The 246,537-nt window shown below is 41.1% G+C and overlaps 14 protein-coding genes, 1 long non-coding RNA gene and 1 other non-coding gene across 29 annotated transcripts in view; 9 read left to right on the top strand and 7 right to left on the bottom strand.

The window, feature by feature from the left end:
* The window catches only part of ptpn6 (protein tyrosine phosphatase non-receptor type 6), a 25,079-nt gene extending 20,091 nt beyond the window's left edge, over window positions 1–4,988 (bottom strand). The window contains exons 1-4 of the mRNA XM_061674406.1: window positions 4,493–4,988; window positions 4,305–4,379; window positions 1,407–1,529; window positions 1–152 (exon numbers count right to left, since the gene is read on the bottom strand). The exon at window positions 1–152 is cut by the window's left edge and continues 43 nt beyond it. Coding sequence (XP_061530390.1) covers window positions 1–152; window positions 1,407–1,529; window positions 4,305–4,312 — 283 coding nt within the window. The 5' untranslated portion in view covers window positions 4,313–4,379; window positions 4,493–4,988. The remainder of the gene's footprint in view (window positions 153–1,406; window positions 1,530–4,304; window positions 4,380–4,492) is intronic.
* Window positions 4,989–7,471: 2,483 nt separating this feature from the next.
* Window positions 7,472–35,336, bottom strand: chd4b (chromodomain helicase DNA binding protein 4b). Of its 8 annotated transcripts, none has more exons than XM_061674393.1 (41): window positions 35,106–35,198; window positions 34,720–34,965; window positions 34,107–34,231; window positions 32,352–32,612; window positions 32,137–32,252; window positions 30,667–30,766; window positions 30,374–30,581; window positions 29,090–29,205; window positions 28,884–29,007; window positions 28,633–28,805; window positions 27,163–27,408; window positions 26,889–27,092; window positions 26,270–26,481; window positions 25,347–25,478; window positions 25,162–25,261; window positions 24,846–25,037; window positions 24,055–24,255; window positions 23,803–23,940; window positions 22,602–22,723; window positions 22,333–22,506; window positions 22,099–22,240; window positions 21,763–22,012; window positions 21,552–21,676; window positions 20,696–20,788; window positions 20,469–20,610; window positions 19,705–19,874; window positions 19,432–19,621; window positions 18,596–18,682; window positions 17,788–17,879; window positions 17,570–17,703; window positions 15,556–15,700; window positions 15,298–15,454; window positions 14,992–15,077; window positions 14,697–14,922; window positions 12,413–12,451; window positions 12,042–12,206; window positions 11,867–11,975; window positions 11,629–11,761; window positions 10,975–11,170; window positions 9,191–9,339; window positions 7,472–9,115 (listed from the first exon to the last, which is right to left on the bottom strand). In XM_061674393.1, exons 2-41 carry the CDS (start codon window positions 34,781–34,783, stop codon window positions 9,017–9,019), a joined length of 5,937 nt encoding a protein of 1,978 aa, XP_061530377.1. In that variant the 5' UTR covers window positions 34,784–34,965; window positions 35,106–35,198; the 3' UTR covers window positions 7,472–9,016. The 8 variants fall into 8 exon arrangements, with proteins under 8 accessions (XP_061530377.1, XP_061530376.1, XP_061530378.1 ...); XM_061674392.1 differs by having other exon boundaries at window positions 34,720–34,962; window positions 35,106–35,197; XM_061674394.1 differs by having other exon boundaries at window positions 19,444–19,621; window positions 34,720–34,962; window positions 35,106–35,197.
* Window positions 35,337–48,226: 12,890 nt separating this feature from the next.
* Window positions 48,227–57,154, top strand: wnt4b (wingless-type MMTV integration site family, member 4b). The gene is made up of 8 exons (XM_061674411.1): window positions 48,227–48,315; window positions 51,789–51,942; window positions 53,102–53,186; window positions 53,279–53,410; window positions 53,852–53,994; window positions 54,076–54,216; window positions 55,858–56,020; window positions 56,985–57,154. The coding sequence occupies exons 1-8, from the start codon at window positions 48,227–48,229 to the stop codon at window positions 57,152–57,154; spliced, it is 1,077 nt and encodes a 358-aa protein (XP_061530395.1).
* A 5,457-nt stretch (window positions 57,155–62,611) lies between these two features.
* On the bottom strand, window positions 62,612–68,656 carry cdc42l (cell division cycle 42, like). 3 transcript variants are annotated; one of them, XM_061674419.1, is made up of 6 exons: window positions 68,592–68,656; window positions 67,184–67,288; window positions 67,014–67,086; window positions 66,822–66,931; window positions 65,514–65,711; window positions 62,612–63,608 (listed from the first exon to the last, which is right to left on the bottom strand). In XM_061674419.1, exons 2-6 carry the CDS (start codon window positions 67,286–67,288, stop codon window positions 63,519–63,521), a joined length of 576 nt encoding a protein of 191 aa, XP_061530403.1. In that variant the 5' UTR covers window positions 68,592–68,656; the 3' UTR covers window positions 62,612–63,518. The 3 variants fall into 3 exon arrangements, with proteins under 3 accessions (XP_061530403.1, XP_061530405.1, XP_061530404.1); XM_061674421.1 differs by lacking the exon at window positions 68,592–68,656 and adding an exon at window positions 68,430–68,585; XM_061674420.1 differs by lacking the exon at window positions 68,592–68,656 and adding an exon at window positions 68,481–68,585.
* A 293-nt stretch (window positions 68,657–68,949) lies between these two features.
* On the top strand, window positions 68,950–76,815 carry mlf2 (myeloid leukemia factor 2). The gene is made up of 8 exons (XM_061674414.1): window positions 68,950–69,265; window positions 71,408–71,519; window positions 71,602–71,637; window positions 71,802–71,855; window positions 73,778–73,906; window positions 75,033–75,192; window positions 75,896–76,117; window positions 76,383–76,815. Exons 1-7 carry the CDS (start codon window positions 69,222–69,224, stop codon window positions 76,105–76,107), a joined length of 747 nt encoding a protein of 248 aa, XP_061530398.1. The 5' UTR covers window positions 68,950–69,221; the 3' UTR covers window positions 76,108–76,117; window positions 76,383–76,815.
* Window positions 76,816–80,219: 3,404 nt separating this feature from the next.
* On the top strand, window positions 80,220–88,623 carry LOC133401420 (gamma-enolase). The gene is made up of 13 exons (XM_061674408.1): window positions 80,220–80,629; window positions 80,881–80,966; window positions 81,279–81,374; window positions 82,248–82,306; window positions 82,402–82,471; window positions 82,540–82,673; window positions 83,584–83,806; window positions 84,859–85,056; window positions 85,855–85,931; window positions 86,860–86,984; window positions 87,084–87,192; window positions 87,904–87,962; window positions 88,251–88,623. The coding sequence occupies exons 2-13, from the start codon at window positions 80,882–80,884 to the stop codon at window positions 88,318–88,320; spliced, it is 1,305 nt and encodes a 434-aa protein (XP_061530392.1). The 5' UTR covers window positions 80,220–80,629; window position 80,881; the 3' UTR covers window positions 88,321–88,623.
* LOC133401434 (uncharacterized) lies at window positions 81,828–85,666 on the bottom strand. The gene is made up of 3 exons (XR_009768417.1): window positions 85,583–85,666; window positions 85,481–85,498; window positions 81,828–85,296 (listed from the first exon to the last, which is right to left on the bottom strand). It is a non-coding gene; the product is annotated as an uncharacterized LOC133401434 (long non-coding RNA).
* A 1,877-nt stretch (window positions 88,624–90,500) lies between the features above and the next one.
* Window positions 90,501–101,913, top strand: atn1 (atrophin 1). Its single transcript, XM_061674398.1, is given in 11 exon segments — window positions 90,501–91,116; window positions 92,381–92,487; window positions 92,590–92,691; window positions 92,915–93,034; window positions 93,196–94,320; window positions 94,322–95,970; window positions 96,104–96,320; window positions 96,805–98,314; window positions 98,444–98,587; window positions 98,714–98,894; window positions 100,037–101,913. Coding segments are annotated over 10 exon segments (5,109 nt in total). The 5' UTR covers window positions 90,501–91,116; window positions 92,381–92,460; the 3' UTR covers window positions 100,071–101,913.
* Window positions 101,914–108,971: 7,058 nt separating this feature from the next.
* Window positions 108,972–111,959, bottom strand: LOC133402077 (zinc finger protein 112-like). Its single transcript, XM_061675654.1, has 2 exons — window positions 111,723–111,959; window positions 108,972–111,613 (listed from the first exon to the last, which is right to left on the bottom strand). The coding sequence occupies exons 1-2, from the start codon at window positions 111,883–111,885 to the stop codon at window positions 110,970–110,972; spliced, it is 807 nt and encodes a 268-aa protein (XP_061531638.1). The 5' UTR covers window positions 111,886–111,959; the 3' UTR covers window positions 108,972–110,969.
* A 1,906-nt stretch (window positions 111,960–113,865) lies between these two features.
* On the bottom strand, window positions 113,866–120,859 carry tpi1b (triosephosphate isomerase 1b). The gene is made up of 7 exons (XM_061674388.1): window positions 120,625–120,859; window positions 119,200–119,323; window positions 119,047–119,131; window positions 118,838–118,970; window positions 117,285–117,370; window positions 114,522–114,609; window positions 113,866–114,429 (listed from the first exon to the last, which is right to left on the bottom strand). Exons 1-7 carry the CDS (start codon window positions 120,731–120,733, stop codon window positions 114,311–114,313), a joined length of 744 nt encoding a protein of 247 aa, XP_061530372.1. The 5' UTR covers window positions 120,734–120,859; the 3' UTR covers window positions 113,866–114,310.
* Window positions 120,860–121,357: 498 nt separating this feature from the next.
* Window positions 121,358–159,506, top strand: lpcat3 (lysophosphatidylcholine acyltransferase 3). The gene is made up of 14 exons (XM_061674386.1): window positions 121,358–121,515; window positions 122,070–122,416; window positions 124,743–124,850; window positions 130,915–131,021; window positions 133,005–133,098; window positions 133,269–133,306; window positions 136,918–137,096; window positions 137,188–137,296; window positions 137,386–137,472; window positions 138,609–138,772; window positions 143,790–143,937; window positions 144,211–144,366; window positions 150,170–150,314; window positions 153,331–159,506. The coding sequence occupies exons 2-13, from the start codon at window positions 122,332–122,334 to the stop codon at window positions 150,287–150,289; spliced, it is 1,395 nt and encodes a 464-aa protein (XP_061530370.1). The 5' UTR covers window positions 121,358–121,515; window positions 122,070–122,331; the 3' UTR covers window positions 150,290–150,314; window positions 153,331–159,506.
* LOC133402224 (U7 small nuclear RNA) lies at window positions 121,525–121,579 on the top strand. Its single transcript, XR_009768500.1, has one exon. It is a non-coding gene; the product is annotated as a U7 small nuclear RNA (small nuclear RNA).
* A 327-nt stretch (window positions 159,507–159,833) lies between the features above and the next one.
* clstn3 (calsyntenin 3) lies at window positions 159,834–196,364 on the top strand. 2 transcript variants are annotated; one of them, XM_061674385.1, is made up of 19 exons: window positions 159,834–160,139; window positions 161,017–161,083; window positions 167,347–167,469; window positions 169,417–169,627; window positions 169,701–169,909; window positions 172,134–172,283; window positions 173,531–173,716; window positions 175,048–175,335; window positions 175,976–176,088; window positions 178,392–178,551; window positions 181,196–181,243; window positions 183,618–183,766; window positions 184,460–184,608; window positions 190,663–190,889; window positions 192,162–192,323; window positions 192,867–193,012; window positions 193,136–193,265; window positions 193,627–193,811; window positions 194,011–196,364. In XM_061674385.1, the coding sequence occupies exons 1-19, from the start codon at window positions 159,837–159,839 to the stop codon at window positions 194,179–194,181; spliced, it is 3,177 nt and encodes a 1,058-aa protein (XP_061530369.1). In that variant the 5' UTR covers window positions 159,834–159,836; the 3' UTR covers window positions 194,182–196,364. The 2 variants fall into 2 exon arrangements, with proteins under 2 accessions (XP_061530369.1, XP_061530368.1); XM_061674384.1 differs by having other exon boundaries at window positions 193,627–193,826.
* Window positions 196,365–198,410: 2,046 nt separating this feature from the next.
* pex5 (peroxisomal biogenesis factor 5) lies at window positions 198,411–220,354 on the top strand. Of its 3 annotated transcripts, XM_061674381.1 has the most exons (17): window positions 198,411–198,664; window positions 201,959–202,115; window positions 202,212–202,250; window positions 202,343–202,460; window positions 202,543–202,689; window positions 204,317–204,401; window positions 206,647–206,737; window positions 206,965–207,087; window positions 207,728–207,841; window positions 208,121–208,204; window positions 208,427–208,546; window positions 208,640–208,783; window positions 209,301–209,371; window positions 216,856–217,065; window positions 218,255–218,420; window positions 218,512–218,669; window positions 219,128–220,354. In XM_061674381.1, the coding sequence occupies exons 2-17, from the start codon at window positions 202,002–202,004 to the stop codon at window positions 219,375–219,377; spliced, it is 2,034 nt and encodes a 677-aa protein (XP_061530365.1). In that variant the 5' UTR covers window positions 198,411–198,664; window positions 201,959–202,001; the 3' UTR covers window positions 219,378–220,354. The 3 variants fall into 3 exon arrangements, with proteins under 3 accessions (XP_061530365.1, XP_061530366.1, XP_061530367.1); XM_061674382.1 differs by lacking the exon at window positions 207,728–207,841 and having other exon boundaries at window positions 198,412–198,664; XM_061674383.1 differs by lacking the exons at window positions 206,965–207,087; window positions 207,728–207,841 and having other exon boundaries at window positions 198,412–198,664.
* Window positions 220,355–221,088: 734 nt separating this feature from the next.
* Window positions 221,089–227,233, top strand: cdca3 (cell division cycle associated 3). Of its 2 annotated transcripts, none has more exons than XM_061675652.1 (6): window positions 221,089–221,146; window positions 222,409–222,586; window positions 224,293–224,395; window positions 225,087–225,881; window positions 225,978–226,033; window positions 226,822–227,233. In XM_061675652.1, the coding sequence occupies exons 2-6, from the start codon at window positions 222,455–222,457 to the stop codon at window positions 226,912–226,914; spliced, it is 1,179 nt and encodes a 392-aa protein (XP_061531636.1). In that variant the 5' UTR covers window positions 221,089–221,146; window positions 222,409–222,454; the 3' UTR covers window positions 226,915–227,233. The 2 variants fall into 2 exon arrangements, with proteins under 2 accessions (XP_061531636.1, XP_061531635.1); XM_061675651.1 differs by having other exon boundaries at window positions 225,975–226,033.
* A 2,674-nt stretch (window positions 227,234–229,907) lies between these two features.
* On the bottom strand, window positions 229,908–243,824 carry gnb3a (guanine nucleotide binding protein (G protein), beta polypeptide 3a). Its single transcript, XM_061674380.1, has 10 exons — window positions 243,692–243,824; window positions 242,695–243,501; window positions 238,324–238,419; window positions 236,443–236,588; window positions 236,299–236,362; window positions 234,606–234,768; window positions 234,453–234,519; window positions 232,826–233,027; window positions 232,446–232,662; window positions 229,908–230,678 (listed from the first exon to the last, which is right to left on the bottom strand). The coding sequence occupies exons 3-10, from the start codon at window positions 238,378–238,380 to the stop codon at window positions 230,572–230,574; spliced, it is 1,023 nt and encodes a 340-aa protein (XP_061530364.1). The 5' UTR covers window positions 238,381–238,419; window positions 242,695–243,501; window positions 243,692–243,824; the 3' UTR covers window positions 229,908–230,571.
* Between the last annotated feature and the right edge of the window lie 2,713 nt (window positions 243,825–246,537).

Genomic DNA, 246,537 nt, shown 5'->3' with positions numbered 1-246,537 from the left:
CGATGACTGTGCCGTCCTTGTCTTGCAGGATGCCGTTGTCGGCCGTGTAGTACTCCACCAGCTCAGACAGCGTGGCGAACTTCTCCCCGCCGTAGAGGTCATAGTAGTCCCCCGTGTTCTGGATGCGGATGTGGGTCACGTGTTCGCCCACCCTGATGAGCAAACAAGTCCTTTTGTTTTAAATCTGTTTAACAAGTTAAGTAAACTTAATTGTAAAGGGTGTAGCATTATTTTCAATGGAAACATTTAGCATTAGTAGCAGGGGTAGAATCTAATAAAGAACAGTGTTTTAAAAAAAGTTTTGCTTGCTGGTACTTCTTGATTTTTAGACCGTCGTTTTAGAGAGGAACTTTCTATTGTAAAATTTACACAAGTATATTATTCAATGTTTTTGTCAGAAAAAAATTTTCGGGATCAAAACAAAACGCTTCAACTTTAACGAATGATGCAGTCCAAATACTTCACGCACAATAGTAGTTGGTAATAAAAACAAAAAGTAATGCTTAATTTGTTTCAGTACTTTTGTATTCAGGACTTTACCTTATAGTATATTTGTAGCTTGGTTCAATAAAGGTAATATTTGTATATGTTAAAATGTATAAAATGATCATTTTAATACTAAAATATCATTATTAATGTTATCCATGAATGTTGATGAAAATGTACGGATGTAAAAAGAAAATTTGTTTTAATTAAAAAATAAAATGGTAAGAGCACATTATTGTTTTCATCTAATTAAATGATACTTATTTACTTGCATTCCAACAGAAAAAAAATAGTAGGGGAAGGAAGTTCAAGTACTTGAATTTTGAAACATCAAGAGCAATTGAAAGAGTCAGTACTAAAGCACTTAATGATAATGCATGGTCTCGTTTTTTATGACAGGTGGTCTAATTAATGTTAAACACTATACACACACACTGTACTGTTTTTTTAATTATGTATTATTACTATTTGAATATACATATCTGAATATGTATTTCTTACAACTATTGGCTGGTAGTGTTGCCAGTACAGAAGTGCAACATTTGATTACTTTATACTCTAGTCATTATTAGTAAATTGCAATTCACTCATTTTCATATCATTTTCTCATGTTCACAGTGCTTGTCTCAACTAAAACAACAAACATTTCATGTTGACGGATGAAAAAAAATGGCTTATAAATGCAGGTACGCATTTAATTTACGCAATTAACGTAGAACATATTTTACAAGAGACGTCAAAAATCACATCATCCTCTAAATCTATTACAAATATGACCCATTAAACAGAATAATACATTAGCTGCAACAATTGCACTCTCTTGATGCTTCCACAACATTAAAGTGGAGAAACAAGCAAATGTTAGGATTCAGAGTTTCAGAAGTGGGGGAGAAAAGAAGCATTTCAAGCGGGATTTTTACCTGACAGAAAGAGAGAAATCCCCAACATTCTTTTTGCTGGGTCGAGCCAGAAAGCTGCCAGCAATACCCTGAGTCTTGAGCAAGTCCTCGGCCTGTAGGCCTGTGATGTCTCTGTGGAACCACCTGCACAGACACACACCATATTGACATCTACTGTACGTGTAGAAAGGTAACTCTTTGGAATCTTGGCAACCTGAGTAGATCCCTTGTCTGTCATTCTAAACACTTAAAACCAGGCAAAAAAAATGACAGCCTATTGATAGACTTTGCATTTACGGCCGCTTTCATTGAGCCAAAACGTGGCCAAATACGAGCAAAACAAGAGCTTATTGACAGTGAAGCTTTAGTTTGCGTCAATGATGTAATCGACTTTAGACCAAGCATGTCGGAATTCATAATAGGGTGTCCTAAAAGTTACTATACACTTCCTTTTTTCTATTCCGTTTCTGGTAACATTCGGACAGGTGAGGTCATCAGTATTTGACAGCTTAAACTTTGCAGTTTTGGTAATTGTTCCCTTTTCCCATGGCTCACAAAATTGCCGCTCAGAAAGAACTGCAGTTCAGGACCAGTTTGAGATGTTGACACGCAGTACAATTTACCCTATCCATGACAAGTTTCTCGAAACAGGATCTGTTCCTTACAAATGTAATTCATTTGCGCCTCACCAAATCCTAGGAATGTTGCTGAGCCATAAATACACATTCTTAGTTTCCTCTGACTAAATGAAATTGGTATTCCAAATATATCTTGGCATACGCACGCTTGATATGTCAAAAATCCTGTAAAGTTTTTAATTAATATATAATTGACTACATTTGAAATTTCACACGTATGAATCTGAAATGCTAATGTTTTATCGGGGTTTAAATGATTGAGTTTAACTAATTTAATAACGCCCAGATTGAAACTGTCAGAAATCATACAATAGAGACAATGTTTCAACACACATCGTTGAAAGGAAGCACTAATATTCATGCCTACATACGTTTGTCAAGCACTAACTAATACAGTCAGTCTTTACCTGCAGACTTATCTGTGATAAAGAGCATTTAATTTATGCCATTAGAATGTACATTTTTGGAATATATATATTTTGAGCAAATTAGTTCCATCATGCGGCATGATGGATGACTGGTTCTGAGGACCCGGGTTCAATCCCCGGCCCCGCCTGTGTGGAGTTTGCATGTCTTCCCCGTGCCTACGTGGGTTTTCTCCGGGCACTCCGGTTTCCTCCCACATCCCAAAAACATGCATTAATTGGAGACTCTAAATTGCCCATAGGTGTGACTGTGAGTGCGACTGGTTGTTTGTTTGTATGTGCCCTGCGATTGACTGGCAACCAGTTCAGGGTGTACCCCTCCTCCTGCCCGATGACAGCTGGGATAGGCTCCAGCACGCCCGCGACCCTAGTGAGGAGGTTGCGGCTCAGAAAATGGATGGATAGTTCCATCATGGGAGGAATGATTCATGTCTTAGTTGTGCTGGACCTCCAGTATGTAGCATGTGTTAAGTCTCCAGGGTAGTTGAGCACATACCCTTTGAGGTATGTGAGGTGAATGAGGATGATGATAGTGGCAGTGATGATGAATGGCTACCAGATAAAAAGAGGCTTCAAGATCATTATTACTGCGCTCAGTGGAAGTTTACTGTCAATATAAAACAAAAGAGAATTACATGTTGACTACTTAAAACAACCACACAGCCTTGTCTTAAGAAAGGTTATTGCTGACAACCCAAGAAAAATGACAAACAGGCTAACAACTGAATATGAGTGGCGTATGGTAAACTACAACAGAGGGCATCAAACAGTGCAACATTTTATTATTTATATGTTCCTATATTTATACATTCCTATGATTATATTTATCTATTTGACGTTCATGCACCGAATAAAAATACATCATGAAATACAAGTTACTCACCAGTTATTCAGTGCTCAAGTAGGTTTTTCTCACTAAATACTTAACTTCACAAGTATTTATTTGGAGGACTACTTTTACTTGATTTATTTTTAAGTAACAGCACTTACTCCGACATACTGTAAGCAGCGTACGTAGGAAGTAGAGATAGAGGTAGGCGTAAATAAGTTTTACTTTTTCCTACTCCTTTTTGAATGTGTAAAATTAAATGTTTTTAACATTTTTTTGTTTACTTCTTGTCTGTTTAGTTGTTATTCTATGTCACTTTCTTACATGTTCAAAATAAATAATCCAATCAACCAATATGTCTGAATGCGAACTTGTCTGAAGAGCAATGGATTCAGAGAGGCAAGATAGCTGGCTATCCATGGTTTATTTTAAAGAATTCCTTGATGTTGTTGGCTCCAAAAGGATTTGGGTGAAAAACGATGGCAGAAATGGCACGGGTATGTATATATGGATCATACCTGGACCTCATTTGTTTTTTTGTGAGTGTTTGTTGTTGCGTTGCCTTTTTGATCTTATTCCGTAACTAAAACCTACAAAAAAAATCATGCCATTTAATGTTGGCGGCGCATGGTGTCAAATGAAAATTTTGAGGATTAGCCATGAAAAAGGGGCGCAAGGGCCCGTTCATCGTTGTTTGACACTTTGTCATTGCTTCTGCAACAAAGGCATTTATTTCACCTATTATGTCACATTCTATTCTATTTAAATATATAACAGACATGGATTTGGTACAAAGCCCTTAACGAAGAATGCGTACACCCCTGCTTTATGATGGTGACCCACTAAAAAAAGACCCACAAAAATGGGTCCTGGACATTATATTTGGGAAAGGCTGCTTAAAAACAAACACGCCACAAATCACATGACGCAGAATCAGAGCAGCTGAGGGGAAGAACGAGAAGAAGGAATGGAAACAGAGAAGTTGTCATCGTTGCCCAACAAGGCTCACTCGGCGACGTCCACTCACCAAACCATGATGTCGCCCTCACAGCGTCTGGGTGAGAACACAACGGGAGTCAAGGCCGGAGAAGGGGGCTGGCACCTGCACAATTTTAGATCTCATTATGCAAAAAAATACACTTAAATCTGAAAAAGAAGCGAGAATGACTTTTCCTGTTATTAAGACTGTGCACCAGTGTATCTAAATGAAGTTACCTGCTCTTATTATTCCCTTCTGACTCAGCTTGTGCGCGACCGAGCAGAAAAGCAGATAAAAACGTCCTCTTCTCCGCTGCTACTGAACGCAACTGAGCACGTCTTGACACTCTCCCCTCCTTTCTATCGCTCTCGGAGTCTGTCTTCGTTGTCTCTCACTCTTCCTTCCTTATTGTAGCTCCTTTCACAAAACAGTGAAAGCCCCAACAGGAACGAGAAGAGCTGACAAAGGCGGAATTCCTCCTTTTTTTGCTTTAAATGAGACGGGAAATCAAAAGATACACATAACACAAATCTGAATGTGTTTGAATCTTCAGTGAGCCTCCATTGTGTTGTTTTCTGCGCAGGTCGGCATGAAAATATCATCACAGTCTATTGTAAATCCACAAATAAATAAACAGTCTTTCACTACAGCCGTAAAAATAAAAGTAGAGCTCAGGATTTTTCATCTCAGGCCACCTGCCCACCCGTCTGCTGCTACTCTTGTGTGGTGCAGGTGTGCATGCGTGTGTATTTGTGAAAACACAAAGGTCAGAGATATAGTACACTTCCTTATTTGCAGCTCAACAACACTATGTGTGTGCATGTGCGCGTGTGTGTATACGAAACTGTTTCATCACAAAAACCGACTAGTTTCCCATCAAAACGCAACACTTGCATTAAAAGGGAGGATATATGTACTTGACTTGCACTCACCGGCCACAATATTACAATGAATATGATAAGTCTACACACCCCTGTTCAAATGGCAGGTTTTTGTGATACCAAAAAAAAATCAAGATCATTTCAATTTTTTTCCACCATTAACGTGACAAATATAAAAACCTGACCTATAACCTCTACAACTTAATTGATACATACTGTACAAGTGTAATTCATTCCATGGCGAATAACCGATTTAATCGATATTTTTTTAAGGTCGCATGGATTTATTTTTTATTTTTAATCAATGTCCCCCTTTGCTGTCATGATTATACTTTTGGTGGTGTCGGAGGGAAGACGTGGTAACGGACCCAAATGCAGGAAAGCAAGGAGGCAAGGCAGTAGTGCCGGAGTCTCAAAAAAAAAAAAAAAATAAATAAATAAATAAAAATGTTCAAAAAAAATCTATTTTCAAAAACAAAAAAAAGATTGAGAAAAGAAAGTTAAGAAAAAACTAAAACATAACATGAAACAAAACTAACTATAGTCTACATCACAAAACCACAGATCGTAACACCTGCCAAAAGATAACCAGGCAACCTACCTGGCATGTAGTTGGAGTGCTATACAGTAGTATGCAGGATCTTGTTAACATTTTCATGGACAAAGGTTAATTTTGCATGGAAGCAGCAACCTTATCTTCATGTTTTGTTCAGTGAGAGTTTTGTTTTTACACATTAATCCCAAAGGGAATATTTTTTCTTAATGTATTGCTGTTAAATTGTCGAACATTTAAAATACTTTATTAAAATGTATTAAGAGTTTTGTTTAAAGAGCCACTTTCTCCAAGTTTTGAATAATGTTACCGTCATTTGTCTTTTCTTTTTATTAGAAAATTTCATTTTGAGGTGAAAAAATTTTTTTTTTTAAGGCCATATTACAGAGTGAGAGTGAGCACATAACACATATCGTATCTTCATTTTAAAATTATAGTAATGCATGTGAAGCTGTTAAAAGTTGAAATTAATTTTGAATTCATTAGCTAAGAATGACATGCACTCCTACTGCCAATAATCTGTTAACACTGCTATAGAGAGACAAGTAGCGACCTTACCATTCGGACAAAAACATGTATTATGGGAACTTTTTGGCCTAGTAGAACACACAAACACATTTGTCAACTCACCCACATCATTGCTGTTTCTCTTTACATGGCACCTCAACAAGTCTTGTGGACTCTTCTGCAGGAAGTGACGGGTGAGATCACATATAACTAAACCTCAATACTTGCAACTTATCACTTTTTTTGCGATTGTTTCACCCCCTTCCTTACATTTAGCCGCCTAAAAGCTCCACTGGTGATGATACTTCCAAACAAGTCAATCGTCCCGCCCTGTAATTTGCGCTAATTCTCTTAAATTGCCGGGAGATAACATGATGCTTCCTGACTGGGTCTTAACTCTTTAAAGTTATCTCAATGTAAAATGTATACCCACTATAGACAAAACTATTGGGACACATGTTTGTTACACCAAGTGAAACAGCTTGCACTTTTCTTGGAAGACTAATTACAATGTTTTCAAGTGTGTCTGTGGGAATCTGTTCTCATTGTGGGGTTCTTCCATACCAAACTCATCCAAGCATGCCTTTATGGTGTAGTCCAATGATTCCCTGCCAGCGTCCCAACCAAATTATCCAATTTTACTCGTGATCCAAAATTTTTTTTTTAATTTATTTACTACAAATAACGCATCTTTGTTCGTCTATTTATGCCAGTGGCGTATAGTGAGAGGCAGAAAAATTAAATGCTCTTCCATTATATGGCAGACGATACATGAATTACCTGTGTATCCTTCTATTGTGACATTTTTGTTTTGTGGTGTGAGCTTTCTTTCTAATGTAAAATATTATTAGCCTAATTGCATAATTGCCCAAGTTATTTTTTTGAACATTTTTGGAAAAACGAAAAAAACAACAAATTTAACAAACAAGAAGAGTCTAGTAGCCTCGATTCAACCTTTACGTATTAAAATGACATGGATGACTGAAAATCTGTAAAGAAATAAAGAAAAACATTTATTGACATTGTGACAGTAAGTTAAAAATGACTTGGGCAATTATCCTATTAGGCTAACGATATGTGCCTTGGCTCAATAAAGGTTGGGAAACACTGGTGTAGTCTAACTCCAACAAAGTGTGACCCATCACTTTTGTCTGGATTGTTTATTTCTAGGGCTTCCATATTGTGATTAAAAGTAGAAATAGGATTGACATACGAAGGAAGAAATCAAGATCCATCCAGTTAATGTTAAGAAAATCAAAAACACTTGGAAAAAAAACAGTTGACCTTTTATTGTGGTCCATTTAAAAACAAATGTGATAAAAACAACGTAGTAACCTTAACAATAATGATACATGTACAGAAATTAATTTAATTTAAAGATTGCCGACATGTCCCAAAAACCGTACCCCTCCTTCTCCCTCGTACTTTATTTTGAGCAAAATACAGGAGCTTGTGGGGACTTAAGGAATGTCAGGGTGTATGTTTGGTGCATGGGCTGATCACCAGGCCAGTTAAAGTGATGTCACGGGGCGGTTATTTTGGGATGGAGGTAACAACAAGTTTGACGGTAACAGTCTCACTCACTGTGACGTCGGCACATCCCGCAATGGAGCACCAAATATGGCCATATGCATACAGTATATATATGTACAGTACAAAAGTGTTAGGCGACCATTTGTTACTTCATGATCTGTCAGGCGGGGTACATCCTGGACTGGTCGCCAGCCAATCGGAGGGCACATACAGCATAGATAAACAAGGATTCAGACCCACATTTCCACCTATGGACAATTTAGATTCCTAAATAAAGTTGACATGCCTGGTTTTGGAATGTCGAAGGAAGCCGGAGTACCCGGAGAAAACCCACGAAAGCACAGTTAGAACATGCTGAGATATGAACCCAAGAACTGTGAGGCAGACGCGCTAACCACTTGGTGCTCCCAATTCATGAACAAATTATTTCGTTTTTTAGAGCAGCAAAAATGTAGGAATACATTTGAGCTATAGCATGACTCTTAAACCTAAATGCAATGGAACCCATAATGTTTGATATTTGTTCTACTAGTTACTGTTTTAATGTGAATTTGATATTTTAATGAAACAGCAAAGCTAATGGTAACCTAAAACTTTTGCACAGTACTGTACATATATCAATGTATGTCAACATATTATATCGTAGAAAAGTTTTTTCAGTAGTTCAATTCAAAAAGTCAAACTCATATATAGTACCTATCATGTAGACTTATTAAACAAGAAAATATTTTTCAAAAAGGCCAATTCCTTCCTATTTTCTTTTAAAAATCTCTTTTTATGTAATACTCAGATTTGTTGAGATGGTGTATTGTGGGTTTTCGATAGCTGTAAGCGATAATCTTCAAAATTATCAAAAACTAAAAATCATGAGATATTTCCCTCTCCCGCAGTGAACTATATAATGCAACTTAAGTTTCCCTTTTTGATTTGAACTACTGAATTAAATTAAGTTCTCCACAATATTTTGTGAGATGCACCTGTACATATCAGAGACAGACAAGCACGTTAAGGTGAGAACATTACAACTTTTAAAGAAATAACAAATTGCTTCAAATGTCACAATTTCCTACATGTGAAAATGAGCCACAAAATCAGTTCAGTTCTCCATCAGCCTCCAGCAGTCCAAACATTGCAACAAAGATCCGGCATTTCCTTTTTCGTGTATAGTGTACATAAATGCACATGACTCTGGATAGTCAGGCCATGTTTGAGGAGATCTTTCTTCTATGGTTACTTCCAGTCTTGACATTTGGGTGTCCCGTAACACAGCTGATGTTCCTTTGGGTTCAGAGGCAAGTGGCGTGTGTGTATGTGGACTGAGGACTAACCTGTCTGTGCTGTACAAGGTAGTTGAAAGGGGAGGTTTGGGAGGGGCATCCGCTAAACTGCAGTGGACAGTTCCTGTGTCAACGCGAAAGCTGCATCTGCTGCACGCTCTGCGACTGATTCTGTGCACTCACCTCGGGCCCGCGGCTGGCCAGCCTGCTGAGGATGTTCCTCTCGGACATTTGCAGCCGCACGGCCACGGGCGGTATCCTAGCAATGGTCGCCGGGAGGCGAGTGACGTCTGCCTTCATGTCGCTCAGGAGCTCCTCCAACTGTTTCAGGACTGGAAGGTAGAAAAACTAAAAGGTTGAGCATATTACTTCCTTCATGTTGTGACTTTTGGCTTGTCCCGTTAGGGGCCACAGCGAGTCATTCGCATGATTTGTTTGGATAGTTTTTTTTAATCTGGATGACTTTCCTGACACAACCAACCCTATTTATAAAAAGTAACCCACGGCATCTTGAGTGAAATGCAGCAGCATGTACCACTACACTATTAACACATATTATTTTCCAAAATGTAAAGTACAGTACTAGTTAATGTCATTTGAAAGTAACTAGCAATACTCTGTATTGTACTTCATAAAAACATACAGCAATAGCACCATGATAATTCAATGGGCATTGTGCTGCTCTTTCTGGTGTGCGTGCCTTGGCCACCACACCGCAGTATAATATTTACATAAAAATAAATACACAACGACAACAGTCTCTTCCAAGTTCAGGGAGCTGCAGCAATATTAGTTGTTTTGCGCAGAGGATAAAGAATATCGCTGGCATCGGGCCGAAGCCTAGGTCCAAATTCAGTCCAGTTTATATTTTTTCACAAATACATACTATTGGTCAGTCACTTCAGTAATTGTTTTTCAAATTACTGAAATGATTATTGAAAGTGTTGAAAACAGCTTGCTCTCTTTGACGATGCAATACTAATGGGTCAACAAATGTCGTTTTTTTGGTTTCCTGAAAAGTGATTGTTTTGGAAATGTGAGGATTCCACCTGACGCCAGCGATATGTGCCTGAGAGTATAGCTATATTGTCTGTCTACATGTGTTGCTGCACCATATGTGTTCAAACATACATTTCTTATCACTACGGCAATGTTGATGCTAGTTTCTTTAGCCCATCTATTGGCGTTTTGCAATGTATGATAGCATTAAGCTAGCGGACTTTCGTAAGTTATGTTATTATTTGTTGCGTTAGTTAAATACACAAACTGTAATTCTCTTTGTTTTGTCTTTAGTTTTAAAGTAAACTCAAAAAAGGAATGGAAACAGCTTAAAGCAAGCGCTTGGCATCTGTTTTGAGGAACTGTTTACTATCTGCTGCTTGTTGTGAAGTTCACTGCCACCATATAGCGCTCATAACTCAAATTGTCCCTCGCAACTAAAAAAATAAAATAAAAATAAAAAAAAAAGCTGAGCTGCGGCTTGTAACTAAAAAAACTCCTAAATTGAGGCACCAAGGTACAGTGTTGCCCAGCTAAATTGCTGTTCATTCTCACTTCAAAATAAAGTTATATATAATATTCCAAGAATAAAGTTGTATTTTTGAAATTCACTGGCTAAATGTGACTCTCTCTCACCCATGAAACTTTGACTTTAATATAAAAAAATTACAAGTTTATCATGGAAAAATACGAGCAAATGTCTTTGTTTCTGGTAAAGATTATGACTTTTTTTCTTGAATAAAACTTCATTTCCATAGCATTATGACTTTTTTTTTTCCTCAAAAAAATATCAATTTGTCATTATAACAGTACAACTTTGTTTTTGGAAAATATTTCTATGGCGATTCGGTGTACACTTAGTAGTTGTGTCTGATAAATATCTCCACTCTAAGGGGTCCCTGGACCCAAAAACTTTGAGAACCCCTATTCTAAATAATAGGTTACTGTCAGTGTCCCTTTGTCTTTACCTTTATGCAGCACTGCATTGGCCGGCTTGTTTCCCGACATTGACTCCTTGCTGAGGTGCTGGTGGGACTCAGCCAGACACTCCACCTCGCTGAAGCGCGTGTTGAGCGCCATGGAAGGGTGCGCCGGGTCCTCAGTCATGTTGAGGTAGGCCGCCCGGCGTAGCTGCTCCTCGATTACCAATGCCTGCTCCAGTAACTAAGAGAGGACAATAATTGGTCAGTGAGACACAGGACGGAGACAATACTGAGAGCTCCTGCCACTTGGGGGGGAATGGAAGACTATAGAGGTGGTTACAGCATATCAAAGCAATCTCCAGAAACAATGCATACATGCCCTTATGAGGCCATGAGCAGAATCAGATGGTTTTGGTGGATTTAGTTTATCATCTTTTATGTAATCCCTTTTATTCTTCTTGCACTGCACTTTGATAAAGGCTGCTTTATCACTATAGTTGATTGATGGCATGGACAACTACTACAGTATATGCTATAGTCTATCTAACGTATGCTAACACAGTAGTAAAGTCATAATTAGAAAAAGTATTTGAATTAAAAAAAAAAAACACTTGTAGACCATAAATATGAAACAAAGGAAAAATATTAACATCCTTGAGTTTCAGCATTCACACAACTAAGGGTGGGTGTTCAGTTCACCTTGAACCTGCGTGCCAGGAACTTGTTCTTTATCTCAAGGAAATTGCCCCTACTCATTTCCCCCTTGAAGGGCTCGTTGAGGATGGCGAACCTTACGTCGTTCTGCACGTCCTGCCATCGAGCATAGCCATGTCTGAGGAACAGCACGGTCAAGGAGCCTTTTTTATTCACAAGACTGTAGCAATACTCTTTAAAATGTTTGTTCAAAGTCTGATCCAAATGTGCATATAAAGGATACTGTATGATGCCAGCTAGGAGCCAGTAGTCATGGCGACGATGCCAAATCTCAAAGGTCTTCTTGGTGACAGTGGCTGCCCTCTCCTCATTCTGCCATAGGGAGTGAAGCTCTGCAGGCCAAAAACGTTATGAGACAAAAAATAAGAGAGAAAACATGCGCGCGTGTGAGCCCCCACCTGTGAACCCTCCGTCTGCTATGTTGAACATGAACCTCTGCTTGCTGGCTTTCCTCTTCTCTTCACTCACATTCAACATGGACAGAGCTCCTTCTCTGGTGTTCTCTCCATTCTGAAGTCTGCTAGATTCCTCTGATTTCATGCCATCTTTTTCCTCTTGTTGATCTGTGCGAAATTAGACAGAGGCGCAATGAGATCCAGTGTAAGTAGTGTGTCAAACATTGTCTTTACAAATTTAGAATCGCACAGAAAGGGAGGGTTTAAATTAACAATGTTTGGTATTGAGGTACAACTGTACAGCATCACATTGAGATCCTCTCATAGGTAAATAAGGTAACTTTTAGAAAATGCAAAAAAGCGAGCATGCAGACCTTTCTCCGTGTCCATCTTCTCATCCTTAGCCTCTTCAACTGAAACAAAAGAAATTAGATTTAAAGCACATTCCATTGAGCTGAAACCAGCTGTTTAACTAAGAGATCAGAGCGTATTACTCCAATTCTAAAGCATCTACACTGGCTCCCAGTCAGCTATAGACTTTAATGTCCGACTATTGGTCTATAAATCACTAAATGGTTTATGCCTAGATCAGACTACAGGATTTTAGCCCCGATATTGGCCCGATTAGCTATCCCGGGCAATAGGATTGTGTATTGTGACCGGCGCATCACCTCCCGTGTTTGCCGTTGTCGACATATATGGTCGCCGTTTGCGCGTCAACATTTATTCACGCGCATAAACCAATGTTTACAGAAGCTTTAGAGCATGATTCGAGAGAACGCCAGGATGTTTACGTACAAACATTAGTGATAGCACTAGCTTGCTAGGTTACATAACGTTTTGTTGCCTCCTTGTGAGCCATATCATATTAAACGTATGTAACTATACCTCAAGCAATCCATGAATGAATAGCCCAAAACGTCATCGCCTGAGCTCCCGCTGACACCTGTGTTTTCATCCGCTTTTTTCCCCAAACATTGCCACAGCAATCCATTGATTGACAACAACTTGTTGTCGCCATGATAACAGTTGTATCCGGTTACGGTGAAAGGTGACATGTTTTCTGGTCATGCCTCCCTGACAGTGTTTGATTTGACAAGATAAAGCCCAGTAATCGTAAAAGTTGGAATACATCGTGCAGTGTTGCCACTGTCTGACCGAAATACGGCAAGATTTTATGCTAGTAGTCACTATCATCACTGTGCAATTTTTAAAAAATACAGTCTTTTAAACTGGGACAGTCTTCACATATTTGCAGATTTAAATTTGATTTATAAAGTACTGCATGATTGGGCTCCAGCTCCTCTGGCTGAGTTCATCAGCCAAAGAAACAGCTCTGAGCGTGTCACTCGAGGCTCTGTCAGAGGTGACTGTCTCATTCCTCTGCGCAGGAGCACATTCAGTAAGTCAGCCTGGTCAGTGAGGAGCGCTGGTGAGTGGAACTCAGTACCTGAGGAGGTTAAACTGCTCAGAACATACAAGGCCTTCACAAAAAACCTGAAAATGTGGTTAGTTAACACCTATAGCTGCCAACACTAAAAGACAAGTATGTTATGATGTTCTTTTTGTTTTTGTTATGATCAAATGATTTGTGGTTTTATTCTCTCTTAATAGTATAGTAAGTCTTTGATTATGTATCCTTGTCTTGTAGATGTATTTTAAGGCTTTTTTACATCATGGCCAGGGGACTACAGATGAAAACTAGCCTTCTGGCTAATTCTGGCTTTTTTAACCATGTGTATTCCATGTCTTTTATGAAATTGCATTGTCCCCTTTCAAATAAACTGATTAATAATAATAATAATAATAATAATAATATAAACCCAGTAGGGCTCTGAGAGCTACAAACTCATGTCAAATAGTGGAGCACAGAGTCCAAACCAAACATGAACCAAAAACTGTGCAGACCAGCTCACTCCAGTCGTCACACAGATCTTCAATAGATCTCTGGAACTGCAAAGTACCATCCTGTTTCAAACGCTCCACCATCATTCCAGTCCCCAAGTCCCCATTGAGAAAAACAGTCACTGAGCAATAAAGTTATCTGGTAATGCTGGTACATTTTTTTTTAGTCATTCAAACTGCTCTAAGTGATAGAGGACTCTGCATGTTTTTGCACAATTGTAAAAAAATAAATAAATTGGACCCGCATTACCAGATAACTAGCCACCTTTTATTGCTCAGTGACTATTTTTTAATGTCTTTATGTCTCAAAAGTGTTCTGTGTCAATTGACTGGCTGTTGTCGTACTAGAGCGGCTCCAACTACCGGAGACAAATTCCTTGTGTTTTTTTTTGGACATACTTGGCAAATAATTCTGATTCTGATTTATCGGTTATGCTGCACACAAATTGAATAAGATGCCAACAGAAGTGAAGTCAGCCCCAAGTGTCAATGTATTTAAGTCTAGATTAAAAATATTATTTTTCCTCATGCTTATGATTGAGGATTATAATCATTTAAAAAAAAAAAAAAAAGTCTTGCACTGTACGTTCTTTTAGTCATTTTAATAAGCTCTTATTTTTCTGTACATTGTTTTTAAGTATTTTAACCGGTCTTTTATTTTTCTGTACTTTTTTTTTTTAAATTTATAATAAATTTGACTTATTTTGTCTTTAAAAAAAATAATAAATAAATACATTTAAAAAACTGCCTCACCTTTAGACCGGTCCTCCTTATCTGCTTTGCCCTCCGTTCCTTCACCTTTAATATTAGCAGGAACGCCCTTCTCGCCCTTGTCTTCTCGGTCCTTGCTGAGCTCGTCGGGCTCATTCCCTTCGTCGCCACCTCGCGTCTCCTTCTCTTTGTCCTCTTTTCCAGCAGGATCATCTTCTTTGTTTTCAGACGCCGGCGACTTGTCAGGGTCATCCGGGATTTCAATAATCTAGGGCAAAGAAAATTATTATGAATTTGAAATTAACAAAATAAATGTCATGAATGAATCCAGAATTACCTCTGGATCTTCTGTCTTTCTAGCTGCTTTGGTGTCCTCTACATCCTTCTTAATGTCCTCTTTGTCCTCTGATCTTGACAGATCCTCTATTTAAAGAAACATGTAAAAACGTGAGCAAAAATTTATTATTCTGTGTCTGTTATGACAAAGTCAGAAACAGCAACTGCATCAGTATTGTTGTAAGGCATCCACAAGATATGAAGGCTATCCAATAAATGCCCAAATAGCTTTCCATATGGCAGCAGTGAACACAATTCTGAAAGCTTCATTTAGGTTAAAAAAGCTGGGGTTTATGCGTGCGTTTACCTGGCACAGGAGTGTTTGGTTGTGTATCCGCAGGTGTCCCGCTTGAAGGGGTCTTTGGATCTTCACCTGCAGCCAAAGCCGCCGCCCTTTTGTTTTCCTCCAGTTCTGCCATCCAGGGCATGGACCACTGACCATTCACATGCTCAAACTCCTGCACCTGTCAAATCAATCCATGCAAGTGATACATTGTGTTATGTTGAGATAAATCGGGAATGTGACTGGAGCGATAAGGCTCAAAGCAATGGGGGAAAGTGCTACCTTTTTCCTAATGAGGGACATGACACCAATACGAGTGAGCACGTGTTGCCTGGACAGACCCTCTCGTGGGACGCCATCTGCAAAGGTCTCTGCTCCATCAGCTCCCGGCTCACACAAATGCCTCATGAACAGAGACACGTAAGCCCTGTGGGAAATTGTTGAGGGAAAAATAAACGAGGGTACAAATCATCACTTTATATGGAATACACCTGAAAATCTGGAAAAAAATACAAAAAACTGAAATACACAAATCAATGGGAAAAATACTGTTACCCACAGAGACAAACATTCTATGAATTAGAAAAGAAACTCTCTTTAAAGCTTTATATATGTTTTTAAAAATATATTATTAACTATACTAATGAGAACCTTTGATTGACAATGTCATACTTGACACTGCATTATGACATTTTGCTTCTAATATTTTGTCCATAACATGCTAAATGAGGGATTCCAAAGAACAGAGCAGCAGACAAATACCCATTTTTAAAGAGGAAGAACAAAACTCTGATTAATAAAATTAAGCTTAAAATTATATACAATTTATTTATTTATATTAGCACTTTAAGAACAACCACAGCTGAAACAAAGAGGGCTGTACAGAAATAGAAATAGAACAAACGACAATTGAACATAACAATTTAGAAACAATAGTAACAGGTAGGAGGCATCATACAGTACAGTAATGTGAAGAACACTTTTCGTTAGGCTAACCAAGTAACTGTAACTAGGCTTTACACGATCAGGATTTTTGGGGCCGATCACCGATGAGCGAGTTTAAAAAAACGATAACCGATTACAAGATGGAGCAATGTCTATTTAAATGACCTACTCTTTTACTGTAGATACTTGTGTACTTAATTGCTCAAAAATATATATTTACAATAAATAATGTATCTTTGTTCATCTATTTATCCCAGTGAGGCATAGTGACAAACCGAACAAATGAATGGTCTTGTATTAGATGGCAGGAAGTACATACAGTAATTAATGTATCCACTTTTTGTAACATTTTTGTTTGTTGGTGTGCCGTGAGATTTTCCAATTATAAAATATGTTCCTTGGCTCCTTAAAGGTTGGAAATCACTGCTCTAGTCAGGTCAAACCAACATTACAACATGAAAGAAATAATGGGTGCTAACTTACTGTAATTAAATTACTTCACCCAGACCAAAACTTTAGAGCATGATTCGACACAACAGCATGTTCGCTTACAACCGTTAGTGCTAGCACCAGCTTGCTAGGCTACATAACGTTTTGTTGCCTGCTTGCGAGCGGTATCGTATTAAAAGTACGTGAGCATACCTCAAGCAAGCCTTAAACGAACGTCCTCTCCTGTCCTGAGCACCGGTGACCACCAACACACGTTTTTCCCCATTTTGTCCTTATAATACAGTCGGCACGATCCACTCTTGTTGTCGTCGCCACGGTAACGAGTGTATCCGGTCGCATTTGAGTTGACAAGATAAAAGCCCAAAGATCGTAAAAAACGGGATGCGGTGGTATTGGAATACAAGACTTTATTGCAGTAGTCTGACATGTGCAATCGTGAAAGACCAAATTTGTCTTGTAGTCTGATCACCACATCATTACGTGTCGTCTGTCTCACACTGCGGACATGTTTTTATTGGCCAGATATTTACAGTACTACATCAAAAAACACGTGACAAGGCTAAAAATAAACTAGCTTTTGGATTCAAATATACTGTGCACGATGGCGACGCGGAGTAAATGTCTTTTGCAAAGCCGATGAATGACGTCATTGATCGGATCGGCGAATTAGGACATTAAAGCCGATCAGCATAAAATGCTAAATATCGGCCGATACCGATAAGATCGGTGTGAAGTTTACTTTTTGTGATGTTTTTGTTCGCTGGCGTGCCGTAAGATTTTCTAATGTAAAGTCTGTGCGTTGGCTCAATAAAGTTTGGGAAATATTGTATAAAAAGTGTATGCTAAGCAGGAAGCCCAGGTGCATAATTGTATAGGGGAGAAAAAAAAATGGTATCCTCACTTGAATTCCTTCTCAGACTTCCCTCGAAGGTCTCGGACAAGCCACTGGTTGGTGAATGCATCCTGGGGAGGCATCCCGTAACGCATCACTGCATTTAGGAAAGCCTTCCGCTGCCGTGCATTGAAGCCCAGAACCTAACATGCAATTTGAAGGAAATACCTCAAGTCAGAAGTCGGTCAGAAACAAATGAAAGTGAAGTCAAACAAATGTAGACTCACCTCGATGTTCCCCCCCACTCGGGCCAGAAGTGGAGGAAGAGGCTTGTCCCTGTCGTTCCTTAACCCTTTGCGGCTTGGCCTGCGGGCATTGGCTGCAGCGGGACACACATGGTCAGACTATCTCATTTGACTCAAACATTTAAATAATTGTGAAGGGACTTGATGTGTATTCATGTGGGATGTTAGTGTCCCAGCGCTTCCACTGTAAAGATATTTGACTTACGCATGATAATGGCACCCTCCTGCTGAAGGTGCCCCTCTCTTTCTCTCTGTCTCTCCACACCTTTATATATATATATTTTGGTGGCCATTTGGACCACAAATGCTTTCAGAACACTTATAACGAAAAGCAGCATCTTTTAATGCAATTCCAGTAACAGAGAGATCCCTGATTAAGGGGAACAATGGTTTCAGTAGATACAAAATAGAATTAGAAAAATAAAGTGCTAACAGTTAAAGTGCACGTAGAATAAACAAACTCAACTTGAATACAATGAACATTTAGTCTTTTAAGTGCAGGCCATGTGGAGGAGGTAGGCATCTAGCATTTTCTGTCCCTGTTTTAGTGCATTCTCCTCTCCTTGTCCTCCTGCTTGCTCTCCCTCCTTTTGTCTTTTTTTTCCTTTGTGCGCCCCGAGCAGATGATGCACGGACACTTTCTGCTCTTGTTTAGGCTGAACTTGTGACCCTCGTAGATTTCGTCTGAATTGGCATGCACATCGGCAGGGTTGGGGTGGTGTTGAAGCTTGTTAGTAAGGGAAAAAAGTGCGGCTTGAAGATTCCTTATTAGAATTTTTTTCAGGGGTACCTTCAGCACGTTCATCAAAGTCCTCGTCGCCCTCCTCTGACGCCACCGAGTAATCAGACTGGTTGTCGGATTGATCCTCTTGCCAGTCTAGAGGGGAGGGAGTAGAAAGAAAGACTTCCTTAACTCTTGGACAGAATGTAATCAATATTCAAGATGAAAGTTCAACAAAAGAAGGACTAAAGGACTTTTGTTTTAGCAAGTTCAGTTTTCTCCACTTTTTTTAACATTGATAAAACAAATAGCAGACAACTATTTCAATTAGAAAAAGTTTCAGCTTTAAAATTGTGCATACTTTTTAAATAAGATGAATATTCAACTAAGCTGAGTCTCTAAAACACCAAATAAACACATTTCATGCCATGCATATGGAAAGCCCCCTACGCATTTATTCCACATCCATGATATCCAGTTTAAGGTCCATGTAAGAGTATGCTTTGGCCTCACTAATAAAACAATTCAGTGCACTAGTAGGACAACTAAATGTTACTGCGAGGCAAAACTTGACTCGTTTATATGATCTGTATGCTACTAGTACTACTGGTGGAGTGCTAGATATTAACTAGAAGACCTTTATAATGTCGCTATTAGTACTAGAAGCACAGAATTGTCAGTTTGGCCACATTTTTGCCTCACTATCCTACTCGTGTGCTTAATAGTCCTACTAGTGAGGACAGAGAGCATACTATCACATGGACCTTAAACTGGATATCAAGGATATGGAATAAATGCTCAAACAGCTTCCCATACATGCACTCACTGTGCAATACGAGACACAAACACTAATGACACCACAAGCACAGCACAGAAAAAAGAGGTTGCATTATATGTTTCTGTACCCTGTCTTATACCTCGGTCCTCCTGGGAACCGTCATTGTAGTTAACCGGCTTTCGAGTTCTTTTGCCTTTGCCCAGATTGCGGGCTAGATCCTCTTGCTGCTGCTCATAGTGATGACGAAGCAGCTTCTCCCAGTAGTCTGGGTCCACGCTTTCCTCCTGCTTGATCACCTCCCGCTCTACTTCCTCCTCCTGAAAGGAAACAATGATCAACATTTCAGTGCCAACCACTCGCCCTTCCCCCATCTCATATCTATTGCCCATGGGCTGCGTACCTCATCATCCTCATCTTTCACCACGTACTGGGCAACTTTGAAGGAGCTGAGATATTCGTTCATGCTCTGAATCTCAGTGTCGTCGGTGGCGTCCTGGTTCCGGTCCAGCAAACGATCGATGGCTTGGTCATCGTAGTGGATCACACTGCTGTCGTCCTCCTTGTTGTCCCCTGAAAGCAAGACGAATGTGAACATTAGGTACAAAATGCAGTCATCGGCCACAACAATACAGTAGGTACGCCTACATACAAGATCCTATTGGGGGGGGGAAATCATGCCTTTTCCATAGTTAGAGCACTTTCAAAAAGATAATTGTGAAGTTTAAACAACTGCCTAATTGTCATAAAAAAACAAAAGGATTTTCCTTTATCAAACTAAAATTGATAACGTGCTAATAACAAAAAATATATATATTTAGCATTTTTCGTACAGGTTTATTTTTAAAACATCTACTCATTTTATATTTACCAGTGTTATTATCAAATCATTTGTTATACTTAGCTTAAGCGTTTATATAAATAAAGTCAGCTATTCAGTCAAATAGCTATTTGTGATGAAAAGAAATAAAAATAAAAAGATTCACACATTTTCCATAATTTCAAGCACCCATGGGAATGCTGTCCAGTAAGAGCAGTATCAAAAAGTCTGCCTTAATGATAATAATGTTCTTTTTCTATTAATTAAATTAAAACATCTCTGTGTCAATCAAAATGGAGCATTATTATCTTTATAAATAGTATGATATTCCAATAAATGTCACCAACCTTCTCCAACCTCATCCTTAAACAACTCCTCAGTTCCGAATTTGAGGATATCATCGAGCTCCTGCTTGGACATGGAACCGGTCTTGGAGCCGAGGCCGGGTCGCACAACCAAATGAGTGAGCATCATCTTTTTCTTTGCAACCTGATAAGGCGGGAGGCAAATGAGCAGTCAGAAGGCTGAACAGTAAATAAGGACTTGTGGTTTTTTTTTTTCTATGCTCCTCTACCTGTGTGATCCTCTCCTCCACAGATGCTTTGGTCACAAAGCGATAGATCATCACCTTCCTATTCTGGCCAATACGATGAGCTCTGCTGAACGCCTACAACACACACAACAGTTAAATTGCCTATCATACATCCAATGTTTTTTCTTAGCCTACAGTGGAACAGTGGAATCTCGAAGGCCAATGGAGAAATTCTACAACACATTGTGTTTGACCTTTGTTTTTACAGTATAGATTGTTGATCCATCCCATCTCATTTTACAGTGAATGTTTGTTTTACATGCTTCAAACACATTTGAACTCATTAAAACACTATTTTTAAACGCATAGTAAACGTATTCATATATGAAGAGTAAATAACAGGCATAAAATGTATAGAAAATATAATTCGTAGTGTAGTGTCGGTGTACATGCATGAGGCTTTAAGTGTGCCTAGTGGGGTGGCGTGCGAATTCTGCAAGTTTGCCCGTGTCTGGGTGAGAGCTGTGGCGAGAGCAGCTTCGACGTGAGTGGGTTCACTGTTGTCTCGGCACTCAAACAGCTGAAAGGTGCATCAGCAGCATATCTCTATTTTTCAAGCCTTTTAATCTCTTGATGTCAGACTGCTTTCGCATTTAGTCTTTATTTTACTATTTCAACGTGTAATTATTTTATTGTGGTAATTTCCTCCTTATTCCAAGTAAGTCATACCTTGCAGTATTTCCTCATTAAAGATGGAATTCAGCTGTCATTTAATGATATGCGTGTGTGCTTGTTTACATAGATCTCCCTGCTTACTGCACTTTGCGATCAGATTTTGGTTGGAAAAGTGCTATACAATTCAATTGATTGAAATAATGTCGGGTTGGGGGTATCATACCTGGATGTCATTGTGTGGGTTCCAGTCAGAGTCATATATGATAACGGTGTCCGCAGACGCAAGATTGATACCCAACCCTCCTGCTCGAGTGGAGAGGAGGAAAGCAAACTGGGGAGCACCAGGAGCTGTTGGAATGAAGACCAAAACACAAGTTAAATGCATGCAATCTGCAGAATTTGAGTAGTCAATAATGTGGGGGATAAAGAGTTACCATTAAAGCGGTCAATGGCCTCCTGCCGCATGTTGCCGGTGACCCCACCGTCGATTCTCTCGTATTTGTAGCCCTCGTTTTCCAGGAAGTCCTCCAGGAGGTCGAGCATTTTGGTCATCTGAGAGAAAACCAGGACTCTATGACCTCCTTCCTTCAGCTTCTTCATCATTTTGTGCAAGAGCATCAGCTTGCCAGATGCCTTGGTCAGAGCCAAGCCCTCGTACATTCCGTTCGGAAGTTTTGGAGCCTCCTGGGGAGAGAAAAGATATGTGGATTAATGACACGTTCATGTTCAAACAGTTCCTGCAACATTAAAGGATAAGACATGGGTCGTACTGTAGCAGCAGCAGGAAAGAGGTACGGATGATTGCAGCACTTTTTCAGATCCATCACCACATTGAGAAGAGAGACTTGATTTCCTCCTCCGCGGGTGTTCAAAGCCTCGAAATTCCGTGTTAAAATGAATTTGTAGTATTTTCTAGAGAGATAAATAATTTCCAGAAAGAACCATCAACAAGAAAAAAGACCAGAATAACAATCATAGTCCAGATGATTGAATAACTTAATTACTTCTGCATGGGACTAAGCTCCACTCTGACAATGAGTTCAGTCTTGGATGGCATGTGTTTGAAGACATCAGCCTTCAGCCTCCTGAGCATGTGTGGTCCGAGCATATCGTGAAGTTTCTTGATCTGGTCCTCTTTGGCAATGTCGGCAAACTCCTCCAAGAACCCTTCCAAGTTGCTGCAGAGGAAGAGGGAGGAAAGAAACGAGCGAAATGAGGTCAAGCGTGGGTGTCACAAGCACACATGCAGCAAACTCATGGCGAATGGACTGACTTGAATCTTTCTGGAGTGAGGAAGTTTAGCAAGTGGAAGAGCTCCTCCAGGTTGTTCTGAAGAGGCGTGCCGGTCAGCAGCAGCTTGTGTTGCAGTGGGTAATTGTTTAACACTCTGAAGAACTGCCGAGGGGAAAGGAATCTTTCAGTAACTACTTACTGTCAAAGACTACCATTTTCTCATGTGTTTGTATGCAAATACAATTACAGTTCGATAGTTCTACCTTGAGGGCAATTTCTATCTTCGTTTTATAGAGACAAATACAGAAGCAATAAACCAGTAAAAAGTAGACTTTACACCGATCTGATCGGCTTGATCGGTATCGGCCAATCTTGTCGGTGAAAAAACATTCAGCGGTGTGGGACTTTTTTGCGGTGCCTCAGACAGACATGTAATGCCTGGATCAGACTACAAGACAAATTTGGACTGACACAATTGCACTATGTCAGACTACTGCAATAAAATCTTGTATTCCGAAACCACCGCATCCCGTCTTTTACCAACGCTGGGCTTTAGCTTGCCAAATCAAACGCCACCGTATACACTTGTTACCATGGCAACAACAACAGCAGCTCGTGCAAATTTATTGTGGGGGGGGGGATAATAAAATAAGGAAAAACGTGTGGTGGTCATCGCCGATGCTCGGGAGAGGACGTTCATCCATCTACTGCTTGAGGTATGGTCACATACTTTTAATACGATATGGCTCGCAAGCAGGCAACAAAACATTTTGTAGCATAGCAAGCTAGTGCTGGCACTAACAGCTGTAGGTAAACATGCCAGCGTTCTGTCGAAACATGCTCTAAAGTTTCAGTGTGTGCGAAGTAATAATTACAGTAATTAATTAGTAATTACACTAAAGTAATTTAATTACACTAAGTTAGCACCCATTATTGCTGTCATGTTGTAATGTTGGTTTGACCTGACTGAAAACTTAAACCTATGTCAGTGGCCAATCCTTGAATGCCCCTAGAGGTCATTAATGTTTTACCTTTTGTGTAAAATGCTGGAGAATACTTTTGAAGATACTCAATATACAGTCCACAAGTATACACAGTAAATGAACAAGTCATTTAAACACATTGTTCCATTTTGTGATGGGATCGGTTATAGTTTTTGTTTTGTTTTGTTTTTTTAAACTCGCTGATCGACCCCAAAAATCCTGATTGTGTAAAGCCTAGTAAAAATAGAGTGTTCCCACCTTGGACTGGTTGTTCTTCAACCTGTGCGCCTCGTCCACAACCAGACAGGCCCATTCAATGGAGCCCAGCACAGCCTGGTCAATGGTAATCAGCTCATAGGATGTCAGCAGGACATGGAACTTGACTGTTGAGTCTTTCTGCAAAGTGGATATTAGTGTGGAGAGGGTGAAACCCTAACTTTTAAACCTGAGAGCCACAGTGCATATTTTCAATGTGACGCTGATACATATTTGTTATTGTTTCTTTCTCACCTTCATCTTGGATGCCTTTTTCCCACCTCGGATGGCATTCCCTTCGAAGGAGAACTCGTTCTCTCGGATGACAGCCCTACTGTCCTTGTCACCGACATATGTGACCACGTACATGTCTGGGGCCCACATCTCAAACTCTCGCTCCCAGTTGATGATGGTGGACAAAGGTGCACTAACCAGGAAGGGACCTTTAGAGTGACCCTGAGGGCAGAAAAAAAAAAGCATGGTGTCAACATTTTAAATTTGACGTGCAAACAAACGTCTTGCCCTGCCTTTAGGATAAAGCTCCTCACTTAAGAGCTGCTCCCCTTTAATGGGCAATGGTACTGTGTGTCCAATGTCTGACACCCCCATCACTGATACTGACTGACAGAGGAGGGTAGACTGGACAAAATAAAACAAATACTGTGCAGTGGAGCCTTGACTTAAGAGTTTAAATAGTTCCATGACCAAATTCGTAATATCAATATTACCCCATTGAGATGAACTGAAATTCCATCAAAGTTTTGGCCTATCTGCTTGCAACTGTCGTTATTTTGAATTTGTGTGTTTGACTCCATGTACCAATCAATAAACGGATGAAAGTGCATCAGCGACTGTGTGTCTCCTTTTTCCCCCCCACTTTATTCATGCAGCTGCATATGTCAAGCTCGACCGTGAATAAAATTTTGGCAACACAAAGCAAAAAACGACCAAGCGACGGCTCATAATGCTGAAAACCCGTAAGTTGGGGCACTCGTAAGTCAAGGTACCACCGACTAATATTAATTTTACGTCTCTTCTCTCCTCACCTCCTTGTAAAGCGAGTAGAGGAAGACAGCGGTCTGGACAGTCTTGCCTAAGCCCATTTCATCGGCAAGGATGGTGTCGGTGGCCTGTGCCCAAGAAAACCTGAGCCAGTTCAAGCCCTCCAGCTGGTAGGGGTGAAGAGTGCCCCCGGTGCTGTCCAGGTAGTCAGGTTGACGATCAAACTTGATAGTGGGCTATAAGAGGAAATCAATAGAATGATGAAAGACACTAAAATTCACCTTCCTAATTTATCACTTCACAATATTTCATTGTAGTTTACGCCTCAAGAAAAACTAATGTTTTGGTTGGAAAACTTACGTCCACCACTGGATTAGCAGGTGGACGCTCCGCCTTCTTAACTTTGACAGGCTTCTTTAGCTTCTTACCAGGTCTGCCCTCATCACCGATCATCAACTCTCTAATTTGTTTGAAAAAAAGGCTGTTAAATGGCACTTATTTATATGTAAAAGAGGACTGTGTGAGGTATGTAAACTTCTGCACACCTGTGATTCCAGTAGGTCTGCTTGTAAAGGTCAAACTCTGGAATGTCCATGTCTTCGCTCTCCCACGTAGATTGGTCGTAGGCCAGGTCTCGCCACTTGATCAGGTAGTGTACGTTGCCCTTCCTGTCCACACTGAAATGAAAAGAGAAAGATTGTGTGTGCGCTTATAACAGTGGCAATGACATCAGGTAAAGTGCTTGGTGGTTTTTCAGGTGTGTGATACCATTACAGCTGTTGTATTCTGTTTCTATAGCTAGAGAAGGTAAATCCAAATTGAGTGCATAAAATGTAAACGTCATCCATGGTTTTGGAACATTGTTTTTATGTTTCCACTCACTAAAAAGTCATAAGTCCATGTTCAGTAAAAATTCAAAAACAAATATTTATGGCGGTTTAATGACAATTTTAAACTACCCTAAATTAATATTACTTTATATCCAGTAAAAATTGACTTTTTAAAAGGGGATAATTTACACCAGTTTAATAGTCGGGCAAGCACATTTAGGCATATAGCCGGCATCGGGCCGAAACCTGGCATGTCCAAATTTGGTCAATTTCTTATTTGTTCACAAATCGATAGTATTGGTTAGTTATTTCTAATAATTATTGATCAATATAAAGTGTTGAAAATGACTTACTCTCTTTGATGATGCAATGTTGATAGCTCAACAAATGCTGTTTTTTTGGTTTGCTGAAAAGTGATGGTTTTGGAGATACAGGGATTCAGCCCGATGCCAGCGATATGTATTCATAAGTGAAAACAACTGGAGCTTAACTGTTTTTATAATGTTGGCATTACACGTCTTTAAAATCTGGAGTAAAAAGTAGTAACAATAAAATAAAATCAATAATTCGGTGTCATTAAAACGACTTTTGCATTCTTAGGCAATCAACATGTTGATTTAAAAGCCCCGAGTCTTCACCTGTGGTTTAGGATGCGGTGTATCATCAGCCACTCCATCTTGACTCCGTAGCGGTAGAACTCTGCCTCCATATGGACAAAGAGCGGATCCTTGTTCTTCCTCTTGGTGCTCTTGTCATCGTCGCCCTCGCCACCGAAGTCCACGGGCGGCGGCTCGTCCATGTCTGTTTTCCTCTGGTAGTTGCGGAACATCACCTGGCAGTTCAGCTCCAACTGGTGACCACAGGTCAGGAGGTTAGAAGGTGTGTAGGTTCAGTAATGACAAGATTGTCCAACACAGTGATTCTCAACCAGGGTGCCGGGGCACATTAGTGTGCCGTGAGTGCTCTTCAGGTGTGCCGTGGGAAATAATAAAATTTTACCTAATTGCTAAAAAAAATATATATATATTTATAACAAATAATGTATCTTTGTTTTCTATTTATGCCAGTGAGGCATGGTGACAGACAGAACAAATAAATTGTCTTCTATTAGATAGGAGGAAGTACATACAGTAATTAATGTATCCACTTTTTGTGAAAAATTTTTTTGCTGGTGAAATTTTTCAATTGTAAAATATGTGCCTTGGCTCCATAAAGGTTGGAAATCACTGGTCTAACACAATTGGGTTAGGCATGCACCTGTAGCTCCAACACCCAGGAGCAGTGCCAGTAGGACATATTGCACCATTTTACAAAGAACTCCCTCTCCCTGCGGCCAACCAAGGGTGGGGGATCAGGAGCATCAGCAGGCACGTCAGCAGGCCGAGGAACGGGCGTGGGGGCTGGAAGCTCTCCCCAACGCCATGTTAAAACCTTCTGGACTTTACCCTTCATTGGTGGACACTGCCAAGAAGTGGATAGAAAGTCAGTGTTGCTTTTGTTATTGCTAATCAACAGATACTTTATTCTGTACCTTGCAGCGGGGGCAGATCCACTCGCCGTTGGGGATTTCAGGGAGAGGCGGGTTGAGACAGTGGATGTGGTAGGACGAGGGGCAAGTATCGCAGCAAAGCAGCTCCCCTCCGTCCTTGCAGACCCTGCAGTACTCGATGTGGTGGTCATCCTCTTCTTCAGCGCCATCGTCCTGTCTGTCGTCCTCGTCTTCCACTTCGGCGTCGGAGAGGTCTTCCCTGGCCTCCCATTGGATGCCCTCTTTCTCCTGGTGTCAGAATCAAAGGCAGAGGTGGAGGGTCATGAGTGAGAAGCTGCTTCTTATTGACTATTAGGTAGGTAGGTAGGTACTAGGGCTGGGCGATTAAATGATCATGATTAGTGAGCGTGATAAATATCCAGTCGATTACGGTGATCAGTTGTGTCCCTATTTCCTCGATCAAACATGGCGGAAATGTGTGTGACAACAGCCAATCAGAGGAGACCTTTTCCTGTTCCACTGCCATTTGCAAGTTGTGGAAGTAAGCAGAAACGCTGCTTCCTCAGCTCCATAGCGACACGCCCCGTCTGACTCAGCTATCCTCCTACGGAGCCCGTCAGCCTGTTACTCACTGCTGCCAGCACATTTACGTGCTGCTACGTACGTGCTAATGTTACATAGCATTAGCAGTTCAGCCACCGGACGCAAGCAAAGCAGCAATCACTCGTGTCATCTGTCATACTGTTTTAAATATTGACCACGAGAAGTGTTGTTGTCTGCAAAAGACGTTTGGTCAGAGTATTGCTGCTTCCTGCTAATTTTTATATTGTTAAATGTTTTGTGTATTGTGTTATATTTTAACTTGAAACTACGGTATGTAATCGGTATTGCTATTAAAGAAAATGCAAATCTGCAAGTGGCAATAACACCTTGTGGAGCATCATAACTTGAAAATAATAGTATGCACATTTTAATGCATCTTCATTATCCCCGAGCAGTGCATATTGTTTATTTTAGGTCTTGCATAGGCGACCTACAAAACACTAAACTAATTTACTGTGTTACCTTATATTTGCCTACATTTGTTGTACTGTTGGGTAAGTTTTTTGTATTTTTCTATAGTCATCTTCTTCTTTTTTCCTTGATTTACTTATTACATGTTAATAAAATGTTAAAACTACTCTCTAGCTCCTTCAGTTTTCAGTACAGATGCTATAAGACTGGCATTGTAAACAATTTTTAAAATAATATTAAAAAATGGTGATCATAATAGAGATCGACAAGATGAAAAAATATAGAGTGATCTTTTTATTTTTTTTTGCCCTACCACCGAGCCCTAGTAGGTAGGTAGGTAGCTAGCTAGCTTTTTAAACTTATCATCACTACCATTTGACTGTACTATCTACTTCACTGACATCCAAGGGCTTTCTCCTTCTAGTCTCTCCTTCAAACGGCTTGTTTGCATGTCACATTGTGAATTGGCGTAAAGCGAGCTGAAACGGCTGTACTCACACAGTGTGGGCAGCTCCACTTGCCCTCAGGTGCCTTCTCCATGTCAGGGTCCAAGCAGACCATGTGATAAGCTCTGGGACAGGTGTCGCACAAAATAATCTCTCCTCCCTGCTGGCACACCTCACAGTAGTCCTGGTGGTCCGTCTCGTAGCCGTCACCATCCTCCGTCTCCACTGGGAGAGGGAAGGCGGGGATACGTGAACTGGGATTGTGAGTCTAGAACAAAAGAATGAAAGAGTTTAACACCACACCTTTCTTCTTTTTCTTTGCACTCTTGGACTTCTTCTTGTTGCGGCTGCTACGGTTGGAGCCCTCTGACACGGAAAAGGTGCTTTCATCAAAGTCACTGTCCATGTCTGGCTCATCCTCGTCACTCTGATAGGGAAAGTAGCGACGCATTGTAAGGCTGACAATGTCGGCAAAAGACAGGAAAATAAAAAGTGGCAAAACATCTTACAGAGGAGCGCTTCCTCTTGCTGTTCAGGCCTCCCAGTTTGATCTTCAGTGGAGCCACCTTCTTGGGTTTGGGCTTTGGTGGAACTTTAGGCTTGGACTTTTTACGAGCATTAGGGCCTGACACGGAAATGAAGAGAGGTTACGTCATACAAATAACAAACAGGGGCTGTGTTCAGAATTACTCCTCATCCACTTCACCCTCTAAAGCAGTTAGCTAAAGCGTTTTTTTATCGTATTCTTAAAGCGATCGTTTTTCCAGTATACATACATACTGTAATGGCCTCACATCAGGGTTAGTCAGTCAGTCACCGATGTACTTTTTACTAGGGAAGGGCAAGTACGATACCAGGTATCGGGCCGATACCGGCTTTATTTCAAGGTATCAGGTACTCATGAAGTATGCCCATACCAGCCACCGATACTAAAGGCAAAAATAAAAAAATATGACATTGAGTAAGTCCTCCTCGCCAGTAGTTGGTGCTACACAGCAGCGGTTTGACACATCAGCGTATCATCATGTACATCAGAAAGAAAGAAAGATCTTTGTTCACAATTATGTCATTTTGTTAGTTGAAATGTTATGTATCAAAAGTACTAGTTGTATCCGTACTCGGTATTGGTGAGTAGTCAAGAGTGAATACTCATAGTGGCATTGGTCTGAAAAAAAAAGTGGTATCCAACCTCCCTACTTTTCAGCAACAGTAAAACACAAACACAATAAGGACGCTCACATGGAAGCTGCTGTCAGCCAAAGCTCATTACAAGACACTCACATGCAGACTCTCTGATGTCACATGGCACCCAAACAACACCCACCTCCTAAAAAGGCCCATGCATGTACACTGATACTACAATACGTACAGTCAAGGTTAGTCACTCTCGTTCAATCGATTTTCTGCTTGAATTTGAATTTACAATGTGTCTAAAAAGTGTGTGTTTAATAAGTTTAATGTGCTTTAGTAAGTTTAAATGTGTTCAAACAGTAGGGGGAAAGCTATTTATTAAATAAAAAAAATATATGGTCTCTTTATGTCGCGATTTTTGCCGGTTGAGCCTGAGTCTGGAAGGCATCCCCGCGATAAACGAGGTTTCACTGTGCAAGTATAGCTCCCCACAGAGTGAGTTTGCCATTTTGTAGTGCTGTTACAATGTGCAGTGAGTACAGGTTTCCCCCATATAGTGCCCTCAATGGATACTACAATATATCTAAAGTGATTAGAGAATAGGAAACGAGATTCCAAACACAGCCCAGGATGTTTTTTCATTTGCCCCTTCGTCTAGTCACCTTTGCCTTCTTTGGTTTTAGCCTTGCGGAGAGGTGGCACAGGCAGTGGTGCAGGAACAGCAGGGGCGGTCTGAGCAGCGGCGGCAGCGGCTAGAGTGGGGGGTGCATGACCGCCGTCGGCCCCTACGTCTGTCCCAGCCACCACCATGTTCTCCACCGCTGCAGCCACGTTAGCGGCTGCCAGGGCAGCACTGGCGGTCGCCGAGCCCTGTAGGGGGGACATCCAGTCAGCAACTTTTTGCATGTGAGGAGTGCTACATTCATCTGTGATTTTCATTGATTCAGTGTAATACCTTATGAGGGTTATTTGTGCTAAACTCTCTCCACTTGGCCATCATTAAAGTCATCATCTTGGACACAGCAATTTTAGGGTTCTTGGCTGCAATCAAGGGCCTGTGGAGAACAACAAATGTCATGCTGGCACAACTGGCCACAACATTAGGTACACCTGATGAGATCAAATGCAGTAGCAAAGATTCTGCTGTTACCAGCTTTCATTGACACGGTCAGATATGTTTGTTTCATTAATGGTGTAAAACTGCATGGCATCATTTTAAAAGGTATTTCTAATAATTTGGTTAGAGTAAAACAATAGCATAAAGGCAGATTTTTCTGTTACCGATACAGTCCTTGCATTGGAAAGATACAATTCAAATGGAAAAGTTCACTGCAAAAGCGAAACAATTATCAATTAATTGACAACGAATAAATTATCAAGGTAATTGACAACTATACTGATAATCAATTAATCGTTAAGAGACCTTGTTTAATTTGAGATTGTCCAAATCCTTAGATTTCAGCCTCCCAACAGTAAATATTCTCTGATTTCAGTAATCCTCCATAAAAGATAACAAATTATCTTTGTTTTAAATTAAAATAAGACATTTGCAAACGTCTGACTTTACTTTGGAAAACAATGATCAACATTTTGGCCTATTTTCTGACATGTTACAGACCAAACCAGTAAGTGAATCATAATAAATTTCTGGGGGAAGAAATTATTTGCAGCCGTAGTATGACTACTGTAATCTGTAATTGGCATCTAGTTGAACTTGAAGCAGCTTCAGAAGTGCATATCAAACTAGTAGCTCTTTGCATGTATCAGTACCCAAGAAGTAGCTCTGTTTCAAAAAGGTTGAGGAGTAAAACATCACTCCTTCTAGTGTGATATTGCTTAACTGTTGGTTATTTGGTTTCATTTAATGTTGAAACAATACCAAATAAACAACAAATCAGTTAATAAACATTAAACCAAAACAATTATATTGCAATAACCTTTAATGCAAAATAAATCTGTACCGAATATTTGAGTAATCGATGGAATTAGCAATAAAATAATTGATTCTAAAAATATTCAATAGCGGCAACCCTTGTTCACAGTGTAATTTATAGTATAACTTTGACAACCTAGAAAGTCTTTAATTAACCTGAAATTATACTGGGACGAGAACACAGTACCCGGAGAATACCTGCACATACTCCACAAAGCTGAGATTCCAACCTAGGGCCACTTTGCACTATGTGAGGCAGCTGTTCTAAACACATGCTCCGGCTATTCCAACTGACTTTGGGAGAGAGGCGGTGGTACACCCTGGACTAGTCGCCAACTAATCACAGGGCACATATAGACAAGCATTCACACCTATGGATAATTTAGAGACCCACACTGGAACTGGGATTCAAACCCCAAACATCAGCCAGACTTGCTAACCACTAGGTCACAGTGCTGCCCGTGTATTTACATGTTCATAAAGTTTCCACACCTGACAAACTGGCTGAAGGCCTTGTAGTTGGTGAGAGAGTTGTAGTCTTCCTGAGTAAAGATGTGGTCGATATCTTTCATGCCCCAGGCCTCCAGCATCTGGGAGGAGCTTTTCGGCTGAGGTGGGGGGACAACAGAGGGAAATACATCTACAGTAATCCAAGTGGGAATGAACCCCTCCTGATGCCAACCGTCATGTAACAATCCACAATTTACCTGACAGTCGTCGTCGTCGTCGTCGTCATCTTCGTCGTCCGGCTCTGGACCTTTGCGTTTGCTCTTCGATCCGGACGAACCCCCTTTCTCCGCAGCCATGCTTGATTTCTTCTTGTCTTTGGTCGAGCTGGAGCGTTTTTTCTTTTTCCTCCCCGGGGCGTAATCGCTGCCATCACTGTCCGAGCGCAGGCCTCCCTCATCTGGGTCCCTCTCTCCTGCCCCTGCTCCAATCAGGTGCTCGGGGGAGCTCAGCGGCAACTCCTGTTTGTGTTGAAACGGCATAAAAAAATGTACAGTCTTGTCTTTCAAACAACTGCATTGGTACCGAAAGTCAGCCATGTCTGACATCCATGACAATCTTTCAGTGATTCCAACCGGGGTGCCATGAAAGACCATCAGGGGTGTTACAGGAAATTATCCAATTTCACTTATTTATCAATTAAATATATGTCTGTTAATCTATCTATGCCAGTGACGTATAGAACAATGAAATGCTCTTCCGTTAGATGGCAGATGGTACAATAAACCTGTATATCCACCTGTTGCCATTCATACAAAATCATTTCATAGCTTCACTGATGCATGTATGTCAGCTTGGTGTTCAATAAAACAGGCTCAGATTTCACACACTGAGTTAGTCAATTTGTGAGTAAATTGAGACGAGATCATCTTTATTTCAGTATTGATACTTTTTGTGACATTTTGTTTTGTGACGTCCCATGACAATATTTCCAATGTAAAATTGCTGCCTTGGCTCAATAAAGGTTGGGGAACACTGATAAACACAATTTTCCAAATAAACACAAAAATGTGAGTTAAAGTATGCCTTTTTGTCTTATGGCAATTGCCTAAAAGTGTGAACAATCACCGATTACAAAATTAGATACATCTGCACAAGCTAAGGAGAAACAGAAATATGCCTTTGTAGGTTTGCAGGGGGCACGGCACAGTAGCCGACTGGTTAGCACATCTGCCTCACAGTTCTGAGTACCCGGGTTCAAAACCGGCCTTGCCTGTGTGGAGTTTGCATGTTCTGCCCGTGCCTGCGTGAGTTTTCTCCAGGTACTCAAGTCTCCTCCAGCCATCCCAAAAACATGCATGGTACATTAATTGAAGACTCTAAATTGTCCGTAGGTGTGAATGGTTGTACCCCGAAGCAACTTTTTTTTTTCCTCTCTTTTTTTTTAACAATATAGTGTTTATTTCATCAGATTAATTTATGAACTTTTTATCACCGTGGCCGGACACAGCGCCGTACTGGCCGGTCAGGTCGGACACTGGATTTTGTCCTCCCTAATATCAGGAATTATCAGTGTTACGGCCTATAACGAGTCAGCGAGCAGACAACAGACCAAGCGTGAGTAAGTCATCCACTGTGTAGTAATTTCCAAAGATTTGTCTATTCATTTGCATTGCATTTGCAATAAATTTGTTAAATTTATGCACACTATGTATATTAGCAGTCAGTGATTTGTCATTAGTGAACTATGATTACTTAAGGATAATTTGTGGGTTCTTGTAATTCTGACTTAATAAAGCTATTGTTTTTAATCATTAAAAAACTGTGTACCTACTTTTGTACCCCTCTAACCTTACATTTTTGGTCTTGTACCGCAAGATTATTCAAATGTGAAAAAATGTGCCTTGGCTGAATAAAGGTTGGGAAACAATATCCTCGTATTTTTACTTATCCAACTAATGTGACTACATTAATGGAGGTGTGTGCATCATGAAATCATGTGACATCCAACTCGCCTCTCTGACGGCCCTCTGCCTCTTGTTGCTTCTGCTCTCCCGGCTGCTCTTCTTAGCCTTCTTCTTCTTCTTCGACTTAGGCATGTCGTCCACGTCGGACATGACGTCCTCGGCCTCGTTGTCGTCTGCAGGTGACACTCAAAATGCTTGTCACTCTTTTCATTCACTCTCTATTATGGGGGTGCGGGTGGGGGGAGAAGCAGCGCAGGCGCAGACATGCACGCCCCTGCAGGCTCGAGAGTGGAGCGTGGAGGGAGGAGGGAGGAGAGGGGTTGGGGGGCGCGTGCACAGTGACGTGCACACACAAATCCGCGTGCACGCGTACCGTGTGGCACAAAACACTGGGGTTAAACAACTTGTGTGGAGGGTTTTGTACAACTTTGACAGTCGGCAGTGGTTCCCCTCGGTAAAAGCGCGCGTCAAAATTGTAAATAAGGGAAAGGGGGGGGGGGCACCTGCACGTTAAGTTAGCTTCACTAACCTATGGTGACCGAGGCGACGCGGAGCTAGCTCGGGCTAACGTTAGCCTCACTTTGAAGGCGACCCCCGCACACACCCGGTCAAAAACAACAACAAAAAAAGAAGTCAGAGAGCAGTGAGGTTTTGAGCTTACCGTGGAGTAGCGAGTGCTCCTCGGCGGCTGCGAAGTCGTCCCTGTCATCGTCGCTGCCTGACATGTCTCCAGTGTCCCCCCCCCCCCAACCGCCACCACCACTCCTCCTCGCTCGAATTAATCCCCCCGAAAGCTCTCGCTCCTCGGTCGGTCGGTCGACGAGGGAGGAGGGCAAAATGACGTGGGACTTGCTGGAGAGTGGACCGAGGTGGGTGTACTATCCAAGGGGAAGGTAGTGGGCGGCTACTGAAAGAGGGGGGGGGGGGGAATGGCATAGTGTGTTTACAATATCAAACAAGTTGGCTAATTAGGTATAGACACTACACACTTGACCCCCGCAAGTTGGAACACGGCAACGGAAAGTTGAAGTAGAAAACGGGGCCTACCTTGACACCTTGGAAACTTGCTGTGAAGAGTGTGTGGTCCCAGGTCGCAATGAGCTCTCGCTTCTGTTCTGTACGTATTACCACAACTCAGCTCGTTATTTCGTCCATTCATTCATTTAAAAAAAAATAAAAATAAAAAATACGAAAACACGGTCCAATGTCCTCTCCCCAGCCTGAGAGCTTAGCTAACATCCTCACGAGCACACAAAGGGGGCCAGACATCCCATAATAATCCCCCCTCCCCTCCCACACGCGCGCAGGACTCTGCATGGTTACCACGCAACTGACAGACCATAATACTTACAGGGCCCAGTCTGCCCCCACCCCCCTACCGACGCACGCACGCGCGTGCACGTTACCACTCCAACACATGCATGCTCAGGCCCACTGAGCCACCTCGTTGTCATGGCGACGCCCCCTCCCCTGTGCACCAGGCCAGACCATAATACTCCAAGCAAGCGTACATCCCATAATATACTACACCTAAAAAAGACAAGGAAATGGGAGGGAGAACATGGTCTCCAGAGGTAGGCCGAACCCCACCGGTGACGGCCAATAATAGTCATTGAATGGGCATCCACCTGGGGTGACCAATCAAAGAATTTGTGGTTTGTCCCGAAACAATGTCCAGCACTATCTCGACCACAAACTGGACCACGACAAAAATGATGGGGTTCAAGTCCGTCCCGGGCGCAACAAGGGCAGCTCAAGTGCAGAGATGGTTAAAACCACATGCTGCCTTCAAGGTCTGTTCCAAGTGTGGGAAAGTGCACAAAAAACAAAAAAAACAGGGGAACATAAACTTTTTGTCAGTGGTTCAAGGAGGAGGACAGAGGTGGAGGCCTAAATCAGAAACATTGTCAGATAAGGGTCAATATAAAGATGCTGATGCAGTACGGCGTGCCAATGGTCAACATGTCTGCCTCACAGTTCTGGGGTTAAGGGTTCAAATCTCAGCCTTTCCTGTGCGGACTTTGCATGTTCTACCCATGCTTGCTTGGGGGTTTTCTCCGGGGACTCCCACATTCCAAAAACATGTGAGTTAGGTTGGTTGAAGACTAGATTGTCCATGAGTGTGAATGCCTGTTTGTTTATACTGTATGAATATATATATTTTAGGGTGGGCTTCAGCTAAGCCCCCCAAAATGATTTGGTTGTCTGTGGTTAGGCCAAATTCTTTTAAGTCTTAGCCCCCCCCCCCCCCCCCCCGCCCCCCCAAAAATATTATTCAGTTGTTTAAAAAATATATATATATTATATATATTATATTTTTTTAAATATATACAGCGGATGAAATAAGTATTTAACAAGTCACCATTTTTCTCACAAAATATATTTCGAAAGGTACTATTGACATGAAATTTGCATCAGCTGTTGGAACAACCCAAGTAATCCATACATACAAAGAAAGTACAACAAAAAAAGTCAGAAATTAAGTTGTTTGTAATAATGTGAAACAACACAGGGAAAAAGTATTGAACACATGAAGAAAGGCATGGAAAGCCAAGACAACACCTAAAATCGATCAATAATCAAACAGCAATCCACCCCCTTGTCAGTGCAAAGGAATATCAGCTGGTTCAACCCTAATTGATGGCCTACAAAAAGGTCTCATTGCCAAGGTGTGAGTCAACACACATCTCATGATGGGTAAGAGCAGAGAAGTGTCTCAAAACCATCGCAAACGAATTGTTGCGAAACATAACGATGGCATTGGTTACAGGCGCATATCTAAGCTTCTGAACGTTCCAGTGAGCACGGTCGGGGCCATAATACGTAAGTGGAAAGCCAATCATGCCACCATAAATTTGCCTCGATCAGGTGCTCCTCGCAAGATTTCTGATGGAGGAGGAGTAATCAGAAGAGTTGTCCAAGAGCAAAGGACAACCTGTGGAGAGCTTCAAAAAGACCGGGAATTAGGAGGTACTGTTGTCACAAGGAAAACTGAGTAATGTACTCCACCGCCATGGCCTGTATGCACGCTCACCATGCAAGAGACCCCATTGCTGGGAGAAAAAAAAAACATGTGAAAGCTCGTCTAAAGTTTACTGAACAACATTTGGACAAGCCAGTTAAATACTGGAAGAATATAGTCTGGTCGGATGAGAGTAAAATTGAACTGTTTGGAGGCCATAATGAACACCATGTTTGGAGGACAAATGGTACTGCACATCGCCCTAAAAACACCGTACCAACAGTGAAGTTCGGACGTGGGAACATGATGGTGTGGGGCTGCTTTTGAGAAAATGGTACATGCCACAGAACCTTAAAAAATTGAAGACTGCTTGTGTGGAGGAATGAGCCAAAATCACACCAGAGCAATGCATCTTGAACCGGTCATTGCAAAACAAAGGCTTTTGTACAAAGTATTAAATAAATACCAGTTAGCGTTTTCAATACTTTTACCCTGTCATTTCACATGATTACACACAACTTAAAAACGCTGGGCATAGCCAATACAACAATTTGGTATGTCCTGAAAAAGAAAAACTTCTGGTGTACTGAACAACAGACATCGAACAGGTCATACAAGGGTATCAACAACAGTTGATGACAGAAACATTCTGAGAGCTGTGAAGAAACAGCCAAAGACAACAGTCAGTGACATCACTGCCAACTTCCACAGTACACGGGTAAAGATATCACAATGCACTGTACAAAGAAAACAGAAATATACAGGCCATACTACAAGATGCAAACCACTCATCGGCAAAAAGAATCGGAAGGCAAAAGTTTTGGAACAAAGTTTTCTGGACTGATGAGACCAAGATTAACCTCTACCAAAGTGATGCTATGGAGAAAGAAAGGACCTTATGATCCAAGACACACAAGCTCATTTGTGAAGCATGGCAGAGGTAATGTCATGGCTTGGGCTTGCATGGCTGCTTATGGAACAGGCTCACTAGTCTTTATTGATGATGTAACCCATGATGATAGCAGCAGAATGAATTCTGAAGTCTACAAAACCATTTTGTCTGGCAATTTACAGAAAAATGCATTCAAACTAATCGGGAGAAGCTTCATTATGCAACAAGACAATGACCCAAAACACACTGCCAACACAACAAAGGACTTCATCGGGGGGAAAAGTGGAAGGTCTTCGACTGGCCAAGTCAATCACCGGACCTTAACCCAATAGAGCATGCATTTTACCTCCTGAAGTCCTCTTCTTCTTCTGAAAGTAGAAACCCCCAGAAACAAACAAGAACTGAAAGAAGCTGCAGTAAAGGCCTGAGGCCTGTAAAAGCATTTCAAATGAATAATGCAACAGTCTGGTGTTGTCAATGGGTCGCAGGCTTGACGTAGTTATTGCAAGCAAGGGTTATGCCACCAAATATGAAATGTTACTCACTTTTGGTGAATTTAAGAACGTTTGTTCCAATAAAGTGCTAGAGGACTCTGCATCTTTTTGCACAATTGTTTTTTGTCAATGTCTTTGTCTCCAAAGTGTTCTGTAAATTGACTGTCTGTTGTACTAGAGCGGCTCCAACTACCGGAGACAAATTCCTTGTGTGTTTTGGACATACTTGGCAAATAAAGATGATTCTGATTCTGATACTTTTGCTCACTTGAAAAGTGGGTGGCTTCAAACGAAAGGTGCTCTGTCTTGAGTTGTTTAATACATCTAGATGTAAATACCATGAAATAAAAGCTGGAATTCTGAACTTTTGTTTCAGACTGGTGTGCTCAGCAGCAAATTTGCTTCAAAATCACCCCGATCAGACTTTCAATAAAACTAAAGTAAATTGCATATAGTGCAGCACTCTTTTTACATGGAAGCACAAGTTTAAAATACCATCTAAAAGTAAAATGTGGTATTATGTGTAGTCTATTTGGCACCTGATCAATCACCAATCACGATTACTCAAACTTCAAAATTGTGATTAAGCTGATTAAAATAATGAATCGATTGACAGCCCTAAAACAGTATATAGTCAGTCAATTCATTTGCATTTGGCCAATGTGACTCCAGCTCCTGATGTCACTCACTAGGCCACACCTCTTAAACGCACTCATCCAACACAAATGCTACAATAAATCCAGCATTTAAACTTTCTAAAACCAATTTATTTCTTTACATTCTCTTTGATTATGTTATATATATATATGTTACAATGATAATGATTTTATACAATACAGTGCTATTTTTTGTGAATGATGTAAAACAAAAATGGTGATGTTTTTTTTGGCGGCTGGAACAAATAAATGGCATTTCAATTCATTCCAATGGAGGAAACTGATTTGATATATGAATAAATGGAGTTCCAGAAGTGTACTGTAATTGTGTTTGACAGCGTTGATAGTCATAATCATGATGGTGTTATCAGCGTGTAAGGTGTGGAAATGATACGAGAGAGGCGCCAAAAAGGGCCTTGCACCACTAGAATGGCCTCCCGTCATACAGTACAGTAGATGCACATCGCATAGCAACAAAGGCCGCATGCGACTCCCCATCCGCCTCCTCCTGGCATCTCAGCCTTCCTTCCACATCTCACGCACAACCCCACGGCCCTCTTCCCTGCCACCACTGTGCACTTCTCCCTGCCTAACAACACGGCCGACATCCCATAATATTCATACACCGCCAAGCGCGTGTGACTCTTTGTTGGCGTGAGCGCGCTCACGCACGACGCAGTGATCTTAGGATGCGTAGGTAGCAGGTGAAGGTAACGTGGAGAAGGAGGAAATGAAAGGGGCTATTATTTTATTTTAAAATAATTATTATCATCTTAACAGTCACTGACACAGTGAGTGACTGTCAATGGTCAGGCTACCTGGCAATTGGAGGATCTGGTGTAATTTTATTGTGCCCTTAGGTCACTGTGGACTGCTGACTGCCTTTTATTTAATGTTTGTTGGTTTACTCATTTGAATTAAATATTTTCTTCTATTAACAGGACGATGCAAAATGTTGGGATTCTCGGAATCAGAATCACTCCCTAGCCACTATACTTGAAGTGTGGTATGCGAAAGAATCACTGTCTAAGTACAGTTCAGTAGTATTTAACTTTTGAGTTCAGTTTGCAGGTACATTTGCATTTAACATTTAAGACCTGTTTGTTTATGTGCATCACAGCTAAATTAAATAATTATTTAAGGACAGTTTTTTGTATTTTCCTGCATTTAAGCACAGTGTTAATATGCAAACTGTTTATAATGTTACACTGACTTAGAATAATATTAAATACACATTAACACTTTCTCATGTTATTTTGGAGCAATGCATTTTCTTGTTTCAGTGGCACGTACTGTACATTTAGCCATCATCAGCATAGAAATTAAAAGAGATGCCGTGCTTTCTGAGGATGGCCCTAAGTGGAAGGAGGTAGAGGGAAAAGAGGAGAAGCCCAAGAATGGAGCCTTGGGGCACTCCGCATCTAAGGGGAATCGTGGAGGACACAGTAGCCCCAATATGGACATTAAAACTTCTGTCTGTCAGGTATGACCTAAACTACTTCAAGGTACATGTTTTGGCTTTCTCGTACGCAATTACTGTACACCTCACTAGTGAACTACAGTGCATCACTAGTAACAGCACTAGGCCCAACTATTTGGCATGTTGCATGACACATACTAGTAGCCTGCTGGACCCTACTGGCTAACCTTCATTAGTCCCTCAATGGGTAAATTTGCAAGTAACACACTAATAGCACTAAAATCCCCACTAGTGGGTTTACCTCACTAGTAACATGCAATCGTCCTACAACTATGCAGTCCTACAGTAGTGGAAAAAACATTACAAAACACCATCACTGCACTAGTGCGCTCTGTTAATTCTACTAGCGTGCTGCTTTTTTTTTTCACCAGTGTGGACAAAGAGTCCTAGTACATGGACATTAAGATGGATATCAAGGAAATGGAATAAATGCTCCAATGGCTTTCCATACCATCGTCCATATCCTCTTTAGGACTTGCAGTCCAGCTACAATCAATCAGCACCTCATGATAAAATGTCTACAAATGTGGGGGAGTGATAAAGATTTTAAAAAGAAAAAGAGAGGGGGCAAGTTATTTACGAGAGGAGGGTGAAGGAAGGGGACTAGCATAACAGAGGCGCCGGACGTGACAGCAGGCCGCTCATCACCATGGCGTTGCTGTGGGTGACTGCGGAAGAAGACGTCACTGGGAGAACGAGGGGAGGGGGGACACAAAGGAGGAATATGACATGAGGAGAGTGGAAAAAAGGAGGCAAGGGGGTTGGGGGCAGTAAGAGCTCTGTCGCGGTAGCTACCAGCAGGAGGAGAGGAAGAAGATTTACGCAGGAAGTGGGTGTCACGGGGTTCGCGGTGATGGGCCGCCGATGTGAGGACCAGTGTGTCGACGTCTGTAAATGCTTGATGGCAGCGGCGCACCGACTGATTCAACAAATGAGCCCTGAGCCCCTCCAAGTCATAAATAAGGCCTGTCAAGGTGGGACAAGGGTGTAGCTCAGAGCCGTTTTCGCTTTGTTGGCGTGTCAGGGAAAGAAAAAAAAAAAAGTCTACACTTGATAAAAAGATCAAATCATGGGATTTAAACTGCCTCTGTCAAAATTAACAAAATATTGATGGGAGAAGAGAATTACTAGGGAAGGTTGGAGCAAGACTTGTTACAGCCAACTTCGACAAGCATAACACTTCTGTAATGATTTGCGCCCATTTGTAGATTTATAATCAGCATCTTTTGTGAGTATGATTTCATTTCAATTAGTTATGTTTTTGTGATGTTATTAGATAAATTAAACTGCTCAAGATTTTTATTTATTCATCCTGTATACGGGCAATTTACTTCCGCATTCGGCAAAACGGGTAAAAGTACTTCCTCCTCACTCTGGTGAATGGCAAGGGGACTGTGACATAGCACCTGTGGTAACTTAAAATCTACAATGTCTTTTTTTAAGATGTCACCGTAGAGCCACCAAAGATGATAATAAGCGATGTTTAGGCTTCGTTCGTTTTTACTTACTGTATATCATGTCATATTTGTATAAATTATATATATATAAGACATGTATTTAACTTTTGTCCAAAGACACCAGCCATTAAAAATAACCTAAATTCTAGCAAAAAAAATCATGTCATCAATCCTACTTATGTTTGTTCATGTAGCAATCGGAGGAATTCTGCTTTCCCGTTTTCCGCATTGGTCAGGTGACATTCCACATACATAGCAGATTGCAACCTGTCCCATAACCCATTTACAATGTCTTCTATGACCTTGTATTATTGTTCGTTGAGGCTCATTGTGCGTACAGACCTGGAAGCTGCAAATTAATTGCCTCCACTGGAATCAATCAAGTTGTTTCAATCAGAATCGGAATCTGTGTTCATCCGAGTGCTGTATTAGAGTGGAATCTGCAGCTTTTAATGTCTTTTTTAACACAAGATGTCACCACAAAGCCACCAAAGATGACAATAAGCGATGTAGCCAAATAGTCCATTAAATTTTGTCTCTATTGTTCCAACATATGATTAATCCATGATTATACCCAACCCTAGTAAAAAATACATGTAAAAAATAAGTACAGCACAAAACAATAAAGTCTTACTAATAAGTTATTTTCAGGGCAAGGTGTGAATTATATAGAACGAGAAGAAAAACATTTCCCAGTCTGGTTTTAGAACCTAGGCATAGTACTGTTTCAGCCACCACAAAGGTTGCGAATGATATTACACATGCTTACAATGATATTACACACGCTCTCCCAGAATCATGACCTCATCGCAGGCCCATATTAAAATAAAATCCATGAAATCCAAAATATTTGCGATTTTGTTCTGATATATTCAGAGATTGAAGTGGGTATAATTAGAGATGTTCAAAAAAATTTTGGGTGACAATTAGTCACAGTTTTGTGATGTTAAGCAACGTTTAACTTTTTTGTAAGTCTATAGTGAAAGTCTGTGGCGAGGAAACGGCTTAACCTCAACGTTAAGCTTTTTTACATCACGCGTCGACTGTCGCAACACGGGAGATGAAAAAAATAAACAGAATTATCTCAGGGCTTGCACACAGAACAGAATATTTCTTTGAAAAACCTAATAAAATACAGAAAGTACAAAACAGATTTAAGCATATGGATAGCAGCAAATTGATGGAACACATTATACATAGGTAGAAGGGTTTTCCAGATTTTTGGGGTCGATTTTGGAGGTGCGCATTATACTCGAGAGCGTATTATACATGAAAAATTATGTAATTCATCTTCATTTGAGGCGGCACGGTGACCGACTGGTTACAGCGTCTGCCTCACAGTTCTGAGGACCGGGGTTCAATCCCCGGCCCCGCCTGTGTGGAGTTTGCATGTTCTCCCCGTGCCTGCGTGGGTTTTCTCCAGGCATTCCGGTTTCCTCCCACATCCCCAAAAACATGCATGGTAGGTTCATTGAAGACTCTAACTTGCCCAATTGTGAATGTGAGTGCGAATGGTTGTTTGTTTCTGTGTGCCCTGCGATTGGCTGGCAACCAGTTCAGGGTGTACCCCGCCTCCTGCCCGATGATAGCTGGGATAGGCTCCAGCACGCCCGCGACCCTTGTGAGGAGAAGCGGCCCAGAAAATGGATGGATGGATCTTCATTTGAAAGATGCAGTCATCTACTCAATCTCCCCCTCAGTTATTGGCAATCGTTTACAGAAAACAATCTTGTCTTCCTCGGCACTGTAGGAGGCAGATAGCACAAGCTACATTTGTACAGTATCGGTTTTTGACTGTGGAGATGTGACTTACTGTATATGCACGCTCCCCCCTCTACATTAAAAGCACTTGATAGTTATAATGCTGCTATTAGATTTATCGGCGGTGATGGGTTTATGACCTATTACTGTCTTGTGTACCAGAATGTTGACGGGACCTCTTTGGCTACCTGCTTATTTAACAAATTTGCTTAACTTTACATTATTCAGGTACTTCACACATGCTCACAATGAATATTTTAAACACAATCTCTTAGCTCTTAACATTCTAAATGTTAGGAGTGAGATTGGAAAAATTGGATAAATTTACTTTACTTTTGCACCATTTAAATGGATTAAATATAAGGATTATATAGAAATGTGATCAAGGCCCAATCAGAAAATAAATACATAGCCTTACAAAAATGTCATATGAATTATATAGAATGAAATAAACATATTATGATGTTAAATGTATTATAAATAAAATTTGAATGTATAAAAATGTTACAAGAGTTAATGGTATAAAGAAATATATATATGCGTATATCCAGCCACAGTCTCTTTACAATCACAAAAACAAATATTTTATTGTGCAATATTAAATTAACATAGTACCAATTAAAAGTAACTAAGGCTTATTAGCTAACCATGTAATAAATATACTTCAGTTATAAAATTACTAATACTAACTAAGCATTGATATCTACTGTATGAAAAAGGAGAATTGGTGTTCATAATATGAATAAAATATGGTATTATGATATTCTGGGGCTAGTTCTAGTCTTCCAGTATTGTCTTAGCTGCATAATTGAGGACAAAAGAAGGGAAATTATCACCCCAAAAATAAAAAAGAAAAGTTGAAACGACATTTTACATGACTAAGAATAAATCACAGCCTGTTTGCTGGTTCCTCAGTGGCCTGCAACAACAAATTATTTTGACACTATATAGATAAATTGACGCATTTTCTTTCAGCGTTGTCAACCGTTGCTTTACGGCCTTTTTCCTCTGGCCAATGTAAATGGGGCCATGTCCCATACGCCGCCTGCCTGTGTCCCTGTGCCCTCTTTTCCCTCCTACCTCGCGTGATTTATTTGCCTCAGTTCCAATATTTGTCAGCACTGTGTTTTCCTCCCCTTGTCTAAATGTCACCCCTTCTTCCAAGACAATATGGGGAGAGACGGAGGGCAAATGTGTATATGTGTGCGTGTGAGTGGGGGCATAGTGAGGTGGGAAGGTGGGGAAGAAGTAGGGAAACTCGTAAAATGAGCAACAAAGTTTGGGAAAATTAAACATTTGGTAAGGCGCGCTTTCACATGCATGTGCTGTATATATAGGATGCACAAGTGCTCTGTCATTGTTTTGAAATACTGCATTGACTTTATTATCACTGTATTCTACGTGAGTAAACTTTGACTTGAAGAATATGTCAGTGGAAGATTCTTACAAAATTCAAGGTACTGTTATGATTGTTAGTCATTTTGTTCTTCTTACAATTAAAAGGTTTTTTTTAAAAAAATCATCGAAAATGAAATATCTAAAAAATCTAATATAAAATCAAAAATGAGTTAAAAAAAACAGCAGAACGTTCTTCAAAAACAAGATTTTATTAGTTTTTAATTCTTGTTTTAAACAGCACTATGGACTGATAATGTTAAAGATTACTCTAAAATGTAAAAAAAAAAAGCCTCCAAAATAGAAGATATTATTGTAATTGGGGCAGCTGCGGCTCAGTTGGTAGAGCAGGTTGTCAAGTGACTGAAGAGTTGCCGGTTTGACTCTTGCCTCAGACTGTCCACTGTCAAAGTGTCCTCGGGCAAGACACTAAAACTTAATTTGCTCGCAGTGGGCCTGGCAGTGCCCGCATGGCAGCAGCCGCTCATTGGTTTGTGAATGTGAGGCTTTGTAAAGCCCTTGGGGGCACCATAAAGCGATATGTAGGTGCACTCCATTTACCATAATTTTCACTCTTATCCTTTTTTTAGGTTATTATTATTTTTTTATAATAAAAAAATACAACAACACTAAGGACTGGTAAGATCAAATATGACTCTAAAACATTATTTTACAAAACAAAATAGAAGCTTCTGTAGCAATTCTTTTGTCTGTTTTCAATTAAAAAGGTTTTTTAATCATATGAAAATGGATACGTTATTTTTGTACATCTTTCAGCAGAAAATGGTCATTTTTTTCAAATTCTTTTTCTTGCTTTCAAATTTTAAAATTATTTGATTTTATGTTTTGCGGTAGAGCACAGTACAGTATTTTGACAACATGTTTGAGGAGAAAGGCTTTACATTACATCCACAGGTAAACAAATCACTTCCATTCACCTGATGCGTATATTTGCATGATTCGCCAATGACGTACCAATAAAGAGCATTTATACACTGCTGACACCTGCGTAGTACATCACCATCCTCCCCCTTCCTACGCCTTTGGCGTGCATCCCTCCACACCCTTGATCACGCCCGTCCTCGCTCCCACCCTCAGCCTGGCTGCCTCTTTATAACCCATCACTGGCTCGTTCTCATCGCTTACAACCTGGAATTTGTTCTCCTCACCCCCGCACGCACAATGGAACCTGCTGACACAGTGCTCAAAACTGATTCTTGATAGATGCTTCCGAAAACGTGAAAACTCATCTATTTTCAACGGAGGACTAGTCATTTTGTTCCAATTAAAGTCAACACGTGGACTTGTTTTCTGGAAAACATCCACACGAGCATGCTTCGCAGTCAACACAGTAGTGGAAACTGAGAGACAAAATATTTGTTTCGAACAACTTGGATTAAATTTCAGTTTGATCTGCAAATATTAAACTGGATACCACAGCAATACGGACTGGTAAGATCAAATATTACCCTCTTTTTTTGTAGTTTACAGAAGGAAAATCCTAAAAATTGAAAATAGTATCATTGTATTCTTCTTTTCAATAAGAGAAAAACAGCACTATGGATCAAATATTACCCTATTTATTTTGGTTCGTTTTTACAGTTTACAGCAGAAAATTCTTCAAAAATAGAAGATATTATCATTTAACTCTTTTTTAATAATAATAGAAAAACTCTATACACTAAACACTAGAAAAGTACTACGGACTTGGTAAGACCAAACCTTTACTCTAAAAGGTTATTTAAAAAAAAATAACATTTTCAGTGGGAAAAAAGCTTCAAAAATAAAACATCACTTTTACTCTTGTTTTGGGGGGGGGGCTGATAAGATCAAATATTACATTATTTTTTTTAAAATACGTTTTTAGCAGAAAAGTCTTCTTCATTTTTATTCCATTTTTTAATTATTTTTTTTTACGAATAAGAATGTTTTTAAACTTCAAAACTAAAACATGATCATCATTTTTACTCTTGTTTTTGAGGGGGCCTGATAAAATATTACTCGAAAAATATTATTTTTTAAAAAAGTACATTTCGAGCAGAAAATTCTTTAAAAATAAAAGATTATGGTAATTTTTATTATATATATATATATATATTTAAAATGTTTTTAAAGTGATGAAAAAACAGCACCACTATGGACTGGTAAGGTCAAATATTACTGTAAAAAGTTATTCAAAAAAATATTTAATGGAAAATTATTCAAAAATGATTATTTGTTATTTGCAAAAAAATAGTTTTCAGATGAAAATTCTTCAAAAACAAAATATATTGTCATTTTAAAAATTATTTCTAAAATATATTGTTGAAATAATAGAAAAACTTGAGTTTTTTTTGGTGTTAGATTATATATTTTGGCCACTTGTTTGTAAAGTCTTCCTATTGTATCCATTCAGAGACTCCACAGTGATGTCAGTAAAATGAAAACACATCAACTTTCCTTGCACTATATTGCATTGCTTTTGTAGAATCTCGTTCATGAACAAATTTGACAATATAACTTCCCTGGCTGAGGTAGTAAACACGACTGGCCAAAGGGCAGCATCTTTCCCAATCACATTAGGGCGATTGGTTGTGTAGTGCAGTCAGTGTTCCCCAGCCTTTATTGAGACCACCAAACAAAAACGTCACAAAAAGTGGATACACAAGTCTGCCGGTCACTATGCAGTATGTCACTGGCACAGATAGAGGAACAGAGATACATAATTTTCTCGCCAATTGAGTGAAACTGTATGATTTCCTGATGTTGCCTCAGGGCACACTGGTCTAGGGATTGACATAGCTGACTTTTTTGCTTGGGCTCAGTTCTCTTTCAAAAGCCCTGGCGACCAGTCTGCACTTAAATCCAGTCTTTGGTTAATTGAAAAGTAAACATTTCATAGAGGTTAGCCGGGACCAACTTTCCCCTGCAGTTTTTGACCTGTAAACTTCCCAACAGCTATGAGGGGATCAACCCCAGGTTCAGGAGCAGGAACATAGAGCAGACGGACTGAGGGACGGACGGACAGAGGTGCTGTCTAGAGACCCCGCCTGACCTGACGAACGCAGACGGAACGACGGCCGGACAGTCTGATGCCAAGCGTCTCCACTGTCAATCTCACGGCACCACTCCTCCTCCTGTTGCTATGGGCGACCCAGCCCACCATGGCAACCAACTGGCTGTAAGTCCGACGCACGAAGAGGGGAGTTTGTTTGTCATGCTATAAGATTTAAAAGATGGTGACATGTCTCCCAATCCCTTTCAGCGGCTCCCCGCTTTTTTCTTTGTCTCCCCGCCGGTGACCTTTCCCTTTTCTTTCTCTTTGCCATCACTGGGGCTTCTCCGTCTTCTTTACTCTGCTTGTCCCCTCATTTCCGTCTCCCACTAAAAGCCCGGCGACTTGTTACCTCGTCGTTCTTCAAGCGCCCTCCCTGAGTTCTTGTGCTCCTGAGTTATGCCCCCCTTTGTGACCCCTTAAATCCCGCTGTGCGTCAAAGGTGGCAAAAGTACTCGGACTCTGAGCTTAAGTAGAAGTACGGAAGACTCTGGTAAAACTAGAAGTACTGCTTTCATACCTTTACTTAAAGACCCTGTAAAGTCAATTCAGATTTGTTTCTAAATACATTAGACATGTAGAAGATAGAATGCTGAAAACAAGACTGAGAACTACGTAGTACTGAATTGCAGAGTATGTTTCACTTCATTTCAGTTTTCCTAATTTATAGGGTGTGGCTAAAACGGTCACCCAGTGACCCACTTGAGCGTCCGGCATAAGTTGCCTCTCCCGCACTATATACTTGAGTGTCGTCGTTAGCATCATCTGTTATAAGGCGCAATTGGAAGTTGCTTAATGAGGCCCATTTCTACCACTACAGCCTTTAGCCTGAGAAAGTCTTCCCTGGATGCCACAATTTACAGAAAACCTCGGTTTGTATTTAAATTCCCAAGCAAAGAGGTGACACCGCATACGAGCCAGTCCGCCGGCCGAGACAAGCCCCAGAAGCCGTTAGCTCATGAGTTAGCTGGTGGCTCGCACCTCTTGTCGCAGTGTGGAAATATTCCAGCCACTGGAGCCTTAAGCAGATATATTTTTGCAGGATGTGTTGGCATTATAAAGATGTTACGATGTAGGATGTGTTGGCATAAGAAATATGCTAGACAAAGTAGCATCCACGTTTCAGCAGGGCATGGTTTCACATATTCAGCTGACACGCCCACGGCTTTTGAGAGGGGAGACAATGGCTTGATTTTTCACGATTTTGAGGCCTCGTTTTACAAACCCCAATTCCAATGAAGTTGGGATGTTGTGTCAAACATAAATAAAAACAGAATACAATTGCAAATCCTTTTTTACCTATATTCAATTGAATACTCTACAAAGACAAGATATTTAATGTTCGAGCTAATGAATTGTTTTTTTGTTGTTGCAAATATTCTCTCATTTTGAATTGGATGCTTGCAACATGTTCCAAAAAAGTTAGAACAGGGGCAACAAAAGACTGGGAAAGTTGAGGAATGCTCAAAAAAAAAAAAAAAAATTAAATTAATTAAAATTATTATTATTTTTTTTTAATTAAAAAACACCTGTTTGAAACATACCACTGGTGAACAGGTTAATTGGAAACACCTGAGTTAAATGGTTGGGTATAAAAGGAGCATCCCTGAAATACTCACTTGTTCACAAGCAAGAATGGGGTGAGGTTCACCACTTTGTGAACAAGTGCGTGAGCAAATAGTCCAACAGTTTAAGAACGTTTCTCAACGTACAATTGCAAGGAATTTAAGGATTTCATCATCTATGCTCCATCATATCATCAAAAGATTCAGAGAATCTGGAGAAATGTCTGCATGTAAGCGGCAACGCCAAAAACCAACATGAAATGCCCATGACCTTCGATCCCTCCAGCAGTATTGCATTCAAAACCGCCATCATTGTGTAAAGGATATGGCGACGTGGGCTCAGCAACACTTCAGAAAACTATTTTCAGTTAATACAATTAACCACAACATCTACAAATGCAAGTTAAAACTCTACCATGCAAAGTGAAAGCCATATAGCAACAACAACCAGAAATGCCTGGCAGTTTCTCTGGGCCTGAGCTCATCTAGATGGACTGAAGTTAAGTGAAAAAGTTTACTGTGGTCTCATGAGTCCAAATTTCTACTTGTTTTGGGAAATCATGGACGTCGTGTCCTCCGGGCAAAAGAGGGAAACAACCATCCGCATTGTTATCAGCGCAAAGTTCAAAAGCCAGCATCTGTGATGATATGGGGGTGTGTTAGTGTCCCTGGCATGGGTAACTTGCGCATCTGTGAAGGCACCATTAATGCTGAATCGTACATACAGGTTTTGGAGCAACATATGCTACCATCCAAGCAACATCTTTTCCTATTGTGCACGTGTTACAACAGCGTGGCTTTATAGTAAAACAGTGTGAGTACTAGACTGGCCTGCCAGCAGTCCAGACCTGTCTCCCACTGAAAACATGTGGTGCATTATGAAGTGCAAAATCTGTCAACGGAGACCCCAGACTATTGAGCAACGGAAGCAAGAATGGGAAAGATTTCCACCTAAAAAGTTTCAACAATTAGTGTCCTCAGTTCCCAAATGCTGATTGAGTGTTGTTAAAAGGAAAGGTGATGTTACACAATGGTAAATATCCCCTTCTCCCAGCTTTTTTGGAACGTGTTGCAGGCATTAAATTTGAAACAAGTGAAAATTTGAAACAATAACAAAGGTTTAACAGTTTAAACATTAAATATCTCATCTCTAGTTTAGTGGAGTCAATTGAATATTGGTTGAAAAGGATTTGCCAATCATCGTATTGTGTTTTTATTTCCGTTTTTCACAAGCATCCCAACTTCCTTGGAATCTTCTATGTGGTGTGTCAAATTTACAAGACATTTATTTCACTTTATAGGGACTTTAATTAATCGTAACAAAGTACAAACTCGGATATGTACAAAAGCAAAAAGTAATGTCAATTATGTACAATACCCATTTTGATAACATAAAACGTGTTCCCATAGCTTTGCTAATGTTAACTGATGAACCAACCAAAAAAAATGCTACATTATCAAATGAAAAAATACACCTCACATGTATGTTTTTTCAGATAAGGCAGATCATTTTTCGAACATCAGAACCTAGTGTTTTTAGGCTGGCAGAAGACAACGCATTCTCCATGAATAAGTCTTTGAGCAGAAAACATCAAACAATTCAATCAGATACAGTAACATCAAACAATTCCGTTCAATTACGCCATGAATGGGGAACGTTGTTTCTCAGAAAGTTACGTCTTTGTTGCCAGTGTTCCCTGGTTCACGTTCCCCTTGTCGCTACTGTGCCAGTTTGGTCTCTATGAAGAGCTCAACCATAGTTGACTTTCCCTCTCTCTATTTACGTCTTTTTTACATTGTGTCATCATCCGTGGAGGTTGATAAAAGTAACGGGGCTATTTTGACAAAGTAAGGAATGGAAAGCACAGTTATCTCTTTTCAAATGTTAGGGAGTAAAAGTAAAAAGTCATCATAAAAATAAACACTCAAATAAAGGAGTTATATGAGAAATCAAATTTTGTACAGCAATAAATTATTATAAAGTAGTATACCATTGCTAAACTGTGTGAACCACCCACTTCCCTGTGTCCGCAGCTCCCTGGCGAGGCTGCCTCGCTCCAGGCCCGTGTCCGGTGCTGCCCCGTGTGCGCGGCTGAGGGGGCTGACGCCGGGGCAGGTGGGGGTGTGCAGGGCACGGGGGGAGGTCATGGAGTCCGTACGCAAGGCTGCCGAGATGGTCATAGAGGAGGTAGGATGCGATTTACTACAACATCCATCCATATTCTATAGGGCTTGTCCTCATTGGTTGCAGGTGATCTAGGGCCTATCCCAGCTGACTTTGCGCAAGAGGCGGTCTACACCCTAGACTGGTTGCCAGCCAGTCACAAGCCACATATAGACAAACAAACATTTACACTCATATTCACACTTAGGGACAATTTAGAGTCTTCAGTGAAACTAAAAAGCATGCTTTTGGGAATGGGAGTGGGAGGAAGCCGCAGTAGGCATCTGCAGAAAAACAACACGAGATGACAACTGTGAGATGTGCTAACCACTTGTTCACGGTGGTGCCCTCGACTACAACAGCTCAGCAATAAACGCTCCCAGATTCGTTTCATTTGACATTCAGGACGCTGCGACTTGTCGATTGAATGAAATTTAGGCGACATTGAGAAGTGTTGCTCATATTTTAGATCCATAAAACATGAAGGACACTTCTTGCTGTCATAAAATGGATATAATTTTTTCTATAATTTAACGAGGCATTAGAAGAGCTGTATTATATTGTGCCCTTACAAAGATAATGATGCTAACTTTTGATTTACATTATTATTATTATTTTTGTTTTTACAGTTTTAATGTTTGAGACAAGGAAGCGTTTATTTTAGCAACAAAAATATCAGTCACACTCACACTCAAATATATAATATGGCGAATTATGCGCGATACACAGTATGAAAAATAATTCCCCAATGGACTGAATATACAGCTGGTTTAGCTGGAAGACTGTATTTACAAAAATGTGAGGAGTGTACTCAATTTTGTGAGATACTGTGTATTCAAATTTCATATACCCGACACATTTTCTGTAGCACTTTCCCTCATTGAACTGAAGCCGATCTCAGCTAACTTAGGGCAAGAGTACACCTGGGCTTGAACTGGTCGCCAGCCAATTACAGGGCACATATAGACCAAAATAAATAAATAAAAACATTTACACTCACTTTAACACCTATAGACAGTTTAGTCTTCAATGAACCTAACATTGCTTTTATGGCAGTGTCAATCAAAATTGAGCAGTATCATCTTCGTAAAGGAAGATTTTTGGTGTTGTTGAATTGGCTCTTGTGGGATTGTGCATGTACCCAATGAAATGAATTGGAATAACATTTACACATCCAATCCAGTGTCAGCACCAATTCCGGAACCGCCGCTGGAACTGTTCCACTACCCCCCGAGGGATCAATGTATTTGGCAGAGTCATGAACCAAGGTGTGTCCACCGATACTCACCTCCATTTTGCACTTGAAAATTCCAAATTTCCAGAATGTGTTTTTGTTTGATTGTTTGTTTGATTTAAACAGGCACTCGCGAGGCAGCCTTTGTGCACGCTCTGTCCTCAGCAGCGGTGGCGGTGGCCGTGACCAGGGCGTGCACACGCGGTGAGCTGGAGAGGTGTGGCTGTGACAGGAAGGTCAGAGGGGTGAGCCCCGAAGGTGAGCATGGATTCTATTACGTGGAAAATTGCCGCATGAGGGTAAATGCGCCGTGACTCACATAGGACATGCAAGCACAGTACTGCCACTCAAAAGTGCCACAGTCCAGCAGCAAGGTTGTAGGTTTGTAAAGGAAAATATGAATTTAAATGCAATGTAACCAGACCAGAGTGAAACTTTGCTGAAAACGGATCACGACAAACCTCAGAACTGTGAGGCGGACATGCTACCCACTCTCCACCGAGGTGTATGGGGAGAAATGCTAGCATTAATAGGATAGCAGAAAACTTTGTGGGTCAGTCAAATTTGTTTTTCTGAAAACACATTCACTGCCATTGACGGCTTTAGAAGTCAAATATCCATGTTAAGTGGGAAGGCTGGCAATGAATGAGTTAATTGTGTGATCAACTGAAATGTCAATGTCCGTTGTGTCAACCTCAGGTTTCCAGTGGTCTGGCTGCAGTGACAACCTGTCCTACGGCGTCGCCTTCTCGCAAACCTTTGTGGATGAACCGGAACGAGCCCGAGGGCTGTCTGCTGGACGACCACTGATGAACCTTCACAATAACGAGGCCGGTCGCAAGGTTGGTTGACATCTCTCCCGTTTTTTCATCTCCCACCACTTATGAGATTCTGAGATCATTTTCAATGGCTTCCGTCCTCAGGCCATCCTTCACAACATGCAGGTGGAGTGCAAGTGTCACGGCGTTTCTGGCTCCTGTGAGCTGAGAACCTGCTGGAAAGTCATGCCGCCATTCCGGCGCGTCGGCATCGTGCTCAAGGAGCGCTTTGACGGAGCCACAGAGGTATGGCAAAATCAACCAAAGACTTTCATTCACTTCTCTGATTTTTCTTCAAATTTTGCAGTGTGGTTGGAAATGGTAATTGACAACTCTAAATTGCCCGTAGGTGTGTATGTGAGTGCGAATGGTTGTTTGTTTGTGTGTGCCCTGCGATTGGCTGGCAACCAGTTCAGGGTGTACCCCGCCTCCTGCCCGATGACAGCTGGGATAGGCTCCAGCACGCCCGCGACCCTAGTGAGGAGAAGCGGCTCAGAAAATGGATGGACGGGTTGGAAATGGAAGGAAGACCAGGAAACAAAAAGTTTTTGTTCAAAACCTCTTTGAGAGCTATAGACTATCAAACTTTCAGCTAATTAGATATAACCCCCGACTTAAAACATCCTTAAGTTATTTATACTCCACCACTTACCAAGCTGATTTATAAAATACCCGCAAGTAATTGCCGCCACCCCTAAAAGGGTTCATAATTGCTTGTAGATGCCACAAGATGGCCGCAAAGCTCTACTTTTGTTTAAATGAATCTCCTAAACTCACTTCAACATAGTTGCCACAAGGCAGCCACTAATTCTGTTTAAATGAAGCCCCTAAACTCACATCAACAAAGTTCCTTCACACCAAGATGCCACAAGAAGGCAGTGAATCGTTATTTTTGTCTATCTGAAGCCCCTCAACTTACTTCAATATGGTTCCTGGGCACCAGGTTACAAGAAGGCAGCAAATCATGTGTTGAAGCTCCTCAACTCACTTCAACACAGTTCTTTAGCACCAAGAAAAAAGCCCTGCTTCTGTCTAAATGAAGCGTTTGAACTCACTTCAGCATAGTTCCTTGGCCACAAGATGGCAGCAAACCACTTTTGACTGAATTAAGTTCAACTCATGTTAATAGTTGCTTGGCACCAAGATGCCACAAGATGGCGTCAAAGCACAAAAGGATCCCCCCAAAATATAAATATAAATGAATTTGCGAATGCTGAAACTCAAATATTGCGGGAGTACACTGTATGTCACTGAATGATATCGTACAAGGATGGCTAATTTATGAATTGACATGTTTTACATAATTACTTGTCTTAGAAACCTTTAGAGTGCCATCATATTTACAAAGCTTCTCCACATCCTGAAGAATCCACAATATTATTTGGAGGAAAAAAGTTAATATATACAATGGTGTGGAAAACGTGTTTGCCCACTTCCTGAGTTCTTATTTTTCTTGCATGTTTGTCACACTTCAATGTTTCCCATCATCAAATTTAAATATTAGTCAAAGACAGCACAAGTAAACACAAATTGCAGTTTTTAAATGAAGGTTATTATATTAACCACTGTATTTTTGCGTAATTTTGAAAATTAGTTGAGAATTGTTTTTCAGATTTGAGCAAATAGTTCATTACACTTCTGTAAGACGATGAAAGAATGTTACCATGATACCAAAATCAGCTTCCTAAGTGGTGTACTTTCAAAGCTATTAAAGCTGAGAGATATTTTGATTTAGCTGAAAGTTTGTTAGTCTGTATCTCTCTAATTAATAGGTTTAGAACAATCATCATTTCCTTTCATTTTCAATAAAACTTGGAAGAAAATCTGCTAGGTGAAGGGAAATGTATTGGTTGATTTTACATGAAATGATGTCGAGTCCTCCTGTAGGTCCGCCTGACTCGCATTGGATCCAGGACCGCTCTGCTCCCTCGCGACCTGCAGGTGAAACCCCCCGCTGCCAGAGACTTGGTGTACCTCGCACCGTCTCCAGATTTCTGCCACCTTGACCCCGACAACGGTATCCCCGGGACCGCAGGCAGGAGATGCAATGGTGATAGTTTTTCCCAGATATACACAATGAACCCCCCCCCCCCCCCCGTTTATCGCGGGTGACACGACCCACCCGCAATCGGTGAAAATCCGCGATAGAGACCAGCGAGAGATCAGCGGACAACTTTTTATAGTGTTACCCCTATCACACGCTTGAAACAAATTTAAATTGATTAAAGTGTATTTAAATGCATTTTAAATGTATTCAAAAACAAAACAAAAAACTAATTTCAAGCATTAAAAATATATATAAAGTACTGTACATAGTGTGTGTACATGTACATGCATTTAAGAGGCGGAGCCTGGTGGAGTGCTGTGTGATGTCGTGAGTCTGCTGCAAATGTCTGGCTGTGAGCTGTGACTGACAGCAGCGTCTGCATGACTGTGCTTATGTGTTGTATTGTTCTCTAGGGATTCAATAAATGGCTGAAAAGTGCATTGGTGACCGTGGTTCTCCTTTCGCAAAAGTTAGCTGTAAACTAGGAATGCTTAATACCACTTATGTTAGGACCGTTACCAGTACGAGTAGTCACTCGAGTTGCGACTCCTCTAGTACAATTGATACATAAAATTTAAATCAACACTATGACATAATTGTGAACAAAGACTTTTGCTTCTGACGCACATGACGATTCATCAATTTGTCAACCCACCAGTGTAGCACCAACTACTAGCAAGACGGACTCAATGTCAGATTTTTTTTTGCTTTAAGTATCGATGGCTGGTATCGGCATCCTACATCAGTACCCGATACCTTGAAATAAGGCAAGTGTACGTGATATCGGTACTGGCCCATTCTTACTGTTCTCCACAGAAGAAATGTGATATAGCAGGGTTGAAAACGACAAACTGTGATATTACGGGGGGAAACTGGAGACAAAATCCAGATTATCTTCAATCATAATCTGACATCTGTCATTTTTTTTTTTTTGTCCAATGCACCCCCCCCCCCCCCCCCCCTACAGGAACCTCTCGGTTGGCACCGGACGGCTGCGAGCTGGTGTGCTGCGGGCCGGGCTACAGAGCGGGCCGGGCCGAGGTGGTGCAGCGCTGCTCCTGCAAGTTCTCCTGGTGCTGCTCAGTCCGCTGCCAGCAGTGCAAGAACACTGTCACCATTCACACCTGCAGAGTTTAAAAGCCACTCCGGTCCCTACCGACGCCCCCATTCCCCTCCCTATTAAAATAAACGTAACACCTTAGAAGAGAGACAAACAAACACCAGACACGACACTCCTGATCCACAGGATGAGCATAGGACTATTTTACCACTGATGACATGTTTATCTCTTTATCAGTTGACCTAAAATCAGTTTTACAACAAAGCAGTCAAGGCTGTTCTGAATTCTAACATACAAGTTGGCCCACAGGCCTAATACAAGCCCAAATAGGGTACCATTGTTACTTCTTACGTGTTCGTAATACTGAAACCGACGTGCATGCTCACAAGTACGCTGATCACTCACTATGGAAAGCCGTTTGAGCATTTATTCGATACTTTAAATCCAGCTAAAGGACCATGTACTAGTGCCTTCTTCCTCATCACGAGTTAGACAATTCACTGTTCTAGTAGAATGAGTAGGGTGCAGTAGTAGAACGACTGTGTCTTACTAGTGACATTTGTTTCTATTAGTGTCACTTTTGGCATACAGGTAGAAAATTAAACCTTACTAGTCAACTACTGTGCTACACTAGTAACACTACTGCTGTTGGCCTAATGAGGTAATGCACTAGTATCCTCCTGGGCCATACTAGACGCGCCAAAATGTCCACCAGTAACACGTACTTGTAGTGCTAGTGGGTTAAAGTTGTCCTACTAATGTGCAGACATGTTATACAGTAAAATAAAATAAAAACTTACGAGTAAGACACAGTCATTCTACTAGTGCACTGAATTGTCTTCCTGGTAGGAATGGCTTTCCATAAAGCTGTTTTAAGTATTTATTTCTCTGTATAGCTCTTTGTCCTCACGCCAAAGTTGTCCTACTAGTGAGAACAAAAAACGTACTAGTGCATGGACCTTATGATGGATATCAAGGATACGGAATAAATGCTCTAACTAGTAGAACCGCTCAGAGGCACTAGTAGAATGACTGTCTTACGAGTAACCTTATTTATTTCTTCACGCTACTAGGACAATTTTGGCATAGTAGTAGGATGACAACTTATTAATGAGGGAAAACTACACAAGCTGACTAGTTAACATCTAGCACTTCACTAGTCGTACTAGCAAAATGCAGATGTCAACTACTGCAGTTAACATGAACCTGGCCTTTCAGTATGCAAAAATTGTCCTACTAGTGTGCTGAAACACCATGCAGTTTTGGGGAAAAAAAGCATTACTTGTAAGTGTGCTGAATTGTCCTACTAGTGAAACCAAAGAGTGTACTAGTACATGGATATCAAGGACATCAAATAAATGCACAAACGGCTTTCTATGACTCACACAGACAGCTGCTAATTATCTCACATTGAACCGACAATGCTCTCAAAGCTGAACGTAAGCAGCACTAACAGGGAAACGTTCCAGCACTAGTTTTTATTTCCCAGGTGGATTCACGTCCTCTCGATCACCGTTTATTTATTGCACACGGGAGCCGTTGCTGCACTTCAGCCTCCAGCAGACATGTTAAACACAGAAAATAACTTCTAGTGACACGTGTCCGTCTGTCTCTTGTTTCACACCCTAGCCTCGTGTCAATCGAGCTTCTATGCACTCGCAGTGCTTTTAGCTTTGCTTGTGTCATCTAATAAATACAGTAGTTTTGTACCACTAGAATGTGAAGTGCTTCTTTTAATTGCCTGGTCATGTTTAAGTCAGTTTGCTTGCCTAACAGTAAGATGTTTGTGAAACTGATTTTGAGAGTATATTTTTTTAATTCTTCATTTTATAGTGTGTTGAAATTTTTATCCCTGAATGGACCAATAAATTTCTTTAGATAATTTCGAATTGGTACATCATGCCGTTCACATTTTGACATCTTGAGACCAAGACGACACCAAACAATTGAGCCAGTGCAGCATTTCAAATGAAAATATGTTCTCAATGCCTTAACTGGACAAAGGTCAAATTAAATTTTTTTTTTAAAATAAAACATTTAAAAAGGGGTTCACCAGTACTTCGCTATTGCGAGGCTTCAAATAGGAAGTGGCCACTGAGCTCAGAGTGTCAGATTGCTATCAGCTGGTTGCGACAGAGATACAGAGACTGGCCTCTGCCAATGTATTGGTCAATTCATGGTTCAAACACCTTTTGAGAATTTTGCCATTCAGGTCCTTGTTAGAGAACAGCAAGTTGTAGAAAAGGTACTGAAATACAGAACAGTTGGCTATGCGCAGTCAAAGGTTTAGAGCGTTTTGAATGTGTCAGTGGGAACGAGACTTGCTAACAAACAACACTGGAGAACAACGGTCTGCTCCATTCATTCACTGTAATAATGTACTTGGGAGGACACTGAGGACAGAAAGAAAGTGGAGCGGTGCAGCAAAGTGGAGACTGGAGTATGATATTGCAGCATCCAGATTTAAAGACCGCTACAAGTGTGTTTATTTATGTAACAGCTTGTCATTTATAGTCAAATGAAGTGGTGGGCGGTCAGCAAGCCCTTCTCTGCTCACCTAAACACTATCACAAATACGAAACATTTACCCCAGAAATGAAAAAATCCATGAAATTGTAATTTATTCCCAACAGACGACTTCATTTAATATAATTTCTCTTTGCTGCAATTCTTCCAGTACATGTCATATATACTGTATATTTTTTATGCAATCAGATTTTAGCCATGTCAATTTAATCCCAGCCCAAGGCTTTCGGAATCAATAGTGCTGGTCCATGTAACTTAAACTATATTAGGAATGTTTCATTAACCAATCAGAATTCAGATCTGTCCTCCCAAGACCATAGCGAGATTGCCCTCGATGTTATCATTTTTCTCTCTTGTGAGCGGTTGGTCAGAGCAAAACTTGATACAGCTAACTTCAACAACAACAAAATATCTCCAGAGCAATCTGTGCATATTAATACATTTAATAATCAGCATCTCGAGTAAGTTGTTTTAGTTTTTTGTTTTTGAAATGTTGTAAGATACAGTAGTGTGAAAAAGTCTTCGCCCCCTTCCAGATTTCTTCTTTGTTTGCATGTTTGTAACACTTAATTTTTTCCCCATCAGCCAAATTTAAATATTTGTCAAACACAACAAAATGCAGTTTTTAAATGAATGTTTTTATTATTACGGGAGGGCTACTCATCTTTGCTTGGCAATTGGTGTAATTCAGACACATTGGAGGTTGGAGGGCTTTTGAGCATGAACCGCCTTTTTGGGGAGGTTAGAGGGTTATCAAGCATTAAACCGCCTTTTTAAGGTGATACCACAGCATCTCAATAGGAGTCAGGTCAGGATTTTGACTAGGCCTCTCCAAAGTCTTCAGTTTGTTTTTCAGCCATCCAGAGGTGAACTTGCTGGAGTGTTTTGAATCATTGTCCTGCTGCAGAACCCAAGTTCGTTTCAGCTTGGGGTCACGAACAGATAACTGGACATTCTCCTTTAGGATTTTTTGGTAGACAGTAGAATTCATGGTTCCATTTACCCATTTGTCTTCCAGGTCTTGAAACAGCCTCAGACCATCACACTACCACCAGCATAATTTACTGGTGTTCTTTTTCTAAAATGGGGTTACTTTTATGCCAGATGTAATGGAATACACACCTTTCAAAAAGATCAACTTTTGTCGTGTCAGACCACAGAGTATTTTCCCAAATGTCTTGGCGATCATCAAGATGCTCTCTGTCAAAATTGAGACAAGCCTTAATGTTCTTTTTGCACTGGTTTTCGTCTTCGAACTCTGCCGTGCAGGCCACTTTTGCCAAGTCTCTTTCTTATGGTGACATCATGAACATTGACCTTAACTCAGGCCTGCAGTTCTTTGGATGTTGTTGTGGGGTCTTTTGTGACCTCTTGGATGAATCGTCGCTCCGCTCTCGGGGTAATTTTGGTCAGCCGGCCGCTCCTGGGAAGGTTCACCACTGTTCTGTTTTTGCCATTTGTGAATAATCTCACTGTGGTAGGCTGGAGTCCCAAAGCTTTAGAAACGGCTTCATAACCTTTTCCACACTGATAGATCTCAATTCTCTCTCATTTGTTCCTGAATTTCTAAATCGACCGTGGCATGATTTCTAGCTTTTGAGGATCTTTTGGTCTACTTCACTTTGTAAGGAAGGTCCTATTTAAATAATTTCTTGATTGAGAAGAGGTGTGGCACTATCAGCCATGGCTTTGGCTAGAGAAATTGAACTCAGGTATGATAAACCAGTTATGTTTTAACAGGGGAGGGAATCACTTTTTCACACAGGGCCATGTAGGTTAGGCTTTTTTTCTCCCTCAATAATAAACATTTAAAAACTGCATTTTGTGTTTACTTGTCTTTGACTAATATTTAAATTTCTTTGATGATGGGAAACATTTACGTGTGACAGACATGCAAATATATATATAAGAAATCAGGAATGGAGCAAACACTTTTTCACATCACCGTAAATATTCATTCTTAACTGCTCCAGTTAAATATACGTATGTGCCACAGTTGCGGGCTGTTTTATTGCGTTTTTGTACTAATATTGATGGTGGTGACACGATTGTGGCTGTATTAAAAGGTGAATTAAGTCAGTACGTCCCAACTGAAGGCCCACGTACAGAATGCGTGGCCCACCACTGCTCAAATGTTGCCACGATGAATGACCAAATGAGTGACCAGAAGTAGTTTAGGTCTCCCATAGGACAAGAAATAGAACCTAGCAGGTAAGCCAAATTTTTTTAAGAGTAGAGCCGTGGAGAACATTGAAGGTATCATGCAGTGGATAAAAATGTACCCAGCTCAATTTTAATCTTTACCAGTGTACACACAAACCCATTTTTAACATAAACTGATTTACTGAAGGAAAAATGGGCACGTGTGTGCGCTTACTGCTCTTATAGTGTGTGGTGTACTTGAGATGACAGCACACCACACATGACCATATCTCCACATGAAGACAAACACTCAACACAACCAATTGTTCCTCATTTGTGTCTGGTAACAGAGCGGGCTTTAGTGAGCTTCCTAAATGCCTATTGTTGCGTTTCAAATCACAATCACGAAATATATGGCTCAGCCTAATTCAGTGTTTAGCACACACAAAGGATTTGCTAGCGTAAATATTACACAGGTTTAACATTTATAATCATTATCGCGACTGTTTGCCGAGCATATCAGGGGGTCAAAAAGATCCCTTCTAATTGACCTCATACTACAAGATAATATAGTTCAGCATTATCAGTATGTGTGTACCCCACTTTACGATTATCCGCCCTGACTGTCTTCCAATCAGATCGGGGAGGGGGAAAAAAGGAAAGAAATAAAATCACTTTTAACACACCACAATAACTGCGCACTATCATCTTTCGGCGATGTCCAATAATCGGGCCTTTGATGACTGTGATTGCAAGGGAGAGAAAATGATCAAATCTGGCCTGACTCGCCATGTGTGTATGCCATTTTAGAGTTAGTATGTAAACAGGTCAGGGGGGAGGGGGGGGGGAAGGTGCTTTTGCCCAAGTCAGTTAAACCATTTTATTACAAATATTATGCGATTACAAACTCCCACGAATTTACTAGCAAAGGTTAACATCTCAATCGATCAAGATCTATGCAAAATATTACAGCTTGATTTTTGTTGTTTTGCCTTATCAATCGCCCTGTTGGTAGTCTAGTGATCTCACAAAAAATAAAACCTCAAGTTTCAAAATGAAAACATTTTGTTTTACTCCTAAACAGGTCCCAAAATAAAGTCACATAAATCAATGCAATATACACAAAGAAAGAATAAAATATAAATTCTTTCAGTCACCCGCAGAAGGGGGAAAAAAAAGTGAAAATGGCCTCCCCACTAATTACTGAGTGTTTGGAAGGAAGTAGCAGTTACAGAGCACTACCTTTGTTGGGCGTGTACTAAATATCTTGCGCTTCCATCAATCAAATCAGTCAGAAAAGATAGCAGAGTACCACTTATCATTAACATGGCTCTTTACATTTTAACCAAAGTTGACTAAAAATTATTTGTAAATAATGTGTTTTTGTCTTTTTTACTCCATCTGAGGCAAAAGCCCCAGCAGGCCACATGAAGTCAAAAGCAATTATATAATAATAAAAATGTATTTAAAGGGAGGTGGAGGGTTCCTGCCCCATTTGTGGAATATTTGTGGAGAACACTGCACTTTCTAAAAGCTTTCAGCGATGAGGAGATGGCTGATACTAGCCGCGTTTACTGCACTGCACACTGACCTTTCACTCCCCTTACTTCTTTCAACCCTTTATTTTTGAAGGCACAGTCACCACAATCTCCTTTTAAGTCTCTTTGTACCTTCCCCATTGTCTGAATTGGCCACTGAACTCACTGATGTTTGGATTTCGCCCCACCCCCCTAAACGTTTTCTTATACCGTTCGGTCTCTAACTGCTGCTCGTCTATAGCAGGACGCACTTCCTCTTGGTTTTGGTCTCGGGGGGCTCCAAGGCAGCCAGGATGGCCTCGTCGAACACGTTCTTGAGGCCCCGCTGGTCGACAAAACAAAAGGAAGCAGGCGTCACATGCGGATGGTGTCTCCAAATCAGAAAGCAACTTTTGTTGAGGCCGACAATAAAAATATATATATTTTCTTCTTAGGAAATAACAGAAATTATTTGTTTCAGAGTCACATTTTTGCCATAATAAACATCAGAATCATCCACCTTCAAATAAAAACCACATATTCAGAATTTATTTTAATTTGTAGATACTTCTTTCAATACTTATATTGTTCTGAAGCGTCTTAGACTACCTGAAAAGCGCTCTAGAAATAAAATATATTGTTGATTATTAGTGTAAAACTATTTAGCAACAGCACGGTGTATGGTGGTCGACATGTCCCTTTGGGTCGAGACCTTCTGTTTTTGTTTTTCTCAGCACAAATGCTTTAAGAAACAAGCATTTAGCATAGGTACTTGTTATGTTTATGTACATGTAAAAAGGAGATAGCACAGTAGAACCTCCAAAGTCAAGGCTCAGCTCTGTGAGTGTTTAAAAGGATTAACTTAATGTGTTTTTGCGATGCCATCACAAGGGTAACAGTGATGGTAAGAGGCAACTTAAATATCCATTACACAAACAAAATAGAATTTTATCAAGCAGTTGCGAACATAAATACAAGGGGTCATTGGTTTACAAAGGTGCTGACATACGACGTTCCAAATTTACAAATGGTACGCAATGAACTAGTTTGCAACGCAGTATAAGAATACATGGTCACACGGCACAAAAAGCCATGCTCAGTTATCACTGTTAATTATTTCATTTTGACTGTTTTATATTTTTGGCCGAGAGATGTTTTTCATACAGATTTTTACTATAATTCTAACTACAATCCCAATTCCAATGAAGTTGGGACGTTGTGTTAAACATAAATAAAAACAGAATACATTGTTGATAAATGACTTTTGCTTTGCATACTAGAGTTTCAAGTTGCACTTAAGGATGTAGCGCCAAACTGTATTTACTGACATTGTTTTTCTGAAGTGTTCCTGAGCCCAGGTGGTGATATCCTTTACACATTGATGTCGGTTTTTGATGCAGTGCCGCTTGAGGGATCGAATGTCACGGGCATTCAAATGTTGGTTTTCGGCCTTGCCGCTTACATGCAGTGATTTCCCCACATTCTCTGAACCTTTTGATGACATTATGGACCGTAGATGATGAAATCCCTAAATTCCTTGCAACTGTACGTTGGGGAACATTGTCCTCAAACAGTTCGACTACTTTCTCGCGCACTTGTTCACATAGAGGTGAACCTCGCCCCATCTTTGCTTGTGAATGACTGAGCAATTCAGGGAAGCTCCTTTTATACCCAATCATGGCACCCACCTGTTGCCAATTAGCCTGTTGTGGGGTGTTCCAAACAGTTGTTTGATGAGCATTCCTCAACTTTCTCTGTCTTTTTTGCCACTTGTCCCAGCTTTTTTGGAACATGTTGCAGCCATAAAATTCTAAATTAATGATTCTTTGCGAAAAACAAAGTTTATCAGTTTGAACATTAAATATATTGTCTTTGTAGTGTATTCAATTAAATATAGGTTGAACATGATTTGCAAATCATTGTATTCTGTTTTTATTTCTGATAAACGCAACGTCCCAACTTCATTGGAAATGGGGTTGCATTAATGCATGGTCAGTGATAAACTATAGCGCGTTCCAACTTTCATAGAAATTCTGGGTACATTAGCAGCCATAGGAACATAACTCCATTGTAAACTTAGGACCCCCCCATATGCTTATTACACACTGCACAGACCTTATTAAGTCCAACTGTACTTACTAAGCGCTACTCAAGACAGTTTTGCTGTGCAAACACATTCCTTTTCATGAAATATTCCAGTAAATCCACTGTGTTTGTGACTCATGTTACAGTACAAGTAAGTACAACATACCTGTGTGAGAGCAGAGCACTCAACGTATTTGACGGCCCTGAGCTCCCGGGCAAGTTTCTCGGCACTGTCGGGGTACAGGGGGCGCTGTTTATTCTTGGCTAGCTTCTCAATGGTGTTGCTGTCCTCTCGCAGGTCCACTTGAGTGCCCACCAGCAGGAAGGGTGTGCGGGGGCAGTGGTGGGAAATCTCAGGAACCCACTGAAGAGCGAGAGGGAATTGGGGGTGAACTTGATGCTCAGGAATACGTAAAATGTACTCAACTGACTGGACAGATTAAGTACAGTGTTCCCTAGCGACATCGCGGTTCACCTACCACGGCCCCGCTATACTTCAGATTTTTTGGGTGGAAAGCATATCTCTGCTGTTACATTGGAAATCTGTGATTTACAGTGATCGTTTTCTATAGTTTTTTTTTTTTTTTTTTTTACAGTTTTTCACATTAATATAAATACTGTACAGCACTGAAAACATACAATGTTACCTTGACTTACGAGTTTAATTTAATTTGTTCCCTGACCAAGTGCGCTCAAATCAATTTTGGCCATTGAAATGATATTCGTCTGTTCCACTCCCCTAAAAAAAAACGATGTTGTGTTACATTTGTAATAAAGGCAAATATCACTGAATGCTAAAATACAAATATATGACAGCATAAAACACAAATGATAATGTAAAGAAATAAATTGGCAAGTCTCTCTCACACACACACTGTACTGTTCGTGTGTTGACATCTGCCTTTGAAGGGCGAGGCCTAATAAGTGACATCAGGATCTCTGACTCCAGCTGGCTGTTTACCACGTGGTTAGTTCAGTGTGGGGGTCTTCCCCATGCTCTTTGTTTGTGTTTTCACTTTGTATTTGTTTTTGACTGTTTGTCCCGTTCAACAAACAGCTAAAAGTGTATCGACGACTGTCATTTTTTTTTTTTTACACTTCACTCGAGCAGCTGCATATCTGAAGCTTGCTGGAAAAAGACCAAACGTGGGCTCGTAACGTGAAAAACTCCTAAGTTGGGGTACGCGTAACTCAAGGCACCACTGGATAAATATGGAGTAAAAGGTCACATTTATACAAAACAATTAACATTTAAAGCAGTCTTGACTGCTGATACCATCACGCATTCTAAGATCAAACACTTTTGCTTTTGTTTTAAACCCTACAATGGTTTCCCAATTGACCTGCATCTACGAAGGTAGTGAGCTTAAGCCCAAGTAGAAGGTCCTGACCATTCAGGAGAAGACAAAACTCCTGGGTATTTACAGGGTTCCCTGTATAGTCAAAGTTTAATCCTAATAACCACAAAACCAACCTTCTCCTTGACATTTTCAAATGACGACGGGGAGACGACAGAGAAGCACACAAGGAACACGTCTGTCTGTGGGTAGCTGAGAGGACGTAGCCTGTCATAATCCTCCTGACCTGAGCGCGTGGGAAAAACAATGTTTTTGTTATTCAGTCTGTCAGTGACACAAACATGACAATTCCACTTAAAATTCCTTACCTGCAGTGTCAAAAAGGCCTAGTGTGTAGGGCTCGCCCCCGATCATCACTGTCACTGCATAGTTGTCAAAAACCTTTTAAAAAAAAAGTGGGGAACAACAAGATGGACATTTTAACAGGATCATTTCTTCTCAATATAGAAAATAGATTTTAAAGATGTGATAATCTTACCGTGGGTACATATTCTGAGGGGAACTTGTTGGTTGTGTAGGAGATGAGTAAGCAAGTCTTTCCTACCGCACCATCCCCGACAACTACACATTTTATAGTCTGCATCTGGGGAGGCAAACACAAAAGAAATAATAAAATATTAAAATGCAGACAGGATTCTAAGACAGGTTTTTTCTCTCACTATGAACAGGAGTGTACATGAAGTTGATAAATGTAGATCCGACAAGTTCCCAGATATAATCTGTTTACACCATGGCCATTTTATCAGCATCACATTGTTTTTTTTTGGTTTTTTTTAAATATACAAAAAGGGGAATGCCAAATACAATCAAACTTTTAACAGATTTTAACTAAGCCCTTTTTTTTGGAGTGTTTGCTACAAATATAAAACAAATTACCCACTGTTGTTAATATACTGTATACAAACATTTTAATAATGGCACCAAATACCGTTATCTTAACTGTAACTAATGGGCGAGGCCTTGGCTTCACGTTTTGAGATTTGGTGTAATAACTGGCAAAATGTTGTATTTTCAAACAACATCATGCATAAAGAGTCTAAAATGAGGGCAAAACAGGAAAGAGTTGCTGTCTAGTTGCATGTTGCTTTAAATCCATACATTTGTACAACGTCATAACGTGGAGCAGCACAATAATAAACATGAATGGGTATCAAAGTGAGCATTATGTGTAAAGGGACAATTATTCATACACACATCGTATTTAGGTGCTTTCCTGAAGCTTAATTAATTTGCTAATCGCTGTTGTGAAATTCATATTTGAGAAGGCAGGTTTTTTTTGTTTTTTTCCCCCCTGCCATAAGAGGATTTCCTTGAACTGAGGGGAGGCTCGTCGTGCCAGACTTGTTAATACACGTACGAGCACACAAAAACACACAAATTGACGAGGCCTCACTTCCGCACAGGCCACATACCAAAGATGTCCAACAAAAAGAAATACCGTCGGCTCGTAATACTCATCACAAGCTGTTAATTACGCAATTATAGCAGACACGTCCGCTTATATAAACAACATATTCTTCAAAGGGGGTGAATGTAAAGGCCTCAATATAGAGGAAACACCGCAAAACAAAAAGTATTAAACACGGTTAGTCACCTTTGTTGTATCGGAGGGTAGCCACGCTATTGAGCAAACTTGACACAAAGACAAATGTTCATAAAAAGGCAAAAAAACAGATTGATGCCAGCCCCAGCATAATACACACAACACACATATTCGTACGTACATGCACAAGAGCTCGGTGGCAACGAAACGGGAGCCGGTCGAATTAACTCACTTTTCCCCTCGATGTGAGCCACGAATGGTGAAGGAGCACTCCTGTGTGTGTTTGCTAGGCGAAATAGCGCGAATTTTGCCGTTGAAAAGCGTCTTTTGCAACTCTACTCACCGTTTTCTCCTTCCGACGGCTAGGCGTTGGTTACATCCGGGTTTGAGGGTCGAAAGACTTTGTACGCAGGCGCAGAAGCGACGCGCCGCAATCTCGTTCTAAAACGGGGAAACAGCGCCACGCAAGGGAAACGGAAACACGTGGGACTATAAAAATAAAATACAGACTGTGGCAAACATGAAATAATTTGTCGATTTATTTGATAATCTTGGCTCATTAATATTTTTGTAACTACAGTAGTGAAATTTTAACATATGACACGTTGATATACTCTATACATAGGTGCGTAGCGTGGTTAGCATTATGTTTTCGTTTTTATTGTGATAAATGTATACCGGAAGTAGCGATGGTCTACATCTGCGGGCTGTAAGCAATTTTGCCTTCTCTTTGTCAAAATCTGACTTCCGATTCTCATGTTTTGTTCGGGCTTCTGGAATTTGCCATCCCGGCTTTACAGCGAGTTAGTTGGCCGCTTTGCTTCGCCAAAAGTGTTTCGGACAACAGAATTCTGATCTGGGAGGGGGGGGATCGAGTACATCGTGTTGTCGTTCGTAGAAAACAACGTCCATTTACCTAGCTAGCTAGCTGGCTAACAGCAGCCAGCTGAGTTGCATCAACCAGCCGTCGAGCATGTTTCGATTCCTCAATGACGTCGATGACGACCCCTACATGCTGTGAGTAAACAAACCAGAAATTGCAGCTTGAAAGACCCTGATTTGCATTTAGAGTTAAATTTTTGGAGCACATCGCTTGCGTGTGTCGGTGTGCTCGGAGGCAGGTGACTCGTCGCCTGGCCTACTGTGTTCCACAGACCTGTTTTACATCCCAGACATTACTTTTAAATCACATTTGAAGGGGGCGAGGCTATTGCAGCCATTGTTCGATACTAAGAGCCTGTTACAAGTGTCTCCCAGAGCACGCGAGTGATTGATGGTGATGCAACGTTTTTGAATCAGAGGCTTGTTTTTGTGTGAAAGCGTTGCACGTCATGCATATTAAATATTAAATGTACATCAGGACACGCAACGTGATTCATTTACGAGAAATAAGTGCAGTAGTGAATAAGACAAGAGGTCTGGCTGGCAGCTCCACGCCTAAACGTAGTTATTTTAAATTAAATGCAATTACTGATTTAATTAATGCTATGATATCTATTTACAATACAAGAACCATAATATGATGTCAATGTGTCCATTGTTTTTGGGCAAAAACTAACACATTCTCATTAAGATGAATGGATGGGGAGATAAACGGCCACAGCAGAAATATTATTCACTCACATGCACTCGTATTAATAATATGCTATACTGAAAAAAAAACTACAATACAGTGGTGCCTTTAGATACGAGATCAATTTGTTCTGTGACCAAGTTCCTAACTCAAAACACTTGTATCTCAAATAATCTTCCCTTATTGAAATGAATGGACATTCCATTGAACTGTTCCAGTCTCCCTGAAATGTTTTTTAAAAAAAAATTATTTATTAAGCAAAATAGCACTCTATAGTATTGTACTTCATATAACATATAGTAATAGTCTGTTGTGTGCTGTTTGGCTACCGGAGGGGGGGGGGGGGGGGGCAGTGTATAATCATGATGACACAAACGAAGAGTTGCACAACTACTGTGACTCAGTATTAGTTTTTTTTTTTCCAGAGTAGAAAGAATATATGCCTGTGAGTATAGTGATATTGTATGTCTACATTTTTGCTCCACCCATTGTGTTCAAATATCCGTTGCCCAAAGGGTTATAACACTGTTAGCCTTAAGATAGCGGACTTGAAGGCAAAGGTATGGGGTTGTTTTAAATATACGTGTAATCCGGTAATGCGCAACCTACTTCTGCATTCGGCGAAACGGTAAAAGCCCTTCCTCTTCGCTTGGGTGAATGGCGATGCGGACCGTGACATGGCACCCATGGGAACTTTAAACGTCTACGTGTTTTTTAAATAATTTTTTTTTAAATTTATTTCTTATTTTTTTAAGCACAAAATGTCACCACAATAGCCAATGTTTAGGCTTAGTTCGTTTACATGTATCATATTTGTATAAAGAAATTATATTAATGTATTTAACTGTTGTTCGAAAACATTTGGGGGAAAAAAAACAAATTTCGGCGTCAAACAATTGTCATCAATCGTAGTTATGCCTGTTAGCAAAGCATACACAGGACGTCAGCTATCCCGTTCTCCGTGTTGGTCACGTATGGTTCCGCATAAAATTGCTTGTCTATTCACTATGTGCCAAAACTGCTGCTTGTTGTAAAGTGAGGTGAGTTGTGATCACTGCCACCAAACAGCGCTCATATCTAAACTTCTGGCTCTAATTAAAGCAAAAAAATATATATTTAACCGGCTGACGGCTCGTATTCCGAAAAACTCTTAAGCCAGGTCAATCGTACCTCAAGGCACGACTATCTACTTAAAAAAAAAAAAAAAGTTTAAGATGTTGTATTGTTATGGTCAGTAATATTTGTACAATTAGTACAAAGTGGAACATTATATTATTGACTGTGGTATTAAGTGGCTTGAACCAGTCTATGCCACTTAAAACAATTTTCACATTGTCTTTCAGACTTCCTAAACCGTCCAAAAGTAATAGCTGTTGTTGTAAACATCCATTTAAGAGGAAATATTTTACCTTATTCCACATGTGAAACAAAACCTACATTGCTATTCTTTATACACCTAGAAAATGCTGGCACACTGTAGCTAAAGCAGCACTTTAGTGTTGTATGTCATTCAAATACACCCAATCACTTCACAAAATGAAAAGGAATATCAAAGAAGCATTCGTGTTGCTGTCTTTGCCCTGTAGGGATCCATTTGCCGCTCACCGGCAGCAGATGAGGAGCATGTTTGGACCGTTTGGCATGGACCCTTTTGCACTAGCGCCACAGATTCAACCACCTCGTGCGCCACGGCGACAGGTAGCAAAAAAAACCAAAACTGTTTGGAATATGTTTTTATTTGAAGTTTTTCCGCTTACATTTGCTATGCACCGTTTTCCAGGCTGGTGCACTGACCCCGTTTGGCATGATGGGAATGGTGAGTGTCTTATTAACTTTATTCTTTCAAGTGATTCAGTAAAAATAGATTTTGAAACAATGCATCACAATTGTTTCCATAATCAACCTTTGGATATTTGTATGCTCGCAGTGCTCAAGATACTTTCACACATGCCTGGCTCACATTATTCTCACTGCTTGCAGGGTGGAGGGTTCATGGACATGTTTGGCATGATGGGGGAAATGATGGAGAACATGGTGAGTAATTAATTGGACCACCTCGGTGTCATCCAGTACCATGTAAAATCTACTGTCTTTTGATTGGTTGACAGATGATTTGGGTGCCTTCATCAGTGTTGTATGGAAAGAAAACAAAAATTGTCTATACATACCTAGGCGTGTGGTGGTATCTGATTCCGACGGTATGATCACCGTGAACAAAAATATTACGGTATCACAGTATTGCAGTTACAGCTCTAAATTGTATGTATTTTGTAATGTTTTGTGTAAATAACTTTATTTCCATTCCATAGGTACATAAGTACATCTAAAGAGATGACAATTAATTTTTTTCCAAACAAAATCAAAATGTAGTCCCAACAGTAAAAGTGCTTATTTCTGAGAAAATGAGTAGCTACTTTTCTGCGCGTTTCTGTTTCTGTTTCGTGAAGTAACGTCAAAGCGGAAACGAACTGACTTTAGTCATGCTGGTTGGCTAGATATCTGCCTCAAGTCTATAGTATTTATGTCAGCAATTGTAGACACGCTAACTCTTGTAGCTGGTTGCAAACATTCATTTCAAGACAGCGTAATAATAATATTTTAGCTTATGTTGAATTTGTCAAAGAGGAATAAGTGGAGCTCTTGTACAGGTAAATGTGATATCATATCGGAAGTATTGCCTCCTATAGCATCCACTCTTTGTAAGCACGTTTTGCATATCCTTCCTTCCAACATAAATAAAAAAGTATCCGAGTACCCAAATACCCCCAAAAAATAAAACATTTGCAAAAGAGGCGATTTTTTTTCGACAAGGGGTAAGGTCGTCGGCCTCACTGGCTGCTTGCACTAACAGCGGAGTGAGTGGTCGTGTCACTTCGCCTTTAGTGACGACTCAAAAATTGAATACAGCGCACACTGCTGATGGAAGGTTTTAGCGTTTTTGAAACCCTAACTTTTTAAAACTGCCAGTACTACATGGACTTAGTTGCATTTATTTTCTTAGTTTAATTAACATGCCGCTTTGCTTGTTTTGACGTGCGGTCTTATCAAATCACAAGGGGTCCTCGGTTTACAATAGAGTTCTGTTCCTGTGGTAGTCTATCACTGACGTAACGCAGTAGTAAATATTTGTATAAAAAAATTTTTTTAAGGTCATAAATATAACAGTCGAATGAGAAACAGTAAGTAGAGCTGTAACTGAGAGTCCATTCTTGCATCTCGTGAGTACATATTACACCGCTGCGCAAACTAGTTCATTGTGCGCCGTTCATGACCTCGAAGCCAGAGTTGTCCCGATGTGATCATAAATGTCATTTTCAGCTCATTAGTATGATCTGAAAAAGAACAGATTTTCCTATTTTTAAAGGTCACAAATCTACACAATAATCCTTGGGGTGCAAAGATCTTGCCAAATGAAATAGCAATAGCTTAGTATTACAACATGTCAGGTTTTCTAGTACTGGTATTTTAAGAGACAGTAACAGATTTGGCTTGATACAGCAGTCTTGTGAGTCTGCAGCTCCATCGCTTTCTATAATGAGCGGCGCCTCCTAAAAAGCATCACTCCCCACGTCGTGTTTTCGGTATGACATAGAAATGCAGCTCGTTAAGGAAAAAGGGGAACTGAGTGAAATGTGGAAACATTTTGCTTACACAGCCGACAGTCAGGGCAAGCCGAAAGATGATAGAACCGAAAGCAACAAAGTCTGAAAAGCCTGATATAATATACAGTGCGGCCAAACATCTTGCTGAACGGCACCGTCAAACAGTTCACTCTTCTTAATGCAATGGGGAGGTATCGGATCATACTCCGTATCGGCAAATACTCAAAATCAAGTGACTCAACTTGGACTCTGGTGCAAAAAAATGTGGTTGAGACATCCCTACTCAAAACGCATGTCGGTACCCTGGTAAACAGAGGACCCTCGTAAATATTAGTTTGCATTCTTCTCTTCCAGGAGAGGATTTCTGGTTCGCCCAATTGCCAGACCTTCTCCTCCTCCACAGTGATCTCCTACTCTTCCATGGATGCTGGGGCTCCAACAGTGTACCAGCAAACCCATCAAACAAGACATGGCCCGGGAGGGGTGAGAATACACTGCTAAATGCTCACAGAAGCGCTTATTACTCTTTTAATAACAATTCCAGCTTTTGTGTCCCATTAATGTAGGGGTGTCAAACCTGGGGTCATCGTGGGCCACGACGTAGTTATGGTTGCTTTCAAGTGGAGGCACTGGGTACATTTGAAAAAGTCACACAAGAACAAAGAACTCTTGAAGTAAACAAACAAAACAAAAAGTCACACACAAACTATGGGATAATATTAAAAAAAAAAAGAATATAGACTATATTTTATCATAACAGGTCCATAATGTCAAACAAATAGGGGAAAATATTGATAATTGTTTTCCAAAGTGAAAGCAGATGTTCCCAAATGGCTTATTTTGATTAAACACAAACATAATCTGCTTTCAGAAATGTGAGAATATTTTCTGTTAAGAGGGTGAAATTCTAAGAATTTGGACAATTTCAAGTTAAAGCGACTCTAAACAATCGATTATCAAAAATTAGATGTCGACTGAAGGTTCGATTAGTTGCCAATTAATTGTTGCACCTATAGTTTTAAGTTTGTGCTTCAGTTCACATCTGTTCAGTTACGGAACAAACTTCAAAACAAACTGCTTATCTTTTTTGTAAACAGTTGATTGAATGACATTTAACAGGAAACAATAGCTTCAATCTTTTCATTTTAGGAAAGTGTAACATCAATAATTTGTCTTCTTTTTAGGAAACGACTGATGCAGACAAATGTAAGAGTATGAATTATGATAGTGGTTTATGGTGGTTTAAATACTGCTGGAAGTTGCGTTTGCACCAAGCTACTCCTTGAAGTCTGCCAGCCAAAAGCTATTCTGTGTTTGTTTACAGACGACCCATGTGGCTGGACATTCGTGACTGTTACACTTATCTTTCGCTAATATGTTCTGTGTGGGGACCCTAATAATCACCCCATCATATGATATAATTTCCCCCGGAACTTGAGTATTATTATTTTTATGGATAGTTTTGACACAAGTCAAGGAAAAAGTGTAGCAATTTTTCACGGGCTACATGAAATGATGCAGCGGATCGGATTTGCCCAGTGGGCCTTGTGTTTGACACCCATGCATTATTGCATCAAACGGTTCGTAACTGCAACGTGATTGGTTGCAGATCCGCGAGACGCGTCAGTCCATGCGAGACAGCGAAAGCGGCCTGGAGCGGCTCGCCATCGGCCACCACATTGGCGAACGCGCGCACATCATGGAGCGCTCACGGAACCGCCGGACTGGCGACCGCGAGGAACGACAGGATTTCATAAACCTAGATGAGAGTGAGTTGCTGCTGTGTGGAGAATACTGTGGGGCCTTGACTTAACGAGGAGCCCAACTTGTAAGTTTTTCGAGTTACGAGGCACCGCTTGGTGCCAAAACGTCAGTTGTCACTGAGCTACAGATATGGGAAAAGGCGAGTAAAAAAGGTGCGCTAATTCCCTCACGTGTGGGCAAGGAGAGGCACAGTCGCAGATGCGCTTTCAGCCGTTTATTCAACAGGACAGACAGTCGAACACAGAAATGACAGCACTCGCAAGGAACTGCTGTAGGCCACAACTCATGCCACTCACATGCAGAGTAACTGGCCAACCTGACTCCAGCTCCTGATTTCACAGGCCACGCCCGTTAAAGGCACACATCCAACACATGAATACTACAGTATGTACATGAATTACACTTAGGACCAGTTTATTTACATTACATTTTATTTGTTAATACAATACAATTCTATTTTTGTTTATTAAAGATGTTCTATTTCTTTGGGGGGTGGGGGCGCTGGAACAGATTAATGGCATTTCAATTCATATTGATATGCTATAGTACTAGTATATTAAGTTATGAATCAAACTTGTAAGTGAAGGTACCCCTGTACTGTCAATTGTAGATTTGGAAAAGTAGTTATTTGAGGACTAAAATGCTTTTCAGCTACAGTATACAAGCCGTGTCGATGCTATTTAACAACCGACCCTTCCTTCCCGTCAGCTGAAGCCGATGCGTTCGACACCGAGTGGAGGACTCAGGCGGGGCGATACGCTCCCCCCAGCACCCGGGGGCTGGACTACGGCCGAGACCGACGTGCAGGGGGCCAGCAGCTTGCTCTCACTGCGCCACCCAGCTCCACGACCCCCCCAGGCCACCGGCACGACTCCCCCCGACACCAACCGCCCCAGTCCCGCCCGCGTTATGATTGGTGAGAGGTACAAGGTGCGTATTTTCAGGCATGACATTCACATGGCTTCCTCCAACATGTTAGGTTAATTGAAGACTCTAAATCGTTCATAAGTGTGAGCGTAAAGTTGTCGAAGTGGTCTGCAATTGACTGGTGACCAGTCCAAGGTTAACCCCACCTCTCACTCAAATTCAGCTGCGATAGGCTCCATCTTACCCAAAACCCTAATGACGACCAGTGCCATCGAAAATGGATTAATCGATAACCTGCCATAAAGCGACATTCCTTCTCTTCCCGCAGGAGTCACACCTGTAAACATGAGCCGACCGGGGGGAGTGGAGGACACTCTCCACGGATGCTGTGAACCACGTTGAGGATCGTTCCAACTTCCTCGTTGATGTTTGAGTTGACCGGACTGTCTATACATAAACATGAAACACCTCCCAAACAACACCCCCCCCCCCCCCCCCCTCTTCCCCCAGACCGCACTCCACACACAGTTGATAGTCTTAGAATTAATACTCTGCACACTCACACTTGTACAAAATACCCTCGCTTACTCTTCCAAGATTTGGTGTGTGTGTTTTTGCCCACTAAAAGTGCTCAAAGTATACAGTGCATCTGCTGTACAGTTCGTTTTATGTTTGTGGAGACACATGAATGTGTCTGTGAATTGAATTGTATACTGTTGACTAAACTAGCTAGATAGAGTTAATTAAACATTGCTAGATAACTGAAGGCTGTGTCTCTTCTGTTACAAGCCCAGTTAATGTTGACACTCCAGATTTGGCATTTCCAGCCTTAATAGCGTAAACTCCTGTTTATCATGGGAGATATGTTCAAGACGCACCCACTAAATAGGCAAACATCCACAATATAGAGAGACCAAAAACATTTTTTTAAATAGTTTACCCCTGCCACATGTAAACTTATTAATGAAATGTAAATGTATTTGGACACAAAAAAGTGTTAAAATGTACAGGAAGTAGTGTACATATTGTAATGTCTGTGTTAGATACTTGCATGTGCCTTTAAGAGGCGGGGCATCGTTGAGTGCTGTGTAACTTTAGCTAAAGTGTGAGTGTCTGGGTAGAACGGTGGCCGACAGCAGCTTGCGTGAGTGTTCCTATTGTGTTTTATTGTTCTCCTGGCGATAATAAACAGTTGTTTAAAAAAAAAAAAAAAAACATTTCGGCAACTGTGGCTCTCCTTTCCCCACGTGAGAGCGTTACAAAAAGTAAAAAAACGTCAAAAACAATAAAATAGTCTCTTAAAAATCTGTGATATAGTGGCGGTGCGAATGATGAACAGCGGGGGTGGGGGATATTGATCTGTTTTGACTCAACTGCATCCACAATAATATACATTGTATGCATATTTATATAATAAACATTGGTAAGTTAATATAAATTATGATTTCATGCAATCTCAGGGAAAATAGTACAGATTTTGTGTCGGATGGCATTTGATTGTGCCTGTGTGTGTAATGTTGTGGCTGGTGAGTACAGTATAAATGCTTTAGTATAGAGAGGTGTCCAAACTTTTTCCTCCAAAGGATGCATAGAAAGAAGTCGACTGATAAAATGGCCACTTAAATATTCTTGACCGTTAATTTATTTACAGTATCATGCTAACTGCAATCCATCAGTGTAGGTAAAGGTATGGTCAGCAATTATTGTTTTTATATATATTTATAAAAGGTTAGCTGCTAAAGCAAAAAGTCAAAGATTTTTCAAGATTTTTGGGTGGCCAACAGCCACGTATCCCACTTGACTAGATCGGCCCTAGCGGAATCACATCTCCATGTTCAGAACCAAAATAAGCAATATGTATGCTGACCTCGACATGGAGCAAAAAGTAGAGCAAACGATAGCGATTCACGCTATTTGATGCTGTAACTATCCATCCATCCATTTTCCGTCCCGCTTTATCCTCACAAGGGTCGTGGGAGTGCTGGAGCCTATCCCAGCCATCTTCGGGCGAGAGGCGGGTATACCCTGAACTGGTCGCCAGCCAATCGCAGGGCACATATAAACAAACAACCATTAGCGCACACATTCACACCTAAGGGCAATTTAGAGTCTTCAATCAACCTACCATGCATGTTTTTGGGATGTGGGAGGAGAACGGAAAACCCACGGAGCCACGGGGAGAACATGCAAACTCCACACAGGCGGGGCGGGGATTTGAACCCCGGTCCTCAGAACTGTGAGGCAGATGAAGAAAACATGAATAAAGTTGTACCTGATTTAAAGCAATTGTTATTGTTTTAGTCTTAATTCATGCACATAAAAACAACAGAATGCTTAATCTACCATCGTTTCGAGCGCACCCCCTTCATGCAATGGACTAGCGGCTTGTCCATTGCATGAAGGGGAAGATGGGCTAGTCACTAGCCCATCCTCTAACTTGATTCAGGAAGATACAAGTAGCTGCAAAACAAATTTGTAGGTGAGAGGAATTTATTTATTTTTTTAATCAAAATTACCGGGGGTTTCGACCTTTGGTGACACCGACGCGCTATGAGGAATCCCACTAGGCAGGACAAGTGCCGCTTCAACATGATTAACTCCTGCTTCGCGGCAAGGGCAGGCTACTGAAATGAGATGACCATTCCAAATATGTATCAAATTTGTACAAAAAATATAGACGGAAGAGGGTTATTCTGGTTAGGTTTAAGGCTAGCTGGGGTTGGGGTTAAGGCGGTTTAGGATGGATTAGCGTTAGTGGGCTTCATATTCACACCGCCACACTTAAGGTCACATACTTCTTTTCCCGTCTGGAAGTAGGGTGTGTTCTACCGGGATACAGCAGCCAATCATATTTCAGCGGCGTGTGTCCTGCAGCCAGTAATATTGGAGCATTGTGTGTCCTGCCTAGAACACGAATGGAATACCTAATAACATGTAAGTGACAATGAGCCAGACGCAAGAACTTGTTGAAACAAGAAGAAATGGGTGCCATTTTCTTCTAACTCTCCAAATAAATAAAAATTTCTGTCTTTCCAGCTCTAAATTTGATACTACATGTATTGAGCAACTCGCAATGTGTATTGGCACATTTCAGCCAACATAAAAAAGACAAAATTGTACATTGTTTATTGTAACTCCTCATTTGAGTAACAGTACTGAAAGTAAAAGGAGCACAGAATTAGCAAATTTAGCCACATGGCAGTTATGCTAATAGCACAATGACGTTAAACAGATTACAGCGATTCAACAAATTGAATTTTAAAAACGAACATCAAATAACACGTAACGGGGCTGTGCTGAGTTTTTTTTTTTACCATAACTTGTCAAAGTGAAAATATCATCAAATATACATAAAAATAAATAAGTGTACTTAGTTTTGGCCTTCATCTGCATGATGCAATGCATGATTCCTGTGGGCCATACAGTATTACTTGTGGAGTGTGCAAATTTTTTCAGAAGGGTGAATCTGATCGTCCCTGGGACTGCGTGAAAACCCAGGGACGAGACTTTAAGAAAATAACTATATAAAGTATATTTGGGATAAGGAGTAACACAAATCTGTAAAAAGTATAACATTTTTAAAGGCTTTAAATTATAGTTCATGCTAAAGTCTAATTTTAGGAAGCAGAGACAGGCTACTAATATTTTTCCAGTGTTCAAGGTAGTTTAAATTAATCTTTCAAACTGTGTTTATCAAATATGCAATCAGATCAACGTGCAGGACACTTTGCTTCGTGAATTTTATCGTGCATGTTTTTATTTCCTGAGGATGCAAATGGCACCGATTGTCTGGAATGGCCCTTGAGGACTTTATCTGGCTCAGGAAATATGACACATTTCTCGAGTTGATGGTAAGTACACAAATGTGGAGTGCTTCATGAGTGATTCGCCCTGGGCTCCTAAATGACTGAATACATCCCTGAGTAGTGCAGTGTCACACCCAAACTGGCAATTGTTAAGTTTACAATATGCCGTGGGCTGCAAAAAAAGAATACAAACAGTGGGCCACAAATTGCCCCCGGCCGTAGTTTGGACACCTTGCCGTTGTAGGTCATGTGACACGCAGATGGAGCCAATGAGAGCCCTCCTCTTCCCCCCTGCGCCTGTCTACCAATGACACCCACGACTATTTTTAAAAGCACGTCGTCCCTCGAGGCTGCGTCACCTGTCTACCTGTCTCCTAGGCCCCCTTTCATCAACGTTGTTGTAAGATGACAGTCGACTTGTTTTAAGGAATCTGAACAGATGTAACATGCTTGCTCTGTATCTACCGAGCATCCTCTAATGAGTGATGCTGAAATAGAGACCACACACAACAAATGGCAGCCAAGTCAAGCATCATCGGACCCCCTGCTATTCCACTCCATCCCCATCTTTGATACGCCATTCCTTCTTGTGCCCCCCACCGCCTCCCTCCCCTCCACTGTGCACCCTCTCGTGACTCATCAGCCCCTCCCCCCTCATCTTGCCAGTGTGTGCAGAGTACTCGCCCTCCTCCTCATCTACCATTTCCCTCCTTCCTCTCATTCCCACACATCCTCTCGCTTCCTCGGGCGGGCGTCAAACAGGCTGCAGGTAAGAATTTCTCCATTCACTTACTAAGTTAGTCAGTCCTCCATCTTCTCGAATGTGATGTTGATCATTCAGCGATGACGAGCAGATTCCCACTTGAGAATACAGCATTTGCTTTCTGCTTTCGCTGCTTCTCCTGCAGGAATAATACGCCTATGTGTCACTACCAATGTAGAAATAGTGCGCCTTAAGTAGCGTTGTTTTGCATGCGTTGTACTACACCAGCTAAATCCGATGGATTTTTATTTTTACAGGATGTCCATAGTGAATATTGTTGCCAGGGAGATCCTGGACTCCCGGGGAAATCCAACAGTGGAAGTAGATCTTCATACCAATAAAGGTTATTAAAAATGTTAGTGTGTATTTGCATGCTGCCACAAATCAATCCAAGTGTCAATCCCTTATACAGCTAGGACCAAAATAATATATGACACAAGTGTCCAAATACTTATGAGCACCTGAAAATGGAGGTGCTCTGCATAAAATGGCTGGAATTCCTAACTGGTAAAGGCATTATTTTTCTGAAACCTCAAAATCACATATTGATTTTTTTTTTTCTTTAAAATCTATTGCGATTGTGGTACACAGGCAAAAGCTTTCATTGGCCTAACTGTAAATGCACCTATGGCTCACCATTTTGTCCCCAATCCAGGTCTGTTCCGGGCCGCTGTGCCGAGCGGCGCCTCCACCGGCATCTACGAGGCTCTGGAACTCCGAGATGGAGACAAGACTCGCTACAAGGGCAAAGGTAGATCATTAGATACAGTACATTAGAGTAGACAATAACAATACTAGCAATACAACAGTTCAAGAGTTTGCAGTAGTGTCGAATTGTACTGCATCACACTGAGCTGTTCCTCATGTTTTAGGTTGACATTTCAGCTTCATGACAAGGGAAAAGTGTGAGAAAGAATAATATTGTATATGAAATAAACTGTATTGTATAAATTCTCCCATCTGAGTTGTGCTGTCGCTGACGAGGACTAGTTGATACATCGCAAAGTGACAGCATATCATAGAAATCCCCAGAAACATGCAAATATGCCCTCCCGTGCCTCTGAGAACTATACAGCTATTATTGTGGTAGTTGTCTACTTTAATGTACAATGCATAAAGAAAGTCTACACACCCCTGTTTAAATGCCAGGTTTTTGTGATGTAAAAAAAAAAAATTATTTCAAAACTTTTTCCACTATAATAATTTTCTGAGCCGCTTCTCCTCACTAGGGTCACGGGCGTGCTGGAGCCTATCCCAGCTATCATCGGGCAGGAGGCGGGGTATACCCTGAACTGGTTGCCAGCCAATCGCAGGGCACACATAAACAAACAACCATTTGTACTCACATTCACACCTATGGGCAATTTAGAGTTGTCAATTAACCTACCATGCATGTTTTTGGGATGTGGGAGGAAACCGGAGTGCCCGGAGACAACCCACGCAGGCACGGGGAGAACATGCAAACTCCACACAGGCAGGGCCGGGGATTGAACCCCGGTCCTCACAACTGTGAGGCAGACGCGCTAACCAGTTGTTCACCGTGCTGCCGTTATTGATCCAATTATATGAAAATGACCCATACCCTTACAATATGTTTAATATGTTTTCTGTGCTTGTGTATTAGGTGTAACCAAGGCAGTCGGTCACATTAATGACACCCTTGGACCGGCCCTTATCCAGTCAGTGAGTACCAGTGTAGCAGTAGGATATAGTGTAGTTGACTCTATGTTTAACTGCACATAGATGGTGGCACAATGTCTCTCCTTTGTGTGTTTCAGGGGACCAGTGTGCTGGAGCAGGAGAAACTGGACAACCTGATGATTGAAATGGACGGCACTGAAAACAAATGTAGGCTTTTGATTCTCAGTAGTCCACACTTTGATTCAACACCCAATGCATCTGTTGCTTCCGTGCAGCTAAGTTTGGGGCCAACGCCATCCTCGGAGTGTCACTGGCCGTATGCAAAGCGGGAGCAGCGGAGAAGGACGTGCCCCTGTACCGTCACATTGCCGATCTGGCGGGGAACCGAGACCTGGTTCTCCCAGTTCCTGTGAGTCGAACTTATTGGTGCTCCTGCCTTCATAACTGCAGTCAAAAACATCACTCCATCTATTTTCAAGAGTGCTCATCTTCATTAAAACCCAGAACCTCTTAACTATGAAGCAGACGTGCTACCCACTAAATTACTGTGATGGCTGCCAACAACATTACCGGTACTTCATTTATTAATATCAAATAATTAGTATAATTAATAATAATATTAATATTTAATTTTCTTAATTTATTGATATTTTTTTTTGTCCCAGGTAATGTGAAGTAAAATAATAGCAAAATGTTTGATGGCAATGAAATTTGTGGTAACATGTTGTAATATAATGACATACAGTGAAAAAAGTGTTTTCAATTTTTTTATTATAATGTCTTCCAATCCTAATCTAAATCCAAGTATGTAATGTACTGTATTATTTTATTGTACATCACTATTATTACTGCATACGAGAATATTATGACTACGGTCTGAAATATTTTCTGTACTAAATTTGCTTTGATACAGCTTTTGCTGTCAGTTGGTGCCATATTAATAACATTAAATTTCTATCAATTTATTTTTAATATAATTGAAAAAATATATAGTTTATAATATATATTTAATTATTCCCCCCAAAAAACATGTACATATGATATATGTTAAGGCATTTCCCTCACAGTCAAAAGGATCTGGGTTTGTATCTTAACTTGAGGATTTCTGTGTTGAATTCCCATGTTGAAATTGCATGTGAGTGTGAATGGCTGTTTGTATGCATTGGCTGGTGACCAATCCCGGGGGTACCCCACTTCTTGCCCAAAGTCAGCTGGGATAGGCACCAACTCCTCCATGACCCTAATGAAAATGATTACTCTCGAAAATGATTGGATGGTTGACCTAAAGTTGAAATAACTTCTGTGTTCGTCACTTTAAGGCTTTTAATGTGATCAACGGGGGCTCCCATGCCGGGAATAGGCTGGCTATGCAGGAGTTCATGGTACTCCCTGTTGGGGCGGAGTCATTCCGGGAGGCCCTGCGTGTCGGGGCGGAGCTCTACCAGACCTTGAGGGGCGTGATCAAGGAGAAGTACGGTCAAGATGCTACCAACGTGGGCGACGAGGGGGGGTTCGCACCCAACATTCAGGAGAACAGTGAAGGTAAGAATGTGAACAGTGACACACTGTACATGTGACGCCGCCACTGTAAAGGGACAAATTCACTAAATTGGTGCCATTTGCATCCCCAGGAAATAAAATGCTACAATGCACGATCAAATTAACTGTAAAATACATTTCTTACCCAGCAAAGTGTCCTGCACATTGATCCTATCACATATTTAATAAATAACATTTTTAATATTAATTGCAATCATATGAAACTACATTGAACACTGGAAAAATAGCATTTGTTGCCTGTCCCTGCTTCCTTCAAACCATGAACTGTTCCTCAGTTTTTATTATCATTTATTTGTTATTTATCAGACTTTATTGCATAACTGGCTTATAACCCACTTATGAAGGATTTTCTTCAACCTAAGGTGTGAATTTCTGGATGATTGTGAGGTTGTGTGGTAAATTCATGTTATACTGTTATATCGCTTTGATTACTCCGTGCTAGCTTAATGTTTTTGGTTACTTAGTGTGTTTAGTAAAATTAGTTTCCTTTCTTATGTGATTAATATGCCATGTTATATTATGGAAAGGGGGATCTTGATTTGTAAAATGTATGTTTCATATATATCACGTATCAGTATTATATGACTTTTGCATGTTTTATTGTTCCGTAGCTCTAAGCACAGTACTACTGTGTGTCCTTGCAAATTTGCTCAGGACTGTTTTGACTACTCCCTATTTTTCTCTTCCTTTCTCACCTTCTGCACGCACCCATTCCCATAAAGATAAGCTAACTGTGTGACAATGTTGTGGAAATGAGAGGGCTGTATTTCTTTTTTTTCTTTTCTTCTCTTCTCTGTCTCTCACCTCTGTATAACGAAGGTGATTCTTTGCTTGCGCTTCAGTAAGGGGAAACAACTCGTGACGACTTGTACCTTTTCCTCTCTTTGCAAAGATTTCTTTCTTTCTTTTAATCAAAACCCATAAGTAAGGAAGGACTTATTCTGTCAGAAAAAAGATTTGCCAGAACACACTTTTGGAGGTTCCACTATAAACCTATTGATAATAACATGCAGCGTGATCTGACTTCCCTGCAGCTCTGGAGCTGATCAAGACGGCCATCGAGAAGGCGGGCTTCACAGACAAAGTAGTGATCGGGATGGATGTGGCCGCCTCCGAGTTCTTCATCGAGGGCAAGTACGACCTGGACTTCAAGTCCCCGCCGAACGCGGCACGCAACATCAGCGGCGAGGAGCTGGCCGGCATCTACCAAGGCTTCATCAACAACTACCCAGGTCTGTGCAAGTGTGCGTGTGCTAGGGTTGGGCATCAAGAATCGAGGACCGGTTGGAACCGGGACTAACGTTCTGGTTCTCCCGGAATCGTTCAAATTTTAAAATGTCAATTCCCAGTTTCCTTGCGCACAGTCCCCTGATGCCGAAGAAGAAAGTGGCAACATTGAGGCTGCTAACAAGTTAAACGGTGTATTGCACTCTTGCACTGATGGTTTTTGGCATTTGTTTTAGTTTTCAAACCTGATGACAGACACAAAAATAAAATATATAAATGATTTTATCATAGTGGAAAGAAAGTAGAAAAAGTCGCATTACAAGCTAAACATTGAGCTACAACTCCGCCAAAGGTCAAACTAGCAACTTTACATCACGACCAATGGGGACAAAATTCACATAAACGTCTCACAGTATCACAAACACTAACCTCGCGCGTCATCGGTGGCTAGGTAAAGGAATCAGCGTTTTACAAAGCATTCGATTCCATTCATTAATCTTTTTTATGCTGTCTCTTTTTACTTTTACTTACCGTTGAGTCATGGTTTCTTTTCCTCTGTCACCTTGGAGACAACAAAAGGAGAGAACAGAGAACAAGTAAGCCTGTTGCCTCCCCAGCACCCCACAAATAGACTGCTTAAAGAGCTTTTAATTACGTGCTACAGCGCTCATTTGGCAGGCGAGGACGTGCCTCTTTGTGCTCATACTACCGTGAGCAACCATGTGGAACGCGATTGTACTTAGTTGTAATTGACTTGTAGACCACTTAGCCTCAAGGCAAACAATGTGCTGCTTTCCTTGCAGTTGTTTCCATTGAAGACCCCTTTGACCAGGATGACTGGCCTGCTTGGACTCAGTTCACAGCCTCAGTTGGGATTCAGGTAAAAGTCACACGTTTTGAGTTAAGAGAAAAGATCACCCCTGTTCAAACGCCAGGTTTTTGTGATATGAAGAATGAGATAAATCATTTTTTTATGCCATTAATATGAACCTGTACAGCTCAATTGCAATATATATATATATATATATATATATATATATAGATATATTTCCAAGGGGGAAAGTATAAAAAACAACTGGAATAATATGATTTCAAAAGTGTGCACCTCACACCTTATATGAGGCAACAACATTCAAAATCATGTTAAATGGCAGTCAGCACACACGTGCCACAATTTCAAGTGCCTCTGATGAACCCCAAATGAAGTCGTTCAAGTAGGCTTTTCCTGACGTTTTCTTGCTGGCTTTACTTTACTTTTGTTACCTAGCTACATGGTTACTTAATTACAGTTACATAGTTACAACCTGGGATGTGGCGGCGTTCAGAATTAACCAGTCACATTCAAACTAATGTTAAATGGGAGGAAAGCACACAATTTAAAGTGCCTTTGATTAACCACAAACAAAGTTCCGATGTTCTAGTAGGCTTTTCCTGACATTCTTGGCTTTCCAGCAGAAGCCTTAAGGTTTTGTTCTAACCCTGAGTGCAATTTGAAACTGTTCATAATTCGCTCCACCTTGACTAAGGCCCCAGTTCCAGCTGAAGAAAAACAGTCCCAAAGCATGTTGCTCCCACTTAACATGAATGTTGTTTATATTTACTTCCATTTTTCTGTTGAATTGGGTTGTACAGGTCATACTGTAAGTCACGTTAATGGTGGGAAACATTTTGAAATGATTTATCTTGGTCTCATTTTTTGTATCACAAAAACCCGGCATTTGAACAGGGGTGTGTAGACTTTTTCTAGATAGACAGACAGATAGACATAGACAGACAGATAGATAGTTACATATATTCGTATTGTGCAGGTGGTTGGCGATGATCTGACCGTCACAAACCCACGTCGGATAGAGCGAGCCGTGGAGGACAAGGCCTGCAACTGTCTGCTGCTTAAAGTCAACCAGATCGGCTCCATCACGGAGGCCATTAAGGCGTGAGTTGATTCTGTGTTTTGGCATGAGCGCACACATACCTGCAGGCAGCTGTTGTTTCAAACAGCATGCATAGACATCATCTTGTTCTTCTTTTTCAGCTGTAAGCTGGCTCAGGAGAACGGGTGGGGCGTGATGGTGAGCCACCGCTCGGGTGAGACCGAGGACACCTTCATTGCCGACCTGGTGGTGGGTCTCTGCACTGGACAGGTTAGAAACACTTATGACGTCACAGGCAAACGAATATCATCGGTGTCACAGTGTTATAACCCTTTAAGCAACAGCTATTTTGACACGTGGTGCAACACATGTAGACAGATAATATACAACACTCAGAGGCATATATTCTTTATCTTGTAGAAAGAAAGACTACTATTCCTGCAGGTGGCTTAATGAGAAGCTCAGACCATCTCCATATATCCATACACTGTATGATACTGCCCCCAGGTGGCCAAGAAGCACACACCAAAAGGATCAGCACAATGTCCATTTAATTGAAGCAAATTTTGAAAAATGGCAATGAATTTCTTTATAATCTATTGAAATATGTCCTTATTGTATTCTTTTGTAAAGTACAATATTATAGATTGGGGTTTTTTTTTTAATTAAAGAACCGTACAAATATTTTTGTTGTTTTTTTGGGGGTGGGGGGGGAAAGACTGTAACGGATCAATGGCATTTCCATTCATTTCAATGGAGAAAGATGATTTGAGATACAAGTATTTTGAGTCACGGAACAAGGTATCTCAAAGCGCATATAGATTGGAACCCCCAATGTGGTTCACAAGCTATTCTGTGGTTGACTTATGTGTTGTTTTCCTTCTAGGAAACGATGTAACTGTCTTAAACTGTCGCTGTCACAAAACATTTACATGACTGTATTTTGATTAATAAAGAATATACATTTTGTTCTCTTCTTAGATTAAAACCGGAGCCCCCTGTCGTTCGGAACGTTTGGCCAAATACAATCAGCTCATGAGGTGTGTATCAAATGTGCAGTCCATGTCTTTCATATACAAATACTCAATGTAATGCAATTGCAATGAAGTACAAACACTTTGTTACTGTACTTAAGTAGATTTTTCAGGTATCTGTACTTGACTTGAGTATTTCTTTTTCTGATAACTTTTTGCTTTTACTCCCTACATTTGAGAACAGATATCTGTACTTTGTGAGTTGGCCTACTTTTGCCACCTTTGCAAGTAGTCACTAATGCGTGCATTTGTCCACTCTTTCCCGTCACTTTCTCTTCCCTCCGTCAACTTCAGGATTGAGGAAGAATTGGGTGAGGAGGCGCGCTTTGCCGGACACAACTTCCGCAACCCGAGTGCACTCTGAGCACCCCGCTGTGACGTCAGCAATCATTGTGCCAATAGGCCAACAAATGCTTCGTCGCTCCATGCTGTGTTGATTTTTTCGTTTGTTGGCTTTGTTAATATGTGGCTGAGTTTACTGACTGGTGTGAGCATCTCCCTGCACTGACCTCCCATCACTTCGTTCTGTCAACTGTGGATGACCTTTGTCTTTCCGCGTGTGCTTTTGTCATCTTCCCTGACTTTCCCACTGCGAACACTAAGCAGCTTTAAAACAAACTTGTGTGTAGAACTAATTGTGGCAAATAAAATGATGGGTACATGGCAACTCTATAATTATATGTATAGTATTTGTTGTTAATATACATTCACCAGACCCAACATTCAATACACCTGCAAATTTCAATCAGACTTAGTGCAAATGCTTTATCCTGAAGGCTCGGTGTTTCCAATATTTTGCCCCTCTCATGTAGCTACTTAAGGTTACGAAAGTATTTGAAACAGCTCTTGCTATGACATAATGCAGTTGTTCATTACCGCAAACTACAACCACAAGAACATTATCACACTACAAATGCATAGTCACAGATGATCACAATGTATCTCACCACACCATCAAGTGTAAAGTAGCAAGATTTTAACCATGGCAAAATTGTATTATTTATTCTTGTAAAATTACTACTTTTTTCCTCATAAAATAATTACTTTATTCTTGTAATACTTACTTCTTTTTTCCTTTATTCTCCTGTAATTAATTTTTTCCCTAGTAATTGTCCAACTTTCGAGTTCGAGTTACAATTTTATTCCCTTAAACATTACACTAGAAATTCCAACTTCATTGTCATATTAGTACAACTTTTTTCTTCAGAATACAACTTTAATCATCTAATATTGCCATATTGGCGGCACGGTGGCCGACTGGTTAGAGCGTCACCCTCACAGTTCCGGACCCGGGTTCAATCCCCGGCCCCGCCTATGCGGAGTTTGCATGTTCTCCCCGTGCCTGTGTGGGTTTTCTCCGGGCACTCCGGTTTCCTCCCACATCCCAAAAACATGCATTAATTGGAGACTCTAAATTGCCCGTAGGTATGACTGTGAGTGCGAATGGTTGTTTGTTTGTATGTGCCCTGCGATTGGCTGGCAACTAGTTCAGGGTGTACCCCGCCTCCTGCCCGATGACAGCTGGGATAGGCTCCAGCACACCAGCGACCCTAGTGAGGAGAAGTGGCTCAGAAAATGGATGGATGGATGGATATTGCCATATTCTCATTATCGTTTGACTTTCTTGTTAAAATCCTTACTTTATCATAAAATGAAGACGTTTTGTTACAAAATTAAGACTTTATCCTTGTAGAAATGCCCCTTTATTTTTGTAACATTACTTTTCTCTAAAGTAATAACTTTTTTCTTTTTCTCTTTTCTCAAAATTAACGGGGGAGCTGGAGCCTATTCCATCTGAATTCGGGCAAAAAGCAGATTACTCATGATTGGTCACCAGTCAATCGAAGGGCACATACAGAGACAGAAAAACATTCACTCTCACATTCACACCGTCACTGAGTGGGAACTAAATCCACGCTGCCTGCACTGAGTGATCAATGACCAAAACATACTTTTTTTTTCAGTCATTATAATTAAATAATACTTTTTTTGCGAGACCATTCTCTACACTAACAAAGCAACCAAACTTTTTGACTGCATAGAATTTATTTTTACTTTTGTACATTTCAGTCAGTACTTTTTTTTACTTTTACTGAAGTCCAATAATTGAATCAGTAATGCTACTTTCAACAGTCTTTTTTGCCAAGATATCTGTACTTGTACTTTTTTTGTATGGGTGCTTTTGCCACCACTGGTATTGGATCTCATGAGCTTGGTGCAAGTGTACCTAATGTTGTGGCGGATGAGTGCCATGTCGTGATCACGTGTAGCGCAACACGTCACCTACAATTCCACCAAACGAACTGCAGGGGGAGCCCGCGTGCTCTGTGTTGAGAGGCCGTGTGTTGCGTGTGTGAGGGTTGGCTGCTCCGTGACGACACGACTGTGTGTGTGTGTGGGGGGGGGGGCGGGGGGTGGAGTCGCGCAGGCGTACTAGGCATAGTCTTTGGCCAGGTTGCTATGGATACCACACAATAGGAGACGGGACAGGGGGCTGCGTGAAGCAGAGAGAGAGAGAGAGAGAGAGAGAGAGAGAGAGAGAGAGAGAGAGAGAGAGGGAGGAGAAAGAGGAGGTCTGCAGAGCCGCTTGGCTGGACACAAGCTTCTCAGACAAGAGGTGCAGGACAGACGATCGTGAAAGAAAAAAAACAATTAAAAATCAAACACTATTTTGTTATTTTTGCAATCCAAAAATCAGTATTTAGTCGGTTGTAAAGGTGATGCCCCTCCCTCCTCTTCGTCTCCCCCTTCTTTCTGAGTCTCTCCTTATGCAAATCTCGCCTTCCCTTCTTTCCCTTTCTCAACCCTCTCACCATTGCCTCTCACAGTGACAAGCAGAGGTATAAATATATATTTAAAAAAGTCGTCTTGGAAGAAGAGGGGGTAGGTAGGAAAGAGGAGGGGGGCCAAAGCAGAAAAAAAGGGGTGGGGAAGAGGCGAGTGCACATACGCATCAATTTGTACAGTTCAGTTTTTTCCACGCCACTACCAAGAAGATTTCAGCCGCATTGTTGCTACTGCCTGGGTGCTGCTGCTGCTTCTTTTTGTGTGTGTGCAACATGAGGCGGCGAGCGTTACGAGAAAAGGCAACAAAAAGGAGGGCGAGAAAAGAAAAAGGGGGAGCGAGAGCAGCAGCAGCACACATTGCTGGATATTAAAGGTAAGCACAATTAAGGGAGGAGGGAGCGGGGAGCATGGGGGTGCAATATAATGCATGCTTATGCTGTGTGTTTTGGAATCTACACCACCACCATTGCGTCCCCCACCCCACTTTCTATTGTGCCTTATTGTCATCCCAGTGCTGCGTTCAAGATGACGGCCACATTCCTGCAAAGCAAAAAAAAAAAAAAAAAAAAACAAGAGGGGGAGCCGGTGCTAGATGCAATCATTCCGCCATTCCCTATCCTCTCATCCATGCATGTGGTGCTCCTGGCGTGTGCACCGAGCTGCCTTTGCATGCATGTGTATCAGTTACACTGCAGTGGGCTCATGCCTGTATTTTATTTATTTATTGCAAGTTCATGACCAGTGTGTGTAACCTGCACCAGGGCAGCCAGCTGCCACCTGTATCATGCGTCGTGCATCTGTCCTTATTAGTATGGAGTGGGGCCCATAAACACGTGTGTGCGTGCTCCATTTTTTTTTTGATTGTGTGGTTCTCATCGACTTAGTCACTGCAGCATGCACTAATAATTAATGCACAGTCATGTGTAGCGCTGCTGCTGCTGCGGACGGTGCTTGTACACATGCATGCCTGCTAAAAATGACCGTTTCCCCATCTGGCAGTGCACACTATTTATATCCCTCATTCAAAATACTTCTGCTGTTTTTTAACCATGAATGAATGGATGCGGCCATCTTTTTTGGGTCACAAACAGCTATTCTCTCAGCTTGAAATGAGCATACGATGCTTGCCAGTCATAACCAGGCCATGTGAGTTAACCACAAGTGGCTGAGGGTTAGGGATGTTGTGGTGAATAAGAGGGACCGTGTTGGTGGGGGGAGTGGCTTCCATTTGCCGGACAGTGTGACCAAAACGAATGCACGTCTGCATGTTTGGATGCCTAATATCAAGTGTTCCTTGGTGGGCAAAACACCAGGGCCTTCTATGTGTGTCAGTAGGTTTTTGGCCGCTGTGTGACAGTTTAGAGAAGCACTGAAAAGCAGTGCCGTTGGTGTGGAGTGAGGCACGCTGGGAATTCAAATGCTGAAACAAGGCTTTTGCAGTTGTAAATTACATGTTTTAACACAATGGCGCAAATTCGTCCTCGGCACACGTGGTGAGTGTGATTATAATTTGAGAGTGACCAACGCATCTCCTTGTGACTCTGTTTTGGATGTATTTGTGTCTTAAAAATCAGCATTTGAGCCCAAAGACCCAATAAGGCCTTTTTTTGTTTATAATCATTTTCATGTATTCCCAGTGAGTTAGCAGTCGCAGAAGTAACCCATTCAGTCCACGCAATGGTTCGTGCTGTAAAATGGACGCTATAAAGGAGAAATCATGAAAACACGGACGCACAAAGAATCGGTATGTATGAGCGAACCACATGCAAATATTGACTTTAGAGTTCATTATTGGACTACTCAACTTCACCACATCCTGTTTCAACACCTTGTTCTGGCCTTGCAGATGCCCATGCGCAGCGGGCGGCGGCGGGGGGCAAGTGAGGAGAGAAGGGGTCGACGCCCGCACGCCAGCCCTACTCGCCCTGAACGCAATGACAGACAGACGGTATTCACCCTCTTTGTTTTCAAGTTTATGTCATATGTTCACATTAGTACAGACCAGCACCCTCACAATGTCAGTATTGTCCCATAGTGTCTTTATGACTTAGACATCTCTGATGGTGATGAGTTGATGTATAGGCGTCGGTGCACGTATGAAAGTGGTCTTAACACAGACATAAGGTATTCAAACGCATGACGGAAGAATTCAAAGCATTGTATCATTGTAGCCAAGAGGTGGCGGTGAGGAACTGGCTGGGAATCGCTTCAGTCGCAGATCACAAGGGCATGATTCATCAGAGAGTGAGGGGGAGGAACTTGTCTCTCCTGCAAAAAGGCAGAAAGTTCAGGTTTGTCTTACATTTCATCAGTCTGTTATATAAAGCTGGAAATAATTCATGTGTCTGACATATAGGGAGTTATTTTTGCCATCCAGAAATATGCTCTGGCAATGGATCCTTTCACAACATTGATTTTTTTACTTGATCCACAAATGATCTTTTCTTGTCAGGATTCAGCAGCCACCCCGAACCCTCCAACATCAACACACACCGCTGACAGCTTGGCTCCCTCGACAGGCCCACCTCCCACCTCAGTGGCCAGCCAATCCCGTGAGAGTGACAATGAGGATGGCCAATCCCAGGGCAGCAGGAGTTCAGTTGTGGGGAGCCTGGCGAATAGCAGCAGCAGCTTGAGCAGCGGGCGGGACATCGACCAGGACAATCGTTCCTCATCCCCGAGTCTCTCCGCTTCTCCCCTGGGTAGCCTCGACTCTGACTCTGAAGGCCCAGACTCACCAAAGCAAGGAGAGAAGGAACGGGAGAAAAGCAAAGATGGAGGAGCAGGAAGCGGGTCCGTAGAGGACAGAAGGGCACTACGGGAGCTGAGAGGGGAGGATCCCTGTGGAGACGAACAAAAGACGGATACAGATGCACGAATTGAAGACTGTGCACTTAAGCCTATCCATCCTTGCTCCTCCTCTGGTCTCAGTTCTTCGGTCCGTGTCGCTGGGGATTCTTCAAATGATAGCACTGGTGGGAGGAAGTCGTATTTCTCCCTGGACTCCAAACTAATGGGTAAAGTGGAGTATGGTGGACCAACAGGCACTGATGCGGTGCCTAGTGGCAATAGAATGAATTCCAAAGCCAACGCACAATGTGTGACAAAGACATCTGCCGCGGGTGGAGATTTTTCTCATAACAACCCCGGTATTCCCCACTCCTTGCCTGCGCCTCTTCCTCCTCCACCTGCTCTAAAACCACTGGAGCTCGGGGGACAAAATCTTCCTGCTGAGGTTAAAATAGAAAGAGACAAAATGGAAAAGGCAGATAAGCACCTCGACAAAGCCCAGTCCACGCCTCCTTCTCTGTTGCAGACGGGGCCCCAGCCACAATCCCAATCACAAACCCAAACCAATACCCACCCCCATCATTACAGCTCCCCCAGCTGGCAGGGTGGCACAGCAACCGGTTGCCAGGGGAGTTGGGGCTACACCCGTTACCCTGGCAACCATCACCCTCATCAGCATCAGCCCCCGGTGCAGCAACAACAACTTCCTTCTGTCTATAACCCTCCTTCCTCTCGACACTCCTCCTCTCACTCCTCTTATCTCTCCCATCCACACCCTCATACCCACTAGGGAGTACCTTCCCAGGTATGCCGGAGGGGGAGGGGACAGAGAGAGGGGGGCTGCAGGAGATAGGGAGAGGGGAGCGAGGGGTGAGTGTGTAGGGAGGGAACTCAACAGGGACTTCTCTGCTCCCATCGGTAACAACAGCAACACAAGTGGTGCGGGTAATAGTAGCGGCCCAACTAGCATCCAAGGCAGGGAGTTTTCAGGTCTGTCTGTGGGTCAGAACCGGGAGTTTCAAGGCTCTGGAAGAGATGGACCTTCTAGCATTGGTCCTGATAGAAAAGACTTTGTTCCAGCTTTCCATGACAGAGAGCAAGACAGGGAACGTGATGCAGGAAGAGAGTTTTCCATACCAAACCAAAACCAGAGTAGAGACTTTGGCCCCAATGGAGCTGGAGGGGGGCATCCCAGAGACAAAGACAGAGGCAGATGGGGTGACTTTGGAGGTCAAACAAGAGAAGTTGGAGGAAACTGTAACCAAAACAACAACTCCATCTCTCAAGGAAACCATCCAAGTTCAAATAGTGGACTGCCTGTAAACCCCATGCTAAGCAGAGACCCACCCGCATCACCCCAAAACAACAATAACCACCCTTCTCATTCTTCCCTGCCCCCACACCCGCATCCCACAAACTTGGCCAGTCGGGAGTTTCCTCTTCCCATTGACCAGGCACAAACCCCTTCCTCTGCCACTGACCCTTTTCACAGAGAATATCCTCCCAATAGCGGGAAAGATTTCAATGCAGGTGCACCTCCCTCCGCTGGAACTAATAGAGATTATCTCAGCCCACCTGGGGTTACTTCTAATCTAGTAAGAGAGTTTTCAGGGACTGGTGGAATCCAAAATCCTCATCCTTCTCATCCCCACTACCCGTCTGGGCTCAGAGACAGAGAGAGGGAGTCAAACCTGCGAGAGCCTGCACTGTACCAAAACCGTGGAGGTCCAAATCAACCTCCTGCGCTCTCTCCATCCTCCACGACCAGTCACGCGCACCCTTCAAATGCTCCCTATCCCCCTCCACCACATCAACCTCCTTTACCCCCATCCCAATCTTCTCATGCCCAGCAACTCCCACCAGGTATGGCACCCAATGTTCGCCCCCCACTCTACCAGTCATCTGCCCAAACTCCTCCAACACATGTATCTCCACTACCCAGCCCATCCACTAATCAGATAGCAGGCTTCTCGTCATTTCCTCCTGGATCCGCCTCTGCACCAAGCATGCCACTTCCTGGGCCTGGCGGTTCATCCAGCTGTTCACCTGGATGCCGCCCTGCCCCTTTACACGGCACCTTGAACAGTCACCAAACCTTCAGTGGAACATACCACTCCAATGGAAGCAGTGGCAATAGCCTGATTAACAGCAATAGCAACAGTGGCACGCCCACGAACAGCAATACCAACTCCCAATCACCTCAGAATGTCTCTAAGGGCCCTCCACCCCTCACCAACAGCGTTACAACACCTGTCCCCAGCTTACCACATCACGGTGGAGACGGCCATTCAGATTCAGGCCCACCCCCAACACCTGTCATTAAAGAGGAGCCGCTAGAAGACAGGGAAGAGAGTGAAAGTCCCCCACCAGTGTTGAGAAGCCCGTCTCCTGAACCTAAGCCGGTGGACATTCCCATCCATGCTAGCCAGTCAGCAAGGTAATGTCACAGACATTGAAATCACATTTGTCATTATTTCGTTTTGTTATTTTTGTCTCCCACTTCGGTTTTTGGTAATTGAGCTACATACTTCTGGTGGTTAAAATAAAGATGTACTGCCTCACTTGTCTAGGTTTCACAAAGTCCTTGACCGTGGTGTCGGCAACTCCTGTGCCCGTAGCGATGTCGTCTTTGTTCCATTGGACGGGTCCAAATTGTGGAAAAAGAGGAATGAGATGATAGAAAGGGCTCGGAGGGAGGTTGAGCAACGGGCCAGAGACATAAGAGAAAAAGAGAGAGAACGAGAAAGGGAGCGGGAGCGGGAGAGGGAGCTGGATCGCCATCTACAGGTAAACTCAAAAATCTCTTATGCGCATTTACTGTTTATTCAGGTGCAAAAAAGAATGTGTTACAGAGAGGAATGGATATTTACAGGTCACAAGTATTCCGCTTATGTTCCACTCAGCTTGTGATGATAAGTAGCAAGATATACAACAATAACTACATTTTTACACAACACTGTCGACACAACGTCATAAAGCATTGAAATTTAACAAATGCATATGCATAATATATGGTTTGAGTTTTCACTCTTCATCCCAACACAGTGAATAGGCTGGTGTGGTCTGAAAGTACTTCTTTGATGGCCATGAATAGAGATGCATGTTAAGAGCACAAAGTAGAGTAATACAACACGTCTATATTGGAGGTTTAGATGATAACACACAATAGCAAGAGGGGCAGTGTGCACACATGGTTTTCATCGGACAGTGACATTAGATTCAAGAGATTTCACAATGGGGTAAATGAGATCTCATTTTGTTTTCTCCATAGCAACAAAAAGATGCCAATGCCAACGCAGCGGCTCGCCAGGGATCTTCCCTCTTCTTCCCCTCTTCGTCCTCCATCATCCTTGATCCTTCATCATCTTCCTCCTGTCCGGGCAACCCGGCCGCCCACCATGCACATCACATGCAGCATCATCCCTCACATCCACATGCTCACCTTCCTCCGACACACCACCTGCATCCCAGCCTCTCTCACGGAATACCCCACTCTCTTCTACTTCCATCCATGGCTGGAGCATCAGCAGTAGTTGGGGGCCATCAGGGTGCTCTGGGAATTGGTATAGGAGGTCCTTATCTTGGTCCTGATACCCCAGCTCTAAGAACCCTTAGTGAGTATGCTCGCCCTCATGCGATGTCTCCCCTCGGGGCTGCAAGTCGGGCCCAAGCACACCACCCTCAAATTCATCACGGTCATCCTCACGTGCATCCCTCATTCTTTCTCCCCCAATTCCAAAATCATGCAATAGGCCATCCACATCACCTACCTACTGATGCTGCAACAGCTGCAGCCATCTTAGGCTTACTGTATGGTGGCAGCCTGGAAGGCGGCCCAGGTATTGGGGGCCACCCTGGTGTAAGTGGGGCACCAGTACCTGGAGGAATTGGGTCTTCAGGGTTAGGAGGAGTTGGGTTTCCTCATGCAGTCGCTGCTCATCGGGATCGCATGAAGCCGGGATTCGAGTTTAAGAGTGATGAACGGGTCTACCCACCAGGGTCCATTCATGATCCTGCAGCTCTTGCCCTTGCTCACTCTCATTCCCATTCACATGCCAATGCCCATACCCATGCACATGCACATGCACATGCCCACTCCTTACTCCTTGGGGGAGGGGGAGCAGGAACGAATGAGGTGTCACTCTATTGCACTCCTCCTCCCCCAGCTCCTACTGGCCCACTACACCTCCAGAACCCAACACTGGCCCCAGTAACTCGACCTCCAAACCCTCCTGCCCCTCAGTCCCTGTCCAATCCACCTCCTTCATCGCACCTACCACCTTCACACCCTTCCACTGCGCCACCACTCGCAGCCCCGCCCCCGGCAGCCCCTGCTCCACCTCCACAAGCTCCCCCTCCTCCACCTGCTCTGCCAACCTCCAACGCCACCTCAATTCATCATCCAGTCCCCAATTCTTCTTTTCCTAGTTCCTTGTCCTCTCATCAACCGTCAGCCCCAGCCACTTCCTCTGAGTCTTACCCGACTGCTGCTCGGTCACCAGCCTCTTTTGAGCGGGAACGCAGCGGCGAACGAGAGCGGGAGAGGGAGCGGGACAGAGCGGCATTGCCGGCCTTTGGGGACAGGGAGCGTGAGAGAGAGCGGGAAAGAGAAAGGGGAGGAAGTGGAGGAGGAACAGGAGGAGGCAACACAAATGGAGGAGCCACAGGTGGAGGAAGTGGTGGAGAAAATGTGGGTCGTGTCCAGATGCTGAATGTCACGCCCCACCATCACCAGCATTCCCACATCCACTCACACCTTCACCTGCACCAACAAGACACAGGTACCCACTGCTACTAACTATGCTACCCTGATTGAGTTACCCTTATATTATTTCCACTTTAGTTTTTGCTTGTTCTTTGGCTTTCTATTAAATATCTCCTTTATTTCCTATTACATCATTGGCATCTAGCGGCGGGCGGGGTTCACCCCCTGATGGACCCGCTGGCGTCAGGGTCTCCTTTGGCGCGGCTTCCTTACCCAGGAGCGGCAATAGGCACCCCCATCCTGGCTCACCCCCTCACTGACAGCGAGGTGCTTCGCCAACAGCTGTTTGGTGAGGAGAAGACTCCTCGTCCATGTACTCGCTCACTTTTTTACTCTCAAAACAGTCCTCAGAGTTTATAGAAAATATTTTGGCGGGGTTACTGATGATTTTACCACTTGGGGACACTTCTCCCAGGTGCTCCTTTCCGGGACATGCCCCAACCGTCCTCCCTTACTGGTCCAATGTCGGCAGCCCATCAGCTCCAGGCCATGCAGCAGGCCCAGAGTGCAGAGCTGCAGATCCAGAGACTGGCCCTGGAACAACAGTGGATTCATCACCATCACCACCACTCCCTCACCCAGGACGAGTACTACAGGTACGTTGTGGTTATGGTCAAACTAAAGCCTGACACCAGTTTCCACAAGTCCTGACCAACCAAAAACAAACAAGAACAGTATACCCTACTCCAAGCTGACCGATCAAGACTTTCTGAGCTGATTCTATTCCACTCTGACCCGATAGGGGGCGCTAAATTTGCATTACAGAATAGGTGCGAACAGCGTCATACGCCCTCCGTTGGATCGGGTGGGTCACTGCCCCCAATGCAAGCAGAATGGATTGACATTAGTCAAATGAATCCACAAAATGTTGAAAAGAATTTATCGGTTATTCATTGGCCCATGTGTCAATCCTCTGCAAATTTGGGGGAAGTTGGTTAGGAGAGGGGCTCTGTTTATGGCATACTAGTATGATGTTGTGAGGATACGTACATACACCACGTAATGAACTAGTTTGTGCAGTGGTGTAAGAATACTCTACATTGTCACGTGGCTCAAGAAGGCGTGGTTAGTTAAGAGTCGTACTTACCGTTTTTAATTTTATTGTTACTGTATATACCTTTGGCCTAGCTGTATTTTTCACACAAATATTTTGTATAATCATGACATTACTATAGCTTTCACTTAGGTTACTGACTTTGGCACTTTCTGACTTATGTACAATTTCGGGTTGCGTTGCCATTATAGGAACGGAACTACGTCACCGAGGACCCCCTGTATATCGTTTTTTGCCTGCCCTAAGAATAACTACCTGACTGCCTAACTTGTCTTTGTTGCAAAGTTAGCCTGCCAGCTAGTTTTTCGCCTGAGAGTGAAGCTGCTAGTGAACATGCTAGTGTATGTTTCGCTATCACAAACAATTGGTAACTGTACTTTACGATCTTAGCTTAAAGTTTTATGCCTAGTTAATTGAAAATACTGTTTAATGGGGCATTAAGGTAAATGTAGCACAACTAATTTAGTAAGTACCGGTGAAAAAAAAGACAATCGCTTGTCTCATGATTTTGAGCTTGGAGGGAAATTTACTTCATTACTGCGCTTCACTTTTAGTTCACATGCTTTAAATTTTACTTTTGTGTGCAATTTGGAGTTTCATGTTTCACTGACTAAATTGGGGGAAGCTGAGGATTGTAGGATGTAAACATGTTATATCAATATATTTTCTCCTTTGACCTTTCAGTCACCTGAAGAAAGAGAGTGACAAGACCCTGTGAGGGAGGGGCACAAGGAGGAGTGGCGTGGAGGGGAAAAAAGGAGAACGTGTGCAAACTTTAAACAAAACCAAGCAAGATAGAAGCACTAAAAACTATAAAGAGACAAGCACTAAAAACTGTAAAGAGACAAAGACTGAAAACAAAGCTGGACAAAGGAGTTTACACTCCGTCCCTGTGAAGTGCACCATGTTGAAGTTCCAGACTCCTTTCCTGCATTGTGTGCTTGAACTTCAAGTCCTGTTTTGTATTGTGCTTTGTACAGTATATGAATTAGATGGGGGTGGCAATAATGTGAAGGTACAGTATGTGTAAAATACTTGATGCCAGAGGGAATGTGTACATGAGTCTTTTTAATGTCATTGCATGTAGCTATACGAGTTTACTCGGATCTGGTGGAACTTTTGGTTCTTCATTTTAGTAAGAAGGAAAAAAAACACCCTCATTTGTACCTAGGGTTCTATATGCATGAGACCAGCCTTTTAATGTTCTGTTTACAACAGTATTATTATGATTATTATGATTATTATTATTACTGTTGTCTGTTTGTTGATAATGACATAATTATATATACGGTACATATTATTTGTATTATTTTTTTACATTTTCATGGTATGACTGTCAGTCTTGATTTGTATTTTAAAATGACCTTGTGAAACAAGATGCAAATGAAAGCAAAGAAAAAAACAAAAATCCAATCTAGAAATTAATTATCTCTTTTTCTTTTGCTATGTTTTTATGTGTGCACATGTGTCCTACGCACTCCTTTACCTTGAGTCTATTAGCCCCCGTCTTTGTTTTATACAAGTCACTCATGCACAAAGCATATCAAATTCCTCATGCGCCTCCCCCTCCCCCTTTTGGACTCCCTCTTTCTGTCTTTCCCCCCACCAGTCAAACCCCTCCTCTCTCTTGGCAAGTGTGGCTAATAGGAGACACATGGGATGAGTGTGAGACATGGGAGTTGACTTGCTCCATTGAACAGCAGACGCCCTGTAGAGTTGGCATTCCATAGTGAACTGTAAAAAAAATGGAAAAGAAAAGAGGGGAAAAAACAGAGGGAAAGAGGAGGAGAAGCTGTGAGAGTGTGATTTACTGACTGTGCTGAAGCCTGCAACGCTGTGTTTTCTCGCCACATCCGGCCAGAGGAACCTCCTTCAAAACGGACACGGATCACTGAACGAGGCCTTCAGATGCTGCAGGGATATCTGGCAGAACAAACTACAATTTACAATCTTTTCTTTTTGTAATCACGATATCCTGTGCCTGTAGTCCGCTAAGGTTTAAAGGTCTGAAAAATGCAATAAAATCTCATCTAATGATGGATAGGCCCATCTCAGACGAAGACTTGCGAAGGATACGATATATCGGGCATGGCAGGTAGCGTGTTATTAAAAGTCACCTTGAACAAGTGTGTCAATGTAATGTATAAGAATCTGATTGTCCTCCATCTGATGACATCACATCTGCTCGTGATATTCTTAGCGCTTCATCAGTCCTTTGTGACAAAGGTTAAGGATGTTGTGAAACGTGAGCTTGAAAAATGGACCAACCTGTGAGTGCCCGCTGTATTTAATTAAACTAAATTTAATTATATTAAATGAAATTATGACCATATGTCGTTTTGTCGTTATGGTAAAATACTTCCATAATAATATTTGTTCTTGAGGGCACCCCAAAATCCAAATCATGTGTTCACACAATTTATTTTGTAGCAGTACTAGATTTTGAGTGACATTAATTTCGGTATTAATTTATACATTTAAATATTTTATTTTATCCACATACAGTTACAAAAATACATTTTACAAATATACAAGACTGAACATTTTAATTTGTGATCGTTGTATCTGCGCGTACAATGACAATAAAGGTTTTCTATTGTATTCTACAATTTACAATTTTTAACTGTTGATATTTGTGCCAAACTTCACAGCATCACACTGAGAGGTGTTTCTAATATTTTGCCCAAGGTAACCAAAATATTTTAAAAAGTACTGTGTTAAAACACAAACTTATTAAAATACACTTTTTAAACACATAAATGTGGGTGAACACAAAAAAAACTAATTGTAAGCATGAAATGTGTAGAAAATACTGTACGTTTTGTATAGTTTTTGTGTACAGGCATGTGCCTTTAAGAGGCGGGGCCTGATGGGGTGAAAAGTTGCATCAGCAAGTCTGCGTGTGATTGTATGAGTGAGAGCTGTGCCTGACAGCAGCTTGTACATGACTGTTCTCTCAGTGTGTTTATGTGTTTTACTGTTCTACCATTGTTGAATTAACAGCTGAAAAGTGCATCGGCGACTGTGGCTCTCCTTTCCCATAGATATCGCATTTCTAGTGATTTTTCTTTTTTTTGGGGGGGACCTATCCTCGGTTATTAGCCAAAAAGCTTTACTTTTCGCTGTTTTTGTGCTCAGGCCAAAAGCGCTGTCTATTATGCCCGAGTCTAGTATGTAGAGTGAACCCTGCATATTCGCATTCATATTACTTTGGCACAATTTGGTGCAATCTTGCTGTTGTCGCCATTTGGTTTAATTCATTGTTTTTTTTGTTCGTCTCCTTTTGAGATTTTCTTCAGTTGTTTTGGGCAGTCCTTGAATGCATCTCGTGCGCAGTCAAAAGTGAAAGTATGAAGCAGTGGGTCTCTAAATGGTCCACATGCTATGTTGTGACTCTGTTGACATGTTTGATGTGACATGAAGAACACTTGACCGCATTCTCGAGCTGATGCAACAGCTCCACAGTCATGTTTCTCCTACTGGAGGAGCTGTCAAAGTCAAAGGTCGCCCCGTGGCCACCAACACAGCGCCTCCTTAACTTTACTGTGCGTTTTCTCCACTGACCGGGAGGTTAGGCTTGAAGCTTGCTGTCATTTTCCAGTTTCGTCACAGTCACACACGTATTGCGTCGAGAGACAGTCGCGCTGATTGGTGAATGAGCGTACATGTATCATTCATCTTCGGGAGGGAACACCGCTTGCAGAGGCAACTCACAAAAGCAGATGAGTGGCTCGGTCCCTCTCAACCACTCCACTCTATTGTTGTGAAGATGATCCCAGAGGATCAGCTTAAAGCGTTGTAGAACATCTTAAGCACCAGACGAGGGCTCTCTGCCTGCCTGACGTAGTGTGGCAGAGGCTTTTCTGGAGACTTTCCCCACCTGTAAAATGATGCAATGATACTAGGGGATAGGACACTTGGAAAGCAGTGGCCATATTCGAAATAAAATGTGAATAGAAGTTTTGAGGGTTTAAAAAAAAATAGTGGCTATGTGATAGCTGGAAGAAAAACAAAACAATAAAATAAAGCCATCTGCAAAATGATGCCTGATTTGGAAGAATTAAAAAAGTGCATATAAGATAGATTGATAGAATGAGTGTAAGTGTAAAAGTAGTAAAGTGTAAAAATAAAATACAATTAAGTAAAAATAAAAGTACAAAATACATACATTTTGCTGCACGGTGGGGAAGTTAGCACATCAACCTTAAAAACACAAATAGTACCTCCCTATCACGTCGACAACATCGGAGGCAAAGATGGAGCATCCCACCGCACCGCTCATCAGTAGCATTGGTTAGTTGTTGCATATCATCACCGGGTCCATTATTCTACTGATTAACTCATTGATTAATCAAGTAATCGGATATAAAATGATTTCTCATGATTAAACATGTACACGTGAGGTGCAGGTTGTATTTTTGTGCACGTGGGGTCACCGTTCTCACATGCAACATGCAATAGCAATGACTTTGAGTGTGTGTGGCTTGAAATGGTGGAGCCTGGCCCGGTGAGTGATGTGGAGGTCAGCGAATGAGAATGTAGAATTGGCTGTTGTGGGCTCAGGTTAGAGGCTGGCTGTTAACTGACTTAACCAGTCTGCGTTTTGAGTGCCTGCATGTCAGTTGTGGCAGTAGCAGCTCATGTATGAGCGTGCTTATTACATACATGCAAATCAGTCACCTTTCTGCGAAATTCGCCGTTTTGAACTCAATAGGCCATTACGTGAATCGTATAGATCCGATGAGTGGGGTCGCCGTCGCTGACGTCATAGGCTGTTTCGTACTCCTTGACCGCTGGCAGCTAGATCCATTCCACACATCCACCATCCATACACAGATTTAATTGTGATAACTCCGCGGCAGACTAATATGTGGCCTGAGGTTCCGCCTGTGTGCTCGGGACCTGGTTTGGGTAAGTTACATGAGTTGACAAGACCGGAAAAAAACTTCCGCTGCTTCTGCTGTTAAGAAGTAACGGTACCTTTACTCCGTTACAATGATCTAAATGTCGCTCAATACATTTATTGCAATAATTATTGCTTATTTTTCTTATAATTATTGCTTTTTTTCACATCTGGTGAACAGGATCTTCTGGAAAAAATAATAAGTTTCTCCTCTTTTAAATCTATATTTTTAAGGACCTTGCAACACTAAGGGAGCAAACATTCTCCTTGCAACATGACGTTCTGTACCTTTATCTGTTTGTTGTTGTTTTATTCGGGGAGCTATTGCACCATCCCAGGCAAGTAATCACTTAGTGGTGTTTCCCTCCTTGCTTTCACAATAAAAGCCAGCCGGGACCTTTTAGGGTAAATGTTTTTCCAGATGTAAGAATGAAATGGATTGGTAAATACAATGAAATATGTGCCTACCGTACAACCACACACACTAAGTACTGTATGTGTATGCACGTCTTGTAGTATACAATCTTGGAACACTGGTTCAAAAGGTTCAAACTGGTCCGAGAAAAATGTAAAAAAATAAAATAAATAAATCATCCTATTCTTGTACAATACATACACAGTGACTTATGAAAACCACTAAAAGGCTAATAGACAAAATTAAACGAAGATAAATTAAGATAGGGCAGCGCGGTGAACGAGTGGTTAGTGTATCTGCATCACAGTTCTGATGTTTGGGGTTCGAATCTTGGCTCCGGTCTGTGGCCTTCTTGTGTGGAGTTTGCATGTTCTCCCCGTGCTTGCATGTTTTAGTTTTTTTTCCTGGGTACAACGGCTTCTTCCCACATTCCAAAAACATGCATGTAACGTTCATCCAGCCATCCATTTTCTTTACCGCTTATCCTCACAAGGGTCGCGCGCCGCTGGAGCCTATTCCAGCTATCTTCGGGCGGGAGGCGGAGTGCACCCCAAACTGGTTGCCAGCCAATTGCAGGGCACACAAACAACCATTCTCACTCACATTCACACCTACGGGCAATTAAGAGTCTTCAATCAACCTACCACGCATGTTTTTGGGATGTGGGAGGAAACCGGAGAAAACCCAGGCACGGGGAGAACATGCAAACTCCACATAGGCGGGCCAGGATTTGAACCCCGGTCCCCAGAACTGTGAGGCAGATGTGCTAACAGCACGCCTACGACCCTATTGAGGATAAGCGGTACAGATAATGGATGGCTGGATGGATATAAACATGCAGAGGTGGGTAGAGTAGCCAAAACTTGTACAAATTCAGATATTACTGAACAATATCACTTAATCTAAAAAAATATATAATAAATAAAATTTTATAAGATAAAATCTTTGTAAAGTAACAAATTAAGGCAAATTCAAGAACTGGTCTTATACTATATTGTTTCTACTTGTTAAACAGCACAATACTGTAGGCTCACCAGGCAGATTACAAAAACAGGCTGCAGCGGATATAAAAAGTATACACACCCCTGTTCAAATGCCATGTTTTTGTTTTGTAAAAGACTTTTGACCAGGATAAATCATTTTTAAGCTTTTGCCACCATTAATGTGACCTAGAATTTGTACAATTCAACTGATTTATTTTTGTATCTCTTTGAGAGGCGAGGTGAAAATAAACAACTGAAATAAACTAGAATCTGATTGACTTGGACTTGACGTTTAACTTGCACGTGAATCTGGTTGCACATGGACGCACTAACTAGCATGTGTTGTGTGTGTGTGAGAGAGAGAGAGAGAGAGAGCGAGCGAGAGAGAGAGAATAGAACGTACCCTACAAGTTTTGTTTTTCTGTTTTGTGACCACAAAATAAAAACAGTGCTAAAGTTGCACAACAGCAAAAATATCTGCAATTTACCTCAAGGAAATGAAGCTCATATTGATTTACTCGTTTCTAAACAAATATTGCACATAGTCACCCATGGGACACTGCTGCCCCCTACAGGATTACACGGAACCACCATCGGCTCAGGAGGTAATCAAAAGGCAGCGAAAAAAAAACACTACTGTCGCATTTTCATTATATCATTTCAATGTATGTACTTACAATGAAAGGTATAATTCACAGTTTACTATTATTTATTGCAGTAAATGCACCAAATGAGGGTTTTGAAATGAAAGCATAATGAATAATTACAGACATTTGGAAATTAATTTAAAGCCCAGAGTATTACTAAGTACAGTACACTTTTTTTGTTTTTAATTTAGCCACTTTTTCATGCCGATATCATTAATCATTATATTCAGTTTTTAAAGGTTTCTCTTTGGTAACTGATGGTGGAGTGGTCCACTGGCCAGACTTCATGCAGGAAGGCTGAGGAGTGGAATCCCCCTGTAGTTGGAAGACACACTCCGGTTGCCCTTCTTAAAACTCACCACCAAGTGGTGATCAGTTGACAGCTCCGCCCCTCTCTTCACCTGAGTGTCCAAGACATGCAGCCGCAGGTCCGATGACACAACCACAAAGTCGATCATCGAACTGTGACCTAGGGTGTCCTGGTGCCGAGTGCACGTGTGGACACCCTTATGCTTGAACATGTTGTTCGTTATGGACAATCCATAATGAGCACAGAAGTCCAATAACAGAACACCGCTCGGGTTCTGATCGGGTGGGCCGTTCCTCCCAATCACGCCCTTCCAGGTCTCACTGTCATTGCTCACGAGAGCATTGAAGTCCCCCAGCAGAACGATGGAGATGTAAAGGTACTAAAAAAAAAAATACCGGTGTACCTCACCATAAAAAAAAAAAAAAAATACAAATTAAAAAAAAACATACTAGACCATGCACCATAAAAAAAAAATTACAAATTAAAAAAAAAACATACTAGACCATGATTTTCAAGTACCGGTATTTTTTATTTTTTTTAAATGTAGCGACAGCGTTCTCCAACTCTGGGTATCAAGCGGGCGGCACTTTTTTGACATGTGTGGAAGATGGAGAAATACAGTACAGATAAGAAATCTGTGAGAAATCCTCACAGTTCTGTGGACCCGGGTTCAATCCCCGGCCCCGCCTGTGTGGAGTTTGCATGTTCTCCCCGTGCCTGCGTGGGTTTTCTCCGGGCACTTCGGTTTCCTCTCACATCCCCAAAACATGCATTAATTGAAGACTCTAAATTGCCCGTAGGTGTGACTGTGAGTGCGAACAGTTGTTTGTTTGTTTGTGCCCTGCGATTGGCTGGCAACCAGTTCACGGTGTACCCCGCCTCCTGCCCGATGATAGCTGGGATAGGCTCCAGCACGCCTGCGACCCTAGTGAGGAGAAGCGGCTCAGAAAATGGATGGATGGATGGTATCCTAAATAGTAGGGATGGGCGAGTACTGATACCAGGTATCGGATCGATACCGGTCATGTTTCAAGGTAACAGCAACAAAAACATTTGACATCAAGTAAGTCAGCGGAGAGAGGACCCATCCTTGGTGCGCCCCAGTGCTGGTGGTACATGTAGATGAGGTGGTGTCCCCCAGCCTTACCTGCTGTGTCTTGCCCGTCAGGAAGCTGTAAATCCACTGGCAGATGGCAGGCAAGACGCTGAGCTGGAGAAGCTTGGAGGAGAGGAGTTCGGTGATGATGTTGTTGAACGCAGAGCTGACCTTTATCCATGAACATGATCCTCGCTTAGGTCCCCGCGCCGTTGAGGTGTTCTAGGATGAAGTGAAGTCCCATGTTGACTGCATCATCCACAGACCTGTTTGCTCGGTAGGCAAACTGCAGGGGGTTCAGCAGGGGTCCTGCGACGCTCTTGAGGTGGTCCAGCATGAGGCGTTCAAAGGACTTCATGACCACAGATGACAGCGTGACAGGTCAGTGGTCATTCAGTGCTGAGATTGCAGGTTTCTTGGGGACTGGCATGATGGGACTTCACACAGTTCTAAAGATCTATTGAAGATCTGCGTGAACACCGGGGCAAGCAGGTCCGCGTACACTTTCAAGCAGGAGGGACACACACTGTCCGGGCCTGCCACTTTGGTGGCTGGCGGGACAGTCAATGCTGTACGTAATAAAAGTCGAACATTAAACTACTTGTACTACTACCACTAAAAATAATAATGTTATTAAACTATCCCTAATTAAAAATTTACTCCTGCAGCGCCTCCCCTTGTGTCTTAGACCAAATTGTCACAGTCCTTATGTTGGACACCTGCTATTCCCCCAGTGGCCAGTTGATGGGCTCAAGGTTTATGCAGTTGTGGTTAGACTCCCCGAATGTACAGTAAATAATAGAACAGTAGTAGACAAAAGAGAACGTTAGTAGTAGTCAAGGCCATGTATGGCCTGACCAAATGAAGCTCCTCCGCTCACTTCGTCGTTCTTTGGCCACAAAATGGCACCAAAGCTAAAACGGTGTTTCTCAAAATGTGGTACGAGCACCACTATTAGTACATCTAGTGATACGCTAAGGAATCACTGAAAGAAATATTCAAAGAGCACATAATGTAATGGCTTAACTTTTTTTAATATCCAGGACAGTATTTTTTTAATGGCAAGTTCAGTTTTATTTAACTTTTAAGTATAATAGATTTTCTCCTTAAGAACATATATTTTTTTTTAAATACTTATTTCGGGCCAATTCTTTCTCTTTGATGAACTTTTATGAGCAATACATTTTAACTGAATGATTATTTTAGTAGTTTTTTTTATTTCTAAATCTTAATGTAGATAAAGAAGACACCAAGACAGTCTCTAAACAGTTTATTATATTTCATAACATCTTCCTCGCCCTTGAAAACCATCGACCGAAACACAAAATGTAACGGACACGACCCCTCTTGGCAAAAGAGCCAACAAGAGCACATTTCATGCAAGGCGATAGTCGTAAGCACACACACAGGACATGAGACACAAATACAATATTAATTAGAATCATAGAGGAAGCTAAACAGGCTGTTGGCTTTCCTCATGACTAGACGCACTCAAACAAATGGGAACGATGGCACTGCACGAGTACATTAAATTTCAAAGAAAAAGGCGAGGAAGAATTGCAGCGTCGACGGATCATGAGCCAAGAGAAGGTGTTGGCGTTGACGTCGTACACTGAGGAGTCCTTTACAATTGCATGTTACATTCTCAAACATACTTCCTTGATTAATAAATATCTATCCATCCATTTTCTTATTAGAGAGCCTTTCCTAGCTGACTTTGGACAAGAGGCGGGCTATACCCTGGACTGGTTGCCGCCTGATCGCAGGGCACAGATGGACAAACAAGCATTTACGTTCTCAAACCTATGGACAATTTAGAGCAGTGGTTCTCAAAATGTGCTTTGAGTACCACTAGGCTCCCTTAGTGGTATTTAAATGTTCAAACCATGCAAAATGTTACAATGGCTAAAACCTTTTTTAATCTAATACAGTACATTTGATAAGTACAGTTCAGTTGTATTTAACTGTACAAGACCATGTTAAGTGAATTCAGAGACAGGCTTCATTTTTCACAATCTTTTATATACTTATCTGTGTTTTTAATCATTCCAATTTGGCAGGGATGTCACAACACTTCTCTGAGGTGTGTCCAATTTACAACCCATTTATTTTCCCTTACAGATTTCAATTGAAGCAATATTTAAGTACATTTTTTAAAATTTTATTCCCTATACAATGGTGCCTTAAGATTCAAGTCTGTGGTCATGCTTGTAAGTCAAAACACTCGTATCTCAAATCTAAACTAGCCTCTATGATAATGTACTCCAGAAAACATATTGTAATAATCACATAATTAAATAGAATGTGAAGAATTGAACAGTTTGTGCATCACTATGACTCCTTTGGGTGTGCGCAACTTGGCCCCCAGGAGGCAGTATAATACTGTCATGAAAACACAAATGAAGAAGACTTTCACAACTACTGTTAATGACTTGTAAATTGCAACAATATTACTTGTATTTTGCAGAGAATAAAGACTCTACACCCCTGACTATTGTTGTATTATCCGTCTACGTGTTGATACACCCTTTGTGTTCAAATACCAGTTGCTCAAGGGGTAATAACACCGCGACTATCAATGTTATCTGTTAGCCCGTCTATGGCGTTTTGCATTGTGTGTTAGCATTAAGTTAGTGGAAGGTAAAGTTGTGTGATTGTTTTAAGTACAGAACGTGTAATTCTCTTTCCGTTTAGTTTGGCAGTAAACTTCAACTGGGAGCGTCATTAAACAGCTTGTACCCTGTTTTTTGTAGAATTGTTCACTATCTGCTATACGACTGCTTGAGAAGGGAGTTGAATCGAGTTCACTGCCACAATACAGCAATTTTTGCTGTATTGTGGCAATTTTTGCTCACAAGTCTAAGCAAACAGTTGACCAAACGACGGGGTCACTTGTATTGTATTTATCACAGTGTTCAAATTGTGCATGATGTTACACTGCCATACAATAATATTAAGTATCGTTTTTAGGAATATAACCTCTGGCTCATTTCTTTATGAACACTTGAGCCTAATATGTTACGACTGTGGTACTTGGTGTAAAAAGTTAGAGAGCCACTGATTTTGAGTCTTCAATTAATCCAGCAGGGATGTTTTGTGGATATGGAATGCAGCCAGAGTAGCCAGAAAAGACACATGGAGAACACGAACCCAGGGCCTCAGAGGCAGACGGGGTAACCACTACATCACCGTCCTGAATACATACTACATACATAATAAATACTACTACATTTTTTTTTGTTTTTGCCCCACAAAATGTGAGGTCATTGAGGGGCGTTGGGCCTCTTGTGGGCAATTCTCACGTGCCTCCCGAGAGACTCCATCCATTTAAAGGCCTTGCTGCAGTAAATGCACACGTAGTGTTTGCCTTCAGTGTGGATGGTCTGGTGTCTATTGAGGGCGCTGGTGGTGACAAAGCTCTTCCTGCAGATGTCACACCTGTACGGCCTCTCACCCGTGTGCGTTCTGATGTGAGCGGCCAGGTGGGAGCAGTTGCCGAAGCGCTTGTCGCAAACGGAGCAGCTGTAGGGCTTCTCTTTGCCCTCGTCGCCCATGCCGCCGTGATGATAGAGGTGAAAAGGCAAGATGGGGTCGTGCAGGCCCCCCCTCACGCCCGACGCTGAGGACATGAAGTCCTTTATGTCTGACTCCAGATCCTCCAGAGGCTCGGAGCCGTGGCCCAGCCAGAACTCCCTGTGGTTCCTCTCTGGTTCTTTCTTCACATGGGCGGTCTCATTAGGATGCTCCAAGATGCTGCTGCTGCCTTCCTCCTCAATGTTTTGGGACTCAGGGGCCTCCATGTCTACTGATGCTGCTGCTTCCTCATGCTTCTGAGGTGCAGGGGGAGGAGGAGGAGGAGGGAGGTGGTGATGGGTGTGCTCCTGCAGCTGGACTCCATTACATGCATCTAGTTAGAAGAACGACATTTATATATAAAAAATTTAAAAAAAATAAAAATAAAAACACCACGAGAGCAATGCAACGCTTCTTGATTGATAAATGACATTCAAACCGACCTGACTTGAGAAGCCTCAGCTGCATTCTGAGGCGACCGATCTCCAAGTCCTTCACACGGCAAAGCTCCTCTTTGTACTCGTCTATTGTCTTCTCGACGGCGCCGAAGATCTCTTCCGCTACCGCCGCCAGCCTCTCGTTGAGAAAAGCTTTCAAGGAGAGCATCGTAGTTGCCCGGAGTGGAAATTAAAAGCTCCAATTTGCGCCACCGAGACGTATTTTTCACGCGACCCTGAACGTCACGCTCCGCTTGTAAATACGGAAATGAGCTTCGGAAGGTAGAAATATGATACGCCTTCATTCGCTGCCCCTACTGCAGCGGAGGTGCAACTGCAGGACACATCCGCAAAAAAATAAAATAAAATAAATAAAATTATAGTTTAATGGTCATAATAATCATACCAAATAAAATAAAAAGGCTGAGCTATCATGTATCATGCTGTCTTGTCTTCAGAGTTAATAATAATCATTTTAAATAACTAAACATAACATTAAGATATACATTTTTGGTAAATACAACCATGTATTATGTATTAAACATAAAAACAGAATTGGGGTTGTGTTAAACATAAAAACAGAATACGATGATTTGCAAATCAAGTTCAACCTATATTTAATTGAATACACGACAAAGACAAGATAAATTCATGTTCAAACTGATCAACTTTATTGTTTTTAGCAAATAATCATTAACTTTCTTTTAAATTTTTATAATTAAAAAAAATAATAATTTTATGGGTGCAACACGTTCCAAAAAAGCTGGGACAGGGTCATGTTTACCACTGTGTTACATCACCTTTTCTTTTAACAACATTCAATAAACGTTTGGGAACTGAGGACACGAATTGTTGAAGCTTTATAGGTGGAATTCTTTCCCATTCTTGCTTGATGTACAGCTTCAGCTGTTCAACAGTCCGGGGTCTCCGTTGTGGTATTTCCACACCTGTATGTTCCAAACAGGTGTTTGATGAGCATTCCTCAACTTTCTCAGTATTTTTTGCCACCTGTCCCAGCTTTTTTGGAATGTGTTGCAGTCATAAAATTCTAAGTTAATGACTATTTGCTAAAAACAATAAAGTTGATCAGTTTGAACATTAAATATCTTTTCTTTGTAGTGTATTCAATTAAATATAGGTTGAACATGATTTGCAAATCATTGTATTCTGTTTTTTTTTGTTTAACACAACATCCCAACTTCATTGGAATTGGGGTTGTAGGTTTCATTATCATGTATCATGCTCTTTTTTTCAGAATTAATAATGTCAAATAAAAAAATACAATAAAATAGTGAAATAAAAATAGAATACATTTTTAAAATAACTATTTTACTTATAAAAATAACATCTTGGTAAATATTCAGTTTGTGCTATCCTGTCTTCTGAATGAATCATAATTTAAAAAATACAATTAAAATATGTTGGTTGATATTTGTTTTGCGCTCTCGTGTGGAGTGCTCTTGCCATCAGAAATATTTTTAAACAAAAAAAGAAAATATGTAAAAAAAAAACCAAATACAATAAATAACATTTTGGTAAATATTTAGGTTTTGGCATCATGTATTATGCTATCTTGTCCTATTATACATTAAATTGAAATTAGCTCAAATATGAAAATTGTGATTCCAGCACATGTGCACTAGTATTAAAATTCAACATTTTGTGTGATAACACCAGTTAGAAAAAGTAAATACAACATTTAAAGATAATGCAATGGAGAGAATTTGGCTAAAACCATAAATGTTCTCTTTTATTTTCAACCTGTATGTTTAATTTTTTCTATAGAACCCATTTAGAAGTTTGATTTGACTTTATGTGCGATGTCATAGTGGTTGAGTCTGGTTGTGCATTTTGTTGTTCAGTTACTTGTTAGAGAATAGAAAGTTGAGCAAAAAGTACTGAAACATTTAACAGTTGGACATGTATTCAAAAGTTTAGAGGAGGCCAAATTAAGTTCTCCTTCAAAGATTAGTGCATTTTAGATTCATCCTGAAAGTTCATCCAAAAGAAAAATATCCTTAACATTTTTGCAATGCTGCATTCCTTTGGAGTGGGGATCCATCAGTGTCCAATTCAGCTTTTACGCTCCTCAGAGCGCAATTCTAAATTTATGAAAACACTTTAATAAAGCGCAATAAGACACAAAGACTGTCTCTAAATGGTTTATTAGGTTTCCTTCCAGCCTCCTCACCCTCAAAGACCATCAGCCGTGAGACAACATGACCGGACACGTAATGGATATGCCAATGAGAACGCGGTTCATGCACAGCTACGGGGAGGTGAACGCTACATACAGAGGGAGCATTAGAAACACACAGGCGAGAGACAGATAATGTGATCCAGACACAGGGTGGTAAACGTTTCAAGTAAAGGCGTGATGGTCAGTCTTTACAGCTTGTTGTGGAAGTGTTAAAAGTGCACAGAAGTTTTCAGTGCATGTGCCAACCCGCTCCAATCTTGTTCCTCAAGACTAGACGCACCCAAACACATCCAAGGAGGGCATGACCGCATTGCACAAGTATGTTTAATTTAATTTAAAAAAAAAATAATGGGGAGGACTAAGTACAGAGTTGATGGATCATCAGCAGATGTTTTTACATCTTGGCGTTGATGATTTCGACAAATTCGGGCTTGAGGGACGCTCCGCCAACGAGGAAACCGTCCACATCCTTCTGGGAGCCCAGCTCCTTGCAGGTGGCGCCAGTCACGGAACCTAGAAGAAGAGCACATGGGACGAGAAGGATGCAAGTTGCTCTTTGTAAGACTTTTTTTGTTTTGTTTTGTATTTTTTGCTGCACGACAGACCTCCGTAGATGATCCTCACAGAGTTGGCGACAGCCTCGGACACGTTGGTCTTGAGCCACGCCCTCAGCTTCTCATGAACCTCCTGAGCCTGGAATATTACAACAAAAGAGGAGATGCTACGGTGGTGTGCGATTGGCAGTGGTGGGAAGTACAGTGGGTACGGAAAGCTTTCAGACCCCATACATTTTTCACTCTTTGTTATATTGCAGCCATTTCTTAAAATCATTTCAGTTCATTTTGTTTCCTCATTAAATGTACACACAGCACCCCATATTGACCGAAAAATGTAATTGTTGACATTTTTTCCTGACTTATTAAAAACTGAAATATCACACAGCCATAAGTATTCAGAGCCTTTGCTGTGACACTCATATTTAAATTGAGTGCTGTCCATTTCTTCTGATCATCCTTAAGATGGTTCTATACCTTTATTAGAGTCCAGCTCTGTTTACATTACACTGATTGGACTTGATTAGGAAAGCCACACCCCTGTCTATATAAGACCTTAAAAGTCACAGGGCATGGGAGAGCAAAGGAGAATCATGAAGTCAAAGGAACTGCCTGAAGAGCTCAGAGACAGAATTGTGGCAAGGCACAGATTGGGCCAAGGTTACAAAAAAACATTCTGCAAAAAACAAAAAACAAAAACAAACAAAAACAAAAGCACAGTGGCCTCCAGAATCCTTAAATGGAAGACGTCGGGGATGACCAGAACCCTCCCTAGAGCTGGCCGCCCAGCCAAACTGTGCAATTGGGGGAGAAGAGCCTTGGTGAGAGAGGTAAAGAAGAACCCAAAGATCACTGTGGCTCAGCTCCAGAGACGCAGTCGGGAGATGGGAGAAAGTTCTAGAAAGTCAACCATCACTGCAGCCCTCCACCAGTCGGGGCTTTATGGCAGAGTGGCCCGACGGAAGCCTCTCCTCAGTGCAAGACACATGAAAGCTCGCATAGAGTTTGATAAAAAACACCTGAAGGACTCCAAGATGGTGAGAAATAAGATTCTTTGGCTTGATGAGACCAAGATAGAAATTGTTGGCCTTAATTCTATGTGGCATGTGTGGAGAAAACCAGACACTGCTCATCACTGTCTAATACAGTCCCAACAGTGAAGCATGGTGGTGGCAGCATCATGCTGTGTTTTTTTTTTTTCCTCCAGCTGCAGGGACAGGGAGACTGTTTGCAATCGAAGAAAAGATGAATGCGGCCAAGTACATGGATATCCTGGACGAAAACCTTCTCCAGAGTGCTCAGAACCTCAGACTGGGCCGAAGGTTCACCTTCAAAAAAGACAATACCCGAAGCACACAGCTAAAAGAACAACTCCGTGACTGTTTTTGAATGGCTCAGACAGAGCCCTGACTTAAACCCAATTGAGCATCTATGGAAAGACCGGAAAATGGCTGCCCACCAACATTCACCATCCAACTTGACAGAACTGGAGAGGATCTGCAAGGAGGAATGGTAGAGGATCCCCAAATCTAGGTGTGAAGAACTTGTTGCATCATTCCCAAAAAGACTCATGGCTGTATTTTCTCAAAAGGGTGCTTCCACTAAATACTGAGCAAAGGGTCTGAATACTTATGGCTGTGTGATATTTCAGTTTTTATTTTTTAATAAACCTGCAAATATGTCAACAATTCCGTTTTTTTCCCCGTCAATACAGGGTGCTGTGTGTACATTAATGTGGGGAAAAAAGGAACTTAAATTATTTTAGCAAATGGCTACATTTTACAAAATTTTAAAAGGGGGATCTGAATACTTTCCGTACCCACTGTAACTAGGGCCCGACCCTTATTATATCGGCTGATTAAAAATAATCCTCTGCCGAAGTTTTGCCGGTGAAACAGTAAATGCTGTTAAGTGTCAAGCAGAATGATGTCCTTGCGCCACTTGTTCACTAAAGGGAGCTCTGAATCCATTCAATCCAATACGCATCTTTCCTGAGATGATGAAGTAGTTGTCCCAGTTGACTGCACTCAAACACCGCCAACATTGAGGATTGCCATGTTGCGTTTGTGCTGCTGAATCTCCTGAGCAAAATCTTCTGCTCCTCTACTACCATCGTCAGCAACAGGTGGAGATGGAGAACAGTGTCCCACATGTTCTTAAATCCACTGCGTATAAAAACCGGATGGGGAACCAGGAGGAAGTTTTAAGTGAGTCAGGTTTTCATGTTTTGTACTCGAAGTTATTATAATAATCATTATAATTATTATAATAAAAAATAATCAATTGATTCGGAGAAGCAAGCTATTCCCCATCTATAGCCTTATTTAAGACTATTTGTTGTCGCCTCCAAAGAATGATTTGTGGTGAAACGAGTATTGTATATCATTAACAGTAAAAATTCACTTTTACACTAATGAACATTTCAGAGTCTGTCCTGCTTTTTTTTTTTTTTTACCTTTAAGTATGAGTTGAATCAGTACTTCGACTGTTACAAATTATTATTATTATTATTTTTTTTTTTAAACATGAATCCATACTGCTACTTAAAAAGGGGAAATTTCCAATCCCCCCCAAAAATCTGTTTGTTTTTACACACACACACACACACACACACAACCTGTTCCCTTTGCACTTCTGAACAGCACCTTACTCGTAACGGAGACAAAATTACTTGCACCTCGAAAGTTAAGCCTTGTGGCTCTGATTGGAAATGGCAAACTCCCGCTTTAAGTAGAGCGTGTGAGTACTTTTGCCACCATCGGTGACTGGAGGAGTCTCAGAGCTAAAAAAATTTTTTTCCCCTTTGTAGTTTACCTGCTGGGGGGAGGCTGTCTTGCCGGTGCCGATGGCCCACACGGGCTCGTAAGCGAGAACCACCTTACTCCAGTCCTTGACATTCTCTGGAATAAAAAAACAAGAACAGAAATTCAAACAAGAACTCCCACAGTGCTTCAGCCAAAACTGTATTTGTGCTTGTTTATCACACACCACTGCAGTGAGCGGCAGTTTCTGCAAGGAGTAGAGTGTGCTCTGAACCCGAAAAAGGCACTATATAGCAACAAATGGCTATTCTTGTGAAGCCACACAAAAAACATACAGTAAGGAGATTTTAGATACGACTTGGAATTCTAACAATGCTATTTGTGCTTTTACAGCCGACCACAATGAAGCAAACAAGAGTTGCTGCAATCTGTAGTGTGCACCGTAACAAGAATGAGGCAGTGGCTGACAATATACAGCCTTTTTTGATAAGCCACATGCAAAAACAGAGTTATTGTTGCATTTAAGAAAATTGGGAAATCCAAAAAATTCAACTAGAACAAGTTTGGGGATCATTTTCCCCATCAAGTCGAGGCCCATCCTAAATTTATGAAAAATATAACGCTATGAACAAAAAGTTTATTGTACTGTATAAAACGTGCATTTGTGGGCTAGATGATTTTGGGTTGTGCGATTGGCTGGCAACCAGTTCAGGGTGTACCCCACCTCCTGCCCGAAGATAGCTGGGATAGGCTCCAGCACTCCTGCGACCCTTGTGTGGATAAGCGGCTCAGAAAATGGATGCATAGATGGATGATTTCGGGTTGTGTAAGCAGTACTGTATACAGTAATCCCTCGCTATATTGCGGTTCCTCTACTGTGGTTTCAGTGCATCACAGATTTTTTTTTTTTTTTTTTTTTTTTTTTAAAGGTCAGTATAGTGCAGTTATTCACCTGCACATATGATACAATCATCTTAAAAGGCTAAATAATTTAAATGTGGCATCAATGACTCACAGGTCAACTGGGCTCTTGTTCATAGCAGGAAAAGAAGCCTGGCTGAGTATATGCAACGTATACATTTGGTAAATCACTAAATTGCTTGTGGGAGCAAACGACATGACCGGACACTAACTGTTTAAATAACAGGGCACAGTCAGAGTATTATGAAATTAATTCAAAAATACCAACCTTAACCCAAAGAACAGCTAATGTACACACTCATAACAGTATTGACAGAAATCAATGCAAGTAAAGAACAACGTTTAGCTTGAGTTTCTTCAACTACAGTATTGTAGTTTAAAACATCATTGAAATGAATTTATAATTAACAATTGGCTACTATTTTTCGGTTTTCATTTATTGCAGGGGTTTTCTGGAACACAATCCCTGCGATAAATTTGGGTTTACTGTACACTGTATATACAGTATACTACTTGTGGCCTATCCCTGGACAAAGTACATTTGAAGGCAAACGTCTGACTTTAAAACTTGGTTGAAAAAGGATTAAAATGAATAAATAATATATCCAGTGTACACACTAAAAAGATTGGGACAAAACCACTCAGACATTAAGAGGTGAAAATGGAAAAACATGTCAGTCATACCTGCAATGACCTTGGTCTGAGCAAAGACGACCTTTTCGGTGATGCCTGCCTCCCTCTCATCCAGCTTCTCACCAATGCAGGCAATTACGCAGAGACCGTTCTCCAGCGCGTGGGCAGTCTTCTGCCCGATGAGCTGATGAGACACGACGCGACATCTCATTCACCAGTCGCGTGTCATTTTAGCATCTTTACGGCGAAAGCGCACTCACCTCGTCATTCTCTCCGAAGACGTGGCGCCTCTCAGAGTGTCCCAGGATCACCCAGTGGACACCGCAGTCCTTGATCATCGCAGGGCTGAAGGCATGCGCGAGTCACGGAAGGTCAGGGAGTGCTACTTTTTGTGCTTAGGGAAGGGGACATACCTGATCTCCCCAGTGAAAGCCCCCTTGGCGACTTTGTAGCAGTTCTGGGCGGCAACGCCGAACTTGGGGTCCAGTTTGGACCTGGCAAAGTCCAAGTAAATGAATGGGGCGCCACACACCACCTCTGTCGAAATAAAGTGTACCTTTATATTTGTTTTTCCTATTGGTGCAAGTTCTGTTGTCCTATTGTCTTTGTTTATATACACACGCTCACACACACACACACACACACAATTGTAACTTAACTTTGAGAAGTTGAACATTTAAATTATTTTTTAAATGCATTAAAAATAAAATTCCACAAATAATCCATAGGGGAAAAAAAACAGGAAAGTATAAACTAACAAAATGGAGGACTTAAGCATCCCCCCCCCCCCCCTTTCCTTTTGTCATGCCTGTATATCTATTTCTTCACCGGACCAACATATTGTGTCACAAAAGTCATTATTTGAGGTACACAAAGACAATTTTAAGCCAGCATCTCGAAATGAGCAAACACTTGGATCTTATCGACGGCAGCAGAGGTAGATCGGGTTGGTCAGAGTACAGTTAGAGTTGATACACCGGTATTCAAATTGTAACTGTAGCCCCGGGCTGGCTATATTAAAACACACAGTGCCATTAATGCCATGCTAAAGGTCAATTCTCTGCAGACCCCTCTGCGTAAAGTTCAGCACGGAAAAAGGTCACCGACACGATCACATTCTGTGGAGGTCACGTCTGGCTGATGGTAAAGAGCGTGCTTCATCTGGCACTCCGAGGGGCGTACGCATAGATGGGGCAAAGTGCAAGGATTGTGTGTGTGTGTGTGTGTGTGTGTGTGTGTGTGTGTGAGTTTGGGAGGGCAAATGAGGGCTTTGAGTGAAACACACACACAACAGTGGCGTAATACAAAAGCAGAGCTGACAGGGGAAACTGGCTTCCACAGACTCAGCATCTCCATTGTGCGAGCAGCAGTGATAAAGCTCTGTGAAAACAGAACCATTGTGGTGGGTATTGCAAGCCTGCAGAAAAAAAGGGGGTCACTGCCAACTGTTGCCTACATGCTACATGTGGAAAATTGTACACGAGAGCACCTCACGTGATCATTTCTTGAAATAACTAACAATTTGTTCTGCAAGAGAGTCGATTCGATTTAAAAAAAAATGTACTGGATAAATGCAGCACATACTGTAAATGTTGGTTTCAGAGTGAATTGGAGGCCGCCTATTTAGCCTCCCAGTGTACGCGAACACACCGCGCGTAGCAGACGCAAAACTGGACTACGTGCCGCCCCAAACGCACACCCACCATTGACTGATTAACGTGACACAACATCCCATTTAAATTTGTATTCGCACGCAGTACTCATTCAGCGAAAGACACCAAATCGAACTGTTTTAGGGTTTGTGTAGCTAGGTGATGTTTAAACACTACAATTCTTACCGACATTGGGATCCACCTTGGCGGCGTTCATGGTCTGAATGAGCTCGCCGAGGCTCTTCTTGTCGCCGTTCATCTTCCAGTTTCCACCGACGAAGAATTTCCTGCTCATTTTGCCGTTGGGTGGTGTCTTCGCTGTCGAGTGAAACCTACCTAGGTCTAGGTTGACTTGGAGAGGAGATGAGCGCGCGTCAGAGAGCCGTTCGGCCTATTTATAAAAGACGGAGAAGCTAACCCCTCCTCTGGAGCAGCTACATTGGGTTGTGTCGGACCGCCCATGAACGCGCCTCCATGTTTGAGGAAGGGGAAGTGCAGAATGTCATGAGGCGTTCAAGAGCTTTGTGGAAAAACAGACAAACGTGATCTAGCCACAAATGTACTGCTTTAAGAGTAATAAATGTCATGTCAACTCAACATCTTTACGTAAATGGAGGTACAGATATAAAAACGGTACGGATTCAACTCTTAACTTAAGTAAAAGTAAAAAAAAATAGAGACTTTTACCCAAGTAGAAAAGTAAAAGTATTTTTTTTAAAGACTCTAATGTTTGCAGCTGTAATGCAAAGTGAAATGTTTTTCAGCTAAAGGTAGTCGAAACAGTGGCGTATCGCATGTTGATTGGCCGAGGCGCTATTGTACCCGCCCTCATTACGCCGATTGGTGGATTTGGAGAAGCGCTGTGCATAATTTGTAGACATCTGCGTTTTAAACTCAAATCCCCCAAATGTATTACGAATTTAGTTGTCGTTGGTAGATTCACGTGAGTTATTTGGCCACGTGTGGGTATTCGACAGTCTGGAGAAAAAAACATCGATGGAAAAAAGAAAGCAAGCTGTGTGACACCGTGACCAAAAGCGATGGGTTTAATGTTCTAAAACTACCGCCGATGAGCAGGTATTTACGGAATATTTGCTCTTTAGATATTTGTCTAGCAGGTTTCTCTTAAAGAGAAGCCCACTCTTTCATGTTCAAAGTAAACAATCTTCCATATCTATACCAGTGGTCGAACCTTACCTATTAGTAAGTCGTCAACCACAACTGTACTAAAGCGTTTGATGTGGAGGTGGAGATTAAGCGGGTGCGATGTGGGTGTTGTTAGTTTGTGTAACCCATAGCTAAAGTGACAGAGATAGTTTAACGAAAAAAAGAAGCGCATTTTTATGAATATGAACTCAGTTGCTGTCATCTGTTCGCTGTACTGTATGTCAAGCTTCTTTCCAATGTAATTCTAGTGTCTAGCCACATGGAGGCGCGCTTGGTGATAATTGTACAATATAGTTTACGTTTTCATGCAAAAAACAAAACCTCGTGTCACGTATTTACCCACCAAAACTGCATATCGCAAAAAGTGTGACGAAGCATTATTAGTAAGTAAGTTCATTAATGTTCATTTAAACGCGCGACATGATTAGCTGGTGACGATGAACTCTTTCTTCTCATCCAATCAGCTCCTGCTGCCTTAATTCATATTCATGAGCACCACGACGTTGCCCATACTGGCTCACTGACTAGACGAAGTCGAAGGAGGAGCTGGGGGGAATGAGCCACCTTTGAGGGGAAGGAGGGGCCCGGACCACGGCGGGTTCCCACGTAACCTTGTCTATTTTATACGTGCGCGCGCGTGTGTGTAAGCGTGTGTGTGTAAGCGTGTGGATGTATGCCTCGTAGTCAGTGAATCGTCGCGTGGAGACATTTCCGCCCACAGTAAAGATGGCGGCTCCATGGCTGGAGAATCTATCGGAGTCTTTGGGTTCTTCTGAGCCTGCTGTTCGGTTAATATTGTCCATTTTAGTTGGTAAGTTCTCATTATACGATACGGGTTGACGCTAACGCTGCTTAAGATAGCGTTTTAGTGGTTTGGTTTAATGGTGGTGTTGCGTGGAACATCTACCACGTAGTGTTGTGACAGCTCCAAACTGAGTTTACACTCTACATACGAGTCAGCTATGTTATATATTGTGCTCGTCACACCTCCCTCTTCCATAAAGCATTTTTATAATCATGCTAAACCGTGGGGGAAGGGGGGAGGCAAGGTATCATGCCAACTGTTTTTGCTTTCAAATCAACAACATCGACGCTAACGAGCAAACAACTACTTTGAGTGGCAATTAATGTATGTCATCAACCAACGTCGCATGATTGAAACACCTTCCAAACTTAACATTGTGTAATGTTCAGTTATTTTTAAGTTCATGAATTAGCATTCATGCCAACAGATTTTGTAAAACGAACAGAATGATTTTAAACACACCCACAGGGCTTTGAATGAATGTGTGTGTGTGTGTGTGTGTGAGAACTTTACCCTGACACATGTCAGGACCTCTGTCAGCAGCAGGGCCACAAGGCAACACGATGGCTCTGCAGTAAATTTGATCGTGTTTGAATGTTCCCTGTCCTTGTGTGTTACTTAATGGGTTTTGCATAACCGTGTGGTTATGAAGCAAAACACCTTACAGTGCCCCCTTTTAAAGGCCATAATGGGAAAGGGTAGGGCTAGGCAATGAATTAATTATAGCTGTTAATTTGAGTGCATTTGTCAGGATGACATTTTTTATCTATTTTTTTGTAGCAGCTTTAGTAGTTCAAAGCACATTCTCGCTCCGTGCATTGGTTACACGAACAGCATGGCTGTGCACAGAGAGGAGCTATTTTACAAAGTCAGAGTCAGTGTTGCTTAAATGAATGATTTGGTCACTATATCGACTTTGCTGACACCTGTAGTGACTATTAAAAAAAAGAGAGAGAAAAAAAAAGAGTCACTACTACTAGTGACTTTTAATTCCGGCCAAGTAACAGACTAGACATTTCTGAGTCAATCGTGCTGAAGATTGCCAAAGAGAGGTTGCATTTATATGTTGCAAAAACAGTGATTGATCTACATGTTGGAAACGGTTGACCTGAAGTATGTGCTGTCAAGCTGCAAATATTTTGCAGAGGTCCCCTTGCCTCACCTGTACAAAACTCTACATGAGAAGAGGGGGGGAAAACACGCTGGAAAAGAAACAGTTTTAAAGGTTGTTTGGTATCAGTTTAAATGTCTTATTTCCATTTCATATTTTAAATAATGTCATTGCCAATTACTTTTTCCGCAAGAAAATGTGATCAAATCGATTAAAATTGGAAATCAGATTTTTGTGAAAAAAAAATCTGAGATTGTACTTTACAGTCATATTAAATAGCCTAGGTAAAATTTCATCACCATTCATTTTCAAGATAATGGAAGTAGGTAGATATTATGGAAGTTTGATGTCAGTCAACTACTTTGAAAAAGTTAGCAGACCGTAGTTGATAATCAAAAAGTACAGTGCTGCTTGGAAAGTCAAGTTTTCAGGAAAAATATTCCTTAAATGTCATGGTTTTTGCTTTTTGTGTTAAGAGAGGAAGAACATGAGAAAATATGAGCAACATCTCGATTGATATCCAAGTACTTTTGTCCAGCTTTGCATATGAATTGGGACAAAATATTGGTATCACAGTACATCATTTTGTTATATATGTTGTGATAGAGTATGTGGTATTTTCACAATTCAAACGCCTGCATTTGTCAAAACAGGTCAAAGGACTTCCTTCTGGCATGGGTAAATGACGGAATCCTATAGCAGGAGACCGAGACAAAGCATTTGGAGGAACTTTAAACCTCTACAGTGTCTTCAAGCGCTACCAAAGATGACAATATCCAATGTTTAGGATTTGTTTCTGTTAAAATATATCTCATCATATTTTTATAAATACAGTGAATGATATACACGTATTTAACTTTTAACTGCATATAGCAGATTGATTCAAGTGTCAAACATCAGTATCATTGGCACTCCTAGTTCAAGTTAAGCCGCTTATCTAGTAAATCAGGTTAAATCATGCTGCTATCATGAAGTAGCACACGAAGTGCCTCACACCCTTTGAACGAGGGAATATTGGCTGAGCTCCTTTTAAGAGTCGCATAAAACTATATTTAGCTCACCTTTATGATCTTTTTTACACTGGATGTCTTTTCTGTCTGACCTTTACGTTTGAAGATGATTACCTCTTGAAGATCGACAATTTCTATTGGTTCATATGAAACTGCCATTGTCATTTTGTAGTTGCCAGTATTTATTTCCTTCTGTGTCTCTCTCCTGCAGGATATCCATTTGCCTTGATCTACCGGCGTTACTTGTTCCACCAGCCCGCCACCGTTATCCACTTGTTCCACACCTTCTCTGGATTGGCCCTCGCCACGTTTAACTTTGGTGAGACACGCGGCAAGGTTTACATACAGGCTGTGTTGTGACTGTGTGAATAATAGATAATAATAATAATAGCCTGTTCTGTCAAGACCGCGGGCTTAAATGACAGTGGAATCTCTAAAGTTGAACAATAGAAGACCCTGCTAATTAGCTGTCTCAGAGTCGTAACAGAAGATTTGACGTTTGACGCAACTAAGGGATATATTGCCACAACTGTGTCAATCTGACATTTAGATATCTTCGTGTCCGGTGTGACGTATAAAATACAGCGGTGCTTAGACTTTGGAGTATAATTCGTTCTGTGACCATACTCTTACATCAAATCACTCGTCTCAAATCAACTTTCCCTATTGAAATGAATCCTTTTCCAGCACCCCCAAAAACCCACCACAATTTCTGTTATTGTGTTTTTAATAAAGAAAAGTAGCACTGTCTTGCAAAGTATGATAATAAAAAAATAATAAAAGAGAACGTGTAAAAAAAAAAAAAAAGGTTTTAAGAAGTGTAATTAAGCCAAAAGTCACACACTGTAGTACATTTGTGTGTTGTACTTTTAAGTGGCCTGGCCTCCTCCAAAATACTAAGGGGTAATTTACAGCCCCCCGAAAAAAAACGGCTATTGCTGAAATAGGTGATGCGTGAAGCGAATGACATTTACATGGAGTGAGCGAAACCAAGAGAGCATTTCATGTAAATGTCAGGAAGCAGAGTTCGTCAACTTAGGCAATATTTGTACGAAAAGTTAGTTTGTAAACTGATTGTTGGACTGTTGGTGAACCAAGGTTCCACTAAGAAGTTCAACCAGAATTGTTCAGAGGTGTGGACTCAAGTCACATGACTTGGACTCGAGTCATAAATTTGATGACTTTAGACTCAACAGTACATTAAAAGACTTGCAGCTTGAACCCATTGACTTGAAAAAACTTGCTACTTTGACCAGAGCACCATAGTTTTCTCTTCCTATAACTGCATGTGCATAACACTGCCTTTCTTCAAGACAATATGATAAGCAACTTCAATATGTTGAGTGTCTTAAGGTTATTTATTAGGACAAAAGTCTTACACCATATTGCTACTGAGTACTTTAGACTTATCTTTTACTGTTAACACCGTGTTGGGCCCATTGTGGCAGAGAAATTGACCAAGACGTCATTGTTTCACACACTACCTAAAGTAATGGTTTCATTAAAAAAAAAAAAAAAAAAAAAAAAGAAACACACACAGCATTAATCAACAATAAGTGTGACAGGAAATTTAGGTATAAATAGGTAAATGGGTGCAATATAACAAAGAGTGAAAAATTTAAGGGGGTCTGAAAACTTTCCGTACCACTGTAGGTGGTGGCCCGACACAGCGGCGAAGTGGCCCCGGGCTACCGTTAATGTTGGACCCTGCCATTACAATTTTTTATGTAGCGGTTAAGTCTTTTGTACCCTTTTAAGAATGTTAAAACAGGGATTTGGACAAAGCCCCGCCACGAATAGCAACATTTGGCAAACACGCTCCGTAACTTCCACCAGCAACTTAAGATAAATTTATTTCTTCCCGACAGAGATGTTCATCTGTCAGTTGCTTCCTTGACACCAATTACTACTTTCCTGTTACTCAGGACTTTGTCCCAAAACCTGTGTTTAGGTGAATTTTTAAGCGAAAAGCTGAACTTAGGTTCCACTGAAAAAAAAACAAAAAAACATGCATAGACAAATTCTTTCACTGCATTGCGCTGAAAATTGTGACAGTGACCCTGAACAGGATTATTTTCTGCTTCTGTTATTCCCTCCGGGAAAAATAGTTGCAAAATCTGAACAAATTGGAGGTGACCCAACATCCAGTAACGGATTGTGTTCTGTTTAAGAGGGTCCACATTTTTTTTTTTTGTCACTTTGATTTTCAGGAGCTTCTTATGACAGGCATGTGGTCTTCATTTTTCAATCTGAAGATCATATACTGTTTACATACTACACTAGCGCAGCACGTCAAGCCGAGCTCAGGATGAGGCCACATGACACTCCAAAGTGAACCACCAGGTCTTAAACGTGTCTATTGACCCCTTCACTAAACAACCACTACCATTACGGAACACTACAAGGATGAATGTGAACACTCTTGTTCTCTTTGTTCCCGAACCTCCCACAGCTGTTACTTGTGGTGACATCTCCTGACTGCTAGGGATGACGTTGACATTTTACCATTTTTTCCATGCTTTTCAAAACATTCAGCAGCAATTTAATGGATGGGTCTTTATTCATTATTGGAAGTGACAAAACAACATAGTTTGCCCTCAAATGCCACGTATGCAGAAGTTTCATGTAAAGAATTAAAATTTCCTCGTGGTAGTCATATGCAATTTTTAATTCATATTTGTTTTTATTTCTAAAGAGGGCTACATGCATACCGATTTTTAACATCTTGAACATTAAAAAAAAATTAAAAAAAATTTATGTGACAGATCCTAGCAAGAAATGTGTGTGTGCTATTGTTCTTAGTACGCGGTGTACTCGAGTTGACCAACACAGCACACCACACACATAACGAAAGCTACACTAAAAATCGATGGATGTCTAATGGGCAACATTTATCACATGATATAATGCTGTATAATGTTAGTTTTTTTTTTAACAGCAATGAGAGTCCATTTAATAAAATTAAGTGCTGCAGGTAGACACCTCCCCGAGGATAAACCCTTGTGAGGATAAAGCGGTACAGAAAATGGATGGATGGAGGTAGACGCCTCCTGGGAATCGGTTCTCCTCAGGACCTGCCGTGGTTGGTCAATGCAGAATCCTTACAGCAACAGCTTCTCTTTGCTCAGGAGAGAAGAGAAGCGACAGTAAAACAGGCCAAAATTCAGATGCCAGGGGGTGTGGCAATGCAAGAGAATAGTTGCATACTTGATGTAGTTTAACCAAATGCGAGTGTGTAAGAATAGTCATACAAGAAGTTAGGATGTGTGATGGAAATATTGAACAAGTTTAACATTAAGGATTGTCAGCCCTCCGACCGGCTTCCAATCACATCCGGGAGGAAAAATCACTAAACCCACCCCACCCACACCAGAGGATAATCTCTTCGGATAATCTTTCAGAGACATCTGACAGTTGCGCCTTTACTGTCTTCAATCAAACGAGAGAAAATGCTCAAATTAGGCCCGATTATCATGATGCATGTATGCAGTTTAAGCAAAAGTACTACAGTATTGCTGGCTTTCAATTGATAACCTCATACAGGAAATGTAGTATTATAGCTGCTCAGGCATTATTGTTCTTTGTTGAAGCAAGAATCTTGTTGATTTTGATGAAGTTTGAGTTGATTAAGTTCAAAAGTCGTAGACGTACATGTTTTTGTGTTTCCCCACTTATTCACAGTCATCTGGCCCCATTTTACTTTTACTGTAGCTTTTATGTTCAACTCCATCAGCTGTCCAAAATATCATAGCAGCAGTTTTTTCTGAAATGTCTAATTGAGGAAAAAATGTTTAGTAGTATTTTCCGAGAGGACTTACTTCTCTGAGCCATGAAAGTGCATCAGCTAACCCTTTTGACCTCTGATAATTGACTTCACACTTTGTTAGCTCAAGGCTAACAAAAGGGTCACATGTGATATACTGTATCTGTATTTGCCAATGTACTGTTCTTTACATAGGCACTGTATTCATAGCAGGTCTGAGGCATAGGTAAACTAATTAAGTGGCTGCTCAAGGCCACTAACATCCCACCCAAAAATGTGAGGATTTATTTCAACACATTAAACATGTAGTGGGACGGGGGGCCCAAATCAAATTCTGGATCTATTCATACATTAGATATGCAAATGTGTGCCTACAAGAGACAACTTTATCACCACTCGTGTCACTTCAGTAGATTTTCAAAACAGTTTCTCACGTCTGTCTTGAGAATATCTCTGGGCTCATGAGAGTGTCTATTTATTCTTTTCTTTTTGCGTGTGATTACCATTGCTGCCGGTTGAGATTGCAGGTTCTTCCAGCGGTGGCTCACCACCTAAGGCCCCCGGTGTGTATTTACATCCTATTTGCATGCAAAGCAGTCTCTGTTGAGTGCCAGTTGAAAGTTTTTATTTATTTATTTTTAACAAATTCAGTTATTTATAGAAAAAAAACCTCCTCAGGCTGCTTACAGTAACCCGTTCGTGGATAAACTGATGAGTGAAGAGAATCGAACAAAAGCAAAATAACATTTTCTCAGTGTAAATTTGAGGGATGTAAAAGTAATAATAATGTAATGGTTCCTGAATGCATTTCATGAGTCACTGGGTTTTGTTGAATCTTTTCTCCATTCATGAGTCATGTTTCTATACAGCTGGCATTCATTTTCTCGCGTCTTTACAGATGCAACCCATTACTAACACAATTTATTTATTTTGTATTTTTTTTGCACTTACCCGTTACCTTAGAGAAAAATCTTTCCTAAGAGTGCAGCCTTCAAAGGAGACCACAATCCGTTTTAATTTATGATGGTTGCGTTGTAGTTAAAAAAACAAAACATTTCCTTCGGGATCAATTATAACATAAATAATCTGTTACAAAATCAGATGCTGTTTTCATTCATATGAAATAATAATAATATTAATGTTATTAATATGTTAATATTAAAATGTACTCATCTTTAACTTTGTTGAGATTTCAGAGGGAGGATGCTAGGCTCCTCATTCTTACATTGTTCTTGTATTACTATTGAGACCTATTGTTTAGTTATATCAAGGTCCGTTGTGCTATACGGCCAGGTTAGATTTTTTGGGAAAAAAACAGATCCAGATGCATAGAGTAAAAACTACAACAAAAACAGTTAAAATGTGTATGTAAAATATGTAAAGTACTTTTTTTAAATTGGTGGTTCTCAAACTGTTTACACCCAGTACCACATTAAAAAATACTAAAGTACCACCATCATGGCCAACATCAAACTACAGGAGTGTAGGGTTTATTAAAAAAAACCAAAAAAACAAACAGGACAGATTTTATTCCTAACAAGTATATTGAAAATAATTGAAGGCAACTTTAACATTTTGCACAGTTTGACATGAACACCACCCTTAAATATAGGACAATAAATAACCGTACTTAAATAATGATTCAATTAAAATGTATTGCACATAAGTTAAATAAAAATTGACCGGCACCTAAATAAATGTTTGAAAACAAATAGTTCTAAAAGATTGAATGCAAATGTATTTATTGCCCATTAAAGTTAAATACAACTGAACTTTACTTAACAAATGTACTGTACTGGATTGAAAAATAATTAGGCCATTGTAACATAATGCAAAATTTGAACATTTTTAAATAACCTTTCAACTAACCAATTTCAGGAAAAAATAGCCAACCTTTTGCAACAATTATTACAGGACTCTTGATAATGAAAATGCTTGGTTGGCCAGATTAAAGAATGAAGCAGGCCATGGTTTGCTGATCTCTGAGTTATATTGTCCTGACCAGCAGGGACAAAGATGCGTGTACCGAATTGACGATAGTGTGGCAAATTTCAATAAGACAGTCAACAGGTCAGACAGGAGTTGCTTTAGGGATTTATCTCCGCTCACTTTTCTTCCTGCACCCCCCCCCCCCCTCCCCCCTCCTTACTTATCAGCTTGGACAGAGCCCTATCAAGTGCTAGCATTGCTATATAATCGCTGCCTCACAATAATTTATGTTCCTGTTTGAGGGTTCTCATCACATGTTTTGCTCTTTGCCACCCATGGTGCCTTTATGTGTTGGCATCACAGGAAAAAAAAAATGCACAAAAAAGTAAAAGAAAAAAAAATTGTGGAGTTGTTCCTTTGTTCTAATTCACCTCCTGAAAGGATGAATTGACTTTGTCACTAGTGTTACCATTGATCCTTTCTCTCTTTTTATCTCTTATTCTTTTGTGGCTGCACTTTGGATCTCACAGCAGGTCTGTTACTGAATAGTTCATCCTTGTTTACGTCTTGAAAGCTTGTTGCACCAATAAAGTGTGTCCACTGATAGCTCCGCATCCATGTCTTATAGAAGTAACTAAAATGCATTGAATCGAGCAGGTCCAATTTAGTGGTGCTCTTTTTGTTCCAACAGGATCCCAGATCTATCACTCAGCAATATGCATCCTTGTCCAGTTCCTGATGCTGAGGCTCATGGGAAGGACGGTAACGACCATCCTGGGCAGCTTCAGCTTTCAAATGGTGAGGCATGCTTATGTGGCCTTGTTTTTTTTTTTTAAAAACATGCGCCCTTTTTAATGCTTCTTTTCTGTCCTCTCAGACTGTCTGACTGACACTTTCCATAATTAATTTGATGATGTATAGATACCAGTACTTAAATGTACACAGCCCAAAAAAATCATCACATAAATAAATACATGAGCATTCTGTAGGGTAATTAAAGTGGCTGCGTGAATAGTAGTTGCTTTATTTTTTATTATATATAGAAGGTAACCCCAGCAATGGAAGGGGGATTACTGTATTTAGTATTATTGTAATCCACTACCATTATGCACAGTTTGAACATTAGCACTGCACTTATGTTAATATAGAAGGATTAAATAATAATTCTGAAATAATAATTAAATTAAAATGTATTACAAATAAAAGTTAAATAAAAATTGTACATGTGTTTAAAAACAAACTGTTCTTAAAGATTAAATACGAATGTATTGTGCTAAAAAGTGAAATAGAACCGAATTTTAATGGTTTTTTTGTGTACCACGAGAGGTAGCCTTTGTATTTCTAGGTGTAGGTGTACCACAGTTTTAAAGAATCATTGATCGAGACAATACATTACAAACAAAACAGATAACCACAAAACAAAACATTTTGTGGTTATCTTTACCCATTGTTATACCCCAGTGTATAAATATCCGCTTGGTGTTTAATATCCTGCTTTTTGTATGCACACTTAGTTAAAGGACTTGAGTTTTGTTTTATTTTCGGTTGTACTGTGAGATGTTTCTAATAGTTTGGTTACCCTATTCTCCTTCAGCACATAAGATATGCTGAATATGAGAAACAGCTCTCGGTATGATGCAGTGCAGTTGTACAACACTACAGATGAGCATAGTTTTTTTTTCTGTTGTATTAGTTAAATAATACCTTTTGTATGCGGCACGGTGGAGAAATTGTTAGCACATCTGCCTCACAGTTCTGAGGATCCGGGTTCAAATCCGGCATCGCTTGTGTGGAGTAAGTGAGGATAAGCAGTATGGAAAATGGGTGAGTGAATGAATACCTTTTGTATTGCTATAATGTTGTCCACTTAGGGATTAAATATCTTTTATTATAATTAAGAAAATAAGTGTTTAACCATTTAAGAAATGTACTGTCAATTTAAAAAAGAAAAGCTGTATGTTACATTCACACTAGCATTTTGCCACATTCCACACTCTCAAATCGATAGCCATGTTTAACATTTCAAGAATACCACTGAAATAATCTCATTTAACCGCCTTTTTAAAGTAATCGGAAGGCCTTAGTGGAATTACAAGTCACTGACTTTCTGATCATATCACAATGGGTCTCAACACTTTTGTCCATCTACTTCCGAAGATTTTAGAGAGTGTAAATCCTCATTTCCTTCCACCAATAATAATCACTATCACCTGTTTAAAGAACCCATTTTCCTTCCTGCTGTTACATTTTAATTGAGAGACTACATTTACATATTTTATAAATACATCCATCCATTTTCTGAGCTGCTTCTCCTCAATAGGGTCACGAGCGTGCTTGAGCCTATCCCAGCTATCATCGGGCAGGAGGCGGGGTACACCCTGAACTGGTTGCCAGCCAATCGGGGGCACATACATACAAACAAACAACCATTCGCACTCACATTCACACCTACGGGCAATTTAGAGTCGTCAATTAACCTACCATACATGTTTTTGGGATGTGGGAAGAAACTGGAGTGCCTGGAGAAAACCCACGCAGGCACGGGGAGAACATGCAAACTCCACACAGGCGGGGCCAGGGATTGAACCCCAGTCCTCAGAACTGTGAAGCAGACGCTCTAACCAGTCGTCCACCGTGCCACCTTTATAAATAAATGTTCAGTTAGTGTTTTCACCTTTTGCCTTAACTTGTTTCGCTAATGTGCTGTTTGTTTCCCAATCGTTCTTGGACCAGTAAGATTTTATCTAACTGCTTTTTAAATGTCTTTTCATTTCCGTACAGTTATACCTGCTGGCAGGCTATTACTACACAGAAACAGGGGAGTACGACATCAAGTGGACGATGCCTCACTGCGTCCTCACGCTCAAACTCATTGGTAACGTCCTTTCGCTCGTTCGCTTCTGTTTTACAACCGCCATCTATCAGCGCTTTATCACGGCCATTAACTGCTTGTGCACACTCCCCGTAATGCTAAAAGTCATGATTCCATTCATTAGTCACCCTAACACGGTTCCTTATGCCTGTTTTTACGCTCTCTGATTTCAGGTTTGGCATTTGATTACTATGACGGCGGGAAAGAACCAGTGAGTCGGTTGATGTCATTGCTTTTCTTTCTTCATTTTTGTTTGTCTTCGCCACACACTCACCAGCCACTACATTAGGTACACCTGCAAGAGCCATTCATTTAGCTGTGTGGGTAACGTACAGTATGTGTTATGGAACTGCACTGCATCACATTATATTCTGATTGTCTTATTTAGCCAAAACATCTTAATGAACGGTTGTATGTCTACATATACCCACCGATTGGCTGGTGATAGGTCCAGGGTGTACTCCTAATCTCACTCAAAGTCATCTGAGACTGGCTCAAGTTTACCCGTGACCCTAACATGGACAAGTGCTATAGAAAATGGATCAAAGGCTATATAGTGAATGTAAAACGTCTACACTACACACCCCTGTTCAAATTCCAGGTTTTTGTGATTATAAAAAAATGACACCAAGGTTAATCATTTCAAACTTTTTCACCATGAATGTAACTGTACAACTCAATAGATTTAGTTTTTTTTCTAGAAGGGAAGTAAAAATAAACAACTCAGTAATGTAGTTGCACAAGTGTGCACATCCTCTTTGAACTGGGATGTGGCTCTGTTCAGCATTAACCCATCTCATTCAAATTAATTTTCAATGGGAGTTAACTCACACCTAAAATGCTTTAATAACCCCAAATAATGTTCAGCTGTTAATCCTCGGCTTTTCCTGAAATTTTTGTTTTGCTCTGTAGCAGAAGCCTCAAGGTTTTATGCTAACACTAACTGCTATTTCGAACTGTTCATAATTCACTCCACCTTGTCTAAGGCCCCATTTCGAGCTGAAGAAAAACGGGCCCAAATCACGATGCTGCTACCACCATGCTTCACTGTAGGTATGACGTTCTTTTCGGCCTGGTACACACACAAAGATTGTTTCACTCTTAAAAGATTTTTTATTTGCTACAGACTCTACACATAAAGATAAAAAATTGAGCATTCAACAGTTTTTGTCATTGTGTGTGGCATACTACGAGAATCTTAACACAGCAGACCACACACATAAAGATTCTGTTGCACCGCCGATCTTGCAGTCGTGCATCATCACACGTAATCTCACAAAATTGAAGAAGAAACACTTCCAGATATGCGGCAATGTTTCCCCGAGTGTTCCAGAAGGTTGCCGGAGTCTTAAAATGGCGATGATCTAAAAAAAACTACCTCTTGCCATCAGAGGAATCCACTTTTATACATTAAACGACATTGGGTAAGCACATTTTTGTTTTCATTTACGGTAATTTCCCTATTCGTCAGTCTTGGGTGCTTCTTTGATTGGATACATTTTGTTTCACGTCACCATTCTCGGCATCATGACTCGGGAGAAGTATGCGTTCCCCACACACATGAAACGTTGTGGTCGTAGATATTGAACATGTTCATTATTCAAGATTGTCGCCCCCGACCTATTTCAGACCCTAAAATCGGGACCAAAGTAAATTAATTTATATAGCGCATTTCATACACAGGGTAACTCAATATGCTTTACATGATTAAAAGCATTTAAAAACAAAGAAAAAAAACTGCTTATAAACATTTAAAACAAAGAGGAAAAAAATAAAATACAATTAGAACAGTATACAGTGCAAGAAATATTTAAAAGTGGAAAAGCTCTAAAAAGCATGGGGAAAAAAGAGTTTTTAACCTGGACTTAAAAACATGCACACTTGGGGCTGGTGTCACTTCTGTTGGAAACTTACTCCATTTGTGTGCAGCATAATGGCTTAATGCTGCTTCACCATGTTTGCTTTGGACTCTGTGCTCCACTATTTGACTTGAGTCTGTCGATCTCAGAGCCCTACTGTGTTTATATCCCATTAGCATTTCATTCATGTATTCAGGACTTAAACCGTTTAGTAATTTATAGACCAGTAGCAGAGCTTTCAAATCTATTGTAAAGCTGACTGGAAGCCAGTGTAAAGACTATATACTATATATACAATATGCTCTGACAGCTTTGCTCTGGTCAAAACCCGAGCTGCAGCATTCTGGATGAGCTGCAGCTGTTTAATGCTCTTTTTAGTGAGTCCAGTCAGAAGACCATTACAATAGTCAAGTCTACTTGAGATAAAAGCATGGATGAGCTTCTCCTGGTCGGCATGACACATGCAAGCCTTCACTCTGGGTATGTTTTTCAGAAGGTAAAAGGCAGTTTTAGTAATTGATTTGATATGACTGTTGAAAGTCAGGTCGGAATATCAGAATAGCAAGGTTTCGGACTTGGTGTTTGCTTTTTAAAGAGAGTGACTCCAGGTATTTACTAATTGAAAAACAATTCTGTTTATTGCCAAAAACAATTATCTCAGTTTTTTTGTGGTTTAATTGAAGAAAATGTTGGCTCATCCAGATATTTATCTGTTTTAGACGGTGACACAACAACGTAATTGAACTGTAGTCATCTGGAGACACTGTTAGATATAACTGTCATCTGCATAGCTATGATAGTCAAAATTAAAGTTATGAAGAATTTGACCCAAGGGCAGCATATACAGGCTGAATGCACTCTTAACACTCATCAGACCTAAGGACATTCTTATAGGATAATCTTAGATTGTCTGGCGTTTGACGTGCTTGGTTGGGATGTTGCAAAATCAGCACAAAAACAGGCCGATTGTCTTTATGTGTACCGGGCCCTAGTGATGAGCACTGTTGTTTTTGCGTTGCCAAACATAACTTTTGGAATTATAGACCGTAACAAAATCTCCCCATGCGGAAATTTATTTGGGATTTATCAGAGGCTCTTTAAATGGCGGCAGGTGTGTGCTGACTCCCATTTAACGGGAGTTTGAATGGGAGTGGTTCATTCTGAACACATCCAAATCCTAGTAAAAAGAGAGTGTTCACACTTGTGGAAGGACATTATTTCAGTTGTTTATTTTTTTACGTCACCTCTCTGAAAGACTTCCTTTTTTCGTCAATTGAGTTGTACAAGTTATAGGTCACATTAATAGTGGAAAACATTTTAAAATTATTAATCTTGGTCTCAATTTTTTATATCACAAAAACCTGGCAGTAGGACAGGGGTGTGTAGAAGTTTTAAATATGCCGTATTTAGTGAATGAGCTCTTAAAAAGTTTTTAATTTGGCTTACTTAAAGTTTCAGACTATGTTTTGACTTTGTAATTTATAGTTCAAAATATTAGAAATGGCTCAATAATTAATGTTGAATTCATACAGTGTCAGTCAGAACGTCGTAATTCTGAATACAGCTCTTGTATGGAATCTCACTGGATTATGCATGTATCTTGTGTGACCAGTAAGTGTGGTACACTGACTGAAATTTAGAAACTATAACTTTGCTCGGTATTAGTTGCACATTAGTTGGTTTGTTAGTTTTATAGAAACTGGACTAGGGGTTGAACCAATTAGTCAGCTAATCGATGCGTCAACTTTGCCACTGTGCAATGACGGTTATAGCTTGTAGTCGAATAATCGGCAGTCACGTGTTTTGGACACGGACGGCTCGCTGAAAAGGTATCTGATGAGCTGTAAAACAATGACATTGTCACACGGCCATTATTGAGAATGCGGGCACTCTAGTGTGTGATTCCTCCCCAGCTGATTCGCTTCAAATGTTTCTCTGCTAATGTCCAATTCTCAATGGTTAGGGAGAGCTGAGCGGAGAGCAGAAGAGCTCTGCCCTGCCATGCGTTCCCTCGCTGCTGGAGGTGCTCGGCTTCTCCTACTTCTACGGAGGCTTCCTGGTGGGCCCGCAGTTCACGCTGCACAGCTACCAGAAGCTGGTGGCAGGGGAGCTCAGCGATTGCCCGGGAAAGCCTCCAAACAGGTACAAGAGTTAGCTGAAAGACACAAAGTAATACATTCAGCAGATGGAGAACTTCTTCTCATCATCTTTTCATGTTTTCCCCCTCTTCTAGCGTGGTACCAGCTGTGAAGAGATTCTCTCTGGGTTTTCTCTTTCTGGTTATATTTGCAATATTCAGTCCTCATTACCAAGAGAGCTACTACCTGACAGATGAGTATGACGTCAGTATTCGTATTTCAATGTTGGATGTGCTTTCATTTTGTTTTTCAAGTCTTGTCACGTGTCTGTCATTTTTGTGTTTGCTCCACAGGCTCGTCCATTCTGGTTTCGCTGCATCTTCATTCTGATTTGGGCTAAAATCATACTGTATAAATATGTCTGCTGCTGGCTCATAGCTGTAAGTGTTAACAACCATCTGCATAATCTTGATGCTGCTGTTTTATGAGATTGAATGCAAGACTTAAAACTGTTCACAAAGATAATGCACTACTCACAGAAAGATAGTTGACTTTTGGGTGAAATTTCAGGAACCTAAGGCCTCGTATACACAAAAGGATTTTTCAAAGGTTAAAAACTCAGATAATCTCAACACAGCACACCTCACATAAAGATTATCTTCCACCAACGATCTTCAAGACAGAAAACCTGCATGATCAAATGTAATCTAACAAAAATCAAGAAGAAGAAACATAGCAGCAACCCGGTAAGACGAGCTGCAACACTGAAGAGGACACTCAAAAGGAGGGAATGATAGTTTTTCATGAAAAAAATCCTAAAATATTTATATTTTTAAAGACTGTGGAAAAACTTGGCAGAGATGTTAAATATGCAATCTCGGGCTTCCCACACCTCCACCAGTTGGTCCTCCATTTCTGACGTCCACTGGACTTTGTGTTTTGAGTGAGGTGTAACACTGTTATCTTACTTGTATGCTTTTATTTGGAAGACCTGACTTGATAGGCTTCCGGATATGTTGCACAGACGTTTCCCGAGTGTTTCCGAAGGGACCGAAAGCGTGAGTGTTGGAGAATGGTGATGTTGTAAAGACTCTTATTGGAAAATACTTCTTGCCGTGTGCCAAAAAGTATTATCAGCCACTTATACAAAATATGACATCGGGTAGGACTCCTTTTTTTTTAATTCATGACCGCTTCCTTCCTCCTCTGTCAGCTCGTGTCTTCATTGACTACATTTGTTTCACATCACAATTCACGGAGTCATGACTTCTGAGAAGTTGGCTTTTCACACACGTGAAGATTTTTGGTCGTAAATATTCAACACGTTTAATATTTAAGATTGTCAGCCCTAACCCATTTAGGACCCTATTATCGGGAGAAATTCACTCTTAATACACCTCAGATCACAGGATAATCTTATAGGTTAATTTTATGAGACACAAAATAGTATGGCGTTTGTCATCCTTGGTGGGGAAGGGGCAAAATACGTACAAGAACAGCCCAATTATCTTTGTGTGTACCTGGTCAATAATGCAGTTTTATAGGTAGACTTCATTTGATGATGATGCGTTTGCAGGAGGGCGTTTGCATCTTGACTGGGCTGGGCTATAACGGCCTGAGGGACGGTGAGCCCCAGTGGGATGCTTGCGCCAACATGAAGGTGTGGCTCTTCGAGACCACGCCGCTCTTCGGGGGGACCATCGCCTCCTTTAACATCAACACCAACGCTTGGGCTGCCAGGTCAGTGCAGCGGCCAGAAAAAAAAGTTAATTATTTACCGTTGCTGGTAGCTGAAATATAGATGAACCTGATGTGACGACGCTAAAGAAGGAACTCATTTATACTAACATTCCATACGTGCTTTTTATTTGATTGTTTCAACACGTAGAGACATTATGCAAGATGGGACAAGTGCAAGTATGGAAAGTCGTTTTTAGAATTTATTCGATATCCATGATATCCACGTTCAGGTACATGTGTGCTCTTTGTCCTCAGTATTAAGACAATTCAGTGCACTAGTAGAACGACTGTTTCCTACTAGTGTTTTTTCCACTGTTGGTGCCACTTGACCTACTAGTATGCAATAAACCTCACTAGTAAACTGCTGTGTTGCAATAATAACACGACTAGGCCCAGCTATTAGGTATCTGTCACACACAAGTATCCTCCAGGGCCCTACTAGTAACACCAAAACAATATGCCATTAATATGCCAAATTTGTCCTACTAGTATGCAGAAATGTCATGCAGTAGTGGAAAAAACGTTAGTAGTAAGACACAATCTGTTAAGACATTTCATAGGGTTTTTACAGTAATTTACTGGCAACGCCGTTGCCAGTAAATTACTGTAAACTTGAATGTACAGTAACATACTGGCAACACTGCTGATATTAAGTTCCTGTAAAAAAAAAAAAAATAAAATAAAAAAGTGGGAGGTGAGTAGTCTGAATTGGATTCTGGAGTCATGCACCACTTGATGCATCGTACTCATACACCAGTTGTGAATCATTATTTGCTCAATAGTAGTAGCTTACCTGAATCAGGTGATATTATGCAAAAGCAGCAGTTGGCTCCTGTCTCTTGACCTCTACAATGAGCTTCCTCCAATGGAAACATACTGATATTTGTACACATGTATATAATAGAAGCATAAACCACATTGCTTTTCTGTAGCAGGTGCCACATTGTTAGTGTTCAGTATTTCTACGCAATAGTTTTTTGTTGTTGTCTCATCATATTTTTCTGCATGTGTCTCCTGTTATATACGTGTCTTATTTTCATTGAAATGCTTAAACACTGGAGCCATGAATGTATTACAATGCATGCTGGGAACCTAAATTACAGTACACTTAGACTTTGCGGTAAATTCTACTGTTATTTACCGCATACAGTCATGCTAAAAATATTGGCACCCCATTTATATCGTTGTCACTCTCTCACTATTCTGACATTTAGCAAATAGAAATAATTTTGGTAATCCTAATTGACCTAAAACAGGGAAACTTTAGTCTGATTTCATGTCAGACAGTCAAGAATGCATCTTTTTATGGTTGTGCTATAAAATATTGGCACCTGTCGGGTGCCAATATTTGTACCGTGCAGTAAAATGATTATACTTTAATTAAGTATAGTTTCCACTGCATCATGGGATTTTGTTTGACCACACACACTAAACAGAGTTGCTATATATATTTTTAAATCAATGCTATTATTAATTGTGGTGCTGATGAGTGACACAAGGAAAATGGGAGCTCTTTTGTCTTGCAGAAGAAGTAGGCTAAATTGAGTAATCACAAGGAAGTTCACACTTGTACCTAAAGCAGTTGAAAAGTCACCAGGTAACAGTTAGCTTAGCAATCAGCTAAACTGATCAGGATGTCACTCTATTGCACACAACCCACAGTTAGGATTTCATGAAAACTAATTGCAACATAATTGCAACGTGAGAATTAAATAAGACACACATTCAATGGACCATGGGTAACATTACCACACATTATTCATATTACGTTAATCCTGATCGTTCATGAACATTAAGGACTAACGTCTTTATTATGGCAACAGTCCAACCTTTCATGGCACGATGCATGTTGGGAGCCACGCGGCTTCTGCTACAATATACAGTAACTCACTGTGTGACGTCAACCAAAATCCTATGATGCAGTGGAAACTGTAGTTAATTACTCTACAATCACTTTCAACTATTTTACTGTCTGGTATGTGGTAAATAACTGTAGAATTTACAAGACTGTCTAACAGTGTGGTTGTTCTACTAGTGCACTGAATTGTCTTAAAAAGTGTACTAGTACATGGACCTTAAACTGGATACCAAGGATCTTAACTCTCAAGGTGTAGCAGCGCACCAAAACAATAAACAGCCATTTCTCTTTGTTCCATAAAAGTCCTAATGAAATAAACAAATGACAGGTTGCCCATCCTGCAGTTAGAAACAATGTGTGAGAACAGAAGGGCTTCTCCTTCCTGCTGCCATGCTAAGCTTTGAATAGCTTCACAACCAGGTAACTACAAATTGGCAGGAGAAATGTACCCTCCATCCATTTTCTATGCCACGTTTCCTCATTACTCAATCACCCAATTATTTTTTTAAATTTATAAAGCACTTTTCATAAAGGAAATGCAAAAAAAAAAAATGTTGAGTCGTGGGTGAGCTGGAGCCTATGCCAACTGACTTTGGGCGATAGGCGTGGTATATCCAATTGCAGGGAACATATAGACAATCATTCACACATTCACGTCTATGGACCATTTAGAGTCTTCAATGAAGTAGCACGTTTTTGCAGTGTGGGATGGCAGATGTGCTAACCACTCAACCTGCATATTGCTGGGAGCTGTACCACAAACAAACCACACATAATACAATGTTGCACACAGGAGAGGAGACGGTAGCCTGCAGTTTTATTTTAATTGGCCAGGTATCAATCCAGAGGCAGCAGCAGGTCCAATTATTAACCTGCAGGACTCCATAACACAATAACTGGACAAGAACCATGATGTCACCCAGATCTTTCCTATAATGATTATCGATCTCGTACTCCTGAAGCAGTAATAATAATGCACGAGTGAGATGGATAAAAAAAAAAAAGCAATACAGAACGTGACCCACTGTATATATACACAAATGTATTGGGGCACCCAAGTGTTACACATACAGGAAGTGAAAATGGAAGAAAATGTGAGGCTGGCCCTTGTTACTGGTGATAGATTATGGGAAGTGAATGACCAATTAATTGATTGATTTAAGTCAGTGATTTCCAACCTTTATGGAGACAAGACACATTTTTCATTTGAAAAATCTTACGGCACACCAAATGTTACAAAAAGTGGATACATTAATTACTGTATGTACCTCCAGCCATCTAATAGAAGAGCATTTGTTCTGTCTGTCACTATGCCTCAAAGGCATAAATGGATTAACAACGATACATTATTTCTTGTAAATAAATACTTTTTTGCCAGCCAATCGCAGGGCACATACAAACAAACAACCATTCGCACTCACATTCACACCTACGGGCAATTTAGAGTTGTTAACCTACCATGCATGTTTTTGGGATGTGGGAGGAAACTGGAGTGCCCGGAGAAAACCCACGCAGGCACATTACATAAAATCTTATAATTTTCCACGGCACAGCTGAAGAGCGCTCACGGCATACTAATGTGCCCTGGCACACTGGTTGAAAATCACTGATTTAAATAAATATAATTATTGACTCCCTCTCTCAGCATGTTCTGAACTCCTGTTTCATGTCAAGTTTATTCGTATAGCCCTTCATCACCAAAAAGACACAAAGGGATTTACAGGCCCACAGTTGACAAAAATTGACAACATCCCCTGATCTAAACCCCCAGTACCATTTGCTGAAAAGCAACCCCACACCATCATGTTCCGACCTCCGAACTTCACTGTTGGTATGGTGTTCATAGGGTAATGTGCACTGCCATTTCTCCTCCAAACGTGGTCTGCATTATGGCATCCAAACAGTTAAATTTTGCTTTCATCCGACCAGACTATATTCTCTCAGTATTTAACTGGCTTGTCCAGATGTTGTTCAGCAAACCCTAAATGAGCTTTGACATGCTTTTTTTTTTCAGCAATGGAGTCTTTCATGGTGAGCGTTCACGCAGGCCGCGGCGGCGAAGTTAATTACTCTGTTTTCCATGTGACAACAGTACGTGCTAAATCCAGGTCTTTTTGAAGCTCCGCACAGGTGGTCCTTCGCTCTCAACTCTTCTGATTATTCTTTGCACTCCTCTGTCAGAAATCTTGCGAGGAGCACCTGATCAAGGCAAATTTATGGTGCTATGATTGGCTTTCCACTTACGTATTATGGCCCCAACCGTGGTCACTGGAACGTTCAGAAACTTAGATATACGCCTGTAACCAATGCCATTATTATGTTTTGCAACAATTAGCGTACGATGGTCTTGAGACAGCTGTCTGCTCTTACCAATCATGAGCTGTGTCTTGACTCACATGAATGAGACATTTTTGTAGGCCATCAATCAGGACTGAACCAGCGAATATTCATTTGCACTGACAAGGGGCTGTATTGCTGTTTGATTATTGATAGATTTTAGGTATTGTCTTGGCTTTCCATGCATTTTTGCACCTCCCTTTCGTCATGTGTTCAATTCCTTTTACCCGTGTCATTTCACATTTTTACTCACAACTTAATTTCTGAGTTTATTTGTTCTACTTTCTTTATATGTATGGATTACTTGGGTTATCCTCACTAGGCTCCAGCATGCCCGCGACCCTAGTGAGGATAACCGGTACAGAAAATGGATGGATGGATGTTTTTATGGAAAAAAAAAAAGTAATGAAAATGTGACACTGTGTTTAAGTTTGCAAATAGGAATCTTACAACACACTTTTTTTAATAGATTTAAAAAAAAAGAAAATACAAAATATCACGCAATATTTTAACAAAACAAAAATAGATATCACACTAATACTAATAATTTTTGCTTTGTCACCAATAACATCCAGCTGAGTTTTAGGCATTTTTGTTTGCTTTAAACATGTTTAACAGTTTTGAATTTGCTGACCGACAGCATATTGAATTGGTTTTAACATTCCATAAACATAAGGATGATACCATTTATATGTATGTCTTGTCAGTGGAAAAAGACCATCCTGTATGAACTTTATTATCAAGCCAACAGAAGCTTCCAGGTACATGTGAGCCAAACACATTGGCTTTAATTTAATAAAAACCTTTTTTTGCGTTTACCAGGCAAGTGTTTAAGCGGCTGAAGTTTTTAGGCAACAAGACACTCTCCCATATGTCCACTCTCCTCTTCTTGACCATATGGCACGGTCTTCACTCCGGATACATCATGTGCTTCTCCATGGAATTCTTCATCATCACTGTGGAGCGACAGGTACGTTCCACAATTATCATTCTCATCAAACCGTCAGGGGATGACTAATGTATTTCCCGGACGTTTCAAATAATCATTATCTGCGTTTGCCTCATTTTAAACCCACTCAACCTTTTAATGAACCTGCGTCTTGTTCTTAAATAACTTAACCATATTGATCTAATGCACCTCACTGTTAAAAGCACCTATTATTAAATATTGCCTTTGGTCTTAATTTGGCAGCAGCCCACTCTTAAAAGAGTGTGTGTAATTGTGTGTTTTTTTGTGTGACAGTATCAGTCGCTGGTGCGTGACAGTCCAGTGCTGACTAATTTGACCGACGGTCCCCTTTACCCGCTCATCTACGTCATCCAGCAGGTCATACACTGGCTCTTCATGGGCTACGCGCTGGTGCCCTTCTGCATCTTCACCTATGACAAATGGCTGAAGGTGAGTTTCAGACAAACCTACATGCAAGAAAAATCCAGATAATAAGATTTAACGTTGCCTTTATTTTTGCTGTTGGAAAAAATTTTTAACACACTGTTTCTTCATGCTTTTTTTTGTAGTATTTTATTTTTTGTATTTCGGCCACAATGAAAATTAAAAAAAAAAAACTACACTGGTGTTAAAATTGCAATTTTAAGAGAATAAAGTGGTATATTTTCAAGAAAAAAAAGCTTGTTTTTGAGATAAAAACTCATTTTCAAGAGACTGTCATAATTGTACGAGAATAAACTTACATATTTTGGAGATAAGAAATCATTTTTTCCAGATTAAAGTCGTAATGTTAGGAAAATAGTCACATACTAAAAAGTTGTATATTTTTTAGATTAAAGTTGTATAAGAAAAGTCGTATGCTTTGTAGAACTTTTTTTAGTTGTAAAAAGTTGGATATTTTCGAGAAGATTTTATGAAATTTTTAAAGTCATAATATTACGAAAATAGTTGTATTTTATAGAGGAGTCATTTCAAGAAAAAGTTGTATATTATTTTAAAAATTAAAATAGTGACATGAGAATAAAGACACATTTTAAAATGGTTTTATATTTTCAAGATTAAAGTCGAAGTATTACGAGAATAGTCATATTTCCATTAATGAAGTTGTATATTTTTACACTAAAAAAATGCATATTTTTGAGATTGAAGTTCTAATATTACAAAAATAACGTATATTTTTGCGGAAAAAGTTTTTACGGTTAAAACCATAATGTCGTATATTTTCAAGAAATGTCATATATGCTTGAGATAAAAAGTCATATTATTTTGAGATTGTTGTAATATTATGAAAATGAAGTTGTATATTTTTGAGAAACGAGTTCTCTATTTTCCAGTTCAGAGTCATAATATTTGGGAAAAGAATTGTGTATTTTCAAGGAAGAAAATTATTTTGGAGATAAAAAGTCATAATATTACAGAAATAGTCATGTATTGTAGTGATTAAAGTAATCTTACGAGATGTACCATATGTTTCTTTTAGTTCAATGTAATATTACAATCATAGACATTTTCTTGAAAAAATTAATTAAAATTTTAATATTACGAAAATAGTTGGACATTTATGAGAATTGTTTTTATATTTTCTACATTAAACTCAAATCAAATTTATTCATAGAGCATTTTATAACAGCCAGTTGAAGTCATAATATTTGAGAATGTCGTATATTTTCAAGGAAAACAGTGGTACATTTTTTAGATTGTCGTAATATAACGAGAATAAAGATGTATATTTTTGAAAGAAAAAGATGTATATTTTTTAGAACAAAGTTGTGTATTTTCTTTTAGATTAAAGCCATAATATTACAAGAATAGGGACATATTTTTGAGAAATCCATCCATCCATTATCTACCGCTTACCTGAGGTCTGGTCGCGTGGGCAGTAGCTTTAGCAGGGACGCCCAGACTTCCCTCTCCCCAGCCACTTCATCCAGCTCTTCCGGGGGCATCCGAGGCGTTCCCTGCCCAGCCGAAAGACGTAGTCTCTCCACCGTGTCCTGGGTCGTCCCCGGGGTCTCCTCCCGGTGGGACGTGTCCGGGAGGCATCCGAATCAGATGCCCCAGCCACCTCATCTGGCTCTTCTCGATGTGGAGGAGCAGCGGCTCTACTCTGAGATCCTCCTGGATGACCGAGCTTCTCACCCTATCGCTAAGGGAGAGCCCGGACTCCCTACGGCGGAAAATCATTTCGGCCGCTTGTATCCTTGATCACAACGGACCGATACAAAGTCCGCATCACTGCAGACGCTGCACCGATCCGCCTGTCGATCTCCCGTTCCATTCTTTCCTGACTCGTGAACAAGACCCCAAGGTACTTGAACTCCTCAACTTGGGGCAGGATCTCATCCCCGAACCGGAGAGGGCACGCCACCCTTTTCCGACTGAGGACCATGGTCTCAGATTTGGAGGTGCTGATTCTCATCCCAGCCGCTTCACTCTGTGCTGCGAACTGCTCCAGTGAGAGTTGGAGATCACGGCTTGATGAAGCCAACAGAACCACATCATCTGCAAAAAGCAGAGATTCAATACTGAGGCCACCAAACCGGACCCCCTCTACGCCTTGGCTGTGCCTTGAAATTCTGTCCATAAAAGTTATGAACAGAATCGAGGACAAAGGCCAGCCTTGGCGAAGTCCAACCCTCACCGGGAAAGAGTCCGACTTACTGCCGGATATGTGGACCAAACTCTGACTCCGGTCATACAGGGACCGAACAGCCCGTATCAGGGGGTTTGGTACCCCATACTCCCGAAGCACCCCCCACAGGACTCCCCGAGGGACACGGTCGAAGGCCTTCTCCAAGTCCACAAAACACATGTAGACTGGTTGGGCGAACTCCCATGCACCCTCGAGGACCGTGCCGAGGGTGTAGAGCTGGTCCACTGTTCCACGGCCAGGACGAAAACCACACTTGTCCTCCAGGATCCGAGATTAGACTTCCCGATGGACCCTCCTCTCCAGCACCCCTGAATAGACCTTACCTGGGAGGCTGAGGAGTGTGATCCCCCTGTAGTTGGAACACACCCTCCGGTCCCCCTTCTTAAAAAGGGGGTACCAGCATCCCAGTCTGCCAATCCAGAGGCACTATCCCTGATGTGCATGCGATGTTGCAGAGGCGTGTCAACCAGGACTGCCCCACAATATGCAGAACCTTCAGGAACTCCGGGCGAATCTCATCCACCCCCGGGGCCTTGCCACCGAGGAGCTTTTTAACCACCAAACCAGAGTTTTTACTTTAGCGACCACCAAAGCTGCATTCCGCTTGCCCAGCTCCTACCCATCAGCTGCCCCATCAGCTGCCTCAGGAGTCCAACAGGCCAAAAAGACCCGATAGGACTCCTTCTTCAGTTTGACGGCATCCCTCACCGTTGGTGTCCACCACCTTACGGCTCCGGTCGGCTCCGATTTTTGAGAAATAACGTTGTATATTTCTTCATTTAAAATCTTAATACTATGAGATACAAGTCGTATATTTGTTTTGATTAAAGTTGCAATATTGCGTTAAGATTCATAGTGTTTTTATTTATTTATTTTTTTATTTTTCAACATAGCCAAAATACTACTTTGTACAAAAAAACAAAAATCCTTTGTCAGAAACTAAAGAGTTTTATTATTAACTTTATTATTACAGTTTATTATTAACTGGTTTATTTATTAACCAGTATTGAGTTAGCTTCAGCTCGAACTGTACGTGAGAAGCGTCCTGGCTGGTCCACCAACATTATCGGCCATAAATCAGAATGTTTACTTGGTTCTCCACAGCAATGACAGATATGATGTTCTCCCTATTATAAGTCAATGCACCATCTAGCTGGCTGTGAGGCTGTTTTTAAAGGTAATACGTTGATGGATTGATGCATTAAATCAGGAGTGGGAATCTACTTACCTGTGTGGCAATGTTGATGCAGCCTACCATGCAATTTGAAAAGCAAATGAAACCTCAGAGGAACAGTTGTTAAAAATACATCTCACCAACATGTCCCCATAATATTCAGTGTAATAATAACAATTTCTTCAACTGTTGTCTTATATGTTTTTAGAAATGTAATATGGCTTTAATGGCTATAGTCCTTGATAGGGGAAAGGTTCCTCGCCCCTGCTTTAAAAGGTGCAAGTAATGCAGTGAGAGGTCCGCCTGTCATAATGCATTATCAAATTAGGAACGGCATTTTGAAGACATTAGTGCTGAACACGCGATGGTAAATTGACATTGGGTCCTTCTGGGAGTTGTTTGTGAAGACAGGACAGAAATAGCATTGTAAGACTTGAAAACGGCCTTTTCTATTCCAGCACTGAGTTTTTGTAGAGGATAATGAGGGGTTGCTATGGGAATCAGAGGCAAGTGATGAAAATGGAGCCTTGTGACTTGGGTGGAAGAAAATGATGTAAAAGAACAATGAAACACCTTACCATAATTTCAACCCCTTTAACGGCCTGCTACTGAAATTAAGTACAGTGAACCCGCGTATACTCGCAGTTCAGCAATCAGGAATCGGTCTATTTTTGGGTGCCGAGTAATTGTTCAAGTGAGTTGAGTAGCTTCATTTAGACAAAAGTAGTCCTTTGCCACCATCTTCTGGCATCTTTAGGCAATTACAGTACAGAATGGGGCATCAGTCACTCGTGGATTTTCACTAATCGCAGCAGGGCTCGATCCCTATACCCCACCTGTAGTTCAATTCAAAAAGTGAAACTCGCTCAATACACATAAAGGCTGTTTGGATCTTTTCATTTATTTCCTACTACCTAATCACTATATAAAGGATTTTTACATCGTGGACTATACAGTTCACAAAAAAATCCACAAGATATCCCTATATAGTAACAAGCGAGTAGGGAATGAGTGAAAGATTCCGAACAGACTTTACTACCATAATGACCAACATTAGATGCAGAGGTTTTATTCCCGAAAAAGTATATTGATTATTGCAAAGCACTACTAACATTATGCAGGGTTTGAATTTTAACACTGCACTTAAATTTAGGAAAATAAAAAAGTTTACTTCAACAATGATTCAATTAAAATATATTGCCATCCATCCATTTTCCATACCGCTTTTCCTCACTGGGATCACGGGCATGCTGGAGCCTATCCCAGATGACCCTGGGCGAGAAGCGGGGTACGACATGAACTGGTCGCCAGCCAGTCACAGGGCACATATTGAGTTTTCAGTTAAAGTACCATGCATGTTTTTGTGATGTAGTAGGAAACCGGAGAAAACCCACGCAGGCCCGGAACATGCAAACGCTACACAGGCGAGGCCGGATATGAACCCGGTCCTCAGAACTGTGAGGCAGATGTGCTAACCAGTCATCCAACGTGCTGCCTAAAATGTATTGCATACAAGTTAAATAACATTTTTACTTGTTTAAAAAATAAATAAATAAATGTACTGTACTTAAGTTAAATACAACTGAACTGTACTTAAATGTACTTTGCATAAAAATCCACGGTACTAGATTAAAAAGTTTAAAGAGGCTGCGTGTACAGCTACAAGCTTAATTCCTATATTTTTGACTGGATAGGTGGTACAATTAATTGACTAATCGATTATCAAATAAATTATTCTTAGATATCTGTAGTCCTCCGTGAAAGCAGACTGATTTGTGCATTTTCTGCATTGTCAATTTGAAATAATTTAATAATAATTTTTATCCAATTCATTGATTAATCCAAAAAATAAATAACGGATGAATCGATTATTAAAATAATGGTTAGTTGATGCCGTAATTGATTGTATTTAATGTTATAAACTGTATTTGTATTCAATACATGTGTTCTTTTCGCATACCATTATAGAGAGAGCTAGTGGTACTCATACTATACTTTGAAGTGAATCTGAACACAGTCAGAGTGAAATACCAGTTTACAAGAATCCAATGGCGGTGGTGTTTAATGAATCTGTACATTTATTGGATTTTCACTTTTTTTTTAAAATTGAACTACTGATGTAAAATAACTTTTTTACTACATTCTAATTTATTAAGATGGACCTCTTTTGATAGCAAGTGATGACAAATGGTACCCTTGTTTGTGCTCCTTTTTTCACATTATTCTTAAATCCTTTTTAAGGCTGTTTCTCCTTTTGGAATTTAGCATCCCCCAAAAGCCAAAGAAAAAACATAACCCACAGTTGGCGTTACCTCTTTGATGTTTGCTCAATTTATAAAGGCATTTCCAACTACTGTATTTTCCCCTGATGATGCAGAATTTGTACATCCTGGTGATTTTCCTCTGTTTCTCCTTTTGTGTTACAGGTTTACTTTTCGGTGTACTTTTGTGGTCACGTCTTCTTCCTCGTAGCCTTTTTAATGGTGCCGTACCTGCGGAAGGCGCTGGTGCCAAAGAAGGAACGCAGCCCACACAAGCAGGATTAAAAACCCGCTACCCAAAGACGGCTCGGTACGCAAATGCACAACTAGATATGCAGTTTGAGCGCAAAAATCCTTATGATGGTGTTTATTTCTACTAACATTCATAGGGAACACTGCACATCACTCTACCAATATTTAGTGTAGTATAATGCTAAACATCTGTATTGCGTGGAGTATGGAAAGCCGTTTGAATATTTATTCGCGATACCTTGACATGCAGTTTAAGGTCGATGTACTAGTGAGCTTTTTGTCCTCACGAGTGAGACAATTCAGTGCACTAGTAGAATCTTACAGTAACGTTTTTCAACTATATTAGTGCCGCTTTTGGCCTAACAGTATGCAATTAAACCGTACTAGTATATTACTGTGTTGCACTGGTAGCACTATTATGCTCAACTAGTAGACAGAAGTCACACAATAGTATCCTCCTCGACCCTAATAGTAGCACCAAAATGGCCACTAGTAGATTTCCCTCACCTACTAGTGGAAAAAACATTACTAGAAAAACAGTTGTTCTATTAGTGCACACTAGTTGTTCTATTAGTGTGCTGAATTAATTGTCTTAGTAGTACACAGACCTCAAGCTGGATATCAAAGGGATCAAATAAATGTTCATACATCTTAAGCATTTATTCAATATCTTTCATGGCAGCTTAAGGTCCAGGTACTAGTATGCTCTTTGTCCTCAGTTGGAGGACAGTGTTTTTTTTCATGTGTTTATTGAACATACAGGATACAGAAAAAAAATACAATCAACACAAGATGAACTTGTGACAAATGGAACAACAAAACAAAGGGAACAAAAGAATAATCATCAAAGGAATGTACAACGTATATGATTAAAAGGAGTAGGAAGAAGGAAAAAACTTAAGTCCTACCCCTAAATCTGTGAACATACGTGACTAGTATAATAGTCATGATTTAGAAAGCTGATTGTGTATATATTATATTCTAGGAATCTTAAGATAGCTGGTCGATGTAAAATATATAATATAAATAACGGGTCCATCCAAGTGTAATGGAGATTTTAACAATTGAAATACAGACAACCCACTATATTCAAGCTGGCATTGCTAACTTCTTCATCATTCTCATAGTTGATCAATATTAGTGTTTATCTCTTATACATGCAATATTTTATTATTGTTTTTCCTTATACCTGGTTTGTATATTTCTGTATCACTCTTGTTTTAAACATTATCAGGGTGCTACATGTTAACAATTCATTATCATCATCATTCCATAAGTTAACTCCTCTTATATCTGTTTTATATTTGATCTTGTTTTAGATTTTTTTTTCAATATCCCTGTTCCTCTCGGATTATAACAGCTGTCTCTTATCTCAAACAGCCTCTTGAGTAGTGTGGGAAAGTGAATTGTTGTGTATTTTATACATATGGTGTGCTGTTTTAAATTCAAGTAAGTCATCGAATTTTAGTGTATTTAAGTTGATATATAGTTGATTGGTTGGTTCTATGTAGCCAGATCGATTAATATTTCTGATTTGCCTTTTTTGTCGCTTGAAAACTGTGTTGGATTTCTACGTATTGCCCCATATTTGAACACAATAAATCATTTATGGCAGTAATAGTGAACAGGAAAGTGTTATATAATGTTGTTTTGTTTAAGACATCCTCAGATTTATGTAGAATAGCTATGGATTTTGACATCTTGGCTTTCAGATTCTTTATGTGAAACTTCCAGCACAGTTTATCATCAATAGTTCAAGAAATGTATTTTCATACACGATTTCTATCTTAGTGGAGTTAATCATGATTGTTGCCTGTTTATTTATCTGTCTAATGCCAAAAAAAGGATAAAACTCGGTTTTTGTTAAATTTTGTGACAATTTATTGATGTTGAACGGGTTTTTCAATATGTTTAATTCCTTTTCCACAGTAGTCAGAAGTTGTTCTAGGTTTTTTTCCTGAACTGTAAACAGTTGTGTCATCGGCAAATAAGACACATTTGAAGATTTTGGAAAAATTGCAGATATCATTGATGTATCGGGGAAATAACTTGGGATCCAGTAAAGTTCCTTGGAGGACCCCATAAGTGATCTTCATTTTGTTTGAGTATTTGTTATTAAGTTGTGCAAACTAGTAGAACAACTACATGTTATTAATTAGGTAAAATGGTGCACTAGTTGACAACTGTGTGCTACTAGTAGTACTGCTAGTGACATAATAAAATTCTACTAGTTAACATCTAGTGCTTCATGATTAGTACTAGTAACATGCAGATTCCAACGAGTGCACATTCGGCCTAAAAAAATAACTTATTTTTCCTACTAGTGTGCACTAGTGTGAAAAAAACGTTACTCGTAAGACATAATCGTTCTACTAGTGTGCTGAATTGTCTTGGAGCTGTTTGAGCATTTATTCAATATCTTTGGTAGCCATCTTAATGGTAATGCGCAAGTATGATCTTTGTCCTCACTAGTAGGACCACTTTGGCATACTAGTAGGACAACTAAATGGTACCAGTGAGGCAAAACTGTGCACTGCATGCTACTAGTACTACTGCCGACATTATACAATTCTAGTAGTTAACATCTAGCACTTTACTAATAGTACTAGTAGTGTGCATATGTTCACTAGTGCACAGTTTTGCCTCACGACTAATGTTATACTACAAGTATGCCAAAATTGTTCTATTAGAATGCAGAAATACTGTATCATATCATTTGTGGAAAAAGTGTTACGAGTAAGAGAAAGTTGTTGTTCTACTAGTATGCCCTAGTTTTTCTACTAATGCTTTGAATTGTATTACGAGTGAAGACGAAGGGCATACTAGTACATGGACCTTAAGCTGGATATCAAATAAAAGCTCAAACGGCTTTCATTACGTTATTCTAATAATGCCAACTACTATAGAAAATAAATGGATGGATGTAATATGTGGTGTTCCCATTGCATTCGGGTGTATGGAAATGACAGCTATTATAAGAATTTTAGCTTAACTCACACACTGTTATTTTTATGAACACATTCACTACCTTTTCAAAAAATCTTTTTTAAAGTGTCTATCTGCTTCCTTTGCAGGTCAAAATATCCACTGAAGGGACCAGTAACTTTCAAAAGGAGCGGAAAGGAAAATATTTTAAGGCCTTTAGTATATATATATATAATATCTACATTTGTCCATGTGAAAATAAATCTATATATATTTTTGTGTAAAAAGTAAGGAGGCTTTTATAAACATTTTTGAAGAAATGTTTACAGGAAACAACCATTGTGCCACACTGGTTAACTTGGGGTGCCCGTCAGCAGTGACTTCCTGTATGTTTTGTTTGTTTGTTTTTTAATCCTCGACGAGACACACCATTTGCACTCAGCAGTCACGGGTCCGGAGCCTGTTGTTGGCCCCTAATATTATTACTTTTTTTTTTTTTTTTTTTTTTTTATATTCTTAATTTCTCCATCTCCAAATAACAACAGCAGCACTAAAGCTTCACTTGAGGTGGAAGCTCGGTGTCAATACACTTTTGAAATGGAACGATACAACCACAACTGCTGCACGCTTGGAAGAACAACAGTTGAATTGATGGGTGTTGGTTTGTGAGATCAACACAAAAGCAATGTAACAAACACACACGGTATGTCACAAAAGTGAGAACACCACTCACATTTTTGTAAATATTTTATTATATCGCTTCACGGGACAACACTGAAGAAATCACACGTTGCTACAATGTAAAGTAGTCGGTGTACAGCTTGTAAAAACTTAAACATTTGCTGTTCACACAAAAATACTCATCACACTTGATGGTGGTCTCACTTTTGTTGCCAGAGGTTTAGACATTAATGCCTGTGTGTTGTTATTTTGAAGGGACAGTCGAAATTTCCTGTCCCCTCAGAATAACTAAAAAATACTGTTATCTATTTACTGTGCCCTCAAAATCACTCAACAAAGCCATTATTTTCTAAACCGCTGGCAACAAACGTGACTACACCTTTCAGTGAAAATCTCCAAAGTGTAACTACATTGTACTAACCCCAATTCCAATTAAGTTGCGGTGTTCTGCAAAACGTAAATAAAACCAGAAGACAACGTTTTGCAAATCCTTCTCAACGTATATTCAGTTTCTTCTTCTTTTCCTTTCGGCTTGTCCCTTTAGGGGTCGCCACAGTGCGTCATCCTTTTCCATGTAAGCCTATCTCCTGCATCCTCCTCTCGAACACCAACTGCCCTCATGTCTTCCCTCACGACATCCATCAACCTCTTTGGTCTTCCTCAAGCTCTCTTGACTGGCAGCTCCATCCTCATCACCCTTCTACCAATATACTCACTGTCTCTCCTCTGGATGTGTCTAAACCATCGAAGTCTGCTCTCTCTAACTTTGTCTCCAAAACATCTAACCTTGGCTGTCCTTTGCTGATGAGCTCATTTCTAATTTTATCCAACCTGGTCACTCCTAGAGCGAACCTCAGCATCTTCATTTCCGCCACCTCCAGGTCTCCTTCCTGTTGTCTCTTCAGTACCACTGTCTTTAATCTGTACATCATGGCTGGCCTCACCACTGTTTTATAAACTTTGCGCTTCATCCTAGTAGAGACTCTTCCGGCACATAACACACCTGACACCTTCCTCCACCTGTTCCAACCTGCTTGGACCCGTTTCTTCACTTCCTGACCACACGCACCATTGCTCTGGACGGTTGACCCAAAGTATTTAAAATCCTCCACCCTTGCTATCTCTTCTCCCTGTAGCTTCACTCTTCCCCCTCCACCCCTCTCATTCATGCACATATATTCTGTTTTACTTCGGCTACTCTTAATTCCTCTGCTTTCCAGTGCATGCCTCCATCTTTCTAGCTGTTCCTCCACCTGCTCCCTGCTTTCACTGCAGATCACAATGTCATCTGCAAACATCATGGTCCACGAGGATTCCAGTCTAACCTCATCTGTCAGCCTATCCATCACCACTGCAAACAGGGAGGGGCTCAGGGCTGATCCCTGATGCAGTCCCACCTCCACCTTAAATTCATCTGTCACACCTACAGCACAGCACACCTCACCGCTGTTCTGCTGCCCTCGTACATGTCCTGTATTATTCTAACATACTCCTCTGCCACTCCAGACTTCTGCATGCAGTACCACAGTTCCTCTCTGGGTACTCTGTCATAGGCTTTCTCTAGATCTACAAAGACACAATTTAGCTCCTTCAGACCTTCTCTGTACTTTTTCCATCAACATCCTCAAGGCAAATAATGCATCTGTGGTACTCTTTCTAGGTATGAAACCATACTGTTGCCACAGCTCTGCACATCACCCTTGTTCTTAAAAATGGGCACCAGCACAGTTTTCCTCCATTCCTCAGCCATCTACTCACGCGCTAGAATTCTATTGAACAAGCTGGTCAAAAACTCCACAGCCACCTCTCCTAGATGCTTCCATACCTCCACAGGAATGTCATCAGGACCAACTGCCTTTCCATTTTTCATCCTCTTTAATGCCTTTCAATCATAATTGCCACTTGCCATTTTCTACTCTCCCTTCTCTCTCATTTTCCTCATTCATTAACTCCTCGAAGTATTCTTTCCATCTAGCTAGCACACTGCTGGCACCAGTCAACATATTTCCATCTCTATCCTTAATCACCCTAACCTGCTGCACATCCTTCCCATCTCTATCCCTCTGTCTGGCCAACCTGTATAGATCCTTTTCTCCTTCTTTAGTGCCAATCCTCCCATACATGTCATCATATGCCTCTTGTTTGGCCTTTGCCACCTCTACCTTTGCCCTGTGTCGCATCTCAAATGTATTCCTTTCTCCTCTCTTCGGTCCTCTCAGTGTCCCACTTCTTCTTAGCTAACCTTTTTCCTTGTATAATTTCCTGTACTATGGGGTTCCACCACCAAGTCTCCTTCTTTCCTTTCCTGCCAGAAGATACACCAAGTACTCTCCTGCCTGCCTCTCTGATCACCTTGGCTGCAGTGGTCCAGTCTTCTGGAACCTCCTCCCGTCCCCCGAGAGCCTGTCTCACCTCTTCCCGAAAAGCTGCACAACACTCGTCCTGTCTCAGCTTCCACCACAAGGTTCTCTGCCCTGCCTTTGTCTTCGTAATTTTCCTCCCTACCACCAGAGTCATTTTACACACCACCATCCTATGCTGTCTAGCCACACTCTCCCCTACCAAAACCTTACAGTCGGTAACCTCCTTCAGATTATATCGTCTGCACAAGATGTAATCCACCTGCGTGCTTCTTGTAGGTCACCCTATGTTCGTGCCTCTTCTCGAAAAAAATTTGCACTACAGCCATTTGCATCCCTGTTGCAAAGTCTACCACCATCTGTCCCTCCAAGTTCCTTTCCTGGATGCCGCACTTACCCATCACTTCTTCACCCCTATTTCCTTCACCAACATGTCCATTACAATCTGCACCAATTACAACTCTCTCTCTGTCTGGGATGCTCAGAACTACTTCGTCTAGCTCCTTCCAGAATTTCTCTTTCACCTCTAGGTCACATCCTACCTCTGGGGCATAGCCACTAATCACATTACACATAACACCCTCAATTTCAAGTTTCAGCCTCATCACTTGATCTGATACTCTTTTCACCTCCAAGACATTCTTAGACAACTCTTCTTTTAAAATAACCCCGACTCCATTTCTCTTCCCATCTACACCAAGTTAAAATAATTTAAACCCTGCCCCTAAACTTCTAGCCTTACTGCCTTACAATATATCAACCTTTCTCCTAATCATCATGTCAACCAACTCCTGAGATTTTCCTGTCATAGTCCCAACATTCAAAGTCCCCACATTCAGTTCTAGGCTCTGTGCTTTCCTCTTCTTTCTGCCGAAGAACCCGCTTTCCACCTCTTCTTCTTCGACTTTGACTTCGACCCACAGTAGCTGAATTTCCAACGGCGCCCTGCGGGTTGACTGCGCCGGTGGCGGACGTTGTTAACCCGGGTCACGACCAATCCGATATGGAATTCTTTGGATGAACGCTCATATTTGCTTGGCAAAGTTTTAAGCCGGATGCCCTTCCTGACGCAACCCTCTGCATTTATCCGGGCTTGGGACCGGCCTACAGTTTGCACTGGCTTGTACCCCCCATAGGGCTACATTCTCACAGACACACACACACACACACACACACACACACACACACACACACACATATATATATATATATATATATATATATATATATATATATATACACACACACACACACACACACACACACACAAGATATTTCATTTTAAAACTGAAAAACTTATTCACTAATTTTGGGTTTTATGTTTGCAACATGTTCCAAAAACATAGGGGCATGTTTTCGTCTGTTACGTCACCTTTCCTTTAAACAACATTCAATAAGTGTTTGGCAACTGAGGACACAAATTGTTGAAGCTTTGTCGATGGGTTTTGTTTCCCCATTCTTGCTTGATGTCCAACTTCAGTTGGTCAACAGTCTGGGTTCTCTGTTGTCTTTTTTTGCACTTTATAATGCGCCACACATTTTCAGTAGGAGACAGGTTTGGACTGCTGGCAGGTCAGTCCAATAATCGGGAGTCTTTTATCACGAAGTCACTCTTGTAATGGGTGCAGAATGTGGCTAGGCACTGTCTTGCTGAAATAAGCAGGGACGTCCCTGAAAAAGATGTTGCTTGAATGGCAGTATATGCATGTACCCTTCAGCATTAATGGTCCCTTCACAGATGTGCAAGTGATCCATGCCATGGACACTAACACAACCCCATAACAGATGCTGATAAAAATACAGATGGTCCTTTTGCTCTTTATCACAGAGGACACAACAGCCATGATTTCCAAAAACAATTTGAAATATGGACTCTGCAGACCACAGCACACATCTCAGAAGAGCTTGGACCCAGTGTCCGGCGGCGTTTCTAGTTTGTTGATACGTGGCTTTCGCTTTGCATGGTAGAGTTTTAACTTGCATTTGTAGATGTAGCAACAAACTGTGTTAACTGCCAATGGTTTTCTGAGTTGTTGCTGAGACCACGTGGAAATATCTTTTATACAATTGTGCCAGTTTTTAATGCGGTGCCGTCTGAGGGATCGAAAGTCACGAGCATTCAATGCTGGTTTTCAGCCTTGCCACTTGCAGAGATTCTTTGAATCTTTTGATTATTACTGTATGGACCGTAGATGACGAAATCCCTAAATTCCTTGAAATTGTACATTGAGAAACGTTCTTAAACTGTTGGACAATTTGCTCATGCAGTTGCCCCGTCCTTGCTTGTGACCAACTTAGCCTTTTGGGGATGCTCCTTCTATACCCAATAATGATACTTACTGTACCCGTTTCCAAATAACCTGTGGAATGTTCCAAACAGGTGTTTTTTTTTTTTTTTTTTAGCATTCCTCAACTTTCCCAGTCTTTTGTGGCCCCGTCCCAGCCTTTTGGGAATGTGTTACAGGGATCAAATTCAAAATAAGAGAATATTTGCAACAACAAAAAAACAACTAACATTCATCAGTGTGAACATTAAATATCTTGTCTTTGTAGTGTTTTCAGTTGAATATAGGTTGAAAAGAATGTGCAAATCAATGTATTCTGTTTTTATTTACGTTTTCCACAATGTCCCAACTTCACTGGAATTGGGGTTTGTAGCAGTGTGTCATTTCTTCAGTGTTGTCCAGTGAATGAAAAGATATGTGAATATGAAAAATGTGACGGTTGTCCTCACTTTTTGTGATATACTATACATACACAACCGACTCAACATTGCCTTGTGTTCATGAATGTTTTTGCGGTAATTTGCTTGTGATTAGTGTTTGGGGGGGCTTGATTTTGTAGATGCTCAATGGAAATGTTTTGTAGTTGGTAATAAGAAAAATCACTCCTGCCTCCCATCCATGGATGTTCTTTCTTTTATTTTATTGTTGCCACTCCCTTTTAGTTGTGTGTGTGTGTTTTTGTTGTTGTTGTAAACAAAGTCTCGTACTTTTTGGGGGAATACTCTTCTCGTTGTGCAGCAACCGGCCGAAGAACATTGTGTGCTTCACCTCTGCGGTCTCCACTGGTGCTGGCCGAGCACATGATGCACCTCATCATCCCACCCTGCAGGGACTACCTGTAGCAACTGCCTGTCGATTTTTTTTTTTACACAACACCATGACTATGATTAATGGCTATTTCAAGGGGTTTCTTTTTATTTTATGCCTTATTCCAACCAAATGTACAAATCTACAAAAATGAGCGGCGCAAACCCATGGAGGAATGTGATTTTCTTTTTTTAGGATACAATTTTCTAATGTTGAGAAATAAAAAAAAAAAAAAAGTGCTGCATTTCAGAACTGAGATGGTCCTGTTTCCTTCCGTGCAATTACGTCATTTTGCAGTTTACTGCGTGTGTTTGTGTGTGCGTGAGAGAGAGAGTCGAGGAAAAGTATTATTAAATTCACATTTTGTGACGTTAACACATCATGACGATGTGTTTTTATTCTCGATCATTTAAAAAAAAAAAAAATCCGAAGCACCAGTGTGTCACCGACCCGCTGGGAGAGGACGCAGCCGGAGAAGGACGCAGTGTGGGCGGGTTAACGCACGTCGAGGGAGGGGAGGGGATGGGACTGGAGGGGGGTGGGGGCGCCAGTGTAACATTCCCACTCTCTGCTTCCTTCTCCACAGCCGAGAATACAAGGACACCGCTCCAGTTACACACAGAATCGTCCTCTTCTCCCCCCCCCCTCACCAACAATCCAGCTCCTTCCACCACCACCGGGAGCTTTAGGACTGCTTTTGCCGAGGACCAGGACGTGTACGCCGGGACGAGGCAGCGGCGTGAGGCGGATGCTGCCAGGCTAAAAAAAAAAAAATTAAAAAAGAGGCGGTCGTGGGTATCGAGTATCACTGCTGCAGCCGGCACGGTAATGTCACTGTTCATATAATCATTTTGATCATGACTGCTGCGACATTTCATCTTACTTTATCTGGTCGGGCATTATTGGTGCCTCATCTTGCTGTTTAGATGTGTGTCACTATCGCGCAATAATGTCGCATTGCAAGTGCGAACACATGCATTCTCACATCCGAGGCCTTCTGTATGTTTATATATATATATATATATATATATATATATATACACGCGCACACACACACAGTGTGGTAATGTATATAATATTGCTTATCAGGGAGGTGCAGCATATTGGACACCCACCACTCATTCCATACATCCTCCTCTGAGGAGTTATTTTCCAGCTACAGCCACAAGATGACAAACTACAATTAAAAGGCTGGAAAACACCTATTTAACACACTCGCACTCAGTTTTGGCCATTTATTGCAGTGAAACACATACATACAGCTCTAAAAATATAGAAAGAGGCCACTGCAAAATAATCTGTTTCTCTAATTTTGCTATTTATAGATGCAGTATACGTTTGGGTAATACGTTACTGCCAACACAATTCCAGTTTTCAAAATAGTGTGATTTGAAGCATTTGTTTGCAGAAAATGAATAATTGTCAAAATACCCCAAAAAGGTCCTGTCCATTTTTTTCTTCTTCTTCCAGAGCTGTACTGTATATGGCAGGGACAGTGATCAAAGCACACCTTCCCAAAGGAATCTTTTATTGGATTTGCGCATTGTCAATCAATAATCTTCTCCCTGCATGTTTTATCTTTTTTATTTAACCTCTTTTTCTGTAGTGCTAATGAGTTAGTGTTGTTCCCCCCCCCCCCCCATCCTAATGCAACCCTGTTGCCCCCCCCCACCTTCTCTCCACCTCTACTCTACTCCACCAGATGGACACAATGAAATGTCTCTCCTTCCTCTTCCTTTGCTTGAATTCGGTTGCCAGTGGCAACAAAGGTCAGTTACTCGTCGAGATCGATATTGACTGCTTATGTTGATGTGTTGCGTGTGTGTGTTATTTGGTTGTTGTTGTTTTTAGCTTGTTTTAGATGCCCTTGTCACATCATTAGGTACACATGCATAGTCCTAAGGAGACCCAATAGCTAAAGTGAAGGCTTTACACAGATGATAAGTTTTGATTGACTCTGTCAGAGATGTATTGACTGGAGAGTACAGTGGGTACGGAAAGTATTCAGACCCCCTTAAATTGTTCACTCTTTGTTATATTGCAACCATTTGCTAAAATCATTTAAGTTCATTTTTCTTCCTCATTAATGTACACACAGCACCCCATATTGAAAAAAACAGAATTGACATTTTTGCAGATTTATTAAAAAATAAAAAATGGAATCTCACACAGCCACAAGTATTCAGACCCTTTGCTGTGACACTCATATATCTAATTCGGGTGCTGCTGTCCATTTCTTCTGATCATCCTTGAGATGGTTCTACACCTTCATTGGAGTCCAGCTGTGTTTGATAATACTGATTGGACTTGATTAGGAAAGCCACACACCTGTACAGATAAGACGTTACAGTTCACAGTGCATGTCAGAGCAAATGAGAATCATGAGGTCAAAGGAACTGCCTGAAGAGCTCAGAGACAGAATTGCGGCAAGGCACACATCTGGCCAAGGTTACAAAAGAAATTCTGCTGCACTTAAGGTTCCTAAGAGCACAGTGGCCTCCATAATCCTTTAATGGAAGACGTTTGGGATGACCAGAACCCTTCCCAGAGCTGGCCGTCCGTCCAAACTGAGCAATCGGTGGAGAAGAGCCTTGGTGAGAGAGCTAAAGAAGAACTCAAAGATCACTGTGGCTGAGCTCCAGAATACTGAATACTTATGGCTGTGTGATATTTCAGTTCTTGTTTTTTAATAAATTTGCAGATATTTCAACAATTGTGTTTTTTTTCTGTCAATATGGGGTGCTGTGTGTACATTAATGAGGGAAAACAATGAACTTAAATGATTTTAGCAAATGGCTGCAATAGAACAAGGAGTGAAAAAATTAAGGGGGTCTGAATACTTTCCATACCCACTGTATATTTATTACTGTGATTGGTTTGCGTTCAGTCCAGGGTGTACCGCAACTCTTGCCCTTCATCAGCTGGCATGGGCTCCACCTCACCAGCTCGACACTAATGAGGACAAGTGCTCTAGAAAATGGATGGATGGAATATTTTTCAGGTAGTGGATGCATCATACAGACAAGTGTTAATATGGAGATGTTTTGTCTGAGTGTCACAAAATTGGAAATATCTTTGTTGTTTATAGGTTTTTAATGATTGAATGAATATTGGCAAAATAATAGTTATGTGTAAAAAGATTATTATCAATCCATCCATTTTCCAAACCGCTTATCCTCACTTGGGTCGTGGGCGTGCTGGAGCCTATCCCAGCTGACTCTGGGCGAGAGGCGGGGTACACCCTGCACCGGTCGCCAGCCAATCGCAGGGCACAGAGTAACAAACAGCCATTCCCACTCGCATTCACAACTATGGACAATTTTGAGTTTTCAATTCACCTACCATGCATGTTTTTGGGATGTGAGAGGAAACCGGAGTACCCGGAGAAAACCCATGCAGAACATGCAAACTCCACACAGACGAGGCCAGATTTGAACCCAGGTCTGTGCTAACCAGTCATCCAACGTGCCGCAAGACTATTATTATTGTTATTATTCGAAACAATATTGTTTAGAGTTTGAATACGTTAATTTTTAAAAATATATAATGTATAATTAAAATGTACATGATTAACCACTGATTAGATTGAACCAGTGTACAGGTCCTCTTAGGTTCTATTTGTTTTGTAGAATTGAGTGGCGGGCCAATTAAATGCTCTCGAGGGGCTGTATATGACACAGGGGTTGCCCACCACTGACTAACAGCCACTGCAATCGTGGCGAATAAACAGGCAGGCACAATTTGGCAAATGTCTGTCGTGCGTGACTCTATTTCTTCCTCTGACATCAGATTTATAATTTTCCTCTTCTAAGTTGGTTCTCCAAAGATCATCCGAGGAGGGGGCGGAGTGTACATTGGGGAAAAGACGAGGAATATAATGATGAAGGGAGCGGAGGGAAGGAGTGAAGGCAGAGAAGGACCAGTGACAGGAGGAGAACCAGACATGGCCAAAAGAGATGCAGACAAGGAGGGAGGAGGAGAATAGGAGATCAGGTTGGGGGGAAAGGATGAAGAAGCGTGTGTGTGTGTGTGGGTGGGGGTGTGTGTGTGTGTGTGTGTTTGTGTGCGCGCGCGCGTGCGTGCATGTGCCAGGCGTGTTGTGGCGAGATAGAGTGACAGAGAGGCGATCGGTGCCAAGGGAGACCGAGCGATGGAATGCCTCTCAATCTGTAATCCGGAATGTAATCCACGCGCCTGATGCTCAGATTAATGCTACATTGGAGGGAGGAGGCGTCTGGGTGGAAGATAAATGACCAAAAAAGAGACTGTGGATATAGAGGAGGAGATGTGGACAGTCTGGATATTTGTGCCTTAATTTAGCCTGTAGCAAGAAGCAATGCATCCATACATAAACTACTATTATTACTACCATATGCAATATAATGACAGCCAGCAGGAGAACCTACTTTACTGAGATAATAATGCTTGTTTTTTATGGAACATTTAACAGTATGTTTATTATCGGACTTGTGGTTTGCGTTTGTTCCTAATATTCTGGTTATCTCATTTAGCGACATTAGAGAGTCAAAATATTGATTGTCAATCCCTGACTTTAAAATTGGGAGATGCTGGGCCGGATGCAACTGGAATATAATGCTCATTTTTTTGGTTCCCTTTTCTACTAAAAATAGGTAGGTAGGTAAGGTAGTTTATTAGGTAGAGAAGTAGGTCTTATTTTGGTAAAGAGGTAGGTAGGTAGGGTATGTAAGGTAGCTAGATTGGTCGACAGACTAAAGTGTCAACCTGTGAAAGCTTAGCCCTTCATGACTTTAAAATGACAAACAAGCACTTTTCCAGTCTCCTCCTCACACAAAGGAGCATTTCTCTGCGTGTGATTTCCAAAGAGCTGCGGGCCAACAGAGGGAAAGACAGAAAGGAGACAGACGGCTTGGCTTGCCTTTGCTGCAGCGTAGAACAATCCTTGCTTCTTGCTCATTAACTTGGCCTTTGATCCTTTAGCGCTGAACATCCAGCACAAGGATGAATAATTAATTGCCAATTAAAGGTTAAATCCACAGAAAACCTGGGGTATTTGTATCCTTTCAACGGGATATTGTGTAGCTGGCGAGCTGAGGCGGGCTGATTGATGGCGGTGCTCGAGATGAGTGTGTGATTAAAAAGTAGACAATTTGTCAGGGTTTAATTGTTCTATGAGGCAGAAATTGGACAAGGAGAACAAGGCGGGCAGAGTCAGTGACAAAGTGACATGTACTGTATTTCCTCAAATACTAGCCCCATTAGTCATCCACAAAAAAATATTTGTATTTATTTTACAAAAAAAATATTTTTAATTATAATCATTTCCATGAGAATAAAAAGTCATTTGCAAATTTGCCGAGTCACTGATTTTTTTTTTCTTTTTCTTCTGAACTTTTTATCAGTTATTTGCTAGTTTTGTACTCAGACCAAAGCCATGTCTAATATAAGAATATTGCTTTGGTGCCATCTTGTGGAATCTTGATGCCAAAGACCTATGTTGAAGTCAGGAGGGAGCTTCATTTAGTCAGGCCATAGCAGTGTCTAATAGAAAAAGTGCTTTGCTGCCATCTTGTGGTATCTATAGGCATTGCAAACCTTTTTGGGTAGGCGTCAATTATTTACAGATTTTCGCTACTAGCAGCAGTGCTGGGTCTATCCCCTGCTATATGTTTAAAACCCACCCACAATAGATTTACAAAAATAATTTCAGACATTTAAATGTATGAAAACTATCCATCCATCCATTTCCCTACGATTATCCGAGGTCGGGTCGCGGGGGCAGCAGCCTCAGCAGGGAAGCCCAGACTTCCCTCTTCCCAGCCACTGCCTCCAGCTCTTCTGAGGGGATCCCAAGGCGTTCCCAGGCCAGCCGAGAGTCCTGGGTCTCCTTCCGGGGGGAACACCTCACCAGGGAGGCGTCCGGGAGGCATCCTAATCAGATGCCGGAGCCACCTTATCTGGCTCCTCTCAATGCGGAGGAGCAGCGGCTCTACTCTGAGCCCCTCCCTGATGATCGAGCTACTCGCCCTATCTCTAAGGGAGAGCCCGGACACCCTGCGGAGGAAACTCATTCGGCCGCTTGTGTCCGGGATCTTGTTCTTTTAGTCACGACCCACAGCTCGTGACCATAGGTGAGGGTAGGAACGTAGATCGACCGGCAAATCGAGAGCTTCACTTTTCGACTTAGCTCCTTCTTCACCACAACGGACCGATACGAAGTCCGCATCACTGCAGACGCTGCACCGATCCGCCTGTTAATCTCCCGTTCCATTCTTCCCTCACTCGTGAACAATATATTTGAACTCCTCCACTTGGGGCAGGATCTCATCCCCGACCCGGAGAGGGCACTACACCCTTTTCCGACTGAAGACGATGGTCTCAAATTTGGAGGTGCTGATTCTCATCCCAGCCGCTTCACACTCGGCTGCGAACCGCTCCAGTGAGAGTTGGACATCACGGCTTAATGAAGCCAACAGAACCACATCATTTGCAAAAAGCAGAGATGCAATACTGAGGCCATACTGAACCGAACCCCCTCTACGCCTTGGCTGCGCCTAGAAGTTTTGCCCATAAAAGTTATGAACAGAATCGGTGACAAAGGGCAGCCTTGGCGGAGTCCGACTTACTGCCGGATATGCGGACCAAACTCTGACTCCGGTTGTACAGGGACCGAACAGCCCTTATCAGGGGGTTCAGTAGACTGGTTGGGGGAACTCCCATGCACCCTCGCGGACCCTGTGTATGTGTGGATGTGAGTGTAGAGCTGGTCCACTGTTCCACGGCCAGGACGAAAACCACACTGCTCCTCCTGAATCTGAATCTGAGCACCCCTGAATAGACCTTACCAGGAAGGCTGAGGAGTGTGATCCCCCTGTAGTTGGAACATACCTTCCAGTCCCCTTTTTAAAAAGGGGGACCACCACCCCAGTCTGCCAATCCAGAGGCACTGTCCCCGATGTCCACGCGATGTTGCAGAGGCATGTCAACCAGGACAGCCCCACAACATCCAGAACCTTCAGGAACTTCGGGCGAATCTCATCCACCCCCGGGACCTTGCCACCGAGGAGCTTTTTAACCACCTCAGTGACCTCAACTCCAGAGATAGGAGAGCCTCCCTCAGAGACCTCAGACTCTGCTTCCTCATGGGAAGGCGTGTCAGTGGAATTGAGGAGGTCTTCGAAGTATTCCCCCCACCGACTCAAAACGTCCCAAGTCAAGGTTAGCACTGTCCCATCCCCACTATACACAGTGTTGATGGTGGTTAACTTGAGCCCATTCGGCCTCTGTTGTTAACCAAAACAGCAGGACCTACTGATCAGATTAATTGAAGTGTGGAGTCTTATTGCAAGTTATGCATTATTGAACATGATTGAGCCGCTGATAAGCATTCCAGAAGAATCTGATGTGGTCACTAGGGGTTGAACCGACTAGTTGACTAGTCAGTCGACTTTACGACTTTGCAATGATGGTTATAGCTTGAGATCAATTAATTACCAGTCAAATGTTTTGGCAACAATTTCAATAAATCTTTAATATTAATTTTTTGAGTTCCGAGCCTTCACTTTGTGGATTTTTGTAACGCCATTGCATGTGGGCAAGGAGTGCCGCATTTGGCGATGCACTTTCAGCCATTTATTGAGTGGGACAAACAGTCAGACACACAAATACAAAATGAGAACACTCACAAGGTGCTGCTGTAGGCCACAACTCGCATCCAGAAGCTCACTCGGAAAAAAACAGCCAACCCGACTGACTCCAGCTGCTGATGTCACTCACTAGCCCACGCCACTTAAAGGTACACATCAAACACACAAATGCAACAGCACATGCAGTAGTAATTTCACTTTATAAAATACTTTCTTTACATTTCTTTACATTTACATTCTCTTTTATGGTGGTGGTTTTGGAGCTGGAACATATTGGGGCATTTCAATTCATTTCAATGGGCAACATTTATTTGACATGATTTATCATTCAACTCTTCAGTTAAGGTAGTATATTTTAAGGTATTATACTTTTATACATTTCTATTTTGATTGCTTGGTCTCCTCAGCCAATAAGCACAAACCATGGATCGAAACAGAGTACCAGGGCATCGTGATGGAGAATGACAATACGGTCCTCCTCAACCCGCCGCTCTTCGCCCTGGACAAAGACGCTCCGCTCCACTACGCCGGTAACGCCCAACAGTACACGCACAATGACCTCACAGATCCTTTATTGCACGTTATTTTGTGTTAGATCTCTTAAGACCGCAGTCGTCGCATGGCTGTATTTTCACCCACCCCGTTTTAAATGAATAGATGAATTTGCTGGTCGAGGCGTCTATTTTTAGAGCAGCATAGTGTAATTGAAGCCATCATGGCAGGAGCAGTCAGCCGCTCTATCATGCGTGCGCCCTGGGACCTGAAACAACCATGTGGGCTCAAATGATAATGGAGAAATAGGTTTGTGTCACTCACAAAGAGGGAATGTTTTGTTGTTAAAAGCTGCAAAACCCTTGGATCAGATACTACAGTACAGTTTGTATTGAGTGGCAACCTCCTTCATTTTTATTCTATTCTGTAGGACAAGGCATTCTCACTCTTTTATGCCAAAAATGACATTAAAATTGTGCGACAATTGTCACAGTTTCCCCTTTTTAAATGTAGTATACAATATACATTCACACATATACATATATATGTACACACAGTGGTGTAACAATGGTACCTGTTTCCCATCATTAAAATAATTTAAATACTAGTCAAAGACAACACAAGTAAACACAAAATGCAGTTTTTAAATGAAGGTTTTTATTATTAAGGGAGAAAAAAATCCAAAGTGAAAAATGAAGTGAAAAAAAGTGAACCATCCTATATTTCGTATACTGTATTTTACACCGCACTTGTGTTTTGACATCCTAAATGTGTACATTTTTATAGTTTTATAGTGGCTGTTTGTTGTCACTCTATTACCGGAGACAAATTCGTTGTGTGTTTTAACATGCATGGCCAATAAAGATGATTCTGATTTTGATACGTATACATACTGCACATCGCATAAAGACCGCAGAACATGTCTTATTTGAATAAAACCTAAAAAGTAGTAAAAACTACTAACTATATTTATACATACTGTATAGAGTAAACTTTTTTATTTTATTTCTCTTAATATAGTTTTTTTCTTTTGTTTTAATTTGTAACTTTTTATTTATTAAGGGTTGGTGGCACAAAATCAAGCCTTAATGTAATTATGTACGAATTATGTATTTTTATTATTGTTGTGTGTATGCTAAAGAGCATTCACACGTTATTCTGCACCAAAGTTTGAAATTATTATTATTATTACAATTATTGTACAGTCTATACCGTCTACATTTCTCTACTGATTCAAACCATTAAAACGTCAAAATATTCACTAAATTCAGGACATTTCACATGCCAAAAATTCCCACTTTTCCCACAATTCCACATTTTACATGCCAAAAATAAAAACACTGAAGTGAATGAAACATTCAACAAAAACGTTTCTCATCATTTCATTCATTTCAACTTCAAACTGTCCAGCTCATTCGGGATATCTTGGCATTTCAATGATTCCCACAGTTTTTACAATAAAATTTGCAAATTAAGAGATATTTACCATATTTATCTCCTCCTTCCATATTTTCTGACCTGTTTAAACCATTTCAGGGCGTTTTGGGAACGATCACATTTGAAGAGAGTGAAGAGATATTGTACATATTTACCTCTTGAGCGATTCAAGCCATTCCAACTTCAAGTTTCACATTCTGCATTTCAACAATTCAATTAATTCCACAGCATTTCGCTTCAGCGTCAGTTCTTCAATTATTACAGTAATTATATGAGTCCCCGTGACCCTGCACAGGATAAGCTGTATAGAAAATGTATACAGTAATGTAATTGTCTTTCTTATATTTCTTTGTTTTCTTCTTCAACATTGGTTATGATTATTTGCAGATTGTCTGTTTGAAATCCCATTGGTCTACCGCCTTATAGTGCGGTTTGTGGCATCCCTTTTACCGTGCTAGCTACAAGATATAAATCTGAGCTATGAACATATATGCAGACGACATGTTCTCCTTCATGCCTCCATTTATTGTTATTCCTCCCACATCCAGGTGAAATTTGTGGTTTCCGGGTGCACAACGGGCCCTCGGGGTCAGGCTCGGTCCAGTTTGAAGCGGTGGTCCTGGACCGCTCTACCGGGGAGGGTCTGGTGCGCTCCAAGGAGCCGCTGGACTGCGAGAGCCAGCGCGAGCACAGCTTCACCATCCAGGCCTACGACTGCGGCGAGGGGCCCGATGGCGTCAACAGCAAGAAATCCCACAAGTGGGTGCGATCCTCCCGAGAACGCGTGCACATCCGCTCCTCATCCTTCTTACCACCCTCCTTGTCTCCTCAGGGCCACTGTACATGTGCGTGTCAACGACGTCAACGAGTTCTCCCCCGTGTTCGTAGAGCGTCGCTACGAGGCGTCGGTCCCAGAGGGGCGTCTGTTTGACCGCATCGTCCGCGTGGAGGCTCTGGATGCCGACTGCTCCCCGCAATACAGCCAGATTTGCTTCTATGACATCATCACTCCCAACGTGCCCTTTGCTATTGACAACGATGGTGAGACAAAAGAGCCCTAGAGCAGCGGTTTTCAAACTGTTTGGTTCCATAATCCTCACTTAACTTAACTTAACTTAACTTAAACTTAAACTTAAATGGCATATGCTAGCCACGCCCACTAGGCTGTTTGAATGACAAAATAGGGCCTCGCAGAAGAAAGTGTTTGCTCAGTCCTTGTTGCTAGGCGGAATAAATGGGGCTCAATTACAACTGCCCCACAAACCAATTTTGTGGGGCAAAAAATATGCTATTAACCATGGCTTCCAGGCTGTTTTAATGGCAAACTCAGGTTAAGCGCAGAAACAAGAAGTTGAAGGCCTCTAAGGAAATTAGAACGATAAAACAATATAATTTCACAACTAAACACTGCTCTGTATTGAATATAAAGTACATTTTAAAGGGGGAAAAAAAGTTACACATTGCTGGATCAAGTTGGTCAGTCCTCCCTCGGCCCCTAATGCAGTCATGTTAATTTTTTTGGGTCACATTACAAATTTTCCCAGCAGTCCACTCGTTGCTCGGCAGTACTCTCGGGGCTCAATTGTAACTGCCACATCAGCCAATGAAAATAAATGGAATATGCTAGCTACGCCCACTAGGCTGTTTGAACAACAAAAATGAGACTGATGGCAACATTTGCTTGTTGCTAGACAAAATTCATAAGGCTCAACTGTAACTGCCCCACTGACCAACGAAAACATTTGCACGTGCTAGCCATGCCCAATAGCTTTTTTTCATGTAAAAATATGGCCTGACGGCACTGCACAACAAGTGTCTGTCTTGCCACTTGCTGCAAGGCGGAATTCATCGTGCTTAATGGTAACTGCCCTGTCGGCCAATTAAAAGAAAATGACATAGGCTAGCCACACTCAATAGGTTGTAGCAAAGCCAAAAAAGGCCTGACAGCACCAATGCCATAAGTGTCTGCCTGGAGACTGGTTGCTTGGGAGAATTAATGGGGCATCATTATAACTGCTCCACAGGCCAATGAAAAAACATTTTGTTAGCCACACCCACTATATTGTTTAAATGACAAAATAGGGGCTCCTCGGGGTGTTACTAACACACAAATGAATAATTTCTCTATATTAAATATGAAATATGTAATGGAAGAAAAACATCTATTGCTCGAAATAGTGCAGTGGTCCTTCTGTCCCGAATAGCGCATTATCACGATAAAAAATAGGTCATACAGTGGTACCTTGACTTATGAGTGCCGCAACTTACGGGTTTTCCCAGCTTCAAGTTGTCCCTTTGTGTTGCGAATCAAAATTTTAAGTAGGAGCAAACCTCAGCTACAGCACCACTCGAGGAAAGTGCATATACAGTATAATGGCGCAATGAAAGCACTGTAATGCACTCGCATGTGAGCAAGGAGAGACACAAGTAGACATCAGCCTATTGCTTTAGATTCTCTTTTATAATGTTTTTATACATTACAGTGCTATTTTCTTTATTAAAAACGTAACAATTGTTTTGTGTGTTTTTCGGGGGCGGGCGTAGTTATGGGTAGAAAGGATTAATGGCCTTTCAATTAATTTCAACGGGGAAAATTGATTTGACATGAGTAAAGTGACTTATGAGCTTGGACACGGAACAAATCAAACTCGTAAGTCAACGTACTGCTGTAGATTCAATTTGGAATAAACCTCTAAATTCTATATATCTTCATGCACAAATAGACAATGGTGCACAGGCATAAAGTCAAACAATTGCATCGTCTTCCTTCCCCTGCCAGATATTAAGCCACAAATGTGAAAATAGACTCAGCGTGGGCGGACTATCGTTGTGAATTTCTGCATAAACACTGCAGCAGCTGTTCAGGTGATCTCTCCATTTATTCCCTCAGGTCTTATTTCTCGTTGCTGCAACTGCTGGCTGGCTGACTGACAGCCCGGGGTGTTTTTGTAACACAAAACAGGGAGAAGGAAGAACAGCTGCCTCACTGTGACTCTGCACAATTTGCGCTGTGGTCCAAGACCTCACGTTCTGACCCCGTCGTTCTTTCTTTATGCGATGTTCCTTCATGTTACAACATCTTACGTTACCATCACTTTTCTCACCTTTGCGCGTGACAAAAAGCTTCTTTCTAAAGATTGTACAAGTGCCGTGTACCAAGGAGGGTGGTTTGACGCAGGACTCGCATCCCAGTGACTAACTCCTCTTCCGCGCTATATTCTTTGTCTATTTATCATCTTTCTTTCTCTCTTTCTTTGTCTTCTAGGTAACATTAAGAACACAGAGCCGCTGGACTCCAAGCGTCAGCGCGTTCACACCTTCTGGGTGACCGCCTTCGACTGCGGCAAGAACCGCGCTCAGGCCGACGCTCAGGTGGCGGTCACAGTCAAGCCGTCCTGCAAGCCTGGTTGGATCGGTAACTCACTCCCTCGCCCCGTTGCGTCATTCCTAGTCGTAGATAGCATCAACGTGGGTTGGGAGCTATGTGGGTTGGCTGGCAATGTGAGTCAGCTTGAGTAGAACGAAGTGGTGCAGAGGCTTACTAATATCAAGGGTTTATAATTGCAATTGTTTTAATCATTATTCCAATTATTGTTTTACGGTGGTGGGTGGTCAACTCCTTTGCTGGCATAAAAGCGCTCAGTAGCATTGACCTGCATTTACAACCTAAATTCTATTATTTTTTTCCATGAAATTGTATTTATTTATTCTCGAATCTATTCTCTGCCTGTCTCAGTAGTACTGCCCAATGTAACTTAAACTATATTAACAATGGGACTCTTTCTTTAACCAATCACATTTCAAATTCAGGGACAACTAGCTGGCGCAAAGTAACTTCAGCATTTGTCCGTCCTCTCAGAGCAAAACTTGTTACAACCGAGTTTGACTAGCAAAACACAAAAAACATCCAAGTAGACATCGACCTATTTCCTGGAAAGAGTAATTTTAACCTTAGCGATTTCACTAAGCGGTTCCACGACAACAACTTGGTAAAAATATATGTGTAGCCTGATTTGTGTGGCCGAACTGAAAACCTATAGAATCTAAAAGAAACCAAAATCTCTTCACAATCTTGTCTCATGAAAATGAACCACTGCTCATCCCGCCCCCTCTGCATTATATTTTGTCTTGGGCCGCCAACACTTCCTCACCAAGCCCCCAAATTACAAGGAACTACTAATACCATCCTGTCCCCTGTCCACAATTTAGCCCAACATTCAAGTATGTGCCGGTTATCATAAACTAACAGTGGTGACTCTGTTAGCTAATGACAGCCAACGGCTAGTGACCAAGTCATGAGGTGTTTGCGGACAGTACTATGTAAATTAGCCTATTTGTGATCTCACAGTTTGGCAAAATTTAGGAAGGAACTAGGGGGTGGCGACGATTCAAGAGGCTACTACTAACTGCAGCCCAGAGGATGAAGAAAAAAACGCCTTTGAAGACAGTAAAAACATGCATTGTATTTTCACTCATGGAGGCAGCACTTTCTTCTCCAAGCTACTGAATTATTCCTGTCAATTAGTGCAGTGCGTCTGCACCCATTGGCAAACACAAATGAACCCCCACCACATTGGCAGCTTAACTGAAGTGATCAGTCCAGGGCGTAGCCCGCCTCTCGCCATGAGTCAGCTGGGATTAGTTGGTTTTAATGTGTTTCAGGTTGGACCAAGCGGGTGGAGTACACACCTGGCTCAGGTAGCATTCCGCTCTTCCCCACCTTGCATTTGGAGACTTGCGAGGAGACCGTATGGAACATCCAGGCCACCGTAGAGCTTCAGACCGGCCACATCGGGAAAGGCTGCGACCGTGACAGCTACTCTGACAGATCTGTGCGCCGACTCTGCGGTAAGTGAATCTAAAAACATGACCTACTCTTTCTCTTGAGGTTTTACCTGAGATGGGAGTAAGTCACATACGTCCAAGTCATAAGTTTCAAGTCTTAACCTTCTAGTTTCAAGCAAGTGACTGTGGCAAAAATCAAATCATGTCGAGTCCCCTCTAAATTTCAAGCAAGTCGAGTATATTTGCACATTAGCCATTGTTCACTCAGTATTAGCATGAAGCGTCACCACTATCTGTACTTGCATGAGTTAGCTGGACTAACACATTCCCAACTATATATAGTTTTTAAATTGTTCAAAACCTTGTCTCTTTTTTTCTGTTACTTCATTGTCTTCTCAATGAAACCATAACCCACATGAAGCTTATTTAATCTTTGACTAGCTATCAGTTAACTATACTACATAGTTAACAAAGCTCTCCCTAGCTTTGGGAGTTTTAGAGTGACAAGATGAATTTAAATGTCATAGGTTTCACTTAGTATTAGCATGTAGCATCAATGTCCTGTCTTTGTAGGTTTTATAGCGACAGAGTGAAGTTAGATGACTTAGCTGATGTTTCCCTTATCATCATACTATACATCATACACTTTGTCATAACATACAGTATATTTGCATATTTGCCACTTTTCAGTCAGTATTAGCATGTAGCGTCACCGCAGCTGTACTGGGGTTAGTTCGCTGGCAGTGACATTGGCAAATATGACATGGTGGGGGTATTTTTTCTTAATGCTTCCAAAGGTCTTAATTGTCAATTACTTTATCTTCTCAATTAAATGCATAACCGCCATGAAGCTCAATTCATATTTGACCAGCTATCTGTAAGCAAAATTGTGACGTTAACGTAGCTTAATTCATTTTGTGGGTTTTATAGTGACTGAGTGCGTTAGATTCCGTAGTTGTTGTGTCACTTATCTTTGAGTTACAAACCTTACTATTTTTTTGATTTGATCAAAAACATAATAATTGAATCCAAATGTACTAATCTTCAGATCTCCTTCCTTGGTAGCTGCTTCTTGGGTTGGCCTTTGCAGATTCCGGTGGGTTGTCAGTTTTGTGTGAACTTTACAAAAAATATTTTTCTTTCAAAAACAAAAGAAATGGCACACTATCATGAAAATGCCTATTTTCGAATTTAAACAGGCAGGACTTGTAAAGTCATGTAGTTCAAGTCCAAGTAAAGTCGAGCCTCATGAATACCAATCGAAGTTGAGTCTTTCATATGTTTTTGTCTCGAGTCCTAAAATTGGTGACTTAACACTGACTCGAGTCAAGCCATGTAACTCGAGTCCCCCACCTCTGTTCTTTTTATTGATATGTTGGTTCCAACTGTTCCAGGCGCCGTTCGGGGCGAGGTGGACCTCATCCCGCCTCCGTCGCCTGCAGCCAACTGGACATCGGCCCTTCCCACTCTTCCCTCCTCGGATTCCTCTCTGGTCTTCTCCTTCAACGGGTCCAACCACGTGGCAGTAGTACCGGACGCGGTGGTCTCGGGTCTCTCCGGCGACCATTTCACCCTGCAGCTGTGGATGCGCAGGTGGGGTACCAATGTCCAGCCAGCGGCCGCTCAGGCTAAAGCCAGTCGCAAGGAGGAGGAGACCATCGTGTGCAGCACTGTCAAGAATGGCAAGTTACACTAAATAACTTTATATGAACTAGAATGGTAAATAAATAATCCTGTGTTTTTCCATCATCCTATGTTAGTGAAGCAGGTTTTTCTGCAATGACAATGACCAAAACGAAATTAAGGAGTAGACTGGACATAAGTAACTCACTTAGGGTGTCATTGTCTCCCATTACCCCAACATTGCACCAGCTTGTTGAAGAGAAACAGTAGATAACGTTCGCTTGATTTTTATGCTCTCAAAACAATGTGTTCCCGAGATTTTGCTAAAGCTGAAAACCCAAAAGGTCCACTCTTCCGTTTGAAGCCTGTCCAAATGGATATTTGACGTCGTTGTCGGCAAATCAGCCTTTCTTGAATATTATTTTAGAATGCTACCCTCCTGCGAGTTATCACAGGAGGTGTTCAGAGCTGAATGTATATGGCCTCAGTGGGCGAGGTGCTCTTGAGGGAGGCCCTTAACCTCACGACCTCCGCTACAGCAGCCACAATAAGTCCAGTAAAAAGAGGCAATGTGCACCACGGCCACTGTGTGAATACTATTTGAATATTTGCCCCAAGAAAGGGAGATTGAAATGAAATTTTAAAAATTAATAGCTAAGTCAAGTTAAAGTCCTGAGCGTTGTCGTTTCTTCTTCACAGATGACTCGTTCTCCCACTACTCGCTGTCCGTGCATGGCTGCCGTCTCTCGCTCTTTTACTGGCCCGATGTCTCTGCTGCACGGCCCGTCAAGTTCCTGTGGAAATTGGAGCAGGTACTGGGGGGATGTTCTTTGCTTTCACATCAAACTGTTAGGGTAATAGTCTCGCCCGCACATGCAGCAAACATATGAAAAAGACCAACATGTCTGTCAGGCTCGAGTGTGAGAGTGCAGGGTTTACTGGTGGTAGTCGGGGATTCTATTTTGACTGAAACCGTTTGCCCCAGACAGATTGTGGAGGATTACAGTAAAACTGATACTGAGTTTAAGTTAAGATTTGTTCAAATCCCTCTGTCTTTGTCTGATACCTTGTTACCTTACACCCCTCTTCTCCGCTCAATATACCAACATGGACCTACAGTATTTGTCCACCATTTTACTGGGGTGTATTTTTTTTTTTAATCCATATTTTAACTATTCATGAAAGCAAAGAAAATGAATCATCTTAGAAATATTTTTTTACCAAAATATTTAAGAACTATAAAGAAATATTTTGCATGGTAATTCAAGACAGGGGCAAACCTACGAAAAGTATTTGACCAAAAATATACTGCATTTTTTTTTGGGATGATTAAAATGGAAATTTTGTATAATTACATTTGAAATAATGTATTATATTTTAAAAGTCAGGCTGGTCACAAGCAAATAAACATATTTTTTTCAAAAATATAATTTAGAAATATATATGACAGAGATAAAATTACTATATACTGTAATATAAAGGCTGCGACTGACTGGCGCCCAGTTCAGGGTGTAGTCCGCCTTTCGCCCGAAGTCAGCTGGGATAGGCTCCAGCACCCCGCAACCCTACCCAGGATAAGCGGTGTTGACAATGGATGGATGGATGTAATATAAAGGAATGTTTTAAAAAGTGTAAAAAGTACTATATATTTGAAAAACATTAATGATTTGATGATAATTCAAATAATATCAAACCATACTGTAGTCCACTCTAAAAAATATTTCACCCAAAATGTTTTTAACGTGAAAAAATGTATGTGTATAAAATAATAATAATAATAATAATAATAATAATAATGGTTTCATCAAGTCACTCACAACTCTAATGAAATTTTTGACCTAAAATCTAAAAATGTTTACCTAAAAATATGAAATAAATATACAGAATATAAAAATAAAGTACAGTATACAGTATAAACACAGTATACAGTATACACATATACAGTATATGAAATTTAAAAAAATATATATTCATTGTAAAAGTACAATATATTGTTCACGAGTGAGGGAAGAATGGAACGAGAGATCGACAGGTGGCTCGGTGCAGCGTCTGCAGTGATGCAGACTTTGTATCGGTCCGTTGCGGTAAAGAAGGAGCTAAGCCGAAAGGCGAAGCTCTCGATTTACTGGTCGATCTACGTTCCTACCCTCACCTATGGTCACGAGCTGTGGGTCGTGACCGAAAGAGCAAGATCCCGGATACAAGCGGCCGAAATGAGTTTCCTCCACAGAGTGTCCGGGCTCTCCCGTAGAGAGGGGGAGAAGCTCGGTCATCCGGGAGGATCTCAGAGTAGAGTCGCTGCTCCTCCACATCGAGAGGAGCCAGATGAGGTGGCAGGGGCATCTGATTTGGATGCCTCCCTGACGCCTCCCTGGTGAGGTGTTCCGGGCACGTCCCACCGGGAGGAGACCCCGGGGACGACCAAGGACACGCTGGAGGGACTATGTCTTTCGGCTAGCCTGGGAGTGCCTCGGGATCCCCCCGGAAGAGCTGGATGAAGTGGCTAGGGAGAGGGAAGTCTTCGTGTCCCTGCTAAAGCTACTGTCCCCGCGACCCAACCCCGGATAAGCAGTAGAAAATGGATGGATGGATGGATGGATATTTTTTAAATAATAATATAGGCTGTTCTTCCGGACGCCTCCCTGGTGAGGTGTTGCGGGCACGTCCCACTGGGAGGAGACCCCGGGGACGACCCAGGACACGCTGGAGAGACTACGTCTCTTGGCTGGCCTGGGAACGCCTCGGGATCCCCCCGGAAGAGCTGGATGAAGTGGCTGGGGAGAGGGAAGTCTGGGCGTCACTGCTAAAGCTACTGCCCCCGCGACCCGACCTCGAATAAGCGGAAGAAAATGGATGGATGGAGGCTGTTCTGAAGTCGGGGGCAACCAATAACATAGTTGTAAAATATATATTACAACATATAAGTATACAAATACATTAACAATGTTATTCAGTGATGAATAATACATAATAATATTAACATTTTAAAAAAAGAATTACAAAAATAAAAAAAGTAATAACATTTGTAAACAGTAGGTCAGTTTGTTTGCTACCAATGCAATATTGACTCCATGCCATCCTAAACGACTGTCCGATTGTCCCATGTGCTCGCCAGGTGTGTGACAGCGAGTGGCACCACCTGTCACTCAGCGTCCAGTTTCCCTCAGTGACCCTGTACGTGGACGGTGTCACCTTTGACCCCGCTCTCATCCACGACAATGGCGCCCTGCCCAACCCGGCCCCCCGCCAGAGGATGTCCATCGGTGCCTGCTGGGGTGAGAGCCGCAACGTTGATGAATGAAAACTGATTCTGACAGCCAAGCGAGGGTGAAATAAATTTTCGGGCATGAAAGCGACGAGCGGCTATCATCTAAATCAGCGGTGTCTAACCTTTTTTACGCCACGGATTGTATTCACATAAAGCAGGGGTGTCAAACTCCTTTTTGTCATAATACAGCAAATCTGCACATTTTAGTGGCTTTTTATTGTGGCCAGCCCAAGGCACATCTGTGGAATAATCATGCTGTCTAATCAGCATATTGATATGCCACACCTATGAGGTGGATGGATTATCTCACTAACACAGGTTTAGAGAGATTTGTGAACAATATTTAGGCAAGAGAGTCACAGGCCTTTAGTGTACCAATAAAAAGTCTTTTTTTTTTTTCTTCATTGTAGTTTGTTCAATTACAGGAAGTCCTCGATTTACGAACGAGTTCCGTTCCTACGCTGGCGACGTAACACGAATTTCCGCGTAAATTGTATTTCACCGTTAAAGTTGAAATTTACAGCGAAATACTTGAGACGGGACTGCGCAGGCGTTGTCCGGCGGGACTATGAAGGAGTGCGTGCCGGTGCGAGTGTGTACAGTAGCAAGTGTAGTGACGGCGACCGGGGAAGAGTAGCGATTAGCGGAGGACCCGTTGACGTTGAATGTGCAGAGGAGCTGATAAAGCCATTAAAGCAGAAAATCGGCGCTTCGTGCCTTTATTGTTGCCGCCACCCAGCTCAGCTGTGCAACGAGAGAAGGGAGTTAACCCCTGCGTCTCTCGACCACGGTCAGGTGACCGTAGCAGGAAAGGTTAACACTTCGTATAAAGACAGTAAAATATATTAAAATATAAAAATAAGATGCTGTACTTACCATTACTGCTGCGAGTGTGAAAAAAGGCAAAGATACTCCCGGCGCACAAACACAGACAAGCACTATGCACTAGCTAAGCAGAAACACTATGGTGCTGGGACAAAATGGCGGACGAGGCACGGGCGTCGTAAAGGCGAAACGTCATAGGTCGAGTACGTCGTAACTCAAGGACTTTCTGTATTCCAGTCTGGGAGGTCAGAAAACCAGTCAGTATCTCGTGTGACCACCATTTACCTCAAGCAGTGTAGCACATTTATTTATTGCACAGGTATGGTTTAGGCTGCCCACAAAAAAAAAAAGAAAAGGCCACTCTAAAATCTGTGAGGTGGATGGATTAGCTTGGTAAAGGAGAAGTGCTCACCAACACAGATTTAGACAGACTTATGAACAATATTTGAGCAAAATAGGCCTTTATGTACTTACGTACAAAAAAAATAAAATAAAAAAAAAAAAAGATATTTACATTCAGGACATGAAGAATGGGAGCAAAAACAAGTGTTGCATTTATATTTTTGTTCAGTGTAGTTTATTCAACTATTGTTCAATCTATTTTTTTCAAAAAGGGTTTGTTATTAAAAGTCAAGACAATTTAAATTTGGGTAAATTTAACCCCGAAGAAGCTCTATAAACCCTTGCTTGTCTGCTTACCTTTTTTTATATGATATCACAAAACTGAGTGAAAAAATGAATTTGTATAGAGGTATAGGTACATGTTCCTGATTTCCAAAATACAGACTGTGACGATCAATAAATATTTTTCAGTTTCTCTGTGCGGCCAAATGTCACGGCTCGGCGGTTGGGGACCGCTGATGTAAATCATGGTGTCGAACTTTTTATAAAGCGTGTCGGAGGGCTCTCGCGGGACATTTTATACACTTTGCTCACTCAAGATTTAGTTGATACGTTTTTGCATCTTTGAGGGCTAATAATATAACGCAGTCATCAATTATTCAGCATGGCTGAGCAGCACGATGGCCAGGCAGCTATGTCTTTCGGAAACACCACACTAAAATGTCTAAATCTCTGGCTGCCAATTAGCAAGATAGAAAGACAAACACTGTAGAAGCGGCCGGTAGTAGCTGCTCGATAACGCGGAGATGGTGTTAGAGAAAATAGACTTCGAAGATAGACTGAAATCATGCCAAAGTTAGTTTCTCAGAGTCGAGTTAAAACACCACTATAAAGACACACAGACAGGGAACACAACACTGTTTTACTGTTGTGGTACGCACATCGGCCTCACATTTGAGAGGTTCTCTGTTCGAATCAAGAAAGTCTCATTTTTCTATTTTCATAGATTTGGGGGATCCTGGTGACTTGTAGCCTTATCTACAATATTTCTATCAACAATATATTTAGCAGATTGGATATGCCTTCATTGAGAAAGAGTATGAATCCTTCTTGACCTGGGACTTTAAAAATAGCACATAGAAAGAAATGTACCTTGACTTATATGAGTGCCCCAAATAATAAAAGCTAACCATTCCAAAAATAACAATGATATACTTTATCTAATGATTTAATTACAATACCCTGCACGTATGCTAACACAGATTTACTGTTTAAGTCGAGCAACTAAACTGAGCATGCAAAAGTCTTTTCTCTCTTAGATTGCCTGCATTTTTTAACATGCGCTTTTACTGCATTTTTCCATTTATCATTCCTTCCTGTCACTCTGTGGTCCGCTCAGGCATCACCTCGCGTCCTCTTCATACATTTTGATGAGTGTTTGTCTCATTTCTCCTTCTCTCCCCCCACATTGCTATTCCCTGCAGAGCCTGAGGACAAGCAGAGAGAGATCGTGAACAACAGCGTCCCAGAAGGTAAAGAAAGAAGGAGGGGATTTTATGAGGGGCTGTCAGGGATATAATTCAGGATTACCTCTCACACACACAACTCAAACCCTCTCACGCTCACAACTGGAAATCCATCATAAAATGAAATGAATATAATGGGCTCATACCGTCCCCTCCAAAAGTATTGGAACGGCAAGGTCAATTGCTTTGTTTTTGTTGGATAGAAGAAGAAGATGATGTGTGACATCTAGATGTGTTAAACAACTCAGGACAAAGCACCTTTTCTTTGAAGCCACCCACTTTTCAAGTGAGCAAAAGTATTGGAAGAGATATTATTAAGTTAACTTGAATGACTGAATAATAATGTTGAATAACATTTAATATTTGGTGGCATAACAATGCCATGCAATAACTGCATCAAACCTGCGACCCTTTGACTTCACCAGACTGTTGTATTCTTCATTTCAGATGCTCTTACAGGTCTTTACTGCAGCCTCTTTGAGTTCTTGTTTGTTTCTGGAGATTTCTCCCTTCAGTCTCTTCTTCAGGAGGTAAAATGCTTACTCTATTGAGATAAGGTCCGGTGATTGACTTGGCCAGTGTAAGACCTTCCACCTTTCCCCCCCGATGAAGTCCTTTGTTATGGTGGCAGTGTGTTTTGGGTAATCGTCTTGTTGCATGATGAAGCTTCTCCCGATTAGTTTGGATGCATTTTTCTGTCAATTGCCAGACAAAATGGTTTCGTAGACTTCAGAATTCATTCTGCTGCTACCATCATGACTTACATCATCAATAAAGACTCGTGAGCCTGTTCCAGAAGCAGCCATGCAAGCCCAAGCCATGACATTACCTCCACCATGCATCACACATGACCTTGTGTGTTTTGGATCATAAGCAGATCCTTTCTTTCTCCATACATTGGCCTTTCCATCACTTTGGTAGAGGTTAATCTTGATTTGATCAGTCCATAAAACTTTGTTCCAAAAATGTTGTTGCTCATCTCTGTACTTCTTTGTAAAATCCAATCTGGCCTTCCAATTCTTTTTGCTGATGAGTGGTTTGCATCTTTGGTATAGCCTGTATATTTTTTCTCTCGAAGTCTTCTTCGAACAGTGGATTGTGACACCTTCACCCCTGCCCAGTGCAGGTTGGCAGTGATGTCACTGACTGTCGTCTTTAGGTGTTTCTTCACTGCTCTCACAATGTTTCTGTCATTAACTCCTGTTGATACCCTTGGCCGACCTATTTGATGTCTGTTGCTCAGTACACCAGTAGTTTCTTTCTTTTTCAGGACATTCCAAATTGTTGTATTGGCTATGCCCAATGTTTGTGCAATAGCTCTGATTGATTTTCCCTCTTCTCTCAGCTTCAAAATGGTTTGCTTTTCCCCCATAGACACCTCTTCATGTTTGCCTAACTAAGCACTATTTAATGAGCAACTAGAAACACCCATCAGTCACATGTTCCAATACTTTTCCTCACTTGAAAAGTGGGTGGCTTCAAACAAAAGACGCTATGTTCTGGGTTGTTTAACACACCTAGATGTCTATACCATGAAATAAAAGATGGAATTCTTGTCTCATATCCATATTTTGGTCTGAAACCCAAATGTCTTCAGTATACAACAAAAACAAAGGAACTGACCTTGCGGTTCCAATACTTTTGGAGGGGACTGTATAATATGCTGAAATACGTGTTTTAGTGGGGTTTGTGAGTGTGCTTTAGTAGTGTACTGTAAATAAGCAAAAAATTCAGTATTGTGTGTGAGAGTCTTTAAGGAGTGTGTGTGAACGAACAAAAATACATAGTGTAGTAGTGTAAATGAGTAAAAAAAAAAAAAATGTTTAGTTGTGTTGTAAATCCAGTAGTCCGTGTGAAAGCATTTCAGTAGTGTATGTGACGGCATTTCATTGTGTGAGCGAAAAAAACATTCAGTAGTATATACGTGAGAATTTCAGTAGGGTGTGAGAGCGTTATTGTAGTGAATGTGAGAGCGTTTAACTTTTGTGTGTGGGATCGTTTCAGTAGTGTAAGCATTTCATTGTGAGCGTTTCAGCACTGTAGTTTTGAATGAACATTTTAGTGTGCGAGAGTGTTTCAGTAGTGTTTATGAGCCAAACATTCAGTAGTCTGTGTGGGAGCCTTTCAGTAATGTGTGTGCGAACGTTTTAGTTGCGTGTGTCAGTGGAAAAAAAAAAATCATCAGTGTGTGTCAAAGCGTTTTAGTACTGAGTATGAGAGTATTTCATTAGTGTGCATGAGAGCGTTTCAGTAGCTGTGTGTGTGAGAGAGGTAATCCTGAATTATGTTCCTGGCGGCCCTTCGTAGGGTTACTCTTTTCGCTTGTGTTGATGCTTTTTGTTGATCCGAATAAGTGTTCATGTCTGATATTGGGCATCAGTGAAATATGTGGGAGGTTACCACGGCCTGTTGTCGGGGTTGACGGTGCGTCCGGGCAGCGTGGAGCCTCACAGTGTGGTGGAGTGTCTGTACGCCTGCAGGGAGGGCCTGGACTTTGGAGACTTGGAGACTTTGGGATCTGGAATGAAGGTAACAACCCTTCAGGGAATTGTGTTGGGCCTCATAACATTGAGGAGATGATTATAACAATCTCCTAGCAGGAGATTCCTCCATGTCACTAAAGGAGCAGTGACATGGAGGATGACATTTAATAATATTCCATTTAATGTACAGTGTTCTCTGCTGTACAGTTTATAGTTTATATTACAGTTGTGAATGTGAGAGCAAATGGTTGTTTGTCTCTATGTCCCCTGCGATTGGCTAGCAACCAGATCAGGGTGTACCCCGCCTCTCGCCCAGAGTCAGCTGGGATTGGCTCCAGCACACCCGCGACCCTAGTGAGGATTAACGGTACGGTAAAATGGATGGATGCATACTTAACTAATTATTTAATAAACTAGATTAAAAAATGTTGAATGTCTGTATAAAATTGTTTATTTTACTAATGTTTAGTTTTTTTACTTTTTTCTTTATTAAATGTTGAATGTTGAACTAATTAAAATTGTTTATGTAGGTTTTTTTTATTTACAGTACATCAATTAACCAATTATTTAATTTGATAAATTAATGTTTTAAAAAAATTATGATATATTATGAAGCAATTTTAGGAATAAATGGCTAAATTAATGCAAGAAATTACAGGACTCTTGATAGAATGGAATATATAAAATGTATTTAGCTTGGTTAAATGCAGTTTTCTAACTTGCTGTTTGATGTTTTCAGGTGCACGTGAACCCAAGCCAGTCAGTGTTAGTCCTGGAGGGGGACGACATTGAGAGTTTTAACCGTGCCGTGCAGCAGGTGACCTACAGGAACTCCCTCCGCTTTGCCACGCCCGGAGTGCGACCCCTCAAACTTACCACCTCGTTCAGGTACCGCAACTCCTCGCGGCATCTAATCACCATGAAACACATTTGAGTGCAAGCACGCAGCATGTGGATATTTCATTTACAATAGCACACTCGAGGCAGGAAATGGAGCGCGGTTGCCAAGCTTCTATAATAGACTTTTTATTCCCCTCTTGGCTGCACAATCAATACAAAATGAAGTCAGGCTGAGGGGTTGCGCCTTCATGATGTAAACTGTGAAAGTGGAATATTTTGTGGTGGAAATGTTACATTGCCAGACATTGCAGCCCCAGGCACTTGTCACATAAAGTGTCACTCCGGGGCCTGTGACCGCCTCTTCTTCCTCCTCCTCTTTCTCCTCCTCTTCCTCCTTCTCCTCATGAACTCATCAAACATGACTCTTGCCTCAGCGCTGATAAGGGAAAATAATCATCAAGAGATAACTACAAGTATCTGATCTCCTGTTTGCTCACTTCAGCCCTAAAGTCACCTGCGATCTTCTTGGCAAACTGCAGGTTGCACACTCAATTTATCTATTTAGCTTCGGTAAAGTCAAGTAGGACTTAATTCAATTGGCAGCAGCTCATGGCCACTCAATTAGCTTTTCAAATAACGCAATGAAGGGATGATTCAAATTTCAACTCTTGTAAAGACCCAACAGTTTCTGCATGCTTACATCAAATTGCTACTTGCCGTGGGCTCTTTTTATTTTATTATTGCAGTATGAAACTGTATGTGTAGCTAGAAATAGGCGTTAAATACGGTACTTTGTCTTTTGGAGATTGAACAAAATTGGCTGAAAAGAACAATTTTATATTTGTTCCATGAAATCATATTCACTTATTCCCTACAGTCTATCTTCTTCGTTTCGTGGCATTTCTCTTTGCTGCTCTACTTCCAGTGTATGTGGATGTAGATTTTTGTTATATTTTCTTGTCCAACCATATTTCAGCCTCTATGTGTTGCCATGTCAATCTAATCTGCAGACAGCCTTCAGAATACCGAGGTAACTTTAACTAATTAGAAATGGGACTGTTATTTAACCAATCAGATTTCAAATTCGTCCTCACAGACGATGATGTCAACAATTTTCTGTTCTCTGGTTGGTTGGTCAGCGCAAAAGTTGTTACAGCAAAGTTCAACGAGCAAAACACTTCTGTACCAAGTGAGTGTCGATGCCATACCTTCCACAAATATGCCCGACCTTGAAAATTTTAAATTTTCACATGAAAATGCAATTTTGTGTTGGGCAAAAGATTACTGTATTTTCACGACCATAAGGCGCACTCAAAAGTCTTAAATTTTCCCCAAAATGGACAGCGCGCCTTATGTGTGCACCGAGTTCCAAAATCTATAAATGTTGCTGTGTGATAAGCGCTCCGCTTGACTGACTGGGAGCATTTCCTGCCGACACGCTGCTTATATAGAGGAAAGGCAGACGTGACTGAGTACAGCATGCGGACGTAAAGGGGGAAGGGTGAGCGTGAAGGAGGACGCTAAAGCCACGCCCCCAGTAGGTATATAGCGCCGGTATGTGCATTGTACAAAAAAACATCAGTTTGGCTAAGGACCCCCGAAAATGGCACCTACGAAGAGACGCGCTTACGAAGCACAGTTTAAACTGCAAGCTGTCAGTTACATGGAGGAACATGGGAATCGAGCAGCCACGAGAGAATTCAAGATCAACGAATCCATGGTTCGCAAGTGGAGGAAGCAGGAAAACAAGCTTCGCCAAGTCAAGAAGATGAAGCTGAGTTTCCGCGGAAACAAGGCGAGGTGGCCCGAGTTGCAAGACCCACTCGAGCAATGGATTAATGAGCAAAGAACAGCCGGGAGAAGCGTCTCTACAGTCACCATTCGACTGAGGGCAATAACGCTTGCAGAAGAAATGAAAATCGAACATTTTCAAGGAGGTCCATCTTGGTGCTTTCGTTTTATGAAACGGCGCCATCTATCCATCCGGGCAAGGACTACCGTGGCGCAGCAACCTCCGGCAGCTTACAAGGAAAAGATGGCCATCTTCCGCTCCTACTGGAGTAAAAAGATTGCCAACAAACACATCCAGCCCAACCACATCACCAACATGGACGAGGTGCCGCTCACTTTCGACATCCCGGTGAACCACACTGTAGAGAAGAACGGGACCACCACGGTAGCGATACGGATAATGGGGCACGAGAAGCCGGCTTTTACTGTTGCTTGGTTGCCATGGTAATGGACAGAAACTGCCAGCTATGGTGATTTTGAAGAGGAAGACACTGCCTAAAGAAAAGGTTCCAGCCGAAGTCATCGTTAAGGCCAATCAAAAGGGCTGGGTGGACGAGGAGAAAATGAGAAAGTGGCTGAGTGAGGTGTACGTAAAGAGACCGGATGTTTTTTTCCACGTGTCACCGTCCTTGTTGATTTGTGACTCCATGCGCGCCCATCTCACAGCCACTGTGAAAAACCAAGTGCAACTAAGACTGGGAGGCAACGCCAAGCGAGTTACGCCACCAACTCGCGTGGCGTGTAGGTCTAGCTACAGTGCTGTGAAAAAAATATTTGCCCCTTCTCAAATTCTTATATTTTTGCATATTTTCCCCACTTTAAGATCATCAAACAAATGTAAATATTGGGTAAAGATAATGCAAGTAAACATAAAATGTTGTTTTTAAATGGTGATTTTATTTATTCAGGGGGGAGATGGGGGAAACAATTCAAAGCTCCCTGGTCCTGTGTGAAAAAGTAATTCAAGAACAGATGAGAAATAAAATAATTGACATCTATCAGTCTTGAAAGGGTTACAAAGCCATTTCCAAAGCTTTAGGACTCCAGCGAACTACGGTGATAGAAAAATGGAACAGTGGTGAACCTTCCCCGGCCTACAAAAATTACCCCGAGAGCACAGCAACGACTCATCCAGGAGGTCACAAAGGAACCCAGCCAAATGACCACTGATGAGAACAAAGGCCCTCGAGCTCTCATATAGTGGGGAGGAGAGATTTGTGCCGAACTCTAAAGTGCATCTCATGGTGCCATTCTAGCCACACCCCCAAAAAATCAGTTAAACTGAAATGGTGAAACACAGTTTTAACGCTATATCTCCACAACTGAGTACTAAATACCGTAGTTCTCAGTTTTTGCGAATGTTGCCAGAAATTATCTTGAAATATTTTAAATTATTTAAGTTTTAAATATTTTGAATCAAATCACTGTATTCACTTTACTGGGCCCTTAAAGTGTGGCGGGATTACATTTAACAATATTATTGACAAAAGATTTGTGAATAAGGTGATATTTGTTTTTTAGTAATCTTTAAAAAGTGTTGTTTGTAACTACATTCCCTGGTGGATATGCTACAAGCTCTCTATATTTATCACTTTTAACTAAACGGAATAGTTAATATCCTAGAGTCCACACTTCACATCAAATATCTGCTAAATGGTCTTATTACTGTCAATGTTTTTAACAGAATTGGGTCATTACAAAGAGGCTATTTTTGTTCAATGTATCTGGTTGAAATCGGCGCTGATATATATATATATATATATATATATATATATATATATTTATTTATTTTTTTGTGTGTCCCATATTTTAACAATCGACTGGTACTTTTTTCAAGAAATGCATTGTGCCTTCTAACTCAGTTGATTTGGATGTTGCATTGATCATTTATTCCATTATTGCTGTCTTTAGTAAAGGTGAAGAAGTCAATCAAATGTACAGTAAAATGCACAGAACAGTCTTTTGTCTAAAGTTAATGCTCCAGCATGTTCTACATCTACACAACTGCGTCTCTGGCTTTAGTTGTCGCTTTTCGCTGGTGAAATATTAATTCCCCCTCAGATTAGTGCAGTCCAGTGCATGTATGTGGTGAGCTGCATATTTATATTTATATTTATAACACAGCAAGAGTGAGAGAGAGAGAGAGAGAGAGAGAGAGAGCGAAAAAGTAAGCTGCTGACAAGGCAGATCGCATCAAACTCAAAGCCCGAGCACATAATGCATCTGTCTTTAAAATTAAAATTATTTCCCCTGTGATTGGCTGGTGACCAGTCCAGGATGGCTAAAGTCAGCTGGGATAGGTTCCAGCTCACTCGGGACCCTAATGAGGACAAGCCCGATAGAAAATGGATGGAGGATTTCTAGGCCACATGTTGGTGCGGTAGGGTTTCTCTCTCAACAATTCAAGGTCATAAAGAGATTGTTTTAGTTTCAGCTCAAGTGTGCCATGACTTTTCTTTTTTCTTTATATCACCCCCGCCCCCTCCTCCTTATTTCATTGCGTGTGTGAAGATTAGATTGATTTTGGGCCAGGAAGTAACCCAGATGGCTGAACAGCAGGCCCTTCTGGAGAAGCCGATAGAAGCAGCTGCTCACTGTGATAGTGGAAATGTAACACACGCATTCACACGTGCTGTGCTTAATCCACCCGCAAATATCATCATACTGATTTATCAAGCAAATGTATAAATATTTTGCAATCCTATGGCATATATTTTTTATTCTCTCTTAATAGTATAGTAAGTCTTTGATGATGTATTCTGTATTATATTGTCTTGTAGATGTATTTTACTGCTTTTTTACGTCATGGTCAGGGGACTACAGATGAAAACTAGCCTTCTGGCTAATTCTGGCTTTTTTAACCATGCGTACTTCATGTGTTTTATGAAATTGCATTGTCCCCTTTCAAATAAACTGATTAATAATAATAATAATATTTGTCTATATTAATGGTACAGTATTTAACAAAACGACCGTCTTCTGGAATTTGAGGCAGAATTATCCCAACAGTATGTGCTACTTGGGAACAATCAGCGGAGGAAGCTATTGATTCATTGATTCACTATTTTAACCACAGACGCGCATTTAATTCAGTTCATCCATGAACTGTTTCTAACACATTTTGTTAGTAACATGTTGAGATGGAGGTATAATAGAGTGCTTTTGATTCAGGCTCATCTTATTTGCTAGGGAAAGAAGTAGGGATGCCCATGAAAATGAACTTCTCAAGTAATTTTGTTTTGTTTTTGTTTTTTAACCATTTTGCCAGTTAAATTGCGAAGAAATGGTGGCAAAATGGAGCACGCCAGTTGGCAGTAATCAGCAGAGGCAAGCGTGGATTTTTCAGGCTAAACTTATTTGCTGGGTAAACAAGTGGATTGCAACCGTTTTGACTAGGAATGGCCATTAAAATCAATCAGTCAACAAATTGTTTCATAAGCATTTTGTTGATAAATCTTGCAGAAATGCAGGAAAAGTTTAGTACTCTTGATGCAGGCTTAGCTTATTTCCTGGCTAAAGAAGTAGGTATGCCCATAAAAAATCAATAGTCAACTAATTGTTTCTTAAGCGTTTTGATCAAATCTAGTGGCAAAAAATAAATAAATAGTGTGGTGCGAGGCAGCGTCCAGCAGAGGGAGCTGTTGATTCAAGCCCAACGTATTTGCTGGCTATAGAATCAGGGAAGGCAATAAAAATCAATTAGTGAGCTCATTGTTTCTGAAGCATTTGGCCGATTAAGTCATGGACAGTTCAGGCCAAATGGAGTGCACACCTTGGCAGCAACCAGAAGAGGGAGCCTTTAATTCTGACTTAACTTATTTGCTGGCTAAAGAAGTGGAGGGCCATAAACACTGACCGGTTAGTCAGTGAATTGTTTCTTCAGCATTTTGTCAGTTAAGTCATGAAGAAATTGAGACAAAAAGGAGTGTTTGACTTGGCAGCAACCAGCAGAGAGAACTGTTGATTCAGGCTTGACCTATTTGCTGGCTAAAGAAGGGAGGTGTACCTGAAAATCAATTCGCTAATTGTTTCTTAAGCATTGTATCAGTTAAGGCTAGTGGCAAAAACAACTGTGGTTCTTTTATTTTATTTTGTTTATTCAGGCTAAACATATTTGCAGGCTAAAGAAGTGAAGCATTGCAAGCCAATTAAGGTAAATAGTGCTACTTGGCAGCAACCAGCAGAGCAGAGGGAACTGTGGATTCAGGCTCAAACTATTTGCTGGCTAAAGAAGTAGGAGGGATCACATAAATTTTGTTAATTTCAGTTTCAGACTTTTCTGGCTAATGGTCGGCTTCTCAACCCTCCTAGATGTTTCAACGAGGAGAGTTGTCTGTCCCTGAAGCCGCTGGAAGGTTACCTGGTGGTCCTCCAGCCTGATGCTCCTCAGATCTCACTGTCCGGGGTCGGCCCCCATCTGGCTCGCCCTGCTCCTGAGTTCGAAGGCCCCCGGGGCGTCCTTCTTTTCCCCGAGCTGCGGATTGTCTGTTCGCTAACGCATGCTGTCAACACGGCTGCACAGGGGATGGAAGGCGGTGGTAAGTCAAAGAAATACATATCTGTTGACTACATCAATCAGTATGGTTCAGTTCGGTATCATACACGTTTAACTTTTTCCATTGTAACGGGTCCCAAATTATCCAATCTGAACTGTCTCACTTTTCAGGAGGCCTTTGTCAGGGTACAGTAAGCTTTGGTGGGCCTCAGTATGCTTCATTATTCCTTGGTATGCCTCGGTATTCCTCTGTATGCTTCACTATTTGTCGGTATGCTTTGTTATGCCATGATATGTATGCTTCAGTATTCCTTGGTGTGCCATGGTATACATTGGTATCCTTCAGTATTCTTTGGTATGCTTCATTATTCCTCTGGATGCTACGTTATTTTTTGGTATGCATCTTTATGCCATGTATGCTTGATTATTTGGTATGATTGGGTGTTCCTCGCTATGATTACGTATGTTTTAGTACGCTTCCGCAGACCAGTATTCCTCTGTATGGTTTGATATACTTCCCTATTCTTGGATATGTTCCGATATGCTTCCATTTTCCTCAGTATCATTCTGTATGCTTTGGTATTACTTGGTATGCTGTGATATTCTTTGGTATGCTTCAGTATGCCTCAGGTAGGCCTTGATACTGTATGCTTTTGTATGCATTGATATTCATCGGAATGCTTTGTTATGATTTGGAATGCTTCTTTATTCCCTGGTGTGCGTCGGTATTCCTTCGTATGCTCCAGTATGTTTGGTATTCTTCTGCGTGCTTCTTTGAGCTTTAGTATGCTTTGGTATTTCTCAGTCAGCTTCTGTATGTTTTGGTAAACATTGGTATGCTTCAGTATGCTTCGTTATTCTTTAGTATGTTTCGGTATGCTTCGTTGTGCTTTGGTATTCCTCCGTATGCTTTCTTATGTTTTGGTACGGTTTGGTATTCCTCGGTATACTGTGGCATGCCTCAGTATCCTCCAGTATGCTCTGGTGGGAAGGAACTTGACACTAGACAAAGTTGATAACGCAAAAGCAAAAATTGTCTGTTGACCAATTAACAGACAGCATTATGTTTAGCTCCACCCTGCACTTAGATGCCATATTGTGTCCATGTGACTGGTACCCCAACGAAAGGGGGCGAGAAACTGGGATGATATCCCGGAGGATGTGTGTGTACCCTTGACATCTGACAATGGAAACACTAGGAAAACCTTGAACCAAACTGAACCCTACTTCTTATTGAAACAGGGCATATGTAATCTTCAACAATTTCTCCATAGATCATATTGATTTTTCAACTGATTTTTACGTGGTATTGCAGCGCTGATGTCTGACGCAGTGGCCCATACTTTGGACGGCTGTGAGGTTCAACCTCTGGGCGAGGAGCTAGACCCAGAGAGGGAGGAGCTTCTGGTCGATATGGATGTTGTGCGAGAACGGGGTTTGGAGATCATCAATACGACCGCCTACATTGCTATTACAGGTAATTAAGACAATGGAGCCTACAACTTTGGAAACCAATGCAATGGAGAGCTCATACGGTATCATATGGTAGGTAGACTGTATTCTCGGGGTGAACACACTAAAGAAGTAAACCAACAGAAAGTGGGCTTAATTATTTTTGCATTAACATTGCAAGTTCATTTAAAAGAGGATCCAATTCGGTTTCTGGTCAACTTCTTATTCAGGCCTGATGGAGCCTCAGTCAATACAAAAAAGGTAATGTGACATTGCACAGGTTAAGCAAACTTGAAAATGACTGACACTGAGACCATCTCTCAGTATGATTCATTTCAAAACTGGTCTTACTTCAGTTACAGCCTTCATTTATGTACGAATAAAATAATAATTTGGATGTTTGAAAGAAATCAGGTGGAAAATACCATTAAAGTAAACCAATAGAATGGGGACCCAGTCCTCTTTGCTTTCACATTTCAAAGTTCATTTGATACTGTCTGGAGTGTTTTTTGTGTTCACTATACACTGTTTCAACCACATCCATTACATCTTTTCCCTGGCTCTCCAGGTGCTGAATCCATCTCTGTGTACGAGGACGTCCTTCGCTCAGTCCGCTACCGACTGTCCAGGAGCTCGTCCCGCTTCGAGAGACGCTTCCGTCTGTCCTGCTCCGAGATGAACGGCAGATACACCAGCAATGAGTTGACTCTGGAGGTGAGGAGACGCGTGAGTCTTTGTGTGATTCTCCCAAAAGCCTTTGTGAAAGATCAAATCCTTTTGGAAATGTACTGAACATTATTCAATTTCACAGTATTGATTTGTTCCTTCCTCTCTTAGGTGAATTTTCTCCACTCCTTGGATAGTATGTACCGCCCATCCCACCTGATGGCCTCCCAGCAACAGTTTCTCCATCAACATGCGGGCGAGCTCAGTGGACACGCCTTGCCCAGCCTACATCGCAACTCAGGTGACATGTTCGCTGTTCGCATTTTAAACGGTTTATGTCAATAGTTGTTAGGCTTAATAATTTGGTGTTGTAGCTTATGGTAAATGTTGTGATAAGAGTCTATTTTCAGGAGTGGATACACAGTAGCTGATGTTCAGTTTACGATGACAAACCCGAGTACCAACTGTATCATTAAAATAATAGCTCTTTCTTAAACTTAATTTTGTTCACAGCTCTTATACTAGATCTCATTAGATTGTGCAAGTGGTCATAATGCTGTGATTGGTTGTATTACACGAGACTGCCTCTACATCTAATTTATCTTCAGATCATGAATGTGATTATCCATTTTGCTGAAAGACATGTCGGTGTTGTTTGTCAGTGGTCCCCGGGGCAGCCACCATCATCATCATGGTGTGTGTGGGTTTTCTGGTCATCATGGTGATCCTGGGTATTTTCCGGATCCGTTCCATCCACCGCCGCAGTGAGGAGGCCCGCGAGGCCGCCAAGGAGGGCGGCGGCCAGTGGGACGACTCTGCACTCACCATTATTGTCAACCCCATGGAGGTAAAATCACCACATGTGGGTTTGATCTTATCTTTTTCAATGTAATTGTTACTCCTTACTAAACTATGACGTATCGATCTATCCAAATTTTCCCCATGAGATATCTTTATTCTCATAATACATTTTTTCTTGAAATGTATTACTAAGTCTCGTAAATTGCAGAATGTGAGTACATTTTTCTCCTATGCTGTTGTTGCAGTCCTACAAGTCTCACATGGGCATGTCCGCTGACACGGAAGGAGAAGGCGAGGAGGAGGAGGAGGAGGAGGAGGAAGAAGAGGAGGTGGGCGAGTCGCCCAACAATGCCAGCGACGACCAGCGGATCATCTTCAAGAAGGAGGGGAGGGATGGCAACGCCTGTCGCTACTAAGCTGCATGTACCTGCACCAGTTCTCATGGATTTTCTGATCATGTATGGAATGTACACCTGCAAAAACACACAAAACACAACACATTTGATGTAATACTCAGCCACACGACACCATACGTGACCTATAGCGGACGGCGGGCAGTCGTTCTCCACTTCGATGTTCAGCGGCACAATGTATACACTCAATGTAATTGAACTGCCTGAGCCACACAAATGATTTGTGGTGCACCAGTTCGACATCACAAGATGATGATAATAATAATAATAATAATGTGTCTGTATAGTGTGATGCTGGATGAATGAGGCTGCTTTGTTTAAACAACAAAACAATAAGTGATTGTATTGTATTTTGTTATTGAACACACAATTCAATCTTTGCTTGAATAAGTAGGCAAAAGCCCTGATTTCCACATGCTGACACACACACACACAGAGAGATGCATACAGATACAACTCAATAGACTGAACCACAAAGTCTGGGCACAAGCTGTCTCCTTCCCCTTTGCGACCTCTCTACACATTCCGCGATAAATATTTGTGTTTCGTAAGACTTTCATCTGTGATGGAGCAATAGGGACACACTGAAAAGAAAAAAAAGACTACTCCCACAATAATGCCGTAGTGTTTGGAGAATTACAAAATAGTTGGAAAAATAGTTGTAATTCTTACAAGAATAGTCGTAATACAACAAGAAAATAGATAAGAAGAAAAGGGTAATATTATAAGAAAAGGCATTGTAATTTGATTACAGGAAAAAAGAGGTAATATAAGAAAACATATTCAACTTAAGAAGAATAAAGTTGTAATATTTTGAGGTTTTTTTGCATTTATGTGGAAATTTGGACATTCTTGCCCTTTACTCACTAAATTTAGTCTTAACTTTTTTTCTCATAATAGTCTTTATTATCATAATTAGTTTTTGTATCACACAATTCATATCACAATTTGTCTTGCAAACTTAAAACATTTTACTATGATTCTCAACATAATTGTATTTTTTTTCTTGAAAAAATACAAATTAATTAATTGGCATAACATTAAGACTTCTTAATTTGCATATGACCATTTTTTTCTGAAAAAGATTACACCTTTATTTTCATAACATTAGAACTTGTTTCTTGTAATATTATGACTCATAAAAAAAGAGACTTCATTCTCATAAACATTACAACTTTTTGGGTAATAGTATTTGACTATTCTCATAACAGTATGGCTTCTCTAAAAATAAAAAAAATCTGACTTAATTCTCAATTCAATCTATATAAAAATAGACAGTAAATCACAGCTCTAATGCATTTCAAATTGATGTCTGGAATGTCTTTAAACCACACAAGCACACACTCTTGTCACCACATACGCTTACACACTACAACGCTATCCCCCCGCGCTATCCCGGAATGTCAGCTCAGCTTGGGCAGTTTTGACTGTATTGATTGTAATGAACTGTATGTACATACAATGAGAAATATTATGATTATTACTGTTATGAATTACTATTGCAGCCAGTTTTTCAGCACACTTGAAGAGGGAGCAGACGGTCATTTCCCTGTTTTTGTTAATCGCCTATTCCAGCATCGAGTAAACAGTAGGAAAGGAATACTAGTAGTCGTGGTGAAGATGATAACTGGCTTGATGAGTGTCTCTTACTTTTGTGTCTAATACTGTTGTAATTTAAGAATTTGTCAATATAGGAATCACAGATAAAAAAGGAAGGCACATTTGTTGTAATACCTGCAACTGTATATAAACGTGGCATCGCAATCTTTCACACTCTTTTGCATTACTATTCAGTTTTATATCTTCCATCTGATACTTCACTTCAACGAATGTACAACTTGTGCTTTTCACCCACCCCTCCAAACAGCCTCATCTCCAACACCGCTCCCCCACCTCTGTGTCTGTTGTTGTCAGTCTGTGTAGCCTTTCAATGTGCAGTGCTATAAGGAAAAAAAACAAGAAAACCCTGTCCGTAAATAAATAATAATAAAGCCTGTTTGTTTTTTGTTCTTTGGGGGGGAGTGTAATGTCACAAAGGAGTGTAAACATTGCATTGAATAACTTATATTGTATGACGCTCATTACTGGACCATTACCTGTAATTACTGATACAGCGATGATGAGATGGATTGTTACTTAGAGAAAACTGTTGGACATTGTGACAAAATTCATAATAAAAACAATATATGACGTCTCTGCGATAAGTCTTTCCCCCCCTTTTTCACACCTTGAATGTTTCAGTCTTAAGTTAAAGCAGACACTTGAATGCATCTTATATTTAGAAATTACAAAGAAAATGTAATTGTTCACAAATAACTTTGTTCAAGCATTTTAACAATACTGTGCAGTGGTGCCTTGGCTTATAAATTTTATTTGCTTCATGACCATGCTCGTACCTCAAATCACGCGTATCTCAAATCAACTCTTCCCACTGAAATGAATGGAAACGCCATGAATTAGTTCCAGCCCCTCCAAAAAGCACCACTATATTTTGTTACGTTTTTAATAAGAAAAATAGCACTGCATCATAAAATATAAAATACAATTAAAGAGAATGTAAGAAATAAACTGGTTTTATGAAGTATAATTAAGCCGAAAGACAAACACACCGTAGTACATTTGTGTAATGTGCCTTTAAATGGCGTGGCCTACCCAGAGAGTGCATTGCATCTTGCTCTCTTTCGCTCTCTTTCGCTCTCTCTCTCTCTCTCTCTCTCTCTCTCTCTCTCTCTCTCTCTCACACACACACACACACACGTTTCCCCTTGGGAGCTATACAAACACGGCAGGAACACAAATATACCTAAAATACGCGACAGACCTCGCGAATGACGTTTACACTTTGTGAATGAAAACACCAGTGAGCGTTTTGCGTGGATGTCAGGTAGCACAGTTTTTGATACAAAGCAATATTTGTCCACCTAAATTGCACGTGGACCAAGGTTACACTTAAAGGTTCCACCTTAATTCCTGCATGCAAATGAGACAGACCGCATCCCGCGTCATATACTGCTCGGCCAATGGCGAATCCACCTTTCATTACCATGCTGACCAGGGGCGGAGCCTCAGCAATGTGACGAGAGTTGCCTCTACTTGCAAAAGCCCAGCACCAATAAAGACAATAAAAGCTTTTTTTATGCATGGAGGTAAGCAGTTCATACACTAAACCGTGTGTATGTGGCATATAGACACAGTACCAAACACAAATGCAACAGTGCCTTGACTTACAAGTACCTTAATTTACGGGTTCTTCCACTTCTGAGTTGTTGCTCAGTTGATTTTTTTTGCTTTGTGTTGTGAGCCAAATTTGAGGTACGAGTGAGCTTCAGACAGGCCGCTGCTAGCAAGAACGCCACAACATCTGCCCAGTATCCCATGTCTCACTTACAGTTTGAGGTACGAGGAAACTGAGCTGCGAGCTCAGTCACACTCACGGAACGACTTAAGCTTGTAAGTCAAGGAACCCCTGTACCCCGTCACCACCGCCAACCCATCAACAACTTCACCAAGCATGAAAGTGGCTCTGGATCTTCACCCAGTCTATCTGATCATGTAATGGATGCACTGAACACCTTGCGGTGCCATCATAGTTCAATCAAATGTACATTTTTTGTGTAAAACACCAAAGCTCATGTTGATCATTGTTTTCCAAAGTAAAACCAGATGTTTGCAAATCTTTTATTTGGATTAAACACAAAGATGATCCGTCTTCTTATGTGGAAGACAGCAAAAATAAGAGAATATTTACTGTTGAGAGGCTGAAATCAGAGGATTTGGATAATTCCAAGTTAAACAATTGCTCTAATCGATTATTCACTTATCAAGAGTAGTCAATTAATTGTCGATTAACAATTTCATTGTTTCACTTCTACTTCCATATTTGTACTTAAACAATTTCCAGCAGCTAAAAAGTAAAAAAAAAAAAAAAAAAAAAACAATTGACATGATTTGACGAATCACATGCTCGCATAATTTATTTAAAGGTCGTCACCATACGTACATAGTAAAAAAATACACCATTATCAGGTGGGATAAAATTGAGCATGATTAGTTAAACTGTCATCATTGTACACGGAGTATTAGATTTTAGTGTTGTTTTTTTTAGCCCCTGACAAACAACTGTTGAACTTTGCTATTTTACGCCGAATATTTTGACGTAACTCCTTCAAAGAAGTTGGTGCGCCGGCGCACGTACGTAAACCCGTTCAAGAATAGGGTTCAGACGTTCGTTAACAAGAGCTTGTTCTTTGGGCTAAGCGTGCACTCACTGTGCAGTCAGTGTGTCATGGAGGAGGAAGGTAAATAAAAGAGCTGCGCTTACAACAACACACGACGGACGATTTAGTGACTGTTCCTGTGAGAGATGGCAGTCTAACGACGTCAGCTTTGGCCCAGACGCGGTTGTAAAAGCACAACAGAGTGAGCGGACGTATCGGAGAAGGAGGGACAGCGGGGGTGAAGCTCCAGGCAGCAGCTTCTGTCGGTGGTGAGTTGAACGTCACGCTATCCGTCTCTCGGTGTCTCTTCCGCGGCGAGCTGACTTCTTCCTCACCGCTGCCCTTGGCATGTTAGCCCCATGGCTAATTAGCTTTGCGAGCTAACATTTAGCTTGCTATTGTTGGGTGCGTTTTGACCTGTTTCGAAAACATGCTGGGGTTGGAGCTCTGCTGCTCCTACTACTTTAGTTAGAAGCTTAATACATAAGTAAAACGATCATTTTGATATTTTTGGGTACAGGCATATTCAGTCTTAAGCACCGTGGTCACTGTTTAATCATTTGACACATGACAATGAACCCTGTCACTTAACATATCCATTCTACTTCTGCTTGGCTTTTGTACTTGTTTCGGATTGATTCAATATACATATACAAATGGAAATTATTAATATAATAAAACCGAGGCTTCAGCACTTACCTGATCAGTGGTGTGTAAACAGGTGTCATTCTGGTATAATTTGTAGTACTGTACACTCACTACCTGACATTTAGTTAGGAGTCGCTAATGAGATCAATACAACAGTTGTATCTCTAATCCTACCTTTTCCAATATAAAAATGCTCAGTTTTGTAATACAAGTATAACAATATGTTTATTATTGTAGTTAGAAATTGTTTACAACGGCACTGCATCATACGGAGGGCTGTTTCTAAAATGTTGAACCTGTCAAGTATCGATCAAAATTCAAACTTGATTATATTACATTGTCCACTGATGTGAATCGTTGTTTATGTGCCCTGCGATTGGTTAGCGACCATTCGAAAGTGTAGCCCACCTCTCACCTAAAGTCAGCTGGGATAGGCTCCATTTCACACTGTGACTATAGAAAAGGGAAGGTTGGATAACAAAGGTATAATGTTTGATGCAAATATTATATTGTGTCTGATTACACCTGTCTGATATGTTGTGTCCAGTGAGTGCGTATTAATATCGTATTATAATCCTCTTACTTCCATCCTGATTGTATCACCACAATGTGAATTAGTGCCTGGCATTTAGTCATGGCCTCGTCTGTAATTGATAACAGAGGATGGAATCTTGTCTTGTGTGACACTTTATGTGTGTGTTTGAGAGAAAAATACTGGCTGACGTGATTTATATTCCTGACAGTTCTTTTTTGGAAATTGTAACTCATATCCACGGTGGTGGATTTGAGTAGGCCAGACTCAACTGTTGCACTACGTTTCAATATTTATGTACTGTACTGCAGAATGACTGATCATTTTGATTTATTTATTATTTTCTGGACATAAAAATCCATGGAGTTACTTAACTGGACTTACTTTATTTCCTCTTAGTAGCCAGGGGCATTAATTTACTTAACTGCAGAGCTGAGCTTTTTGAACAATCCTAAATAATATTAGATATTTGTCATCATTGTCCACAAATTATGATACTTCTGTTCCATGTATGTATGTATTACAATATAATATTATCACAATTGATATAATATACAATCGTATTATATATACAGTGTTTGATAATGCCTCTGTCACTGACTGAAGTGCTTAATCAATTTTGAAACCTCAGCTTGACAGGTGCCACATCTGGTGTCCATTCGAACATTAAAAAAAAAAAAAGAGCTTTAATAATAATGTATATTTTTCGTAATTTTGCACAAAATAAGGTGTTTTGTTTAAAATAATATATGTTACAATATAACATTAGCGTTATGGCTCAGACTCGCCCTCAAAATCCCGATTTATTATTCGGGTTGACAGTAACGAAGGACTTCCGAATCAGAATCAAAACATTACTCCTTGTACTATTCCGATATAAAATCATGTCATAGTCTAACAAATGAAAAGTCCAATTTAATTATTTGAGAACTATCTATTAATCCAGAAAGACAGTACGCAGGCACGATTTCGCTGCCACTTCGCCCCCCGGAAAAGTTTTTCTTTTTAGTTTAAAATGGCTTACTTTAACCAGGCTCCCTCACTGTACAATTGCCAAATGTAGAACCTGGGTTGGTTTTGACCTGTGTCGGTGCCGTAAATCCTCGCTGCCTGGGACCAGTTGCCTCCTGGCAGGCTAGCCAGCTAGCTCTCATTATCTGCCACGCTGTGTTGGATCAACCTTATACCATTCATTCTGCCACAGTCACTACATCCAGCGATGGCTCCTTTCCAACTTCGGTTTTCCCATAAATATCCCTTCAGCTCCTCGGGCTCGGCTATCGGACGGCTCCTTTCGCGAAGACCTTAAAAAAATGCTACGTGAAATGGAGTTGTTTACTGGCATGACATGTCAATCATTGACGTTCGTGTGGGGGATTTGCACCGTCTTGTCGAGTTGCCTTCTGTAGAAGAGATGCAGGGCACTGAGGACACTGTCCCTCAGTCAGTGAACATTTTACAGAGTGAATGTAAACCTCAAGGTTAAGTCATGAACTCAATGGCGATGTAAAGGAGATGATTTCCACAAGGTTCTATTCAAACTAGGACCACTGAATAGGCTACAACACTTCATATTACTGCACATTGTAAACTCACCTTTACAGATGTCACCATCTGTCCTGTGGGGGGCAACGTCGACCATGACACATAGTGGTAACTGTCACACAAGAATTAACTCGTAGTACTACCTGATTTTTTCCCCCCCTCGGGCAAAAAAGAAGGGAACTATTAAAGTTATGGCATTTATTTATTCTGGCGATTAATTGGGATAAGGTGAACATTGAAGTGCATGCAAAACATTTTTTCTCACTACCGTTTTTATGATATTAACCTGCTGCTCTTTATTTTAAATTAGTGGGGCAGGAGTTTAGACACCAATCTTTTTTTAAAATTTTTTTTAGCTTTTTTTCCATTGCTGCTGATGCGTATGGTCTGGGAGTCTGTTCATTATAACATGGTTATACAGAAGCTTTGAAAGACAAAACAAAAAAAGAAGCAGAACTGGTGGAGCGTGTCGCTGTTTGTGTGTGTGTGTGTGTGTGTGTGTGTGTGCGTGTGTGCGTGTGTGCGTGCGTGCGTGCGTGATGCCCCATCACAGCCTCATTATTCATGGTTGAGCCTAACAAGGAAATGACATGGAAAACAGCAGATGGGGCTTTAACTTGGTTATGTGGCAAAAGATAACTGGGGCACAGATTTTGCCTCGCTTGGCCTTTCAGCTGTTAAAAGCAGTATAGTCTCTAAAACATGTTCACTGACATTGTCTTAACTGGTAATACTAAGCTTTTTGTTGTAGTTTGTATTTATTTGACCATTTATTTCTGTGACTGGGAACACAAAGTAAACATCAAATCCTCTAAATACATCTTTATCCTCCTCTCAGTTCTCAGGTGGCCCATTTGGGATTGCTTCATCCTTGTGTTGCAATGGCGATGCGGGAGCTGGTGGAGGCAGAATGTGGCGGAGCCAATCCACTCATGAAGTTGACTGGTCACATGACCAAGGAAGGTGGGGCATGGCGGCACCGCTCCACACCTACGGTGAGTGCATTTTTGAGCCATTTATTGAAATTGGCCACTTTAGAAATGCTTGGAAAGTCTACACATCTCATTATTTTTATATTTATTTCATATTAGATTCCCCCAACTCCCATTGAAATAGCAACTGAAGAAGAGGTCAGTTTTCGTGTTTTCACTTCCCAACTATTATTTAGATTTATGATGATGAAGTTAAAAGCTATACTAACATATTTTGGGGGGATTTCCAGCTGGTGAATGAGTTCCTCCAGGCACCCCCACGTCCACAGCACACATTCGACATGGGTCAGTTGCTGGAAGAGATGCAGCAGATTGACCAGCAGAGCTACAGACAGGCTCCACAGAGAGGTCTCTCTTCTTTTCGTCGTTTAACTCCCCTTACAAATGTCTCCAGCCTTCCTTTAATGCAATGTTTACTGTGGCGTCACAGCTCCAGATGTGGCAGCATTGGCTCTCTCGGGTGACTGGGCGGCAGAGTTCATCTCGGGTTCGGATTCGGCGTCAACGGCGGGCCTCGTCGCACTCAGTGACGCAGTGGACGCCGACTGGACCAAAGAATTCATCGCTCAGGCCGCAGGTAGCTTCAGAATGTTGTACCACTTTGGCAAACAACATAATGGATATTTTACATATTCATACATTCCTAGAGCAGTTCTGCTTGTTGTGTTTGAGTTGAACTTAATACTTCATGCCATAAGATTTTCAATGGCGTTCTTGTATTATTTTATTTGGCACAGTGAGGTCTTATTTCACACAGTGTATGAATGCTTTTTAATGTATTATATTACCATCATATTACTCCTTTATTTACATTCGCCCTCAAAAAGTATTGGAACGGCAAGGTCAATTCATTTGTTTTTAGTGTATCCTGAAGACATTTGGGTTTCAGATCAAAAGATGAATATGAGACAAAAGTTCAGAATTCCAGCCTTTATTTCATGGTATTTACATCTAGAGGTGTTAATCAACTGACTGAGCACCTTTTGTTTGAAGCCAACCACTTTTCAAGTGAGCAAAAGTATTAGAATCGGACAAGATTAAATTAACCTGAAGTGAATAACATTTAATATATGGTGGCATAACCCTTACTTGCAAAGTGAGGACATGCACGGAGGACAACTAACCAATAGTACAAGACGAGAGAGGACAGAAAAGGGCAGGACAGGACAGGATGTGGGAAATGAGCAAGGCAATGCTACTGATGAGTGGTGTGGTGGCATGCTTTTTATAGTGTCTAAACACCAGTAAGGCTCTGTGAGTTGATATCGTAATATAACATTTGTTATTAATTAGTGGTCTCAGCACAAGCAATTAAAGCCTATAGCGTGTCTATCGAACTTATGAGTGAATGAACACCATATCATATGCATGTTTGTCTGGTGTACAAGTTGTTGAGCCGGCACATTAAGGAAGGGTGGGCCTGGCCCCCTCCACCCGCAAGTGGGGCCCAAGCCAGTGCGCCCATCCCGCTGGGGACCCAACCAGGGGGACACCACCCACTCCCCAGGACAGTCCCCTAGCCCAACCGAAGCGCCCCGACCAGTCTCAAATGGAAGGGCACGGGTACCGGACCACCGAACCCCAGGCTGCCCCAAGATGATGTGATGAAATTCAAGTTGAAGTCAATGAATTGATGACATCATTGCTATTTTTTTTTTTGCACAATACAACGGTCCCCCACCTTTTTTTTCATGCCACCTGTTTCGACAGGATACCAAAAACACGTGCCTGTGAATCGTCTCATTCATCCAGGTTATTTCATTCTCAGGGCATGTCTGGTTGCGATCAATTCAATGCCCTGAGAACAAAAACACGTGATTAGCGATTAATCGACTTCAAGCGTTAAACATCGCCAAGGAGTAGAAAAGTCGATCAGTTGACTAAAACACTGCTTCTCAAATACATGCGCCCCCCAGAAAAAAAACAACAAAAAAAACAACTGATGCCACTAGTTGGCTGTCATTACCTTTCAGTGTACTGTTCTATTGTAATTATACTATCTCTAATTATTCAATAAAAAAAAAAAAAGTGTATATATATATATATATATATATATATATATATATATATTTATTTTATCGAAAAAAATGCATTTGTACAACCTCAACATAGCCATAAACCTGCATAATTTTTCTACAGTACAGCATTTGGTATAAAGTGTTTCTTACTGTGTGGTCTCCTGGCGCAAATTTTTTTCCTTCCAGATCCTGGACGCTGGGCAGAGGAATATCTGGAACAGTCAGAGGAGAAGCTGTGGCTGGGAGACTTTGGAGACAAGGAGAACGAGTGGTGAGGCGAAGGCACAAGAGGACTATATAAAAGTGTTATTCTTATGTTAAGCTGGAAAGTGGAAGTAAAACTGATGAATACCATACAGTCTAAATGAATTTGATCCAGCATACATACTGGGTGACCGGAAAGTCACTGTGTACTCATATTTTTATTTATAGACCTGTTTCAATAAAGAATCCAGGAGGATGTAAGTCTACACAGCCCTGTTCAAATGGCAGGTTTTTGTGAAATACAAAAATGAGAACAAGGTAAATCATTTCAAAGCCTTTTCCACCATTAATGTGGCCTATAACCTATACAACTTGATTTTTCTTTCTTTTTAGTGGGGAAATAAAAATAAACAACTGAAATAATGTAGTTGCACAAGTGTGCACACCTTCTTATAAGTGGGATGTGGCTGTGTTCAGAATGAAGTATTTTCCTTCATATGTTTGGGAGTTTTTTTTTTTTTTTTGAGGTTGAACCTTTTGGCCTTAATTAAAAAAAGGTATGTTTGGCGCAAACACAACACTGAAGAATGCCATACCTACAGTGAAGCGTGGTGGCAGCAGCATCATGTTTGGTGCTGTTTTCTTTCAACTGGAAATGGGGCCTCAGGCACGGTGGAGGGAATTATGAAGAGTTCAAAATAGATGTCACTGTTAGCACAAAACCTCCAGGCCTCTGCTAGAAAGCAAAAAAAAAAAAAAAAAGCCTACTTAGAACATCTAAAATGTATGTGAGGTTAATCACAGGCATTTTAAATGTCGGCATGTGTGTGCAAACTCCCATTTAAGGAAAGTTTCAATGTGATTGGTTAATTCTGAATCTGAACACAACCCCAGTTCCAGTTATTAGAAGGCGTGCAACCACATTATTTTGGTCATTTATTTCTACTTGCCCCTAGAAAAGAACAAAAAATAAATAAATTGAGTTCTACATATTATCGGCCAAATTACTGGTAGAAAAACTTTCCAAATGTTTTATTGTTCTTTTTTTATATCACAAAACTTAGCATTTGAACAAGGGTGTGTAGACTTTTTATATCCACTGTACATGAAACAAATCTGTTAATATACAGTCCTCCTCACCATTATTGGCATTATTTGGCATAATCTGTATATCTTCAGAAATGTAAACGAAACAAACTTATATCATCAGGATCTTTTAATTGGAGGTCCAAAGTAATTTAACTGACTTTTTGTTTTAAACTTAGATATTGTGATTTCAAAGAAAAAAAAAGACAGCATGTGCAGCAATATTGGCACGCCTCATTAAAAACTGGTTGCACATGCTTTGGCAGCGATGAAAGCCTCCAAATGTTTCTTGTATCCATTCAGGCTTTTTGCACTTGTCAGATGGTATTTTCTCCCACTCTTCCTTTGCAATTTGTTCAAGCTCTTGAATGTTTGCAGGGTTCTTTTCCCCAATGGCAGATTTCAGCTCCCCCCAAAGATTTTCAATTGGATTGAGATCAGGACTCATTGCTGGCCATTTTAAAACATTCCATTTTTTCCTTTTCAACCGTTCCTTTGCGCTGTTGGATGTGTGCTCTGGGTCTTTGTTTTGCTAGAGGACCCATGATTTTTGCCTCAAACCAAGTTTTCTTATAGGGCTGCACGATATTGGGTAAGAGGGCTGCACGATATTGGAGAAAAAAGACATTGTGATTTTTTTTTTAAACCTGCGATATTTATTGCGATGTGAAATAATACAGGATCAGTGTTGGGAAAGTTAATTTTCTACTTAGCGAAATAGGAATTGTACAATCGTTTTATCTTTTGAGCATGTCCAAAAAGTTCCCTCTGCCAGTCACTTTTAATATTACAGTTGATTCACTGTATATTACAGGGCACCGTCTCCTGCGATGTGACTATTGCCCACACATACATCGCGATGACGATGCTCAAACAAAATATTGTGCAGCCCTACTCGGTAAGACATTTCGCTCTAAAATCTCTTGATCATTTTCTGATTCTGATTTTCTGTAAACATACAGTTTATGTGCATTGCCAAAACTTTTTTTTTTTCCATCTGTCCATGAAATATTGCTTATCATTTGCTCTTTTGTATCAAACAAGATCTCTATAGAAAAATCTTGTTGCACTTGATACATTTTCTTCAGGAAATATTCCACATTTAGTACTTCATGGGTGCCAATAATGGTGAGCAGGACTGTTAATAAAGTGCAAAGTGACCTTCCAAATGCCCTGTATAATGACTACAGAAAATAATGATCATCTTTTCTGGTTAATTTTAACAGGACAAAGGAATATCAACCAGGAGAAGAGTTGAGGCAGACAGCCAATGAGCTTGTCTCGAACGTTGATGACCCAAAATTACAAAACACAGAGGTGAGGATCAACTTCCTTTCCAGCCAGTGGCCAACATCCCCCTTTCATTACACATCTGTCACTCTACTTTCTTTCCTTCCCTTTATAGTCATATTTGGGTGCTCCGGTTAATTATTTTCTTATGTTAATAGCATATTAGCATTAGCATGATAAGATAGTAATGGTAAGTGCTGATTTTTTTTTCCTTTTTTTTTGTCGTTTTCCTTTTGTTTTTCACTGTTGTGTAGTTCCTGCGATTCATTAGGCAAATTGGCGAGGGCAGTGTGACAGTGGAAAGCAGGACAGACAAACGGCTCACAGATAAAGCTCAGGCCGAGGAGGCTCACAACTGGGCTTCCAACCTCAACCAGGTACGAGTCTCTACCTCCTTGAGGATGAGCCACTTGCCATTATGTGACAGTTGTCCCACCTCCACCCACCCTCCCTCAACTGGCAGGCTGCTGACTGTGTCTAAGTAACATTTTCCACCAAATCAACCACGACTCCTATTCCTGATATGAATATTGCGGCTGGAGTTTAGTATTTTATGCACATTAACGAGTCTTTTTTTTCAATAATGTAAACTATGATTTATTTTCACTGTGGTGTTCACTTTCTGTCAGTGAAAAAGGCTGAAGCCAAATGTCCCTGGATTTCCCCTTCAAATAGCTGTAGAAGCCCACTTCTGCCAAGAAATGACATAAAACAGATTTGAATCACATTTTCTCCTTCTGGTTTGGCTGCCTGTCTATATTTTTTTTCATTTGGTGTTACCGTTTGATAAAACATTGTTTTCCTGCCAGAAATTACTGACCTATACACTGTTTGTGATGACTACCTGCTCATAACCTCGGGCCTCTAACTTTGTCATGTACAGATGTACTCTTCACATTTTTTACCCTAAATTAACAAGCACAAATCATCTACTTCCTTTACCCTTTAAACTCTCACACTGGCCCCTTAAAAACATCGAACACTCTGTCCCATTCCTTCTCCTCCTCCTCGGCATAGTTCCTGACAGAAACAGGGGGAGGGAGTCTTCCCTTGGAATCCACAGAGAGGAATGAGAAGATTGACAAAGCTAAAGCTAAGCAGGCACAGCAGTGGGCCAAGGTCGTCAGGCAGGTAGGACCGCCTTGGTCGTGCCACTTGTAGGCTGCACCATTTTAGTGTGCTAGAGGGAGATGCACTCAGCAACATCAGTCTCGAATGTTGAGTGCATTTCCAATGTTAAGCAGCAAGCGTGTGGAAGAATATTAGCTTTTTCTGTCTTCATCTTTTCCGCCTTTCCATTCACTTTCCGTGACATTTTTCCTGATTTATTGTCCCCACCCTTCCATCCCCAACTCAAAGTTTGCACATAAAACTTAGAGCAACCCGCATCACCGCTCATCTCTTATTCAGGTGTCGCAGGAGTCTGCCGAAGCCTGGGTGGATGAGTTCACTGCTGCAGGACCGGATTTCCACCAAGCCAAAACTGCGGTGGAGGTGAGTCAGAGCTGGCGGTGAACCACATTGCTAATTGGATGCAGGGATAAGACTGGGAAGGAGGCAGTTTGGGAAGTAGAAGATCTGGAAATGAATGATGTGTCATTAAGAGGCGGGCAAATTCCTCCATCTCATAAATCAGTTTGTAAAGACGAGCGCCATGTGCGTCTCCTCGGCCTTCCCCAGTTAAATTTGACCGGCTTCCTCCCCCCCCCCCCCCAGAGTGATGTGGATTTCTGGGAGAAGCTGCAGCAGGAGTGGGAGGAGATGGCCAAACGGGATGCAGAGAGTCATCCCTGGTTGTCGGACTTTGATCAGCTGCTCAGCTCGTCCTACGACAAGGTCGCTGACACTTTTGAACGCCGCTTCATCTGCACATGATTCAAAATCACAGAGTTTGAACCTCTCCTGTCCCTTTGCTCATCTTCCTCTTAGGGATATCAGTTTGAAGAGGACAATCCCTACTTGTCCCACCAGGACCCTCTAACTGAGGGCGTGAAGAGAATGGAGGCTGGAGATATCCCTGGGGCTGTGCGCTTCTTTGAAAGTGCAGTACAGAAAGAACCAGACAACCAGCTGGTGAGGGTGTGAAATCTTAAGAAGGGCACATGCTACACACATACCGATTTTTTAAAACATTAGACCACACATGACGAGGACTAAAATTCTGAGCTTCAGATCGCTTCCACATTGGCTATCATTCCATTTCACGTCACAATCACTGAGTCCGTGGCTCGGCCCAACTTGTTGACCACACACATTAATGTACCATGATAAATATTTAAGTGTTTTAACTATTCTGATTGTCGGCCTCGACAGTTTTCCGAGCAGAATGGGGAGGGGGAAAAAAAATCACTCTTAACACAAACATTTCAGGATAATTGCTCAGGATAATCTGTCTGAGACATCCGACCATCGGGTTTTAGCTAACTTTGATCTGACAGGAGGTGCTAAAATTTGGCCCAATCATCAGATTATGCTTTGGTCAGTTGTTCTGTCTCTGGTTATTAACTTGATTTTTTTTTTTTTTTTTTTTTTTTTTAATAAAACCACTCACAGAAAGCATTTATACTCTTTTGTAATTTTTATGTTGCAGGCTTGGCAGTATCTGGGGACGTGTCAAGCAGAAAATGAACAAGAATTTGCTGCCATCAGCGCTCTCCGCAGGTCTGTTATAAGCATAGATCATAATTAATTTTCCAAAGGGGCCATGTGAGAAACTGGAGGGGTTGAGGGCCAGGCAAACATGCTTATCAGTTGTGTTCAATATTAATTAGATGTATGTATATAAAGCATTATATTCTAATTTTTTTAGCTGGTAGTTGTTTATATTTGGTATATGTTGTTATAATTATGAAATAAAAATGTTAAAGGTCCCATATTTTGGCTCTTTAAACCTCCACAGACTGACTCTCTAACATGGACTTACAGTGGGTACGTAAAGTATTCTGACCCCCTTAAAGTTTTCACTCTTTGTTATATTGCAGCCATTTGCTAAAATCATTAAAGTTCATTTCCCCCCCTCATTAGTACACACATATTGACAGAAAAAAAATTTAATTGTTGAAATTTTTGCAGATTTATCAAAAAAGAAACACTGAAATATCACACAGCCATAAGTATTCAGACCCTTTGCTCAGTATTTAGGAGAAGCACCCTTTTGAGCTAATACAGCTTTTTGGCAATGATGCAACAAGTTTTTCACACCTGGGTTTGGGGATCCTCTGCCATTCCTCCTTGCAGATCTTCTCCAGTTCTGTCAGGTTGAATGGTGAACGTTGGTGGACAGCCATTTTCAGGTCTCTCCAGAGATGCTCAATTGGGTTTAAGTCAGGGCTCTGGCTGGGCCATTCAAGAACAGTCACAGAGTTGTTCTGAAGCCCCTCCTTCAGTATTTAAGCTGTGTGCTTAGGGTCATTGTCTTGTTGGAAGGTGAACCTTCGGCCCAGTCTGAGGTCCTGAGCACTCTGGAGAAGGTTTTCGTCCAGGATATCCCTGTACATCTTTCCTTCGAGTGCAATGAGTCGTCCTGTCTCTGCAGCTGTAAAACACCCCCACGGCATGATACTGCCACCACCATGCTTCACTGTTGGGACTGTATTGGACAGGTGATGAGCAGTGCCTGGTTTTCTCCACACATACCACTTAGAATTAAAGCCAAAAAGTTCTATCTTGTTCTCATCAGACCACATAATCTTATTTCTCACCATCTTGGAGTCTTTTAGGTGTTTTTTAGCAAACTCCATCCAGGCTTTCATGTGTCTTGCACTGAGGAAAGGCTTCCGTCGGGCCACTCTGCCATGAAGCGCTGACTAGTGAAGGGCTGCAGTGATGGTTGACATTCTAGAACTTTCTCCCACCTCCTGACTGCTTCTCTGTGCCTTGCCACAATTCTGTCTCTGAGCTCTTCAGGCAGTTCCTTTGACATCACGATTCTCATTTGCTCTGACATGCACTGTGATAATGTAAGGTCTTATATAGACAGGTGTGTGTCTTTCCTAATCAATTCCAATGAAGGTGTAGAACCATCTCAAGGATGATCAGAAGAAATGGACAGTACCCGAGTTAAATATATGAGTGTCACAGCACAGGGTCTAAATACTTATGGCTGTGTGATATTTCAGTTTATCAGTTTTGTTTTTTTTTTAATAAATCTGCAAAGATTTCAACAATTCTGCTTTTTTCTGTCAATACGTGGTGCTGTGTGTACATTGTGGGGAAACATTAACTTGAATTATTTTAGCAAATGGCTGCAATATAGCAAAGAGTGAACTGTACCCACTGTAATGTAATAGTGTCAATTTCATTTTCAAAAGCACCTTGGTTTTGCCATACTAGTGTTCGGAAAAGGCCCCTCTGACAGATAATTCTGTTTGACCCAGTTTTGTATCTGCTTTGTCCATATTTGGCTTCCTTTCCTCTGATTGATTGCCTCCGTGTCAAAGACCCTACCCTCGCTACTTGTGAGAGCACACGTGTTTGTTATGTTGACAGCGCTGACTCGGGGCGGAGAGGTAGGCAAAGATCTTTGCTAGTGATGTAGATAAACTTAAGAAATTCAAATGACCTGATTTCAGGTCTCTCTCCAGAAAAACATCTGGAACTCAGGAATGCGTGGACGATTTTAATTCATATTTCATATGTTTACTGAGGCAACACAGAGCCAATATTAGATCCCATAATCTGACTTGTAAAATCAAGTCTCAAATCGAGACACGCTAGTCCCGAGTCAAGTCCTACACCTTGAGTTTTGAGTCCTTTCAAGTCATTTTAACAAAAAAATTTTTTTTTTTTAAATATATATTTATTTAAGTAATATGTATGCTATATACTGCATTTATATATTTAATATATTTTCAAATCCATATTTATCAAAACAAATTTGATAAACAAGTGCATTGAAACTTTATAAGAAAACTAGGGAGCAGATAAAAAATTTTGCACCTTCAAAACCAATCGTCAAGGGGGGACTTAATTTATTGCCCCTTCAAAACCGATCGATAGTATGTTTTCAGTTATTTTATGAATATGCTATGCTATGACTTTTTCCTCACTTTATTTCTGAAGTGACATTAAACAGACCTGTCACAAATAAGAATTTCCATCCAGTAGTCTTGCAATTAGTAATAGAGTATTCTACTGACAATTATATCTGAATGATCAAGTATAAGGATAAAATATAGTTTTGCTTGGTTAAAGAGCAATTATGAATACATGAGAGAAAATGAGACCTTTCACTTACTAATGAAAGACCAATTTATTTCTTTTTATAGATAATCCAGTGTTTTTCTAAAAATTCACATTGTGCATATAGCAGGAAACACAACAATTTCAAACACAAATACAAATAGGCATTTCTTGTGAGTATCAAAAAACAATGCAATTTTAAAAAAGAGGAACACAAGTTTGTCATCTTGTGATAAAGGCACAATTTTATCCAACTGTGATATCTCAGTTGGAACACAAGGGGGTACTACGTAAAAATATGACATCAAAAAGAGGCGAAGAATAACAGGACACGAAGAAGAATCAAGAATGTAGTTTCATGTTAGATCCTAGCTTTGTGCTGATCGATCAATCAGTAAAGTGAATTAAAAAAAAAAAATTGGGGGAACACAACACTGACTAAACTAGACTTTAATGAACAGGAAGCCCAGATAGCACACGCTCTCCATTTAACTGTTAGCGTGATCGCTCACAAAGCCAGCTGCTAATGCTAACAAAAACAAGCATACGTGATGTCAAGCCGTGTGATTCCCACAATGCAATGTGAATTATTATTATTTTTTTGCAATAATTAACATCCTCATAGTTACGTTAATTGTCGTTGTTGTTTCTGGGGATGTTAACGGTGGTTTTTGGACTGTATACCTTATTTAACTGTCACAATTATTGCTGATTTATGTTGTATTTCTTTTTCATGAAACCATTACTTTAGCTAGTGTGTGAAAGAATGACCTCTTGGTAAATTTACAAGGGCATGCCCATCAGGGCGTTAACTGGGCGTTAATAATATGAAGTAATTATTGCAATAATAGCGTTGTTTATTTTGATCTGATGAATAATCTGTAAAAGCTGCAGCATCACCTAGTCACTGTTCATATTTTCCTGTAGTATAACAATAAGTGATACACATATCTGTAGAAAGAGAAGCTATGAATTTTGGTTTCTCAAGGCTGTGGTCAAAGCAGCAAGTCAATGGCTCCAAGTGGACCCACAAGTCATTACTTACTGTTCAAGTCCAAGTCAAGCTGCAAGTCCTATAACATATTGTCAAGTCACATCTAAATTCATCAAATTCATGACTCGAGTCCACACCTGTGGTAGTAACTGAGCCTGACTTCTTATTCACGGTGAGAGATGCCGAGCAGGTATGGGTGTACTTATTGCCCCCCGACTTGGTCCACGTTCGTTGGGGTTCACCCCAGTGGATGAAAGGGTAGCCTCCCTCTGCCTTCAGTGGGGGGACGGGTCCTGACTGTTGCTTGTGCCTATGCACTACCAAACAGCATTACAGAGTACCCACACTTTTTGGAGTCCTTTGAGGGGGTGCTGGAGATTGCTCCCGGTAGGGAGTCCATTGTTGTGTTGGGGTACTTCAATGCTCACATGGGCAATGACAGTGAGACCTGGAAGGTCGTGATTGGGAGGAACGCCCCCCTCCGCCCCCCACCTCTGTTCTCACCACGTATTGTTCGTTGTATAACGAACACCATGTTCAAGCATAAGGGTGACCACACGCACACTTGGCACCAGGACACTCTAGGTCGCAGTTCGATGATCGACTTTGTGGTTGTGTCATTAGTCTTGCGGTCACATGTCTTGGGCACTCAGGTGAAGAGAGGGGCGGAGCTGTCAACTGAGCACCACCTGGTGGTGAGTTGGCTCCGATGGTGGGGGAAGATGCCGGTCCGTGGTGGCAGGCCCAAACGTATTGTGAGGGTCTGCTGGGAACGTCTGGCAGAATCCCCTCAGAGGGAGTTTAAATTCCCACCTCCGACAGAACTTTGCTCATGTTCCTGTGGAGGCGGGGAACATTGAGTCAGAGTGGACCGTGTTCCGTGCCTCCATTGCCGAAGCGGCCGACCACAGCTGTGGCCGTAAGGTGACCGGTGCCTGTTGTGGTGGTAATCCCCGAACTTGTTCGTGGGCACCAATGGTGAGGGATGCCGTCAAACTGGAGAAGGAGTCCTATCTGGCCTTTTTGGCCTGTGGGACTCCTGAAGCAGCTGATAGGTACTGGCTGGCCAAGCGGAATACAGCTTTTGTGGTCGCTGAATCAAAAACTCAGGCGTGGGAGGAGTTTGGTGAGGCCATGGAGAAAGACATCCGGACGGCTTCGAGGAAATTCTGGTCCACTATCCGGCATCTCAGGAGGGGGAAGCAGGGCACCATCAACACTGTCTATAGTGGAGATGGGGCGCTGCTGACCTCGACTCGAGACGTTGTGAGTCGGTGGGGAGAATACTTGGAAGACCTTCTCAATTCCAACAACACGCCTTCCCATGAGGAAGCTGAGTCTGGGGTCTCTGAGGCGGGCTCTCCTATCTCTGGGGTTGAGGTCACCATGGTAGTTAAAAAGCTCCTCGGTGGGAAGGCCCCGGGGGTGGATGAGATTCCTAAAGGTTCTGCATGTTGTGGGACTGTCGTGGTTGAGATGCCGCTGCAACATCGTGTGGACATCGGGGACAGTCCCTCTGGATTGGCAGACTGGGGTGGTGGTCCCCCTTTTTAAGAAGGGGGACCGGAGGGTGTGTTCAAACTACAGCGGTATTACACTCCTCAGCCTCCCTGGTAAGGTCTATTAAAGGGTGCTGGAGAGGAGGGTCCGTCGAGAATTCGAATCTCAGATCCAGGAGAAGGCAGTGTGGTTTTCGTCCTGGCTGTGGAACAGTGGACCAGCTCTACCCTCTCAGCAGGGTCCTCGAGGGTGCATGGGAGTTCGCCCAACCATTCTACTTGTGTTTTGTGGAATTTGACTTTTGAGGCGTTTGACTGTGTCCCTGTGGGAGTCCTGTGGGGGGTGCTTCGGGAGTATGGGGTACCGAACCCCCTGTTCGGTCCCCGCACGACCAGTGTCAGAGTTTGGTCCGCATTGCTGGCAATAAGTCGGACTCGTTTCCGGTGAGTTTTGGACTCTGCCAACGCTGCCCTTTGTCACTGATTCTGTTCATTAATTTTATGGAATGAATTTCTAGGCGCAGCCGAGGCGTTGAGGGGGTCCGATTTGGTGGCCTCAGTACTGCATCTCTGCTTTTTGCCGATGATGTAGTTCTGTTGGCTTCATCAAGTCGTGATGTCCAATTCTCACTGTAGCGGGTCGCAGCCGAGTGTGAAGCGGCTGGGATGAAAATCAGCGCCTCCAAATCTGAGACCATGGTCCTCAGTGGGAAAAGGGGGGCGTCCCCTCAACAGGTCGGGGATGAGATCCTGCCCCAAGTGAAGGAGTTCAAGTATCTTGGGGTCTTGTTCACAAGTGAGGGAAGCAGCGTCTGCAGTGATGTGGACTTTGTATCGGTCTGTTGTGGTAAAGAAGGAGCTAAGCCGAAAGGCAAAGCTCTCAATTTACCGGTCGATCTACGTTCCTACCCTCTCCTATGGACACAAGCTGTGGGTCGTGACCGAAAGAACAGGTTCTCGGATACAAGCGGCCAAAATGACTTTCCTCTGCAGGGTGTCCGGGTTCTCCCTTACAGATAGGGTGGGAAGCTCGGTCATCCGGGAGGAGCTCAGAGTTGAGCTGCTACTCTTCTGCATTGCCGCACGTAGAGAAAGCAAATGCTGTTCCCACCATATACTGACAGTAAAAAATAACTACATCTAACTTGTATTGTTATTTTGCGGTATAAAAGTATAATTTGTATTTATTATTTATTGAGGTTGTTTGTTATGGTTTTCTAATGTATTTTGTATTTGTTTATGCTTATGCTTAAGTTAACCAGTGGTTATTTTGTAATTTAAATATATATTTTTTGTTATTCTTGGTTTTATTTATTTTTCAAGATTTTCTAATATAATTTTCATTTATTTTATTCAATTATAGTACATGTTTAAAGTTACTTTATGCAACCCGTTGGTTAATAATAAATGGGTCAGTTTTTCTTGTACCTACTGTTGCTGATTATTGTTCTCTGTTTGAGTAATATCACCTGATCAAGCCTTTTCTAACATTCCATAATAAAAATAAGTATGTATGATTATTGCTGATATCGGATCGGACTGATATCGGTATCAGAATCATCTTTATTTGCCAAGTATGTCCAAAAACCCGCAAGGAATTTGTCTCCGGGAGTTGGAGCCGCTCTAGTACGACAACAGACAGTCAATTTACAGAACACTTTGGAGACAGAAAGACATTGACAAAAAAAACAGTCACTGAGCAGTAAAGGGTATCTGCCAAAACTCAAGGCTGCAATATCGGTATCGGATAAGAAGTAAAAATTGGATCGGGGCATCTCTAATCGTCATTATCCGAGGACCCACTGTATGTTTATTTTGATCATAGACAACTGCACTGCATCATACTGAGACATTCTTCTTTGAAAATCCACACTATGAATACCACTTTTTAAGAAATCCCTGCTTTTACAATAGGCAAAAATGTATTTCCAGCACAGATAGCTACAATACTGAGATGAAAACAGTTCATCAGTCAAAAGCTGCAACATCAAACCACCTAGACTCCTGCCAGTAATTGATTTTTTTTACATGGAAAATCCCACATCAGGCACAATCACACAGTTATATTTCAGTCAAATTTTATTGGATCAGCTTTTATCTTTGGATCCAGAAGGCCTTCCCAGATATGGATGGAACTTTGCCTGCTTTTGGTGGTGACAATTGACAAATGGTTAAGCTTTCGTGGAGGTCTGAACATCCTCTTTGTTTTATAGCGGTTCTTGTTGATGATTGAGTTGCTTTTTATAGTCATCTATTTCTGAGGAGTCATGTTGAAAATGATTGATTGTAAAACAAAGTTTATGCAGCAAGATCTTCAAGGTGCTTTTCAAGAGTAGCTCCAGTATAATGATTTAACATTGAGTAAGCAGATCTGAGCTATGGCTCGAGGGCCTTTGTGCTTTCAAAGACAGCGTCCATAAATGCAAAGTAAAAATTTGGAGTGCATAACATGTTCTCTGTGTCTCCATCAGATGTGTGGAGCTAAAGAACGACAACCTGACCGCTCTGATGGCGCTGGCCGTCAGCTTCACCAACGAGTCGCTGCACCGGCAGGCCTGCGAGACTCTACGTGACTGGCTCAAGCATAACCCCAAATACAGCGCTGTGTGGGAGCAGCACGACCGGGAACACCAACAGGTCGCTTCTGGAGAAAGGGAACGTTTTGGCTCTCTGCTGCCTGAGTGAGTAGCTATTTGTTTAGTGGACATTCAGTGATTCAAATTAGTTACAGTGGAACCCATTCAAAGGTTTTGCCAACATTTTTAGGGAACAATATGCCTTAAAAAAGTCAAGGATTGTTATATGCGAGCCATCATTGAATCACATTAGACATCATTTCAGCCAGCATCAAAGGATTTAAGTTGGTGTTGTGGCTTTTTGTGACACTTTTTCGGAAAGACCGATGTTGGTGAGAAAGAAACTGAGAAGAAAACTAGCCAATGCAGAAAAGACTGGAGATTGTTGCCAGTACAGTGGTGCCTTGAGATACGTGTGACTCGATTTAGGAGTTTTTCAAGCTGTTATTCTTTTTTTTTTTTTTTTTTTTTTTCTTCCCTCTTCAGCTTCTGGTACGAGCGCTGTATAGTGGCAGTGAACTCAACTCAACTTCCTTCACAGCAAGCAGCAGTTTGGCAGATAGTAAACAATTCGTCAAAAAGAGGCTGTTTATTGCAACTCCTAGTTGAAGCGTACTGTCAAGCTAAGCATAAAACAAAAAGAATTACACGTGCATTTAAAACAACCACATAACCTTGCTTTAAAGTCCACTAGCTTAATGATAATACAGTATGTAATGGGCAATGCCAAAGATGGCCTAATGAATCGCATCATTGTTTCAGTATTATAACAACAAATATTTGAAACTATGGAGTGACAAATGTAGATAATATAACAATACCCACAGGCATATATTGATTATCCTCAGTGAAGGAAGACCAGTATTACTGTGCCTTAATGAGCAATTGTGACCGTCTCCCTCATTTATATCAGTTTGTCTGTCTTATACTGCCCCCAGGTGGCCAAGGCACACACACTAGAAGGAACAGCCTCGCCATTGAATTGAAGCAAAAAAATTAGAAAACAATGTTTGAATTCTTTACATTCTATTGAACTGTCTATAATTTATGTTTTTTTAAAAGTACTATATTAGAGAATCCTATTTTTCTAATTTAAAAACACATTACACACTTTTTGTATGAGGCTGGAACAGGTTAATGGCATTTCCATTTTTCAATGGGAAAAGATGATTTGAGTTAAGAGTATTTTGAGTTGCAATCGTGGTCAGGAATGGAACAAATTAAACTTGTATCTCAAGGCACTGCTGTAATTTTTTTCTTCCGATACATGCCTCTCTTCCTTCCACTCTCGCAGGTCCTTGTTTTCAGACGTACAGACTTTGTTCCTGCGTGCGGCTAACACGGACCCTGCACAGGTGGACCCTCAGCTGCAGTGCGGTCTGGGAGTCCTCTTCAACCTCAGTGGCGAGTACGATAAAGCAGTGGACTGTTTCACCGCGGCGCTCTCTGCCACACCACAGGTTAATTACCACGGCAACACTAAATTGAGACCTACCGTGTGGGTGGGTGTAGGGAGTTTTAATGCCATCCTTTCCCCGGTCTGCGTCTCAGGACTACTTACTCTGGAACAAGCTGGGTGCCACGCTGGCCAACGGTAGCCGCTCGGAAGAGGCCGTGGCTGCCTACAGGAGAGCCCTGGAATTGCAGCCAGGTTTCATCCGCAGTCGCTACAACCTGGGAATCAGTTGTGTTAACTTAGGAGCACACAGGTAATACTATACTACAGAACTACAACACTGAATATGCCCGCCTCACCTATTAATAAAGCTTATGTTTTATTAACACTGTTAAAAATACTTTCTTACTGTGTTTCAGTAGATTTTTCTGGTGTCTGTACTTAAATGTTTTTCTGACAACTTTTTACTTGAAGTCCCTACATTTGTAGACGGATATCTGTACTTTCTACTCCTCTACATTGTCAAACTAGGCTTGTCACCTTTTTCAATCTCTGCAGGTGACAACACGATCTTTAAAAAAAACATAGAGTGAGGTAAAGTCAACTGCAGTTGCGATATTGATTGATTGATTGATTGATTGAGAGCTTGGGGTCTTATAAAGCAGAAAACAGAAGCGACCTAAAGATAGGTGAACCAGGAAGCATGAAAAAAAACATGCTCATCTTATCTTAACTCATCTGTATTATCCTCATTGTTTCCTTAATGTGCAGGGAGGCGGTGGAGCACTTTCTGGAAGCGCTGTCCCTTCAGCGCCAGGCAGCCGCCGGCGTGGAGGCCAGAGCCACGCGGGTACCCGGCGGCACCGCGGCCACCGTCATGTCTGACAACATCTGGTCCACGCTGCGAATGGCTCTCAGCATGATGGGTGAGAGCTCGCTGTACTCAGCCGCCGACCGCCGCGACCTGGACACGTTACTGGCCCACTTCTGCCAGAGGGAGGTGGAGGGCGGACCCGAATGAAGGTCTGTCACGGGGGGTCTTATTGAGTGTGAATGTTCCCTGTATGGAGGTATATGTTTGGCACTGAAAGGGACAACAAGAGGGAACTGAGGAGGAAGACACTGTGAATCATCCTCCATTCATCAATCGATGCCCTTCCGAGCCAAATGCAGTATTCATATCAGCCAACCGGAGTACATTTGTTTTATTTTGTGTATTTGGCAGTCCTTGTGTTTCTTCTTCCAATGATTTGACAGTTTCCTAGTGACACTACCCCCGTTTTATTCTCCTCAAATACTAGGAGAGCTCTCAACTCCAGCATGGTTATGATGTACAGTAGATTGATGGTACAAACAAAGTGAGTGCAAGTTTTTAAGTTGCTCCACTTTTTGTCACAAGTACTTGCAAAATGGAATGGTTATAGCAATTATTCATTTTACTGTATAAACATTATTTAATTTTTTTGTAATCAGTTATCAGCCTGACCATTGAACAGAACTAGTGAGACCTTTACGAGTGCTTGTGTGACAGAGAGGGCGTGTCTGTGTGTGTGAGTTGGTGAGAGAGAGAGATTGTAAGAGTTTGTTTGAGTGAGATGAGTGTGAGAGTTGGTTAATGTGAGTTTGGATGTGTGAGTGTCAGTTTTCACGTGAGGGAGATTGTGTCAGAGGGTTTTTGTGTGTGAGAGTTTGTGTGTGTTTGTGAGAGATCGTGAGAGTTAGTGTTTGTGTGTGTGTGAGAGTTTTTGTGCATTTGAGTGAGTTTGTGTGTGTGTACAGGCAAATTGAATGTTAAGATCATATTTGTTAAATATGATAGGTTCTGTTTGTGCTCCTCCCTCTCTTTTTCACATCTCATCAAACAATTTTCTCCATTGTAAATTGAACTGTCCCCATAACGTGTATTGTAACCTAATTGTTGCACTATAATTGTTTTCAGGCAACTGATGGCCTGGCTGCAATGTTTCATATAATAATCAGCAATAAAGCTTGAATTTCAAAGTGTTTGTTGGTTTGTTTTTAATGGTATACAAAATTATACTGGATGACCCAGAAGTAGGTAGAAAACTATTTTTTTCCCCACATAACTGCATTTACACTTTATTCCAGACTCAACTCTTGTTTTTAGCCTTTTATGAACCTTTCATTCATGCTTTGTAATATATTATGTAAATATGTAACATAACATTTTACAGTTTGTATATGTATGCATTTGTTTTATTCTAGTTATTCATATTTATATTATATTTTTTCATATTTGCTTTTATTTTGCTTTGTTGTACTCTGCGGCTGACTGCAGTCAGGTCGGCATTGCAAATGAAAGGTTAAATAAATACATGAATTGTAATTATAGAGTTCTTTAAAAACTACTTCACCTAAAAAATAAATATTGCAAATATTTTATTTTATTTGCACACATATCTTGAATATTATTTGCCGACTGTTGGAAAAATTCTCGATTAATATATATGTCTATATATATATTTTTTTTTTCAAGCAAAGTAGCAAGCGTTTCTGAAATTGTCAGTCACGTGCGCAAACGAAAAATAAACGTCAGTTATTTTACTTCAAAATGCTTCACGACGCTCCGCCTACCCGTCGATCACAATCCTCTGAACCAATCAGCGAGGAGAACAGGGGGCGTACCCACCCACTGATTGGCTCATTCAAAAAAAGCTAGTGCCCTTCCTTGCCATTTAAATGTACAAGAAGGGGTTACTTTACTTTCAAGTGCTGGGACGCAGGCGATAAGAAGTCAGCTTGTCCCATTGACTCAGTTGACTTTTAAAGGTAAGCTTGACAATGCATTAACTGCTGTTTGTTAGCCTTGGTTTAATTATTGTATACGTTAATGTACTACAACAATACAGAAAGTACAACGCGTCTTTGAGAGTGAACTGAGGGAGAGAAAAAAACAATTTAGCAGACATTAGCATAACCAGCTTGTTAACGAGCTAATGTTATTCCACTCTTATTCGTATTTAAGACCATTGATGCCACAAACGTACGTTCAAAGTCATTTGGCGTGTTATCGTTGTGCAGTGTTACACCGTTTATTGTATTGAATTTACGGTAACTACGTCTTTGGAAATACATGTACAAGACTTTTAAGAAATGGCTGAATAATAATTGTACAATAAAGAATTGACGGTTAAGCGTATGAACCAGTGCATAAAACATCCCTTTACACATTCTCTGTTGTATTTATACCCCCCCCCCCCCAAAAAAAAAATATATATGGAGGTTTATAAAATAGCTGTTGTATGGTGGACTAATTTGAAAAGTCACCATGACAATGCTTTAAAAGTGGTTAAAGGTCCCTTAGAGTGACTCTCTAACATGGACTTGGTATAAAAGTGTTAATTTCAATAACAAAAAATATATATATATCTTGGTTTTGTCATACTAGTGTCTAGAAAAGAGCCCTCTGACAGCGCCTTCTCTTTGACCCAGTTTTGTATCAGCTTTGTCCATATCCCCGTTCCCCTGATTGGTTGCCTCCGTGTAGAAGTCCCAACCACCACTACTTGTGAGCCCACACGTGTTTATGTTGACAGCGCTGGTTCGTGAGCAGAGAGCTAGGTGGCGATATTGGCGAGTGATTTGGATAAGCTCGAAATTCGAATGACCGGGTTTCAAGCTTCTCGGCAGAAAAATGTCTGGAACTCAGGAATGTGTGGATGATTTTAATTCTGATTTCACATTTACTGAGGCACCCTAGAGCCAATATAACATTCCAAATACTAGAAAAAGTTGGTTTGGTAAAATATTGGACCTTTTTTAAAGTTGGCATTGAGGAAAATGTTTATGAAGACTTTTTTATTATTTTTAATTTTGTTTTAAAACATTTTTTTTTAATAAATCTGAGCCATCTTTAGTCAGTCTCCCTCTTTAAGCCCTATTATGTAATTAGTCTACTTAAATTGCAAGTTTCCCCTTTGTGGGACTAATAAGTTATGTTTTCTTAAATGGGCTTTTTCATGTAATGGCATATTTTGAAAAGAAAAGAGAATTTGATTCTAACCCCATTCATTCATTTTGTGGTTGTCTAGGTTTGACATTTGAGGGGAGGAAAAAAAAAAAAAAAAAAAAATAAGGATGGGAGCCAGTGAGAGTAAGATTGCTGACAGGGCTTCTACCAAACCAGAAGTGCCTGTCATGAACTCTAGGGTCGCCCAACTCATTGATCCACGCTCCCCATCGGTAACCATTGATCGCACACCCATTCAGGTACAGTATGAGCCACTGGAAGCTCACTAGTATCCGCTCCGATGGTTCATTCATTCAATGATTCAAAACCGTATAGGAAACTTCTGCTTGTTCCAGTCAAAGTAAGCAAATTGTGTCATTTAGCACTGGAGCTAAATTATATTCAATAATGCTACCTTCACTTTTAATTGACAGTTGTATGAATAACTTTACACAGATCAACTATAGCAACACGCCTCGACACTATTTCCATTCAAAACATTGTTTATGATGAATGGTAGTCTAGTACAAGCAATAAACATGGAGAATGTCTTTTTCTTTTTTTTGACTGCTGAAATATGCTTCCTTTGTGTGAATTCAAATGTCTTTTCCTCTTGATGATAAAAAAAAATTAGTGCATAATTACGGTAACCCTCCTGCTGTTAATTTCTTGGCTATATCAACAATATTCAGTTTGTTTGTGTGTTAAATAAGGCAAGTAGCATATGCGTAATCATGTTTTTTATTTTATTATTTTCCAACTTCAAAATGGGTCAATTTGTCCTGCATCATAATAGAGGGGTTAAATATGACAGTCCTTAAACCCGCTTATCAAACGTCTTTAATAGTCATTGCTATATTTTCTTTGGAAAATAAATATTTTGCAATGCATATCAAAAATCTTGAAAATCCATAAAATGTTGTTGTAACGTACTCTGAAGTTTTTTCTAAATATGCCTTTTTGTTTCACAATTTATAACAGTCCCCAGATATCTCTGACATGCTTTTGTCAAAATACCCTAAAGGCCTCTTTATCCTCACCCGGCTGACAACGCCAGCATTGCATCACGTGACCGACGAATTGGCCCCACGCGCACACTGCAAAAAATGTTGCTGCGTGTAGAACGCCGCGGAGAACATCTCTTGTGATTGGTCCGTTTTAGTCACATGCTGTGATGATTTACTCAACGTGCGCCGTGGTTCTGCATACCATCTATGCCGCCGGCTTTTTGATCGCTTTTGCAGCGTACTTAAACGTATCATCTGGTCAGCAAGGTCCGTTTGTACTAGCAGACAGTTCCATGGTCGCCATTGTTGTTGCTTTGTTCCTTGTTACTGAAAGGAAAGTTAAAAACGGCTACCGAAAATGGCCCCAAAAAATGCAGAGGATACTCCACCCTGTGGTGTCCTAGCCAATACCAGCCATAGCGACACCCCCGACTTGGAGGTGAACTGCACTACATTTTCAAAACTGCGCTCGAGTATAAAGGCAAACTACGCGCTGGACAGCCGCAGTGACATCAGCGCGGTTGCCGTCCACGCAATTATGAAGAAGCCATTAAGGGTAAAGAATTATAGCTGACTTTTCACCCTCTTTTTCTATTGACTCTTAAATTGGTCTCTTATCATGCAAATGAGCCACTGCTCACCCCACCCTCCTACTTTGGAGTCTGCTTACATGACATGGCTCGCTTGTAAACACATTTTGGAAAACAAACAAAAGATTTACTTGGTTGTTTAATTTCACACTTGATAGTTGGGCAGGCACTCCACTGAGCCAACTATTTGTACAGGCCACATGATGTTATTCAATTTTACATAATGTCCCAATTTAATTGTGGCTTCCTTAAACCTTCAGATATCCTAGAGTCATAACTCTGACTTGAAGTGGCATTTCGATCGGTGTTTGAAATTCCTGATTTCCCAATTTTCTTGAATGCTGCATTAGCCAGTCTTATTCCCCTCAGGTTGGCTCAGGTGAAGCGAAGAGCGAGTATCTTTTGGTGGGAGGTGATCCCCGCTCGCCCACCGTGGGAATTGCCCGAACGCCTGTCCGAGAAGTCATGAGAGGTGAATTTCATTTTATTTTTTAAAATTGTCTGGATTTACACAGCATGCTGAAGGCCACAGCTCCTGATGGCGCTCACTAGACCACGCCCCTTTAAGGCATGCATTCAACAGACTTAAGTCAACTTTATTATTGGAGCACTTAAAAAATAAAATAATAAAACAAATAACCACTGCCAGTTGAGAAAAAAAAAAAAAAAGCATTCATAACAACAAATAAGGAAAATAGTTCTTTTTATAAAATAGTTGTCATGAATACTACAGAATGTACAGTAAATGCATTCAAGAAAACCATATTTTCTTTGCATTTTTATTTTGTGTGTACAGTGCTGTGTCTTAAAAACAAAAATTCATGAATTATTGGTGTTTTCAGGTATTTTAATGGAGAACATTTGATGAGTAAACTGACTTTCGAGCTTGGTTACAGAACGAATTAAACTTGCAAGTCAAGGTACCACTGTGTTTGTATTATTGATTAATATTTGCTTGCTTCCGTGTTGACTATTGGGGAGGTACTGGTGTGGAATCTCAATGGCTCCCTGTGCAGGGTATGAATGGAAACAACCATATGAGAAATGTTACTTGAAATTTACTGTACATGGAAATGAATGGACAAAAAATTCAGATATCTGCATTTAATCGGAATTTGGGCACTTGGAATTTAGACTGACTAAATGTAACTTGCCGGTTTCAGCCAAAGTGGACACCCTCGCGCGTCGTCTGGGGATGTTATTCCACATCGAAGCCGAGGGCAAAGTCCCTAGAAATGGAGCCGCTGCACAAGAGGATCAGGATGTCCTTAAGAGCGAGGAACTGGATTCCACAGAGCCTCTCCTGACTCCTCAGATACCACGCGTCTTCGGCTCCTTAGCTGAGCATGCCAACCTCGCGGCCCTGCCCATCCAGGGTGGGGGCAGTTCTTTCAGCCCCTTCGTGCTGCTGGAGGAGCCCCAGGTGGAGGTAGAGATCGAAACAGACACCGTGAGCCTGGAGGAGGCTGAGGAAGCCCGGGAATCTCCGCTCCATAAGAGGTTGAGCATGAGCCTCATCACTTGCCACGAGGGAGCGTCCCCCTCCCAAATTCTGGCAGAGGTGCACCAGGATGGAATTGGCGCTGCCGAATTGGAGGTGCTCCCCTACGGATTGGACCACCTCTACGCCCTGCCCGCCATCGCACTCGAGCCCAATCGGGACTCCTTGGACCACCCTGCACAACCGCAGAAAGAAGCCGAAGAAGTCTCCAAGGTGGCTCCCGAGGCACCCGGCTCACAGCTTCCTACCGGCCCCCGCCGCCTCACCCTGGACGTCAAGAGTCCGAGTCAGGTGGTGTTCAAGCCACAGTGGCTGGGAAAAGGCTTCGGGGCCACTGGGCTCAGAGCCAGAGCGGTGCAAGGTGCAAAAGGGGGTTCCTCCCCTCTTGCTGTGTCTGTGGCCTTTAAGAGCATCAACAATGAAAACAAGGGGACCTGTGGGAAACAAAAGCAGAAAGGTGTGCATCATCATCCACCATTTTCAAAATCTCTTATTTGTGACACATTTTTCCATTTAATGCGTGTTTTCCCCCTTTGTTTTCTGTGGACAGAAGGCCGCTCCCCACTGCAGATCCTCAAGGAGACCAACTCGGCCAGGGGACAGCCGCCGGTAATCAAAAAACAGTTTTAACACAAAGGGGCTTGTATTTCTCTTGCTTTGGGTTTCTAGCACGAGTTATTGGCTAATTATGCTACCTATGCTATCAGTCTCCTGCTATAAGCTATGGCTGCCTACTTAACATCTTGCTTCAGTGTTCATCTGCTTCTACTGTTAACAATTTTTAGCTATGGCCGACAATATATAAGCAGGGCAATTGATTTATTTTTGCTTCATCTATAATTTGGTATGCATCTGTTGCTCTTCTGCTGTAGCTACTTGGCACTAATTTTAGGTACCCCGGTTTCACTCTCTACATGGAGTTTTCTAGCTTCTAAATCTATCCTTTGCTAGCTATCCATAATGTGTGTATCTATCTATATATAGATAGATAGATAGATATAACTGAGCAATAAAGGGTTTCTAGTTATCTGGTAATGCCGGTACAATTTAATTTATTTTTTTGACAATTGTGCTAAAAGAGGCAGAGTCCTCTAGCACTTGGAGCATTTCGAATAAATAATCTCGCAATAGTCCAGTGCAATGACCATTGTGCAAAGGGCGCAGAGACTTCAAGGAATGTATGCAGTTTAAAGTGACGAGTAATGCGATAATATGGGACAATGTTGATTGTGCAAATGTTGCAGATACTCCTCAGTCAGTGTGCAAATGGGGAAGATGCTACTCTGACATGAGTGGCCAGAATTGGTCAACAACATTTATGCAAATAGTGCAGCGTGGCGAGACTACTATCGTGAGTGCACGAGTAATATATAATTGAAATAATGCCTTTATTCCAGATGAAGTTGAAGGGTTCCACCCCGGAGAAGCCTCGGCTCGGCCAGATGGACCGCAGACTTCTGGCCGTGTCTCTGAACAAGGAGAATCGATAATGTTGTGCAAAAAACTATTTGTGCATATTTTCATACCGCTTTTTAAAAATGTCTGTTTTTATGTGTACAGTTTTCCAAAATTTACTTTTTGTTTGTTGTTCTCCCTTTTACTACCGTGTTCAGTTTTTCTTACCCTATGTCATGTCCTTTCTGTCATTTAGGAATAAAAGTATTTGTCACCAAACACATTTTTGTCTGAAATACAAGTGGGGAAACTTTTAAACCCCAGTCAGTGACTGGACTAAATGTACTTGTATAGAAAAAAATGGATGCAAAGATTTTTTTCTTTATTTTAAGAAAATATATAGTGTAAGCATTTCTTGGGTTTAATTTTTTTTTCTTAAGTAGTTTCTCAGGTTTTGTTTGTTTTTACAATTGCATGACATGCCCAGATTAAATGATTTTTTTAAGCAGGCATGGGAAAAATATGGCCTGCAAAATGCATCCCTATGGGGGGGACACAAGGCAGTGCAAACTAGTGATGGGATGATGATACCTCAAGGAGTGTATTGACCCACTACATAAACTGTATTGACACTGTTGGTCATGCAATAGTGACCCCTGCAGTAGTTCTAAAATCATTGCAGGTAAACAAAATGAAAATAAGATGGAAAGGCTTCCATGCTGCAAACCCAACATCAGCCTGTGAAATATTTAGTCGCTAGTCCTTAAAATATGTCATTGTATAATTTGTTCGCTGAGCTATGAGAAGTTTAAAATTTGCTTAAAACCTTGTGTAAATGCTAAAATGTGTTTGTATGTAAAATACAGCAAATGTATCTACTAAAATTCAGTTAAAATTTTAAACTTCTGTATGGAATGTTGTTAACGTAAGTATTCAATCATACAAAATAAAATACTAGAAATGTATTTATGCGTTTTTATTGAGGAACAAAAGTTTTTCAAGTGTCTTTGCTCCAAGGTGATTTCTCCTCTTAGACACCAGTTCCCCTGCCTTAGAAAAAAACTTTCGCAGGGTACAGATGAAGATGAGAAAAAAACTTTCGCAGGGTACAGATGAAGATGGTGAGGATAAACACTTCACCTACAATAAAATAAAGAGTTAATTTATCTGAAAACAATTCAAACCTCTTACCAGAAAAGAGTACTGACATATGTAATTAAAAAACTAACAGTAAACAATGCCCAAAGAAGAAAAAGGATACAGATGGAAATGTGTTGACTGGTGCCAGTAGTGTGCTGGATAGATGGAAAGAATACTTTGAGGAGTTGATGAATAAGGAAAATGAGAGAAGAAAAATATGGAAAGGCAGTTGGTCCTGATGACATTCCTGTGGGGGTATGGAAGCATCTAGGAGTGGTGGCTGTGGAGTTTTTGACCAGCTTTTTCAACAGAATTCTAGCAGGTGAGAAGGTGCCTAAGGAATGGAGGAAAAGTGTGCTGGTGCCCATTTTTAAGAACAAAGGTGATGTGCAGAGCTGTGGGAACCATAGAGGAATAAAGTTGATGAGCCACACAAAGTTATGGGAAAGAGTAGTGGAGGCTAGACTCAAGACAGAAGTGAGTGTTTGCGAGCAACAGTATGGTTTCATGCCTCGAAAGAGTACCACAGATGCATTCTTTGCCTTAAGGATGTTGATGGAAAAGTACAGAGAAGGTCAGAAGGAGCTACATTGTGTCTTTATGGATCTAGAGAGAGCGTACGACAGAGTACCCTGAGAGGAACTGTGGTACTGCATGCGGAAGTCTGGAGTGGCAGAGAAGTATGTTAGAATAATACAGGACATGTACGAGGGCAGCAGAACAGCGGTGAGGTGTGCTGTAGGTGTGACAGAGGAGTTTAAGGTGGAGGTGGGACTCCATCAGGGATCAGCCCTGAGCCCCTTCCTGTTTGCAGTGGTGATGGATAGGCTGACAGATGAGGTTAGACTGGAATCCCCGTGGACCATGATGTTTGCAGATGTCATTGTGATCTGCAGTGAAAGCAGGGAGCAGGTGGAGGAACAATTAAAAAGATGGAGGCATGCACTGGAAAGCAGAGGAATGAAGATTAGCCGAAGTAAAACAGAATATATGTGCATTAATGAGAGGGGTGGAGGGGGAAGAGTGAAGCTACAGGGAGAAGAGATAGCAAGGGTGGAGGACTTTAAATACTTGGGGTCAACCGTCCAGAGCAATGGTGAGTGTGGTCAGGAAGTGAAGAAACAAAGTTAGAGAGAGCAGACTTTGATGGTTTGGACAAGTCCAGAGGAGAAATAGTGAGTATATTGGTAGAAGGGTGATGAGGATGGAGCTGCCAGGCAAGAGAGCTTGAGGAAGACCAAAGAGAAGGTTGATAGATGTCGAGAGTGAAGACATGAGGGCAATTGGTGATAGAGAGGAGGATGCTGGAGATAGGCTCACATGGAAAAGGACGACCCGCTGTGGCAACCCCTAACGGGACAAGCCGAGAAGAAAAGGAGAAGGGCAAAATAACGGCCTGCGGGCTGCAAAAGGCCTGTTATGTATATGTACGGTGTGTGTGTAAATTGATAGTGAAAATAATACTTTGTATTGCATATCATTTTATTGTGCCGTTGTAACTGAGTACTTCAACAAGTTCCCATTGTTTTATAACTTATTGATTGAAATAACGGCGGCACGGTGGCCGACTGGTTAGAGCGTCAGCCTCACAGTTCTGAGGACCCGGGTTCAGTCCCCGGCCCCGACTGTGTGGAGTTTGCATGTTCTCCCCGTGCCTGCGTGGGTTTTCTCCGGGCACTCCGGTTTCCTCCCACATCCCAAAAACATCCATAAATTGGAGACTCTAAATTGCCCATAGGTGTGACTGTGAGTGCGAATGGTTGTCTGTTTGTATGTGCCCTGCGATTGGCTGGCAACCAGTTCAGGGTGTACCCCGCCTCCTGCCAGATGACAGCTGGGATAGGCTCCAGCACGCCCGCGACCCTAGTGAGGAGAAGCGGCTCGGAAAATGGATGGATGGATGATTGAAATAACAGTTGGATTTTGCAAAATGACCACAGAAGACAAGTAGAATTCCTTCTTTATTCAACGGGCTGCTAAGCTATGCTAGACCTTGCCTGCTGTTGTAAAATCCTAATAAGAAACCCTGTCAATCATCAAACTACTATACCCCTGACTTTACCTGGTAGAGGAAAAGAATAACGAATATTTACAACAAATTCCTAAAAAAAACTAGCAGTAATGTGCACACAATAGCATCCATGAATAGGTCCTGAGACAAATGGGCTGTTGCTTGTAAGTGCTGTGTGAACCACTTTTTGTTTTCCCATCTGTTGGCTGTCTCACATTTGGGTTGGGGGGGTTAGAACAAGCATGTTACATTCAAAACAAACACAAAAACCTCTGAAGTAGGGTGTCATTCTGTTTAGAAAAGGAATTCAACATAAGCAGCTAATGGAAAACTAACAACAACCAAAAAAACAAGTTTGCTTGATATAAAACACAGCATACATACATACCAATATAGTTCGTGTCAACCTAAAGACGAACATCCGGTGTGCTTCTCGACTGCAGCAACTGAGTGTACCAGACCACTACGTAATGAACTACAGAGAGGAATTTTCATTCACATTAACAACCCCAACTTAAAAAATTGGCACAATTAAATACCACGCCCGCCTGTGACCTCCCGAAGAAATCCCATATGCAGATCCGACACCAGCTGTGAAGCATCAGTTCCAAATCTTGAGAAAGCTGTCCCAGGATCCCGTGCAGCACGCCATGCCGTCGGAGGATACGCCGATGCAGCTCACTCGGTTGTCGTGGCCGGCCAGCACTCCTGGACCACCACACGTGAGAGAAGGCCACATATGGAAATGTTTTTCATTTTCTTCTAAATTGTTGGGTTTCCAAAGTGCCCGCTGACCCCTCAACTGTGAAATTACACAACCAAGTAAATCACAAAGTAGTTGTAAAATAAGCCCCACTGCACTGTTCGTAAACTCCCCCCTCCTCTCCTGCTTGGAGAAAGGGCTAGGTGGCTGAGGCTGTTGCTGTATGGATTCTGCTCCGACCGACTGGGCCAGGTCCTGAGGCAGAACCACTTTCCCCAAGGAGTCTACCTGCGGCGCCCTCTCTCTTTAAATGGACTCTTATGGCCAAATATTGTGTACTGTTACATAAGAATAATATGACAACAGTAAAAAGTAGTCATCCAAATATTTACTTGAGTAAGAGTGAGAAAATACTCAATGAAAAAACTACTCAAGTAAAGTGTAATTTGTGAGTAGCTTCTGTTTTTGTTGTTGTTGTTTTTTTTAAAAATCAGAGTAATTAACATCAAATAAAAACAAATAATATATGGGAGTCGACACACAACTGCCATCATTTCAGTTTTTAACTGCCAAAAAAACAACAACACATGCATTGGGCCTTACAGAAAAAATATTTGCTTTATTCACTGAAATGACTTAATGAGGAAGCTGTTTGCTGACCAGACTTAGTGATTGTGTGTGTGTGCGCATGTGCTAATTTTGCCACATCCACTGCCAAAACAATAGCAAACCCATCTGCAACTTACTGCAAGGTGTTTTCTCAAGTTAGAAGTGGGCTGAAATATCCAAGTTTGGGCAGTCACAATTTAAGAGGTGCATGACAAAGCAGTTGTTTTTCGTATTCTGTAAAGTATTTGTTTGTTCCCAAAATGAGCCATTTTGATTGGCTCGCGAAGGCTACGTGCGCGGTCACGTGACTGCCTTGTGTTGCCTGATTGGTGAATTGGAGTCAAAGGACATTAGTGTTCATGTTTGATTGACGCAACGGGCGGCATATGCGGAAGTCGAAGATGGAGTCTAAAAATAGACGCGCACACGCAAGAATTGATAAATAAAAGTGTCGATCATTGTAACGGAGTCAATGTATTGATCCTTCTTCACATAAATACTCAAGTAAAAGTAAAAAGTCCAGTGCATTTAAAGTACTCTGACGAGTCCAGTTTATCGAAAATGTTACTTGAGTAAATGTTACTACCCACCTCTGATTACAGGTATTACTGTATTACTGTATATTCTGAATGGGTTGCATTCAATTCCAAATAGGTGGCATTTGATTCTGAATTGGTAGCATTTGATTTTAAATTGGTCATATTTGATTCTAAATGACTAGGTGCATTTTACTCAGAATCTGGAGCATTTGATTTTTAATTGGTCACACTTGATTCAAAATTGATACCACTTATTTCTGAATTGGTAGCATTTGCTGATTGTGACTGATTCTTACTGTAATTGGCAGCTTTTGATTGTGAATCTGTAGCATTAGAATCAAAATGAGTAGCATTTGATTGTGAATTGGTAGCACTTGATTTGGAATTAGTAGTGTCTCATTCAAAATTGGTAGTGTTTTATTCTGAATCGGTCACATTTGATTCAGAATTGGTAGCATTTTATTCTGGATTGGTAAGCGTTTCATTCCTAATTGGTAATGTTTATGACTGAATTGTAGCATTTGATTCTGAATGTGTAGCATTTCATTTTACATTGGTAGTTTTTGAATTGGAATGTGTAGCATTTGATTCTCGATTGAAAGCATTCACAGCAGGCCAACTCACCCACTCTCTCTGCTTTAAGCGAGTCCCAAATGTTGACGTTGAAGTCATCGTATCCAGCCAGGATGAGACGTCCCGACAGGGAGGGGGCCAGCGAGGTGACGCCGCACATGATGCTGGAGTCCTGGTAGGTGAGGAGCTCCTGGTCTGCCCTCAGGTCGTACAGCTTACAGGTGGCGTCGTCGGAACCCGTGATGACCGCGTTGCCGTTGGGGAAGAACTGTGGAAGAGACGGTGAGGACCGGGCATCACAACCATAGAAATCTAATACAAATAGACCCTGCGTTGATTAAGACTTAGCAATGATGTTTGACTGTCATGAAAACATTAGCTTGTATGTTTAGAATATACAGCCAACATTTATAACCATCAAGTATCCTGACCCCGATGGCGTTGATGTCGCTCTCGTGGCCCCCGAAGGTCTGTCTGCAGTTGCCCTCTCGAATGTCCCACAGCTTTGCCGTGAAGTCGCACGCTCCCGAGATGAAGAACTTGAAATCCGGGGACACGGCCAAGGACATGCAGTCTCCTTGGTGCCCTGCGAAGATAGTCTTCTGGGTGCCCGTCTCGATGTCCCATAGCACGCTGGAACAAAGACCAACCACCATCACGGCAGTCAGCAAAGTCAGTTTTATATGACACCGCACAGCCACATAAGGTACACTTGCACAATGTAATTCACAGGCAACCAGGCAATTTTCCATCCTCTATGATGGTGTCAGAGGCATATTATATAGGCATCTCATATAGCACATTTGGCCATTGCCTATCTGTAGGTAATTCCAGAGGTAGTAAAAGTACTCACACTCTGTACTTCAGTAGAAGTACAGGAATTTGTGTCAAAAAATCATTGAATGACATCATTCAATACAAAGTAAAGAATTTGTGCAAAGAATTAACAGTTTGCGCATCATGATTTCATGCTTCAATTCAATTAAGATACAAACAAAGAAGGATAGATTCACAACTACTGTAAGCACAGCTATGAATAGAAGACTAGATAGGCCAGCATGCTGTTACAGGCCGGCTAAACGACGTGCCTACGCAGTGGCCATGTTGAGTAGGGCAACGTTCCCATCAAAGGCAATGCATTGAAATTGAAATGGAATCATAACTTGCTCACGTCTCAAGTTGTTTTCATTAGGTTTACTTTTTTGTCAACATCAAAGCATGTGCTATTAATACACAACATTTGTAAAAAGAGCAAATTATTCTCACCTTATTCCCAGTTGCCTTGTTTTTGTCCTGCGTTGTGTGCAACCGTATGCAGCACAATGTGGAGACCTCCTTGTTATTTTGGTTTTCGTGCTATTCACAAACATGGGATGTGCTGACACTTTGCCCCAACTAGCTGAATGTCGACGTAAACACGCAATTTTCTACCAATTGTTCATACTGTATCTATGACTTTTGGTGACTCAGAAGATGTTGTATCATGACATCAAGAATTTTTCATAGTGGATATGCCAGAGAATTATTATACCCGTCTATATGTTGCTGGTGGCAGTTTGTGTTTAAATATTCGTTGCTTAATAGTTTCTAAAATCTCAACTATCGATGCTAATTGATAGCACGTCAGTGGAGTTTTCAAATGTATGTTAGCATTAAGCTAGCGGCGCCTTTCTTTCGGAAGTTGTGTAATGTGTAATTCTCTTCGTTTATTTTTGTTTAGTTTGAGAGTAAGCTTAACTGGGCGTGGCATTAAACAGCGTGGCATGTCTTTTTGACGAATTCTACACTGGCATTTGTGAAGTGAGTTGAATTAAGTTCACTGTCACCTTACAGCACTCATATCTCAAGTTCGCGCTCGCAAGTCACAGCAAAAAAAATCGACAGACTGATTGATGGCTTTTACCTCAAAAAACTAAGTCGGGGTCACCACTGTACCTGAAAAATCGACTTAAGTACAAATGTGGTTACTTCCCACCACTGCATTTTTATATATCTTTTGTGTTAGATTTTCATCGATTGTGTATGTGTACCAAATAAATTGTACTGCCGGTGTCTCACCAAGTGCAGTCTCCAGAGCTGGTGATGATCTCGCTGTCGCTGATGAAACGACAGCAGGACAGGTAACCTACAAAGACAACAACAATACTAGAATCAAAACAAATGAATTTGAATAAGCAGCAGACCATTAACGAGGCTTTGATTCCCACTAACCTGTGTGCGCCGCCAGCTCGCGCATGACCTTGACATTGCCGTCCTTGCCCTTGAGGTTGTAGATGGAGCACATGTTGTCCAGGCCGCCGCACGCCACCAGGTTGCCAGACGGGGCGTAGGCACACGTCATCACCCACGACGACTTGAGCGGGATGGCGTTCACCTGGAGGAGGAAAACACATCAATTAATCATGATGTTTTCAGAGGTATTCAACCAGCAATATGTTTATTAGTGTGGTTGTAGTTTGCAGTGGTGGAATAGATTTAAACCAATACTGATAGAGCATTACATATTAAGCCAGTTCGGTTTCTTATAATGTTTAGTTGATGCCACTGATCATGTAAAATTAATTCATTGTTTTGTTGTTGTGTTTTTGTAATGGTGTACTGCAGTGGAAAGATAGCAATAGTGCATGTGGGCCCCAAGAAGAATAGCGATGGCGTCTGCCAAAGTTAATGGAGAGCAATCATACTGAAAGCTTTTCCCAATATTTAGGGTTTTATTTTCCAGCTTCTCCAATTATTTAAAGATAATATAAAGATATTTAGATAATAAAGGCTTTAAAAATCATAAAATACAAATTGAAATAATACACACCCCAATTAAATTTACTTTAAAGATGACATGAAAAGTGTTTATTGTCAAGATGTCAGGTGGGCTTACAGAAGACCGTTGGACTGTTTTTCACAAGCAGAGGGAGTATTTCAATCTCCCCTCTCTCTCAAAACTGTTCCAGCACAAAAGGCATACACATCCACCGTTGTGCATGGCCATGCAGCTGGACAGGACAGGTTTAAAATAAATAAATAAATACATAATTTCAGTCTTTCAGAATTTTTGGGGCCGTGGCTAAAACAGCGCCCAGTGATGAACTTGGGCGTCTGGCATGACTCATCCCTTCACTATTTAAGAATCTGAGCGCCTCTGAGTGCCTTAGAGCGTCTTCGTTCACATGAGTGTTTATCTGGGTCACTTTACAGCAGGGGTGTCAAACTCATTTTGGTCGCGGGCCACACTGTAGTTACGGTTTTCCTCAGAGGGCCGTTATGACTGTGAAACCATAAAAATCTTTCATCACCTCATAATTTGATTTTTTTTGTCCTGTTTGGCCGTAACATCCTAACAGCCGAATCACCTCATCATATTATTACACCCGAAATTTATAAACTAGTTTTGGAATCAGAAATCAGGGGTAATGGATTTTTCAACTATTGTTCATATTTGGTAACACAAAAATACTTGCAATATCTCAATGGTACTTACGAAATACGACAATTTGAAATCTTGGTACGGATTTTAACAAGAATCATGGAAGTTGACACACATGATTTGCCTTCGCGAGCCACATAAAATCATGTGGCGGGCCGGATCTGGCCCCCGACCTTGAGTTTGACACCTGTGCTTTACAGGGACTTTAGAGAAAGTTGGTACAACCACTGCATTTATTTTTAATCAAAGAACTTGGCTATTACTCTTAACAGAACCAGTTAAAAGTTAAAATTGTTGCTCAAGTCCACCTTACTGACGTTTTTGTTCCCCACAGGCGTCTGTTTTGAAGAAGAAAAGCCTGCTCGCGACCCGCTCGGCAAAGATTTGAGTTGTTCCCTCAGGAGACCACAGAGAACCAAACACCAAGAGGTGTGTAACTTGTTAGCACTTCAATTCCAAGCGCGTCACATTGCTCTTTCTCACCTTGTTTGTCGTGATGCTGTCCCACACAATAAGCTTCCCATCTTGTGATGCGCTCACGCACAGCCTGGTGACACGTGAACACGAAAACTTTGAATTTCTTACACAATCTGTCCAAGAAACGGACACGTTTTCAATGTTATTTACTTGGAGTCAGTGGACCAGTGCATTGCGTAGATCTTGGCGAGGTGACCCCTGAGTGTTTTCCTGGTCTTCAACTGGACGCGGCCCACCACATTGATACCGGCCACGGACTCCTGCAGGGTTGTGTCCTGCACGGCCTTACGCGCTGCCTAATTGGAAGGGAGGAAGGAGTGCAGTGGTAAAATGATCTGGATCTCAAAAATCAAACTTCAGTGGACTTCAGCTCACGTTTGTTTTTTAGTTTTTGTGATGCCACCACAGAAGGGTGCCCGTGATGGCAAAGAGGAAACCTCTCAGTATAAGCACAGAACAGGAAATTAAACTCTCTATACAATACAAGAAAAACAGTCTGTCAGGGGTTTTCAAACGAGTAAAGTAAAAAATTTATGTTTTGACATGGAAGCCATGAAATAATTCATTCAGCCCCCAAATCTCATTTCTCTTAACAACATGAAATTCGCCAGTCATATAGTTCATGAGTATATTCACAAAAAGTTCTCAAGAACCCATGGCCAAAAAGACACAGTCTGCCATTTTGGTTTGAATCGCCATTTTAGAGTTATTTTGGACAGTTCCAGGGGTCCTTCAGAGGTGGCCATGTCCTACAGATTATATAAAAACAAACAAACAAAAACAAAAACAAAACAACAACAACTCTGAAACCAATTTCTCTGAGCAAGATGGAATTTGGTAGGTGTCTCTATTGTGAGTAGACCCACAATAAAGTGTCAATAACCTATGAACAATAAGATACAGGAAGTTTGCCATTTTGGTTTGAAGCGGTCATTTTGGCCATTTCCAGGGGTCCTTCAAAGGCGAACGCGTCCTACAGATTTTGTCAAAAAATAAATAAAAAATGAAGCCAGTTTCTCTTAATGACATGTCATTTGGTATGCATGTCTATCATGCACAGAACCACAAAAAAACCCATGCCTCAAAAGACACAAGAAGTCTCCCATTTTGGTTTGAAGAAGCCATTTTAGGGTCATTTGGACCATTTGTAGTGGTCCTTCAAAAACAAACTTGTCCCACAGATTTGGTCTAATTGCTCCCAAATCTAATTTGGAGAAAATGTTTATCATAACAGGATGCATAAAAAAGTAAAAAGGACCGATACAAAAATTGAACAAGACGTCGGCCATTATGGTTTGAAGGAGACATCTTTGGCAGATTCCAGCGCTTACGAACTCTTACGAACTCCTGTGAAATTGGCCCAAATGAGCCCCAGTAACCACAGATCATAGACTAGCGATTCCCACGCAGTGTTCTGATAGATTATCAGGTGTGCCGCAGAGAATGATTCAATTCCAGTTAATAGGGCCAATCATTATATTTACTACAAATAACATATCTATTTATGCCACCAATGTATAGTGACAGATAGAACACTCTCTTTCACTAAATTTTCATCATTTTTGTTTGGTGGTATGCCGTAAAAATTTTTTTGTTTTTAATCAAATACGTGCCTTGGCTCAGTAAAGGTTGGGAAACACTGATGGGCGATACAAAATTACAAAGCATTTATACCTTTTCCATCTGATGTTGACAAAACATGGTGTCAAATTTGATGATTTTGAGACTTTGCCATGAAAAAGTAGGTGCGAGGGCCAGTTAATTGCTGCAAGCAGCTGTAAGTTGTTTTATTTAGTTTGATTTGACAATGGTGAGGTCAATTATACACTTGCATGACTTCGGTAACTCCGATTTTTGGGGACAGTTTGACCTTGGAACAGATTGTTTCCATTTCCATTATTTTCTAAAGCGAAAATTGTTTAGAAAGGAGAACAACCGAAACTGACATAAGAGTTTATGCTGTTCCTGTATATACAGTATAATTTTCTTTTAATTTGTTAAGTATTAGGTGATCAAATTAAGTGCACTTACAGTGATCTGGTCCTTGAGGTTGTCTGCCTCCTTTCGCAATTGCTCCATTTCACCCATGGCGATGCTCGTCAGGCACTGTCAGGGATGGCAGGAAAGCTGATAAGCCCCCCCCCCCCCCCCCCCCCCCAAAAAAAAAGATAACACAATTCAATGATCCGTCTGCAATATAACTCACAGCGTCCATTCAGTCATGTTGCGAAAAACCCTAACAATGAGCCTTACCTGCGGCAGGCTCCAGCTCTGCGAGGAAGTAATGTTTTTGCAAGTCAAACTGGGCTCTTGCCTGCTTTGCAAACTTCAGTAAACACACAGAAACCGGTCGAGCGCGCACACACACACACACACACACACACACACACACACACACACACACACGCACGCAGCGCACATACAGTGGAGCTCATGCAGGAGTGTATGAATATTCAAGCGGGTCCTGAACAGTAAAACTATTTGCTCTTCAGCTGATTCGCCCTGTATGTACACACAAACCAGTACGTCCTGTCATAATGTCATCACATGGATGTATTGGTGGGGAACGAGAGGAAGTGCGTGTGTGTGTGTGTGTGTGTTCAAGCGTCCAAATTGTTGATTGCAATGGAATTTGGTCATGTCGTGATTAAAAGAGCCAGTTCATCCTCTAATGGAGAAAATCAGTTAGTGTGACAAATGCAACCACGATAACCCCTGACAGGTTTTTGGGGCTTGAATGACACTAGCTGACACTAGGACAGGTCACCCTGGGACCCGCGTTTTCCTTATTTGCAACATCGCAATCGCATCCCACTTTTATAGAGCTTAAGTACAATAAAGAACATGTTTTGTTTAAAAATAGCCTCTCACAAGACGTATATTTTCAAAAGCTGTTTCAAATGAGGTTCATGTACCGCCAAAAGCTTATTGCTCACCATGACGCCTGCTAGCCAGAGGCTGAGCCGCATAGTTTTTGTTTACGGAGTAAACTAGTGGCTAAAGGACGAGGCAGCTACACTTCCAGTCGCTTAGCTAATATGTTCCATGTGGGAACTTGGCACGCCTTTGTACTGTAGCAGAAAAATCTAAATGAGAAAACTGTATGTATTCTTTATGGCTGTCCATGACCTACCAGTTAAGAGTCACTACTCAATAAAGTGTGAAAATGAAAACTACGTTCATGTAGTCAGTGTTGGTATTGTTTCTTTGCAGGGATTTAGTTTTTTAAAAATTCCCATTTGCCAATATTTGCTCGAATGAATCGATCAAATTATTAATCAAACGCCCAGCCTTCGATGTCATTACCTACTACCACAGAGGTACCTTGACTTACAAATGCCCCAACTTACGAGCTTTCCGAGTCACGAGCCATTGCTTGGTCAATTTGTTTTGTTTTGTTGCTTTGTGTTCCAAGCCAAAATTAGATTTACGAGCAAGCTTCTGATACGCCACTACTCGAATGAAGTGAAAAATGAATGCCGCAATTATGGCACTGTATGCAGTCATATGCATTGGCGACTGTGGTTCTCCTTGCCCACATGCATTACAGTACCTCAGTGCACTTTCTGTTTATTGTATGGGAAAGAAAGTTACATGCAAAAATACAACAGGAGAACATTGGCAAGGAGCTGCTGTAGGCCACAACTCACAGCCAGACACTCACACACAGACTAACCGGCCAACCATCAGCTCACTCACTAGGCAATGCCCCTTAAAGGTACACATCGAACACACAAATAGTACAGTATGTACAGTAAGTACACTCTATAAAACCAGATTATTTCTTGACATGATCTTTTATTATGTTTTATACAATACAGTGCTATTGTTCTTGACTGGAAACGAATTCAACTCGTATGTTAACAGTGTACTAGGGTACACCTCAGTGATGGCCACTATTTGCACCTTTCCTCACCATTTGAATCAGACAACACATGACCTGATGGATTTGCCTCTCATTTGTCTAAAGTAAAAAGGAGAGGAAGGAGAGGGCAAGGTGTGTGTTTTTGTGTGTGTGTATGCGTGCGTGCATGTGTGTGTGTGTCCATTTGACTTTGTTTTAACCATCTGGAGAGCCTGTAGTGAAAGGACGACCCTGTTAAAATGAAATTAAAGTGCCGATTGATAGTGTCTTGCTGATTTAGTAGCTTTTTGTCATGTATTAGTCCAGACAGAAGGTATTGTCCTGCCATTGTTTCACGTGATTAAATGGCTGCTACAAGAGGAGGGTGGTGCTGGATTCTGAAGTGCATTAACACCATCCATGGGTGGGGGGCGGGGGCCGGGGGACGAGGGCAAGAGGTGAGTCAGGAGAGTGAGTTTTAAATCCTGTCGGCAGAGATTTTTAAAGGGGAAGAGGGCGGGGGGGGGGGGGGGGGGGGAGCCTTTTTGAATCAAATCTGCTCTCATCCGATTACTGACTGCTCTTTGCATGCGGATAAGAGACGGGAGGGAGGGGGATGACACCAGAGGGAGGCGCAGTGGCGTGTGCTGGGCTGGATGGAGTGTCAATTGTCTGCTACAAGTGTAGAAGTCATGGTAGTCAAATTTTAATTCTTGGTCAAAGGTTTGTAGAAGAAATTTGACTTAGATACTAACTTGTCATGTAATCGTAGATATATATGATACATATAGTACACATGTCATGAAAAATAATACAAAAGCCATGAGTTTATTATATGAACCAAAAAGTCAAGGAATTACGTTTCTTACATTTGGTGCAGCCACCTCACCCTTATTGATACATCACTCTTTGAAATACATTTTTACCTAATGAGGTGTCTTTTTAAATTTTTTTTATTTCTTCAACAATTTTGAAAATCCATCCATCCATCCATTTTCTGTACCGCTTATCCTCTCTAGGGTCGCGGGCGTGCTGGAGCCTATCCTAACTATCTTCGGGCGAGAGGCGGGGTACACCCGGAACCGGTCGCCAGCCAATCGCAGAGCACATAGAAATGAACAACCGCTTACACTCACATTCACATCTACGGACAATTTAGAGTCGTCACTCAACCTGCCACGCATGTTTTTGGGATGTGGGAGGAGACCGGAGTGCCCGGAGAAAACCCACGCAGGCACGGGGAGAACATGCAAACTCCACACAGGCGGGGCCGGGATTTGAACACCGGTCCTCAGAACTGTGAAGCAGATGTGCTAACCAGTCGGTCACCGTGCCGCCCAATTTTGGAAATTATTTTTAATATTATTATAACATCACAGATGTTTTCTTATTTTAACTAGGGTATGTTTCATGTTTTACGTCTTCACCAATTGGCTGAGAGAAATCAGCATTTCCAGGGCTTTTAGCATTTTGAGCATTCCCTTCAGTTATTAAATATTACTCAACAAGGAGTTAAAAAAAAAGATTATTTCTTTTTATTACTTTAATTATTTAATAATATTATATCATCACTAAATTTAATTGAATTTAACGGTCAATTTAAAAAAATATGTTTATGTTTATTGTTTTTACTGCAGCCACTTCACCTTACTTCTACAGACAGCACTCTTTGAAAGAGTCTGGCATTTTTTAATAAGGCATTATAAAAAATATTTTTCTGATTTCTCCAACAATATGAAAAATATTTCAACTATTATTATAACATCACTGTTTTGTTTTTTTTGCTGGATTTAGCTGTATAATTTTCATATTTTTGGGCTTCACTGACTTTGATTGATTGATTCAGAAATCAACATTTCAAGGAGCTATAACCTTTTGAGCACTAAGCAGTTACTAAATAATACTTAACAAAGCATTTTTCAAATTGTTTAAAATGTATTTAAAATTATTTGTAATATTATTATAACAACACTAAGTTTTGTTGAATTGAACTCATATTTTTTATGTTTATCATGTTTGCTGCAGCAAATTCAACCTTATTTACTGAAAACAGCATTCTCAAAAACCATGACATTTTTAATAGGGCATTCTTTTTTTTTTTAAAAGATTTTTACATAAATTATATAAATTATATAAATAAATACCGCAAAATTATTTAGAATATATTATGACATCATTGAAGTTTGTTGAATTTAATTGTATATGATGCATATTTTTCACCGATTATCTGGTAGAACTCTGCATTTTATATATATATATATATATATACACATATATACATATATACAGATTATAAGACATCATACTAGTAATGATATGGTATGATTTTAACTTTTTTAACTAATTTAATTATCGGACCATTGTACAAAAAAGGCAAGGTATGCTGGTGATTGTGTGTACACACATATATTTTATTTTATTTTTTTAAAGATATTTTGTGACACAAGCCACATGTACCAAAATGTTGTATGATTGAGTTAATTTATGAATATTTTGATGACGTGAGCCATCAATTAAGCAGCAAAATCAAACTTAAAAAATACAAAAATGGGCCTCACCAATTTGGGGACTCCACTCGGAATGTTCCAGAAGACTTAAAATAAAAAATGTAATCACACTGGTACAGCAGTCAGTCACCCTCTGACCGTTCCAGCACTTTCCATTCACTTTTGCAGCGGGCCTGATGCTCCCCTTTGTCAGTCCCTCGCTCCTCTCCTCTGCTGCCCTGTGAAGAACAGATGAGGATTGCAGGGATGAAGGGAGATCAGGGATGAGGGGATAAACTGTGCAATGGACAGTGAGAGGTGGCTGCTGCTGGTGGTTGGTTGTGGTGGTGGGGAAGGGGCAGACAAAAACGGAGAGGAGACGAGGGGGGAGACCAAAGAAGGCGCTTACTGCAAGGGGGTCACAAGACACGAGCGTGGGGTGAATCAAGGGATGGAAATAATGGAGGGGAGGGGAGAAGAAGGAAAATAAGAGGGTCTGGGTGTATGACTTTTTATGGTGTACTAGTAAGTAATCCTGAAACTTCCTTGAGTGGCAGCAGTGCTGATGTTGACTAAACCTGAGAGGGAGCTAATACTGTATGAGCCACTGAGAATTCGAATTTTGTGATTTTTTTTGTGTGAGAATGATCGCTGCAATAAAATATGGGGGATTTATATCTTGGTGGTTTCTATTGCAATGATTACTTCTGGATACTATATTTTTTACAGAAATTGTGGTTTTCCTCACAACTTGGCTTTTTGCCAAATATAACGAATTTGGAATCGGTTTCATATTGCTTGCACTTGTATCCACAACAAAGGGTCTGTCATCATCTTCAGTTTCATGAATTACATCCCGGTGGGTATCATCTAGGTTGCCTGACAAAAAAGAAATAAACTGCGATTAGGAAAAAAAAACAACAACAGTTTAATTCCAACCATCTGTCAATGATATCAATATTTCATGAAAGATTATTAATACAGTCACTTAAATACAAACATGCAGATACGCAGGCACCTAAGCTAAAGCGCAACATTTCGGAGTCATTGATCAATCTCTGAAGCTCACATTCTGCGTTGTCTATCTTAGAATTTGCAGTTGGCCCCGTGTTGTGGATGATGACGTTGGCTGATGAATCAGGCAACGTGCGAAGTGCAATAAAGGACTTCCCTCTCCACATCCATCCATTTTCCATACCGCTTAGCCCCACTAGGGTCACGGGTGTGCTGGAGCCGATCCCAGCTGACTCTGGGCGAGAGGTGGGGTACATCCTGAACTGGTCGCAAGCCAATCACAGCCCCCCCCCCCGTACATGATGTCAAAATTGAAACTACATCTTCATTTCGACCAGTATTCATCGGAAAGATATGTCTTTTCTCAATTTTTGTTTTTTCTGGACTTAACTTCAAAATGACCGAAACAGAGTCAGCACACCCTAGTTGTCAGTGGCCCATTTTAAGACTTCAGGGACTGAGACGATAAGAAAAGACAACACAGTGGAAAACAGATAGTTATTACTTAATACTAGAGTAAAGACTGATAACCAAAAGCGACAAACAATGTTATTTAATTAATTTGTTGAAATATGACGTTGTAATATTGTACAATCCCTAAAAATAATACCTTTTGTTTGAAACCTTTGTGCTCAAGGCTTAGATTTAAGTAATATTAAGAATAATCACTAAAATGTTAAATGAACTGTATCTGCCAAATATTTTAATATTATTATTTACAGTAAATAAATTAAGCAATTAAGAAGAATGCAAAGGTTTGTTGATCTCAGTGGTTTGATGTGATTATTGTAAGCAAAGGATTTGCAGCTACAATGTTTTTTTGTATATTCTAAAGCTTCTAATGTGTTCCCTATTTCCTGTCTTTATGACGTCACATGCGCCGATGATAGCTGGGATAGGCTCCAGCACGCCCGCGACCCTAGTGAGGAGAAACGGCTCAGAAAATGGATGGATGGATGGATGTAGGTATAGGAATAAAAAATATAACAATAACAATTTACACTCATTTAGCACCTTTAAAAATATCCATCCATCCATCCATTTTCTACATATATCCTGTCCTACATATAAATATATATTTTCTTTTGCTTTGTAGTATATATCCATTTTCTTTACCGCTTATCCTCACTTGGTATATATAAAAAAAAAAAATATATATATATATATATATATATATATATATATATATAGAGGTGTGACTGTGAGTGTGAATGGTTGTTTGTTTGTATGTGCCCTGCGATTGGCTAGCAACCAGTTCAGGGTATACCCCGCCTCCTGCCCGATGACAGCTGGGATAGGCTCCAGCGCGCTCGCGACCCTAGTGAGGATAAGCGGCTCAGAAAATGGATGGATGGATATATATATATCTATATCTATATCTATATATATATATATATATATATATATAGGTGGATATATATATAGGTGGACGTCAATGTGGATTAGTCGACTAATAGAATAGACGCGGCCTCCCTCTTGGTGGTATTCCAGAAAAAAAGAAAAAATCATTGCCAATACTGTTCAGTTGTATTTTCCTTCGTAGTACATTTCCATTTAATCTTTAAGAAATGTTTGTTTTCAAAATTTAATTTGTGCAATAATTTGTGCAAAATTATGTGCAATACATTTTAATTGAATGATTAATTAATTACAGTTTTTGTAATTCTACAATAATTAATCAGTGTTAATGTTCAAACCATGCATAATGTTACAGTAGCTTATAATATGGAATATGCATTTAAGGAATAAAGAAATGGCTATTTTCTGATGAATACTAAGGCCTACTACGCTACTGTATTTTAATGTCGGCCGTTATGGTGGTAGTTGGAGGGGCAGTTTTGTGTTTTTTTTGTAGGTGGTACTTGGTGTAAAGACTTTGACAGCCACTGCCCAATTACATTGCACATTGTATTCTTTTTACTATAATCATAATTTATTGATTGTGTTTTTTTGCTCAGTAGTTTGTTTACTCATTATGATCTTGTTTTTTTCAAAAATATCAAAACAGTGATGTCTCAATGCAAAACACATTTTTATGGTGGTATTTTTATTATACTTTTATTCCTAATTACTGCATCGAGTGTGAGGTTCGATGTAAACATGACACGCGTTATGTGACACCCGCCTAAGAGGGGATTAATGCAGATGTTTAGGGTACACTGTGTTTTTCAGCCGGCACGCCGACCCAATTCTGCAGAAGTAGTAGTGGTGGTGGGAGTGGGATTATAACACAGGAAAGGGGTTGGGGGCTGGGAGGTGAGAGTGTTAATATGGGACATAAACAGCACTTGAGTGTGCATTGAGGAGATGAGGGAGTGGGTCGGGGTCAGGGTGGGGGCCCACTGGCCGACAGAGTCACTCCGCCAAATGATAAAAAGATCTCTACAGCTGGATTACTATTCCATATTCTAAATGGGAGACTTTTTAAGCTTCATAAACAAATGCACTCATTTACGGAGGGATTAAACGTAATCGCTCTATTTTTGTCCTCTCTCAGAGACACACACTCACTTCTGTGCTCCTCTTTTTTTTTTTCACATTTTCTCTCCTGCTGCTGGCCCTTGCGAGACTAATGGACATTTTAAACGTGGCTTCCCTCTTTGGTACTGATACATCCCCTCCTTAAGTATTGGAACAGTGAGCCCTCTTCATTTATTTTAGCCATAAACATTGCGACAAGAGATCAACATTTATATCTAGAGTTGATACAACAACCATCCATTCATTTTAATGAGAGCAAAAGTTTGGAATACGTTATAATTCTTTCTGTGACCAAGCTTGTAACTCAATTTACCCGTGTAAAAAAATTTAATTGTCCCCATTGAAATCTATTAAATTGCCATTAATCTGTTCCAGCTTCCAACGAACCATTTATTTTGTGTTTTAATAAAGTAAAATAGC

Source organism: Phycodurus eques, chromosome 4 (genome assembly GCF_024500275.1).
Source record: "Phycodurus eques isolate BA_2022a chromosome 4, UOR_Pequ_1.1, whole genome shotgun sequence".
NCBI lineage: Eukaryota > Metazoa > Chordata > Actinopteri > Syngnathiformes > Syngnathidae > Phycodurus > Phycodurus eques.
The sequence above is the reverse complement of the archived record's forward strand: the minus strand, read 5'-3'. Positions and strand labels throughout refer to the sequence as shown.

Coding starts and splice junctions, on each gene's coding strand:
- mlf2 (XM_061674414.1), top strand. CDS start 69,222: ATGTTTCGATTCCTCAATGACGTCGATGACGACCCCTACATGCT. Junction 71,520..71,601: donor CTCGTGCGCCACGGCGACAG/GTAGCAAAAAAA, acceptor ACCGTTTTCCAG/GCTGGTGCACTGACCCCGTT. Junction 75,193..75,895: donor TTTCATAAACCTAGATGAGA/GTGAGTTGCTGC, acceptor CCTTCCCGTCAG/CTGAAGCCGATGCGTTCGAC.
- LOC133402077 (XM_061675654.1), bottom strand. CDS start 111,885: ATGCTCTCCTTGAAAGCTTTTCTCAACGAGAGGCTGGCGGCGGTAGCG. Junction 111,614..111,722: donor GCTGAGGCTTCTCAAGTCAG/GTCGGTTTGAAT, acceptor TCTTCTAACTAG/ATGCATGTAATGGAGTCCAG.
- lpcat3 (XM_061674386.1), top strand. CDS start 122,332: ATGGCGGCTCCATGGCTGGAGAATCTATCGGAGTCTTTGGGTTCTTCT. Junction 122,417..124,742: donor AATATTGTCCATTTTAGTTG/GTAAGTTCTCAT, acceptor TCTCTCCTGCAG/GATATCCATTTGCCTTGATC. Junction 144,367..150,169: donor CCTATGACAAATGGCTGAAG/GTGAGTTTCAGA, acceptor TTTGTGTTACAG/GTTTACTTTTCGGTGTACTT.
- wnt4b (XM_061674411.1), top strand. CDS start 48,227: ATGCCAAGCGTCTCCACTGTCAATCTCACGGCACCACTCCTCCTCCTG. Junction 53,187..53,278: donor TGGCAGAGTCATGAACCAAG/GTGTGTCCACCG, acceptor TGATTTAAACAG/GCACTCGCGAGGCAGCCTTT. Junction 53,411..53,851: donor CAGAGGGGTGAGCCCCGAAG/GTGAGCATGGAT, acceptor TGTCAACCTCAG/GTTTCCAGTGGTCTGGCTGC.
- clstn3 (XM_061674384.1), top strand. CDS start 159,837: ATGGGACTGGAGGGGGGTGGGGGCGCCAGTGTAACATTCCCACTCTCT. Junction 169,910..172,133: donor CTTTGCTATTGACAACGATG/GTGAGACAAAAG, acceptor TTTGTCTTCTAG/GTAACATTAAGAACACAGAG. Junction 183,767..184,459: donor CTTTGGGATCTGGAATGAAG/GTAACAACCCTT, acceptor TGATGTTTTCAG/GTGCACGTGAACCCAAGCCA.
- tpi1b (XM_061674388.1), bottom strand. CDS start 120,733: ATGAGCAGGAAATTCTTCGTCGGTGGAAACTGGAAGATGAACGGCGAC. Junction 119,324..120,624: donor CAAGGTGGATCCCAATGTCG/GTAAGAATTGTA, acceptor TTATTTCGACAG/AGGTGGTGTGTGGCGCCCCA. Junction 119,132..119,199: donor GCTTTCACTGGGGAGATCAG/GTATGTCCCCTT, acceptor GCATGCCTTCAG/CCCTGCGATGATCAAGGACT.
- cdca3 (XM_061675651.1), top strand. CDS start 222,455: ATGGGAGCCAGTGAGAGTAAGATTGCTGACAGGGCTTCTACCAAACCA. Junction 224,396..225,086: donor TGTCCGAGAAGTCATGAGAG/GTGAATTTCATT, acceptor TGCCGGTTTCAG/CCAAAGTGGACACCCTCGCG. Junction 225,882..225,974: donor TGGGAAACAAAAGCAGAAAG/GTGTGCATCATC, acceptor TTCTGTGGACAG/AAGGCCGCTCCCCACTGCAG.
- LOC133401420 (XM_061674408.1), top strand. CDS start 80,882: ATGTCCATAGTGAATATTGTTGCCAGGGAGATCCTGGACTCCCGGGGA. Junction 87,193..87,903: donor TGGGTCTCTGCACTGGACAG/GTTAGAAACACT, acceptor TTCTCTTCTTAG/ATTAAAACCGGAGCCCCCTG. Junction 87,963..88,250: donor AAATACAATCAGCTCATGAG/GTGTGTATCAAA, acceptor CGTCAACTTCAG/GATTGAGGAAGAATTGGGTG.
- cdc42l (XM_061674419.1), bottom strand. CDS start 67,288: ATGCAGACTATAAAATGTGTAGTTGTCGGGGATGGTGCGGTAGGAAAG. Junction 65,712..66,821: donor TTGAAAATGTCAAGGAGAAG/GTTGGTTTTGTG, acceptor CTCGCTCTTCAG/TGGGTTCCTGAGATTTCCCA. Junction 63,609..65,513: donor AGTGCTCTGCTCTCACACAG/GTATGTTGTACT, acceptor TTTGTCGACCAG/CGGGGCCTCAAGAACGTGTT.
- chd4b (XM_061674389.1), bottom strand. CDS start 35,217: ATGAATGGACGAAATAACGAGCTGAGTTGTGGTAATACGTACAGAACA. Junction 29,206..30,373: donor TAAAACCAAAGAAGGCAAAG/GTGACTAGACGA, acceptor TTTCCGTGTCAG/GCCCTAATGCTCGTAAAAAG. Junction 19,622..19,704: donor TGAAAGATGAGGATGATGAG/GTACGCAGCCCA, acceptor GTTTCCTTTCAG/GAGGAGGAAGTAGAGCGGGA.
- pex5 (XM_061674381.1), top strand. CDS start 202,002: ATGGCGATGCGGGAGCTGGTGGAGGCAGAATGTGGCGGAGCCAATCCA. Junction 208,547..208,639: donor TCAGCTCGTCCTACGACAAG/GTCGCTGACACT, acceptor TCTTCCTCTTAG/GGATATCAGTTTGAAGAGGA. Junction 208,784..209,300: donor AAGAACCAGACAACCAGCTG/GTGAGGGTGTGA, acceptor TTTATGTTGCAG/GCTTGGCAGTATCTGGGGAC.
- gnb3a (XM_061674380.1), bottom strand. CDS start 238,380: ATGGGTGAAATGGAGCAATTGCGAAAGGAGGCAGACAACCTCAAGGAC. Junction 236,363..236,442: donor CACTGGTCCACTGACTCCAA/GTAAATAACATT, acceptor ACGTGTCACCAG/GCTGTGCGTGAGCGCATCAC. Junction 234,769..236,298: donor ACAGCATCACGACAAACAAG/GTGAGAAAGAGC, acceptor TTCCTCCTCCAG/GTGAACGCCATCCCGCTCAA.